The 288,358-nt window shown below is 43.2% G+C and overlaps 1 protein-coding gene and 1 pseudogene across 1 annotated transcript; one reads left to right on the top strand and one right to left on the bottom strand.

The window, feature by feature from the left end:
• Nucleotides 1-108,538: 108,538 nt before the first annotated feature.
• On the bottom strand, nt 108,539-272,117 carry LOC148509118 (NXPE family member 1-like). Its single transcript, XM_088443569.1, has 6 exons — nt 271,588-272,117; nt 194,085-194,196; nt 193,270-193,991; nt 191,390-191,451; nt 111,414-111,632; nt 108,539-109,142 (listed from the first exon to the last, which is right to left on the bottom strand). The coding sequence occupies exons 1-6, from the start codon at nt 272,115-272,117 to the stop codon at nt 108,607-108,609; spliced, it is 2,181 nt and encodes a 726-aa protein (XP_088299695.1). The 3' UTR covers nt 108,539-108,606.
• Nucleotides 131,199-131,317, top strand: LOC148509119 (5S ribosomal RNA; annotated as a pseudogene).
• Nucleotides 272,118-288,358: the final 16,241 nt, after the last annotated feature.

Here is a 288,358-nt window from a genome sequence, read left to right as displayed (position 1 = left end):
GGCATGACTGATCATGGAGGGGGTGTGTCCTTGCAGAGCACCCCCAATTCATCACACTTTGGGTCGTGCCCAGCACTTACGGAGGTGCTGGGCTTCCCCCAAGCTCTCCCCTCACGATGAATAATTGCTGTGCGTGGTAATGCGCCTTACATAGTAATGTCCTTTACAACACATTATGCCACACTCAATAATGCCCTTTATAACAAATTATGCCACATGCAGTGATGCCCTTTATAACACATTTGTCACGGCCAGGGTATTTCTGCATGGCGCTAGGCGAGTGTTACCTGTGAGGTCATTGTGGCGTGGGCTGTCTGGTGGCGGAGCTGGTGTCTGGCGGGGGGCTTTGGCTGCGCGCGTTGATGTGCGGGCCTGTTGTCAATCTGCGCTGGTAAGGCCTGGCAGCATCTCCATTCCGTTTGGCATGGGCATCGCCATCTTGCCTTCTGGCCATGTGATGCGGCTGGCCAATCCTGGTGAGTCACATGTTCCCTCCGGCCAGTAACAGCACGGCATGGGGTATTTAGGAAGGGTCAGTGCCTTCCTTCTTTGCCAGTGCAACGTGTATCTCAGCCTAGCTGAGAGGGAGTTCTCTGTGCTTATCCTGTTCCTGTGAATTCGCTGTCTGCCAGTCTGCCTGTCAGCTCCTAGCTCCCACTGGACTACCCCGCTTCCTCCATTACCCTTGCCCATACCTGAGTGCCTGAGCCTGCTGACATCCTGCTCATTGCTTCAGTTCACTACCTGCATACCTTGCTGACATCCTGCTTATTGCTTCAGTTCACTACCTGCATACCTGGCTTGATTATTTTTCAGTGTCACTACCTGCACACCTGGACAGCTCTAATTGCTTTTCTTGGACATTAACCCATTACTCCCACCACAGAACTCTTGTGCACATTTATATGTTCCTGGACTTTTGTTTACTGCCACATTATATTTCTACTCAAGCACTTATTAAAAATCCTAGTTTTATTTTCAAATCCGCTTCTGTGATTGCTCCTGCTACCACCCCGGGTCCTCAAACAACCCAAAACATAACAGTTTGCACTGGCCCCATGGAGCCGGCCACAGATCAGGAGTCAGGAGTGGATTTGTTCCGGTGCATTTCTGGTCATTTAGAGAATCTGGAAAACATGCAGCATCAGATGGCTCTATTTCTGCAAGAGATGTCCAAGCGACAGGATAGTTTGCAAACTTCCTTTTCTACCCCTGGAGTACCAGCATCTACATCCGCTTCAGCGTCTGGGAATACAGGAGGCAGATCATCTCCCCGCTTACATCTCCCTTTACCAAGTAAATTTAACGGCAACCCTAAACTCTGCCGAGGATTCCTAAATCAGTGTGACATACATTTTACCCTGCAGCCTGACAACTTTCTAACTGCAAGAACTAAAGTGGCTTATATAGTCTCTTTGTTATCTGGCCAGGCCTTGGAATGGGCTTCCCCACTCTGGGAGCGCTCAGATCCGCTGCTGGATAATTACGCAGGCTTTGTGTCTTCCTTCAGGAGGATTTTCAATGAACCTGGGCGTACTGTATCAGCATCATCAAACATCATGACACTGAGACAAGGGGTCCGTCCTGTCAGTCAATATGCCATGCAATTTCAAATTTTAGCATCAGAGCTCAAATGGAATGCGGAAGCGCTCACCTCGGCCTTCTGGCATGGGTTGTCAGACCGACTAAAGGATGATCTAGTCACTCGAGAGCTTCCTACTAATCTGAATGACATGATTTCGTTGTGTATCAAAGTTGACCTATGCTTTAGGGAACATTAGGCTGAAAAATACAGAACTGACCGGCAAAAGTCATTTACCCCCTCCATTTCTACCCGTCCCATTCCTTCTCCTACTGAAGAGGAGCCTATGCAGGTGAATCATACACACCTCTCCAAAGAAGAACGTCAGAGAAGAATGCAAAAGAACCTCTGTCTGTACTGCGGAGAGTCCGGTCACCTGCTGATCTCCTGCCCCCGTAAACCGGGAAATGCCAAATCCTAACTGACCCTGGAGACATCAAGTTAGGAGTTATGAGCCCGTCTCCAAAAATAAAAGATTTCACGATTACCCTAGCTTTGGATCTTAAACCCAAACCTGTCTTTGCTACTGCTCTACTTGACTCGGGAGCAGCCGGAAATTTCATAACGTCTAGTTTCATAGATACATTTCAGATTCCTTGTTTGTCTCTCAACCATGCCATCTCTCTGACCTCTATAGACGGATGCCCTCTAACTAACCGGATAGTCACCAAAGAGACTCAACCAGTATTGGTCCGAATTGGGGCACTTCATTCGGAGTCCTTAAAATTCCTGGTGATATCAGAGGCCTCTCAAGAAATTGTTCTTGGTCTACCCTGGTTATGTCAACATAATCCAAGGATTGATTGGAGTTCTATGCAGATTCTGTCATGGGGTATGGACTGTCAGAAATCCTGTCTTCCAAAAATTCGACCTGTGAGAAAGACAGTTCCATTAGTTTCTTCTGCCATTCCCAAGGAATATCAGATGTTTGCTGACGTGTTCTCTGAGCAACAAGCAAATATCTTACCCCCTCATAGGGAATGGGACTGTCCAATTGAATTGATACCTGATAAGATACCACCTCGTGGTCGTACCTATCCGCTGTCCTTGCCTGAGACTCAAGCCATGACCGAGTACATCCGGGACAACCTAGCAAAGGGGTTCATTCTCCCCTCTACTTCACCTGCCGGAGCTGGGTTTTTCTTCGTTGGCAAGAAGGACGGTGGTCTAAGACCATGTATCGATTATCGAGGCCTTAATGACATTACTGTGAATAATCGATACCCCCTTCCCCTGATTACTGAGTTGTTTGATAGGGTCAAGGGCTCTTTCATTTTTTCTAAATTAGATATGAGAGGTACTTACAACCTCATTCGTATCCGAGCTGGCGATGAATGGAAGACCGCTTTTAATACCAGAGATGGACATTTCGAATATTTAGTAATTCCTTTTGGATTGTGTAATGCCCCTGCTGTCTTTCAAAGTTTCGTTAATGAGATTTTCCGGGATCTGTTATATGTTTCGGTTGTTGTATATCTGGATGACATACTGATTTTTTCACCCTCTGTGGCAAAACATCAAGAACATGTTAAAGAAGTTCTGACCCGTTTGAGAGAAAACCACCTTTACTGCAAACTGGAGAAGTGTGTCTTTGGAGTGCCCAGTGTACCTTTCCTCGGCTATGTAATATCTGGCTCCAGTTTAGAAATGGACCCCAAGAAGGTACAAGCAATTCTGGATTGGACCTGACCTCAGACACTGAAGGCCATCCAGAGATTGTTGGGCTTCGCCAATTATTATAGATGCTTCATTAAGGGATTTTCTACACTGCTGGCTCCCATTACAGCCTTGACCTGAAAAGGTGCTAATCCTGCCCAATGGTAACCTGAGGCAGAGTCTGCCTTTCATCTTCTAAAACAGGCCTTTATCTGAGCACCAGTTCTTTGACAACCAGATCTGGACAGGCCTTTTTTGTTGGAAGTAGACGCATTATCTGAAGCTGTGGGAGCAGTCTTGTCTCAACGTTATGAGGACAACCGAGTCCATCCGTGTGGGTTCTTTTCTAAAAAATTCTCACCTGCCGAAAGGAACTACGCCATAGGTGAGCAAGAACTACTAGCTGTAAAGTTGGCGTTGAAAGAATGGAGATATTTGCTAGAAGGCGCCAAGTTTCCATTTACTGTATTTACGGACCATAGAAATCTCCTATTTCTCAAAAACCTCCAATGTGTGAGTCCTCGTTTGGCCCGCTGGGCAATATTCTTTGCCAGGTTTCAGTTCACCCTGACCTTCCGGTCTGGAGCACTTAATCTGAAGGCTGATGCCCTATCGAGATATAATGGAGTTTATCTCTTCCTGCTCCTCCTGTGCCCAGCATAAATCATCACGACAAGCTCCAGCTGGGGAATTGCTTCCATTACCTACTCCATCACGTCCATGGACGCATCTCTCCATGGATTTCGTCACAGACCTGCCAGTCTCTCAAGGTTTCAACACTATCTGGGTTGTAATAGATCGATTTTCTAAGATGGTCCACTATATACCGTTGAAGAATTTACCTTCTGCCCGAGACCTATCACAGTTCTTTGTCCAACACATATTTCGTCTACATGGCCTTCCTGCTGAAATTGTCTCTGACCGTGGTGTGCAGTTTACTGCAAAATTCTGGAGGGCTTTGTGTTCTGTTCTTCAAGTGAAGTTAAACTTTTCCACGGCCTACCATCCACAAAGCAACGGCTCCACTGAGAGAGTTAATCAAGATCTAGAGACTTTCTTAAGAATTTTTATGTCATCTTCCCAGGACAATTGGGCTGCCTTGCTGCCGTGGGCTGAGTTTGCACATAATGCTTCCTACCACTCGTCAACTAACCGAATGCCATTTCAGGTTGTATATGGCCTTCATCCTCGTGTTCCCGAATTCCGAAGTCTGCCTGTTTTCGATGTTCCGGCCATGGAGGACACGGTGTGGAATCCAGTGGCCTATCGTCTACAGTTACCCCATACCTAAAAATCCCTAATTCCTACCATATTTCCTTATTGAAGCCCCTGGTCCTGAATAAGTTCCATAGTGCTCTACCTGCTTCTCCTTGAGTCCAGACGGAGAGAGGAGTTGAGTTTGAGGTCACCCAGATCTTGGACTCTCATCTACGCAGAGGTCATCTACAGTATTTGCTGGACTGGAGAGGATACGGTCCAGAGGAACGTTGCTGGACCGATGCTCGTGATGTCCATGCTCCCACGCTCATCAGGAGATTCCATTCTGCCCATCCGGAGAAGCCTGGTGAGTGTCCTGAGGCCACCCCAAAAGGGGGGGTACTGTCAGGGTATTTCAGCATGGTGCTAGGTGAGTGTTACCTGTGAGGTCATTGTGGCGCGGGCTGTCTGGTGGCGGAGCTGGTGTCTGGCGGGGGGCTTTGGCTGCGCGCATTGTTGTGCGGGCCTGTTGTCAATCTGCACTGGTAAGACCTGGCGGCGTCTCCATTCCGTTTGGCATGGGCGCCGCCATCTTGCCTTCTGGCCATGTGATGCGGCTGGCCAGTCCTGGTGAGTCACATGTTCCCTCCGGCCAGAAACAGCACGGCATGGGGTGTTTAGGAAGGGTCAGTGCCTTCCTTCTTTGCCAGTGCAACGTGTATCTCAGCCTAGCTGAGAGGGAGTTCTCTGTGCTTATCCTGTTCCTGTGAATTCGCTGTCTGCCAGTCTGCCTGTCAGCTCCTAGCTCCCACTGGACTACCCCGCTTCCTCCATTACCCTTGCCCATACCTGAGTGCCTGAGCCTTCTGACATCCTGCTCATTGCTTCAGTTCACTACCTGCATACCTTGCTGACATCCTGCTCATTGCTTCAGTTCACTACCTGCATACCTGGCTTGATTATTTTTCAGTTTCACTACCTGCACACCTGGACAGCTCTAATTGCTCTTCTTGGACATTAACCCATTACTCCCACCACAGAACTCTTGTGCACATTTATATGTTCCTGGACTTTTGTTTACTGCCACATTATATTTCTACTCAAGCACTTATTAAAAATCCTAGTTTTATTTTCAAATCCGCTTCTGTGATTGCTCCTGCTACCACCCCGGGTCCTCAAACAACCCAGAACATAACAACATTATGCCACACACATGTAATGCCATTTATAACACATTATGCCACACTCAGCAATGCCCTTTGTAACACATTATGCCACATGCAGTAATGCCCTTTAGAATACATTGCAGGAGGTGTTCTTCAGTAGTATCTCACATGATAAAGCTTCAAGCAAGTAGTCCAGGTAGACAGTATTTGAAAATAAAGACCTCTGTGGAGAGTGAACATCAACCTGTGCTGGTGGAATATGTTGAAATTGTTCACCATTTTTTCAAGGCTCAAAAAGTGGGAGCACAAGAAAATGCAAAAGATATATGCCTTAATGAAGTGGCAGATAGCCATCAAAGCCATGAATTAAAGTCTGCGGATCAATGGGGTAATCACTCAGGTATCTTACATGAACATGAGATTCTGGAATCTGAGGGTGGCAGTGCCAGTACATGGTCTGTTGATATAAAGCCAAGATCCAAAAGTTGTGATGCTGATGACTCTCAGGATACTGTTGGCCCCTTGAAAGAAGAGGATCTATCAGTGAAGTATGCCAGTAGCCAATACACGGCTTTAAGGCTGAAGGTTAAAGATGTGACAAACAGAAGTTATCTGAAAGGTGTGCCCTTTAGAGGTTTAAGCAACAGGAACCTTTGTTCTATGAAAATTAAACAAAGAAAAAGCTGTTCTTGGGCTGAATCATTAGATTCTGAGGAAAATAATGTTTGATTTTGAAGTAGGTGGCAAGAGTAAAGATGAAGTCTGTCACTTTGGAAAAAGTTACTTCAAGTTCTTAATGTCTGATGTGGTACCCAAGGATGAGCCTAAAGTACTGAATAAAGAAAACAAGTGCCACCATTGGTACCATAAAGTGAGGAAAAAAGTAAGGAGAAAAATGTGTTCCTTTACTTCACTGTGATCTCACTCACCAGTGATTAAGTTCTACCTCCGATCTACTGCTGAACCTATGCTGCTGACTCCTCACATCTAACCCGACACCGATCCAGGCTGACCTCCACTAAAGATCCCCATCCCCACCAGGTACCACCAGCGCAGAAAGCTCTCAGCCCACCCGCCTGCTGGTCCGCACCGCTCACACCTCCAGTAACCGGCTCCACCCCGGACCAGCCCCTCTCCCTCCCTGCTCCCAGGCGTGCTCAGCAACTCACTCCTGGCCAGGGATGTCTCCACCATCGATCCCCATTTCCACAAGGGACCGTCAGTGATAAGAGCATCCCGCACATCCGGCCGCAAGTCCGCCCAGCCAACATCGCCAGTGACCAGCTCCATCCCGGTCACACTTTCCACATCCCCCCTCCTCCCTGGCTTTTTTTTGAATCAGTATCCCAGGCAGCCCACCCCCCAGGGGTGGTCCCAGCACACACACTGCAACCCAGCCTCCCAGCAGCTCACCCATCCACACCTCTGGCTCCGCACCACCAGCGGCACGACCAAGAGCCAATTTCAGCTGCATACTCCGGTCGCTGACCTCCGCAGACCAATCAGAACAGCCGTGCACTTGCAGCACACCAGCAACACGCTGATCCAGCTCACCAACAAACCTGCAGCTTCCAACCTATCTGCAACGGCCGCAACGTCAACCTACATCACCATAACAAAAAACCTACCGGTAGGTAAGTACTGCCAAGACTCACACCAACACGCGGGATGTCGCACAGGTGTTCCAACCCACTCTGCAAATCCCCCCACCCCCCGAGACTTCCTAGACTGTCGACCATAGGTCCAGCAGGGGTGACGTGCAAGGTCACTGAACCGCACGGGAAGGAGCCCCCTAAAAGGGTCCACCTACCTCCTCAGTCTCATCACCACTCATCACTGAACCCCACCCACCTGCCCGGGATCTTAACAGAGCAGCATTGTGACTACTCAATAAAAGATTTTGCCCAAAATTACTGTATCTCGCTGGCCTCATTTTGATCCTATTCCATTCCCCTTTTCATATTACTCCAAACTACACTCCATACCCAATCACACCCTCCTCACTCCCAAAACATCACCACCACCAGAAGAAACATTCTAATTAACAACACTAACAAACACACACAAGTCATCACCATCACCATTACTAGCAGGAAGAGCGCACCTTACCCCCCCTACCCCCATACGTTTTCAGTGCGGGAAAGGTACTCCCACACAAAGGTGCAGCACCCCGAAACCACAACACACCACCCCCTGGTCAACGAGAGCGCAGTTCTACCGCCCATCTTCCTATGCTGCTGACTACTGGATCCTGCAAGCAACTGCCTTTGAGTCTGCTCCATCTACTCTGCAGTATTGCACTGTGTCCAACATCGAGTATTCACCTTACCAGCCTGTGTTTTTCAAGCACCGGAACCCGTCCGGTTTTAGCCTGTGGTTCCACTCCTGGCTAGCTGCTGCTCTCACCAGTTCCAGTCTGGCTTAAGTCTCCAGTTGCACTCTGACTACTCTGCTGTTACCTCTGTTCCCATTCTTGTTAAAGTCTCTGGTCCCACTCCTGCTACTCTGCTGTTATCTCGAGTCCCATTCTGGTTCCATCCCATTTCCACTCTGCAACCTCCAATTCTTATCAGTTGTATCTACCTTCCAAATCTGTGTTATTCTGTGATTCCAGTCTGCTTGTATTCTGAAGTCTTCTGGACATTTCAAAGACTTTCCTGGTGCTACAAGTGCCAAGTCTTCAGCCACAGTGACATAATCTATTAGCAATTTGCCTTCAGCAGATGAAATCATTGCCATTTTCATGACCAAAGATGGCTATCCTCCAGGAAACTATGAAGGGATCTGGGACTAAATACCTGTAAAATATGAACTCACTGCATCAACTCATTGACCCAATGTTATACCCTTTACTACAGATGTGCCCAGCTAGTTTGTTGCTCATAGCACGCCATTCAGGCCTCCTGTGTCACGCCTTAGAACGTTACATGATGGCTGTACTGTGGCGTACCGTGGTATTCTACAACGAAAGGTAAGCCATGGCATGTAATACACTGCTTAACCTCTAGGTGGCGAGAGCTCCATTGATAAAATTTGTACTGCGGAGGGATGTTGAGAGAAATGCTTTCAGTTCAGTAGAGTTCTTTAAAATAACTGAACTTCAGTTGCTCTGTCATTATGTAATGCTTACTGTGCATCTTTTGGTCAATGTTAGCCAATATACGGCTGCTTTATTGGGACTCGGTACAGTAATATGCATCTACTGTAGGATCACTTTTGGGGACAGGTACTTTGCAGAACAGTAATAGAGATGTGTCCGCATACATCTATTTTCCATGCGCTACAAGTTGCTCCACATATAGTACAGGAGTGCTGTGTGACTTGGTAGCACCGAGCATCATTTCTGCATCTTTTATGCATCTTTTTACCCCAAAATGCGTCTTATTAGCACAAGCAGCTTCTGCTGATTAAATAGATATGCAGCATGCCCATTTTCTGTGAGCCAGTATGGGTGTATCTGCAAGCAAATCACTACATTAAAGTGTTATAGTCTCTATTAATGTAACATAACATTTCACATGCAGATACACCCAAACTGGCTCACAGAATATATGCATGCATATCATTTTAATCAGCAGAAGCTGCCTGTGCTATCAATTTGAAGTAATGAAGATTTAAAAGAAGAAGAAAAAAAAACTCCCCATCCATGATTGGAACTCCAGACCTCAAGGTGCAAGGCACAGACCTTACCCACTAGCCTACACACTCTAGCCATATTGAGAGCTGCACCTGTTGTGTATGTGATGTGAAGTGTGCAAATTAAAGCAGGCAATGTGTACAATGTCAGTAGTGGGCTCAGCATGAAGCACCATTGAATAGAAGCGAATGATGGTGGTGGTGGTGGTGAGACATACAATGAGCTCAGTGGAGATGAATAGTAATTGTGTGATGGTGGAGGTAGGTGGTGAAGGAACTTGGGTGGCCATACACAGAGAGGAAGGGAGAAGGGAAGTGCAAAGTAGTGTATTTTAAAAGTATTTAACCTAACATGATCTCTCTTTATGAAAAACTTGCCCCCTGTTATGTGTACAATACAATGTCTACTGTATAGCAGAAATGCCAATTGGTGGGATGTCGAGAGAAATGTTTTGAGTCTAAGGTCACAGGAGTGCTGTGTGACTTGGTAGCACTGAGCGTCTTTTATGCATCTTTTTACCCAAAAATGTGTCTTATTAGTATAATCAGCTTCTGCTGATTAAAATGATATGCAGCATGCCTATGTTCTGTGAGCTAGTACGGGTGTATCTGCAAGCAAATCACTACGTTAAAGTGTTATAGTCGCTATTAGTGTAACGTAATGTTTCGCGTGCAGCTACACCCGAACTGGCTCACAGAATATAGGCATGCTGCATATCATCAGCAAAAGCTGCTTGTGCTATCAATTCGATTCACTGTATGATTCAGATGCATTTGAAGGTAAAAAGTCACATAAAAGATGCTTGCGCTACCAAGTCATCATGTCTTAGTGAAAGCTGTGCATGCATGCGACCCCTGTCTGAGCCCATGAGACAAAAAAAAATATATATATATATAATTATTTTTGAACAATACAGGACTCACACACATAATGTACTGTTATTATTTAATACTTTATTACACATTCTTCTACAGCCTTGATTCCATGACCAAAAATCTATACTATAGTGTACCCAATCACAGCTTCTGTCAGTCAATCATCGGGTGGTGATACAGAAAATGTATTGGAACTCTGATGCATGTGCTGTGCAGTTTAGGAAAAGTGATACCTGGTGGACAAAAAGTTGTATTACACGATATGACTTTTTTCCAGTGCTACTCTACATTCCGTTAAGAAACATTTTGTGTGGCACGACTCAAGGCTTCTGTGTGTCTGTGTGGCGCGAGATGCATGGCATGCTTCATGGCTGTATGGAGCAACAAACTAGCTGGGCACATCTGTATTTCCTTATGGAGAGCATGGATGGGATAAGGATAGGCACACAAGACATACTGTACCAATGGAAAGTTCAGAAAAGTGACTCGATTGCAGTATGTGGTTTATTAAATTGTCATCTTGCCTTCTTCCTAGGTTCACCCAGAAACATGAACATGCATTACCAAGATAGCATGACTTTAGTCAGAGCCTTTGGCAAACCATCGCTATTCATTACATTCACATGTAATCTGAAATGGAAAGAGATAACTGTGAATTTTGGATACACAACTCAGTCCAATTTCAGACCTGAACTTATTGTTAGAGTATTCAAAGCAAAACTTTATGATCTCATCTCTGATTTGACCAAGAAATAGGTCTTTGGAAAGGTGACATATTACCTATACACTATTGAATTCCGGAAATGAGGACTGCCTCATTGCCACATGCTTCTCACCCTGGCAGAAGAAGATGCGGAATGTGAGATTGAACACATTGATAAAGTCATCTCAGCAGATCTTCCACCATCTGACAGGACTGTTCTGTTTGAAGTTGTGAGTGCTCATACCAATGTGGCCATGTATGAAAAATGGCAAATGTACAAAGAATATCCCGAAACCTTACGCAGCTGGGACAAAGGAAAACTGCAACTGTTATCCAATCTACGAATGAAGAAATGATGGCAGAACCATTCTAACTAAAGTTAATGGTCAATTTCTTGAAATCATAAATAAGTGGATGGTGCCGTATAACCCATACTTGAGTGAGAAATCCAGGCTCATATTAACGTATAAGTATGTTCAACAGTTAAAGCAGTAAAGTACCTATACAAATATATCTACAAAGGCTACAATAGTACAAATGTGAAGACAGTGAACGTTGCCCCAGATGGGCACGCTGATTATGATGAGATTACACAATTTGTCAACATGTGCTAAGTGAGTGCAAATGAGGCATGTTAGAGGTTACTTGAGTTCCCAATGCAATCATAATCACATACTGTCCAGAAGTTAGCTATTCATCTGCTAGGACATCACAATGTCTACATCATAGAGGACACAGATGTTGCTGACTTGGTCTGACAAGAACATGCCAAGACAACTTTGACAGCATTTTTCAAACTCAATCACAATGACCCCAAAGCCACAATGACCCCAAATTTTTTAAGTTTTGGCTTGTACGCCAACCATGGAAATTATTGATATTTTTTATTGATTGTTGATGGTTATGGGTCGTCGCTACTATTTACAGTTGGATCGTATTTCGCAATATTTGCATTTTTTTACTTTTTTGTATTCTTTCACATTGTATTTATCACTTGCTATAATGATTAGATTAAAAAACTGAATTTTGAATCTGAATTTTGTTCTAAAATCATCTAGAGAAAACTTATACTAAATAAATCAAAACATAAGGGAATATTGCCACCTTAAAACAATAACCTAAAGTCAATAGGCTCCCAAGAAGCCTTAGAATTCTAAAGAATGCCACCTTTGCTATTAATAACACCCATTTCACAAATGTTCCCAAAATCTCATCAGATTTATATTCTTTGAAAAGAAAAAGATTTTAGAGGTAGCATAAAAAGAAAAATAACTAGCTGAAAGGCATCTAAAAACTAGGGAGAAATTAAAAAGTCACCATTCAAATGAAAGAACATACATTCTATAGAGATAGAACTGATTATGGAATAAACAAATAAAAAAGACTGGAGCAAAAAGAGTACTAGTTACAAACTGCTCGGTACAAAAAAAAAAGAAGATAAACCAGTGTAAAATTTTCAGTGGCAGATAGTTAAAAAAGGTTTAAAAATTAGAAACATGAACATATTCCGTCCAGAGAGTGAGGGGCACAAAAAAAAGGAGCTCATTTATTATACCTGTTACCATTTCAATTTAAAATTTTTCTAATTACCCACTTAGTAAAAATGAAGTCTCAGTTAAGACTTTATTTTGCTACTAAAACCATACCCAATCAATTTGATATGTTTGTAGACCTAAACAAACTTATCGGTAATATCACATTAAGCGCCATATTCAATTAGCGTTGAAAAGCCATTTTCGGCGATAAAGTATCGCAAGTGACATCATTTTGCCATGCGAAAAGTTTCCTCCATATTCAATTCCGCAGACTTTTCGCTGGTGCAGAAACTCAATGCAATGGAACCGGTGAAAAAGTTTTGCCTATGAATAGGTGTCGAATAAAAGTGCAGAATTGGAGTTTTGGGGTGCAAACTTTGGAAAAAACCCCTGCACCCTTGGGACAGTCCCCCAAAGGTAATCTGCATTAAAAAAAGTTTAAAAAATACGTTAGATCACCGCAAAAAAGTTCTTTCATTTTGGCAGTGAAAAAGTCCAAAGTTTGGGGACAAATTTAAAAACTAGCGAAATAGACTCTGGGGGGGTCCCCAAGTATTGCCCCAGGTGTTTTTAAGTTTTCAGGTGGTTGCGGCAGGTGAATTTTTTACATTTTTTAAAACTTCACTTTAGCAACTTTAAAATATGCTAGCACCCATTTTCGTGTACCCCAAATTTGCTGGTACTACTTATTTTCTGCAAAAAAAACTGCTATATGCTATTCTTCACCACTTGTGCAAAGACGCTAATTAGCAGCTATTGAGAGCATTTAAGTACCCCAAATACCTTCAGCAGGGCTATTTGGGGGTATCTATAGGGATCTCCAATGTCAGTGCATTTTTTGGGGGTTGTCAGGCTGATTGCCCCAAATCTGACAGCACCTTTCGCCTGGGTCCCGTTTTCGACGATTTGTAATTGAATACGGGGACGAGCGCAGTACTGTTTCTCATGGAAACCCAGCAATGTCAGCGTAAGGTCCAGAATGTGAAAAGAACGGGACTTTTCGCATCTAATTGAATATGCCCCTAAAGTGGTATTTTGCCAAAAAGAGACAATACTATCCCTAGTCATTTTTCCAACTACACGCAGGGCCTGATTCAGAAAGGATCGCAGTTCTGCTTGTACGCACGCAATGCAGTTGCTAATGTCAGCTGTGATATGTAAATGTTTGCATTCACAATGCATTCCCAGCCTAACATGAGGACGCTCACTTCCAATTACTCACATCCATACACTTGGGCAACACAGCGAAACAATCGGTAACATCGGACCCATACACACAGTTAAGGCAGGTCAGACCTCACTCAGGAATTGCTAACGTAAACGTACGCTATGAGGCTGCGTATGGCATTGCAGTGACTAATTTATGCATGCCCCAGAAACGCCGTCCCAGCGCACTGGCACGCCTGTGTTCACCTGACCACTCCCCCGTCACCACCCACACATCCGGTCAATCACTCTGCAATGGGTCTGCGTAAACACTGTGCTATCATTCCCGATCGCAGTGGCTTGTTCGCACACACGCACTGCAATGCATACGCATGCACAAATCTCGAAAATCGGCCAACTTCATGTGGATTAGCTCTTGCGATTCTTGCTGAATCAGGCTCACAGTCTACTAATGTACCAAATAAGTCTGGTCTCAAACCTATATGTACCTTCTATCCTTTAGAATCTGAATGCAACAATTTTGTAGATGTATTTTACTCGCTATTCAAAAAAGATATATGAGAAATTGTCTATAAACAACCTAAGAAACATATCTCAAATCCTGAATATAACATTTTGTTATATCTTAAAAATAATAACAAGATTGTAATTAAACAGGCTGATATGGGATGTGTAGTAATCATTATGATTGGTAGTGATTGTATTAAAGAGACTAATAGGCTCCTAGGTAACTCCACCTCCTATATTTGAGGATACTACAGATACTTTTGTTGCTAAACCTAAATCATTATTATAAGAAATAAATAAATCTGCTACAAGCGCCTGGATTGCACATTTAACAATAAAAAAAGTACTGAGTTTCTTTTACCTTAAAGTCTGTATTATTTTGTTTTTTTTATCTTCTTTTATATATTTCATATTTTTTATATATTTTGTTAGTACAATATTATAATTTTGATGTTTTCCCAAGTTTCATGAACACAATAGAAAATAATAAATGAACATCCGTTTGAAGCTCACCAATATCAAATGCAGCCCTAGATTAAAACAATGCAGTGCCCACTAGGAGCCTGCAAGTACACTGTATTACAGCCAGAGCCGGCACTAGCCAAATTAGTGCCCCAGGCAAGATTTTGGGTGGTGCCCCCCCATAGGTACCTGAAAGTGTGTGGCCTCACAGAAGGGACGTGGTCTCACTGTGCTGTGTCCCCTTTCCCATTGTGTTGCGTTCCCAGCAACCTTCACCAAGCACAGATCACAGGACAGCACACATCACCCAGCACAGCACCCTTCTACCAGCACAGATCACAGCAGAGTACCCCTCACCCAGCATCCGTGTCCCAGCACAGCACCCATCACCCCTCTCCCAGCACAGCACCCATCACCCCTCTCCCAGCACAGCACCCACGCTAACCACTAGCCATCATTCAGGTGCCTCATCCCTGCAAACCGCCACTGCCCGCTCACTGTTAGCTGCTGCCTGGCCCGATTGGAGCTGTCAGCTGTGCTTCGATCATGGACCCTGCACAGTGACAGTAACAGCTGCCAGAGTCTCTGCCCAGCCAGCAGCAGATGCCCTGGCAATACATGCCCCAATCCTCTGCCTGCCCTAGACGGGCTTGAATGCCCATAGGCATTCCAAATGACCTAGGCATTTGCTTAGTTTGTCTATGACTAGGTCTGGCTCTGATTACAGCACAGCTATAGGGGCATAGTGGTAACCGGAGTACATACCACCCAGATGCCCAGTTCACTACAATGCCCAGCAATACCCTAACACTTAAGGCTGCATCAGTACTATTGTTTGTATATCTGTTATATCCCTATGTCATTTGCTACTAATTGTTCTACCTAGTTCAATAGACCTAAGACCTTGTTAAGCTATGGTGTGTGGACAAACCACCATCACCACCACCAAATAACTGTGCAACACATTTAACACCTTAAGCACTTTAGCCAAGTGTATTGTCTAGAGAGAGAGATGAGATCACACAACACAAATTCCATTCAGTGTTATCCCTCTGCACAATTCCACTACTGCTACTCTGCTAATAATTACAGAAATATTAGTATTTGAAACCATTTTACATATCATTTAAACTTAAGTAATAATGCTTAAGCAATATGTATTTTGAGATATAACATTAAATCACTTATAATAACAGTTAAAAAACATTTATAAAGTTACCGTCTCAAATAAGAAGTTAAATACCTATCAAACTGGAGTAATAACAATAATTATTTCTGTATCCTGTCTACTTTGAATTTTTTTTATTATTTATGAACAGAGGCATACCTTTCTAAACTCTACCATTGTAATAAAAAATACTTCTGAGGAGTATACACTTACATAAGGATATCAAAAGCAAAAAGTGTGATATTTCTTTGGAAGTAAAAACACAAACGTAAATGATCATCATAAGTTATAGCTATAATAGCACACAGCAGCAGCAACAGACAATATCATCATTTATATTACATTAACACCATTCATTGACAGGTTTATGTGTAAAATGCATTATTGGCACTTACCTCTATAATACATGCACTTGTTAGTAACCTCATACAGTGTGTGTGTCTCCTCTTCTTGTACGACTTAGCAAACACTGTCTTTAAGGCTCAATTACGACTACTGTGTATACTGGAGGAGTAAGCACTGTGTATCATTCACTTTTGTGTGTCACGAGGCTGAATGACAGACCTTTACAAACCAGTTTGTGCATTTCTACTGTATGAAATAGAGTAAGAAATATGAATTAGAGGGAAAAGTAGCCAAATTATAGCAAACATAGGCCCTGATTCAGAGCCGGACGCTCTGACAGAGCGCTCGCTCTGATCAGGGCCGGTCTTTTTTTTTTTATAACAGCCTCCTGGCTGCTCACATAGCTGTAGGTGACCACCCACAGCTATAGCGAGTGGCCAAGAAGATGGTGGCGATGGTCAGGACCATCGCGACCATCGGGCTTGCGACAAAACCCTTGTGGTAGGGTCTCGTGGCCGCAAGCCCCAGAGAGATCTCTGTTAGAGCCGAAATCTCTCCCACTGACATCACTTGTGATGTCAGTGGGGCCATCCCCAAACAGAGGCGTTTACATGGGAACGCCTCCGTTTGGGCAGCCACTCCCCCGACCCGCCCACCAAAGGGGGCATGCTGTCACTCAACATCGACAGCACGCCCCCTTTGGAGCGAGACTGGGAGCGACGGTTTGCCCGTCGCTATCCGGGTCTCGCATGTGCATGACGGAGCCGGCTCCGTCGTGCGCATGTGCACTGGGCCACCATCGACCCGCTTGCGAGTGCATAGCGCTCGCGAGTGGGTCTCAATCAGGCCCATAAACAGTAGAAATATATTATAGATACAAAACAAAACACAGTTGTTTGGTCTCTTCCTTTAACTTAGTCATGTAGTTTGTTGTCAGAAATGTAATTGTAAAAATAGAATGCTGCATACATCACATATGAAGTCATAAACAAGCAATACATTTTATGGTTCAGTGAAGAACAAAGTTCCCTATAATCAGTTATGCTAGTAAATTGATTTATGAATTGTTTCTGTACCTTTCACTAGTGCTGTCATTACAAAATTTATGGCCCAGTACAAATAAAACAGGTGTGTTCCTTTTCCCGGAACAACTGTTTGTGTGTGCTAAGGCACTCAAGAATAATCACCAATCATAATAGCTAGGGGTGTGCACTAGCCACTTTTCGTGTTTTGGTTTCAGCGCCAGGGTCTGCCACATAACTGTGGCTGAAATGATTGGTTCATTTGGGCTCCCACAAAACAAGCTGGCAGTTAATCTGTCCCTGCAAAAACTGGCTCTACGGAGGCAAGATGTCGTCCTCATCCTCCTCATCCACTGATTCCTCACCCTTTTCAGTGTTGTGTACATCCTCATCCTCACAGAGTATTAACTCGTCCCCGCTGGAATCCACCACCACAGGTCCATCTGTACGTTCTGGAGGCTGGTCTCCCTGGAAGAGTTGATAATTCATTTTTATGAACATCATCTTCTCCACATTTTGTGGAAGCAACCTCCTACGCCTTTTGCTGACAAGGTTCCCGGCTGCACTAAACACTCTTTCGGAGTACACACTGGAGGGGGGGCAACTCAGGTAAAATATAGCCAGTTCGTACAGGGGCCTCCAAAGTGCCTCTTTTTCCTGCCAGTACAGGTACGAACTGTCTGACATGCCTACTTGGATGCTGTCACCGATGTAATCCTCCACCATTCTGTCAATGGTGACAGTATCATATGCAGTGACAGTAGACATGTCAGAAATTGTAGCCAGGTGCTTCAGTCCGGACCAGATGTCTAAACTTGGTCCTGCCTGCCCTGCATCACCGCCAGCGGGTTGCTTAGGATAAATAAGTTTTTTCCTGGTAGCCCCAGTTACGGGAGAAAATGAAGAAGGAGCTGATGATGTGTCACATTCCGCTTCAGCTGAGAGTGTTTTCACCAGCAGGTCTTTGCACCTCTGCAGGCTTGTGTCGGCCAGAAAGAGAGACACCACATATGCTTTAAACCTAGGATTGAGCACGGTGGCCAAAATGTAGTGGTCTGATTTCAACAGATTGACCACCCTGGAATCCTGGCAAAGCGAATTAAGGGCTTCATCCACAAGTCCCACATGCCAAGCGGAATCGCTCCATCTTAGCTCCTCCTTCACTTTCTCCAGCTGCTTCTGCAAAAGTCTGATGAGGGGAATGACCTTACTCAAGCTGGCAGTGTCTGAACTGACTTCACATGTGGCAAGTTCGAAGGGCTGGAGAACCTTGCAAAACACGGAAATCATTCTCCACTATGCTTGAGTCAGGTGCATACCCCCTCCTTTGCCTATGTCATAGGTGGATGTATAGGCTTGATTGGCCTTTCGCTGCTCCTCCATCCTCTGAAGCATATAGAGGGTTGAGTTCCACCGCGTCACAACCTCTTGCTTCAAGTGATGGTGGGACAGTGTTTGCTGGTGCTCCAGTCTTCTGCACGCAGTCGCTGAATGGCAAAAGTGGGCAGAAATTTTTCGGGCCACCTAAAGCGTCTCCTGCACGCCTCTGTCGCTTTTGAGAAAATTGTACACCACCAAGTTTATTGTGTGAGCAAAACATGGGACGTGCTGGAATTTGCCCAGATGTAATGCCCGCACAATATTGGTGGCGTTGTCAGATATCACAAATCCCCAGGAGAGTCTAAGTGGGGTAAGCCACTGGGCGATGATTTCCCTCAGTTTCTCTAAGAGGTTGTCGACGGTGTGCCTCTTACTGAAACCGGTGATACACAGCGTAGCCTGCCTTGGAACGAGCTGGCGTTTCTGAGATGCTGTTACTGGTGACGCTGCTGCTGTTGCTGCGTAAGGTGATGCATCTACCCAGTGGGCTGTCACAGTCATATAGTCCTTAGTCTGCCCTGTTCCACTTGTCCACATGTCCGTGGTTAAGTGGACATTGGGTACAACTGCATTTTTCAGGACACTGAGGACACTTTTACTGACGTTTCTATACAGTCTCGGTATCGCCTGCCTAGTGAAGTGGAATCTAGACGGGATTTGGAACCGGGGAAACACTACCTCCATCAATTGTCTAAATCCCACTGCACTAATGGCGGATACCGGATGTATCTAACATCAACATAGCAGTCAAGGACTCAGTAATATGTTTTGCTTCAGGATGACTGCTGTCGTACTTCATCCTCCTCACTAAGGACTGTTGGAGGGTCAATTGTTTAGTAAAAGTAGTGGTGTTCCTACTTCCTCTCTGGGATGATGAACGACTCCCAGCAGCAGCAACAGCAGCAGTGGCAGCAGGAGGCGTAGCAATGCAGGATCCTCCGGAGGAATCCCGGATAGGAGAGTCAGTCATGCCAGTAACATGGCCTGCAGGACTACTTCCGATCCTGACTAAGGAGGAAATTGATGAGGAGGGAGTTAACGGTGTGGTTTGCAGGCGCTTGGATACAACAGGACAACGGGATTTAGGTGTCCCTGGACTGCTTACGGTCTTAGCCAAAGTTTCTGAACTTGACAGTAACTTTTTATGAATGTGCTGCAGGTGCCGTATAAGGGAGGATGTTCCTAGGTGGTTAACGTCCCTACCCCTACTTATTTCACCTTTACATATGGTACATATGGCAAGACAGTTGTTGTCCGGATTTGGGTAGAAATATTGCCAGACCAAAGAGGTGGAATGTTTAGTCTTCTGCCCAGGTATGACCGTGATGGGATTTTTCATCCCACGGACAACAACTGTCTCCCCCGGAGCCTGATTTAAACAAACCACATCACCATCAGAATTCTCCTCGCCAACTTCCTCCTCAGCGCCAGCTACACCAGTATCCTCATCCTGTTGTACTTCAACAGTGACATCTTCAATTTGCATATTAGCAAGTGGACTGTGGGTGCTCCTTTCAGCACTTGCAGGGGGTGTGCAAATGGTGGAAAGAGCCAACTCTTCCCATCCAGTGCTGGGAAGGTCAGGCATAGCAACCGCCACCACACTTGGACTCTCCTTGGGGATTTGTGATATCTTCTTAGAATGCACAGTTCTTCGCTGTGCTTTTGCCAGCTTAACTCGTTTGATTTTTTTAGCGGGAGGAGTGCTTCCATCGTCATGTGACGCTGAACCACTAGTCATGAACATAGGGAAAGACCTTAGCCGTTCCTTGCCACTCCGTGTCGTAAATGGCATATTGGCAAGTTTACGTTTCTCTTCAGATGATTTAAATGGTTTTTACAAGGTCATTTTCCTGAACTTTATCATTTGGGATTGTATGTGCCCTCTACTATGACATTGGGCATCGGCCTTGGCAGACGACGTTGATGGCATGTTATTGTCTATGTCATGACTAGTGACAGCAGCTTCAGCACTAGGAGGAAGTTTTTCTTGATCTTTGCTTATTTATTTTTATCGGAGAAAGTTTGGTCCTCCATTTATGTTATATTGATATATACGTGCGGCTAAGGCACACACAAACACAGAAAATAATTTTTAATTTTTGTTGGAGACTAGTGCAATTTGTGGGTTACACCACCCTTTAAGAAATGAGCCAGCCGGCCCTTTACTTATGGGACACAGGCGCAAGCTTGGCGCTGCTCCTTTGTTGATGCACGTGCAGCTACAGCCCACACAATTCACAAAGACAGAAAAAAAAAGAATTTTTTATTCTTTGTGGAGCGCACTTTGGGGGTTACACCACCCTTTAACAGACAGACACATGCTTGGCGCTGCTCCTTTGTTGAAGCACGTGCAGCCACAGTGCACATAATTCACAAACACAGAAAATGTTTTTTTATTTTGTTTGGAGTGCCCTTTGGGGGTTACAGCACCCTTTAATGGACAAGCCAGCCAGCCCTTTACTTATGGGTCACAGGCGCACGCTGGGCGCTGCTCCTTTGTTGATGCACGTGCAACCACGGTGCACACAATTCACAAACACAGAAAATATTTTTTTATTTTGTTTGGAGTGCCCTTTGGGGGTTACAGCACCCTTTAATGGTCAAGCCAGCTGGCCCTTTACCAATGACACAGGCACTACGCTTGGCACTACTTTGTTGATGCACGTGTGGCTACTGCGCACGCAATTCACAAACACAAAAAAATATATTTTTTTATTTTGTTTGGAGTGCCCATTGGGGGTTACAGCACCCTTTAATGGTCAAGCCAGCCGGCCCTTTACCTATGACACAGGCGCATGCTTGGCACTACTTTGTTGATGCACGTGCGGCTACTGCACACACAATTCACAAACACCAAAAAATTTATTTTTTTATTTTGTTTGGAGTGCCCTTTGGGGGTTACAGCACCCTTTAGCGGTCAAGCCAGCCGGCCCTTTACCTATGGGACACAGGCGCACGCTTGGCGCTGCTCCTTTGTTGATGCACGTGCAGCAACAGTGCACACAATTCACAAACACAGAAAATATAATTTTTTTTGTTTGGAGTATACATTGGGGGTTACAGCACCCTTTAATGGTCAAGCCAGCTGGCCCTTTACCTATGACACAGGTGCACGCTTGGCACTACTTTGTTGATGCACGTGCGGCTACTGCGCACACAATTCACAAACACAAAAAAATATATTTTTTTATTTTGTTTGGAGTGCCCTTTGGGGGTTACAGCACCCTTTAGCAGTCAAGCCAGCCGGCCCTTTACTTATGGGACACAGGCGCACGCTTGACGCTGCTCCTTTGTTGATGCACGTGCAGCCATAGTGCACACAATTCACAAACACAGAAAATATATATTTTTTTTGTTTGGAGTGTACTTTGGGGGTTACAGCACCCTTTAACGGACAAGACTGCTGGCCTTTTACTTATGGGACACAGGCGCATGCTTGGAGCTGCTCCTTTGTTGGTGCACGTGCAGCCACAGTGCACACAATTCACAAACACAGAAAATATTTTTTTATTTTGTTTGGAGTGCACTTGGGGGTTACAGCACCCTTTAACGGTCAAGCCAGCCGGCCCTTTACTTATGACACAGGCGCATGCTTGGCGCTACTTTGTTGATGAACATGCGGCTACTGCGCACACAATTCACAAACACAGAAAAAATATATATTTTTGTTTTGCACTTGGTGGGAGCACCCCTGATGGACAGAGCACCCCCTGGACAACACTACAGCACCCCTTTAGGACTGGGACACTACACAGGACTTTGGAGTGGACACAGCCCCTATGGACAACTGACTGCACAACACAGTCCAGCCAGCCCCTATGGACTTTGGAGGAGTGGACACAGCCCCTATGGACAACAGCAGCACAGCACAACACAGCCAGCCCCTATGGACTTTGGAGGTGTGGACACAGCCCCTATGGACAACAGCAGCACAGCACAACACAGCCAGCCCCTATGGACTTTGGAGGAGTGGACACAGCCCCTATGGACAACAGCAGCACAGCACAACACAGCCAGCCACTATGGACTTTGGAGGAGTGGACACAGCCCCTATGGACAACAGCAGCACAGCACAGCACAACACTACACTGCACTACACTACACAGCCAGCCCTAACTCCCACCCTCCCTCTTCACTGTCCACAGCCGAGTGAGAAAATGGCACCGACGCGGGTACCTTATATAGAATCCAAAACCCGTGAGACCCGGAAGGCGGGATGATGACGTTTTGCCTCGATTTCAGATCCGAGTCGGGCGGGAAAAGTCGAGCCTGATTCGGGATCGGCCTCAGATCGGGGGGCTCGGGGGGGTTCGGATTTCAGAAATCCGAACCCGCTCACCCCTAATAATAACCAACCTCAGCTTCAAATTGTGTTTTAATCAAGAATACGCAGTATTCAACCATGGTGTGTGATTTTAATAACAATCTTTGTGTATCCTATGTGAAGGACAAAATTGGCTAATGACAGAGGACAATAAACTAGGTAGTAAAATAAAATGGCATTGTATTGGAATATCCAGAAATCTGCATGTGGCAGTACTAAGTGCTCTAATTTTCAACAATCACAAGCAATGTTTAATTGAATAAAGGAATATGTATCAAACAAAAATATTAAACTAGTTAAGAGAAATCTCTATGCATATGCGCATACATAGGTGATAATATGCAGCAATTTGAATTAAAGGGAAGGTTCACACAACTCCCCACAAAAGAGACAAATAGTGGAAAATGTTAATACAAATGAAGCGCAACACCTATTGACATGTAAACATATAAGAAAAAAATGGGAAAAAATCAATCACCCTTAAGAGTCCAGAAATATGATGTAAACTTTGGTAATTCGATTTCCTAAGGATGCATGGATTGGATCATGACAATTCTTCTTATTCAGAAGGACCATAGGTTGGTATTCTCAATGTATCATGGATGAACATGAAAATAAAAGAAAAAACCAATAGTGCAGGCACCTTTAGAGCAATAAAAAGGTGTTTAATAGATAAAAAATGCACTCACAAACATAATAAAATATAAAGCATATAACATGGACAGCATGTGTGGGGGATGATCATATACTCATCGGGACAGATGAAAAAGCAGGATGTGAATCAGAGCTCCGGATACTCCTCAGTCCTTGGCCAATACGATGGATAGGTGACCCCCCAACCACATCCAGTAGTCAATGCAGCCACACCGCTTAACGCGTTTCAAACCAAAGATGGTTCTTCCTCAGAAGCGTTTGTGGCAAGAATCCTAAATCGCAATAAATACCCTCCTTCATTAAAGTAACAAGCAACATCCGTGTATCATTAAACAGGCACTTCCGGGTTTGCGTTCCACCTGCCGGCGCACATGACCAAATCCACGTGACCGGATGTGGACCATGCGTTCCAAAGCAGGCAATGAATCCCAGTATTTCCTTCCGGGTTTGCTCTCCCCTCCCCGTTGCATGTAACCAAATGCACGTGACCGGATGTAACGAAGCGTTCCAAAGTAGACAATGAATCCAAATGCTTCCTTGATCTCAAAAATACTTTTATCATGCGTTCCAACTGTATGAATCCGGAAGTATATGCGTGTCACCTCGTATTCAGAGCAGCAAATTTACTGAATAGAGCAGCAATTATATCATTCATCATAAAAAATATATAACATTCTTTTAATCCTTCCATTTGTAATAAATAGCAGTTAGTTGGGACTTCCAATCATGTGAAAACAAAAAACAAAAAAATATAGGAATTAGATAATCTTAAAAGAGTATATGTATACATTATATAAAATATTATTTTAAAAAACATTTCATCTCGAAGTCAGAATTTAAACCTTTAGGGGCAAGCGTTCCTAATTTAAAAATCCATCGCATCTCCTTCTTTGAGAGCCTAGTTTCAAGATTTTTATTTTTCCAGGATGGTTTAGCTTGTTCAATACCCCAAAATTTCCTAATAAAACATTCTTTTTGATTATGAATTGTTTTAAAATGAAAAGAAAAAGAATGGGTTTCCAACCCCTTGCGAATATTGTATATATGTTCTGCAAGACGTGTTTTAAGGTTTCTACTAGTCTTACCAATATACAAAAAACCACACGTACATTCCATAGCATATATAATATTTTTAGATTGGCACGTTAAAAAGTCTTTAATCTTGTAATTGGTACCATTAACATCAAAACTAGTAATTTTACTTGTCGGACTTTTAACTGTCCGACACATCAAACACATACCGCAACGGTGGAAATCTTGTGTTCTTAAACTTGTTTTATTTCCATCATCTAAAGAACTTTTAACAAGTTTATTTTTCAAAGATGGGGCTTTACGATAAATAAAAATGGGAACATCAGGAACCACTTCACCTATAATTGGATCCTTTTTAACGAGATACCAGTTTTTCTTAAAAACTCCTTCAATTTCTTTATAAAGAGGATTAAATTGACTAATAAAAGCCCATTTCAATTTCTCATCTTTCCTATTATTTTTATTATTTTTTTCAATTAAAAGATCCTCTCTCTTTATCTGGTCAATTTTAATCTTGGCTGTATCCAAAACAATATCAGAATATCCTTTACTTAAAAATCTATTCTTCATTTCTAAAATTTGATTTTCACAGACAATCGGATCGCTACAGTTCCTTTTTATCCTTGTATACTGGCTAAAAGGAATACTTTCTAGCCAGTTGGAGTGATGTTGACTATTGCGATCAATATAGCCATTGGAATCTGTAGCTTTTCTGAATGTCTTAGTTTTAAAAAACCCATGTTCAATATAAATACACAAATCTAAAAAAGATATTTCTTTTGTACTCATATTAAAAGAAAATTTAATATTAAAATCATTCTGATTTAGACCATCTAAAAAGAGTTGAAGCTCCTGGGGGTTACCCTCCCAAACTATTAGCACATCGTCAATGAAACGATACCAGGATACCAGACTCACCCCCAAACCTCCTTCACAAAAGATGATCAAATCCTCCCAATATGCCATATATAAATTAGGATAACTGGGGGCGAATCTGGTACCCATAGCCGTGCCAACTTGTTGAATATAATAGAAGCCATTAAAATAAAAATAATTATTTTCTAAAATAAACCTAATTCCTTTTAAAATGAAATCTTTAGTCAATTCATCATAATTGCTTCTACTAAGAACATAGGAAACAGCCTGTAATCCCTTTTCGATGTTTATGATAGTGTAAAGAGTGCTAACATCTGCACTACATAATACACTGGATTCTGTACATGGTATATCTTGTAATTTTCTTAAAACATCCCCTGTATCTTTAAGGAATGCTTTTGTTTGAAGGACAAGGGGTTGAAGAAAATAATTAATGAAAGCAGATAAATTCGAAGTTAGACTATTACAGCCTGATATTATCGGACGGCCTGGAGGGTGGAGGGGGTCCTTATGAATCTTCGGTAGAATGTAGATAGTGGGGATAGAAGGTTCATCTATATTAAGAAAATCATATTCTTTCTTATTTATTAGCCCACTCACAAGAGCTTGCGTAGTTAATTCTAATAATGCTTTGGTTATTCTCTGTGTTGGATCAGATTTAAGTTTTTTATATGTATCTCCTTCATTTAATTATTTTAGAATCTCATTAATATAATCCGACTTATTCATAAGGACCACCCCTCCACCCTTATCTGCAGGCTTAATTATTAATTCTTTATCGCCCTGAAGAGTTTTGATTGCTTCATACTCTTTTTTGGTTAAATTGCACTTCTTTTTTCTCTTAGTCTTATTATTTTTTAATAGTTTATTTAATTCCTCAGTAATAATTTCATTAAAACAATTGAGGAATTTTCCCCTCTCATGTATAGGGTTAAAACTAGAATTCCGCTTGAATTTGTCCCTCTCTGAAATCACAGAATCCTCAATACTAATACCATCTCTTTCTTTATTTAGAAAAAACTTTTTCAAGGTGAGTTTTCTTATATATTTTTGCGCATCAAGATAAAGATCAAAAGCATCAACATCACCAGTTGGAGCAAATTTAAGACCCTTTTGTAGGACTTTTTCTTCAATAGCAGTGAGAACCCTACTACTTAGATTAAAAAATTTTCCTACATCATCCTCCAATTTATCTGGATTACTGATTGGATCATTTACTTTTTCTTTTTGTATCTTTTTCTTCTTTTTATTTATACCACCCCTCTTCCCTCTTTTTGTTTTTTTGGGATTATTTGTTATTTTTTCTTTGTGTTCCTTTGGTCCCAATGTAAAAAAGACCTTGAGGGTGTTGATGGTACTTCATCATTTAACACCTGATACCTATTTGAAGTTCTCAAAGTACAAAGATCCTTAGAATCTTGTACAGGTGCATAATTAGTGGTATACGAAAAACGCCTATTCTCCCTCCAATTAGTATCCAGATTTTTCCTTTGTCTAGGTACATTTATCTCTTCAGGAAAATAATCAGGCTTCCTCATATTTTTATTTCTTCCCTCAAATTTCTGTTTTTCTTGATATTTTTCCTTCCGATAAATTTCCTGATAATTCCTTTTATGACATACAATCCTATTGTCTTTTCTCCATTTATTACCAGGATTACCTATATTTCTCCTATTTAAACCTATTTTGACAATCGGTGAACCCTTACCGGATTCATCCATATATTTACAATCAATATTCTCAGTCAATAAACAATCTCTCTGATATTTCTTCATTTTTTTGTCACGTAACTCTTTAGTATTCCTTTTAATCTTACCCAATAAATAATTTTCTGCTTTCTTAAAATCCTCTAGTTCCCTAAATGGATGAGCCATAGTTTGTAGCACATTTATTTCATTATTGAGACTAGTTAAAACTTCTCTCCTTTCTCTCAAAATTAACTCAATTAAGGATGATGAGCAATGGTTAAGTATAGTTTCCCATTCTTTTTTAAAATTATCACTAGAAACTGAAAATGAAGGTGGTTTTATAATTTTTAAACCTTTAGGTATCATTTTTACAGCTTGATATTGTTCTAGAGTAACTATTTCCCAAAAAATTCTGTTTTCTTTTAACATGACAGTTTCTAATTTCCTAAAAACTGAATCTAAATCTTCATCCCAAAAATCAATATCATTGTTAGGTTGAGAGAAAGTGTGCTTAATTAAATCTTTTCTTTCTTCTCTATACGAAAACATGTTGCAGCAACACACAGATTGTGAACAATATTAAACTAGTTAAGAGAAATCTCTATGCATATGCGCATAAATAGGTGATAATATGCAGCAATTTGAATTAAAGGGAAGGTTCACACAACTCCCCACAAAAGAGACAAATAGTTGAAAATGTTAATACAAATGAAGCGCAACACCTATTGACATGTAAACATATAAGACAAAAATGGGAAAAAATCAATCACCCTTAAGAGTCCAGAAATATGATGTAAACTTTGGTAATTCGATTTCCTAAGGATGCATGGATTGGATCATGACAATTCTTCTTATTCAGAAGGACCATAGGTTGGTATTCTCAATGTATCATGGATGAACATGAAAATAAAAGAAAAAACCAATAGTGCAGACACCTTTAGAGCAATAAAAAAGTGTTTAATAGATAAAAAATGCACTCACAAACATAATAAAATATAAAGCATATAACATGGACAGCATGTGTGGGGGATGATCATATACTCATCGGGATAGATGAAAAAGCAGGATGTGAATCAGAGCTCCGGATACTCCTCAGTCCTGGGCCAAGTGCTTTTTTGGGGTGTCCTTTGTATAATATTTTGTGTTTTTTTATGCAGTTAGCATCAAGGGGAATGTAAAAAGGGTTTAGGGTGGTCCCCGCAAATTTGTACCCCAAATCCCAATTCTGCACTTAATTCCGCCTGCTATTCATAGGCGAAACTTGTTTGCCGGGTCCATTGCATTGATTTTCTGCATCGGCGAAAAGTATTTTGAATTGAATAAGGGGATAAGTTTCTGCCTGGCGAAATGACGTCATCGGCAATACTTTTTTGCCGATATGGACTTTTCGCTCCAAATTGAATACGTCCCTATATGTTAAACAGCTGGCTATCTGGTGTATGGTATATACCACCACAAGCACAGGACAGATTGGGTGATGCAAGACTACATGGGGGGAGGGGTGTGTGCTGGGTATGAGTGCAAGATATGGACAGTTATGTATGGTGATGGAGCGGGAAAGGGAAATGGGGAAATGGGATAAATGTCCAATTGGATTCCTGTAGTAAAATCAAGTCAATGACCTGTATGCTATCGCTGATATTGTGTTACTGAAAGTCAGATATTGCTGTTTGTCCTGTGTAAAGGAGGTTTTGGTCGCATTGTTCACAAAGTCGGGTAATGGATAGCCGGCAAGGACCAGTGATGCCCGTGCACGCTGGGTCCTTGCCGCCTCCGACTGTCTACTGAACATGCCCGTCAACCTGACGATGCTCATCAGGTTCGGCATGTTCAGGGATAGGAGGTTGGGCTCTTTCACTGAATGACATTCAGTGAATGGCGTTCAGTGCGGACACTGCACCTCGGCGACCTGAAGGTCTGAACGCTAGATGTTCAGACTTTCAGGTGGCATAGTGGATACCCCCCTTAAGTCTTCCAGTGGTGGGGTATAATGACCGGCCGTGTATCTGACAGTAAAAGGAGCTCCTCATGTACGTCCGAGTGCCGGTAATCCTGTGCTTGTATTCGGGAGTGTGGCTGCGATGGTAGTAAAGTTGGGCTGTGTGCACCTCTCAGTACTTACCCCCTCCTCACCTGGCGGGATGTTGTAACTCATGTACTGTACTCCACAGCAGCTTCCAGATTGCACCATGTGCAGCTTTACCTGGCTGCTTGTAAATTAGACCTTCTCCATGTAGATAGATCGTGGAATGTCACCCGGGTTCCTGGAATTAATAACGTAGTGGCTGCTAGTCCTGCAGTGGTTTATCATTGAAATCCCAATGCATTTTGGCTTGGTACAACATTTTTGAATTTTGTTTTACTACCTAGTTTATGGCCCTTTTTCCATAGCTTCTCAATCCTTCTTCTCATCCCATCCCCAATTCAAGTCTTGGTGGATGCAGCACGAAGCCCTGGAAGCATTGGAAACACAAGTTATGCAGCTTACTCTATACTATTGATGTGCACCACTTGCCCCTCAGACATCTCCAAATATCCTCATCCCCTTTTCCCTATACAAAGTTGATCTCCAAATGTCCGCCAGAGATCTTCACATCCTATCAGGTCTCCTACATGCCCCTCAGACATCCCCACATGACATACATAGAAGTACACACTGACATTAAAAAATATTTTGCAAAGTAAAAATAATATTTAAAAATGTTTAAAAATTATAGAAAAGCATTTTGCTAAATAAAACTTAATAATTTAAAGATTTAAACTTGGGCAATGCCGGATACTTCAGCTATATACAGTACTGTGCAAAAGTTTTAGGCAGGTGTGGATAAAATTCTGCAAAGTAAGAATGCTTTCAAAAATAGAAGTGTTAATAGTTTATTTTTATCAATTAATAAATGCAAAGTGAAAGAACAGAAGAGAACTCTAAATCAAATCAATATTTGGTGTGACCACCCTTTACCTTCAAAACAGCATGAATTCTTCAATTCTTCTAGGTACACTTGCACACAGTTTTTGAAGGAACTCTGCAGGGAAGTTGTTCCAAACATCTTGGAGAACTAACTACAGATCTTCTGTGGGTGTAGGCTTATTCAAATCATTCTGTCTCTTCATGTAATCCCAGACAGACTCGATGTTGATATCAGGGCTCTGTGGGAGTCATATCATCACTTCCAGGACTATTTATTCTTCTTTACACTGAAGATAGGTCTTAGTGACATTGGCTGCATGTTTGGGGTCGTTGTTCTGCTGAAGAATAAATTTGGAGCCAATCAGATGCCTCCCTGATGATATTTTATGATGGTTAAGTACCTGACTGTATTTCTTAGCATTGAGGACACCACTAATCCTGACCAAATCCCCATCTCCATTTGCTGAAATGCAGCCCCAAACTTGCAAGGAACCTCCACCATACTTAACTGTGACCTGAAGGCACCCATTATTGTACTGCGATTTAGCCCTTCACGAACAAACTCCCTTTTGTTACAGCCAAATATTTTAAATTTTGATTTATCAGTCCAGCGCACTCGCTGCCATTTTTCTGCACCCCAGTTCCTATGTTTTTGTGCATAGCTGAGTTGCTTGGTATTGTTTCCATGTCGAGGGTATGGCTTTTGGCCACAATTATGGTCATTTCTGGCCAGACTTCTCCAAACAGCAGAGGGGTGTACCTGGTTTCTGCCAGTCCTGAGCTGAAGGAGTAATGAATATTATAAAGCCAATCAGGTAGTCTTGGTGAAAAAAATAGATAGAATGGAAAAAGAAATAAGTAACACCAAAAGGAGAACATTTTTAAGAGACAAGTCTGATCACAAAGATAATAAAGCGAAAAATGGAACAGGAATGTTCCAAAAAATAGAAGTTATGAAAAAACTTTGGTTGTTCATCAAAAATAGAGTTATAAAGAATGGACAACAGTTCCTTTTAAACCATGTCAGAAATCTTTTAGAGAATATGACTCACCAGTGTCACGGCTTGGTGTGCACCTGGACCCGAAGTGGAGTCAGATGGTGACTGAGGGTTCGCTTTTTGGTACTGGAAGGCAGCCGGTCTTAGGGGGGTATGACTTATGAATGAAGGATGTCAGTCAGGATGTACATGTAGGGCGAGGCACGGCTGAAGAGATGCTGGCAGTACTTGGTGGACCAGGGTCGGCAGGGCGAACAGCAGGTAGCGGGGTCAGGAGGCAAGTTAATAACCAGGAGCTGGACTTTAACAAGGCTACGAGGTGAAACCACTGACACGCTGGAACTGCGACACGTAAGGAGCAAGGGAGCACAGAGAACTAGCTCACAGCATAAGCTGTGATAGACGTTGCACTGGCAACTAAAGGACCTCTTGACAGCCCTTTAATACCTAAGGTAGTGCAGGATTGGCTTCCCCAAGGTGTCACAGGAGGGGCCAAGCAAATCAGGGACCGATACGTCTCTTATTTTAATGGTGAAGGTGCCGTTCCCTGGCAGACAGACCGTGCCTAAAACATGTGGATAAGATAAATTAGGTGGTTATGTCAGCATGTGTCTTGCATAACCTTTTGCTGCGTAAAACCCAAGGACAACCCAGTTTGACAACAGGAGTTTCCGCTGAACCGGCACTTCCAAACTGGTCCTCTGTCAATCCTCCCTTGCTTCCCCAAGGTGTCACAGGAGGGGCCAAGCAAATCAGGGACCGATACGTCTCTTATTTTAATGGTGAAGGTGCCTTTCCCTAGCAGACAGACCGTGCCTAAAATATTTTAAAAAATTACCTGGCAGACAATTTGTATTTACATGGAAAAATAAATTGAACCCTTCTCTGTTATATGTTTTCCTGTGTTGTCTTTTTTAAGTTGTCTCTTTACTTATTTTGTTCTTGTACATGAGTAACACCAAAGCTTCAGAGACCCAAACTTCTGGCCTCTAGGTCCAAAGCATTACCACCCTAAATCACTTAGGGTAAGCCAGGGATTTTGGGGGAGTGCGGAACCCCTAAAAGAAGTTTACCCCCTCACCAGCACCCCCGCCTTACGCTGAAGCCTGACGCTCATCTCCCTATCCCTTTCAGTGTTGTGTATGGGTGTAATGTGTTGGGCAAATGATCTTATTTTTTGGAATCTTACAGTTGAACTACAAGTGCCAGCATGCCTGTCATTATGCTCTTGTGGAATTACAAGCGCTAGCAGCTATGTGGCACCTGTGATTTCACTGTAAAATACATTTTTAAATAAGTGTGGATTTCCCCCTACTGCAAATATACGCAATTATTAAAATATCTTGGGCCCTTTTTCACCAAGCCGACACCCCAGGGACAATTTGGGTATTTTGTAAAATATGTCCAAAAACATTGTATTTTATCATCTAGAAATGGTCGGAATCAGGGTGGAAAATTTGATTATTAAAACCATACTCCTGGCTGCTCGTTAACTTGTGGGTGACCACCCACAGCTTTAGCAAACGTCCAGGATGATGGAACATCGACCCACTTGTAGGCGTTCTGCGCATGCAAGGGGGTCTAAATCGGGCCCACTGTCTAGTCAATGATTTAAATCAATAGTTATACATTGCAAATACTAAATACATTAATTGTTTTGCTTAATAATATTTAATTAAAATAAGTTTTTAAATAAAGACAGACAAATTTAGAATTTTAAATGAAATATAATTTTTAATTTTTAAAATACAAAAAAATAAATCGCCCAGGAATACTGGACAGGATATTTTGGCTAGTGCCAAGCAAATGAGTGCCTTGAAAATACAGAATACTCAGATCGGGGCTACAAGGCTTCATCAGCTGCTGCAGAAGTATTGCATGGGCAAAAAAACAAATTCTACCCAAACTGGGTAAAGCAGAAGATCAAAAAATATTCCGAACAATGTCAGCGGAAGTCAACACAAAATAAGGAATACCAAACATTCCAAAGGAAGGGCAACAATAAGGTGAAGAGAGTCCAACATTATGGTATTATGAGCAACTGTCCAACATCCAGACGAAAGAGAAGGAGAAATTGAGCTAAAAAAGAATGAACAAACATGCCATAAAAAAAACGTGTCTACAAAAATTAGGTATCCAAAAAATCTTCATGGGCAAGAGTGGACAATGCACTCCCAACAGCAGAGTGAAGGGCAATTGAGGACGGTCCAGGAAGGTTTGACGGTGATGGAGGGGATCCCGATGCAGAACGGGGAGAGATTTGTGGAGGAGGAATTGGGGGAATCGGCGCATGGAGGTGACTGGTACTTATTTCCATGGGAAGACTTTGCTGGGGTATGTATGGGCTTATCGTTGTGGTTTCATACACCTCATTGGTCATACCACGATAAATAAGCCCATATATAAGCCACCGGCAAAGAAATTGGGTTCGGGGCTTCATTTTCCTCAACTCATTGCCCATGTTGATACCGAATATTGTTAAGTCATCCGAATTTGTCTGAAGAACCTCGTCAGCATGTGTTAAAAATCTTTCAGCCCGATCAAGTCTGAAACTTGAGGCTTGTGCCCCCTTGGCTGCCAACCTCCGCCTCTTCGCGCTGGCTGGGGCTGCGGTGTTGTTGGTGGTGCCTCCACAATGCTTGCCTCATGTTCCGTTAGCTCACTGGTTGGAAGCTCAGGATCCACTTCCTCCGTAGGACAAAGCTAGGAAAGAAAATATGAATTAATATCAATTTATTATTAAAAATACAAAAAACAAAAAAAATAAATAAATTATAAAAAAAATAAATAGGACCTACATCACTATGTAGCATCTGAAAACTATATTTAACAGGTTCTAGAATTAAAAAAAAAAACTGTATAGTCCATGAACTTACAGAATCCTGAGTCTCCGCTACTTCAATAGGAGGATTCACCTCCACGGCCGGCTCCAGTGAGCTAACTGACTGTGTCTCCGCCTCTTTCGTCAGGACGAAGGACAGGATTTCGTAATACCATAATGTTGGTTTCTTCACCTCATCTGCCCCTGCTCCGGAATGTTTGGCACTCTCATATTTTGTGTGCTCACACATAAACGTTGTTCGGAAATTATTGATCTTCTGCTTTACCCAGTCAATGGTTACATTTTTGTTCAGGGCCATGCAATACTCCTGCAGTTTGACATAGCCCTTGTGTTTCAAGCCCCGATCTGAGTATTCTTTCAATTGCATATTCCACAGACACTCATTGGCTTGGTAGATTTCAAAAAATCCTGTCCAGTATTCCCTGTTACCAGGCATGTCTGAAATACAAAGATTCAAAGAGACATTAAAAAAAACAGGTATATCAATTCTCTTAACATTAAAATAAAAAACCCTTTAATATAAAAAAAAAACTGTCCCATCAAAAATACTATATCCTATGTCGCTGAGATCCATTTATGCGCTAGCACGTGCTGTGCCTCTCCCCATGATACCTGTGAGGGCTTCTGTCACATAACTAACATTGCAGGTTTTGCAGCAGCATGGCAGGTCCTATATGACATGCCAGGTTTTCCAAATAACATTGCAGATGAAAAAATAACAACATGCCAGGTTTTGCAGCAGCATGGCAGGTCCTATATGACATGCCAGGTTTTCCAAATAACATCGCAGATGAAAAAATAACAACATGGCAGGTTTTGCAGCAGCATGGCAGGTCCTATATGACACGCCAGGTTTTCCAAATAACATCGCAGATGAAAAAATAACAACATGCCAGGTTTTGCAGCAGTCGCGACGCTGATGGCCCACTGAATACATTGTCCACAACTGGTGTCTCCTCCATTTCTCCCCCCCCTCCGCCCTGCCCCCGCTGCTGATGGGCTGCTGCACATATAAAAAGCAAAGTCCCCGCTGGTGTGTCCAACATTCCCCCCCTCCCCCCTCCGCCCTACCCCCGTTGTAGATGGGCTGCTGCTCATATAAAAAGCAATGTCCCCGCTGTTGTGTCCAACATTCCCACCCCCCCTCCCCCCTCCGCCCTACCCCCGCTGCTGATGGGCTGCTGCTCATATAAAAAGCAATGTCCCCGCTGGTGTGTCCAACATTTCCCCCCCCTCCCCCCCGCACTGCCCCCGCTGCTGATGCCCCGCTGATGAGAATACAAAATGTCCCCGCTGGTGTAGGACATTTTCCACCCCCTCCCCCCCTGCCCTGCTGCTGCTGCTGATGGCCGCTGGTATCTATATTATAACCCCCATGCTGCTGGCCCCCACTGCTTTAAATGCTGCTCCAAAAAAAAAAAAACACTTACCTTATTTAGAGTGTCTTGGGCGTCTTCAGCTGCACCACTGGCTTGCACTGCTGGTTCTGCGTCGCGCTGATCACAAAATGGAACCTCGGGGAGTGGCTGGGGAGTGGTCACCAGTGAAAAAATCATTCAAATCGTTCAAAACAAGCAACAGTGAACGATTTGAACGATATCTGAAGAAAAAGAACGATATCTGAGAAATCTGACTGTAAACATGTCAGATCTCAGATATCGTTCTCTGACAAACTTGAACGCGCATCATTCATCGTCCATCGCGCATGCATGTATACATGAACGATTTTTTCATCAGATTTGAATGATTTTTAAAATCATTATCGTTCAAATCTGATGAAAAATCTGACTGTGTGTATGCACCATAAAGCTATACAACATGTGGTTTCAGAAGAAAGAAGGAGGGACTTACAGAACAAATGTTCTGGATATTTTAGCTAAATACTATGTTCCCCAATGGACTAAATGAAAATTATGAGATCGCTCCTTTTTTGTGAAGTCCTATATGAAGTTTTTCTTATTTATTCACATTTGCACGTTATATCGTATTGTATATTGTTTTATGTATTATTGGATATATTTTAATAAGTGTCTATTTTTATCTTTTTATATTTGGTTCTATGAGGTTTTTTATATACCATATCTAGGATGGCACCATAGGATTCATTGCCCTTAAACTGAAAGAGAGAATCATAAGGACATCACTACTCATAAGAGGACAATGTGTTTGAATCCTATATTTCCCATATGAGAAACAAAGTGATGGTATTGAGTAAAGTTTACTATTGGATAATTGGAATACACATATGCAATATGGACAAGAGAAATCTTTTTGCCCACTCTTCACCATGGGCAATGGGACACGGACCGGAAGTCTTGTGACCATACGCAGACCGGCAGCCAAGTGGCAGTTTTTTTGCCCATACTGAAGGAAGGGCATCATGACGTGGATGGGAAGTCATTTGAACATTGAAATACCGGAAGTCATGTACCGATGTCTTTGTGGACTGGAAGTGTACTCTGGAACTAGAGAGAGCTGGACTGAGTGTTTTATATGCTAACATGTCAAAAGGGTATAGTAGGTGTAAGTTTATATGCATGTGTCTTTGTGTGGGGGGCCAGTCCTCGGGAAGATAAGTACTTCCGGGTATGGTGTCCATATTGGTTGGGGCATAATTTTCTATCTATATTAATAAACAGAAGTGATGTCTTCTCAGAGCTAGTGGGAATGTCCACTGATTAATAGATTATTTGGTATGGTATATAAGGGACCTCAGTAAAGAGTTAGACATTCTCCTTATGAAGTCCAAATAAAATTTAACGGATGAAAAGCGTTGAGGTTGCAGTTCCTGTTGCATCTGACTTCTCCTTTGGCCATTCTGGGGTCTACATCTTTAAAGATAAGCTTTCATTGCACTTCTTGAATGTGCATATTTTTAATGTACACCTTGAATTTGCTGTTTTTTTGTGTATAATAAATGTTTTAAATGTATTACACTATATGTTATTATTATATATTTTTTGGAGCTATGAATATTTGAAGAATCCTTTAAAGATTATCTTCTGCACTGTGGACATGGATTACTTTGCATAAAAGACACCTTCAAGGCACATTCATTTAATTTATATGGTATGTGTGCATTTGGAATTTACTTTTTCAGTTTCATTAAATGATTATACTAGGAGGTGCTGTTTATCTTAATTTTTTCCATATATAATGCTCTAAAAAGAAGACATGGCACTCCAAGGGCACGATCCATGATGTACAGTAACAAAAATGCAAGTGTATTCAAATCAATGTTTCAGGGCATCAGCCCTTTTGCCAGGACACATTAAAATACAGTTAAAAATATCAGTGTACACTTACCAGCTCTAAATACCCCACACCATGCCCCATCCACCGCCACAGTCCACTGGCACTCTCCAGACCGGATGTCCACAGGTGACGCACTGCCGGGTTCCTAGAGACCCATGTTGCCTAGCAACCATAGGGCTTGCATTCCACCACAGAGGAGGCCCCCAGGGTCACATCCCAGACTGTCAGCACAAGAGGAGTCAATTGGGAAATGAGCAATACAAGTAACACAAACAAAACCTGCAGACATACAAAAACCTGCAGCATATCGAAAGACAGAACCACCTAACTTCACATAAATACAGTACATCCCCAATACAAAATAACAATAAAATGTGGTACAGCATAATCCAGGGCAAAACACAGTAAATAATAAACAATAGGCAGAGTGATAATTAAAAGATATAAATCAATTAGACAAACTCATTAATAATACACTACTCACTGAATAGTCACATATTATCTAATACAGTGGATCTCAAATTCGGTCCTCAGGACCCCACACAGGTCACGTTTTGCAGGTCACCCAGCACTTGTGTTTATTATTCACTGACACATTTTAAAAGATCCACAGGTGGAGCTAATTATTTCCCTTGCAATTTTGTGAGGAGACCTGGAAAACATGCACTGTTTGGGGTCCTGACGACCGAGTTTGAGAACCTGTGACAAATATGGTGAAAGAATGCATTAAGGAGAATCTAGCCACAATATACTATTTATTAAGACTATGGGTAGTATTAGACTATTCTAGTTGATGTTATCATTAAGCCTTTTGGGAATGGTGGAATCAAGTCTAAAGATCCACCTAGTTTCTGTAAGAAGTAGGGCTTTACCTCTATACAGGGGCGGATTGGGAACTAAAAGTGGCCCTGGAAATATTTTCTGGAAGTGGCCTCACATGGGCGGCACCAAATCAACTGTAGGCAGAACCAAAACACCAAAGTAGGCGGGATTATTACATCACTATACCTGGTGGTATCAGTGATAGGCAAGGCTAAAGCTGGCCATACACCAGACCAACTTTTCTCTGGAATACGTTAAGTACCCCGGCACAGGGGATGCCGGCTTAGAATACCAGCACCGGAATCCCGACACCTGTCAGAATCCCGGCACCAGCATCCCGACTAATGGCATCCTGAAGGTAAGTAGCAGGTACTAGGAGAAGGGTTAAGGTTAGGCACTAAGGGGGTTGGGTTAGGTTTATGGTGTTTGAGGGGGAGGCTAGGTTTAGGCATCGGGGAGGGAGGGCTAGGGGAAGGGGGAGGGTCAGGATACCTACCGAAAGGTGTTGTCATCCTAACCTTGTTGGGATGCCGACGTTGGGATTTTGACTGCCGGGATCCTGACCGCCGGGATCCTGTACCCAACCCCTCTGTTCCAACAATTCAACTGTCCAACTAAAATAGTGCAGCCAACTTCTCTCTAACTTTTGAAGTCACAGAAGTAGGTGGAAAATGTCTGCAGGTTTTGAATAAATATTTGGTTAGACACACTGACACCTCAACAGGTGCTACACATAGTGACAGGGCATACACTTTATTTACAGTACACATATACTAGGGCTGGTGATGACACTCTTTCCCCCTCAGTGGGATGGGAATGACAGAAAGGAGCAGTTATGCTACATAAGTGACAGGAACATTTATTGAAACAAAGTGACAGAGTGTGTACAGTATGTGAGCTAGAGAGAAAGAGACAGAGGGCCTGATTCAGAGCCGGACGCTCTGAACGAGCGCCCGCTCTGAATCAGGGCGTTTTTTTTTCGTTTTTTTTAGGAGAGTCCTCCTGGACGCTCGCATAGCTGTAGGTTACCACCCACAGCTATAGCGAGCGTCAATGATGATGGTCGCGATGGTCAAGACCATCGCGACCATCAGACTAGCGACGAGACCCTACGGTAGGGTCTCGCTGCCGCAAGCCCTGCAGTGATTTTGGCTCTATCAGAGCCAAAATCACTCCCACTGATATCACTAGTGATGTCAGTGGGGCCGGTCCCAGACAGTAGGCGTTCCCATGGGAACGCCTTCGTCTGGCAGCCTCGCCCCTGGCACGCCCACCAAAGGGGGTGTGCTGTCACTCACCATCGACAGCATGCCCCCTTTGCTGTGAGACCCCGAGCGACGGCTTCCACGTCGCTCGCCGGGTCTCGCGCATGCGCATTTGGGTAACATCGACCCGCTTACGAGCATCCTGCGCTCGCGAGCGGGTCTGAATGAGATCCAGAGATAGGAAAAGAGATAAGGGGAAAATACCTAAGAAGAGTAAGAGAGACAGGAGAGTTAGAGAGAGATAGGGGGTGGTATATAGAGAGGGGAGTACAGATTCCCCTTGTTAATATGTCACACTCTCTCACTAATTAATGTTCTGTCAGTATTACCCCTCACTGTAGTCACTGCAATTACTACCCCTTGGAGGATGTTCACCCCAGCACTGGGGCAGCATTACAGTAATTATTCTGGAGGACCCACTCAGCTTTTAGTGAAGAGTCCCTTGCGGCCATGCACTGCGATCACTGCCAGTTTTTTCCCCTGTTTATCAGCATGACGTGTGCAGGGGATGCGGGGCCCCAGCAGCAGTTTGGGCCACATAGTAACGGCATCCCCTGCATCATGGGCTCTCATCAGACATGATGGGCCCAGTACAGATTAATCAGTGTCCTGTCCATGGGGCCCTGGTACCCAGAGTGAGTGCCATGCACTCCCCATAGTACTGACAAGCGTCAGATGCTCCTCAGGCCTCACCACATACTCCCAAATCTACCTACATGCCACATTCCCTATCCATATCTATTTTTTTGCATACATGTGTGATTATATATATATATATATATATATATATATACACACACACACATACACATACACACGCACACAAACACTAGTGACTAAATGAACCCGGCATCTGCTGGTCACATCAGCCAGTCTGCTTCTCCTGTCCTCTCCCATTATACTTTCCCCCCTAGTTCCTGGTCCTCTTCATTCCCGTTGATGCGGCAAACACCTAATGTGCATCGCACGTGCAGTTGGAGCAGGGACACTGGCCGTGTATGTTAGGTGCCACAATTCATTTATATCTGGGTTCAATTTTATAATAATAAGTATAAATATAGTATAGAAGTTTATCTTCACATATAAAATATATATACATACACAAAATATAAATACATAAACTAGAAACATAAAATTATTAACATAAAATTGTGCTTACCTGCCCAACCTTTAGATGAATGATGTGGTGCTGTACACGGCCTTGCTTAGGTGCTCTGCGCCGCTTCTGATGGCAGTCACCAGCCATGGAGGAGGGGGATGGAATATGCATACATGATGAGGTAGCAGAGGTACTGGATGGGGAAACAAGCAGAGGGACAAAGGTATAGATGGCAAAGGCCCAGCAGGGGGAAGTATCACAGGTACATATTGGGGTGGACAGATGGAGTATGAGGCAAAGGTATAGATGCAAAAAGGAATAAGACATAGAAGAGGGGAGGTGCAGAGGCACACATGGAGGGGCAGAGGCACACATGGAGGGGGGGGAGGGGCAGAGGCACACATGGAGGGACAGATGCACACATGGAGGGGGAGGGGCAGAGGCACACATGGAGGGGCAGAGGCACACATGGAGGGGCAGAGGCACACATGGAGGGGGGGGAGGGGCAGAGGCACACATGGAGGGACAGAGGCACACATGGAGGGGGGAGGGGCAGAGGCACACATGGAGGGGCAGAGGCACACATGGAGGGGGGGTTTAGAAGCACACATGGGGCGTGCAGGAGCAGAGGTACAACTGATTGCCTGTGTATCCCAGCCAGGGTAAGCAGGGGAAGGAGGTGCTGTAGGGGACGGCAACGTGTAGTGGAGTCAGGAGAGGAAAGGAAAGTGAAAGTCAGAGCCTGAAGTTCCTTGCAAGAGTGGGGGAGGGGAGCACACCCCACCAATGCCCCCATATAAAACCTGGCTAGATCTGATGAAAACTGACAGAGAGCCCGTTGGTGCTGATGATTCCAGCCCAAACTGCTTCTGACTCACAGGCAGAACATGTGTCTATGAGTGAGAAGCAGGCTGCAGCCACGGCCATGAGCATCAACGGGTCCCTCTGTTAGATCTGTGCAGTGCCCTTGCGCTTCCTGTACCTACCTTTATGCTCCTCAGCTCCATCTGCTACGCTGGCGCTGCCCGCCTCTCCAGTCTGCTCTGCTTGGCCTGGAGTCTCAGCCCAGTCAGCTGACTGCCATAGCCCTGCCCGCCTCGCCTGTCATCCTGGCCTCTCAGCCCCGCAGGTTCTGTCACTTTCAGAATGGAAATGTGTTCAAAAAATAAAAGAAAAACCTGCTGGCCGTGAAGCGGCCCCACAAGTGCATCGGCCCACCGGGAATCTATCCGCCCCTGCCTCTATACCCACCCCTAGGTAACTCAGACACATGGTCAATTATCATAAACTTTAGTGTAGAAAAGGCATGAACCTTCTAAAATGCAGTGCAACTAGCTGATCAATTTCTCTAACTGATAAAGATAGATTATGAATGATCTGTGCAACACCATTCTGTCACAGACCTTCCTAGTGATTTGACCTACATAATAAAAGCCACAAGGGTACATGATTATGTATACTACAAAATAAGTAATGCATGTTAGCACATGATGGATGTCAATTACCTTTTTGGAGTGAGGATGTTTAAAAGATCTACCGAGTATCAAAAATTTGCACGTAGTGCAATTATGGCAACTATAACATCCTGGTGGTTTTACATATACATTGTAGCATGCCACTACCAGTGATATCCGTGACCATCAAGCGGTCTCTCAAATTACGACCCCTCCTAAATGCTGCTATAGGTCTAGTATTTTTAAATATTTGTAGATCCAGATCCGATGATACAATAGGCCACAACGCTTTGGTGGCAAGGTTAATCACTGGACTGGCAACTGTAAAGCTGCTAGACCAGGGGATAGTTTTATTTTCTTCCTTTTTTCTGAGTTGCAGCAATTGAGCCCTAGACATCTGCAAAACTCTTTGCTTGTGTTCTAGCAATGACTTCTTATCATAGCCCCTTGCCAAAAATGTATCAATAAGCTCATCAAGATGGGCAGGTATATTGGAACTATCACTCATGAGCCTTGCCACTCACATCATCTGCAAAAGTGGCAGACCCTTTTTCAAGGCTGCAGGATGGTGACTGGATGCTAGCTAAAAAGTATTTATATCAACATCCTTCAAATATAATTATTAAAACATTGCACTTAAATACAAGTATATTGGTGGTTTTCTTCTTAACAGCACAAATGAACTCCCAATTTTGGTAATGCAACAGTTTATATACAGACATTTTATGTATGTGCAAAAAAGAAAAGTCATCCAAATTAAAGCATTTGTTGAGTAATACAATATTATAAAGATCAATGCATTTGGCATTAAAAATAGTGGCAATCTTGAAATGGTCAATAGCCCAAATGGTCATAATACTGCTTACCAGGATCAAAGGGATCATACTATATTGCAGAAGTGATCCAATGAAATCCAGGACACTGAGGGCCTGAGTCAGACAAAGAAGCACATGCAGCAGCATCTAATAGCGGCCACCCGTCTGTGACTTTATATAAATGCCGCTACAACCTTCTCTTGTGGACATCCATGTAGCCGAATGTGCAAGGGCTGAGACACACACTTTCAGCGTCTGTACAGGCAGTAACACCAATTGGTACATCCTTAGATCCCACGATCGGCTGCACCATCATAACCTGCACCATTGAACCTTAGATGCAAACATCGGTCACACCATCGAAAACTTTATGTAACGCATGGGCTATAGGAGTTTTTAGGAATTTTGGAGCTGATTCAGACCTGCTCGCTAAGAAGTGATTGCTCATAGCTGGCCGATATTTGCAATCTGCGCATGCGTATGTATCGCAATGCGTGTGCGTGAACCAATGTGAAAGATCGGGAAGCGCTCGCTCGCCCAGCATAGACAGCCCAGTTGAATGAGTGACAGGAGTGGCCGTATGTGGGTGGTAACAGGGGCATGCCACTAGAAACAGGGGAGGGGAGGTACGAACGCAGGCATGACTGAGTGTTTCAACGCCATTACAGAGGTGTACATAATTAATAGGCAGCACCATAGTACATGTCACTTGGTTGTACTGTTTCACACTGAAGTGATCGCAGTGCTTGCGGCAAGGTAAAGTCAACCTCAAGTGCTGTGAGCACATCCGATGGTACTCGATGTACCAGTGGCTTCATGCACTTCAAGAGATGACGTGCGCAAGTGGGCGTCTTATGAATGGCTGGTGGGCATCTGTATACACAAAGTGATTGCATGCCAAGACATAGTGGGTGTGCTAATGACTTGCCATACGATAGCCTACCTTGCTGGGCGTGCATTAGATTTGCATACGCTGGGAGCGAGTGGGTCTGAATGAGCTCCCTTGTCCAGTTGCAAGAAATGCTCAACTACATTGTATGGGGTTTGTGTTTAGCTTTGAATAAGGCCCTGGGGATCACTGAGGTTGGGGTATCTGTGTGCCTAAGGCTGTGATGGAAAATGAATGGCAAAATATTCCAGTTCAATCACCTCTATGCTACACAATGATCCACCAGCAGCCGGATCATGGAATGTACAGACCTCTGTATCCCGCCTCTAATGCAAACCTCCGTTGCTCTAGCTCCAGGCTGCTAATGTAAAGGTAAATGTTGTACCTAACACTTTTCAGCTGATAATCTCTCCAAATCTCCATGGTGTCACAGTATATTAAAATCTCTAAAATGTTTATATACTCTCAGTGACTTCATCAGAAAGAAATCACAAGATAAAGGAATATTCCCAGGAAACTTCTTATAAGGCTGGATACACACTTGTCACTATATCGCTCATTCTATTGATGAGCAATATATTGTGACTGCATTACCGAGTGTGTACACCCGATATATCTGTGAATGATGTCGTTCACATACTGTACATATTAGGTCGACCCTGCAGCATAGCCAATATATATCACATCTGGCTGTGTGAACAGGCAAACCGTCGACCGCCCATACACTTACTGTGGGGAACCTCCAACACTGACATCTCAACTGGAAAGGCAAATTGAAATGCTCTCCCAGATGTGATGCCAACCTAGAAATATTGAGCAGCTGACTGGTAAGTGTTACAAAAAGAAACATCCAAAAGAAATCACTGTATTGGGTGTACCATATAAATATGTAAAAGTTAAATATTAATTGAAAAAATTAATGTGTATGAATATTGATAAAATTGCTCCTCATTAGAAAAAAAAGTCAGAGGCTCAAATATAATAAAACTGTATATGTTTTACTGGTACACAAAAGATTTTAAAAAAAGGTAATAAACAATACAAACAATGCAGTAGCGGCTCCAGAGATGGGGCTGCAGCACAGTCCAAAATTCAAATAGGGGAGCCACACCAACTGCAGCCCCTCTCCTGGAGCCACCACTGGTCATATACAAAAAACTCCTGCTAATTTTTGAATGATTGAGCTGGCTAGATGCACAAGTAACAATGTTCACAAAGTGCATAAAAAGTATATAATTGTGATAAATTTCTTTATCTACAATGGTGCAGAAACTTTCAATAGAGCTGTAGAAGACACACACATGGGATCTTGCACATATGAATTCAATTATCTGATAATAAAAGTGCTCATTCCACACTCCTTGAGACTGCTAATTAGTGCTATTGTTTGTGTATAGTTTCTGCTAACCACTCTGTCATCCTAGTATGTACCCAGCATAAGAGATGGTGTCATAATTAGTCAAGACTCACCTGTGAATCAGGTGTACATGCCATCACGGTAAAATGACTTCAGGTTCACAAGTAATAAGATTCAATACAAATGTACATTAGTTTGTATATACTTAGGGCCAGGGGTTTTTTAAGAGAGGAGGGGGCCGTGTGCATTCCCCGTGCAGGACCCCCTCCTCTCTCCCCGGTGGCCGGCAGCTGACTGACGTGGCTGGCCGACCACTGCAGAAGCAGTAAACTCTGGGCACTATAGTGTGCCCAGAGTCTACTGTGAATGCACAGAATGCTGGAAAAATGGCCACGGCGGCCAATTTCTGGTGTTCTGTGCATTGCTGACACCCGACGTGGGACCACGGACAGGTGAGTTTTAAATAATATGGGTGCTGGGTGTGCGGTGCGAGGGTACCCCTGGACCCAGGGGCCCTTGTGCCCCGCACACCCTGCACCCATTATAAATATGCCCCTGCTTAGGGCATGATTCAGCTGCGGACGCAAATGCAATTGTAACTGCAATTGCTAAAACATGCTAATGCTTGCCAAAGCAATTGTGACATAAAGACATCCACTGCTGCCTTCTCATATCCATCCAATGTCACTCATCTGCATAAACAGCGTACATCGAGCCCTCATGCTGCATTTATAACAAGTCTGGCCAGTTGCAAACACTGCAAGTCTCCTCACAAGCAGAGCTCTCATGCTGAGTATGCAATCACAATGGCTAATTTATGCACGCCCATGAAACAGCATTCAAACGGATAGACACGCCCGCATTTTTCCGTCCACCCCCCATCACCACCCTGAAATGCTAACAGCCTATCACTCACTTTGCGATGGATTCCTCTGTTCCTCCGTAATCGCAATGCAATCACTGCGCACGTGCAGTGCGGCTTAAACACATGCTCGATGGCAAAAAATTGCTCGATATACTGTACGTCCGTAATCGCAATTGCGTCTGCTGCTGAATCAGGTGCTTAGACAAGAATAAAAGGAAAAATGTTCTCCCAGCACTCTGCAAAAGACCAGCAATAAGACTTGAATACTACATGATAGTAGAAATCCAGAGATCTTTGTGGCATATATTTACAAAAATATAGTTAAACCGTCCAGGCCACGTCAGGGCGTCTCTGTACCGGTGGTCCATAACTCTACACGATAATAGCACCCATTTTGGGTCATATAATTGCATACTGTTATGCCACATGATAATACCACATACATTAATATATCTAAGTTGAGAGCCAACTTACCAGGACGTACACAAAAATCCTCCAAATGGCACTACAGGAAGCACACCCTCCTAATGCTGGTCCCATCCATGCTACTTAGAACAGTAATAAGAAATGGTGGCTGCTCAGATCAACTGAGTGGTCTTTTACAGGTGCATGAAAAGGGAGGGGTTGAATCTAGACAAGAAAAAAAGGAAAACGTTCCCCCAGCATATTGCAAAGGACCAGCAATAAGATTTGAATACCGCATGATAATAAAAATCCTGAGACCTTAGTTGATATATTTCCAAGGACATGGTTAAGCCATATGTGCCGTGGTCCCTAATGCTACATGATAATAGCACCCACTTTGGATCATGTAATTGCATACTGTTATGTTATTTTATTTTCCATTGCCTTAACTTTGCACATAGAGCAGTAATTTGGTCAGCAGCTTGCAAAAATGGACAAATCGAATGGCAGAATGGTCAGTTACTACTTATTCAAGAGTACTCTGTTGAGATCTCACAAGCTCATAAGGAGATGTCCCCAATTTGTTCAAAATTAATCCAAGAGCAAAGAAAATGTGCTTTGTTATATCCGGCAAGACTTTTTTCATAGAAATGAATTTAAAGATTTCACTACAGCTGAGGACGCAGCTGCTTTTCTGGTGATGGAAGCAATGGAGACCACAACATCACCCAATTATTAGTTTTGTATTGTTATTGGTCATTAATAGCCCAAATTATGTTTTTTCACGAGGATTTACAATTCTATTGTATATGATACCAAGGGACAGATATACTGATATATTTTTTGCCCACTTAGATAAGTTTTCTATTGCTCATATGTCGTTAATGCATGCTAAATTACATAATTTTCCTACAAATTAGTCTCTTCTATAGGAGTCAGGCTTACCTTCCGCACTTTCCCTTACCTACATATCTTTAGTGTAAACTTAATATGCTTGTTCTTGTTTTAATATGGACAATTTATCCCCCCACAAATGTCCCAGGAGTGATTTTTTTCCTGACTTAACTTACTACTTTCCTTCTTAGATATGTTTGTTGTTTTAACTGTTTATTTGTTTTCCCACCCCACCTTTTTGTATTTCTTCAGTATTATGCCATCTATATGCATCGTGTAATGTGGGTCTTTATTATTGCTTATTTTGATTATAGAACCATGATGAAGTTTTCATATGCTATGCATCTGACTTCAGCGGTATTTCCCAATCCTTTTTGTTATTATACATGACATAAAAGTTTGCTTGTGGACTGTTCAAGGTATTAATACTACAGCAAAAAGATGTAAAAATTATTTCCTATGTAAATTTACATAAATCTGATATTTCCTTTCTACAGGAGACCCATTTGACAGATCTTAAAAATCAAAACTTTCAATGTTGGGGCAATATGCCATTTTAATAAGGACGCATATTCCCATAAATGTTGTCCAGCAAAAGTCAAATGCAATTGGGCACTATGTTTCACTTATAGTTTAAATATTTCGAGTATCCTATACCCCCTGTACCATATATGCACCAGCTGTATATGATAGAACATTTTTCACCTCTCTTGCCGACTTATTATACCTTTACTTAGATACCCCCTTGATATTGGGAGGCAATTTTAATCTTATTGTCTCACAATTTATAGACCGGCAATCTAATGCTTTCAATTTCTGCAGACCACGCAGAATTGGCATACAGTACCTTTTAAAACATCTGCACTTTGTAGAAATTTAGCATCTTCACCATCCAGTTGACAAAGAATATACATTCTTTTCTGTGCCACACTCCATATTTTCTAGGATAGATTATTTCCTACATTCTTCCTTTTTAGCTTCTCGAATATACGCTTCTGACATTGAAACTTTGAGCATAACAGACCAAGCCCTAATTTAGTTCAAATTTCGCTCTACATTTCCCTCTGTGGTGGTTGTAAATTGTGGTACTTCCCCTCCTTTTTAGCCTCTTCTAACAAATTTAAGGATATGTTACAGTCCACCTGGAATTAATACATATTCTCAAACTCTCAACATGACTGATTGTTATTAATTGGATTTCACAGATATTGGGAACGCTCATACATGCGGTAACCTAAAATTGTTTTGCGAGGTACACATAATTTTTTGCAGGCTAAACCTTGCACCCAATTGGATATGCCCCTAAGTATTAAATCTGATCATTGATAACCTTAACCGGCCATTACTAATCTAATATGTGCCAATGGGTAGCACACTGTACTATATTAAGCATAATCATCTCTAGTAATGAGGGATTACAACAAACAATGCTTATTGATAAGGCTGCAGAAATATCAATGTAATACATTCTTTACATTAATTGAAATGTTTATTATTACTATAAGGACATTAACCTCTTGTTAACCCTTTATTAACCTTTAATCCGTCTATTGTGTATACATATCAAATAAATCAATTTAAATACATAGAACAGATCTAAATACATTTCAACCATTTTTCGGTAGATTATCTAAGCTACTGGGGGGAAAGATATTGGGGATAATTCAGAGGTAAAGCATTGTTTTACCTTTGCACATGCATCTAGACACACTGCGTATATGTCCCAATGTTTACCGCCAGTGTGTATGTGTGTATACATGTGATAAGGAATATAGGGCCTGATTCAAAAACAGAAAATAAGAAACAAACTAGCACCTATTCAGGGCACTACCGTACAACTTCTTGAACCTCTAGCCCAACATTCTCTATAGCTGCATTCATCTCTTTTTGGCTGTACTTAAGGATTAAAATGATTTCTCCCGCATTAGAAGCAAGAAGTTAGAATCTTTATCCTACTTGTGATATCTTGTACCTTTGCCTCATGGGACAAAATATTACTATTTGTATTTGTCAACTCCATATCACCAAGTTTAGGTACAGCTTTATCACTGGAAACTGTAACCCTCTTGCTTAGATATAACATTGAGCTGAAGGTCACTGCAAGGCATTTCAATTCCTGTAATATATTCTTTGGGGATTTTTTTGCAGCTTTGAGTCATTAATAGTAAATCAATCAATCAACTCAACATGGTCAGAATCAAATTCCAGAGTGTAGTCTTTCCCTTTTCTGCTTTTCCCATTTCCAAGTGGCACTTTTCCCTACTTTTCCAGCTGGGTAATTTTCCCCATTGCACTTTACAACTTGTTCTGAGCCTGCAGAAGATTGCTCTCCATGTCTTCAAATTTTTCAAATCTCAACTTTTGATCAGGTTTTTCAGATTGAAGGTTGAGACTACTTCTATTTGGAATTTGCACCCCACCCATCTGACCTTAAGTGTTTTTAATCACCACCCCAAGTTCCTGCATTTCTGTCTACATATTAGAATGGGCACACTTACAGCTAAGTCCTGGATACATTTAATGTAATGTGTTAGTATTAGGGATGTTAGGGACCCATCTTATGGGGTTTACCTTGTCGAGGTGGATGGCCAAACATTTTTGGCCAAACATGTACTAAGAACCTCACTTATACTCCATTTTAATTGTAGAGTTTATCAGGATTATTTTGTCTATCATTGTTCTTAATATCTTGAGTGTGCATCTGCATTCTATGTCCCCTTCTCTGCTTTTCCCATTTCCAAGTAGCACTTTTCCTTACTTTTCCAGCTGGGTAATTTTCCCCATTATACTTTACAACTTGTTCTGAGCCTACAGAAGATTGCTCTCCATATCTTCAAGTTTATCAAATCCCAACTTTTAATCAGGATTTTCAGATTCTGCTAAATATTGAGTATTTTATACTCAATATTTTGTTCTCTGGCACACATCTTCAACTGGAGACTGTGCAACTTTCTCTGTGCACTTGATATACATTTTTTTTTCAAGGTGAGTGTGGGGGATGGCACTGACAGAATGGGGTGTTACTGACATGTGTGAGTGTGGGGGGGTGGCACTGACAGACAGAAGGGGGATGTTACTGACATGTGTGAGTGTAGGGGGGTGCAACTGACAGACAGAAGGGGGGATGTTACTGACGTGTGATTGTAGGGGGTGGCACTGACAGACAGAAGGGGGATGTTACTGACATTTGTGAGTGTGGGGGGTGGCACTGACAGAAGGGGGTGTTACTGACATGTGTGAGTGTGGGGGTGGCACTGACAGAAGGGGGGTGTTACTGACATGTGTGAGTGTGGGGGTGGCACTGACAGAAGGGGGTGTTACTGACATGTGAGTGTGGGGGGGTGGCACTGACAGACAGAAGGGGTGATGTTACTGACATGTGTGAGTGTGGGAGGTGGCACTGACAGAATGGGGTGTTACTGACGTGTGAGTGTGGCGGGTGGCACTGACAGTCAGAAGGGGGGATGTTACTGATATGTGTGAGTGTGGGGGGTGGCACTGACAGAAGGGGGGATGTTACTGACGTGTGTGTGTGTTGGGGTGGCACTGACAGAAGGGGGTTACTGACATGTGTGAGTGTGGGGGGTGGCACTGACAGAAGGGGGGATGTTACTGACATGTGTGTGTGTGTTGGGGTGGCACTGACAGTAGGGGGGGTGTTACTGACATGTGTGAGTGTGGGGGGTGGCACTGACATAAGGGGATTACTGGCATGTGTGAGTGTGGGGGGTGGCACTTACAGAAGGGGGTGTTACTGACGTGTGTGTGTGGGGGGTGGCACTGACAGAAGGGAGTGTTACTGACATGTGTGAGTGTGGGGGGTGGCACTTACAGAAGGGGGGGTCACTGGCATGTGTGAGTGTGGGGGGTGGCACTAACAGAATGGGGTGTTACTGACATGTGTGAGTGTGGGGGGGTGGCACTGACAGACAGAAGGGGGATGTTACTGACATGTATGAGTGTATGGGTTGCACTGACAGACACAAGGGGGGATGTTACTGACATATGTGAGTGTGGGGGGTGGCACTGACAGAAGGGGGGTTACTGACATGTGAGTGTGGGGAGGTGGCACTGACAGACAGAAGGGGTGATGTTACTGACATGTATGAGTGTGGGGGGTGGCACTGACAGAAGGGGGGGTCACTGGCATGTGTGAGTGTGTGGGGTGGCACTGACAGAAGGGTGGTGTTTACTGAAGTGTGTGAGTGTCGGGGGTGACACTGACAGAATGGGGTGTTACTGACATGTGTGAGTGTGGGGAGGTGGAACTGATAGACAGAAGGGGGATGTTACTGACATGTGTGAGTGTAGGGGGGTGGTACTGACAGACAGAAGGGGGGATGTTACTGACATTTGTGTGTGTGGGGGGTGGCACTTACAGAAGGGGGGGGTCACTGGCATGTGTGAGTGTGTGGGGTGGCACTGACAGAAGGGAGGTGTTTACTGACGTGTGAGTGTGGGGGGTGGTACTGACAGAATGGGGTGTTACTGACATGTGTGAGTGTGGGGGGGTGGCACTGACAGACAGAAGTGGGATTTTACTGACATGTGTGAGTGTAGGGGAGTGGCACTGACAGACAGAAGGGGGGATGTTACTGACATTTGTGAGTGTGGGGGGTTGCACTGACAGAAGGTGGTGTTACTGACGTGTGAGTGTGGGTGGATGGCACTGACGAAGGGGGGTGTTACTGACATGTGTGAATGTGGGGGGTGGCACTGACAGAAGGGGGTTTTACTGACGTGTGAGTGTGGGGGGGTGGCACTGACAGACAGAAGGGGTGATGTTACTGACATGTGTGGGTGGTGTCACTGACAGAAGGGGGGTCACTGGCATGTGTGAGTGTGGGGGGTGGCACTAACGGAATGGGGTGTTACTGACATGTGTGAGTGTGGGGGGGTGGCACTGACAGACAGAAGGGGGATGTTACTGACATGTGTGAGTGTATGGGTTGCACTGACAGACACAAGGGGGGATGTTACTGACATATGTGAGTGTGGGGGGTGGCACTGACAGAAGGGGGGTTACTGACATGTGAGTGTGGGGAGGTGGCACTGACAGACAGAAGGGGTGATGTTACTGACATGTATGAGTGTGGGGGGTGGCACTGACAGAAGGGGGTGTCACTGGCATGTGTGAGTGTGTGGGGTGGCACTGACAGAAGGGTGGTGTTTACTGAAGTGTGTGAGTGTCGGGGGTGACACTGACAGAAAGGGGTGTTACTGACATGTGTGAGTGTGGGGGGGGTGGAACTGATAGACAGAAGGGGGATGTTACTGACATGTGTGAGTGTAGGGGGGTGGTACTGACAGACAGAAGGGGGGATGTTACTGACATTTGTGAGTGTGGGGGGTGGCACTGACAGAAGGGGGGGTCACTGGCATGTGTGAGTGTGTGGGGTGGCACTGACAGAAGGGAGGTGTTTACTGACGTGTGAGTGTGGGGGGTGGTACTGACAGAATGGGGTGTTACTGACATGTGTGAGTGTGGGGGGGTGGCACTGACAGACAGAAGTGGGATTTTACTGACATGTGTGAGTGTAGGGGAGTGGCACTGACAGACAGAAGGGGGGATGTTACTGACATTTGTGAGTGTGGGGGGGTGGCATTGACAGACAGAAGGGGGGTGTAACTGACATGCAAGTGTGGGGGGTGGCACTGACAGACAGAAGGGGGTGTTATTGACATGTGAGTGTGGGGGGTGGCACTGACAGACAGAAGGGGGTGTTACTGACATGTGAGAGTGTGGGGGGGTGGCACTGACAGACAGAAAGGGGGTGTTACTGATGTGTGAGTGTGGAGGGTGGCACTGACAGACAGAAGGGAATGTGGGAGTATTGCTAAGAAATAGAGGAGGGAGATGTATGGCGGTGTCACTGAGACAGGGAGGAATGTGAGGGGATCGCTGAGAGATAGGTAAATGAGGGGAGCACTGAGGGAGTGAAATGTCGGGGAATATGTCTGCCTGGTACAATAAAGTTTTTTTTTATTGAGGCAATGCAGGCATGACGTCATTACATCATGCGCGCCGCACCACTGACAGAGGAACCTGACACAGCGCGAAGAGGAACAGCTAGAAGACACAGGAGAGAAGGTACATATCTGTAGGCTATAGGGGACAGAAGGGGTGTTGGCAATGGAGACACTGCAGGGCCAGAGTTGCAGAAACACAGGGGGGGCTGTCTATTTTGTCAGTCCTGGGCCCCATGATTTCTGATGGCAGCCCTGATTGCGGCTTCAACTTTAGGTACAGTACAGCATTTAGTAAAGACAAATAGAGATTTAGCATACAGTTTGCGGCCTAAGCTTGAAGAATAAAATCAAGGAAGCATTTAGAACTTGCAAAGTCTTCAGGTGAATGTACATTTATAATGGCAGCCAGACAAAAGTAAGTTAAATCAAATGAGCATTTAAAACAGTGAATGCCACGGTGGCCAGTGTCTCACCAAAAACTACATCAATACAGTTAACAATTAGCATGAGCGCAAATATAACACTTACACAGCATATATCAGCATATAAATATAATATAAAACTACAATCAAATTAGGATTTACTTCTGCTCCATTAACTCCACCTACCAGAGGCTAAGATACCTCAAGGCTACTCAGATTTAACCATTAAGGACCCCACTATGCATCAAGGGACAACAGTGACAATAGCAATCCACTAGGAACAAGCAAAAATGCCCTACTCCTAAGGGAAGGAAGGAGTTACTACAGGGGTAATAACACTGAGGGGTAAGTGGTTTAACTAAGCGAGCTCACCAAAAGCTGCAGCACTTCTGCTATCTATGAATGCCTATGAATCCCTGCGCTGGCACTGCAGACCCAGGATGCAGAGCACCGCACCGGGCAACACTGGGTGGATCCAAATACTATACTTTTGCTCTCCTCTCTGGGATGGTCGTTGACAGAGACAGGGGTCTTCAGAGTCTCTTCTCCAGTCAGAGTGATCTTCTCTGGGGTCCTTTTGCAACAGGGACTGTCTTATGCACTGCCCATGCATTCTAGCAGCAGAGCATGGGTCCTAATATAGTTTCCCCTGGCTCCTTGTGGGTGATAGCCATCCGGTTACTGTCTGGCAGGCAGGTGCTCCTCAAAGTCTTTCAGCGCTCCTCAATGGCAGCAGGTTCAATCAGTAGACACTCCTCCCAGCGGGCATTGGCAGCAGTCTTCTCGATTGGGGTCCTCACTGGCAAGAGCAGCCTCCTCTATTGCCAACAGTGATAGCCCTCCTCCTGGCAAGTCTCTGCGGTCTGGCAGCAATGGGGAAAGCCCATCAGCAGGTGTACTCTCTGTCCAGGTCCCTTCCTGCTGGGTCCTCATAGCAGCAGGCACTTCCAGCAGGGGAATTAACAGTGGAGTCCTCGCGCCTGCTGTCACAACCTGGATCCTCCACACTGCAGCAACTTCTCTAACTGTTCTGCAGCTGCTGACACTGGACCACCTCCACAGTCTGTAAAACCGGAGAGTATCCCCTCCCGATTCCATGGTCCGCACCCCTGCTCCAGTGGCTACATTTCTGGGCCAACAACAGGTAAGCCTGTGTGTCAGTCCATAACACCCACAGTCCTGGCAGGGGAGGGGGGTCTTGTGCTGGATTCAACGCAGCCAGGATTCTATTATATTGTGGAAGCTTTGAGTGCCCTCAGCCACTTCCTCCCTAAGATGCTGGTACACTTGGACACATATCCTAGCTACATGGTGTTGCCTGCTGCATAGTTGCTTCCCATCTGAGCAAACTCTCTACAACTCTCTAATGCTGCCTTCTTTTAAAACTGAGGTTGGCTGGCCCTGCTCAGCTTCCCATTTCCTAACTGGCTAAGGAGCCCCAGCTACAGCCCAGCCCCTGGGCCCTCTACCCTGCAACCTGCTCCACCAAAGGGTCCCCAGAGATTTTCCCAGACTTTGTTGTTGCTGGCCAGGACTAGGGGGAAACCTGCCCTGTCAGCGCAGGCTCAGTGACAACCTACTGACAGGGTCATTAAAAGTTCACTTAACCCCTATCATAGACCTTAATGAAACATATAATGAATAAAAAATATCTATTTGGGGGCTGCAGTATATGTAAGTGAACCCTTAACTACTAAGGGGAAGCTCCATAACTATGGGGGTACCATGATACCCCTTACAATATCTGCTCCACAAAATAGAAAAGACTTTCATGCAAAACTTTAATCATATGGTTAAATTCTTCCATGCTGTTATAGTCCTTTCCTGGTAGACATAGCAACATACACTGACCACACACACATGGCTAGTTTTACTCTGCTTTGGTATTTTAGAGATCTTTTCTTTGGAACATCACTTTGTAATACAGCATCTTGAAAAGAGTTATAGTCCATCACGTTACATACAGAGAAGTTAAAAAAAAATTAAATCATCTCCTTGCAACATATTTGTTTTCTTTCTAAATGGTAGTCTTAAGTCCTGGATTTGCAATTATCCATCTTGAGCCTTGCAGGCAACCGACACCTTCTGGGAGCTTGTTTCTTTTTATTCCCCATATTTATCTACACACAGTATATACAGGAAAAGCTTTTATTATTTTACTGTATAACACTTTAGTTTAAAAAATATACTCGACAAAGTAAAACACTTTACTTGACACTGCAGATGTGGCACTACTATTGCCAGCTTGTATTAAAGTAACTGTCCTTCTAATTGTTTTTGCAAAGGTATCTTGCCCTACACCACACCCAACTCTGTTGAGCATAAAATACTTCTTTTCTTCAGCAGAAATACATTTGGATTTTCCACTATAACTGCCCTTTTCTGACTACACACTGTTGCGTCACTTGTTCACACACACGCTTATTTTTTTTGCAACAACACCTGAGCAACTTTACAGACATCTTCTAGTTTTCCTGCTTTTCAAAGAAAAAGTGTTCACATACATAATACTTGTGATTTAACACACTTGCTTTTTAGCAAATTTTGCATCACCTTTTTGCGTCTTCACTTATGCAGATCAGTTTCTGTTTAAACAACACTACACAACAAGGTTTTTGTCACTCACGACTTCCTGGACTGCAGGTAAATGAATCTCCAATAAACTGTTGCTGTGAAGAAACCATCCATATTTTCATTTAAGCTGCTGCAATCCACATATTTCTGCAGAGATCTCAGTTGGAAGCCAATTCTACACCACAATGTGATGTTCTGGGGTATTTTGCTCAGTAGAGTAGTACAGTATTCATGTGTTCAAAAAAAGGGTCACCATACAGCTTTTCAGGGTTCAAACTAGGGGTGTGCCCTGGCCACTTTTCGTGTTTTGTGTTTTGGTTTTGGATCTGGATCTTTCTTTGTGTTTTGGATCTGGATTGGTTTTGCCAAAACCACCCTTTCATGTTTTGGGTTCTGGGTTTTGTGTTTTAGATCTGTATTTTTTTTTTTTTTAAAAAAGCATAGAAACAGCTAAAATCACAGAATTTGTGGGTTTTTCTGCTCCTATGCTATTATTAACCTCAATAACATTAATTTCCACTCATTTCCAGTCTATTCTGAACACCTCACACCTCACAATATTGTTTTTAGTCCAAAAGGTTGCACCGAGGTAGCTGGATGACTATGCTAATCGACACGAGTGGGAGACACAAACACGTGGCCCATCTAGGAGTGACACTGCAGTGGCAGACAGGATGGCAGTTTGAAAAACTAGGCCCCAAAGAGTACATAATGCAATGAAAAAAAAGAGGTGCAAGATTGAATTGTCCTTGGGCCCTCAGACCCACCCTTATGTTGTATAAACAGGACATGCACACTTTAATAAACCAATCATTTTAGCGCCAGGGTCTGCCACACGACAGTGGCTGAAATGATTAGTTCGTTTGGGCCCCACAAAACAAGCTGACAATTAATCTCTCCCTGCACAAACTGGCTCTACGGAGGCAAGATGTTGTCATCATCCTCCTCATCCACCGATTCCTCACCCTCTTCAGTGTTGTGTACATCCTCATCCTCACAGAGTATTAATTTGTCCCCACTGGAATCCACCACCACAGGTCCCTCTGTACGTTCTGGAGGCTGGTCTCCCTGAAAGAATTGATAATTCATTTTGATGAACATCATCTTCTCCACATTTTGAGGAAGCAACCTCCTACGCCTTTCGCTGACAAGGTTCCTGGCTGCACTAAACACTCTTTCAGAGTACATACTGGAGGGGGGGCAACTTAGGTAAAATAAAGCCAGTTGTACAGGGGCCTCCAAATTGCCCCTTTTTCCTGCCAGTACAGGTACGGACTGTCTGACATTCCTACTTGGATGCTGTCAGCGATGTAATCCCCCACCATTCTGTCAATGGTGACAGTATCATATGCAGTGACAGTAGACATGTCAGAAATTGTTGCCAGGTCCTTCAGTCTGGACCAGATGTCCAAACTTGGTCCTGCCTGCCCTGCATCACCACCAGCAGGTTGCTTAGGATACCTCAGTTGTTTCCTGGCATCCCCAGTTGCAGGACAAAATGAAGAAGGAGCTGTTGACGTGTCACGTTCCACTTCAGCTGACAGTGTTTTCACCAGCAGGTCTTTGCACCTCTGCAGGCTTGTGTCGGACGGAAAGAGAGACACCACATAGGCTTTAAACATAGGATCAAGCACGGTGGCCAAAATGTCGTGTCCTGATTTCAACAGATTGACCACCCTCGAATCCTGGCAAAGTGAATTAAGGACTTCATCCACAAGTCCCACATGCCGAGCGGTATCGCTCCATCTTAGCTCCTCCTTCACTTTCCCCAGCTGCTTCTGCAAAAGCCTGATGAGGGGAATGACCTGACTCAAGCTGGCAGTGTCTGAACTGACTTCACGTGTGGCAAGTTCGAAGGGCTGGAGAACCTTGCACAACATGGAAATCATTCTCTACTGCGCTTGAGTCAGGTGCATACCCCCTCCTTTGCCTATGTCATAGGTGGATGTATAGGCTTGAATGGCCTTTTGCTGCTCCTCCATCCTCTGAAGCATATAGAGGGTTGAGTTCCACCGAGTCACAACCTCTTGCTTCAGGTGATGGCGGGGCAAGTTCAAGAGTGTTTGCTGGTGCTCCAGTCTTCGGCACGCAGTCGCTGAATGGTGAAAGTGGCCTGAAATTTTTTGGGCCACCCAAAGCTTCTCCTGCATGCCCCTGTCGTTTTTCAGAAAATTCTGCAAAACATGGGACGTGCTGGAATTTGCCCAGATGTAATGCCCACACAATATTGGTGGTGTTGTCAGATATCACAAATCCCCAGTAGAGTCTAGGTGGGGTAAGCCACTGGGCGATGATTTCCCTCAGTTTCTCTAAGAGGTTGTTGACGGTGTGCCTCTTACTGAAACCGGTGATACACAGCGTAGCCTGCCTTGGAACGAGATGGCATTTCTGAGCTGCTGCTACTGGTGACGCTGCTGTTGTTGCTGCGTGTGGCAATACATCTACCTGTCACAGTCATATAGTCCTTAGTCTGCCCTGTTCCACTTGTCCACATGTGCATGGTTAAGTGGACATTGGGTACAACCACATTTTTTAGGACACTGAGGACACTTTTTCTGACGTCTCTGTACATTCTCGGTATCGCCTGCCTAGTGAAGTGGAATCTAGATGGGATTTGGTACCAGGGAAACACTACCTCGAACAATCATCTAAATCCCACTGCACTAATGGCGGATACCGGATGTACATCTAACACCAATATAGCAGTCAAGGTCTCAGTTATCCGTTTTGCTTCTGGATGACTGCTGTCATACTTCATCTTCCTCACTAAGGACTGTTGGAGGGTCAATTGTTTAGTAAAAGTAGTGGCATTCCTACTTCCTCTCTGGGATGATGCAACAGCAGCAGCGGCAGCAGAAAATGTAACAATGCAAGATCCTCCTGAAGAATCCCGGATAGGAGAGTCAGTCATGCCAGTGACATGGCCTGCTGGACTACTTCTGATCCTTACTAAGGAGGAAATTGACGAGGAGGGAGTTGACGGTGTGGTTTGCAGGTGCTTGGATACAACAGGACAAATGGATTTAGGTGTCCCTGGACTGCTTACGGTCTTAGCCAAAGTTTCTGAACTTGACAGTAACTTTTTATGAATGCGCTGCAGGTGACGTATAAGGGAGGATGTTCCTAGGTGGTTAAGTGAATAACACTTATTATATTACAATGGTACCCGTGAAGAGGTGGGATGCATTAGGCAGGAAGTGAACAGTCGTTTTTTGAAGTTTATGTGCTATGAGGATTTACTATGGAATAAATATCCTGCAAACCTCACATGTCTCCCATCACCCTCCAAATCAATAAATGTGCCTTATAGAATTCACACTTGATCACAACTTATTGTTTTACATCTGAACATCTCTTTACAATAACTACTTTTACCAATTTCTACATTTACCTGAGACTGCTGGTGCACACGTTAACCAAACTCTTTAAATAGCCCTTCATGAAGTGGCTTCAGCTACCCGTCAGACTTCACGTAAACTGATATAACAGCCATGGCTTTCCACAGACACCTACAAAAACTGCCTCTTAAAGTAGAATGTCAGTGGCGTAAATCTTAATTCAAATGACTTCCACACATACTGTAAAATAGGAATCCAGCCATCTGTCATCCTATCCCTCTGTCCCATGCTCACTGTCTACCCCATCCGTGTCACCCCTGTCTGTTTGCCCATCCCCTCTAGAATGTAAGCTCTCACGAGCAGGGCCCTCTTTCCTCTTGTGCTTATCCTTTCTTTACTTATATTATCTGCTCTATACTCAAAAGCACCTAACCCGTAACTTTTGCCATCCTGCTTCTGTTGCAGCAGTGTTTATATACCATGTACTTATCTTGTAGTGTCTTAAACTGTATGACACTGTTTTCTTGTTCTGCTCAACTGTTTATGTACTATGTTTATGTACTATGTTTGTGCACTATGTTTATGTACTATGGCCCTCATTCAGACCCACTCGCAAGCGGGCGCACGTACGTTAGGCGTACGTACAAAAATATTTAAATTCAATGGCTCGCTCGTATTTTCGTTCGCATCTAAAATTCCTCCCTAAACTCTGACGACCCCTCCTCTAACTAACGAGCGTACGAAATAGCGAGCGTACATCCCCGAAATGGCTTGAAAGGAACGCATGCACAAGTATAAACAGGAAGTGGCCTTGTCAGATGTCGATTACCCGCTCCTTTATTCTGCCTACCTCCATCAATCGTATCATGCCAATCAATGTATCAATTAGCTTAATTGTTTGTTTTTTTTCAACACAATGCAAGAAACTTTACTCTTGTCCGTGTTTGTGTTTACCCGCAGAATACGTACGGATGAAACATTCGCTTTTATTGTTCAAAAAACATGTGAACCACAATTAAACAATTGTTCTATTGCTGTGTATCCCCGCATATTTCTCTGGGTTCATTTCTTTATTTAAATTTGCTTACGCATGTCACTGCATCAAGCCTATCATAACTCTCCAGAGATTTCTGGCCCTGTCGAACACATGACTCATACACTAACCAATAAAATTGCTCCTGTTAATTTCCAAAATACATTAGCCAATCAGAAAATTTTTACACACTTTATCAAAAATGTTTTTTAAGAAAAACACCATTGCCATCATGAGAGCCTCCGCATTCACCAGGCGCGAGCTGCTGGTGCTTACGGAGGTCATGGATCGCCAGATCACCAGCCAACCTCAACCCATGACCAACCGGCAGAAGCGCTCCGCGTATGCGGAGGCACGGTCCCGCCTGCGGTCCTTCGGCTCACGCCGCAACATCGGGCAGCTGGAGCGCAGGTGGTCCGACCTGCAACGGCGAACGCCCCGCTTGCTGGCATGCTTTCGCATGCAGATCCTGGAAAGTAAGTGTTATGTATTGTGGTTTTAATGTTTGTGTTTGTGGGGCAAACTGCGTGTGCATGTTTTCCTCTCTGTCCTATTTCTTATTTGTACTCATATCTGCGTGTGCATGTTTTCCTGTCTGTCCTATTTCTTATTTGTACTCATATCTGCATGTGCATGTTTTCCTGTCTGTCCTATTTCTTATTTGTACTCATATCTGCGTGTGCATGTTTTCCTGTCTGTCCTATTTCTTATTTGTACTCATATCTGCGTGTGCATGTTTTCCTGTCTGTCCTATTTCTTATTTGTACTCATATCTGCGTGTGCATGTTTTCCTGTCTGTCCTATTTCTTATTTGTACTCATATCTGCGTGTGCATGTTTTCCCTCTCTTTCTGATTTATTCATTCTACTCCTATTTGGCTTATTTTTGGGGTTTTTTTTTTTTTTAGTTTTGGTCCCCGGATTTGTCCATAAACTAACCGCAATTTCGTTGACATATTTTAGGGGGACAGCCAAGACTCCGCCGTCACCGTCCGTCCAGACGGCGTTCCCGGACACTATCCCCAACCCCCAGCCAACACTCCACCCCAAATCTTTCCCCTATTCCCCACTCCTCCCCATCCTTCCCAGACCCTCTCCCGGAAATGTCGGGCCTCCTTCCCCTCCGTCCCACTTCCCCCTCTCCTCCACCCACCCCTCTTCCAATTACCCCCTCCCCGGAGTCCATCATAACTCCTCCACATTCTTTGGGGAATGACGGATCCTCCGAGGAGGATCATGGAGGCATTTCCGGAGCTCCCGTTTTGGCTCCCGGTATGTTTTTATTTTGGTTTTTTTTAAAGCACAAACTGTTTGTATGTAATCATGTGTCGTGCCTTTCTTCGTGTTTTTGTGGCTTGACTTTTGGTGATTTTGCAGTTTGCCTTTACCTCTTCCTGGTGATTTCAACATACACATATCACACCTGTGGGAATTTGTACATAGGCCTTGTATTTTTGGCAGCCCCCCCCTTTTTTTTTTTTTTTTTTTTAGGTTTAGGAGTGATTTTGTTGTTTTTTTTTTTTTTTTATGTGGATTCCCTATTGTTGTATTAACCCACACACTTTTCTCACCCACAGAGGAACAGAGGCGTCGGCAAGAGGTGGCGGATTGTGTTGGCCAGATGTGCCAACATGTAATTGGCATTCTGGTGGGCCTCGACCGGCTGTCTGGCCTCCTTCGCCAGTAGTTTTTTTATTTTTGTTAACGTTTCCAAATAAATTTTTTCAGACAAATATACGTTCTGGCTCATTTTTTACATCCAAAACCAAGATAGTTTAGCATGACATAAGTAGACTGTTCCTGCAAGGATTTCCCTTTTTTAAAAGTTAGATTGTGTTTTGTCTTTGTATGTCAAACAGACACAAGAAACACATAACAGTAACAATGTCATTTCCCTTTTTGGGTGTAGTGTCAATTACATATTTCTACATTTTACAGGTTCCTAGTTGGTGCGCAAGCTGCTTAGGCCAATCTTACAAATCCCAAGGTTGGGCCAGGCTTCCTTTTGGTGTGGGTTGGGAAGCTGAAAACATATTTCAGTTTAGCTCAACTGGCGTCAGTACTGGATTACCCCTTAGTCAAATGTAACTTGTGTTAACCTGGTTACACTTGCTGTTAACGTCCCAAAAAAGGAAGACCATTTCACTCTCCAAACATTTATTCACAACATAACAGAGAAAACAAAGTGGTCACTCCCAAAAAAAGAACACAGTGATAAATTCAAATACAACACATACCAAGAAATAATTAAATAAAAACTAAAAATCAAGAACTGGTTGACGAAGGACCATGGCAACATGATTCCACAAACATGGCGTTGCAATATGGGTTCCAGAATATATGCCCAAAAGGACCAGATCCAGGTTTGGTAAGGGTAGCAGGAAGTAGTGAGCGTTGGAGTGCCAAAGATTATGTGAACAAACAGAAGATGGTGAGAAAAAAAACACAAAATTAGATGTTCGCAAACAAACACAAACACATTAGGTATAAACACTGTCGTTTTGTTACAACTTACCTAAAAAATCTGGCCACCACATCATCGCGTATGGCCCCCCAGATACTGACCTCCGACCAACCTCGGGGGGGCCATCCTCAGGTAAGGCATCCTCTGGCTGCATTGGGACACCACTCCTTATGGCAATGTTGTGAAATATCCCACACAGGACCACAATTTTAGACACCATATCCGGCACATACATGAGCTCGCCACCAGAGCGGTGGAGGCATCTGAATCGGCCTTTTAAAAGGCCGATACAGCGCTCCACCACTTGCCTGGTGGCTGTAAGTGCGGAATTATACGCACTTTGTGGCCCTGGTGTGGGAGCCAAATAAGGAGTGAGCAGCCAGGACATGCAAAAAAATAGACAACATCAGGAACACTGTGTATCAAGCTTAACATTGTTATGTACTAAAGGTCTCCACTTACCCAGAAGCCACGCATCACCAGCTTGTAGGTTGGTTAATTTCTGCCATATCCCTGATTGCCGGATGACGAAGGAGTCATGAGCACTTCCTGGTAATTTAGCATTCAGGGACAGGATCTGGAGGGAGGCATCACATACCACCATTACATTCAGGGAGTGATAGTGTTTCCTGTTTCTAAATATTGCCTCCAGCCGTGCTGGAGGCTGAAGTGGTATGTGAGTACCATCCACAACCCCTATAATGTGTGGGAAGCCAGCTATTTGGTAAAAATTGGCCTTGGCCACACTAAGGGCACCCATATCCAAAGGCATTTTAATAAAATGATGGAGGTGCTTGAAAAGTGCCTCCATCACTGCCCTCAGGATCCGGGAAAAGGAGGATTGGGAGATGCCCGCCACTATTCCCACCGTTATTTGAAACGATCCTGAGGCACAGAAATGTAACACCGCCATAAATTGCGTCAGTGGTGGTATTGCTATTGGACTGTCAATTTGCCGCTCCAGATCACTTTCTATTAATGAGAGAGTGTCTATGATGATTTTGGGAGGTAGACGGTAGCGTCTTAAAACCTCATCATCGGGCATTCCAAAAAGGGTGACACGTGTTCGAAATATCTGGGGCCTTGCATGCCTACGATGCCTACGCCTGGAACGAGTTTGAGGTTGGTCGTCTTCCGGGAGCAGGGCCAGAACAATTCGCCCCAGATCTACCTGAAATTCAAAGTTTACAATGTAAAGCTTTTGAGCCACCCCAAAAGTAACATAAAACAACTTAGCTTTATGATACCATCCATAGCTGCTTACATGCCGGGGTATTGTCATGATACGTATAAACTGTAAAAAAGCCAAAAATGAGACATCAAAAATTTAGAGGGTGATTTTATGTTTGTCAAATTGGTGCAAGCCAACACATAAAATAGGCGAAACACACATTTGGCCATCGATGAAAACGACATTGCACACCGTACGTCAAATAGGGGTCAAATGGACCCCAAAAATGGAAAAGGGAAAAGCAAATCTGGTTTACATGATGAATAAGCCTCGAAAAATGCGTTAATTAGTTCGCAAATGCAAGTCACTACACCAACAGTGAAAAATGCGTTAATTAGTTCGCAAATGCAAGTCACTACACCAACAGTGAAAAATGCGTTAATTAGTTCGCAAATGCAAGTTACTACACCAACAGTGAAAAATGCGTTAATTAGTTCGCAAATGCAAGTCACTACACCAACAGTCAAAAATGCGTTAATTAGTTCGCAAATGCAAGTCACTACACCAACAGTGAAAAATGCGTTAATTAGTTCGCAAATGCAAGTCACTACACCAACAGTCAAAAATGCGTTAATTAGTTCGCAAATGCAAGTCACTACACCAACAGTCAAAAATGCGTTAATTAGTTCGCAAATGCAAGTCACTACACCAACAGTGAAAAATGCGTTAATTAGTTCGCAAATGCAAGTCACTACACCAACAGTCAAAAATGCGTTAATTAGTTCGCAAATGCAAGTCACTACACCAACAGTGAAAAATGCGTTAATTAGTTCGCAAATGTAAGTCACTACACCAACAGTCAAAAATGCGTTAATTAGTTCGCAAATGCAAGTCACTACACCAACAGTGAAAAATGCGTTAATTAGTTCGCAAATGCAAGTCACTACACCAACAGTCAAAAATGCGTTAATTAGTTCGCAAATGCAAGTCACTACACCAACAGTCAAAAATGCGTTAATTAGTTCGCAAATGCAAGAAAAATAATGGACTTACCAAACTCGAATATATAAGATTTCCAACAAAAAGGTCTTTGGGTCCGAAAGCCAAAACAAACTAAAATAGATGAAATTAGTGTAAAAAAAAATATATAAAACCAAAAACCAGAAGTAGACACCAATTGGCCACAAATTAGACTGCACAAAACTTACCAAATCAGGAAACGATGGAAAAAAATAAACCAAAAAAATGCGAACGGAAAACCAAAACAACAGTAGCAAAACAAAAAAAAAACAAACTCCGCCAAATCCTCCAACCGCAAACAACCAAATCCAACCAACTTAACCGCCAACAATCCAACAACGCAACCTCGACTCCACACACACCAAGCCATAAATAGTGTTTATTTTCCCGCACAAATTAAGGATGAATCATAGGGACGCACAATCAATGATGCGGCCGCAAACTAAGGACGCATGTATAAATACGTCACGAAATCACATTTAATTTCTGGTTGATTTCATTCTGGAAGCAGAGACATGGCTTCAGACCAGGGAAGCAATGGCCAAAAATCCGGCGGTAAGGCCTTCATGCATTTTGTCTCAATGATTCTTTTAAAAATAATATTGTGCAAGTTGTGAAGTGGCTAAATCTGCATATTTACCCAAATAGGTGAGGAGGATGACATGGAAGAGACTGCTGGCCCCAGTCAACCCGCCAAAGCTGCCAAAAAAAAAAGGCAGCCACATTTCACAAGCAAGGAGATGGAGGTTTTGATCCAGAAGTGCGTTGACATCCTGCCCCAGGCAGCCAGGAATATGAGCCAAAGCCAGAAGTGGAGAATGTGGGAGGAGGTCGCCGTTGCTGTCAATAGGGTGGGTGATTATGTCCGTCTAGCCCGGGATGTCAAACGGTGGTAAGTAAACACTTTCCCATCCTATAAACAAACCCCATTGTAAAAAAAAGGATAATGGTTCCAATTTCATTCCACAGATGGGCAGACTTCAAATATCGTCTCAAGCAAAAACTTGCCGACAGGGCTAGGCATGCAAGGGGGACAGGTGGGGGTCCCACCCCTGTGTCATTGGAGTTGACAGACTTAGAAGAGCTGGCACAGGGGTGTGTGCAGGCTGTGGAGGTGTTTGGCGTGTCCAACATGGATACGGACATGCCAGACTTTGCGGCTCCTCATGTTGGCCAAGGTAAGTCTTGTGATGTCACCAACTCTGAAATGCTATTGTGCCAATATGTAGATTCTAATGTGAGTCTTTGCGCATTTTTCCTAACAGAGACAGAGGCGGATGAGTCTGCTCCAGAGGGGAGCCTTGGCCGCAGAATTTCTGCTGGCTCTGCAGGGGAGGAACCAGTACATCCGGCTGAGGACCCTGCAGAAGCCAGTCCAGGGCGTGCCCCCTCGCAGGCAGTGGGCCTCCTCACAGAACTCAATTTTAAATCGGATTTCCATACGGAGATTCTGCAGAGGATGGACGCCAGTCTGATACGGGTGGCTGAGGCCCTGGAGCAAAATGCTGCGGCCAACGTGACCATTGCTCAGGCCCTGGCGGAAAATACCAGGGCCAACATCCGCATCGCCGATGCCCTGGAGCAGCTCGTTCGCCAGCACATGGTGGAGCCGACCTCCCTTCCTGCCGGAACATCCGGATCCTCCACCTCTGGCACAACATCAGCCAATCCTCCAAATGTGCCTAGCCCTGTGCCTAGTCCAGAGGCCACAACATCTGCCTCTGGACAGGCAAGCCCGATGGCATCCCGGACCCGGTCTGGCGCCCACCCTCACCCAGCCAAACGGGCGAGAAAACGGTGACAGCAATGGCGACTTTTCCCACACTCCTTCTGTGCTTGGCTCATATTCCTTTCTGGTCAAAACTTCCCTCTCCTTTCTTGTGAAATTTTTTAAAATTTGGTATTTACGTTTATGTTACCAGTTATGGCTTTTTTTTTTTTTTTAACAAATATCTTTGCCACAAAAAAAAGGCCAAAAAATATTAGGCCAATTTGTTTGTGTTTAAACAATAAATTTAAAACAAAAAACTGATATTGTATTGTGACATTATTGTACAAATGGGTTACATTTAATCCTGGCCCTAAAGGCAAAAACTGACCCTCTTAAAAAAAAAAAAAGGCCTCTTTAAGGAACGTTTAAAAAATCACATAGCGATGCAAATTCCACAGTAAACCAAAAAAAAGGGGAGCTAATTAAAACATGATGACATTATTGTTACAATAGGCCATAACCAACAAATTGTGGCCAAAATAAAACACCCAAAATGTACGCTAATTGATTGTGTAATCATGACATTAGCAGCTCTGATTTCCACCTGCGTACGCTTTTGTGCTATCCCAATAAACTGCTTTCCAAACACATACCAAGCCGGTTTTCAATCCAACACTAATTACTTTACTGACCAGCCGCGATTAATCGCAGCACCATCGTTGAGTCCCGGGACGGAGGAGAAGGCCATCGCCAATGTGGTCGAGTAAACCTGACCCTAAGCTGTGCGAGCATTTTGAAGGGAAAGCGGATGTTCCAGTGACGTATGAGACGGTCCGAACACATTTGACGTTCGCATCTGCTAATGTATGTACGCCCCAAAAACGCCTCGCCACGCCTGCGTTTTTTCATCTCCACCCCCGTCAACACCCAAAAACGCCCTGTTCTGTCAATCACATTTGACATGTCACTTCCTGTACGCTATTTTAGGAACGAGAGAAAAAAAAAACGCAATCTGCCGTACGCACATGCGCAGTGTAACACCGACGCATGCGCGGTTAGTCAACATCGGAACGCAACGAGCGTACTGTTGTTAACGTGCGGCTCTGAATGAGGGCCTATGTAAGGCGCTGCGGAACCCTTGTGGCGCCATATAAAAAAAGGATAATTATAATAATAATAATAATAATAATAATAATAATAATAATAATGAGTGACTTTGACAAGGGCCGCATTTTGACGGCTAGATGAGTGGATCAGAGCATCTCAAAATTGGCAAGTCTTGTGGAATGTTCCCATTATGCAATGGTTAGTACCTACCAAAAGTGGTCCAAGGAAGGACAGTCAGTGAAGCAGTGATAGTGTCATGGATGACTAAGGCTCATTGATCTACGTTGGGAGCAAAGGCTAGCCTGGCTGGTCCGATCCCACAGAAAAGCTGCTGTAGCACAAATTGCTGAAGAATTTAAAGATGGCTATGATAGAATCATAAAGAGCAGAAAGTTGTTGTCCTTTAATGATGGCGCACTGTATTGCATATAAAACATAACTTTTATTCTTTACCAAAATAAAATGAATGTTAAATAGTATTATTGATCCAGGGAAATATTAAAAGACAGTCTCTAGACAAGGACAAACATGAATAGTGTAGACATAAAACATAGAATGGAATGAAGTGTTTAAAAACTTAATGTCCTGCTGTGTGCTAATTATAAACTATGTACCATTATATCAAATAATATGATTTTAAATTGATGCACAGATATTGAAAATCTCCAATTATTTTATTTGTTAGGGATATTCTTTATATATATATATATATATATATATATATATATATAGATGCCCTTATATAGTGGGCTCAATTACAGAAGTATGTAAAGCCTTCTGTCACTATGTTGATAGAATATAATCCCTTGCTATTTTACCATAAATTGGAGATATGAATGTATGAGAATTACTGAGGTAAGGTGTTATGTGGACAATCCCGGGAATTGACACACAACACTTGCAACATTTTATTTATATAGTATCAATCACTCATTGTTAGCAACATGCGTTGCATATCTCAGTTATCGGGCTCTTTGTGTGCGTCTCCACATGCAATTCAACTGACTCTTAGGAGTGGCGCTCATTATAATAGTATATTCCTTATCTCATATATGTTTCAGGTAAAAAGTAATATGTTTAAAGTAAAAAGAGGTGTGCTTATTAATGTATCATATGGATCCTTTCTATATTTGTATTGCACAGGCAGAAACACCCTGATATGCGGTGCTGCCTGTGCTGAGGATTGTAAGCACAAATGTTACATACAGACATGTTGCTCCTGAATAGTGGTCTGTCTAGATCATATCATGACCCACCATGAGCCGTGCATACACTTGCTTTACATCGACAGAGCACACAGCAGGACCAAATGTGTTACAGACATGTAATTGATCTGTAATAGCATCGAGCATGGTGGCGAAAAAGCAGTGCTAACTTGGCTACAGCCCATAAGCGGAATGTATTACTAAGATGGGGGTGGAGATTCCACCCCCAAGTGTGAGCTATCTCGAGTAGTACCTTCTCCCCTTAATCTAGCAAAGTGCTGATCCCTCCATAAGATGTAGACCTGGTCCTCCCCTAAGGCAGCGACCGACTCACCTCCTCAAAGGGGGGATGCTAGCCAAGTTCAGCTGCACTAAATTGAGCCGCCGAGGAGCACTGCTTTCTGCCAAATACGGGGTCCACTGACGGCCACCAGCTAACTAGGACCACTAACTGCTTCCAATACCAGACAAAAGAGCTGATACAAACCAGATCAAACCTTCCCCATCCAAATGCACTCCATTTGATCTAAAGAAGTCAACCTCTTCATAGCGGAGACGGGGGTGTTTGATAACACGCCCCGAGACTCTTCACGGAACAAGACACCGCAGCATTCAGTTTTCTCCTCACTCTCTCTAAAGCTGCACCTCCTTGCTCTCCTGACCAACGCTGAGCAATTATTTACAAGTCTCTCTTTATAGCAATGATGAACTCTACACCCTTACACGTACCCAAATCATTGCCTCCCAGATGGATGACCAAGCAGTCTGGGGCACCGCATTCTTTCTCTGAATCCCAGAGAAGAGTCAAAAGGCCATTCCATCTGACACCCTGTACCCCAATCCAGTGGACATTACAGGGGGTCTCTCGAGCAAGTGGGTGCCTGCCAGCCCAATACACATATGAATGACCCACAATCCACACCCTATCAAGTACCCTACCACGACCTGTAAGGAAAAAGTTTTTAAATTAACATTATTGCTCATACACCATAGCATTTTAACCACCAACCAGGGAGGGAAAAATGAGTTGTTTGAGTGACCCAGATGGAGGTGAACAACACCAAAACCTCATAGAGGGCAAAAGGTGAAAAGAGCTCCAATCCCCCCTAGTGGCGGGTAGCTTAAGGCACTGGGTTTCCCAAAAAACAAACTCGCATGAAGCGCTATCTAATTAGGCAGCTTGTCACCTCTAGCATAACCTTTATAAGCGGAAGACTTCCACCGACTCAATCATTTGATTGCCTCGCTGGAAGAACCCGCTGCTGCTGCCCAAGTGGCCGCGCCAATTCTGAATGAGTGTGTGCCATAATGCCCACCGGCAAATCAAGGGCTATCAAACAACGCTTAAAAATCGCTGTGAACTGAAAACGCGAGAGCGGAGAAAGGCCCTCATGCACTAGCCATTGCAACCCCCTACGCGGACGTCGCTGGTTGTAAAGCTTAGCTATGGCCACGGGGCATATGCTCGGGTCTGGATGCTCAGTAATTGACAACCAATGTCCCCTACCTAATTGGTCGGTCTTTGATCTCTGAATTTTCAGCAAAATCGAGTCCGATTTCATAATCACATTCTCCAACAAAGTTTCTGTTCGCACTGACTTCTTACTAGCAGTTGTCAGTTCTCCTACATGCAGCGCCCCGAAAAATGCCAAAACAAAACGCAAACTAACAACATTGCCTCATAAACTCCAAGGGCCACACCTGCCGCTGCCAGGACGATATTCCTTAACAAACTGGTACCTACTGGCCTACGAGAATCGTCTGAATGCGCCTGCTCTTACGCCCAACCCTTCAGAGCTTTGGAAAGAATAAACGACTTAGTTGAGTCTACCAAGACACGCAATCGTGAAAAATATGAAGTGCCTGCCAAAGCACCAGACATTGCTGCCTTTGACCGTCCTTGTTCATGCCAAAACCAAACGAACTGCAACATGTTACCTTCAACACTCTTACCCTGATCTATTTTGTTAATGAAAGCCAGTAAAGAGTTCCACGCTTCCGTATAGGACCTTAGGGTACCCGGCACCAACGCTTTCAGAGCGAGTCTGCTGATGCCGACCTGATGCTCTGCCAGACATGAACATGGCAAGGTAAACCATGATCGCTAGCTGTGGGCGCCAATGTTCTAAACCGTGACCATTGGAAACGAGATAAAACATCCGCTAACTCGTTTTAAACTTCCGGAACGTGTTAATGGCCTGAACCACCCCCAGGTTGACGCACCAGAAAATTATGCTACGATTACTAAGCTGCGCTATCTAGATCTCTATGGCAACTACAATTGGGAACAATTCGAGGAGGAGCATATTGCTTGTAAAACTGTCAGCTCGCCAATCCTGTGGCCAAGCTTCCGTGCACCACTGACCCTCAAAAAAGTGTGTCATATAAATAAACGATAATAATAATAATAATAATAATAAATATATATATATATATATATATATATGCCCTCATATAGAGGGCTCAATTACAGAAGTATGTAAAGTCTTCTGTCACTATGTTGATAGACTATAATCCCTTGATATTTTACCATAAATTGGAGATATGAATGTATGAGAATTACTGAGATAAGGTGTTATGTGGACAAAAGCACGCGAAAGCAAGCATAAGTATGAGAGGAGATAAGCACCCTGTTTTTTATTGTAGCAGTACTGGTGTTCTGCAGCACCTTTCAAAGTACATAAACAAATAATTTGTCAACAGACTTACAGTAAAAAATAGGACAAGGACATGGATAATATACATTGATACATAAGTGACCATAACACCTAGATAAGCAACAGAGCGTAAGCAACCAAGTGTTAGGTGCTATGGTGGGGGGTAAGAAGTAGGTGAAAGTAAAGTAAGGAGAAGCACAAGAGGGTAGAGGCCCTGCTCGTAAGAGCTTACATTCTAAAGGGGAGGGACAGACAAACAGGTGTGACACAGATGGGGTAAATGGAGGAAGGAGCATGTTGCAGCAAGTTATATATAATATATATATATATATATATATATTTGTACTGTCAGTCCAGCACTCCCATATAGTATAAATGCAGTCTTGCCCAGGTGCCTCTATTGAATAATAATGCAGAAATAGACGGAATTGAAACACATGATCATCGATCACGTACCTAAAACCTTGAGGGGAGGGTATCGAGCTAGTAGGTTACTACAGGCGGAGGCCAAGTGGGTGTTTACTTTGGACACTATCAGTCCAAATGGTCTTAATGAAAGAATGACGTGGAATGTGTTTTAGCCATCCTGGTGACTTTTTGTTCTGTAGAAGTTAGGGATAGGAAAGTACTTACTTATAAATTTTATAGATATAACCCATGCAGTCTGGTTATGCCAAACTGTAAAGAGTTTATGCCCATTTAATAAGGTAGTGATGTACTGTATATTCCCTTGTGTATTTTGTATGCAATTAGGGGGTTGATATTTTGTAACGATTATTTATATTTACTGTTACCATATTCGTTCACAACTATATGTGCATGCTTTGTCCTGACCCGCTATTCACCCTGTTAGTATGGGGACTCTTTTCTCTATGGTGTTCTCCTTGTTTCAAGTTTTCTTTTTTATTCATACGCACCACAGGCTGAACGGCTTCCTGGTTACCCGGACAACCCGGGCGTCATCAACGGGATGACGTCATCTTTCCAGGACCGGCAAGCTGCGCACTCACCTGCTTTCCGGACACGATCGGGGTTCTTCTCTGGTATTTAAGGTCAGTTCTTTTTTCACATTCTTGTTACTTACCTTGACAAAGGGGCGTTGTGGCTCCAAAACGTCGGCCTGATTATCCCACTTATGGATTAAAAGCATCAGCATTTTTGAAGACCCGGAGCGCCATTTTTTTCGTCTATTTCTGCATTATTATTCAATAGAGGCACCTGGGCAAGACTGCATTTATACTATATGGGAGTGCCGGACTGACAGTACAAATGTTTGTTTGGGACCAAGTTCTCTCTTGAGTCAGGGCACCCATTATTTGCTTAAACAGAGGTTCCCTTGCAGGAACAAAGTGTAAGTGCACACACCACTGGGCCACTACATTGTCCCGGTTTTTATTACTTGTCTACACGAGAGCACTTTCTTCATTTTTTCAACATAGCGACAGTCAGTTGCGGAGTTGGTAACTATGGATACCAGCAGAGATAGTGAGGAACAACAGGGCTGCTGTGGTTTCAACATCACTATCGGGGACACTTACAGTTTCACCAATGATGACGCGGAGAGACTGCGATTTAAGGAACGGCTGTCCACCAGCGATATACAACAAGGTCCAACAGACTTATATCATCAACTATTGAAGTTGAAATGCAGGGAAATTGATTTCCTGTTGCATGGCATTTCGCTTTCAGACTATCATAAAGAAAGAATGATCCCAAGGGGATTCAGAGTAAGAAATGTCCCCACCATCGGCCGTTTCAACCCAGACTTTTGCAAAAAATGGGTAGGAATACTCAATAAGTGCAGCATGGATCTAATGCTGCTGGTGGTGGAGGAGGCAAGCCGCGAATTGAAGATATCTAGAGACAGCATTGCTGCATTTGAAAGCGAGCATCTGGCCCATTTGCAACAAGACAGATCTCTGGATTGGATCCAAAAGTTACAGTCACAATGCGACTTATATCGCCATGATTTAATTAAATTTAAAAGAAATAAACATGCCATAGTTAAGGAAGATTACGACAATAACAGGGTATATAAGTGGCTGATGGGAGGTGAGCCAGGTTCCCATAAGCCCTACAATTATAGATCTAAACACAGCTGGAGGAAACGTCGGGAGGCATCATTAAGAGAACCAGTCTCGTCAAATAGTGACAGCGAGTTTGCTGTACGAGATTCAGAGGGCACTCAAGAATCTACTTCTGCCCCTTTAGGGGTGACAGCGCCCATTCCAAAGGGTACCAAAGGCAGAGTTCGACCACCCGCAGGGGGGGCCAGAACGCGCGGCTCCAAAGATCTGGAACAAAACAAGAAAACCTAATTTACAATTTGTCTTCGAAAGAATTGAGTCCAGCAGAGCTCAATGTGCTTAATAAAGGGCTATCTTTCATCCCCACAAATCACTATGATGAATTAACTTGGAAGATTGATCTGTATAAATTTGCCCGCAAGTTACGCTTGCAGGAACATTTCCAAGATAAACCACCGAATCTTCCTTTTAATATACATCAAACTTTTATCAGTTCTAGATCCACATCCAAGTTCGATCCTCTATCATCAAATCCATCCATCAAGGCTTTCATAAGGTTACTGGATGATTCCGTTATTAGATATAACGCAGCAACAACAGTCAAACATCACAATTTGTCCAGGGATGAGTGGACAGCATTGCAGAGTCTGGGGTCTTACAGGGACATAGTTATACGTCCCGCCGACAAGGGCGGCGGGATTGTTATAATGAATTTGAGTGACTACAGATTGGAGATCTGCAGTCAGTTAGCTGATTGTCAAACCTATCAACGTTTGACTTCGGACCCAACTGATAATTATAAAAAGGAATTGGACAATATCCTCTTGGAAGCTAACCTGAGGGGAATCATTTCCAAAGAATTGGTTTCAGCTTTACAACAAGACCATCTTGTTGTTCCCATATTATTCATAGCCCCGAAAATCCATACAGATCTCCAGAGACCACCAGGCCGCCCCATAATATCAGCCAGGAATTCTCTTTTTCAACCTGTCTCACAGTTCCTGGACAGCATTCTTCAGCCACTGATCATCAAACAGCCCACCTTCATTAAGGACACCACCAGTTTTTTAAATCTGCTGGGTAAAGTTGGCACAGTACCTTTGGGAACATTGATCTGTGTGATGGATGTCAGTAGTTTGTACACCAGTATCTCACACACAGGGGGACTGGCAGCCATGAAGGACTTCCTAGTCAAAGAAAATATGAATTCGATTGATTTAGAGTTGTTTCTTCAATTGCTGGAATTGACCTTGAGAAGGAATTATTTCATTTTTGATGGGGAGTTCTTCCTTCAACTCAATGGTTGCGCCATGGGCAGTAATGTGGCTCCCTCCTATGCGAATATTTATATGTTCCATGAGGAGAAGAATATGTTTTTTGACTATCCTGAAGTCACTAAGCATATCCTGGTTTTTGCCCGATATATTGATGATTTATTCATGCTTTGGACTGGTGGAAGGGAAAGTTTCATTCGATTAATGGAATGCATAAACAATAGAAATTCCCCCATTAAATTAACCTACCAGATGGATGAGTTTAATTTGAATTATTTGTAGGGGTGAGCGGGTTCGGATTTCTGAAATCCGAACCCCCCCGAGCCCCCCCGATCCGAGTCCGATCCGAGTCAGGCTCGACTTTTCCCGCCTGACTCGGATCTGACATCGAGGCAAAACGTCATCATCCCGCCTTCCGAGTCTCGCAGGTTTTGGATCCTATATAAGGTACCCGCGTCGGCGCCATTTTCTCACTCGGCTGTGGACAGTGAAGAGGGAGGGTGGGAGTTAGTGCTGTGTAGTGTAGTGTAGTGTAGTGCTGCTGTTGTCCACTACTTCAAAGTCCATAGGGGCTGGCTGTGTTGTGCTGTGCTGCTGTTGTTAATAGGGGCTGTGTCCACTACTTCAAAGTCCATAGGGGCTGGCTGGACTGTGTTGTGCAGTCAGTTCCAAAGTCCTGTGCAGTGTCCCAGTCCTAAAGGGGTGCTGTAGTGTTGTCCAGGGGGTGCTCTGTCCATCAGGGGTGCTCCCCCCAAGTGCTAAAAAAATAATATATTTTCTGTGTTTGTGAATTGTGTGCGCAGTAGCCGCACGTGCATCAACAAAGTAGTGCCAAGCGTGCGCCTGTGTCATAAGTAAAGGGCCGGCTGGCTTGACCGTTAAGGGTGCTGTAACCCCCGAAAGTACACTCCAGTCCAAACCAAAAAAAAAATTATTTTCTGTGTTTGTGAATTGTGTGCGCAGTAGCCGCACGTGCATCAACAAAGTAGTGCCAAGCGTGCGCCTGTGTCATAAGTAAAGGGCTGGCTGGCTTGACCGTTAAGGGTGCTGTAACCCCCGAAAGTACACTCCAGTCCAAACCAAAAAAAAAATTATTTTCTGTGTTTGTGAATTGTGTGCGCAGTAGCCGCACGTGCATCAACAAAGTAGTGCCAAGCGTGCGCCTGTGTCATAAGTAAAGGGCCGGCTGGCTTGACCGTTAAAGGGTGCTGTAACCCCCGAAAGTACACTCCAGTCCAAACCAAAAAAAAATTATTTTCTGTGTTTGTTAATTGTGTGCGCAGTAGCCGCACGTGCATCAACAAAGTAGTGCCAAGCGTGCGCCTGTGTCATAAGTAAAGGGCCGGCTGGCTTGACCGTTAAGGGTGCTGTAACCCCCGAAAGTACACTCCAGTCCAAACCTAAAAAAAAATTATTTTCTGTGTTTGTGAATTGTGTGCGCAGTAGCCGCACGTGCATCAACAAAGTAGTGCCAAGAGTGCCCCTGTGTCATAAGTAAAGGGCCGGCTGGCTTGACCGTTAAAGGGTGCTGTAACCCCCGAAAGTACACTCCAGTCCAAACCAAAAAAAAATTATTTTCTGTGTTTGTGAATTGTGTGCGCAGTAGCCGCACGTGCATCAACAAAGTAGTGCCAAGCGTGCGCCTGTGTCATAAGTAAAGGGCCGGCTGGCTTGACCGTTAAAGGGTGCTGTAACCCCTGAAAGTACACTCCAGTCCAAACCAAAAAAAAATTATTTTCTGTGTTTGTGAATTGTGTGCGCAGTAGCCGCACGTGCATCAACAAAGTAGTGTCAAGCGTTCGCCTGTGTCATAAGTAAAGGGCCGGCTGGCTTGACCGTTAAGGGTGCTGTAACCCCCGAAAGTACACTCCAGTCCAAACCAAAAAAAAAATTATTTTCTGTGTTTGTGAATTGTGTGCGCAGTAGCCGCATGTGCATCAACAAAGTAGTGCCAAGCGTGCGCCTGTGTCATAAGTAAAGGGCCGGCTGGCTTGACCGTTAAGGGTGCTGTAACCCCCGAAAGTACACTCCAGTCCAAACCTAAAAAAAAATTATTTTCTGTGTTTGTGAATTGTGTGCGCAGTAGCCGCACGTGCATCAACAAAGTAGTGCCAAGCGTGCGCCTGTGTCATAAGTAAAGGGCCGGCTGGCTTGACCGTTAAGGGTGCTGTAACCCCCGAAAGTACACTCCAGTCCAAACCTAAAAAAAAATTATTTTCTGTGTTTGTGAATTGTGTGCGCAGTAGCCGCACGTGCATCAACAAAGTAGTGCCAAGCGTGCGCCTGTGTCATAAGTAAAGGGCCGGCTGGCTTGACCGTTAAGGGTGCTGTAACCCCCGAAAGTACACTCCAGTCCAAACCTAAAAAAAAATTATTTTCTGTGTTTGTGAATTGTGTGCGCAGTAGCCGCACGTGCATCAACAAAGTAGTGCCAAGAGTGCGCCTGTGTCATAAGTAAAGGGCCGGCTGGCTTGACCGTTAAAGGGTGCTGTAACCCCCGAAAGTACACTCCAGTCCAAACCAAAAAAAAATTATTTTCTGTGTTTGTGAATTGTGTGCGCAGTAGCCGCACGTGCATCAACAAAGTAGTGCCAAGCGTGCGCCTGTGTCATAAGTAAAGGGCCGGCTGGCTTGACCGTTAAAGGGTGCTGTAACCCCTGAAAGTACACTCCAGTCCAAACCAAAATAAAATTATTTTCTGTGTTTGTGAATTGTGTGCGCAGTAGCCGCACGTGCATCAACAAAGTAGTGCCAAGCGTGCGCCTGTGTCATAAGTAAAGGGCCGGCTGGCTTGACCGTTAAGGGTGCTGTAACTCCCGAAAGTACACTCCAGTCCAAACCAAAAAAAAAATTATTTTCTGTGTTTGTGAATTGTGTGCGCAGTAGCCGCACGTGCATCAACAAAGTAGTGCCAAGCGTGCGCCTGTGTCATAAGTAAAGGGCCGGCTGGCTTGACCGTTAAGGGTGCTGTAACCCCCGAAAGTACACTCCAGTCCAAACCAAAAAAAAATTATTTTCTGTGTTTGTGAATTGTGTGCGCAGTAGCCGCACGTGCATCAACAAAGTAGTGCCAAGCGTGCGCCTGTGTCATAAGTAAAGGGCCGGCTGGCTTGACCGTTAAGGGTGCTGTAACCCCCGAAAGTACACTCCAGTCCAAACCTAAAAAAAAATTATTTTCTGTGTTTGTGAATTGTGTGCGCAGTAGCCGCACGTGCATCAACAAAGTAGTGCCAAGCGTGCGCCTGTGTCATAAGTAAAGGGCCGGCTGGCTTGACCGTTAAAGGGTGCTGTAACCCCCGAAAGTACACTCCAGTCCAAACCAAAAAAAAATTATTTTCTGTGTTTGTGAATTGTGTGCGCAGTAGCCGCACGTGCATCAACAAAGTAGTGCCAAGCGTGCGCCTGTGTCATAAGTAAAGGGCCGGCTGGCTTGACCGTTAAAGGGTGCTGTAACCCCCAAAGTACACTCCAGTCCAAACCAAAAAAAAATTATTTTCTGTGTTTGTGAATTGTGTGCGCAGTAGCCGCACGTGCATCAACAAAGTAGTGCCAAGAGTGCGCCTGTGTCATAAGTAAAGGGCCGGCTGGCTTGACCGTTAAAGGGTGCTGTAACCCACAAAGTACACTCCAGTCCGAACCAAAAAAAAAATTATTTTCTGTGTTTAGCCGCACGTATATATCAAATCGATATAACATAAATGGAGGACCAAACTTTCTCCGATAAAAATAAAATAGAGAAAGATCAAGAACCACTTCCTCCTAGTGCTGAAGCTGCTGCCACTAGTCATGACATAGACGATAACATGCCATCAACGTCGTCTGCCAAGGCCGATGCCCAATGTCATAGTAGAGGGCACATACAATCCCAAATGGCAAAGTTCAGGAAAATGACCTTGAAAAAGACATTTAAATCAGCTGAAGAGAAACGTAAACTTGCCAATATGCCATTTACGACACGGAGTGGCAAGGAACGGCTAAGGTCGATCCCTAGTATGTTCATGACTAGTGGTTCAGCTTCACATGACGATGGAAGCACTCCTCCCACTAAAAAAATCAAAAGAGTTAAGCTGGCAAAAGCACAGCGAAGAACTGTGCTTTCTAAGAAGATATCACAAATCCCCAAAGAGAGTCCAAGTGTGGTGGTGGTTGCGATGCCTGACCTTCCCAGCACTGGACGGGAAGAGGTGGCTCTTTCCACCATTTGCACGCCCCCTGCAAGTGCTGAAAGGAGCACCCACAGTCCACTTGCTGATATGCAAATTGAAGATGTCACTGTTGAAGTACAACAGGATGAGGATACTGGTGTAGCTGGCGCTGAGGAGGAAGTTGGCGAGGAGGATTCTGATGGTGATGTGGTTTGTTTAAATCAGGCTCCGGGGGAGACAGTTGTTGTCCGTGGGATGAAAAAGCCCATCACGGTCATGCCTGGGCAGAAGACCAAACATTCCACCTCTTTGGTCTGGCAATATTTCTATCCAAATCCGGACAACAACTGTCTTGCCATATGTACCATATGTAAAGGTGAAATAAGTAGGGGTAGGGACGTCAACCACCTAGGAACATCCTCCCTTATACGGCACCTGCAGCGCGTTCATAAAAAGTTACTGTCAAGTTCAGAAACTTTGGCTCAGACCGTAAGCAGTCCAGGGACACCTAAATCCCGTTGTCCTGTTGTATCCAAGCGCCTGCAAACCACACCGTCAACTCCCTCCTCGTCAATTTCCTCCTTAGTCAGGATCGGAAGTAGTCCTGCAGGCCATATCACTGGCATGACTGACTCTCCTATCCGGGATTCCTCCGGAGGATCCTGCATTGCTACGCCTACTGCTGCCGCTGCTGCTGTTGCTGCTGCTGCTGGGAGTCGTTCATCATCCCAGAGAGGAAGTAGGAACACCACTACTTTTACTAAACAATTGACCCTCCAACAGTCCTTAGCGAGGAGGATGAAGTACGACAGCAGTCATCCTGAAGCAAAACGTATAACTGAGGCCTTGACTGCTATGTTGGTGTTAGACGTGCGTCCGGTATCCGCCATTAGTGCAGTGGGATTTAGACAATTGATGGAGGTAGTGTGTCCCCGGTTCCAAATCCCGTCTAGATTCCACTTCACTAGGCAGGCGATACCGAGACTGTACAGAAACGTCAGAAAAAGTGTCCTCAGTGTCCTGAAAAATGCCGTTGTACACAATGTCCACTTAACCACGGACATGTGGACAAGTGGAACAGGGCAGACTAAGGACTATATGACTGTGACAGCCCACTGGGTAGATGTATCACCTTACGCAGCAACAGCAGCAGCGTCACCAGTAGCAGCATCTCAGAAACGCCAGCTCGTTACAAGGCAGGCTACGCTGTGTATCACCGGTTTCAGTAAGAGGCACACCGCCGACAACCTCTTAGAGAAACTGAGGGAAATCATCGCCCAGTGGCTTACCCCACTTAGACTCTCCTGGGGATTTGTGATATCTGACAACGCCACCAATATTGTGCGGGCATTACATCTGGGCAAATTCCAGCACGTCCCATGTTTTGCTCACACAATAAACTTGGTGGTGCAGAATTTTCTGAAAAGCGACAGGGGCGTGCAGGAGACGCTTTGGGTGGCCCGAAAAATTTCTGGCCACTTTCGCCATTCAGCGACTGCGTGCCGAAGACTGGAGCGCCAGCAAACACTCTTGAACCTGCCCCGCCATCACCTGAAGCAAGAGGTTGTGACGCGGTGGAACTCAACCCTCTATATGCTTCAGAGGATGGAGGAGCAGCAAAAGGCCATACAAGCCTATACATCCACCTATGACATAGGCAAAGGAGGGGGTATGCACCTGACTCAAGCGCAGTGGAGAATGATTTCCGTGTTGTGCAAGGTTCTTCAGCCCTTCGAACTTGCCACACGTGAAGTCAGTTCAGACACTGCCAGCTTGAGTCAGGTCATTCCCCTCATCAGGCTTTTGCAGAAGCAGCTGGAGAAAGTGAAGGAGGAGCTAAGACGGAGCGATTCCGCTCGGCATGTGGGACTTGTGGATGAAGCCCTTCATTCGCTTTGCCAGGATTCCAGGGTGGTCAATCTGTTGAAATCAGACCACTACATTTTGGCCACCGTGCTCGATCCTAGGTTTAAAGCCTATGTGGTGTCTCTCTTTCCGGCCGACACAAGCCTGCAGAGGTGCAAAGACCTGCTGGTGAACACACTGTCAGCTGAAGCGGAACGTGACACGTCAACGGCTCCTTCTTCATTTTCTCCCGCAACTGGGGCTGCCAGGAAAAAACTTAGGTATCCTAAGCAACCCGCTGGCGGTGATGCAGGGCAGGCAGGACCAAGTTTGGACATCTGGTCCGGACTGAAGGACCTGGCAACAATTTCTGACATGTCTACTGTCACTGCATATGATACTGTCACCATTGACAGAATGGTGGAGGATTACATCGGTGACAGCATCCAAGTAGGCATGTCAGACAGTCCATACCTGTACTGGCAGGAAAAAGAGGCAATTTGGAGGCCCCTATACAAACTGGCTCTATTTTACCTGAGTTGCCCCCCCTCCAGTGTGTACTCCGAAAGAGTGTTTAGTGCAGCCGGGAACCTTGTCAGCGAAAGGCGTAGGAGGTTGCTTCCACAGAATGTGGAGAAGATGATGTTCATCAAAATGAATTATCAGCTCTTCCAGGGAGACCAGCCTCCAGAAGGTACAGAGGGACCTGTGGTGGTGGATTCAAGTGGGGACGAGTTAATACTTTGTGAGGATGAGGATGTACACACTGAAGAGGGTGAGGAATCGGTGGATGAGGAGGATGAGGATGACATCTTGCCTCCGTAGAGCCAGTTTGTGCAGGGACACATTAATTGCCAGCTTGTTTTGTGGGGGCCCAAACGAACCAATCATTTCAGCCACAGTTGTGTGGCAGACCCTGGCGCTGAAATGATTGATTTGTTAAAGTGTGCATGTCCTGTTTATACAACATAAGGGTGGGTGGGAGGGCCCAAGGACAATTCCATCTTGCACCTCTTTTTTTCTTTGCATTATGTACAGTTTGGGGCCTAGTTTTTCTAACTGCCATCCTGCCTGCCACTGCAGTGTCACTCCTAGATGGGTCACGTGTTTGTGCCGCCCACTCGTGTCGCTTAGCATAGTCATCCAGCTACCTCGGTGCAACCTTTTGGACATAAAAACACTATTGTGAGGTGTGAGGTGTTCAGAATAGACTGGAAATGAGTGGAAATTAAGGTTATTGAGGTTAATAATAGCATAGGAGCAGAAAAACCTACAAATTCTGTGATTTTAGCTGTTTTTATGCTTTTTTTCAAAAAAATACAGATCCAAAACACAAAACCCAGAACCCAAAACACGGAAGGGTGGTTTTGGCAAAACCAATCCAGATCCAAAACACGAAGAAAGATCCAGATCCAAAACCAAAACACAAAACACGAAAAGTGGCCGGTGCACACCCCTAATTATTTGGATGTCCATGTAAATATCTGCAATGGAGAAATTAATACCAAAGTATTCTCTAAGCCTACGGATAAAAATACCCTGCTGAGAGCCAACAGTCATCATCCACAGGCTCTCATCAGAGGGTTGGCCAAGTCCCAAATGATTAGGGTGGCGCGTATTACCAGCAATCGGGAGTCTTTGGATGCTGAGTTGGCCACTGTGGTCAATAAATTTTTTACCAGAGGTTACAAATTGAACACCCTCCTCAAACAGAAGGAGGAGGTTTTAGCTATTCCTAGAACTCAACTGCTGTTACCTAGTACAAAGGCCACTAAAGAAGTCATTCCATGGGTAAGCAGGTATAACACTTCTAGTCCTGTTTTGCCTAGGGCCACCCGAGCCTAGTGGCCCATTGTTTCCACTGATGGAGATTTACGTTGCTTCAAGAATAAACATCCCATGCCCTGTTTTAAGCGGGGTAGAAGCATTAAGGATATCATTGTACATACGGATATAACCAATTTTGCAACAGCACCTGTGTCTAGAAATTTCTTGTCTAAAGTACCAGGCTGTTATAAATGCCTTCGGTGCACTACCTGCAGTAACATGATTACTGGATCTATATTTAGACACCCACACACAGGTCTTGAGTTCAATATCAAACACGTTTTATCTTGCACCTCAAGCTTTATCGTATACATCATCGTCTGTCCCTGTGGGCTCTACTACGTAGGGAAAACCATCAGGTCCCTTCTATAGAGAATGGCCCTGCACCGCTCAGCGATTAAAGCGGCTGTGGCCGGTAAATCCTCGGATCAACCAGTAGCAAGACATTTTGCGGAGAAACAACATAAGCTGTCGGAATTTAAACACATGATCATTGATCACGTACCTAAAACCTTGAAGGGAAGGGGATCGAGCTAGTAGGTTACTACAGGCGGAGGCCAAGTGGATGTTTACTTTGGACACTATCAGTCCAAAAGGTCTTAATTAAAGAATGATGTGGAATGTATTTTAGCCATCCTGGTGACTTTTTGTTCTGTAGAAGTTAGGGATAGGAAAGTACTTATAAATTTTATAGATATAACCCATGCAGTCTGGTTATGCCAAACTGTAAAGAGTTTATGCCCATTTAATAAGGTAGTGATGTACTGTATATTCCCTTGTGTATTTTGTATGCAATTAGGGGGTTGATATTTTGTAATGATTATTTATATTTACTGTTACCGTATTCGTTCACAATTATATGTGCATGCTTTGTCCTGACCCGCTATTCACCCTGTTAGTATGGGGACTCTTTTCTCTATGGTGTTCTCCTTGTTTCAAGTTTTCTTTTTTATTCATACGCACCACAGGCTGAACGGCTTCCTGGTTACCCGGACAACCCGGGCGTCATCAACGGGATGACGTCATCTTTCCAGGACCGGCAAGCTGCGCACTCACCTGCTTTCCGGACACGATCGGGGTTCTTCTCTGGTATTTAAGGTCAGTTCTTTTTTCACATTCTTGTTATTTACCTTGACAAAGGGGCGTTGTGGCCCCGAAACGTCGGCCTGATTATCCCACTTATGGATTAAAAGCATCAGCATTTTTGAAGACCCGGAGTGCCATTTTTTTCGTCTATTTCTATATATATATATATATATATATATATAGTCCAAATAGGTCCACACTCTCGTCTTCAATAATAAATTGCTGGGGTGACAGACCCATATGGGATCACAATAATCCTCTTCATGCAAAAGTAGAAAAAAAGGTCCATGCACAGGACCGAAACGTCGGATTTTGATATGCTGTAAAATTTTTACTTAGATGTAATAAAGAAATGTTTTTAAGAAGACTGGTGAGTGCTACCCCCCCCCCCTTTTTTTCAACTTTTATATATATATATATTTTTATTAAGAATATCCCTAACAATTAAAATAATTGGAGATTTTCAATATCTGTGTATCAATTTAAAATCGTACTATTTGGTATATTGGTACATAATTTATAATTAGCACACAGCGGGACATTAAGTTTTTAAACACTTCATTCCATTCTATGTATTATGTCTACACTATACATGTTTGTCCTTGTCTAGAGACTGTCTTTTAATATTTCGCTGGATCAATAATACTATATAACCTTCATTTTATTTTGGTAAAGAATGAAAGTTATGTTTTATATGCAAATACAATGCGCCATCAATAAAGGACAACAACTTTCTGCTCTATTTTGCTTCTTGTACATTGATTAGTTGTCAGTAGGCAGCACCCCCAAATTAAATATAGAATTAATTACATTTGTATATACAGTAGCATCCCAATATATTATACGGGGTACTTAGAAGCATTCTATAAAGCAACACTAAACTGGTGCAGCATTCCATTTTTTTCTTTTTGTAATACTAACTTAGCTGGATATTCAGCTTTTCTAGGATTGCTAGCACAGTTAGGATTGAATCAAAAATTTTTTTTTTTGAGTAACATTCAATTATTAGGAATGAACTTTTAAATCTGATTGTAGCTTACCCGATTGTCTACCATTGATATAATGAGAGGTATTAAATTAGATACGAAGAGTCGGAACATTTTCGCCTGTCTAACTTTTTACCTCATTTGCCTGTTTCAGAGGCAAAATCATTCCATGCGCGCCCCCGCTTTTCACCTAATTCAATTGCAAAACAGACGGAAACGGAATTAGGCGAATGTGGAACAGGTGAAAAGTACTGAAAGAATTGGGGAAAGCAGTCTGTACCCCAGAAAAAGATGCACTGACATAGTGAATCAATGTAGATTTGTACTAATAGGCCTAATAAACTATTTTGGGTACTTAAGTTGTGTAAATTGCTTGCTATTAGAGTCTTTGTAAAAGTGGTGAAGAATAGCATTAAGCAGTATTTTTTGGTGAAAATAAGTAGACCTGTCAAATTTGGGGTACTTGAAATGGGTGCTAGCATGTTTTTATATCTCTAAAGTGAACTTTTAAAAAACGTGAAAAATCCACCTGCTGCATGCACCTGCAATCCCAAAAACAACTGACCCATCCTTGCAGCCCCCCAAGAAATCTATTTCGCTAGTTTTTATGCTTGTCGCCCCACTTTTTAAATTGTTACCCCAAAAGTAACATGTCTTTTTTGGGGTGTTCTGTTTTTTGTTTTTTTCTGCAGATTTGTCTTTTGGGGGGCTGTCCCAAGGGTTCTGAGTCGTTTCCCCACATTTGCATCCCAAAATAAAGATTTTGCACTTCTTTTCACCTGCTATTGATTGGAGAATCATTTTTGGAGAATTCAATGCATCGAGTTTCCACTTAGATGAAATTGTCCTGTAATTGAATTTGGCGAAATTTTTTTAGGCAAAATGTTCTCAAAAAAACAGGCGAAAATGGCTTTTTCGCCTCTAATTGAATATGGCCCAATGTCTTCATTTAGCCTCAGTAGAGATTTGGAAGATAGGTGAGAGAAATTGCAAAATAATAGGGAAACCAATTTTGGAACAAAACCAGATGGACTTAAACCAAAAAACAGGGACTGGTCAGAGAATCTCTTTATGTTAAAACAATTATTGAAGAGACAAAGTAATATTTGGTGGAACCGAACAACTTTTGAGAACTACCTGAAAAATGATATGATTCCAAGGGGCCTGCGTCCCAAACTGTTTCCATTATTTGAACTCGCCAATGAGGATTTATGAAAAGAATGGGAAAATGTTCTAACACAAGGCCTGATTCAGAGCCGGACGCTCTGACCAGAGCGCTCGCTCTGAATCAGTGCCCTCCTACATGAAAATGGAGCGGCCTTATGGACGCTCGCATAGCTGTGGGTTACCACCCACAGCTTATGCGAGCGTCCATGATGATGGTCGCGATGGTCAAGACCATTGCGACCATCGGGCTTGCGATGGAGACCCTGCGGTAGGGTCTCGCTGCTGCAAGCCCTGGAGTGATTTTGGCTCTATCAGAGCCAAAATCACTCCCACTGACATAACAATCTTATTTCTAGAGCCTTTGGGGATGGAATTATTAACAAGAATTTCTCAAAGTGGAAACACCAAAAATTCCGACACTGTACTTACTTCCTAAAATACATAAGGATGAGAAAGTAACACGAGGTAGACTCATCATGTCCGATGTCAATAGTCTAATGGAAAAAGCAAGTAAATATGTTGATCAATATTTACATAAACATGTGATATCATTAACTTCCTACACTAGAGACACGATGGATGTATTTATTAAGCTGCAGAGTCTAGTAGTAAGCCCAGGAACATGACAGGTAATATGTGACGTGGAGAGTTTGTACACTAGCATCAAACATGAAGAGGGCATAAAAGCAGCCAAATATTTCCTTGATATGAAGGATCATAGTGAATTCAATTAATTTTTGATTACACTACTAGACTTTATATTGAAGAAACACTGTGCTCCCCTGCAGTAGTGCACATCTTCCTGCAACAATTAAAGTAATCCCTAAGGGTGAACTACTGCGTACCAAATGCAACTGTACCCAACAAGAGACCTATGCACATCGAAGTAAACAGGTCTGTGAAAGGTTAAAACAGAGAGGCTATAGTGGATGAGTGATCAAACAAGCCATTAAAGAAATGAAGGGATATTCTAGGGAGTCCCTACTTGTACCAAAAATGAAACATCAGAAAGAAGAACCAGTTAGATATGTAGGCACTTATAACAACCAATGGGGAGAAATAAATCAAATTCTTCAAAAACATTGGCATGTGTTACTGACTGATAGGGATTTAGCAAAGTGCCTACCTAATATACAATTAAAAGATCCATATATAAGAAAAGAGGCTCTCATAAGTGTGGCCATTGTAAAGCGTGTCAATATGTCACACATAGAGAGTGGTTTCATTTCAAGTACAACAAGAAATGGGTCATAGAAGATTATATTGACTGCACTTCCACTGCAGTCATTTACCAACTTGAATGTCCCTGTGGGAAGAACTATATATGGAAAACCATAAGACAATTCAAAGTCAGAGTACTAGAGCATGTTGGTACAATTAGGATCATATCTGGCGAAATTTAAACCATTAACTTCTGTAGCCAGACACTTCCTTAAGTACCATGGGGGTAACCCAAAAGGATTAAAAGCCTATGGAATTAAACACATTCATTTAGGAATTAGAGGAGGTAATATCGACCAAGAGCTTCTCAAATGGGAGGCCAAAATGATTTTTCTAATGGACTGCGTTTTCCCAGAAGGTCTAAAAAGAGGGAACAGTTACTGTATATGGCTTTCCAATGAGAAAGTAATCTTGTCCTGTCTTTTTGTCTGTATATAATTGTTTTGAGACATTAAGATTTGAATAACTAAATATCATAATGTCAGTAAATAATAACCATCACTCCTGGTGGATTAGGAACAAGCAAGATACCTATTTAATGTTTTAACAACATACTCCATTCCACATACTTATACATACATAGGGAATTTTAATTTGAATATAAATTAATGGGATCCTATATGAATAAATTAAGGATTGACAACTAAACATGATATCATAGATTTTAAATCTACCATTCATGACATCTATTACATATATGTGGTTATAATGAAAGGTTACATATGACATTCCTATAAGAATAAATTAAGGATTGACAATTAAAGATGATATCAGATATCTTAAATCCACCATTCATAACATCTATTACATCTATGTGTCTACATACTATTACTTCAATTGAAAATATTAGAAGAAGTTCTTAGAGACATCTTTAGATGTTGTTATTATTTTGTTAGAATCATATTTATATTATTTGTATATTAGTTACTTTCCTTGTTTATCAACAACCTTCTTTCACAGGATTGCACTTTTGTCACATTCAATAACTCATACATTTATAACATACACTTTTTTCTTTTTTATTGTTATAATAAAATATTTCATTATTATATCTCAGTCACCCATAATTCACATCTTTCACAGATATTTTTTCACCATGTTTTTTCTTACATGACTAATTATTCACATACTGTTATTCTTGGTTCACTTATTCTCATTCATTTTAATTTTTATTCACAACTTTACACCTCATATATATTGTTTTGGTAAACAAATGTCTGACATTCCTTTTACATATCGCTAAATGTATAAATCATCCACCAGATGGGAATTACGATCATTAAAATTGTTACTCACATTGACATATTTTAACAGGAATTGATTTCATTAGATAGATTTATAAGATTTCAAATGTATGCCTCTTATATTCATTCTTTATCGAATATAAGCTATAACCAGAGTTTTATTTATACTAGAAAATCGGAACTATAAATGATACTATTTTGATCAGTGTTATGCCAGTTATATCCTGGAGACATAGATTACGGAGAATGAATTAATCATGAATTAAACCACGTGATCTGCAAGCATAACAGTGATTGGTCACATGTGTGAATAAAAGGATTCCACAGAAGGCAATCGGGTTAGCCTTGAGAAAGCTAACACAGCGAAACACGCATCGGCGTTCAGTCCCGCTGTGTGCCTTGTTACAATGATGCCATGTTAATGTTATGTTAATTATATGAATGTATCAATACCGCTCATGAATGGTTAATTCATTATTTAGACTAGTTACCATTCATGGGGCTGCGTGTGTGCCAATACCAACTGTACATATAATTCTCAGCATATGCTGTACTGCATGGAGGTCATATATGCCTGTGCAGTATAAACACATTTGGTCCTGCTGTGTGCTCTGTCAATGTAAAGCAATGACAATTACTATATGAGGGTGTACATACGGCTCCTGGTGGGTCATGATATTATTTAGACAGACCACTATTCAGGAGCAACATGTCTGTATGTAACATTTGTGCTTACAATCCTCAGCACAGGCTGCACCGCATACCAGGGTGTTTGTGCCTGTGCAATACAAATATAGAAATGATCCATAAGATACATTAATAAGCACACCTCTTTATACTTTAAACATATTACTTTTAGCTGACACATATATGAGATAAGGAATATACTATTATAACGAGCGCCACTCCTAAGAGTCAGTTGAATTGCATGCGGAGACGCACACAAAGAGCCCGATAACTGAAATATGCAACACATGTTGCTAACAATGAGTGATTGATACTATATAGATAAAATGTTGCAAGTGTTGTGTGTCAATTCCAACACAAAAAGGGAAAAAGAAAATGAAATGTCCAATAGTGGTGCACTAGATTATATTAAAACATAACTTTTATTGGTATATACCAGTAAAATCTGGATTATAATAAAGACAACAGCGGAAATTATTAAAATAAAAATAGGTAGTGTCAAAAAAGATAGGAAATATGTGATTTAAAATAACTTTGTTCTGAGTAGAACATAAATAGCAGCGCCCCTCCACTAGTTCATACAATGGTGTTTAGATATTATGAGTGAGAGAACTATATCTCAAATATAATTAGTATCATTTATAATATTGTCCCCACAAATATGTATAATATTTCTCAAACATCCCTGCTTAGTTAAGCGATAAAAATGGTAGTTAAACAGATGTTAAATTTCTATATTCAAAAAATAATATCCTGGTAGTTAACACAACTTGTATACTGTACCTCACATCAATTTGATAAACAGCTAGTGGCAGAACTAATCTAGCATAAAGATTATTGTGAGGATATCTTATATCTTGTAGTCACTACCAATTAGATCTGTTTTAATATACAACCAGCCAATGATTATTGTAAGGGTATCCTGTATCCTGTGGTCACTACCAATTAAATCTGTTTTTATATTATAAATGATACTAATTATATTTGAGATATAGTTCTCTCACTCATAATATCTATACACCATTGTATGAACTAGTGGAGGGGCGCTGCTATTTATGTTCTTATCAAAAGAAAGTTATTTTAAATCACATATTTCATATCTTTTTTGACACTACCTATTTTTATTTTAGTATTTTTCGCTGTTGTCTTTATTATAATCCAGATTTTACTGGTATATACCAATAAAATATATGTTTTAATATAATCTAGTGCACCACTATTGGACATTTCATTTTCTTTTTCCCTTCTTTTGTTGACATTCAAATGTACATGTCCGTGGTAGCACCCCCTTGTTTGTATGATTATTTAAAGGGGTTATCACTGTCCATAATCTTAGGTGACATGTGTGTCTTGTGCGACTGTTAAACCAATTTCTTGTGTGTCAATTCCCAGCATAGTCGACATAACACTTTATCTCAGTAATTCTCATACATTCATATCTCCAATTTAAGGTCAAATATCAAGGGATTATATTCTTCAACATAGTGACAGAAGACTTTACATACTTCTGTAATTGAGCCCACTATATTATAAACGCATCTATATATATATATATATATATATATATATAGTTTATAGCTAGCACACAGCGGGACATTACGTTTTTAAACACTTCATTCCATTCTATGTATTATGTCTACTCTGTACATGTTTGTCCTTGTCTAGAGACTGTCTTTTAATATTTTGCTGGATCAATACTACTATATAACCTTAATTTTATTTTGGTAAGAATTAAGGTTATGTTTTATATGCAATACAGTGTGCCATCAATAAAGGACAACAACTTTTTGCTCTTTTTGTTTCTTGTACATTGATTAGTGGTCTGTAGGCGGCACCCCCGAATTAAATATTGAATTAATTACATTTGTATATAGCATCCCAATATATTATACAGGGTACTTAGAAGCATTCTATTAAGCAACACTAAACTGGTGCAGCATTCCATTTTTTAATTTTTGTTATGATAGAATCATGCCAGAACATATAGTGCATCGCATCTCGTTACATATGGGTGGGGCTAGACTGGTCATCTGGCAGTTCTGGCAAATGCCAGAAGGGCCAATGGTCAGTTGGGCCGGTCTGGCCACTGAGAGGCCTGGCCAAGCAGATACGCCTACTGGCGATCTTCTTGGTGGGCAGGATTTCTGTAAGACGTGGCTGCATTGTGACATCATGACATCACGTTGCACAGTCTCGTATTTGGAGAGACATCAGATGGAACTCATCAGCAGCAGCATGCAGGCAGTGTTACAGCTCCCTTAGTGTGAGCAGCATCAGACTGCAGAGACCCCCCAACAGCTGAAGGAAGAACAGCAGCAGTCAGGAGCAACCTGACAGTAAGCAGAATTCCCGCACCTACTAAATTGAGCAAGCAGTAAGAGAGGAACATGGCTAATGCCCTGGAGAGAGCCTGCATGCAAGTGCTGTGCAAGACATTCTTCCAACTAAAGACCAGCCTGCCCTGGGTGCTCCCTGACACCAAGCTTTCCAAGCAAATATAGGCAATGCATAGTCAAAAGGTAAAGACAATTGTAAATTCTAAAAACAGTGAGATCATAGGCAATTTATTAGATATAAATAAGTTATAAATGTAACTTATATCATCTGTCTACAAAAAAGAATAGGCAGTGAAGGTATTCACTAGGGACTAATTCTGGTTAGCAGAATGTGGTGCAGACAGTAAATAAGTATACCCAAACTAAGTTGTCTGGGAATAGTTTACCAGTAATTAGTTACCGTAGTTAATGTTTATTTCTGATATCCTAGCTAATAAACTGCTTCGATCTTGTATTTTATTAGCTGAGGTTTAGTTTGTATCCACTTCTGTATTTCCACAGCCCAGAGATCCTGTTCCCATATGTTTTGTAGTAAAGTGATAACGTGAAAAGTAGTTTCCAGATTGTAGGCAATAAGGGGTCTATTTAGCTATAATCGCGATATTGGCTCAATTATTTTCGGCTGATACTGTTGCGATTATGTGCATTTCTACCTAACTTCTCCCCACTATGCAGCAAAAAAACATGTCAGGGACAGCAGTTTTGTTAACATTCTGTCCCTGCGAAGTCTCCAATTGACCCCTGCTTCTTGTATAGCACATGCGCAGACCTGATGGCCCAACTCTTCAACAGCATCGTATTATCACATGCGGTGCTGAGGAGAACACACGAGCCAGTATACCACTCTCCTGTCCTAGCGCTGATCAAAAAGTGGCTGCCTGTATAACTTGGCTCTGGCTGCAAGCCAATCAGCGGCGACCGGCTGCATATTGTATTTGACACTGGCTGTGAGTCAATCAGGGGCAGCCGGGTGGCCACCCAAAAACTAGCTGCTGATCCATGAGCTGTCTTTGGCTAGCGGCCGGTGCTAAATTCAATATGCCGCTAAGGAGTGAGGGGAAGGGAGCAGCACCGGTCAGTGGAGTGTGGCATGCGGGGAGGGGAGGTGTGCTGTGAATGGAGGAAGTGGGGGAATGGAAATATCAGTGGGGCTTAGGATATGGGTCTGTCTAATTAAATCCCCCCTGATATTTCCATACCCCCACATCAAAATATCCACTTCGATCACTGAACACTAAAAAACAAGTTCACGTCCACAGTACTTACAGGTTTGTATTAACTGTCTCAGAGCAAGCTATCCTGCAGGCCTGCTCTCCCAGGTGTGAGACAATCAGCCACAAACAAACCCAGCTTATATTAGCCATTTCCAGGTGCAAGCCCTTAGGAGCCTGCTGTCAGGCTGAAAGACCCAATACCTGAAGCGGCCTGTGGATGGAGCCCTCCCTCTCCTCACATCCACACCCCCCAGGACCCATTCTGGCTTTTCTCTAAAGCTGACATTCCTAGTCTGTTTTTCCAAAACAGACTTCTCCTGGGGGTTTCAAAACACACAAGACAGGAACCTAGGACATACATAGAAGCCTTTCTACACTTCTCCGATGCTTCTATGACTATATATATATATATATATATATATATATATATATATACAAATAATGGTAATGGCGCTAAGTCCAAAATCAGTCAGATTAGTGTTTCAGTAATTCTTGACATATGCAGTCCCAAGTTTCCACGGGTGGCTGTTTTATCTCCCAAAAACTGCTGTTCCGACAGTATGCAATCCTATAAAGATAAAAAGTGGAGAGTAGAGAGCGCTTCCTAGAGCAATATTTTCCGAATAATTTATATCCACCACCAGGTGCAATCACCTCTATATAGATGGAGGTGTACCTTAGTAAGTGGAAGCACCACTTTTATGCCAGCACAATAGAATTTAATAGTCCACAGTTTCAGGATCTTATGTACACCCCGGTCTCACAAATCCATCATGGTAAGAGGTAGAAGAAAAAGAAGAGAACCATAGTGTAATCCTATACACAAAGATTTTAATCCAAAAACAAAACACACAATAAATTGCCTGTACATTAAATAAAAAATAAAAGGCTTATCTGTCCATCAGCAGTATCACAGTGTTGTCATCAAAGGATATCACCTGTCAGAATGCCTGTACCTCAATGCGTTTCGTCCATTAGCATTAACAAGGACTTCATCAGGAGGATCCTCCTGATGAAGTCCTTGTTAATGCTAATGGACGAAACGCGTTGAGGACAGATAAGCCTTTCATTTTTTATTTAATGTATGGGCAATTTATTGTGTGTCTTGTTTTTGGATTAAAAACTTTGTGTATAGGATTACACTATGGTTCTCTTCTTTTTCTTCTACCTCTTACCATGATGGATTTGTGAGACCAGGGTGTACATAGGATCCTGAAACTGTGGACTATTAAATTCTATTGTGCTGCCATAAAAGTGGTGTTTCCACTTACTAAGGTACACCTCCATCTATATAGAGGTGATTGCACCTGGTGGTGGTTATAAATTATTCGGAAAATATTGCACTAGGAGGCGCTCTCTTTTCCACTTTTTATCTTATATATGCATGCCTTGTTCATATAGTACAAATGCTAAAAATAATTGGAATAGTTTGGAATAATTTATGTTATGCATATACCTAGTACAACCATATTCAGCCATGAATAGAGCCTTTAGGGTCTATTCATGTAGCAGTGAAAAACCCTTTATCAGTGGTAACAGAGCTTTTCACTGCTTAGTCCTATTAATGAGATACCAGATTTACATAACAGAACAAAGCAAATGTCTGACTATGGCCATGTGGTAAATTACGTATTTTGTAGTACAGGTGACTGGGTAATTGATCGTGTACTTTTTACCCGAGTGTGGGTGTTTAAAAGAATCACCAACCAACTTCGATAAGCAGCCCAAACATTGATAACAACCTGGTTTCTGTTTCAAAAGGTTACTGGATTTTGCCAATTTCATTATTAATGGGGCTATATCATATTTGACAAATTGGTCTCTCAGATTAGGTCCCGTTTATAACTTGGAATGATTTTAGAATTTAATAATGTATCAACCTCTAGGGGTAGGTATTTGCAAATGCACCTCTCTCAGTGTTAAAGATTACTGCCTGTTGCAGACACTACATTCCTGAGACCCTGGGGATCAGTTTTCAGGTAAAGGAGGGAGTGGAGAGATATGGTGCATACACACGGTATGATCTGTACCACCAATGACTTGAAAGATATATTTCAAAGATATCTTTCAGTGAAGTCATCCTGCCACATCTCTGAACAGGCAAATTTGACGATACTGTCCAAGTTGGCCTGCATGCATGGACGATGAAAGATAACTTTATCGTCCATGCGGGAAAGCGCATCGTTGGTCATTGTCAGGTTGGTGACTGCATAAAAGTGAACAATATGAACGATATCGTTATCATTCAAATCGTTCATGAAAGTCATACTGTGTGTACGCACCATTAGACACACAGGGGTGGGAAAATTGGGTGTGTAGCTGGCAGAGCAGAGAAAGGAGGGGGGAGAAAACAAAGGAGTGAAGAAAGTTGGAAGGCAGCAGACAGAGCTGGGAATCAGAAATGCAGCTCTGAGGCTCCCCCGGCAGAGGGGAGAATGGTGGAGCTATGGTGGCTGCCGCGATGCCCATCTAACAGCCATCTAATTCCCAAGGAGACAGAGGTCTAGAGTGAGACCACTGAGATAAAGTCTGAGAGAGACCACAGATAAAGAGCTGGAAATTTGCATTGTGAGCCACCCAGTGACGATTTCCGCACCCATGAAAGGGGTAAGAGATGCCAATATATGTGTTGGAGAGATGAGGAAGAGGAATTTCCCAGGAATCTTTACTGTTAAGGGACAAGAGGAGTCCCTTATGGATACGAGCCCCCAGTAGTCATTAAAGGGGGGGTCACTGTGGTAGCAGTGTGGCTATAGGAGACATTCCTGTAGGATAGGGATAGGCTGCAGCTTAGCGTGTGATAGCTGCAAAGGAAAAGTGTGTAAATTGCTGTCCCATGTGAAAGAGAAGGGGATAAGAGAAAGACTGACTGGGTATGAGATACTCTGTATATTGTCTAAGAAGAGACAAAGAAGAGGCAGAGCGCAAAATAAGTAATGTGAGATTTGTGCAAAGGTGGCCCTACATGTATGAAGTGGAGAACTACAGGCACCAGCCAGCTTCGGGCCACGTGGACCTGCATGTGTGAGGTGGGAGAACTACAAGCACCAGCCAGTGTAAGGCTAGGTGGACCTGTGTGTGGAAAATACAAATCATTAATTGTAACTAGAGATGTGAGGTTTGGTTCTCCATGAATCCGAATCCACCCGAATTTCGTGAAACCGGATAAATCAGAGTCACGGTTCTAATCTCCTGAGGAGCTCCGGGTAAATCCGGGTCACGGCTCAGATCTTTTTGCAGTTCGGAATTTGGATTTTAAATCCGAATTTTGGGTTTTGTATTGCATAAATTACATGATTTTAGCTGTTTTTAAAACTTTTTTTCTTTTTCTTTTTTTAAATCCAGACACAAAACCAAAACACTTGAGGGTGGTTTTGCAAAACCAAATCCAGATCCAAAACCTTGAAGGAGATCCAGATCCAAAACCAAAGCATGGGGGTCGGTGCACATCTAATTATAACTGTGCTTAAAGACTGTGCTGGTGAAGAAGAGTAAGAAGTAATTTAACCATATCCATTAGATTGTAATTTACCATCTGACATGCCAAGTATATGAGCTGGAGGTAGAGGAGAAGCTGCTGGAACCATATTTGTGTTCTTTAAAGTCATGTGCAGGAGGTGAGCAATAAACGGTTTATTTTATAAGAGAAGGTCTGGCAAAAAAAAGTTATTCAACAAGAACTGTTGCTGTATATATCTATACCTGTATCTATACTGTATGTGTGACTGCTCTCAGGTATTGCCCACACCAGGGCCGGACTGGCCATCTGGCACTTCTGGCAAATGCCAGAAGGGCCGATGGTCAAGTGGGCCGGTCTGGCAGGGCATGGAAAGGTATAATTCCCCCGTCCGCATGGATGCTGTTGAAAATGTCTGTCCCAAAAGGGCCGCCACCTGAGAGAAGACATTTATTGCACATAAACTGTAATGTCGCTAGAGGTCCCACTGGTCCTCTAGTGTCCACTGGCCATGTCCTGCCAGCAGACACTAGAGGACCAGCGAGACCTCTAGTAACAGGTACATTCTGACACGCCCCCCTGCTGCTTGCTTTTTGAGTTTGTGTGAAGAACTGGAAGTGCAGAAGAGGAGCAGCAGCACAGGAGGAGACCCAATGCAACAGCTGCATGTCCTGGACCCTGAAGAGGAGAGGGGACACTACCAAACACTATAAGGTAAGTGGGTGCACTTTATTTTCCTTTTAAATCTGTTGCTATTTAATGTACTGACAGACAGCTTTATATGTATAATCACTGTATCCCCCCTTAGTATCCCAGGCCTCACTCTCCATGTCACCCCCAATAAGTGTCCCAGCCCCCACCCTCCCTGTAACCCTAGTGTCCCAGCCCCCACCCTCCCTTTAACCCCCCATCAGTGTCCCAGCTCTCACTGTAACCCCTCCTCAGTGACCCAGCCCCAACCCTCCCTGTCACCCCCACTCAGTGTCCCAGCCCACCCCCTCCCTGTCACCCCCAGTGCCCCAGCCTCCACCCTCCCTGTCACCCAAATCAGTGTCCCAGCCTCCACCCTCCCTGTCACCCCCAATCAGTGTCCCAGCCTCCATTCTCTCTGTCACCCCTCTCAGTGTCCCAGCCCCCACCCTCCCTGTCACCCCCAGTGTCCCAGCCTCCACCCTTCCTGTCACCCAAATCAGTGCCCTAGCCTCCTCCCTACCTGTCACCCCAATCAGTGTCCCAGCCTCCACCCTCCCTGTCACCCCCAATCAGTGTCCAAGCCTCCACCCTCCCTGTCACCCCCAATCAGTGTCCCAGCCTCCACCCTCCCTGTCACCCCCAATCAGTGTCCCAGCCCCCACCCTCCCTGTCACTCCCTATTAGTGTCCCAGCCTCCATCCTCCCTGTAACCACCAGTGTCTCAGTCCCACCCTCCCTGTAATCCCCTCAGTGTCCCAGTCCCCACCCTGTCACCCCCAATCAGAGTCCCTTCCCTCACCCTCCGTGTAAGCCCCCCAATGTCCCAGCCCTTACTCTCCCTGTAACCCCCCTCAGTGTCCTCATCCTCACCCTCCCTGTAACCCCCCCCTCACCCTCTCCGTAACTCCCCCTCCGGCATGTCTGACCAATCAATATTTTCTGATCAGTCACGTGCAAACATTGTACAATTATCTGGCTGATCAGTTGATAAAGGGTGGATCGGCCAGATAATTGTATAGTAAATGCCCAGCGTATGTAACGCAATCACCCTCAGTTTTCTCCATCACACAAAATGAATAAGAAAGAAGGGCAGAATGGAAACAAAGACCTGGGGCCAAATGTTATAGGGTGAGAGTTTAGAAAATGTGAGAGTTTAGCAGTAAACTCCCTCACTTTTTTACCTCGGCCAATGTAATAGATACAGAAGAGGCAAACTTGCAGATTTTTCAGACTCAAAAACCTCATCCAGATGTTTTCCCATTTTGAACATAAAACTCGACCAATGTGAGGATTTACTGCTAAACTCTCACCTTTTCTAAACTCTCGCCCTATTACGTTTGGCCCATAGACATAGAAGGGCAGGACAGTGACAGGGGGAAAGAGCAAAACAAAGGATGGAAGAGGCAAAGAAGCGGAATCAGAGAAAGAGGGTGAAGAATATCAGAGAGAGAAATAGTGATGGGAGGAGAGATATTGGGATGAGAGAACGGGAAGTGAGAGATGGAATAAGAGGAAAGAGGAGGAGAAACAGATGGATCCATATTAAATTCATAGAAATTCCTCTTTAGAATACATTTAGGGCCTGATTCTGAAACTGACGCAGATTTAATGCTGCTAAAAATCTCTTCCCTGTTGTACAAGCATGCGCCTAAATTTACAAGCACAGAGATGTCCACTCGCAGCATATGTATATATAAGATGCTACATTACCTATGGCAGGTGCAGTTTCTCCATCTGAGTAAGGCCTCCTATGTAAGCTGCTGTGTCTCTGTACGTAGCCGCTTCCAGTGACACTCCTATAAGACGCAACATCTGCATGTGTTATTTGCCACACCCCCTGTTATTTACCAGTCTCTGCACAGGAATGCTTAATATATGCTCAATATAATTCCAGCACCCTGTGTACAATCCTGTACTGCGTCTCTGTGGGCAGACAATCAGGACACATGCGCGGTGATGAAAAAACATTGGCTGTTTGCATTCTTATCGGCATAGCGTGCAACTCAGAATCAGGTCCTCAGTATGGAAACATATTTTCCTATATATTTAGTATGGATCCAGGTTTTCTGGGTGTGCACGTGTGGGAAATTAGTGTGGATCCAGATTTTTCAATGCTTCCTATGGATCAGGTTTTTCAATATACTTTGCATGGATCTGGCTTGTACCCTATTCTGGTGATATCGTATATTAAGTGTAAATTTTATAAATATTTTTAATTGATATAAATTTGTGATGTGTATTGTTTAGAGTTTTTTTTATTTCTGTGCTCTTGTAATGGGTACTTATGAGTGGCAAGGATGTGATATATTTGGCATAGAGGGCTTTTAGGACTAAATGCATACATAAAAGAGAACTATCTTAATGTTTTATATTTACTATTATACATTGCTATTAGTGACTTATCTAAGACGTTGTTTGGATTATCGGAGTTTGACCACATATGTAGTTTAAAATCATTATTGGGATGCTTGACATATTGTAATGTTGCTAGGGTAATAGTTTGCTAGTCCCACTAACATTTTTGTTGGGCCCCACCTACAGATGATTTTGTCCTGTCTACATGGGGCACTTTCAGGAAATATTTCCAGGGCCACTTTAATTTCCCAAACCCACTCTGCCTGGGATATTATTAGGGACCCCATTTATTAATTATCTCAATTGCAATGCGAGCTGGGCATGACATTACTGCCCATGATCGCATTGCAAGATGCAAACCTATCGCTGGAAGGCGTCATTCGGCACCTGCAGGGACACGGGCTCCAAAAGGAGCCCATCCCTTTGATGTGCTGGTCAGCTCTGGGGCATAGTATGGCTTAAGGGGCATTACTGTGTGGTGTAACGTGAATGAGGGGCACTACTGTGTGGCATAATTTGAATTGGGCGTACTATTGTGTGGTCACGCCCCTTTACAGTGAGCCCCTACCTGTTTTTTTTGGTACTCACCTGTGTAGTTGCAGCTCTGCTTTAGTGCACACAGATGTGTCCTTCTCTGTGTTCTGCATTCCCTGCCCTAAAAAACCTACAGTGATCCCTATCTAATCCTCTACAACTGCTAAGCTAGTACTTGGTCAATTGGGAAAATGCCTTACCTTTACTTTAGGTGTGATCTACACCAATGTAGTGCCAGCTTTTCCTAACCGAACCAACCAAATACCAAATGTCTGACTATAGCACATGTTTAAATCCCCTGCAGGATGTGCTCTGTTGTGTGTGTTTTGTTACAGAGAATAATGTACACTTTTAATGTACACTTTAATGTACACTTTTATGTTGTTCTAATATTAATTATATGTGTAAGAGCATAGACTAGGCAGTGGGAGGAGTCAGGAATAGTAAAGGGAGGAGTTTGTGCCAGGAACCAGATGCTGACACCCAGGTGGGCCTGTGTGTTTTAAAATGCCACGGCCTATTTTTAGTCCCAGTCCGGCCCTGGCCCACACCCTCGAAAGCTAGCCTGAGCCAATAGGAGGTGTATCACTCCAAAATGCACCTTGTACCACACTGCACACTGAAGGGGGTTACAATAATAATGGTAATTCAGCATTTGTATTAATTAGGGGCCTGTATTGTTTAGTCTTCTTTACCCCTAACCTCATCCTAGTGGTGAAGTGTTAACCCAAAGTATAGTGAGTGATGATAATTGTGTATTTTCTCTAGTTACAAGAGTGTTTTCATGTGGGTTTTGTGAAACCTTTTGTTTAACGGTATCAAATAATTTTTTAGTTGTATCCCCTGGCTACAAATTTGTTAATCTTCTAGTCTAAATCTTACTCAGTTTGTATCTTACCAGTAAGAACTGTGAGCATGGTAAGCCCTTATGTAGGGATAGATTAATGGAAACTATAATTTTTTAAGGATAGTGTTTCTATCTGTCGGTTTTATGGATATAGATGTATTTAAATTTTGTTCAGTTAAACTAATATTGACATCTAAACAATGAACAATAGATGTACTTATTTCATACAACAGTTGTGCTGCATGTCCTGAGCTATTGTGAGCATCCAATATAGTTTGTAATTATTGATCCATACACAATTAGACGCAAGGGAATTATACAGACCCCAAGTACAGTATACATACGCATGTGCTCTGGACCAGATCCCGGTATTCAGAAAGAAAACCTCCATCAATCAGCATTCAGCAAGAAGACTAAAGACCCAGTGTAAACATGTTTATACCCCCCCAGAATAGACAGGACAATAGAGAAGTTTGTTGCTGATATCATTGGTTCCCAGGGGAGAAGCATCTGTTGCAGAGCATTTAACAGGCTGGTTCAAATAGACTCACCCAGCCTCTAACAGCTAGTGGACTCTACCCACCCCCATGCTGCATCCTAACAGTTGTTCATAAAATATACATTTTGTTGCTTGTAGTCTCTGCGGTCCATAAGTTGACAATGTATGATGCGATCTCCACATCGATAGTACCGGAATTCTGTTGAAAGAGTACGCATCAGTACGAAACCAAACACGGCTTACTTAGCATGTATAAAACCTTAGTTATCAAATATCTTTATTTCACAGCATTTAAACTAACTGAACAAACTTAAATCTTATACCTTAAAGCTTATTAAGCCTTTTATGTGGATATGTAATGTGTGAGTATGCGGGGTTTGATATAAAGACGCTAGTTAACTTGGGGCAGATGCATGCATTTTAATGTGTGTATGAGAAATAGTGCACTTAACACTTACTAAGTGAACACCTAGCAGTGTGGATTGCTGAGCATGATAGTTCCACATGCCCCCTGTCTCAGCAGCCCCCACCTTTCCCGTGTTCAAAGGAAAAGCTCTTTTGTTCTCCCAGACTCTTGTGTGAATGCAAATAGCCCAGCTACAAGAGACAGACTTAAGATAACACTCTAGTCTTTGAAGTCATATCATTGCAGGAAGCTTGCTAATGTAAGGTGTGTATTCGAGCCAGGCCACCTGTAGTGAGAACAGACACTATCCAGGAAGCTTATCTACACAAGCTAGTTGTCACGTGGCCATTTGCTCTATTCATCTAATGCAATCCAATTTTGACATACTGTAAAGCCATTTCTGAAATATATCCTTTATAATACGTAAAGTCATGAAATAGGCTTTTGGTGAGTCGCCGTAACTTATGGCGATGGTCACAGATGCGTTCGCATGATGCTAATAGTATTATCGCCACATGTACTAAAGTGTGAGTTTATCTAAAATGGCGCTTAGGTGGCCATTTTGCAAAATGGCGTCGCTGCGATTCAATTTTAAACTGATCTTGTCTCAATAATCCAGTTTTGACATTGGTCTAATTACCATAAGCCATGCCCCCTATGTGACGTTATTTGGGGATCTGTCTGCATGGCACTCCTCCCGTGTAACGTCCGGCTGGAGGAAAGCCAAAAGACCAGCACTCCATCACTAGCTGGGCTTACCCCTGCCCTCTCCCAACACTGAATGGAAGCTGCGCGCATGCTCGCTGCATCCATTCAGCTACTCCGGGATCCAATACCGGCGCACAGCTGCTGTGGTGGAGGTACCCAAACCTCCTGATTTGACCACTGTCTGGACACTTTTGCCCACGAGTGGAACAGTGGGACAGTGCTGTCCCACTGAAATTGGTATGTTGGGAGGGGGTGTGTCCTCTATGGAGTGGAGTGGTGCCCCTGTTTGACCATACTGGTCGAACACCCCAAGAGCCAGGCCCTGGGCATCAGGGCAAACAATTAAGTTGTGGAGGTGTGAGAAACATGTGAGTTTGGATGTTCTCACATCCTATTACATAGGGTGAGTTCTGAAAATGTGCAAGTATGGTATAGCTCTATACTTGGACATTTACCAAACTCACACCCTATTAAATTATCTTCAAATCACATTTTCTGCCATTATACACAAGTGACAATTAGAGATGAGCGGGTTCGGATCTCAGAGATCCGAACCCACCTGAATTTCAGGGATCCAGGACGATCTCACTGCCTGCCCCGGATCCCTCACCCGAGGCAAAACCTTGCGACCCCGCTGTCGGGTCACGAGGTTTTGTATTGAGCAGGCTTAACGCTGATTGGCTGAAAAAGACATCTTTCACGGCTCTCAGCCAATCAGCGTTAAGCCCATTGAAAATGCACACAGAAGAAAAAGAAGATGGCGCCCGCCATACCCCGCCAGCTGACACTTCCGGCACCCCTCGCTGCCGACACAGCCAGCAAACCTGCACTAAAGACACTGCTGGCACCCCCGCACTGCCAACATCACCGGTACCCTTCACTGAGGACACTGTCAGCACCGCAGCACTGCCATTCCTTGTACTGAGGACACCACCAGCAACCCCGCTCTGCCAACACTGCTGTCACAGTAAGCGCACTATTGGTGTATCCAACCTACACTGTATAACACCATGTATCCGTGTTGGAAAATGCACACAGTATAAAAAGAAGATGGCACCCACCATCCCCCGCCATCTGACACTGCCGGCACACTTTGCGCTGGTGAGGGGGACACAGTGAGGGCCCTCAGCCCGGTGCATAAACAGTGGGGGGCGCGATCAGCTTGATCGCTCCCCCCACAGGCATAGGAGACTGCTGTGGCTGCTTCTTAGCAGCCGTGAGTAGTCTCCAGGGCAGCCCAGCACACAGCAGCATGCGCTGGGCTGCTGTGTGATGTAAGAAGGGGGGAGCGGTGCCAGACCCTGGCCCCTGCTGGGTCCCCCCAGCAAACCCAGGCCTGGGTAATTTGTACCCGATCCCCCCTTTCAGTGCTCCTGCCTTCTCCATCTACATACTACAACTCACCGTCCAACTCCTAATGACATCCTAATGGTGTTTTCAGGGCAGGCTTGAGGAGGAACCGTGCCCTCTGAGGAGAGGGGACTCCGACACCCCTCACCCAAAAAGGGGGGCATGGCCTAATTATCATAGGGCACTCCCCCTAAGTGATGCTAATTGGGGGTGTGTCCGTATGGCATGCCTCCCATTTAACATTATGCCGGGGGCGAGCTCAGCACTCCTTCAGTAGCTCGGCTACCCCCAGCCCTTTACCAGCACTCCATTCCTCTTCTCTGGGGCCAGTACCACCACACAGCTGTACCGGTGGGGGTGCCCAACCTCCCAACCACGTCAAGGACACTTTGGCCTTTGGGTGAAACAGCGAGGCAGTGCCCAAAAAACGGGACTGCCTCGTCAAAAATTGGGATGGTTGTGAGGGGTGTGCCCTCTATGGGTGGTCAAACATGCCTTGAGCCGGCCCTGGGTGTTTTCAAATAATAACTACAGCCCACACCCTCTCCCTACACTCTACTGTTTGAAATGGAAACTTTTAATGAGGGAGGGACTCTTATATGCAATATAAAACACGTGAGATCCTGTATTTCTGGAAAAATAATGTTTTGCCTCGTTCTGAAGTCAGATCTTCGCAGGAATACCTGAGCCGGGGTCAGGGCCGGATTAAGCCTTCGGGGGGCCCGGGGCACTTAAAAAAGTGGGCTACTTCCCCTCTTGTTAGCAACACCCCTCTGGCTGTGCCAGATGAGCGCCTCCTATGCGAGTCCCTCCCCCTGCACCTCCATGAGGCAGCCGCTAAAAGAAAATTAGGCTTTCCAGTTCTCACAGTATTTGGTTCAAATAGCTTTGGGTGCTGGGGTGCAAATAGGCGGTTAATCTATTTGGGCAGTGAGGGTGGGAATGATCTGACGGATGCTGATAATGTTACGTAATAGTTTTATAGTAAATATGTCAAAATAGGCCAAGATCAGTATAGGGTTGCAAGATAGACAAAATTGAGAAACCACAGATAGATTAATTATGAAGATGAAAATAAATGAGGTACAGAGATGGTAATAGCATGAGAGGTATTAAGGGGGGTATCCACTTAGCGATTTAAGCAAGCGATTGCACAATAATGGCATTGTTATCGTGCAATCACTTGCAAATTGTGCATGCATCGTTCAGGTTTAGGTCGGAAACGACCAGCGATGCGCGTGCCCGCTGGTCGTTTCCGACATCTATCATCGCTCGTACATGCTGGTCAACCTGACGACCCCGTCAGGTTCAGCATGTGCAGGGATGATGGATGTGTCTGGACTGAACGTTCAGTGTAGGCACATCACTAGACATGGAAACGAGAGCACGACTGCAATGTCGTAATCGTGCTGTCGTTTCCATGTCTACTAGTGGATACGCAGCTTTAGTTAGCTGCTCCCAGCAGGGGTGTTGGGTCAGTGGGTGCAGACAATGTTCAGGTCTCTGTGGCTGCAGCCTTTGGTACACAGTATATAAACTGTATAAAGGAGACTGATTCCTCCTGCTCTGATTGATTTATTAGGAGAGCTGCTCTTGCTGGGGCCAAAGGTGCGACATATCTGCCTGTTACTGAGGAATCTGTTATATCAGCTCATTAGGACCAAGAAGAATCCTCCCTCCAGTCTCTCAACCTCTCCTCCTGGTGTGCAGTGGCTGTAAATTTCTGTTATCAAAACAGTAACAGCCCTTATCTCCCACATTCACGGACTCTCTCTCTCCCCCACTATGCCCATTTGTTTCTCCCTTTGCTCTGCACTGTCCTGAGCTGTGTGTGCTGTCAGGCTACAGTGGGAAAGTTGCCACTTTTACTACTTTACCTTATAGCTCTCATATGCCATCAGATCGGCATCTGCAGCTGTGTTCACGCTGCGTGCATGGATGGATCACTGTGCCTGTGCGGAGCTGAGGGTGAGGGGAAGGCAGGAGAGCATTGTAGTCTCTGTTGTCTCCTCCCCTTCCCCTGTCATGTGGAGCACTCGATGGTGACAGTACTGTACAGGAAGCGCTGCTGATTGGTCAGAGAGGCGTCTGCTCCCAGCAGCAGCGTGTCCCTCTCAGCTGACTTTCCTGGCCTGGCTGTAACCCTTCCGCTTCATCATCACTGAAATGACAGACAGACTCCTAGACAAATAGGTAGAAGTCCGCAGCCATTTGAAATAAAACAAAAACACAGCTTCGGCAGGGGGCCCCCTGAGAGAGGGGGCCCGGGGGTACTCGCCCCCTATGCCCCCCCCTTAATCCGGCTCTGGCCGGGGTAGGTTTCTACCTGTAACCCCAAGTTTGGGCATGTTCGGATTTACTTAAAATCAAATTGCTCATTTCTCATTGTAAACGGAAGCTGCATGATCAGTTTTGTTTTGTTCATGTTAAATGCACTTTCTCTTTCTGTTCTTGAACAAAACAGAGATGTAGCAGTATGCAGTGTAGGACTGGGGCTTGAACCCACCAGGAAATGCAATAATATATTGGTCCACTAAGGGTGTGGTCAGTCACTGCAAAGGGTGTGGTCAACCACCAGAGTGGAGTGGTCAGTTATTATAGGAGCATCAAAGTATAGTATATAAAAGGGGCACCTGGAGTGCTTTTCTAGTGAAGTGGAATTCCTCCCTATTTAGTACACCCAGAGTAGTGGTCCCCCTAGTACATTGCCTTGTGCCCCTAGTAGTAAGCCCCTTATATAGTGCCCTCTGCAGTAGTGCCCCCCATGCAGTGCCCCCACTAGTGGTCCCCCTTATGCAGGCCCCCAGTAGTGAACCCCCTTACCCAGTGCCCTCACCAAGTGTCCCCTGTAGTGGTCCTCCCTACTTAGTGCCCCCAGTAGTGGTTCCCTAGTAGTAAGCCCCTTATATATTGTCCCCAGTTGTAGTTTCCCTTCTGCCCCTAGTAGTAAGCCCCTTATATAGTGCCCCCAGTAGTAGTTTCCCTCCCCAGTAGTAGTCCCCAGTAGAAGTTCCCCCTCCCGATGCAGTGCCCCCAGTAGTAGCCCCCCCAGTTGTAGTCCCCAGTAGTTCCCCACCTCCAGTAGAAGTCCCCCCAGAAATGGTGCCCCCAGTAATGGTGTCCCCAGTAGTTGCCCACTCCACTGATGCAGTGCCCCCCCCCCATAGTGCAGACACACAAATTACAAAAAAAAAATACACTTACCTGAATCCACACTCCAGCTCTGGCCACTGCTCCCACCGCCGCACTTCACTCCTCCCGGGCTGGTGCGCTCTGCATTAAGGGAGACACGTCATGACGTCTCTCCCATTGCCCACTGCAGGAGCCAGAAGGTGGAGCTCATGAGTGAGCTTCAGCCCGGCTCTTGCAGTGGGCGCTACAGCACAGTCAATGAGATTCTGTCTGACTCTCATTGGCTGCTGGTTAAAACACACATCGCCGCCACGCTGGCAGTGATGTGTGTGTTAAACTGCATAACCTGAGCCCGCCTCCCACCCTCCTCCTGGTGCTATTGGATAAGCGCTCAGGGGGAGGGAAGAGGCTCGGCCATGCAGCACAGGACCGGCGCTGGGCGCAGGGAAGTCTAGCGCCGGTCCTGTGTAAATGTGTAGCACTGACCGCACACACTGCAGTCAGTGCTACACTGCCTAAATTGGACAGGCCGGACCGTGGCCGGCGGCGCCCCCCCGCGCCGCCTGTCCTATGATGCCCAGAGCACATGCCCCGCTGGCACTGCCCTAGTTATGCCACTTCCCAGTTGCCCCCTTATGCAGTGCCTGTGCCCCTTATGCAGTACCCCCAGTTGCCCCCTTATGCAGTGCCTGTGCCCCTTATGCAGTACCACAATTTACCCCCTTATGCAGCACCTGTGCCCCTTATGCAGTACCCCTAGTTGCCCCCTTATGCAGTGCCAGTGCCCCCTGTTGTCCCCCTTGCCAGTGCCAGTCCCCAGGGAGTGCAAGATTGGTGGTCAGTGGTTTTGCACTTACCTTATTACCAAATGATGAACCGCATGCTCCTCCGTGTGTTGCTGCTTCAGCTCCGTCACAGAGATAGACTACAAAATGGTGGTTTTGGAGTGTCTGGGGAGTGGTTTATCGTTTGGTCATTGATCGTTGGTTGTTTAACGCGTAACAACTCAACGACATGCAAACGATATACCAACGATCCGACAATGATTTTGGGAAATTGACCAGCATGTAGGGGCAACAAAAGACACGATGAAATGACCAGCGGGAGCTCACATCATTGGTCATTAACGACCAAACGGTGGACGATTGCTGAATGATTAATCGTAATTGTTCAGCAATCGCCCAGTTTTGTCTGCTAGTGGATACGCGCCTTAACATTTGGATTGTTTATTACTGTCACTTATTTTTACAATGAGATTTACAGTAATTGTGTGATTTGTAGATCACAGACAAATAGGTTGTACTCTGTATAAACAAAAGATTGATTATATTAATTGTTGACTGATTTATGACACATCTATGAAGATGGGGTGTGATTACTTTTTACTACTCAGCTGGTTGATGTTATGCATGTATGAGGTTATTAAACCTTTATACTAATATTGTGAGACTAATTGGAATTTCAATAGTCTGATATACTGTATATTTACAGACAAGAGACAAATTTTAAAATATAATCACAGCAGATTTTCGCATATTCTATTTCTAGACATTTCTTTAAATTTACTGTTATTTATTATGCTCAGCTTTTAATCAAATACAAAAATAAAAAACACTGTATAGAGAAGAGACATACACAGATCTTTGAACATTTCTTGAATATTTAAATAAGGCTACATTTTATCTTAGCATCAAATTCATGCACTTCACCCATTCACCTCTCTTTTCCATCACTTCTCCTAAATGATAACTATAAGCTGATCAGACATATTGTAAGTATGTATCTACAATGCTTACTAACGAAATACTGTAGGTGCTGAACCAAATCCCTAACAGCAATTAGGTCTTCACCCTACCACCAAGTCCAGCCAAAAAAGGCAGTATTTTTTGCTGAAAATTTGACTATATAATTACTTTATAGTTTTAGCATTAAAAATAATATAAAAATATAAATTAATGTGCATATATTACATCTGGATATTATTTTGTATAGTATTAATCTAAAATTGTAAACAAAATTGTAATAACATTTAAATTATCCACAATTGTTTAGCAAATATAAGACAGAAACATGTTGATTTGATTCCGAATAACTGTCTCTGGTGGGTGAACATTATAAGAATCGATGGCTGTTGTCATGTCCCATGCATCAATTACCCCAACATTAAGTCCTTTGAAGATGTCCTGTGCTAAAAGATATTGAATATATCCATGAAAATCACTGAATCGCTCAACATCTGTATTAATTTCTCTGGTGTTTTCTGACTTTATGATGACCTTTGTGTCTGGGCTTCTCAAGAACAGATTTTCTATAGCTTTGCGTACATTCAGTAGTCTTCTCATAAACAGAGCAATAGGGAAGGGTCTGAAATGTTGTCCTAGAGCAATGACAATAACTGTGTTAGAGCCACCACTGAGCTGGTTGATTTGACTTGTGACATAGGAATCGTCTTTCATAGTGAAGTAGCTGTTAGTAACAAATGGGTGTCCATGCTTCTTCCACTGTATATAAATGTTATTTGTTAAATCTATAGCTATGTAAGTTTTGTGCCAGCCGCTTCCATGAGTGTCAAAAAACTTCAGAGCTGCAAAGAAAAAAAAATGTATATAAACATAGAAGATTGTTTAGTTTTTCTTTTTGTTGTCATTTGATTTTGTTGTAAATATATTAAATATTACTAGATATATTGCAATCCTATAGTGGTAGTGGATGAACATAGTCATATGTTCTTCTGTATATTCAAATAATTTATAAACATGACAAGCATGCCATAATTTTCTCAGACATTAAGCTTATCTTCTGTCTATTAGTTAATCTGGGTTTGCCAAACCATTCTACTGTAGAGTAGACTAAAGTTCAATAGATGGTTTTCATTCAAGTTTGCCAACTCTCCCAGAACGGGTTGGGTATGATATCACGGCTGTGGAGATGCCGCTAGTCAGAATACTGACAGCGGCATCCCGACAGGCAGAATCCCGACATGCATTGGAGTGAATGGTATTTTCCCTACCTTAACCCCTACCCTAATCCTAAACCGCCCTTCTCAATGCCTAACCCTAACCCTCCCCCCCCTAGTGCCTAAACCTAACCTCCCTCTCCCCACACCATAAACCTAACAGCCCCTCCCCGGTGGCTAAACCTAACCTCCCCCCTAGTGCCTAAACCTAAACTCCCCGTCTCCGCACCCTAATCCTAACTTTCTCTCCCCATTGCCTACCCCTAACCCTTCCCCTAGTGCCTAACCCTAACCCCGCTAGGTAGCACTACCTTCCCCATGCACCCAGATACTTGCCTTCGGGATGCCGACGGTCGGGAAACTGGTGTCAGGATCCCGACCTGTCAGGATTTCAGTGCCGGTATTAGAACCATTGGCATTCCGCATGCCTGGATGCCCACTATATCCCCCCAGAACATATGGAAAACTCTTTAAGGAATCTCATAGACTTCCAGGATAGTCACATAGTAGATACCCTTCCATATCATATCCACTTCCTAGTCTAATGGTCTGGACAGGTGGTATGATAACATAATTTTCAATAAATCACATCATCATATCTTCAACCTCTGTATGTGATGCAGCAATTCGCGGAATTGCAATGCAGGAAGCCCTTGATGCAATTTGCACCCACTACAGTGGTCACTTCCATCCATTTACTGCTTGGGGAGAGCAGTAATGAATGGGGGAACGAGGGGAACCCTGAAGCACATCCATAGTACTTAGCAACCCACTGAATGATGGGTCAAAAATACTAGTTTTTAAATACTGGCAAGTATGTTTTAATCTTTTAATGGAATTTACCTGAAAGAAAAGTCCATAAAATATTTTTAAAACTCTTAATCCTGAGATGGGTTCAATTTAGTATCCAAAATGTTTCTGTTTTCTGCTGCAAATAGGCTAAGAGCTTCTTCTATTTGTGAGCTGGACATTGCAGCTAACATGTCATTGTCATCAAATGTGTTGGCAGGGCTGGCTCCAGGGGTCGGAGTGCCCTGTGCCGGATGTGATTATATCGCCCAATAGTTTATGACATGGCGTAATTACCATAGACCACACCCCCTAAATGATGTTCTTTGGAGGTGTGCCCGCATGGCATGCCTCCAAATAACACCAGGCTGGGGGCAAGCCCAGCACTCAATCACTAGCTGGGCTTCCCCCAGCCCTCTCCCATCACTTAATGGATGCCACACGCATATGCGCAGCATCCATTCAGGTACTCTGGTGTCTGGCACAGCCGCAAAGCTGTGGTGGTGAGGGTGGCCAACCTCACGAATTGACCACCCGCAGGACACTTAGGCCCACATGTGGACCAGCGGGACAATATTGTCCCACTGAAGTCGGGATAATGGGGAGGGGTGCGCCCTCTATGGGGGGGTGCCCCTGTTCGACCTCATTGATCGAACACAAAGAAGCCAGCCCTGTGTATTTGAAAAGGTAATCTACCCCTGCTATCTACAATTCCCTATTGTAGAGCATGGCAGGTAACTTCTGTTGCCTGCTACATCAACAAACAGTTTATCTCTATTGCTGAGAAAAAAGAATAATTAATAATAAATATAATAATTAAAATATTTTTTTAATAATATTTTTCTTCCAATATTACTCAATGATACTGTACATTTTCTATGATATGCCTGGACAGAAATGTTTGCAGTGCCATGTATGAATCATTGTACGAACTGGCTTTTTGCAAATGGCAAACTGCAGATGGCGCTACAGTACTTAGCTTCTTCCAAGTGTGAATAAAATACCTTTGCTGTGTTATAATCACCAAAACGTTGATATAAATCTATGAAAAGGAATATTAGTTTGTAATATAATTTGTTCAGCAGAAATATGGACAATAAACGTACGTACACTTCAGGACTTTTGGGAAGTATTCTATCCACTGACGAAGTGTTGAATCCCCCATCAGATATATCATTTTTCCAGCTAGACATGTTTGAATGTGATAAGAGAGTTCATCCGTAGATAAGTTGCAAAACAGAGAATACCAATGATTTTGTAGAAAATAGCCACTAGGAAAAGGCACAGGCATCCCAGTCTGGCATTTTGGTCTTGCTTTCATAGAAGTACCTGTGATTTGTCAGGAGAAGTAAGTTAAAAAATAAATGAATATAATATATAAACTATTTGTAAACAGTATATTAATGTAATGAAATGCAAATACACAAGAGATAATATTATGATGACTGTTATTAATAAATGTGAATGGTGAATTTTTAGTATAGAGTGTAATTAATTAGAAACATCTCTACATCTGTTGTTTATAGCGATTAAAAGAAATTAATTCGAGCAGTAATCCAAATGTAAATGCCTGCAATGCAAATAGATATAATTACCATCATATAATGTAGCTGTTAATCTCTTGAGTTAAGTAATAACATCTGGAGGGGTCAATACACAAGCAGCTGATCAAATGCGGCTAGAAAGTGTTGCTAATAATAATCATAATCATTGCATATCATTACACTAAAGCTGGCCACACATCTAAAGATTATCTGTCCAACCAGCCAACTAGTTGATTGGTTGGAATGAAAATCTGGTAAGGAATACAATCAGCAATTTGCTTCCAAACACTGAAGAATGGACCAAAACTGTTGTTTGAACAAATAGCTTAGCTCAAACATTTAACAAACTTGTCTGACGACCATTTTCATCTGTTTTCTGGCATTTAGGAGCAAATTGCTGATCATCAGTTACTCCCATACGGTACCAGATTTTCATTCCAAACAATCAACAAGTTGGCTGGTTGGATGTAAGTTGGTCTAGTGTGTGGCCAGCTTAACCCTCCAGTACAAGAGATATCCCTACTAGAATGTATACTTGTGGATGGGACCACTTTAATTGTGTCAATTACATGAACACTTGCTTGCCCTCCCTGTTCTTTCTTAAAGGAATAGAAAAAAAAATATTTTCATCCCTACATTGTTTGTCCAGGTGTAATTTGGTACCTTTAGCATAATTTGCTTCTAAGGTTATTATTATAGACTAATCAGCAATTATTTTATAATAAATAATTAAATTAAATAATATATAAATGTGGACATGATTACTCCTAAAGATATGTGTACACTATGCTTTTTTTTCTATGAGAAATGGTATCGGTACTATGTAAAAAAGTACCATACTTGGCTAAACTTAAGTGTGTCCCTAGCTTTATAAGTAGCTGTAATGGACTAGTCTTGTGATACAAATTCCATGTAGGACTGTTAAAATATACCAGTGTTTTGGGACAATAAAGGTGTCTGTAAAGCTCACAAAGGGATGCTGAGTAACATATAATTTAAACACATATGAGTTATTGAATCATAGACAAATATAATTGCTGATTCCTCCAATTGCATTATATGGAGAATACATCAAAACAGTTATTTCCTTAATATTTTTGTAGGTCCCACCAAAATGTAATCACCATGAATATACAAATAAAGAAGGACTCAAAATGACCAGAAATTTTGAATGAAATAGCTATGCGGAGATGATTATTTTGATTTTTACTTATATCCATTTCTCTATAGCCCATTGTCTGAATTGAAATACTCCTTGTTGACAGCTCTCTACGTACTGTAAATCTGTGTAAAGTAGGATCTAATTGGAATTGTTATTGTTTGAAAGATACATTTGTATGCCATATATTTGATGTGTGAGTGTTTATGCTTGTGCTTGGAGAGATCTGTCATTGTTGAATTTTAACTTTCCAGATAAGAGGGAATAATGTCTACTTCTGAAAGTTTACCTGTTTTTTCCATGTTGTTTTGTTTTTTGTTTTTTTGCAGGACCTATAAATTTGCTTTGCAAAATTAATTATGGCACAAGAAAATTTGTTGGTAAGAGGAACTGCACCCATAATAATATTTACCTCTCCGGAGTCCCATGTCGGTGCGGGCATCCGCCGCTGCGGTGGCCATTTTCCTGTTATTTGCGCATGCGCAGTACAGGGAAAATGGCCGCCATGGCCATTTTCCTGGTTACCTGTACATACACTATAGACTCTGGGCACTAGAGTGTGCCCAGAGTCTATAACTCTGGCGCTGGCCGCGCACAGCTCAGTGCGCTGCCGGCCGCAGGGCAGAAAGGAGGGGGCCCGTGTCGGAGACTGCACACGGGCCCCCTCCTCTCTAGAAATGCCCCTGCAGTTAACATCAGTACAAATATATAATATGTATTCAATTTCAAGAGAAATTGAAATTTGCGGCTATCCAATTTTGATTGAAGTTGAGAAAGCAGAAAAGAACAAATAAACTAAGGACAGAAAGAAGTGGCATGGGGTGGGCGAGGAGAGGGAAATCGAAGGGAAAGTGATGGTGGTACTGTAGGGGTTAGTGTGTCAAAGTGTGATGTCTATGGATACCATACCTTGATAAAACATCTAGAGGAATTATGGAGTACAACATACTAGTGATATATTCCATTTTATGTAACACAGTACAGTTAATAATAACCTGCAGAGAAGAAGGAAAGAGGAGGGGGTCACCAGTCCACAGCAATTTGACAAGTGGATGCTGAAACAGCATGGTGAATTAATTTGTTTTGGTGTTTGGATGTGGATGTGATGGTCAATGGGAGGAGGAGGAACCTGGGTGAGAAATTAATCCATGATTCAGGAGAAGCAAAGACTCACCTAATATCTGACCAAAATGTAGAGATATTTGGACAGTGCCACCATATATGACTGAAAGAGTCATCTGTTGGACAATCTCTCCAACATCTAGAAGAGGCATTAAGAGTTTACGTAAGCAAAATGGTTGGAGCCATATACCATTTGTAAAGGAGTTTATAGGTTTTTTGTTTTATTTTGATGTGGATGGAACTAGAGGCAATGTTTTACACAATGACCACCCATTCCTCAGTGTTCTCAGCCAAGTCCCTTTCCCAAGATTGTTCATGGGGGTCCTTGTGAATAGGACTACTAGACTTAAGTTCAGTATACAATGTTGAAACAAGTCTCTTAGCAGAGAATTTTCAAAGGCAGAGTGATGGAGAGGTGTCTGCTTTGCAAGCAAAATCTGACAGAATTGTGAAAGTTTCATATATGCAGAGTTGTAATGAGCATTTATTAGTGGCATTAAATTTGTCCTTAATAATGGAGGAAAATTGGAGTGTCTGCTGATGTTGATAAGGTATTTTATTCATAGAGCAGACGAGTGAGTCTATTCATCTTAACTGCTGTGACCGGACGTAACCAAGAGCTAAACTAATGAACCAGTTTTCCAGATCTGAATATAACAGTAAAAAGGAAATGGGGACAATTAGCCTGGAACAATTGATATTGACAGATTATGTATACATTAAGGTATATCATTTTTATAAGATGCAAATGAAAGAGAAAAACTTGTGTAAAATCAAATTAAGCCACTACCTAGAGGTAAAAATAAAGAACCTCAGCTTTACCAGGTGCAAACTTACTTGCTTTATTTGTTTTACTCCCACCTCAGAATGAGGCATACAACGTCATCGTTATATATATATATATATACACATATATATATATATATATATACACACATACACAGTGCATCCAGAAAGTATTCACAATGCTTCACTTTTTCCACATTTTGTTATATTACATCCTTGATCCAAAATGGAATAAATTAATTTTTGTCCTCAAAATTCTACACACAATACCCCATAATGACAACGTGTAAAAAGTTTTTTGGCGATTTTGCAAAAATAATTAAAGAAACAAACTAAGAAATCACACATACATAAGTATTCACAACCTTTGCTGAATACTTTGTTGATGCACCTTTAGTAGCAATTACAGCCTCATGTCTTTTTGAATATGATGCCACACCAATCTTTGGGCAGTTTTGCCCTTTCCTCTTTGCAGTACCTCTCAAGCTCCATCAGGTTGGATGGGAAGCGTCGGTGCACAGCCATTTTCAGATCTCTCCAGAGATGTTCAGTTGGATTCAAGTCTGGGCTCTGGCTGGGCCACTCAAGGACATTCACAGAGTTGTCCTGAAGCAACTCCTTTGATATCTTGGCTGTGTGCTTAGGGTCATTGTCCTGCTGAAAGATGAACCTCCCCCCCCAGTCTGAGGTCAAGAGCACTCTGGAGCAGGTTTTCATCCAGGATGTCTCTGTACATTGCTGCATTCATCTTCACCTCTATCCTGACTAGTCTCCCAGTTCCTACCGCAGAAAAACATCCCACAGCATGATGCTGCCATCACCATGCTTCACTGTAGGGATGGTATTGGCCTGGTGATGAGTGGTGCCTGGTTTGCTCAAAACATAATGCCTGGCATTCATGCCATAGAGTTCAATCTTTGTCTCATCAGACCAGAGAGTCCTTCAGGTGCATTTTGGCAAACTCCAGGTGGGCTGCCATGTGCTTTTTACTAAGGAGTGGCTTCCGTCTGGCCACTCTAATATACAAGCCTGATTGGTGGATTGCTGCAGAGATGGTTGTCCTTCTGGAAGGTTCTCCTCTCTCCACAGAGGAATGCTGAGTGACCATCGGGTTCTTGGTCACCTCCCTAACTAGGGCCCTTCTCCCCCGATCGCTCAGTTTAGACAGCTAGCCAACTCTAGGAAGAGTCCTGGTGGATCCGAACTTCTTCCAATTATGGATGATGGAGGCCACTATGCTCATTGGGACCTTCAAAGCAGCAGATATTTTTCTGTACCCTTCCCCAGATTTGTGCCTCGAGACAATCCTGTCTCAGAGGTCTACAGACAATTCCTTGGACTTCATGCTTGGTTTGTGCTCTGACATGCACTGTCAAGTGTGGGACCTATAAATAGAGAGGTGTATGCCTTTCAAAATCATGTCCAGTCAACTGAATTTACCACAGGTGAAATCCAATTAAGATGTAGGAACATCTCAAGGATGATCAGTGGAAAGAAGATGCACCTGAGCTCAATTTTGAGCTTCATGGGAAAGGCGGTGAATACATATGTACATGTGAATTTTGGTGGTGTTTTTTTTTTTATAAAAATTGCAAAAATCTCTCAAAAAAACTTTTTACATGTTGTCATTATGGGGTATTGTATATGGAATTTTGAGGAAAAACTTAATTTATTCAATTTTGGAATAAGGCTGTAACATAACAAAATGTGGAAAAAGTGAAGCATTGTTAATACTTTCCGGATGCACTAAATATATATATATTGTGATAGGATCACTGGTAAAGTGGTCTGTGGTAGGTACATTTGTCCCAGATTCCTGTCTTTTGTGTTTTAAACCCCCCAGGAGAAAGTCTGCAGTGTAGCAGGCTTGAGTTTCGGCTTTTTGAAAAGCCGGTTTGGGACCTGGGGGTTGTGGGAGAGAGGAGAGGGAGGGCTCCACCCACGGCCACTCCAGGTTTTGGTTCTCGCAGCCTGGTAACAGGATTGTTAGTTTTCCACCTGAGAGTGGCCAATATAAGCCTAGTTTGTTTAGGGCTGATGGTCTCACCTGGGAGAGCAGGCAGGGAGTTTGCTCAGAGACACTTGGAAACCTAACCGTGAGTGTTGTGCTGTGCTTTTGTTGCTGGCGAGGGCATTAGGCCCTGCCAGGTTCTGGTAGTGAGGGAACTACCTGTGAAGTTAGTGTCCAGACAGGGCTAGGATTTATATTTATGTTTTCTTTATGTTTCTGACATTGTACAAGAAAGACTGGCGCCGACCAGCTTGTACTTGCATCCAGACTGGTGTGCTGCTTCCCTGCTGCTGTGTGTGTGTAAGGAAGGAGTCCTCTACCCAGGAGAGGGATCCCCTAACCTAACTGTGTCACAGTATGGTGGAGAATGCGGGCACCCACACACACTGAAGTTGCAGCAAGAGGAAAACTTTCCGTTTAAAAATTAAAGGGACAGACACCCAATTTGTGAGTGTGGAAATAACGCTGTGTACTTGGAGTCCCATAGAGGAGGCGTCAGCCAATGCTCAGAGAGGCAAGGTTCAGCTTCCAACCTACACCCCAGGACAAAATGGAGGACATTATTAAGGCCTTGCTCCAATCTAAAGCAGCTCAGCAGGAATCTACCAGGGCTCAGCAGGAAGCTACCAGGGCTCAGTAGGAATCTGCCAGGCAACAACAGGTCGCCATTGAGGAAACCCGCCAGGCCTTAGCGGAAAACAGCCAGGCCATAAGAGAAGTGGTACAGCACCTGGTCGCCCGGCCCAGAGATGTTAATACTGGTCCTCCCACCACCACTCACTCCGTACGAGCCAGTCACTTCCTCCAAAAGATGACTTCAGGCTATGATGTGGAGGCCTATCTCGCCACATTTGAAAGAACGGCCGAAAGGGAGAGTTGGCCAAGGAGCAGTGGGCAAGTCTGGTGGCACCTTTTTTGTCTGGGGAGCCACAAAAAGCATATTTCGACTTATGCCTGGCTGATGCCAAGGACTATAAAAAACTAAAACAGGAGATCCTAACTCGCTTGGGAGTCACCACCTTTGTTCGTGCCCAACGGGTCCACCGCTGGGAGTTCCATAAGGACAAGCCTCCACGTTCACAGATGCATGACCTCGTCCATCTGTCCTCAAAATGGCTACAGCCCGAGATGCTGATGGGACCACAGATCGTGGAAAGGGTCGTGATGGACCGGTACCTGTGATCATTACATGTGACTCTGCACAAGTGGGTGAGCCATGCAGACCCTAAGTCCGCGGACCAGTTGGTCGAGCTGGTGGAGAGGTACGTGGCGGCTGAGGAGCTGATGAGTATGCCCCACCGAGCCCCGATGGTGCACCGGCGAACTCCCAGAGACACTGGTAAGACTGTTCCAGGGAGAAGGGTGCTGGGCGGTGGAATGTACCTAAGACTGAGGGTGTAGTACCTGGAGACAGGCCTGCCAGGCTGGGAAGGTTCTTGCCCCGTAAACGACTAGACATTAATATGACTCAGTGTTTCCGATATGGTGACTTTGGCCATATTGCAGCTAATTGTGCACTTACAACTGAACCTATGCAATGTGATACTGCTCATGTCTACCGCAGGGGGTCTTTCTTTGCACAGATAGCCTGTACGGCTGACCGGCAGGCTGAGACTGATAAGCACATGTGTGTACTCACTGTAGATGGCAACCGAGTAGAGGCACTGTTAGACTCTGGTAGCTTGGTGACACTTATAAAAGCTGAGCTGGTGAACCCCTTGAGGCATACAGGGAAAACTGTTGGTGTGACCTGCATACATGGGGATACTCGATATTATGTTACGGCCGAGGTGAACATCGAGACACCATGTGGCTCTGCTATAGTTTCTGTGGGTTTGGTGCATGGTCTGGTGTACGATGCAATATTGGGGAGAGACTTTGCTCACTTCTGGAAGTTGTGGGAAAGCCGTTTTGTTCCAGAGGTGAACAACCCCGATCCATTTGAGAAGGTTGTCGATGTAGTGGAGGAGGGAGTTTCTTCTGAGTCAGAGTTATTCCCTTTTTCTACTATGGTTGGCGAACTAGAGAATGCGGAATGTGATGGTGGCCTGCCAACTGATGTGCCTCCCATTGAGGTGGGAAGTGTTGTTGGGCCAGGTGATCGTCTGCCTGATTTAGAGGTCAGAAGAGAGGTCTTTGCCATCGAGCAGTTGAATGACCCTACTTTGGTAAAAGCCAGAGAGAATGTAAAAGTAGTTGATGGGTAACCCGTAGACCCTGATAGTCCTTTGTCCTATCCCCACATGGCAATGTGTCAGGATTTGTTATATCAGGTGACTAAGAAGGGGGAAGATGTTGTGGAACAACTAATAGTTCCCAAAGCCTACAGAAGAACAGTGTTGGATCTGGCCCATGGTCATATAACGGCAGGCCATCTAGGGGTAGAGAAAACCACTGAGCGAATAATTCAGAGGTATTTCTGGCCCAGGATTCATAAAGAGGTATCTGACTTTTGCGCATCCTGCCCTGAGTGTCAGTATCATGCTCCCAGGCCACATTTTAAGGGTTCACTAGTTCCATTGCCTATCATAGAGGTGCTGTTTGAAAGAATAGTGGTGGATTTGGTTGGACCCTTAATGAATTCTGCCAGGGGACACCAGTATATTCTGGTCATAATGGATTACGCTACCAGGTCTTCGGAAGCGATCCCGTTGCGCAATATGTCAACCAAGACCATTGCCAGAGAGCTAGTTCATGTCTTTAGCAGGCTGGGTATACCTAAGGAGATACTAACTGACCAGGGTACACCATTTATGTCCAAAGTCATGAAAGAGTTATGCCGCCTGTTCAAAATCGAACAGTTAAGAACATCGGTTTATCACCCCCAAACCGATGGGCTGGTCGAGAGGTTTAACAAGACATTAAAACACATGCTTAGGAAAGTGGTCGACAAGGATGGTAGGGATTGGGACTACTTATTGCTGTATTTATTGTTGGCCATAAGAGAAGTTCCCCAGTCCTCCACCGGGTTTTCACCCTTCGACTTGTTGTATGGGAGACACCCAAGGGGGTTACTAGACATTGCCAAAGAGACATGGGAGGGGCAGTCTAGTCCTTACAAAATGGTGATTGAGTATGTTTCTCAAATGCAGGAGAGAATTGCTGTGGTAGTGCCGATAGTGAGAGAGCACCTGGAACAGGCTCAACAGGCACAGCAGAGGGTATACAACCGCAATGCTCGGTTACACAGCTTTGCTCCTGGGGACAGAGTGTTAGTATTGGTTCCCACTGTGGAAAATAAACTTTTGGCTAAATGGCAAGGGCCCTTTGAAATCTTAGAAAGAGTGGGGCAAGTCAATTACAAAGTTTACCAGCCGGGGAAAAGAAACCGGAACAGATATACCATATAAATCTGTTAAAGCCCTGGAAAGATAGAAAGGTACTGTCGGCCATCCAAGACCCTCCAGTAAGTCCAGGGCCCTTAGTTTCCGAAGTGACAGTGGCAAAAACCCTGTCGGCAATTCAATAACAAGAGATCAAGGAGTTTCTGATTAGAAATAGGGTGCTGTTCTCTGACGTACCTGGGAAAACCTCGGTCATTAAACATGACATCATCACTGACCCAGGGGTTAAAGTTAATCTAAAGCCCTATAGGTTACCAGAAGCACAAAGAGAATCGGTGTCGAAAGAAATTAAAAATATGCTAGAGTTAGGGGTTATTGAAGAATCACATAGTGAATGGTCAAGCCCCATTGTGTTGATTCCAAAGCCCGACGGGAGTGTGCGTTTCTGCAATGACTTCCGAAAGTTGAACAGTGTTTCAAAATTCGATGCCTACCCGATGCCAAGAGTGGATGAACTGATTGAGAGACTAGGGACGGCAAGGTATTTAACCACTCTTGACCTAACCAAAGGGTATTGGCAAGTACCGTTAACCGAGAGCGCCAAACAAAAGACAGCTTTTTCAACGCCAGAGGGCTTGTTTCAGTACAAGATGTTGCCCTTCGGGCTACATGGGGCACCTGCTACCTTCCAAAGAATGATGGACAGGATTCTAAGGCCCCATAGACGGTATGCGGCTGCTTATCTGGATGACGTGGTCATTCATAGTCCTGATTGGCAGTCTCACTTACCCAGGGTACAAGCAGTGTTGGACTCCATCTATAAGGCAGGTTTGACAGCCAACCCAAAAAAGTGTTGTCTAGGCATGGAGGAAGTAAAATATCTGGGATACACCATTGGCAGAGGCCTGATAAAGCCTCAGCTCAATAAAGTTGATGCCATACAAAACTGGCCACGGCCTCTGAATAAGAAGCAGGTGAGAGCATTCTTGGGAATTACGGGGTACTACAGGAGGTTTATACCCAACTTTGCCACCATGGCAGTCCCACTGACTGACCTGACCAAAGGCAAACAAAAAGTCATGGTAGAATGGAGTCCTGAGGCAGAGAAAGCTTTTCAGGAGTTGAAAGTAGCATTGTGTTCCCAACCAGTCCTGATGACTCCTAATTTTGAAAGGGAATTCATAGTACAAACCGATGCATCAGAAGTAGGTATAGGAGCGGTCCTGTCCCAGAACAAGGAGGGTGAGGAACACCCTATTTTCTATCTTAGCAGAAAGTTGAATGTACATGAGAGAAACTATGCCACAGTGGAGAAGGAGGCGTTGGCCATAAAGTGGGCGTTAGAGGCTCACAGGTACTACTTGGTCGGAAGAAAGTTCAAATTGATCACTGACCATGCCCCTCTGAAGTGGATGTCTGAAAATAAGGACAGTAATGCGAGAATTACAAGATGGTTCTTGGCGTTACAAACTTTTAAATTTTCAGTGGAACACAGGCCAGGAAGCCAGCTGGCCAATGCTGACGCGTTGTCACGTGTTCACTGTTTGGGGGCTTCAGTTGTTCCGCCCCACAGGTCGAAACAAAGGGGGGGGATATGTGATAGGATCACTGGTAAAGTGGTTTGTGGCAGGTACATTTGTTCCAGATTCCTGTCTTTTGTGTTTTAAACCCCCTGGAGAAAGTCTGCAGTGTAGCAGGCTTGAGTTTCGGCTTTTTGAAAAGCCGGTTTGGGACCTGGGGATTGTGGGTGAGAGGAGAGGGAGGGTTCTCGCAGCCTGGTAACAGGATTGTTAGTTTTCCACCTGAGAGTGGCCAATATAAGCCTAGTTTGTTTAGGGCTGATGGTCTCACCTGGGAGAGCAGGCAGGGAGTTTGCTCAGAGACACTTGGAACCTAACCTTGAGTGTTGTGCTGTGCTTTTGTTGCTGGCGAGGGCATTAGGCCCTGCCAGGTTCTGGTAGTGAGGGAACTACCTGTGAAGTTAGTGCCCCGACAGGGCTAGGATTTATATTTATGTTTTCTTTATGTTTCTGACATTGTACAATAAAGACTGGCACCGACCAGCTTGTACTTACATCCAGACTGGTGTGCTGCTTCCCTGCTGCTGTGTGTGTGTGTAAGGAAGGAGTCCTCTACCCAGGAGAGGGATCCCCTAACCTAACTGTGTCACAATAGATATATATATATATATATATATACACATACATACATACACACACACACACACAGACTCTCACACACACACTCTCACACACACACACACACACACACACACTGGTAGAGGTCGGCATCACTCCAGGTCTTGTAAAGCAAGAAAATAATACTGCTGGCAAATAGCAGTTTTAGTCCAACGTTTCGGTTTTATTAATCTTTTTCAAGGACATATAAATCAAAATAAAAACCAGCTATTGTGATTTATATGACAAGATGAAAATATAGTCAAAACCTTAGCGTAAGAAAGAAGCAGCTGATATTCTAACCAGTGTTATCCAAAACTGGACTAAATAAAACAATATAACACAAAATGAAATCGTGCTCCACTGGAGGGATGTAAATAAAGGATATATATAGGTTACCCTCCTACTTCCAAATGGAAACCAAAATGTCCAAGTCTTTATAGATTCTCCGAGGTTGTACTCTCCACCATGCATGGTGATTTAATTTTATGTTATATTATTGTGATTTATATGTCCTTGAAAAAAGTTAATAAAACCAAAATGTTGGACTAACACTGCTATTTGCCAGCAGTATTATTTGCTTGCTTTACAAGACCTGGAGTTACGCTGATCTCTACCACCAGATACAACTCGTTACGGAAGGCACCCAGGCACTTCCACCATTTGCTATACTAGAGTGCCAGTTCATCTCTACTGTAATATATATATATGTATATATATATATATATATATATATATAATAAATTGTCACATGTGAAAGGGATGGGTATGATATATGATATCCTGGCTGTCGGGATGCCGACAGTGGCACCCCGACAGCCAGAATCCCGACACCCAATGTGAGTGCTTTTCTATTCCCTACACTAACCCATCCTCCCCGATGCCTAACCCTAACCGCCCCCCCCTAATGACTAAACCTAACCTCCCCCTCCACGGACCCTAAACCTAGCACCCCCTCCCCAGTGCCTAAACCTAACCTCCCCCACCCCACACCTTAATCCTAACCCTCTCTCTCGGTGACTATCCATAACCCTCCCCCTAGTTCCTAACCTCACTAGCTAACGCTGCCCTAAAACTAAAACCTTGATACTTACCTTCGGGATAACGACGGTCAGGATACTGGTGCCGGGATCCTGACCTGTCATGATTTTGGCTCCAGTATTAAGACCGCCGGCATCCCACAAGCTGGGATGCCGACTATATCCCATGTGAAATACCCCTAATAATAGGTGAGTAAATCAGGGCATGACACTTCAGGAATTAATTTTCAAAAGTTTCAGGGTGAAACATCCCCGTCCTCAAATTGCTGTTTTACTGAGGATGGGGGATGTTTCACCTCGAAACGTTGAAAATAAATCTTTCAATAATCTTCAAAATTCCTGAAGTGCAGTACCATGATTTCCTCCCTTAATATTAGGGGTATTTCACTGTACACTTTATGACAAAGGCACATAGGTAGATGAACTTGGATTAAAATGAATGCATTTGCTGTGTACAGTATATATATATATATATATATATACACATACACATAAATATATATACACTGTATACTCACACAACATATATATATATATATGTATATCTATATATATATATATATAGATATATACATATAATATATAGCAAGGCATGCTCTTGATGAAGGTGGTATACCACCGAAATGGCCGTCGGGCCAGGGGCCATCTTTAATGGTTGCATTGCTGCTACAAGGCGTTTTTGGAAAAGTATCATGCTGCTAAAAAATTTTCATGTGACCATTGTCATTGAATCTAAGAAGATCATGGCTCTGTATTCAATCATGTTTTTCTACTAAATACTTGCTTTTGTCATAAAAGGTGGTGTGCTGGTCTCTGTGCTTTTTTGAGCATAGTTTTGCAATATTACAGGATTATGTGATTGCAGCACCCGGTATTTATTCATTGGTAGTGTGTGCGATTTTCTCCATGTTCTATATATATATATATATATATATATATATATATATATATATATATTGTAACACAACCGGATTACGGGTCCCTCTCCTGGGGTAGATGGACTCCCGCTTCACACACACAGCAGCCGGGAAATTAGTACACTAGTCTGGGGTCTCGTACTAGCTGGTCAGTACCAGTCTTTATTGTGCAACATAAAAGGAAAACAAAACATAAAAGTAAACAGTAGCCCATCTGGGCGCTAACTAGATAAGAGGTTCCCTGTCTAAAGAAATAGTGGAGCCTACTGCCTCCACCATAAACACAAGCGTATGCACAAGACTTACAGGTAGTTTCACCAAGTGTCTCTGAGCCAGCCAGTATGCTTGCTCTCCCAGGTATGAGACACTAGCTTACAATCACACACAGCCTATATCAGCCAGTTCCAGGTGCAGACCCTACTAACAGGCCAAAAAGGCCAAAACCTGGAGTGGCCTGTGGATGGAGTCCTCCCTCTCCTCACATCCACACCCCCAGGTCCCAAACCGGTTTCAAAAAGCCAACACTCAAATCTGCTTCACTGCAGACTTTTCTCCTAGGGGTTTTTAGAACACATAGGTCAAAAACCTAGGACAAATGTATCTATCACGGACCACTTTATCAGTGTTCCTATCACATATCCCCCCTTTGTTTCGACCTGTGGGGCGGAATAACTGGAGCCCCCAAGCAATGAACGCATAACAATGTGTCTGCATTAGCCAGCTGGCTTCCTGGCCTGTGTTCTACCAAAAATGTAAAGGTTTGTAGAGCCAAGAACCATCTCGTTATTCTTGCGTTACTGTCCTTGTTTTCTGACATCCATTTCAGAGGGGCATGGTCAGTAATCAGTTTGAACTTTCTTCCCACCAAATAGTACCTGAGAGTCTCTAATGCCCATTTTATGGCCAAAGCTTTCTTCTCCACTGTGGCATAGTTTCTCTCATGTATATTCAATTTCCTGCTTAGGTAAAAAATAGGGTGTTCCTCACCCTCTTTGCTTTGGGACAGGACCTCTCCGATGCCTACACTGGACGCATCGGTTTGTACCACAAACTCTTTGTCAAAATCAGGGGTCACCAGAACAGGTTGGGTACATAAGGCCATTTTTAATTCTTGGAAAGCTTTCTCCACTTCCAGACCTTATTCCACCATGATTTTTTGTTTGCCCTTGGTAAGGTCAGTAAGTGGGACTGCAATGGTGGCAAAACTGGGTATGAACCTCCTATAGTATCCAGTGATCTCTAAGAAGGCTCTCACCTGCTTCTTATTGTGGGGTCATGGCCAGTTCTGTATTTCCTCAATCTTATTGAGCTGTGGTTTTATCAAACCTCTGCCAATGGTGTATCCCAGATATTTTACTTCCTCCATCCCTAGACAACACTTTTTCGGGTTGGCTGTCAAACCTGCCTTAAAGATGGAGTCTAACACTGCTTGTACTCTTGGTAAGTCAGACTGCCAATCAGGACTATGTATGACCACACCATCCAGACAAGCCACAGCATATCGTCTTTAGGGTCTTAGAATCCTATCCATCATTCTTTGAAAGGTAGCAGGCGCCCCATGTAGCCCAAAAGGTAACATCTTGTAATGAAACAACCCTTCTGGTGCAGAAAAAGCTGGGGTTTTTTTGGCATTTTCGGTTAATGGCACTTGCCAATACCCTTTGGTTAGGTCCAGAGTGGTTAAATGTCTTGCTGTCCCCAGCCTTTCAATTAGTTCATCCACCCTTGGCATCAGGTAGGCATTGAATTTTGAAACACTGTTCAGCTTTCGGAAGTCATTACAAAAACGCACACTCCCATCGGGCTTTGGAATCAGCACAATGGGACTTGAACACTCACTATGTGATTCTTCGATTACCCACAATTCTAACAATTTTTTAATTTCCTTTGACACAGACTCTCTTTGGGCTTCGGGCAACCTATAGGGCTTTAGGTTAACTTTAACCCCCAGGTCAGTGACTATGTCATGTTTGATGACCATGGTTTTTCCTGGTAAGTCAGAAAACAGTACACTATTTCTGATCAAAAATTCCTTGACCTCCTGCTGTTGACTGGTTGACAGGGTTTTTGCCACTGTCACTTCGGGTACCATGGGTCCTGGGTTTACTGGAGGGGCTTGGACGGCTGACAGTGCTGCTCTATCCTTCCAGGGTTTTATTAGGTTCACATGATATATCTGTTCTGGTTTTCTTTTCCCCGGCTGGTAAACTTTATAGCTGACCTATCCCACTTTTTCTAAGATCTCAAAGGGCCCTTGCCACCTAACCTACAGTTTACTTTCTACTGTGGGAACCAACACCAACACTCTGTCCCCAGGAGCATAGTTTCTTAACTGTGCATTGCAGTTATATACCCTCTGCTGTGCTAGTTGGGCCTGTTCCAAGTGCTCCTTAACTTTCGGCACTACAGCCGCAATTCTCTCTTGCATCTGGGAAACATGTTCAATCACTGTTTTATAAAGGACTGGACTGCTGTTCCCACATCTCCTGGGCAACATCTAGTAACCCACTTGGATGCCTCCCATATAACAAGTCGAAAGGTGAATACCCGGTAGAGGATTGGGGAACCTTTCTTATGGCCAACAGCAGATAAGGCAACAAATAAGCCCAATCTTTACCATCTTTGTCGACTATTTTCCTTAACATATGTTTTAAGGTTTTGTTAAACTTCTTGATCAAACCATTGGTTTGGGGGTGATAAACCGAGGTCCTTTACTGGTTAATCTTAAACAGGCGGCAACACTCCTTCATAACTTTTGACATGAACAGGGTACCCTGGTCAGTTAGTATCTCTTTAGGTATTCCCAACCTGCTAAAAACATGAACCAGCTCTCTAGCAATGGACTTGGTTTATGTATTGTGTAGTGGTATCGCTTCTGGGTATCTGGTAGCGTAGTCCAGAATTACCAGAATATATTGATGTCCCTGGGCAGACTTCAACAAGGGTCCAACCAAGTCCATAGCTATTCTTTCAAATGGTACCTCTATAACTGGTAGTGGGGCTAGAGGACTTTTGAAATGTGGTCTAGGAGCATGATACTGGCATTCAGGGCAGGAGACGCAAAAGTCAGATACCTCTTTATGGATACCAGGCCAAGAAAACCTCTGCACGATTCAGTGGTTTTCTCTACCCCTAGGTGGCCTGCCATTATATGACCATGGGCCAGATCTAACACCATTCTCTTGTAAGCTTTGGGGACTATTAATTTTTCCACAATCATCTCCCCTTTCTTAGTCATCTGATACAACAGATCCTGACATATTACCATGTGAGGATATGTCAAGGGACTATCGGGATCTACGGGTTTACCATTGACCACCTTGACATTCTCCCTGGCTTTCACCAGAGTAGGGTCATTTAACTGTTCTACGGCAAAGACCTCTCTTCTGACCTCTAAATCAGACAGATTATCAACGGGCTCTACAACACTTGGCGAGCCACCATCACGCTCCACATTCTCTAGTTCGCCAATCATACTAGAAAATGGGAACATCTCTGACTGTCACTACATCAGTCACCCTTTCAGACGAAGCATGGTGATTTACTACTGTGCAAAACCGGCTTTCCCATAACTTCCAGAAGTGAGCAAAGTCTCTTCCCAATATCACATCATACATTAAGCCCGGTACCAAACCCACAGAGACTACCGCGGAACCACATGGCGTCTCGATGTTCACTTTGGCAGTAATATAATACAGAGTATCCCCATGTATGCATGTCACACCAACAGTTTATACCTTATGCTTCAAAGGGTTCACCAGCTCAGTTCTCAAAAGTGTAACCAGGCTACCAGAGTCTAACAGAGCCTCTATTCGGTTGCCCTCCACAGAGAGTACACACGTGGGCTAACTCTCCCTTTCGACTGTTCTCTCAAATGTGGTGAGATATGCCTCCACATCATCGCCCGAAGTCATCTTTTGTAGGAAGTGACTGGCTCGTAAGGAATGAATGGTGGTGGGAGGACCAGTAGTAGCATCTCCAGGCTGGGCAAACAGGTGCTGTACCACCTCCTTAATAGCCTGGTGGGTTTCCTCGAGGGTGACTTGTTGCTGCCTCTGGGCTGCCTCCAAGGCCATCAGTTGTACCTTGATAGCTTCCTGCTGAGCCCAGATAGCTTCCTGCTGTACATTATTAGTCTCCTGCTGAGCTGCCGTAGCCTGAAGCAGGGTTTTTACAACGTCCTCCATTTTACCTCCAGGTGCCGGTGAAGCTGAACCTTGCCTCTCTGAGCATTGGCATGCGCCACCTTCAGGGATTCAATAATCATGTGTCTGCCCCTTTAAATTTTAAAGAACAAATTTTCCTTGCTGCACTTTTCAGTGTCTGCATGCCCACATTCTCCACCAATTGTAACACAACTGGATTAGGGGTCCCTCTCCTGGGGTAGATGGACTCCCTCTTCACACACACAGCAGCCGGAAAATTAGTACACCAGTCTGGGGTCTCATACTAGCTGGTCAGTACCAGTCTTTATTGTGCAACATAAAAGGAAAACAAAACATAAAAGTAAACACTAGCCCGTCTGGGCGCTAACTAGAAAAGAGGTTCCCTCTCTAAAGAAATAGTGGGGCCTACTGCCTCCACCATCAACACAAGCGTATGCATAAGACTTACAGGTAGTTTCACCATGTGTCTCTGAGCTAGCCAGTCTGCTTGCTCTCCCAGGTATGAGATACTAGCTTACAATTACACACAGCCTATATCAGCCAGTTCCAGGTGCAGACCCTAATGAGCCTGCTAACATGCCAAAAATGCCAAAACCTGGAGTGGCCTGTGGATGGAGCCCTCCCTCTCCTCACATTCACACCCCCAGGTCCCAAACCAGCTTTTCAAAAAGCTGACACTTAAATCTGCTTCACTGCAGACTTTTCTCTGGAGGTTTTTTAGAACACATAGGTCAAAAACCTAGGACAAATGTATCTACCACTGACCACTTTACCAGTGTTCCTATCACAATATATATATATGTGGAAATAATGAATGATACAGCGACAGGTGTCACTCAGAAAGTGCACAGTGCAATAAACATATAAAAAATGTAATAAAAAATTCATAAGGACATGCTAACATGAAAACATATAATAAAAATGCACAAAATTATAAGATAAATGGGCAAGGATTACATAATGGCTTGAAAAAGCATATTGACAAATCTCAGCACCACAGTGCTGGAATAAAGTGCAAATGCATTATGGTATATATTGCACAAGCCCAATAATATATGCTAAAAAACAGATGAACTGAGAATATGGTTTTAAAAACAGCAATGAGTTCAAAGATGCTTATCTTAATGGATTAAAGGCAAGAGTGCAGCTTCACCAATGCGTTTCATCCAATGGGACTTTTTCAAGGGATATTAGCTAGCAGGCATGAGTCCATACTTATACCAAGCTTAAACAGAACCAATTAGTCATCCTCATTACAATTCGTGACCTCATATCCGGTCTATCGGAGTGATTTAACAAAGGAGACTTTCAAAACGCTCCTCTAAATAAAATTATTTATAACGTGAATGGAATTCCAGTAATGTCCATATCTTTTTAATATAATGTAAAACTTAGCGTAATACTAAGCGGTACTTCCACCCAAAGATTCCAAATCTCCACCCTCAATGGCAACATCCGCCCTCTTCTGGGTCTGGATGGAGGCAGATGGTTATAGGATCGGCGTCTACATAACTTCCACCCTCACTTCTGGCTCCACGTGGCATCCGTCCTTCAGTATCCAGTGATGGTATCGCGGGTGTCCATGTGACTTCTGCCCTGATTCCAACGTTCATCATCTCGCGAGCATCCGCCCATAGACGACATCATCGACATCCCACTCAGGTTTAGCGCTTCTTGCTCCTATCATATTCCGGGAATAGGCACTGCCATTAGTCTGCGGAAGCAGAAAAACTCAGTAATATTTGGAAACTTAAGAGCGCCATTTTGAGACAGGGTAATTCTGCCCAAAGTTTTAACATTAATAGACACACCACTTGAATAGGCATAAAATAACAAGATTGTGAGGAACAGATTCAAGTTTATACTGAGAGATTTTTAAGCAAAGGTTATCCTAACAAACTATTATCACAGGCAGCAGAGAAAATTAAAGACTTGCCAAGGGATGACTTGTTAGAATACAATAATAAAGACCGGGGAAAGAAAAACTGTGTGCCTTTTGTAACCACCTATAATGGACACGAGATTAAAATCAGGAGTTCTTTACAGAAACACTGGCATATTTTGCTTATGGACCCAGTCCTAAAAGAGATCCTCCCCTCTAGGCCTGAGATATTTTATAAGAAAAATAAAAACCTAAAAGACATTTTAGCACCAAGTATGATTAAGAGTGGGACATCCAACATCAACGAAATCCTCCCCAAGTATTTAGGTTGCTATAAGTGTGGACATTGCAATGTCTGTAAATATATCCATCCACGAAGGAAAATATTTCACAACTTTGATGGTTCAAAGGAATTCAAAATTAAGAACTATATGAACTGCAATACCACTTCGACCATTTACCTTTTGGAGTGTAAATGTGGTTTAAAATACGTGGGGAAAACTAAGAGACCGTTAAAGTTGAGAATTCAAGAACGTGTCCGCAATATCAAAAATAAGGTCGAGGGACATGCGGTGTCTAAACATATTTCTGTCTACCATGATTCCAACCCAGAGGACCTAACCTTTAAAGCAATAGAGCATGTTAAATTAGGAGAGAGAGGGCGGTGATCTAGGGAACAAATTATCAAGAAGAGAAATGTTCTGGATTTTCGAGCTAAATACCATGGCTCCACAAAGATTTAATGAGAGTTACGAGATCGCCCCATTCTTGTAAGAGACAAGGCGGTAGTTGTGTATGTCAAAAGGAACCTACAACCAGACCATTGTGTATATGCCCAATCTTGTCTGATCTTGGAAGCTAAGCATGTATGGGCCTGGCCAGTACTGGGATGGGAGACCTCCTGGGAATACCAGGTGTTGTAGTGTTCATACATACTTACAACAGGGTGCGAGATAGCCACTGGGTCTCTGAATGGCTTTAACTCTCTACCCTTGTTCCATGGCTACTCATGAACTTTATCAACCAACCCCCTCCTCTGCTTCTAAATAATTAATCAACTCATTTATTTATTCAGAAATAATTCATCCTTTAAGATGATTTTTATGAAGACTCTTGCTTGCCTACTACTATATATATTAGCCAGTGCTTTCTTATGTTTTTATATATTTTTACCTATTTATTAATTTATTACTATATATTTTTCTTAACCAGTTGTGCCTCGTCGATATTTTCATCATATTTTATATCATATCTTTTATTAATACTTCACCTTTTCACTTGCCATTTGGAACTCGAAGTTGTGTTTTTAAAAACTATGCTGCTATATCTCGGCTCATTGTCATATACCATTACCATTATTTTATGCCTATTCAAGTGATGTGTCTATTAATGTTAACACTTTGGGCAGAATTACCCTGTCTCAAAATGGCGCTCTTAAGTTTCCAAATATTACTGAGTTTTTCTGCTTCCGCAGACTAATGGCAGTGCCTATTCCCGGAATATGATAGGAGCAAGAAGCGCTAAATATGAGTAGGATGTCGATGACGTCATCTATGGGCGGATGCTCGCGAGATGATGAATGTTGGAATCAGGGCGGAAGACACGTGGACACCTGTGATGCCATCACCGGATACTGAAGGACGGATGCCACGTGGAGCCTGAAGTGAGGGCGGAAGTTATGTAGACGCCGATCCTATAACCATCTGCCTCCGTCCAGACCCAGAAGAGGGCGGATGTTGCCATTGAGGGTGGAGATTTGGAATCTTTGGGCGGAAGTACCGCTTAGTATTACGCTAAGTTTTACATTATATTAAAAAGATATGGACATTACTGGAATTCCATTCACGTTATAAATAATTAATTTTATTTATAGGAGCGTTTTGAAAGTCTCCTTTGTTAAATCACTCCGATAGACCGGATATGAGGTCACGAATTGTAATGAGGATGACTAATTGGTTCTGTTTAAGCTTGGTATAAGTATGGACTCATGCCTGCTAGCTAATATCCCTTGAAAAAGTCCCATTGGATGAAACACGTTGGGGAAGCTGCACTCTTGCCTTTAATCCATTAAGATAAGCATCTTTGAACTCATTGCTGTTTTTAAAACCATATTCTCAGTTCATCTGTTTTTTAGTATATATTATTGGGCTTGTGCAATATATACCATTATGCATTTGCACTTTATTCCAACACTGTGGTGTTGAGATTTGTCGATATGCTTTTTCAAGCCATTATGTAATCCTTGCCCATTTATCTTGTAATTTTGTGTTATTATATGTATTCATGTTAGTATGTCCTTATGAATTTTTTATTACATTTTTTATATGTTTATTGCACTGTGCACTTTCTGAGTGACGCCTGTCGCTGTATCATTCGTTATTTCCACATTTATTGTTTGGGATTTGCCCCAATCCTCCCCACTCGTATTCAGCTGACACCTTTAGGTAGTGCGTCCTTTTATATATATATATATATATATATATATATATTCGTTTCACCATATTTGTTCACTACAGTCTGAATTATTCAGTTTTATATTTATTTACTGTTGTTGGTTGGCGCCATAGTCATCACATATATATATATATATATATATATATATGTATACACTGTATGTAACACACCCTAGGGAATGATATTTGTAAATACACCCCTCTCAGTGTTAAAGCTTGCTTCCAGTTGTAGATATTGCATTCCTGAGGAGGGGCTGGAGAGATAGATACGCAGGGGTGGGAAGACTGGGTGTGTAGCTAGCAGATAAGAGAAAGGAGGGGGGAGGAAGAACAAAGGAATTGAGAAGAAGAATTTGGGAGAGAGCAGACATCTTTGGGAAGAGTCAGAGCTGGAAGCAGAAATGCAGCCCTCGTGCCCCCCTGGCAGGGGGACATTGGCGGGGCCTTAGTGGCTGCCACGATGCTCATCTAACGCCAAAGGAGAGGTCTGGAGTGAGACCACTGAGATAGTCTGTGAGAGACCACAGAGAAAGAGCTGGAAGCCTGCAGCGTGAGCAGCCCAGTGAAGTATTCAGCACCCATGAGAGGGGTAAGATATGTCAGTATATGTGATTGAGAGATGGGGAAGATGAATTTCCCGGATGCTTTATTGTTAAGGGACAAGAAGAGTACCTTATGCATAAAAGCCCCCCAGCAGCCATTAAAGGGGGGTCACTGTGGTAGCAGTGTGGCTATAGGAGCCATTCCTGTAGGATAGGGATGGGCAGCAACTGAGAGTGTGATAGCTGAAATAGAAAAGTCTGTATATTGCTGTCCCATGTGAAAGAGAAGGGGAGCAGAGAGAGGCAGACTGGGTATGAGACACTCTGTATATTGTCTAAGAAGAGACAAAGAAGAAGCAGAGTGCAAAAGAAGTTAGGTGAGAGGATTACAGGCACCAGCCAGTATAGGGCCAGGTGTACTTGCATGTATGAAGTGGAGAACTACAGGCACCAGCCAGCAAAGGGCCAGGTGGACCTGCACGAATGAAGTGGAGAACTACAGGCACTGGCCAGCATAGGGCTAGGTGGACCTGAACGTATGAGCTGGAGAACTACAGGCAGCAGCCAGCAAAGGGCCAGGTGGACCTGTGTGTGCAAAATGCAAAGCATTCACTGTGACTGTGCTTTAAGACTGTGCTGGTGAAGAAGAGTGTGATGTAATGTAACCAAATCCATAAGATTGTCACATACCATCTGACATGGCAAGTCATGTGCAGGAGGAGAGAAAAAAGTGGTATATTTTTATAAGAGAAGGTCTGGCACTCAAGTTATTCAAAAGAACTTTTGTTGCATGTGTATATCTATACATGTATCTATATGTGTGACTGCATGGGCAGGGACCCCCTTCTCAGGTATTGCCCACACCCTGGAGATCTAGCCTGAGGCAATAGGAGGTGTATCAATCCAAATGCATCTATGTACCACACCGCACACTGAAGGGGGGTTATGTATATATGTGTATATATATAATATATATATATATATATATATTTATAATATATATATATATATATATATATATATATAATGTGACACAGTTAGGTTAGGGGGTCCCTCTCCTGGGTAGAGGACTCCTTCCTTACACACACACACAGCAGCAGGGAAGCAGCACACCAGTCTGGATGCAAGTACAAGCTGGTCGGCACCAGTCTTTATTGTACAAAGTCAGAAACATAAAGAAAGCATAAATATAAATCCTAGCCCTGTCGGGGCACTAACTTCACAGTAAGTTCCCTCACTACCAGAACCTGGCAGGGCCTAATGCCCTTGCCAGCAACAAAAGCACAGCACAACACTCACAGTTAGGTATCCAAGTGTCTCTGAGCAAACTCCCTATCTGCTCTCCCAGGTGAGACAATCAGCCCTAAACACACTAGGCCTATATTGGCCACTCTCAGGTGAAAAACTAACAAGCCTGTTACCAGGCTGCGAGAATCAAAACCTGGAGTGGCCGTGGGTGGTGCCCTCCCTCTCCTCTCACCCACAACCCCCAGGTCCCAAACCAGCTTTTCAAAAAGCCGAAACTCAAGCCTGCTATAGACTTTCTCCAGGGGGTTTAAAACACAAAAGACAGGAATCTGGGACAAATGTACCTGCCACAAACCACTTTACCAGTGATCTTATCACATATCCCCCCCCCTTTGTTTCGACCTGTGGGGCGGAACAACTGAAGCCCCCAAACAATGAACACGTGACAACGCGTCAGCATTGGCCAGCTGGCTTCCTGGCCTGTGTTCCACTGAAAATTTAAAAGTTTGTAACGCCAAGAACCATCTTGTAATTCTCGCATTACTGTCCTTATTTTCAGACATCCACTTCAGAGGGGCATGGTCAGTGATCAATTTGAACTTTCTTCCGACCAAGTAGTACCTGAGAGCCTCTAACGCCCACTTTATGGCCAACGCCTCCTTCTCCACTGTGGCATAGTTTCTCTCATGTACATTCAACTTTCTGCTAAGATAGAAAATAGGGTGTTCCTCACCCTCCTTGTTCTGGGACAGGACCACACCTATACCTACTTCTGATGCATCGGTTTGTACTATGAATTCCTTTTCAAAATTAGGAGTCATCAGGACTGGTTGGGAACACAATGCTACTTTCAACTCCTGAAAAGCTTTCTCTGCCTCCGGACTCCATTCTACCATGACTTTTTGTTTGCCTTTGGTCAGGTCAGTCAGTGGGACTGCCATGGTGGAAAAGTTGGGTATAAACCTCCTGTAGTACCCCATAATTCCCAAGAAGGCTCTCACCTGCTTCTTATTCAGAGGCCGTGGCCAGTTTTGTATGTCATCAACTTTTTTGAGCTGAGGCTTTATCAGGCCTCTGCCAATGGTGTATCCCAGATATTTTACTTCCTCCATGACTAGAGAACACTTTTTTGGGTTGGCTGTCAAACCTGCCTTATAGATGGAGTCCAACACTGCTTGTACCCTGGGTAAGTGAGACTGCCAATCAGGACTATGAACGACCACGTCATCCAGATAAGCAGCCGCATACCGTCTATGGGGCCTTAGAATCCTGTCCATCATTCTTTGGAAGGTAGCAGGTGCCCCATTTAGCCCGAAGGGCAACATCTTCTACTGAAACAAGCCCTCTGGTGCTGAAAAAGCTGTCTTTTGTTTGGCGCTCTCGGTTAACGGTACTTGCCAATACCCTTTGGTTAGGTCAAGAGTGGTTAAATACCTTGCCGTCCCTAGTCTCTTAATCAGTTCATCCACTCTTGGCATTGGGTAGGCATCGAATTTTGAAACACTGTTCAACTTTCGGAAGTCATTGCAGAAACGCACACTCCCATCGGGCTTTGGAATCAACACAATGGGACTTGACCATTCACTATGTGATTCTCCAATAACTCCTAACTCTAGCATATTTTTAATTTCTTTCGACACCGATTCTCTTTGTGCTTCTGGTAACCTATAGGGCTTTAGATTAACTTTAACCCCTGGGTCAGTGATGATGTCATGTTTAATGACTGAGGTTTTCCCAGGTACGTCAGAGAACAGCACCCTATTTCTAATCAGAAACTCCTTGACCTCTTGTTGTTGAATTGCCGACAGGGTTTTTGCCACTGTCACTTCGGAAACTAAGGGCCCTGGACTTACTGGAGGGTCTCGGACGGCCGACAGTACCGTTCTATCTTTCCAGGGCTTTAACAGATTTATATGGTATATCTGTTCTGGCTTTCTTTTCCCCGGCTGGCAAACTTTGTAATTGACCTGCCCCACTCTTTCTAAGATTTCAAAGGGCCCTTGCCATTTAGCCAAAAGTTTATTTTCCACAGTGGGAACCAATACTAACACTCTGTCCCCAGGAGCAAAGCTGCGTAACCGAGCATTGCGGTTGTATACCCTCTGCTGTGCCTGTTGAGCCTGTTCCAGGTGCTCTCTCACTATCGGCACTACCACAGCAATTCTCTCCTGCATTTGAGAAACATACTCAATCACCGTTTTGTAAGGACTAGACTGCCCCTCCCATGTCTCTTTGGCAATGTCTAGTAATCCCCTTGGGTGTCTCCCATACAACAAGTCGAAGGGTGAAAACCCAGTGGAGGACTGGGGAACTTCTCTTATGGCCAACAATAAATACGGCAATAAGTAGTCCCAATCCCTACCATCCTTGTCGACCACTTTCCTAAGCATGTGTTTTAACGTCTTGTTAAACCTCTCGACCAGCCCTTCGGTTTGGGGGTGATAAACCGTAGTTCTTAACTGTTCGATTTTGAACAGGCGGCATAACTCTTTCATGACTTTGGACATAAACGGTATAACCTGGTCAGTTAGTATCTCCTTAGGTATACCCAGCCTGCTAAAGACATGAACTAGCTCTCTGGCAATGGTCTTGGTTGACATATTGCGCAACGGGATCGCTTCCGGGTACCTGGTAGCGTAATCCATTATGACCAGAATATACTGGTGTCCCCTGGCAGACTTCATTAAGGGTCCAACCAAATCCATCGCTATTCTTTCAAACAGCACCTCTATGATAGGCAATGGAACTAGTGGACCCTTAAAATGTGACCTGGGAGCATGATACTGACACTCAGGGCAGGATGCGCAAAACTCAGATACCTCTTTATGAAGCCCGGGCCAGAAAAACCTCTGAATTATTCGCTCAGTGGTTTTCTCTACCCCTAGATGGCCTGCCGTTATATGACCATGGGCCAGATCCAACACTGTTCTTCGGTAGGCTTTGGGAACTATTAGTTGTTCCACAACATCTTCCCCCTTCTTAGTCACCTGATATAACAAATCCTGCCACATTGCCATGTGGGGATAGGACAAACAACTTTCAGGGTCTACGGCTTTACCATCAACTACTTTTACATTCTCCCTGGCTTTTACCAAAGTAGGGTCATTCAACTGCTCGATGGCAAAGACCTCTCTTCTGACCTCTAAATCAGGCAGATGATCACCTGGCCCAACAACACTTCCCACCTCAATGGGAGGCACATCAGTTGGCGGGCCACCGTCACGCTCCGCATTCTCTAGTTCGCCAATCATAGTAGAAAAAGGGAATAACTCTGACTCAGAAGAAACTCCCTCCTCCACTACATCGACAACCTTCTCAAATGGATCGGGGTTGTTCACCTCTGGAACAAAACAGCTTTCCCACAACTTCCAGAAGTGAGCAAAGTCTCTCCCCAATATTGCATCATACATCAAACCATGTACCAAACCTACAGAAACTATAGCAGAACCACATGGTGTCTTGATGTTCACCTCGGCAGTAACATATTATCGAGTATCCCCATGTATGCAGGTCACACCAACAGTTTTCCCCTCACGCCGCAAGGGGTTCACCAGCTCAGCTTTTATAAGTGTCACCAAGCTACCAGAGTCTAACAGTGCCTCCACTCGGTTGCCATCTACAGTGAGTACACACATGTGCTTATCAGTCACAGCCTGCCGGTCAGCCGTATAGGCTATCTGTGCAAAGAAAGACCCCCTGCGGTAGATATGAGCAGTATCACATTGCATAGGTTCAGTTGTAAGTGCACAATTAGCGGCAATATAGCCGAAGCCACCACATCGGAAACACTGAGTCATATTAATGTCTAGTTATTTACGGGGCAAGAACCTTCCTGGCCTGGCAGGCCTGTCTCCAGGTTCTACACCCTCAGTCTTAGGTACATTCCACCTCCCAGCACCCTTCTCCCCTTGAACAGTCTTACCAGTGTCTGTGGGAGTTCGCCGGTGCGCTATCGGGGCTCGGTGGGGCATACTCATCAGCTCCTCAGCCGCCACATACCTCTCCACCAGCTTGACAAACTGGTCCGCGGACTTAGGGTCTGCATGGCTCACCCACTTGCGCAGAGTCGCAAGTAATGATCGCAGGTACCGGTCCATCACGACCCTCTCCACGATCTGTGGTCCCATCAGCATCTCGGGCTGCAGCCATTTTGAGGACAGATGGAGGAGGTCATGCATCTGTGAATGTGGAGGCTTGTCCATATGGAACTCCCAGCGGTGGACCCGTTGGGCACGAACAAAGGTGGTGACTCCCAAGCGAGTTAGGATCTCCTGTTTTAGTTTTTTATAGTCCTTGGCATCAGCCAGGCATAAGTCAAAATAAACCTTTTGTGGCTCCCCAGACAAAAAAGGTGCCACCAGACTGGCCCACTGCTCCTTGGGCCAACTCTCCCTTTCGGACGTTCTTTCAAATGCGGTGAGATAGGCCTCCACATCATCGCCCGAAGTCATCTTCTGGAGGAAGTGACTGGCTCGTACGGAGTGAGTGGTGGGTGGGAGGACCAGTACCAACATCTCTTGACTGGGCGATCAGGTGCTGTACCATTTTTATGGCCTGGCTGTTTTCCGCTAAGGCCCGGCGGGTTTCCTCGATGGCAACCTGTTGTTGCCCATGGGCTGTCTCCAAGGCCGACATTTGCACCCTGGTGGATTCCTGCAGAGCCTTGGTAGATTCCTGCTGAGCTGCTGTAGCTTGGAGCAGGGCTTTAATAATGTCCTCCATTTTGTCCTGGGGTGTAGGTTGGAAGCTGAACCTTGCCTCTCTGAGCATGGGCTGACGCCTCCTCTATGGGACTCCAAGGACACAGCGTTATTTCCACACTCACAAATAGGGTGTCTGTCCCTTTAATTTTTAAACGGAAAGTTTTCCTCTTGCTGCAACTTCAGTGTGTGTGGGTGCCTGCATTCTCCACCATACTGTGATACAGTTAGGTTAGGGGGTCCCTCTCCTGGGTAGAGGACTCCTTCCTTACACACACACACAGCAGCAGGGAAGCAGCACACCAGTCTGGATGCAAGTACAAGCTGGTCGGCGCCAGTCTTTATTGTACAATGTCAGAAACATAAAGAAAGCATAAATATAAATCCTAGCCCTGTCGGGGCACTAACTTCACAGGTAGTTCCCTCACTTCCAGAACCTGGCAGGGCCTAATGCCCTCGCCAGCAACAAAAGCACAGCACAACACTCACAGTTAGGTATCCAAGTGTCTCTGAGCAAACTCCCTATCTGCTCTCCCAGGTGAGACAATCAGCTCTAAACACACTAGGCTTATATTGGCCACTCTCAGGTGAAAAACTAACAAGCCTGTTACCAGGCTGCGAGAACCAAAACCTGGAGAGGCCGTGGGTGGAGCCCTCCCTCTCCTCTCACCCACAACCCCCAGGTCCCAAACCGGCTTTTCAAAAAGCCGAAACTCAAGCCTGCTACACTGCAGACTTTCTCCTGGGGGTTCAAAACACAAAAGACAGGAATCTGGGACAAATGTACCTGCCACAAACCACTTTACCAGCAATCCTATCACAATATATATATATATATAGGCAGTGACGCTGCTAGTCCCGTCACTGCCTTGAGCTCCACTGGAACTGCCCTCCCTACACCCCTGTAAGCACACAGAATCTTCCAAACAGCAACACAGTTCTTTTAGTGGACCCTCAGGTCCAGGATCCCTAACACTAGTCTCCCCCCCGGGCCTATAACCTGGGCGACTAAATCACCATCAAGATCATTTTGAACTTGCACTGACACAACTTTAAAGACAGATACCAGGTTCTGCAAATTAGCCTAGCTTAGGGCTTACAAGTGATCCCAGGAAAACCTGGACTGCATCTCATTATAATGCTGTTTATTGCTCCATCTCTACACAAATCTGCTGCTCCACATTAACTTCATGTGAAAGCATGCTGTCCTTGTCACAATATATATATATATATATATATATATATATGGCACCATCCTTCGCCAATGCTTTTATGTAGGAGGTAGAAAGGTGCCTATTCTACAAACATGCAAACATTACTAAATCTATCTCTCTTTATTTCCACTATATCGATGATCTGTTGGTATTCTGGCAGGGAGATATACAGGAGTTGATTAAATTAGTCGATGATCAAAATGCATCAGAAAGTCCAGTTAAATTTACCTTAACATACGACCCAAGACGAGTTTGTTTTCTTGATATTTCCATTAGTGTTGTGGACAATGAAGTAGTGACTTCACTGTATTCAAAACCTACAGACCGCATCACTTTACTACACTTTTCCAGCTTTCATCCAGCACCAACCATTAGGGGTTTACCTTACTCGCAATTTTTGCGGGTGTGTAGAAGCAATACCAACATGGAAGAAACCCACAAACAATTAGAACTAATGGTTGACAAATTTACAGAAAGGGGTTATCCGATAAGTTATCCGATAAGTTATGATAGTTAAAAAGACAGCTTTAACACATACAAGGGAGCAATTATTAACCAACAAAATTACTTGCAAGCTTAAAAAGAAGAAAATCCCCTGGGTTAATGAATTTACCACCAGTAGCAAGGTCACGAAGAAGAAAGCCCGAGAATACTGGCATATTATTAAATCTGATACTTATTTGAGTTGTTTTAGAGAAACAGAGATTATGCCTAGTTACAGCAGAGGCAGAAACATCAAGGATCGTGTTGTTCATACAGACATTACAGGTTTTGACAAAGGGACACCATCTGCTAACACCTTTCTAAGGGCCTGATTCAGAGCCGCTCATAAGCGGCCACTCGTTCGCTCCGAGCGATGTTAGCACAACTGCGCATGCGTACGGCCCGTAATACGCATGCGCGAACCAGTCAGTGCGGTCAAAATTCATGTGCTCACAAAATAGCGAATGCCTGCTAATTTGAGTGACAGAATGAGGCTTGTGGGTGGTAACAGGGGAAGGTGCTTGAAAACAGGGAGTGTTGATCCGAACGCAGGCGTGCCAAACGGTCAAAACGGGCGTTTTAAGGGTGTGCATAATTAACAAAGCAGCGTCATCGACCACGTCACTTGGTTGTTTCTTAGCCTGAACTGTTCGAATGATTGCGGTAAGAAAATCCAACCACAAGCACTGTGAGCAGTTCAGACGCCTTTCGATGTACTCAATTAATCAAATAAATAGCGAAGATGACGTAGGATGCGAACGGCCAGGGGGCGTTTTTTACAAAAAAAAGAGCGAACGGTCAATTTAAATAGCCAGCCCCTTTTTCTGGACGAGCGAGCGCAAATAGCGTCCGGCTCTGAATCAGGCCCTAAGTCAGAAGAAGGGGTGTTTTAAATGCTTAGGCTGCACGACATGCTTTTACATGAGTACTGGGGATTATATAACACATTCCCATTCTGGGAAAAAGTTCCCTCTGAAGTGGTCCCTCACCTGCACATCCACCATTGTTGTGTATGTCATCCTTTGTCCATGCGGTTTATACTACATTGGCAAGACTGAATGTCAGTTTAAGACCCGCATGGTGCAACATAGATCTGCGATTATGTCCACCTTACAGATAGGAGCGGGCGAACAGCCAGTGGCCCGACACTTCTTACAGTGTAGGCATACACTGGCAACTTTGAAAGATAAGATCATTGATCATGTTCCAATTTCAGCAAGGGGAGGTGACAGAGCTAAGACTCTTTTACAACTTGAGGCTAGATGGATTCACCGTCTGGACACTCTATCTCCCCAAGGGCTAAATTAATCTATGGGCTTGAGTAGTTTTTTGTAGGCTGGATGTTATTATATCCTTAATAGGAGTATATTCTCTACATGCACATTAATATGTGTTTGGTTTCATAGTTATATATATTGATTTTCCAATTTATCAAGATTGTTTGTCCATATTGTACTAGTAAATTTTATGATGTTAGCTATTGTTGCTATTGCAGGTGCAGGATTGCTGCTTTCCTTGTTTAAGCCTACCTGTTTTTTCACATAGGTGTTTAAAAATGTATTGTACTTTCCTTGTTTTAACACTAGAGGGTGTTAATGCACCACATTGTCTTTTCATACACTATTTTGTTAGTTAAGATTAGTTTATACAAATCCATGGATATTTCTTATAGTGATTTTAGTTACAAGTATTTATTGATGTCTTTCTGATGTTTTTACATTTATTAACAAGTCACTTTTAGATATTTTCGTTAATAATGTTTTTATCACTCCATTGGATATATACTCTTATACAGTATATTATGCTTACACTGTCACTAGACATATTGTTTTGCATTACTGTATCTCACACAAAACTTATTTCATTGTTTTGTATGCAGTTAATTTTTTGTTCTGTCTGACTATTGTGCATCCTGCTCTGAATGTCAGTATCATGCTCCGAGACCACATTTTAAAAGTCCACTAGTCCCATTACCCATTATTGAGGTGCCATTTGAAATAATAGCTATGGATCTGGTTGGACCCTTAATGAAGTCTGCCCGGGGCCATCAATATATTCTGGTGATAATGGATTACACCACCAGGTACCCGGAAGCGATACCATTGCGCAAAACGTCTACAGAGACCATTGCTAGAGAGTTAGTCCATGTCTTTAGCAGGTTGGGAATATCTAAGGAAATACTGACTAACCAAGGCATCCCATTTAAGTCAAAAGTCATGAGAGTTATGCCGCCTGTTTAAAATTGTACAGTTAAGAACTTCAGTCTATCACCCCCAAACCGATGGGTTAGTGGAGAGGTTTAACAAGACATTAAAACATATGCTAAGAAAAGTAGTCGACAAAGATGGTAGAGATTGGGATTACTTGTTGCCTTATTTATTGTTGGCCATAACAGAGGTTCCCCAATCCTCCACCGGGTTTTCACCTTTCGATTTGTTATATGGGAGACACCAAAGGGGGTTACTAGACATTGCTAAAGAGACATGGGAGGGGCAGTCCAGTCTGTATAAAACAGTTATTGAGCATGTTTCCCAAATGCAAGAAAGAATTGCTGCTGTGGTGCCGATAGTGAGAGAGAACTTGGAACAGGCCCAACAGGCACAGCAGAGGGTATACAACCGCAATGCTCGGTTACACGTCTTTGCTCCTGGGGACAGAGTGTTGGTTCCCACAGTAGAAAGTAAATTCTTGGCTAAGTGACAAGGACCCTTTGAAATTTTAGAAAGAGTGGGGGAGGTTAATTATAAAGTTTACCAGCTGGGGAAAAGAAAGCCAGAACAGATATACCATGTAAATATTATAAAACCCTGGAAGGATAGAGCAGCTCTGTCAGCCATCTGAGCCCCTCCAGTAAACACTGGGCCCTTCGTTCCCGAAGTGACAGTAGCAAAAACCCTGTCAGCAGTTAAACAGCGGGAAGTTAAGGAATATCTTATCAGATATAGGGTGTTGTTTTCTGACATACCAGGAAAAACCACGGTCATTAAACATGACATAATCACTGACCCAGGGGTTTAGGTTAACCTAAAGCCCTTTAGGTTACCAGAAGCCCAAAGGGAGTTAGTGTCTAAAGAAATTGAAAAATGTTAGAATTGGGTGTAATTGAACAGTCGCATAGTGAGTGGTCAAGCCCCATTGTGCCTAGGGTGGATGAACTAATTGAGAGGCTAGCAACAGCCAGATATTTAACCACTCTTGACTTAACCAAAGGGTATTGGCAAGTGCCATTAACTGAGAATGCCAAAGAAAAGACAGCTTTTTCTGCACCAAAAGCGTTGTTTCAATACAAGATGTTGCCCTTTGGGTTACATGGGGCACCTGCTACCTTTCAAAGAATGATGGATAGGATTCTAAGGCCCCATAGACAGAATGCTGCTGCTTATCTAGATGATGTTGTTATTCATAGTCCTGATTGGCAGTCTCACTTGCCCAGAGTACAAAAGTGTTGGACTCCATCTATACGGCAGGTCTGACAGCCAACCCCAAAAAATGTTGTTTAGGGATAGAAGAGGTGAAATATCTTGGATACACCATTGGCAGAGGTTTGATAAAACCACAGCTTAATAAAATTGAGGCAATGCAAAACTGGCCAAGACCCCTGAATAAGAAGCAGATGAGAGTCTTCTTAGGGATTACTGGGTATTATAGGAGGTTTATACCCAGTTTTGCCAGCATTGTAGTCCCACTAACTGACCTTACTGAAGGCAAACAGAAAGTCATGGTGGAGTGGAGTCCTGAAGCAGAGAAGGCTTTTCAGGTGTAAAAAACAGCATTGTGTACCCAACCAGTTCTGGTGACTCCTGATTTTGACAGGGACTTTGTGGTGCAAACTGATGCATCAGAAGTAGGTATAGGGGCCGTCCTGTCCCAGAGCAAGGACGGTGAGGAACACCATGTTTTTACCTAAGCAGGAAATTAAGTGTACATGAGAGAAACTATGCTACAGTTGAGATGGAAGTGTTGGCCAAAAAATGTGCATTAGAAACTCTCAGGTACTATTTGGCGTTAAGGAAAATCAGGCTGATCACTCACCATGCCCCTTGAAGTGGATGTCAGAGAACAAAGAGATCTATCGGAGAATAACGAGGTGGTTCTTGGCATTGAAAAACTTTAAGTTTTCGGTAGAATACATGCCAGGAAGCTAGCTGGCCAATGCAGAAACTTTGTCACGCGTTCACTGTTTGGTGGCTGCAGTTGTTCCGCCCCACAGGTCGAAACAAAGGTGGGGGATATGTGATAGAATAACTGAAGAAGTGCTGAATGGCTTCTATGTGTGTCCCAGATTCCTATCCTATGTGTTTTAAGATCCCCAGGAGAAGTCTGTTTGTAAAAACAGACTAGAAATGTCAGCTTTGAAGAAAAGCCGGAATGGGTCCTTGGGGTGAGGATGTGAGGAGAGCGAGGGCTCCATCCACAGGATACTCCCGGGTCTTGGGCCTTTCAGCCTGGTAACAGGCTCATTAGGGCTTGCAGCTGAAAATGGCTAATATAAGCAGGGTTTGTTTGTGGCTGAGTGTCTCACACCTGGGAAACTAGGCATGCAGGCTAGCATGTCCAGAGGCACTGTATGATTACCCTGTAAGTACTGTGCATGTGCCGTTATTGATGGTGAGGGCAGTAGGCCCTACCGTTCTGGTAGTGAGGGTACCCACTCTTTAGTTAGTGTCCAGACGGGTTGCACCGGGTGACAACATCCATGCGGATGACACCAAAATAGCAGAGCTGCTCTGCTATTTTGGTGTCACCCCGTCGGATGGTGTCACCGAGAAGCCAGAACGTGGAGAGAAGCAAGGGAGAGACTGTGCGCTTCCCCTTCAACTGCTGGAGCGCTGGGTAGGCACAGTGTGCCAAAAATGGGGGGGTGGTGGCACATAAGGGGGTGAGGCTTCACGGAGCAATGGCACGCCCCTTCCATTAAGCCACACCCCTTTTCACATTCATGGAACTTGACCCCAATCAGCCGATCTACCACACCGGGTGTCACCCAGGTAAGTGACGCCTCTGACCTCATTCACTACCATATCCTCATATCCATATAAGAAGAGGTCCTAGTTAAAGCCACCCAAGTTCATCTACGCTCCTCCAATCTATCCTTCAGCCCCCACACCTTTTCCTGTCCAAACCAATCCTCAGGCGTGACAAAGTGGCCCCAATACATAATATGCCACACCGTAGTGCCCCCCAATTCATAGTATCAGCACTGTGATGTCATAATCCCAAAAGCATATTAGCAAAGTGATCAGTGAAATGAAAAATATAAAATAAATAAAAAGGAACCAATGTGTGAATAAAATACATATTTACAGATTAGACAACATAACAAATGTTGCAAGAAAAACATACAAAATATATCAATTCAGAAACATGTTGTACTCACTAAAATGTATTATGCAAGCATTTACAAGGTCAAAACCCTATGCTCCATGTTATAACTACTGCAGAAGTTGAAATAAAAAACAGGAGAACCATTTTATGATAAGATCTATAGTTACTTTGCAGTTATGGGACTCTGATATATAGTAAGTAGGTCATGTTACTTCTCTCCAGCATGCCAATGTCAGTGAGGCATTTGGACAATCATATAGGTGGAGGGACATATACTACCATTTATATATATGGCACCAGCAAGTTACCTGACCTCAAGCAATAAAATAACAGTTAATGCATCTCTACACAGGGTACAGGGCAGCACAGGGGTAAATGCTGCACAGGCATAAGGAACAGCATACAGGGTGAGTGTACAAGCACTAATGGAGAGGGTAGAAGTGCAGCACAGGGGTGAGGTGGCATGCACACAGGGAGAGGGGGCATGAACACAGAATAAGGGTAAAGGGGCAGCACAAAGGTAAGGAGGCAGACACAGGGTGAAGGTAAGGGAGCAGCAAAAGGGGTGAGCTGGAGGTGCACAGGGTGAGGTGACAGACACATGGTGTGAGGGTAAGGAGGCATCACAGGGATGAGGAGACAGGCATACACGGTGGGTGTAAGAGGGCAGCACAGTGGTAAAGTGGCAGGCACACAGGATGAGGTAAAAGGCAAACAGGGTGGGGGTAAGGGGGCAGCACAGGGATGAGGTGGCAGACACACAGGGTGAGAGTAAGAGAGCAGCACAGGGATGAGGTGGCAGACACTACTCCTATTGGCCCTCCAGGCAAGGCTACCCAGTCCCAAACTCCCCACCCACCCCTGGATGGTCCAAAGCAGAGGTGGATGCAGAGCAGTGGGAGGGAGCGACTTCATTTAGTAATGTCACAACTCTCGGGTGGATAGTGGATGCAACCCATATTTAGAGATTGGTGTGACCTATTTCTGAGGTGTGGAGTCTAATGTGCCAGCTGTATTCACCAGGGACCCTCACAAGAAAGTATGGACTTGGCTGCGTCTGACACACAGGCCACAGCCCTCAGAATAGGTTCCCCTATACAGGCGCTTGTGTACTCTTGAAGGAGTGGAGAAGATATAGGAGTAGTCAACACGCTGGAGGCTAGTCAGTGTCAGAATCAGATATCAAACACAGTACTAAGGGAGCAGACAAAATCGGGGTCAAGAACAAATGCCAAGGTCAGGAGTCAGAAGCCAAGTAACACAGGAATGCTGGAGTAAGATAATAGAGCCTATACCCTTGCACCTGTGTGCTGCCAGAGACTCCCTCATATAGGGAGATGAAATCCCGTGCCAAACGTGCCCCCTTAAATCTAACACAGGTCGGCGCACGCTCTCCTAGGAAAGCTGCAGCTGCCTGTCACAGCCACCAGAGGGAGCCAGATGCGTCGGCAGTAGGTGCCAAGGACTCCCTGCCTGCTGTCTGTCAGTCCAGTGTTGCTGGACCCAGTAAGTACCCCCGGGTGTCCGGCGCACTGTGACATTACCCCCGACTCTAGGAGTGGGGATCGAACACCCAACAAATAGTTTGTCAGGAAACTTCTGATGAAATTCCCAAAGTAGTTGAGGTGCATGAATGTATGAGGCCTTCACCCAACAACATTCCTCAGGACCATACCCCTTCCAATCTACCAGGAACTGAACAGAACCCCTAGAAAGTCTGGACTCCAAGATCTGTTTCACCTCATACTCCTTCGAGATGTCAAGAAACGATTAAGCACCATGGGTTTCAGAAGAGATACATGAAACACATTGGGTATCCTAAGTGTACCAGGTAATTTCAAATGGTATGCCACTGGATTGATCACCTGAAGAATCTGAAAACGGACCGATGTATCTAAGAGCAAACTTCATGGTTGGAGCTCTTAATCTCAGATGCTTGGTTGACAGCCAGACTTTATCACCAGGATGGAACACTGGACCCTGCCTCCTCTTTCTGTCTGCAAAATGTTTATACCTTGAAGAAGCTTTGCACAAATTCCTCTTTACCTCCTTACAAATATTACAAAACCAATTCACTGTACCATGCACAGCTGGAAGTGGTACTGACTGAAGATCTGGTAACTCAGGTAACAGTACGGTCTGTACTGAGTAAAAAATGGAGAATGCCCCGATGCTTCATGGTACAGATTATTGTGGGCAAACTCGGCCTTAGGCAACAGAGAAACCTAGTCATTTTGATTGACAGAAATATACATCTGAATAAACTTCTCTAAATCTTGGTTTACTCACTCCATCTGGCAATTACTCTGGGGATGGTAGGCCGAAGAGAATCTCAAATTGATGCCAAAGCACCTACAGAATCTAGAGGTAAATTGAACCTTTTGGTCGAAAACAATGTCTTTAGGAAACCCATGCAACCTAAATATTTCACCAATAAACACTTCCGCCAACTTTGGTGCTGAAGGTAGCCCTAACAAAGAGGGCAGCCATGGAGAATCTATCTACCACCACTAGGATAGTATTGGATCTTTGGCATGAAGGTAGATCCATCACGAAGTCCATGGAAATGTGAGTCCAAGGACAATTAGGCACTGGTAGTGGCAACAGAGGACCTGATGGAGAGTGTGGAGGAACCTTGTGCTGAGCACAAATATGACAGGCTGCCACGAAATCCTTAACATCTTTATGGACTGTCGGCCACCAATACCCCCTGAGGATTAATTCCAGAGTTCTATTGACTCCTGCATGCCCACTAAAACATGAAGAATGTATCCACTGAAGCAACTTGGACTGGAACTCAGGTGCTACGAATGTTTTTACCAGTGGAGTCTTGACCTTGTTGGTAACAGCCACAAAGCAAGCAGGGTTTAGAATGGGCTTGTCCTCCTTTAATTCCTCCATCTCAGCAGAACTGAATGCTCGAAAGTGCGACCATCTAGACTGACGGTAATTTAAACAATGGGCCATGTTGAGATACGTCAAGTTCTTATGATCGGTATATACTGTGAGTGGAAAATTAGCTCCCTTCAACAAGTATCACCATTCCTGAAGAAACAACAATTCCTTATCTCCGACAGCATTGTTCCTCTCTGGCAAGATAACTTTGAGGAAAAGAACTGATAGGAATACCACTTGTTTACTTTATTCCTATGAGACAGCACTGCCTCCACACCAACCATGGAAGCGTCCACCTCCAAAAAAAAGGTAGATCGCAATTTGGTTGCCTCAGAATGGGTGCTGAAAGGAAGCACTGCTTCAAATGGGCATAAGCTTCCTCTGCCTCAGGTGGCCATACAGTTTGACCCTTTTTGGTAAGACCAGTGATGGGAGCTGCGATGGACGAATTATTCCTGATGAACTGGCAGTAGAAATCGCTAAATCCCAGGAAGCTTTCTATAGCCTTCAACCTGACTGAACAATGGCAGCAAGTTTACAATGGCAGCAAGCTTCTCTGGATCCATTCTAAGACAGGAACCCGAAATGATGTACCACAAAAATGTTAGTTCATTTTGCTCGAAGGAGCATTTCTCAAACTTGCAGAGAAGCTGTTTATATAACAATGGTTGAATACTGCACTCTGGTTGGAGTGGGGGAGGGGGGTTTGCAGGAGGGAGGGTGTGGGGGATGATGGTGGCTGAGGGGAGCAGGGAAGTAGTCTGTGCGCAGCTTCCATAAGAGGTGTCTGGTCTCTAAATTGGTATCTGAAGGTTTGGAAGGGTAGCACTGCACAGGTGAAGGTGGGGGATGGTGGTGAATGGGGGAAAGGTGGGGGAGGGGGATGAGGGTGTATGGGGGGGAGGGGGGGCAAGCGGATGGGGAAGCCCGTGAGGTGGGGTGGCAATGTGTGGTAATCTATACTGGTGTGGGGTGGTGTGTGATGCTGGTGTGAATAAATATAGGACAGTGAATACTGGGTGAACAGGTGTTTATTGCAGTTTACAAATAAGAGACACAGTGCTCGAAGTACTTGTTCAAGTCCCTCCTGGGCTCAGAACCGTATGAAGCTCATTACAGTCCAAGGGGAAAAGTCCATACCCTGTTGGTGAGGGGGGGTTGAATAGTTCTAAGGTGGGGGTAGCCTGGCTGGCTCCGTGAATGCACAGTCTGGGGTGTTCCAGTGCTAGAGCGGCATCCCGCTTAGACTTTATCACTTACCGGTAAGTGTAGTGGGTGGGGCAGCTGGACCCCTGCCCCACCCACCACACTTACTGGTGTGCACTGTGTCTCTTATTTGTACACTGCAATATACACCTGTTCACTCTGTATTCACTGTCCAGTATTTTTTCACGCCAGCATCACACACCACCCCACACCAGTATAGATTACCACACAAAGCCACCCCACCTCACGGGCTTCCCTCATTTCCCCATCCACTCACCCCCCCTTTCCCCCCCGTACACCCTCATCCCCCCTCCCCCACCTTTTCTCCAGTCACCACCATCCCCCACCATACCTGTGCAGTGCTACCCTTCCACACCTTCAGAGAAGCTGTTTAGCCCGAAGTCGTGACAGCACCTCACACATGTTGGTGATGGTAATACCCAAAAATATCAGGACATCGTCCAGATATACCACTCCATACTTGTGTATCAATTCTAAGAAGAAATTATTTACTTTTGGAAAACAGCTGAGGCATTGCTTAGTCCAAAAGGCATAAAAGAAGTGCTGTGGGAATTAACAATACATATGTAATACGGTGGAAAACTATACCAGCTGAGGTGAGACAAACAAACAACACTCAACATACAATGTCACAATAGATGTATATAGTGCTTTCTGTGAAGAGTTAATAGTCCTGGATATCAGTTGTACCCGTGACTGTGCGGCGGTATGGCAAGGGTGTAAGTGCTGACCCTACCTTTCCCTATGCTCCTCCGTGCGGGGTTAGCCTGGTCCGGACTCCTGCTGTTCAGTCAGCTGCTGGTCTGCTCCGCTCACCGTTAATAAGATATACGATGCGCCGGGACAGCCTCCTGCTGTGGTAGTCCTGCGACCGTCTACAAACCGCTTCCTCGTGGAGTTCAATTACAGCGCTCACTGCCTGGTGACGTCAATCGGGTTGTGGACACCAACGCGTTTCATCCTTTCGGACTTTGTCAAGGTGCTTCAGGATTGCACTTGTTCTCCTTTTACCCTGTTGCTAGCTTGCTGATTGGCTTGTGTTTCATGTCAATCAAATAAGCCTTCTAGCTGAATATCGGAGGAGGCGGCTGGATAATTGCCCAGTATGCAAATCCTTGGGTGTGTGTGTATTGTAAAATATCTTTTTATTAATAGCAAAATTAAAAAATAATGAGACTAATGTTAAAAATTGAATGAAGTTAAAAATAAAAATGATAAAAATAATAAAAATAAAATTAATGGTAGTTCTAACATGAAATAATGAAATAAAATATAATAATCTCCTTCACAGATTGCTAGCAAACATGTATATGTTACTTTGTCAGTAGAATGTTTCCTGCTTTTACACCTCATGCTGGATTGAGTAAAATGTTACTAAAATATTTAAACACTGTCTTGAATGAATGTAATTCTGGCTGATAAAGTAAAAAAATGGGAACAAGAAATATGAACAAAAATAAATGAAAATGGATGAATCAATTGCACATATGTATATATCTTGCTGTAGTCAGGATTTTTGGTCATAGTCTTAAAAAAGCTCCTAAATCGAAGTCTATATTTAATCCTTTAGGATGTAATGTTCCAATTTGGTAGATCCATTCTGTTTCGGACCTTGAGATTTTTTCCAAATATTGACCTCCTCGCCAGTCTTTCGAAATTTTCTTAATTGCCATGAACTTCATCCCTTTAGGATTTCTCTGGTGGTGTGTTAAAAAGTGATTAGAGACACTGTGTGTTGTTACTCCTTTCTGTATATTATATATATGTTCCCCTAATCTTGTTTTAAGCTTCCTGATTGTGCAGCCCACATACTGGAGTCCGCAAGGACATTCTAGCATGTAAACTACACCTTCCGTGTGGCAGCTCAAACTTTGTTTGATAGTGAATTTCTTCTTGTTGGTGTTAGAGTAAAATTCTGCAGTTGGTTTCGTAGATTTGCTTCCTGTGTCTTTGCATGCTTTAACGGTGAGCGGAGCAGACCAGCAGCTGACTGAACAGCAGGAGTCCGGACCAGGCTAACCCCGCACGGAGGAGCATAGGGAAAGGTAGGGTCAGCACTTACACCCTTGCCATACCGCCGCACAGTCACGGGTACAACTGATATCCAGGACTATTAACTCTTCACAGAAAGCGCTATATACATCTATTGTGACATTGTATGTTGAGTGTTGTTTGTTTGTCTCACCTCAGCTGGTATAGTTTTCCACCGTATTATATATGTATTGTTAGTTCCCACAGCGCTTCTTTTACTTGATTTAATTGCTAATTGGCCAGGTGTCTGACCATTTATAAGAATGCTGCTATTTAACCACAACATATCCAGGAGCGCATGATCATCTTTTTTACTTGTTCAAGTGTTTTGCACTAATCATTGCTGCACCTGGTAAAATTACAACACATAGAAGCATGTCTGAAATTACACATAAACACAGAAACTTTAAAAAGGAAGATTTTTTTAGCATTAACTTAGCAGGCAAAAGATTTACCGAATGAAGAAATAGGTTTCTGCGCTAAGTTTTTAGAATTTGAAAAATTATGCATAACAGAGACCAAACAGTGGTGGGAAATTACCACATTAGAAAGATATATTGAATGTGACCTAATTCCCAGGGGTCTGCAACTACAAAAGAATCCCACTTTCATTCCAAAAAACAGGAATTTTCACAAAGAATGGAACAAAATCCTAGATGAAACATCTCTAAACCTTATGAAACTTATTATTAAGGATAGAAGAGAGTCATAGGAGATATACAGGAAAGATTAAAGAAATATGAACAAGAATTTACTCCTGTCAAAAACATGGAAGACTATAAGAAACTTATTCAGTTCACCAACAACAAAATAGAGGAAATTGAAGGTGAAATTAAAGAACGGAAAAGGAGGAAATTTTGGAGGGACTTGGAAGATAAAAAACTTTATGATCCAAGTATTTGTAAGACTAGACAGAATCTAGAACCTTCCAAAGAAGAAAAACCAAAACAACAGATGACCAAGCCACACAGAAAACATTTTTTGAAAACACCTGTTGAGAGATCCAAGAATAGAACATACCCACCGTATAATAAAGTTAATTTTAGCTACCCCAATCGTAATCAGTCCACCAGCTATCAAAGGACTTATCAACAACAATCAGCACAGAAATCCTTTGAAGTTGGAAGGAAAGAGGCATTAAAAGAAAATGAACAAGAAGCATCTCTACTCAGAAAAAGAATTGCACAATTGGATGGGGAAAATTTAATTCCGGTTAATTCCAGTTTAAAGAAAAGATCTCGATACAATTCTATGGATGATTTTTTAGAACTTCTGGACGAGATAGACAGCCCAAATACGAATCCGCAAGGAAAGAAGCTCAGAAAAAACAGAATAGAAGAGGAAGTAGAGGAAGAGGTGTGACACAAAGATCTTTCAATACTACGACCAATGAAACCACCTCTACAACAGGTACACATCAGGGTGGAATATTCAATTTAAGTTCCATGTCACTTTCCAACGATCAACAAAACCTTTTACAAAAAGGGTTGAAATTTGCACCTCAATCCTTACCAAACAAGTTTGAGATGTATATTGATCTTCACAAGTTCATGAGGAAGATTTGCCTAAAGAAATATTTCCAGAGAAATCCGATAATCCAAACACACAAAGCAGAAGGTAATAGTGAACAGAACATCAAGCACACAGACTTAAAGCCTTCAAGCTACTTTTTTCCAAGTTTTATGAAGGGGTCAGCGATAGAAACCTTCCAGAAATTAGTTGAAAAGGACATTGAAAATATCCCAGAAAAACCGCACATTAAAATGAATCTTAACAAAGGAGAAACCAAAGCACTACAAGAACTTAAAAAGAATAAGGAAATCATTATAAAAGCAGCAGACAAGGGTGGAGGATTGGTGATTTTAGATAAGAAGAACTATTTGGCAGAAACAGAAAGACTGTTAGCAGAGGATACAACATACACAGAACTAGTGAAAGACCCCCTGGACGTTTACCAGAGAGAATTAGAAGAGCACCTGAAAGAAGGTCTAGAATTGGGCATTTTAAATAAAAAAGAATATGATTATTTGAATATCAACGCACCAAGAACACCAGTGTTTTACCACCTCCCTAAAATACATAAGGATCCACTCAACCCACCAGGGAGGCCCATAGTATCCGGCATCCTATCATTAACTTCGAATCTTTCAGGCTATGTGGATATTTTTCTACAAGCACTAGTTGCACAACAAAGAAGTTACATCAAGGACACCACGGCAATACTTCAACATCTGAACAGCATCACATGGAAAGAATCCTATACCATGGTCACCTGTGAAGTTAAATCATTGTACACATGTATTCGTCATTCAGATGGTTGCGCGCACACATATCATTACTTAAATTGCATGTCAAATCTTCCGAATCAGCAAATTAATTTCCTAATGAGTAGTATGGAATTCATATTGGACCATAACTACTTTTGGTACCAGGACAAATTCTTTAAACAAGTAACTGGAACCGCAATGGGCAATCGATTTGTACCAAGCTATGCAAATTTGTTTGTTGCTAAGTGGGAGGATGATTGTATATGGAACAACAATCCCTTTGCTAAACATCTAATAATTTGGAAAAGATTCATAGATGACATTATCTTCATCTGGGAGGGAGAAGACCAATTACTCATGGAGTTCTTGACCCACATCAACAATATTTCACTTAACTTAGTATTCACTCATAATCACAGTAAAGATGTCATCCAGTTTTTGGATCTTGAAATTTACGTTAGCAATAACACACTCCAAACACGAACATTCTTCAAGAAAGTCGATTGTAATAACTATCTCCTGTCCTCCAGCAATCACCATCCTAAATGGATTGGCAACATTCCACTAGGACAATTTCAAAGAATAAAAAGGAACTGTACGGACAATGAAATTTTTAAAGAACAAAGTAATTTCCTCAAAAAAAGATTTTTGGAGAGAAACTACTCAGAGAAAAATATCAATTATGTTTTTAAAAAAGTAGAAAAACTCAAAAGGGAAGACTTGCTATCATACAAAAGAAAAGAAAGGGAACCAAGTCCATCAAATACCTTGTTCATCACGCAGTATAACAGCTACACCAAAGGACTAGAAACAAGTTTGAAAAAACACTGGCATATTTTAGAACTGGATCCAGAACTAAAAAATATAATAACAACTAAGCCCAAAATTATATATAAGAAAGCACAAACACTGAAAAATCTACTTACAGGAAGCTGTATACCTCCTAATAGACATGATGCTATACAAAATCTAAAAGGGTTCAGCCACTGTCTAAATTGCAAAGCATGCAAAGACACAGGAAGCAAATCTACGAAACCAACTGCAGAATTTTACTCTAACACCAACAAGAAGAAATTCACTATCAAACAAAGTTTGAGCTGCCACATGGAAGGTGTAGTTTACATGCTAGAATGTCCTTGCGGACTCCAGTATGTGGGCCGCACAATCAGGAAGCTTAAAACAAGATTAGGGGAACATATATATAATATACAGAAAGGAGTAACAACACACAGTGTCTATTATCACTTTTTAACACACCACCAGAGAAATCCTAAAGGGATGAAGTTCATGGCAATTAAGAAAATTTCGAAAGACTGGCGAGGAGGTCAATATTTGGAAAAAATCTCAAGGTCCGAAACAGAATGGATCTATCAAATTGGAACATTACATCCTAAAGGATTAAATATAGACTTCGATTTAGGAGCTTTTTTAAGACTATGACCAAAAATCCTGACTACAGCAAGATATATACATATGTGCAATTGATTCATCCATTTTCATTTATTTTTGTTCATATTTCTTGTTCCCATTTTTTTACTTTATCAGCCAGAATTACATTCATTCAAGACAGTGTTTAAATATTTTAGTAACATTTTACTCAATCCAGCATGAGGTGTAAAAGCAGGAAACATTCTACTGACAAAGTAACATATACGTGTTTGCTAGCAATCTGTGAAGGAGATTATTATATTTTATTTCATTATTTCATGTTAGAACTACCATTAATTTTATTTTTATTATTTTTATCATTTTTATTTTTAACTTCATTCAATTTTTAACATTAGTCTCATTATTTTTTAATTTTGCTATTAATAAAAAGATATTTTACAATACACACACACCCAAGGATTTGCATACTGGGCAATTATCCAGCCGCCTCCTCCGATATCCAGCTAGAAGGCTTATTTGATTGACATGAAACACAAGCCAATCAGCAAGCTAGCAACAGGGTAAAAGGAGAACAAGTGCAATACTGAAGCACTTTGACAAAGTCCGAAAGGATGAAACGCGTTGGTGTCCACAACCCGATTGACGTCACCAGGCAGTGAGCGCGGTAATTGAACTCCACGAGGAAGCGGTGTGTAGACGGTCGCAGGACTACCACAGCAGGAGGCTGTCCCGGCGCATCGTATATCTTATTAACGGTGAGCGGAGCAGACCAGCAGCTGACTGAACAGCAGGAGTCCGGACCAGGCTAACCCCGCACGGAGGAGCATAGGGAAAGGTAGGGTCAGCACTTACACCCTTGCCATACTGCCGCACAGTCACAGGTACAACTGATATCCAGGACTATTAACTCTTCACAGAAAGCGCTATATACATCTGTTGTGACATTGTATGTTGAGTGTTGTTTGTTTGTCTCACCTCAGCTGGTATAGTTTTCCACCGTATTACATATGTATTGTTAGTTCCCACAGCACTTCTTTTACTTGATTTAATTGCTAATTGGCCAGGTGTCTGACCATTTATAAGAAAGCTGCTATTTAACCACAACATATCCAGGAGCGCATGATCATCTTTTTTACTAGTCCAAAAGGCATGACTAAATACTCGTAGTGGCCATCACGTGTATTAAAGGCTGTCTTCCACTCATCCCCAGACCAAATTCTGATTAGATTGTAGGCCCCACAAAGATCCAGCTTGGTGAAAATGTTTACCCCTTTTATTTGGTCAAAGAGACCAGAAATCAGAAGTAGGGGAGACCGGTTCTTACTGGCAATCGCATTCAGGCCCCGGTAATCGATCCATGGTCTCAAACCTCTGTTCTTCTTCTTAACAAAGAAAAGACCAGCTCCAGAGGGTGATTTAGACTCCCTGATAAACCCACGCTACAGAATTTTCTTAACGTATTCAGTTACTGCCTGGGACTCAGGAAGCGAAAGAGAAAAAGTTCTTCCATGGGGCGGCACCTTCCCAAGTAGTAGATCAATAGCACAATCCCACTCCCGATGAGCAGGCAGCATCTCTGCGGCCTTCTTACTGTACATATCTCTAAAGGACTGATATGGAACTGGAAGCTGGTCTTCCGGAGTGATGACTGAACTTTGAATGGGAAGTTTTAGCAGATAATAAACAGGACCCACGGCATTGAGAACCCCACGACAGGATTTGAGGTTCCTTCCAGTCTAGAACAGGGGCATGCTTGTGGAGCCAAGGAAGACTCAAAATGACCGGACTCTCGGCTGATGGGAGAATGTAGAATGTTATCAACTCTCGATGAAGAGCACCTATTTGCATGGTGTTCTCTGTTGTCCATGAATGAATTTTAACCATTGGAAGTTTATTTCTATCCACACCAATGACACAAGGAGAATTTTGCAGCAGCACACTTGAAATTCCGAACTCTTAAACCTTTTTGGCTGTGATGAAATTGCCATCAACTCCCTAGTCTAAAAAGGCTGAGGTATTCAGAAAATGTTTCCCCGACCAAAGTTAAATTGATGGAGAACTGGGAAGCAGCATTGTCTTTTGGGGTGTGTTGAAACGCACCTAATCTGACCACCCCTCAATCAATTAGGCCTTCTCGTTTCACTTTGGGCAGCCAGAAGGAAAATTATATGGTACACCACAGTACAAACAAAGTTTATTTTTGAACCTGCTTTCCCTTTCTGCTGCAGGAAGGCGAGACTTTTCAACCTGCATTGGTTCCTCTGGAGGTTCAACTGGTGCCATGAAATGTGAACTGAGGGGGTCATTCAGACCCGCTCGTGAGCGCAGGACGCTTGCAAGCGGGTCGATGTTGCCCCACTGCGTATGCGCACGGCAGAGGGAGCTCTGTCGTGCGCATGCACGAGACCCGGATGGCGACGGGCTCTCCGTCGCTCCGGGTCTCGCACCAAAGGGGGCGTGCTGTCGATGTTGATTGACAGCACGCCCCCTTTGGTGGGTGTGCCGGGGTGTGGCTGCCAGACGGAGGCGTTCCCATGGTAACGCCTACCGTCTGAAGCCGGCCCCACTGACATCACTAGTGATAGAGCCAAAATCACTCCAGGGATTGCGGCAGCGAGACCCTACCGCAGGGTTTCCGTCGCAAGCCCGATTGTCGCGATGATCAAGACCATCGCGACCATCATCATGGACGCTCGCATAAGCTGTGTGTGGTAACCCACAGCTATGCGAGCGTCCATAAGGCCGCTTCATTTTCAGGGAGGAGGGCCCCGATTCAGAGCGAGCACTCTGGTCAGAGCGTTCCGCTCTGAATCAGGCCCTGAGCTTAAAGGTAAAGCAGTAAGACTGTTCATTTTCATGTGCTCTCTCTCTGTGGCGAAGATCTATCCAGATACACAAGGAGATCAAGTCATCCAAGGAAGTTGGCAATTTCCTGGATGCAAGGACATCTATCATTTCCTGTGGGGAACGGGGGGGGGGGGGTTAGGTTTAGGCATAAATGTGGCGACCAAGGATTCATTGTTCCATCCTAACTCTGAAGCAAGGATTTGGAGCTGCACAGCAGATTGGTTTAGCTGTTTAGCTGCAAAATAGCTGAGCCTGGTCTTGTTCTTGTTTCTCAATTCTGGCGAGAAGGTTCTCAAGCAGGTCACTTGGTGACAAATTACCAGCAGCATCCATGTTTTTTGGGCCAGAGTATTCTGTCTCAACTCTTGGGTGGATAGTGGATGCAACCTGTATTTAGGGATTGGCGTAACCTATTTCTGAGGTGTGGAGTCTAACGTGCCAGTGGTATTCACCAGGGCCCCTTGCAAGAAGGAATGGACTTCGCTGCATCCGACACACAGGTCATGATCGTCTCTCCCATAGAGCCCGTGGGAAGAGCCAGAAGCTGGAGCTCAGGAAAGAACTCCAGTCTCCGGCTACCACGGCGCTGTAGGGAATGAGCCGGGCACCCGCTGGTAATAACATCTCAGCAGGCGTCCGGATTGAAGCCTCCCTGTGGCGCCGAGCTGGAGGACACTGGTGGCGGGTGCAGTGGCGCACCCAGTGCATGTGTGCCTCCAGTCCCTCCCTAGTTGCGGCCCTGGTACATACTGACTGATAAATACATATGCTGTGCCATACCTAATGAAATTATTCTCTATCACTGTGATTGTTGTAAAAGAATTATTATGAATTATCACTTCCACATAACCATTGATAACTAATGTTTCACCCGCTACCGAAGGAATTTTAGCTTGTTTTCTATGTCTGTTTAAGTGTTTGTCTAATAATATTTTAAGTTAAATGATAATAAAAGTTAAATATTAATAATTCTTAAAGAGTGCCCCTGAAAAAACAAGAGTCCTTTATTTTCTGTGAAAATATATATAGATGGGATCATCGCCTTTAACGGAATTTCGTAGTCCAGGTAGTCAGCCTGATAGGGAGATCCAGTGCCTGTTTGGCTTGCAGCCCTTACCTCCTTCACCATATTTAGCTTGACACGTCTTTTAGTATCAGAGAAGTGGTTTTTGCAGCTCTCCAATGAGCACCGAATGGAGCCCTCTCCATTGCCAGTACTGACAACTGCACTTCAGATGGCATTTTTGCTCCATGTGGATGTGCTGGCAGCCTTCCCCTAAAAAGGGGGTTAAGGTTAGGGGGAGTTAGGTTAGTAAATATTTTAAATACTTACCTGTCGGGATCTTCACTGCCGGTCTTCCTGCATTGGGATTTGGACATGCGTCCGGCGGTATTTCATACCGATCCCCTGCTTTCATCTGAGCTAAATTATGGCTGATGAGCAGCCACCTATTCCACCTCACTATCTCCCTGCCTTTCCTGTGCCCTTGACATAGCCCTGACATCAGAAACAAGACAAACACAAACCTCTACTACCACTACAAAAATATGAATGATGGTTCAAATTACCCACATTTTACATTTAACATGGCAAATCAAGATATGTTAAATGTGAGGCCAAATTAAACACATCTACATATAGTGTACAGTACAGCATCACTTAAGATCATCAATTTTTTTACCAACTCTATACTTAGGCTTGTATTCCAATGGCGGCATTAGGGTCAGTGACACCCAGTATGGTAAATAGCCCCCACATGCATCTGAAAAAAGGAGTGTGGCCTCATGGTAAGGGGGTGTGGCCTCATGGGCAGTTCCTGTTTACATCACTCTGGTGGCATGCCTAGCATTCCCAGAGATGCTGGACAGCCCCCAAAGACTGTGCCTGCACTGTCAGCTCCTCCCCAGTGACAGGAGATGGATGCCACATAATAATGTTACAGTGCAGCACCTGGCTCTCTGCCCCTGTGGAGCAGCCAGCATTTTGCAGTCTGCACCCCCCCCCCCTTGTGATGCTTCTGTTGAATTCAGAGCTGGCCACAAACATGATGGTTTTTGTACATATCTGACATATGGAGATCTGGTTAATTTTTTTTAAAAAGACAACATTACAGCACAACATTTGCATATTACAATGGAGATATCTTGACTCATCTCTTCTTTTGGCCCTAATGTGGTCAACTCCCCATTAAATATGTGCCCAGCAGGGGGTGGGGCCTTAGCAGGGGATGTGTGTCTGGCATTGGATGGGGCCTGGGCAGGGAATGGAGACTGAGCATGGGAGGTTGACCTGGCAGTCAATGGGGCCTGGGCAGTGGAGGCAGACTGGGCATTGGATGGGGCCTGAGCAGGGGAGGCAGACTGGTCAGTGGAATGGGACTAGGCAGGGGAGACCTAACTGGCAGTGGATGGGGCCAGGGCAGGGGAGGGGGACTGGGCAGGAGTGGGGGCACTGCATGCAGCTATCATCGGTGCTGTGCTCATCTGTTTCCTGTGAAAACAGCATCATAAACATACATGTTATTTTTGAGTAATCACACATGTAAGTTTCTTGAAAATTAAACATTTGCAAAGTAATCATATTTTAAAAAAATGTGGACAAGAGAAAATACTATTATTTTATAGGAAGTACATACATCTGTGCTTTTACATACAGTAGGTGAAATTCATAGAACACTAAAACTATACCAATCAATTGTGTACAAAATATGTCCCATGTGTAAACAAAATGGCCCCTGTATATGGAAATAAACTTTCTCCTATCATTACTACATGCTCCATCTACCCCTATAAAGCTAAAAACATGCAAAACTTCTATCCATTTTATCTGTGAAAATTATACTTACTTGACTAATCATCATCCGCAGTCTACCCAATAGCTCCAGTTGTCTCCACCGAAGATTAGTCTATCTGCTCTCCAGCTGGACAGTGGAGTGGCAGGACTTTAGTTCCTGGTGTAGGCACCTTCGTAACTCTTGGTATGCCACCTCCTTAATGTGGTTGTTGATAAAGGACACCACATGCCCCAAACAGTGATCCATCACATCTTTTAGTATGCGGAGCTTCCATCTAGTGAACCATGCGGCTCTCATTATGGCAGTGGCACATTTTCACTAGTGCATACTACTGTATATAAAGAGTTTGCTGTTCTATGATTTGTTGTCTACATTAAATTGTCAGAAAAGAGCAGTACTGTATGTTTATCATATATTACACTCCTGTAGGGTTTACTGTGTTGGCTCTACTAAGCAGCCTAATGGCCCACTTCTGTTAGGTACTCCTCATAATTGTTCACCTGCAGGACCATAGGCTACACTTACCTATGTGCATCTGAAGAGTGTTTGTCTCTCCAACATTGCCAAAATTAACATGCAAAGGATGATTGTGCAATCAAGAATTTTATACCAGTCAGCTCCGTGCATGGCTCAATGTGCCTTATGCATGTATTAGCATTTATAAGCCGCAGGTGCCAAATATTGAATCATGTATTTCTTTTGCATGAGCTATTGCTATTGCTAATAATATGGAAGGTGGTGGAATTGGAAATGATTTGGCATTTCATTTGGAAGAGTTCCGTTACAACCTGAAGCCACAGAAGGATATAGTGGACCCACGAGCAGATGGTGGTGCTGTTGATGATGCTCCTCTTACTTCTCCTCCTCCACAAGCATCCAGGGGCCCACACCGCACACCCTGCACCCATAGGTAATTATACTTACCTCTCTGCCGATTCCCGAAGTGCTGCTCTGCAGCGCCAGACCGGCACTGTAGAGCAGCACACACTCACTGGGAAAATGGTGACGGCCATTTTCCCAGTGATCTGCGCATGCACAGAAAAGATGAAAGTAGGAAAGTAGGCGTGGGCACCATTTTCCTGGAGACTCGCACATGTGCTGTAGATTCTGGCATGAAGCCAGGATCTACAGCGCTCAGTGCCGCTGAGCCGCCGTCAGAGAGGAGGGGGCCCAAATGGAGGCTGCACACGGGCCACCTCCTCTCTTAAAATGCCCCTATGTGAGGGCATGCCTAGTGTGTGGGTGTGGTCTGCACAGAATGTGTGGCTATCTCCATGGAGGGCATATGTGACATCTACCTTCAACGACTTTATAGCGGAGCTATAACACTAAAAAAAATTATGAGTGAGAACTGTATGGCTTGCCTTTCCTTTAGATTAATAAGATAAGAAAAAAAAATCCAAAATTGTTCACTGATTTTGGCATATTTCTATAAGTGTCCATCCCACATCCCTAACCACTGCTGTAAATTAATAAATTAACTGTCTTTTTGCTGCTGTTGTTTTAAAAAAAATAATGGCAATGCTGGACCATGGCAGCAATGGCTAACTTTTACTGCGCCTGTAGCAAGGTAACATCCTGGTAGATTTGTGGTTCTTAACTTGTTACAGACGCAGTCAAAATATTGTTGATGTGGTGGTCATAAAAATATCTCCTCCCGGAAGTGGTTGTAGAATACAAACTTTCTATCATGCAGTACCAGTTATGTAATCTATTTTATTAGTAGAGAGAGAGCGAAATTATGTTTACAGTAATTAAAATTTATATACAGTCAGGTCCATAAATATTAAGACATTGACAGAATTTTCAGATTTTGGCCTCTATTCACCACCACAATGGCTTTGAAATGAAACAAACAAGATGTGCTTTAACTGGAGACTTTCAGAATTAATTTGAGGGTAATTACATCCAAATCAGGTGAACGGTGTAGGAATTACAATGGTTTCTATATGTGCCTCCCACTTTTTAAGGGGCCAAAAGTAATGGGACAAACTAAACAATCCTAAATCTAACATTCACTTTTTAATACTTTGTTGCAATTCCTTTGCAGGCAATTACAGCCTGAAGTCTGGAACGCATAGACATCACCAGACGCTGGGTTTCATCCCGGTGATGCTCTGCCAGGCCTCTACTGCAAATGTCTTCAGTTCCTGCTTGTTCTTGGGGCATTTTCCCCCGATTTGGATGTAATTACCATCAAATTAAATGTGAAAGTCTGCAGTTAAAGCACATTTTGTTTGTTTCATTTCAAAACCATTATGGTGGTGAATAGAGGTCAAAATCTGAAAATTCTGTCAATGTTCCAATATTTATGGACCTGACTGTATAGTAATACAGAGTGCAATACAGTGCCATATAATACAGAGGGCGTGCCGTATAATAGAGAGAACATCACAGTGAGTGCCATATAACACAGAGAGCATCGCAGTGAGTGCTGTGTAATACAGAAAGCATCTCAGTGAGTGCTGTATAATACAGAGAGCATCGCAGTGAGTGCCGTATAATACAGAGAGCATCGCAGTGAGTGCCGTATAATAGAGAGCATCGCAGTGAGTGCCATATAACACAGAGAGCATTGCAGTGAGTGCCGTATAACACAGAGAGCATCGGAGTGAGTGCTGTATAACACAGAGAGGAATCGGTATGATATCCCTGCTGCCGCATGGCCGGGAGTTCGAATCCCGGCAGCGGCAGCCCGACAAAACAGCAGAGCCCGGCAGCGGAAGCCCGACAGCGCTGGAAATCCTGATCGTGGTAAGGTAAGTATCAACTAATCTAACCTAACCCTAACCTCCTTAGTGATGCCTAACCCTAGCCTCCCCCCAAGTGCCTAACCCTAATCCCCCCTCTAAGTGCCTAATCCTAACCCCCCCTTCCCCGTTGCCTGAACCTAATTCCCCCTGGGGGGTGCCTAACCCTCACCATCCCTCCCCCTAGCCTAACCGGGGGGTGCCTGACCCTAAGGCCCCCACGGGAGGCCTAAACCTAACCCTCCCCCCTGCGGCTGTCCGCTCGCGGCTCCTGGCATCCCTTTGATCTGGATGCCGGGAGCCGGTTTCCCGGCGTCGGGGAAATGACAGGCGTCTAGAAATAGTCACCGGTCATTTATCCCACGCCAGGATAAAGCAGTCGGGAAGCCGGCTGTCGGGATTCCGGCAGCCGGCTTCCCGATTGGGAGCATCGCAGTGAGTGCCGTATAAGACAGAGAGCATCGCAGTGAGTGCCGTATAAGACAGAGAGCACCACAGTAAGTGCCGTACAATACAGAGAGCATCGCAGTGAGTGCCGTACAATACAGAGAGCATCGCAGTGAGTGCCGTATAATACAAAGAGCATCGCAGAGATTGCCATATAATACAGAGAGCATTGCAGTGAGTGCCGTATAAGACAGAGAGCATCGCAGTGAGTGCCGTATAATAGAGAGAGCATCGCAGTGAGTGCTGTATAATACAGAGAGCATCACAGTGAGTGCCGTATAATACAGAGAGCATCGCAGTGAGTGCCGTATAATACAAAGAGCATCGCAGAGAGTGCCATATAATACAGAGAGCATTGCAGTGAGTGCCGTATAATACAGAGAGCATCGCAGTGAGTGCCGTATAATAGAGAGAGCATCGCAGTGAGTGCTGTATAATACAGAGAGCATCACAGTGAGTGCCGTATAATACAGAGAGCATCGCAGTGAGTGCCGTATAATACAAAGAGCATCGCAGTGAGTGCCGTATAATAAAGAGAGCATCGCAGTGAGTGTCATATAATAGAGAGCATCGCAGTGAGTGCCATATAATAGAGAGAGCATCGCAGTGAGTGCCATATAAAAGAGAGAGTATCGCAGTGAGTGCCGTATAATAGAGAGAGCATCGAAGTGTGTGCCATATAATAGAGAGAGCATCGCAGTGTGTGCCATATAATACAAAGAGCATCGCAGTGAGTGCCGTATAACACAGAGAGCATTGCAGTGAGTGCCATATAATAGAGAGAGCATCGCAGTGAGTGCCATAAAAAAGAGAGAGTATCGCAGTGAGTGCCGTATAATAGAGAGAGCATCGAAGTGTGTGCCATATAATAGAGAGAGCATCACAGTGTGTGCCATATAATACAGAGAGCATTAAGTGACTGCCATGTAAAGAGTAGTGAGTGCCATATAATACAGACCATCATATAGACCATCAGTGCCCACCATACAGTATTATACACTAAGCATCCAAGTGGCCACCATACACTACAAAGAACACTGCAAATAGTGACTTATAATACAGAGAACTCCAAAGACCACCACAAAATACAGGGGACATCACACCCACCGAATATGGTCCCTGAAATGGGATATATTAGATAGCAAGCTGCTGGCAGATGCATGGGCCTGATCATGGTCAGATGGTATTGGACAGCTGCAAGGAAGTGGCTGTGTAATAATGTATAGCAAATATTTATATACCGCAGTAGGCATCTATAGGAAGCAGATGCTTCCTGACAGCATGAGCAATCCAAGTGCAGTGTCTGTAGATGCTGCCTCGGATCCCCATCACCACTATCGGTCTCGATGGTGGCAGCACTGGCCAGACTAAGTAAGCTCCAGCTTATTCAGGCTGGCAGCCTGTGAGGCCAAAAAATATGCATCCACAGGCACAGACCCTGGCCTCGGTGCTCCCGGAAAACAGGGGTGACCCATCTCCATTTCCGGCAATTGTGCCCAGGCATGCCCACGCTCCATCCACCCAAACACCGCAGCATGTCAATCATGCTGCGGCTTGGAGGATCTGAGAGCGATATTGCAGAATCTGTTCTGCATACGCGCAGTTTTCCAGTAATTGGAAAACTGCGTGGTATCCCTCATCTGCGTCTGACCATCAATCAGGCCCTATATCTATAATACAACCAGGCCCTAGCTATGGTAGTGCGGCCGGTGCCATCGCACAGGGTACCACAGGTCAGGGGGCGCTGTTTGGGCCTGTCAAATTTCTGTTTATTATCATTCTTGCTTGTAGCTTCCTCTTATTTCATCCCCAGCATCTCCTGTCCTCCCCTATCTCTTCCCGTGGCCCTTCCCCATGAGACCATTCCCCTTTTTTGGGTGCATTATGTCCCCTTCAAAAATGAGGGGGCACCAATGCTCTTTCTGGCACAGGGCACCAAAAAGTTTAGCTACGGTTCTGAATACAGCACAGCCCTGCGCCCTCCTACCTCCCCCATCATTCACTCCCAACTCAACCCATACTGTGTGCACCGCAGCCAGCGTGCCATCACGGGCACACTGAGACTGCGGCTGTAGCAGGAGGCCAACATAGCTGCAGTCCTCTCTCTCTCTCTCGATATTGAACTGGCACTCCTGACTATATAACCAAGCTGCTTGGGTGCCCTCAGTGGTGCATTGAAAAAGTAGGAAGAACTGCGGCCCTCAAAGTCTGGTGCACAAGACAATCTAGATTAGCATAGAAACCAACGTTTCAGAGCCTCCAGGCTCTTTTTTCAAGGTTCACAAAGTATGCATATAATATATACACACACTATATACATACATAGATATACACACACATATACATACATACAAATATATATACACACACATATACACATACACACATAGATAAACACATACATACACACACACACTATATACATACATATATATACACACATACAGTGGCGGTTCTAGGGGTGGGCTAACAGGGCAGTCACCCGGGGCGCCCGCCCCTAGAGGGTGCCACTGAGTCCCCAGAAGGTAAAAAAAAAATCCCATAATTAAAAAAAAAAACAGCGCCGGTCCCCGAGGCACCCGACTCCCTCCCTGCAAAGGCAGCCGAAGCTCACTCCAGAGCTCCGGCTCCAGCAGAGAGCACTATGGGAGGGATGTCATGACGTCTCTCACATAGATCCGTGGTGGAGCCGTGGTCGGACCGGACGACAGTGGACAGAGTAGCGGGGCCTATGGTAAGTATTGTGTTTGTATTTTTTATTTTTCAGAAGGGAGGCATAGGGCATTACTACTAGGGGCATGTCTATAAGGGGGCATTACTACCGGGGGCATGTCTATAAGGGGGCATTACTACTGGGTCATGTCTGTAAGGGGCATTACTACTGGGGCATGTCTATAGGGGGACATTACTACTGGGAGCATGTCTATAAGAGGCATTACTACTGGGAGCATGTCTATACAGGGGCATTACTACTGGGGGCATGTCTATAAGGGGGCATGTCTATAAGGGTGCATTACTACTGGGGACATGTCTATAAGGGGCATTACTACTGGGGGCATGTCTATAGGGGGCATTACTACTGGGAGCATGTCTATAAGGGGGCATTTCTACTGGGGGCATGTCTAAGGGGGCATTACTACTGGGGCATGTCTATAAGGGGACACTACTACTGGGGACATGTCTATAAGGGGGCATTCCTACTGGGGGCACTACTATAGGGGGGCACTAATGGGGGCATTCCAACTTTGAGCACTACTATAAGGGGCATTCCTACTGTGGGCACTACTATAGGGGGCATTATTACTGGGGCACTACTAATGTCGGCACTACTATAAGGGGCACTACTACTGTGGGCATTGTATTAGGGGCACTACTACTCATTACTGTGGGCCTTGTGTATAAGGGGCACTAATTTGGGCATTGTGTAAAAGGGGCACCACTGTGTGTCATAACATGAATAAGGGACTAATGTGTGGCGTAATTTGAATAGGGGATACCGTATTATAATGGGAATTACTGCATGTGGCTTAATGTGCTATACAGGGCATTACTGCATGTGGCATAATGTGTTATAAAGGCCATTACTGCGTTTGGCATAATGTGTTATACAGGGCATTACTGCCTGTGGCATAATGTGTTATAAAGGTCATTACTGCGTGTGGCATAATGTGTTATACAGGGCATTACTGCATGTGGCATAATGTGTTATAATGGCCATTACTACATGTGGCATAATTTGTTTATAAAGGGCATTACTGCATGTGGCATAATGTATTTATAAAGGGCATTACTGTGTAAGGCGCATTACTGCACATGGCAATTATTCGCCACGAGGGGAGAGCTTGGGGGAAGCCCAGCATCTTCATAAGTGCTGGGCACGCCCCACAGTTTGATGAATTGGGGGTGTTCCGCAAGGACATGCCCCCTTTCCAGAAGCGGTTGTTGGTTGTTGTTTTTTGGGGGGGGGGGCGCAACTGTGAATTTTCGCCCTGAGCTCCACAATGTCTAGAACCGGCCCTGCACACATACATACATACACAAACATATACATATATACACACATAGATAAACACATACATAGGTGGCAGGCATTACACTGACCTCGTTATGCATGCTGTTTTTCAGCTGGTGACAGATGCTTTCCCTCCTGTGCAAGGCAGCTCAGCCTCTGCACTCCACCTCAGCCTCATAATTTCCAGGGCCAGCTGGGTCAGCCCAGTTGCAGAGGAAGTAGGGGGAGATTTAGATGACCCGGGGAGTCGGAACCCAAGCTTCTGATCACCTGGGGGACACAGCTATGGTGGGCGACCTGGGGGCGGAGTTTCAGATGCATGGGGGTGGAGCTTCGGGAGCATGGGGGCGGAGGTTTGCAATGCACAGAGAGGATATTTGGAAAGCCAGGGGCGGAGCTTCAGTCTGTCCGAGGGCGCGGCTTTGGATGGCAGAGGGGGGGGAGGGTGTGAATGGCCCGGGATTCGTATCCTAGTTCACTATCTACAATACAGACAGTCATGTTGTCAGGATTCAGTGCAGTGCAGACAGTGATTACAGGGATTTTTATTTTCCTTGTCAGTACTGTCTGCAGTGGATCCTGTGGGCCTATTTCCATGGTGGGCTTGGAGCTGCAGCTCCACCCGCCCCATTATTAATCCGGCCCTGTATAGGTCTATTATACATGGTCCTGTTCAGAAACAACACTGTGTTTGGACATATCAACTAAAGTTTATGTTGCATTTGGGAATAGAGTTCCTGTTCATTCAGGAGTAATAGTCTGTATATCAAGCAACTTTAAGCTTTATATAATACCATCCACTCAGTGTTTGATACATTAGCAGTGAGACAGGGACTATCATTACATGCTAGTACATACCTTGATTTTCATGTATTTCAGCAAGCCTACAAATGTTTATACCTTCTTAATACTTAAAATCCTTTACATAGTAAATCACTTTCACAAGATGATGACAATTTGTGTGGATTTGAGGGTTAAAGCATCATGTTTATACAAAGCTGATGGTAGGCACTGTATATACTGCTATATACTGTAGATGTAACTTTATCCAGGTCATTCCTGAAGAGAATAAGATTTAACAGTTAAGCTGCATTTCCCTTGAAAAATGAACGAAAATCGTTTACTAAAATCGTTCATTTACTAAATGTAATGAACGATTTATTTGAACTACAAACGATTTTTGCATATTCCCTTACTGAAAATCGTTGAGTTGCTCAGTCTGACTGAACTACAAACTACAAACGTGAACGCGCATGGACGGTAATCGTTCATCGTTTTAACTCAGAAAGTGAACGATTTTTACAACAAATGAACGATAAACTATATAGTTAAAGATAATCGTTAAAAAAATCGTTGTGTGTGTATGCACCTTAATAGTTACTCTTTCAATCTATTTACTGCTGCCAATCTCAACAAGTAATTCTCTCATCAGGTGTCCAATGCATTAGTAAGACACCTGACAGCAGAAATTAAAAATTGAGTAACGTCCCTGTCAGACTGTTGTTTTCCAAGGGTAACTGCTCTCTTATGATCACTCACTCCTCACAGATAGCTGCGGCATAGGTGGGGAGCAGCAGATTGAGGATTAGCAGTTCTTTACCTTGACTTTCCTAAATCTTATATGCGGTATATCTTCAGACGTGTATACAATAATTTTGGCAGACCTAATGACACAATTAAGGGTACAAACTTGAGCTATTATGTTGTGAAAATCTATTAGTAATTAATAAGTATATCTTTTCATTATATTTCGCCATGAACATAGAGTATTAATTAGGGGTGTGCACCGGCCACTTTTCGTGTTTTGGTTTTGGATCTGGATCTTTCTTCGTGTTTTGGATCTGGATTGGTTTTGCCAAAACTACCCTTCCGTGTTTTGGGTTCTGGGTTTTGTGTTTTGGATCTGTATTTTTTTGAAAAAAAGCATAAAAACAGCTAAAATTACAGAATGTGTTGGTTTTTCTGCTCCTATGCTATTATTAACCTCAATAACCTTAATTTCCACTCATTTCCAGTCTATTCTGAACACCTCACAATAGTGTTTTTATGTCCAAAAGGTTGCACTGAGGTAGCTGGATGACTATGCTAAGCGACACGAGTGGGCAGCACAAACACGTGGCCCATCTAGGAGTGACACTGCAGTGGCAGGCAGGATGGCAGTTTGAAAAACTAGGCCCCAAACAGTACATAATGCACAGAAAAAAAAGAGGTGCAAGATGGAATTGTCCTTGGGCCCTCCCAGCCACCCTTATGTTGTATAAACAGGACATGCACACTTTAACAAACCAATCATTTCAGAACCAGGGTCTGCCACACGACTGTGGCTGAAATGATTGGTTCGTTTGGGCCCCCACAAAACAAGCTGGCAATCAATCTGTCCCTGCACAAACTGGCTCTACAGAGGCAAGATGTCGTCCTCATCCTCCTCATTCACTGATTCCTCACCCTCTTCAGTGTTGTATACATCCTCATCCTCACAGAGTATTAATTCGTCCCCGCTGGAATCCTCCACCACAGGTCCCTCTGTACATTCTGGAGGCTGGACTTCCTGGAAGAGTTGATAATTCATTCTTATGAACATCATCTTCTCCACATTTTGTGGAAGCAACCTCCTACGCCTTTCGCTGACCAGGTTCCCGGCTGCACTAAACACTCTTTCGGAGTACACACTGGAGGGGGGCAACTCAGGTAAAATAGAGCCAGTTTGTACAGGGGCATCCAAATTGCCTATTTTTCCTGCCAGTACAGGTACAGACTGTCTGACATGCCTACGTGGATGCTGTCACCGATGTAATCCTTTAACAGACAGACGCATGCTTGTCGCTGCTGCTTTGAGGATGCAGGTGCGGCTACAGCCCACACAATTCACAAAGACAGAAAAAAAAAGAATTTTTTATTTTTTGTGGAGCGCTCTTTGAGGGTTACACCACCCTTTAACAGACAGACGCACGCTTGTCGCTGCTGCTTTGAGGATGCAGGTGCGGCTACAGCCCACACAATTCACAAAGACAGAAAAAAAAAGATTTTTTTATTTTTTGTGGAGCGCACTATGAGGGTTACACCACCCTTTAACACACAGATGCACGCTTGGCGCTGCTGCTTTGAGGATGCAGGTGCAGCTACAGCGCATACATTTCACACACAAACAGAAAAAAAGAAGATTATTTTATTTTGGTTGGAGCGCACTTTGGGGGTTACACCACCCTTTAAAAGACAGACGCACGCTTGTCGCTGCTGCTTTGAGGATGCAGGTGCGGCTACTGCGCATACATTTCACACACAAACACAGAAAAAAAGATTATTTTATTTTGGTTGGAGCGCACTTTGGGGGTTACACCACACATAAACAGACAGACGCACGCTTGTCGCTGCTGCTTTGAGGATGCAGGTGTGGCTACTGCCCACACATTTCACAAAGACAGAAAAAAAAGAAGAATTTTTTATTTTTTGTGGAGCGCACTTTGGGGGTTACACACCCTTTAACAGACAGATTGCTGCTTTGAGGATGCAGATGCGGCTACAGTGCATACAATTCACACAGAAAAAAAGAAGATCATTTTATTTTGGTTGGAGTGCACTTTGGGGGTTACACCACCCTTTAAAAGACACACGCACGCTTGTCGCTGCTGCTTTGAGGATGCAGGTGCGGCTACAGCCCACACAATTCACAAAGACAGAAAAAAAACCAAGAATTTTTTAATTTTTGTGGAGCGCACTTTGAGGGTTACACCACCCTTTAACAGACAGATGCATGCTTGTCGCTGCTGCTTTGAAGAAGCAGGTGCGGCTACTGTGCATACATTTCACACACACAAACACAGAAAAAAAGATTATTTTATTTTGGTTGGAGCGCACTTTGGGGGTTACACCACCCATTAACAGACAGACGCACGCTTGTCACTGCTGCTTTGAGGATGCAGGTGCGGCTACTGCCCACACATTTCACAAAGACAGAAAAAAAAGGAGAATATTTATTCTTTGTGGAGTGCAATTTGAGGGTTATACCACCCTTTAACAGACAGACGCAGGCTTGGCACTGCTTCTTTGAGGATGCACGTACAGTGCAGTCAATTCACAAACACAGAAGAAAATGTTTTATTTTTGTTGGAGTGCACTTTTGGGGGTTACACCACCATTTAACAGATAGACGCATGCTTGGCGCTGGTGCTTTGAGGATGCAGGTGTGGCTATAGCCCACACAATTCACAAAGACAGAAAGAAAAAAAAAATTGTATTCTTTGTGGAGCGCACTTTGAGGGTTACACGACCCTTTAAAAGACAAACGCACGCTTGTTGCTGCTGCTTTGAGGATGCACGTACAGTGCAGACAATTCACAAACACAGAAGAAAATGTTTTATTTTGGTTGGAGTGCACTTTGGGGGTTACACCACTCTTTAACAGACAGACGCATGCTTGGTGCTGCTGCTTTGAGCATGCATGTACAGTGCAGACAATTCACAAACACAGAAGAAAATGTTTTATTTTTGTTGGACTGCACTTTGGGGGTTACACCACCCTTTAACAGTCAGACGCATGGTTGTCGCTGCTGCTTTGAGGATGCAGGTGCAGCTACAGCCCACACAATTCACAAAGACAGAAAAAAAGAAGATTATTTTATTTTTGTTGGAGCGCACTTTGAGGATTACACATTAACAGACAGACGCACGCTTGTCCCTACTGCTTTGAGGATGCAGGTGCAGCTACTGCCCACACATTTCACAAAGACAGAAACAAAAAGAAGAATTTTTTAATTTTTCTGGAGCGCACTTTGGGGGTTACAAAACCCTTTAACAGAAAGATGCACGCTTGGCGCTGCTGCTTTGAGGATGCAGGTGCGGCTACAGCCCACATAATTCACAAAGAAAGAAAAAAAAAGAAGAATTTTTTATTCTTTGTGGAGCGCACTTTGAGGGTTACACCACCCTTTAACAGACAGACACACGCTTGGCGCTGCTACTTTGAGGATGCACATACAGTGCAGACAATTCACAAACACAGAAGAAAATGTTTTATTTTTGTTGGAGTGCACTTTGGGGGTTACACCACCCTTTAACAGACAGATGCACGCTTGGCGCTGCTGCTTGGAGGATGCAGGTGCGGCTATAGCCCACACAATTCACAAAGACAGAAAAAAAATTAGAATTTTTTTATTCTTTGTGGAGCGCACTTTGAGGGTTACACCACCCTTTAACAGACAAATGCACGCTTGTCGCTGCTGCTTTGAGGATGCACATATAGTGCAGACAATTCACAACACAGAAGAAAATGTTTTATTTTTGTTGGCGTGCACTTTGGGGGTTACACCACCCTTTAACAGACAGATGCACACTTGGCGCTGCTGCTTTGAGGATGCACTTACAGTGCAGACAATTCATAAAAACAGAAGAAAATGTTTTATTTTTGTTGGAGCGCACTTTGGGAGTTACACCACCCTTTAACAGACAGACGCACGCTTGGCGCTGCTGCTTTGAGGATGCAGGAGCGGCTACAGCGCATACATTTCACACACAAACACAAAAAGAAAGATTATTTTATTTTGGTTGGAGCCCACTTTGGGGGTTACACCACCCTTTAACAGACAGACGCACGCTTGGCGCTGCTGCTTTGAGGATGCAGGTGCAGCTACAGCCCACACATTTCACAAAGACAGAAAAAAGAAGAAGAATTTTTTATTCTTTGTGGAGCGCACTTTGGGAGTTACACCACCCTTTAACAGACAGACACACGCTTGGCGCTGCTGCTTTGAGGATGCAGGTGCGGCTACAGCGCATACATTTCACACACAAACACAGAAAAAAAAAGATTATTTTATTTTGGTTGGAGCCCACTTTGGGGGTTACACCACCCTTTAACAGACAGATGCACGCTTGGCGCTGCTGCTTTGAGGATGCACGTACAGTGCAGACAATTCACAAACACAGAAGAAAATGTTTTATTTTTGTTGGACTGCACTTTGGGGGTTACACCACCCTTTAACATACAGACGCACGCTTGTCGCTGCTGCTTTGAGGATGCAGGTGCAGCTACAGCCCACACAATTCACAAAGACAGAAAAGGAGAATTTTTTATTTTTTGTGGAGCTCACTTTGGGGGTTACAGCACCCTTTAACAGTCAAGCCAGCCGGCCCTTTACTTATGGGACACAGGCGCACGCTTGGCGCTGCTCCTTTGTTGATGCATGTGCAGCCACAGTGCACACAATTCACAAACACGGAAAATATTTTTTTTATTTTGTTTGGAGTGCACTTTTGGGGTTACAGCACCCTTTAATGGACAGGCCAGCCTGTCCTTTACTTATGGGACACAGGCGCACGCTTGGCGCTGCTCCTTTGTTGATACACGTGCAGCCACAGTGCACACAATTCACAAACACAGAAATATTTTTTTATTTTGTTTGGAGTGCACTTTGGGGGTTACAGCACCCTTTAACGGTCAAGCCAGCCGGCTTTTTACTTATGGGATACAGGCGCACGCTTGGCGCTGCTCCTTTGTTGATGCACGTGCAGCCACAGTGCACACAATTCACAAACACTGAAAATATTTTTTTATTTTGTTTGGAGTGCCCTTTGGGGGTAACAGCACCCTTTATTGGACAAGCCAGCCGGCCCTTTACTTATGGGACACAGGCGCACACTTGGCGCTGCTCCTTTGTTGATGCACGTGCAGCCACAGTGCACACAATTCACAAACACAGAAAATATTTTTTTATTTTGTTTGGAGTGCACTTTGGGGGTTACAGCACCCTTTAACGGTCAAGCCAGCTGGCCCTTTACTTATGACATAGGCGCACGCTTGGCGTTACTTTGTTGACGCACGTGCGGCTGCTGTGCACACAATTCACAAACAGAAAAAATATATAATTTTGCACTTGGGGGGAGCATCCCTGATGGACTGAGCACCCCCTGGACAACACTACAGCACCCCTTTAGGACTGGGACACTGCACAGAACTTTGGAGTGGACACAGCCCCTATGGACAACTGACTGCACAACACTGTCCAGCCAGCCCCTATGGACTTTGGAGGAGTGGACGCAGCCCCAATGGACAACAGCAGCACAGCCCAACACAGCCAGCCCCTATGGACTTTGGAGGAGTGGACACAGCCCCTATGGACAACAGCAGCACAGCACAACGCTACACTACACTACACTACACAGCCCAGCCAGCCCTAACTCCCACCCTCCCTCTTCACTGTCCACAGCCTAGTGAGAAAATGGCGCTTACGCGGGTACCTTATATAGAATCCAAAACCCACGAGACCCAGAAGGCGGGATGATGACGTTTTGCCTCGATTTCAGATCCGAGTCAGGCGGGAGAAGTTGACCCTGACTCGGATCGGCCTCGGATCGGGGGTGCTCGGGGGGGTTCGGATTTCAGAAATCCGAACCCGCTCACCCCTAGTATTAATATATTTTTATACCTGTAATATAGCTATCAGTGTATATTTTTCCCATATGGTTCACAATTGTAAGGTGAATGATCCATATTAATATACATGTGTATATATCTACTATAACAGTAATTTTTCTTGATACAAGTATAAAAACATTTTTTGTGATTATATGTTTGTTTGTCCTGTTTTGTTTGATACCAGGTAGCATATATTTTATAAAACAGAATAAAAGTTAAATTTTATATTTTATCTACTATTCCATTTATTAACCAAGAGTGCTCACCAAGTTTTTGCTTTTCTTTTCTTTATTCAGACTATTGGTTATGTTCTTAAATTTGTAAATTACCTTTTCTTTTTTTTTAACCTTTCCTGGAAGTACATATTTTCTTTTAATTACTTGGTACATAAAACCTACAGCTCCATGATTGGCCTAATTATAATGAAGAAACAAAGCCAAAACCATTATGTTGATTTATTGTGTGGATGGCTAAAGTGTGACACATACAGTACTGTACAGTATATCAATTTCAGATGGGCAGACTTATTCAGCAGGCCAAGGATTAAGTTAAGGAAGCTGATGGAGCTAGTAAGGAGGACTGGTACAAGCTTCATCCCTCAGCCCTTAAGGTTGAACCCACAGGACAAGTCCATGCTGAGGTCAATCAAACCACAGTACTTGACAGGTGTGTTACAGAAGGAATTGGCTATACCTACCATGCAAAGCCAGCATGCTGTGTCTGGTAATTATTTTTTCCCTTTTTCAGCAGAAATATTTTGTGTGTGTTAAAAGTAATAATTGCTTCCTACTCTTTCAGGGGAAGTTTGGATGGCGCAGAGGCACACCTACCAACATTGATACCACCCCCCTACACCAGTGTGATCTATCTGCAGCATTTGTCTCTAGGGAGCTCTATTGCACAGTGGGGGTGATTCAGCAAGGATCGCAATTGCAAAGCTGCATCCAGGCAGATTTGCAATTCCGTCCTTGCTATTATGCAAATGCAGCAGGAATTGTTGCACTGCTGATTCAGCCCCAGTGTACTATATAACACACACAGAGGAAGAGGGATGAGGGAGAATTATGCACAATTCAGTTGCTGTTCCTACCATTAACTTTTTCAGTGCTCTTTAAGCTGATTGATGCATGCAGACCAAAGTATTGGAGTTTGAATTAAGCTGCTATGGACTATTAACTAGTATAACTATATGTAATATATTTTTGCTTACTAACCTCACTAACTTCACCTGGATGAATGACTATACAGCTGCTAAATACTTCCATTTACTAATTATATTGGACTGACATTTAGAATCACTTATCAGCAGATTCAGCACTGGTTTGATTTTGAGACAGGAGATTCATTATTCTATGCGCCGCAGCGGTTAGCTCAGTGCACTTGTACTTTAGTGTGTTTTATTCCAGTGGAGGCCAATGTGTGTGTATTTTTTTTATGTGGGAGCCAATGTGTATGTTTTTTTTGTTGTGCCTTGGCAAATTTTAAATATTGTGCCCCGAGTTGAAAAAGGTTGAAAATCACTGTGATATAAGTTGTTTTTTTTGTTTAACCTTTTCACACGCACATATCGCGCATGCTCAAATAAGTCGCTTTGTATGTATACATATTATTTTTTCATTGTCCTGTTATAATTAGCATGTACATACATTGTTTTAATTGAGAATATCTGAATTTGAAATTCTCTTTTGTTAAAAAAGGCTTTTTCAATAAAAGCTCATTCTTTGCATAAGGGTAACTTTTGATATGAGTATGACACCTTGAAAAATGCATTATATAAAAGTTGACTGGGATCCTTTAGATTTCAGACTAACACATTCATTTAAACAGATTCATTTATAGAGTCTCAATGAGTGATTCTTCCCTCTATATTTACATACTTCACCATGTTGCTCTCCCTTCATTTATAATGACACGGTATACATATATACATACATAAATTCATACATGCATACATACACAGCAAGTGTATGTGATATAATACTGATAATACAGAAATGAACTAAGATGACAAGTAGCTACTACAAAGTAACTGTTGCATGTAGTTCCCATTTTTACCTTTATATATTGTATTATTATTAGCATCATACCTAACATGAGACCCTGTGACATTGCACAGTCTGCACAGTGGTCCTGATTCATTACGGATAGCAACTGTGATCGCGGCTGCAATTACACATGCAATCTGGCTGCGATAATGTGCTAATCCATTGTGATCGCTATGAAGTCGCAGCACTACGCCCACATTACCTTACACACATCCGTATAGTTTAGCAAGACTGCAAAACATCAGTACAATCGAGTACCATCACAGCTTCATGCACACTTGCACAAGGTCAAACTTTACTCAGAAATTGCTAATTACAGCGCATGTTGTGAGTACTCAAGCAGCGTATGGCATCGCAGTGGATAATTTATACATGCCCCTGTAACGGCGTTTGAACGCACTGGCACGCCTGCATTTCCCCGACCACCCCCATGACCATCCACAAATGGCACTTCCTGTCAATCACTCTGCAATGTATCTGCGGTCGCAGTCCTGTTCGCAGTGGCTGGTTTGCACACACACAATGCGATGCATGCGCAGAACACAACAATCGCCTGGTCAGGGGGCGCTGTTTGGGCCTGTCAGGTTTCTGTTTATTATCATTCTTGCTTGTAGCTTCCTCTTATTTCATCCCCAGCAACTCCTGACCTCTCCTATCTCTTCCCTGGTCCTTCCCCATGAAGCCATGACCCTTTTTGGGTGCATTGTGTCCCTTTGAAAAATGAGGGGGGCGCCAATGCTCTTTCTGACACAGGGCATCAAAAAGTCTAGTTACAGCTCTGCTCCAAGGTATGCTCAATCCTCCCAGAACTCTAGTAATTTCATTGTAACCACAATCAGAAAGGTAAGTCATATCCATTCTGACTTTTGGGGCTATGCTATATTAGTTGTGACATAAATAGTTAAATGAAAATAAAACAGTAATAGACCCTAAGGGCAGATGTAGAGTATACTGAATTTTTTTTAAATGCATGTATACTATGAAATGTATTAATTTTATATACTGTAGTTCAGTTATCTCATTATCTATGCATTCAGAGGCAAGCTGTGACCAACAAAGGGACTCCATGCTGCAGGTCTAGTTGTTTTTTTTATGTTTTTCCCTCTCCATTAGCAGATAAAGTTATAGGCACTAATGCGGGATGCACTTTGAGTTGGAGCATCTATAGGTGACTCATTTTTTTTTAAATTTAAGATTCTATTTTATTTTTAACAAGAAAAGTCACATGCTAATCATTGTCATCATCAAAACAATTATTTACATAATGGCTCAGGTCAGTGGCGGGCTAGGCCGGGTACCATCTGCCCCCTGGGCCGGTACAATTCTAGTGTTTCAGGGATGGCAGGTGGGCAGAGGATGCGATGCTCTGGCTCCTGTGCTGCTGCCCAGAGAGAGATCCGATTCAAGTAACAGGGGCTAAAATAAAATGGCTGCCCCATATCAGGCTACAAAAAGAAGGCCGCTGTCGACTAATGAGGAGCCAGGTTTTCCTACCCACAATTCCAAGAGGCTGGAGAATGAGAAAGGGGTGTGGCCTATCAGGCGAGTGGGAAGAGCCTAAAGAGGAGCTGAAAGATAAAATATTTTTTTTATCACACCTATGGAGGAGAGACGGCAGAGATGAGAAGTGCCTGCTTCATGTCTTCTACACCCATACCAGGCATACTTGCCTACTCTTGAAAAAGCATTTCAGGGAGATTGTGAAAACAACACCTATGAGCGGGCGTTACAGTGGGCATGTACTGCTACATCTGAGAGGCGTGTAATAAAACTGACTTACTTCCAAATGCAAATGAGCCCCAAAGCAGTTAGTAAGATCTATTTGTTGATGAAAACACACTGATACTTTTCAGAAAATGCATGTAGCCATAGGGATCATTGTGCCTGATAACCAATGCAGGGAAATTATACTAATGATCCCTTTTTAATGTATATATCTCTTTTTTTTAATATATAACAGCTTCATAATGGGACTGTAAGGATAAAATCAGGGAGATTGCTAGACTCTTCAGGGAGACAGGAAGATTGCTACTATTTCAGGGAGTCTCCCTGACAATGAGGGAGAGTTGGCAAGTATGATACCAGGTAAGTGAAGGGTGTCACAGTGGCATAAACTTTGTGGTGTTTTATTTAATATATGTATGTGCTGACTAAGTGTGACTGTATGTGTGTGTGCTGACTAAGTATGACTGTATGTGTGTGTGTGCTGACTAAAGGGGGGCATCCACTACACGATTTTAGCAGGCGATTGAACGATAACGACATCGTTATCGTTCAATCGTTTATAAATCGTGCAGTGTTTGGTCGTTAACGATCAACGATGCGTGCTCCTGCTGGTCGTTTGATCGTCTCGTCAGTCGACCGAACATGCAGGTCAATTTCACTTGATCTATTAAAGATCGTTTGCAAATCGTTCAGACTGAAAGATAACATTTCAAGGGAAAAAATCAAGGAAAAATCGTTTAGAGACTGGACAGGGAGAAGATCATCTAGTGGATGTGCCCCTTAAGTGTGATTGTGTGTGTGCTAAGTATGACTGTATGTGTGTGTGCTGACTAAGTATGACTGTATGTGTGTGTGTGCTGACTGTGTGTGTGTGCTGACTAAGTGTGACTGTATGTGTGTGCTGATTATGTGTGACTGTGTGTGTGTGCTAAGTGTGACTGTGTGTGCGCTCTGACTAAGTATGACTATGTGTGTGTGCTGACTAAGTGTGACTGTATGTGTGTGCTGACTAAGTGACTGTATGTGTGTGTGTGTGCTAAGTGTGACTGTGTGTGTGTGCTGACTAAGTATGACTGTATGTGTGTGTGTGCTGACTGTGACTGTGTGTGAGTGCTAACTAAGTGTGACTGTGTGTGTGTGTGTGTGCAGACTAAGTGTGACTGTGTGTGTGCTAAGTGTGACTGTATGTGTGTGTGTGCTGACTAAGTGACTGTGTGAGTGTGCTAAGTGTGACTGTGTGTGTGTCCTGACTAAGTGTGACTGTGTGTGCGCTCTGACTAAGTGTGACTGTGTGTGTGTGCTGACTAAGTATGACTGTATGTGTGTGTGATGACTAAGTGTGACTGTGTTTGTGTGTGTGTGCTGACTAAGTGTGACTTTGTGTGTGTGCTGACTAAGTATGCCCATATGTGTGTGTGCTGACTAAGTGTAACTATGTGTGTGCTTACTAAGTGTGACAGTGTGTGATGACTAAGGGGGTCATTCAGACCCACTCACGAGCGGCAGTACGCTCACAAGTGGTTCGCTGTTCCCCACTGCGCATGCACACGATGGAGGGAGCTCCATCGTGCGCTTGCGCGAGACCCGGCGAGCGACGGGCTTTCCATCGCTCGGGGTCTCGCACCAAAGGGGGCGTGCTGTCGATGTTGATTGACAGCACGCCCCCTTTGGTGGGCGTACCGGGGGCGTGCCTGCCAGACGGAGGCGTTCCCATGGGAACGCCTACCGTCTGAAGCCGGCCCCACTGACATCACTAGTGATGTCAGTGGGAGTGATTTTGGCTCTGATAGAGCCAAAATCACTCCAGGCCTTGCGGCTGGGAAACCCGACCGCAGGGTTTCCCTCGCAAGTCCGATGGTCGCGATGGTCAAGACCATCGCGACCATCTTTTTGCACGCTCGTATATGCTGTGGGTGGTGACGCTCCAGGAGGACGCTCCATTTTAATGGAGGAGGTGGTGACGCCCCAGGAGGACGCTCCATTTTAATGGAGGAGGGCCCTGATTCAGAGCGAGCGCTCTGGTCAGAGCGTCCGGCTCTGAATCAGGGCCTAAGTGTGAGTGTGTGTGATTGTGTATGTATATACAGTGAATATATATATATATAATATATATATATATATATATATATATACACAGAAATTCACAAACTGAGGAACTCACGAGACTGAATAATAGGGTAAAATGGTCCTTTAATCCTACGTTTCGGGATCAAATCCCGTCGTCAGGGACATACAGCAACAATTAATACAAACACATTACACATATATATATACCCACATTGCTACTCAGATCATCAATCAAATGTATCCCACCTGTTCAGGAGCGAGCCAGAGAGGTCCCGGTCAGCATGGCCAGACAGCACATCGCCGTCCGATGACGTCACTAACCCGCGTCCACCCCACGTGGGTGCTGTCCGGCGTTGCCAAGCAACTAAACAGACAACAACCCATACGGGACAAACCAGTACAGTATACAAATAATATCATCTTGCGCATATACATAAAACACAGGTACAATACAAGGTAAACTTTCAATTAAAAGAACATAAACAGACAACTCATCACAGTGATAACCATCTGGATATCCAGAAAAACAGGAGCTATATAAATATTGCACCAAAGTACACCCATAACCACAAAATAGAATTGACTTATAACCAACCAAATTACTTACATAATCATTATCATATAAAGGTACTCAAAAGGTACTAATGTGACATACACTAAAGGCTGTCAATAAATCCACAAGGTAACCTCATATCCAAAGTTAGCACAGAGAAATAAACCTTAAAATATTCTAGCAGATTTTAATCAAACATCTAAGGGACTCTCAATCCAAAACAGAGTCTGTCTGATGTTATAAAAAACACTTCAATCCCAGGCTCTCATTGAGGCCCCTGGGCGCCATAGTGCCCAACATGTAAATCCATTTTGACTCTCTCTGCAATAATCTTTCCTCTATCACCGCCACTTTTAGAAATAGGCTCGTGGTCTATTATAATAGCCCTCAAGCATGCCACCCCATGTTTAGCCTGCAAAAAGTGCCTGGCTACGGGCTGGTCACTATGTCCTGAATCCAATGCCTGTTGGATAGCACTCCTATGCAGAGCCATCCTTTCCTTAAATTTCCTTTCTGTCTTGCCCACGTAGTTTAACCCACATGGGCAAGACAGAAGGTACACCACATATGTCGAAGTGCAAGTCAATGCAAAACGGATGCTATATTTTTTCCCTGTATGGGGATGGGAATACGTATCCCCTACAGATAAGGATCTACAGGTCACACACCCCAAGCATCGAAAACATCCAGATTTTTTATTCAAAAAGTGGCTTGGGGCTATTTTATCCATATCGGTTATGTCAATTCTCACAACCCTATCTTTTATGTTCCGACCTCTAGTCTGACAAAGCATGAGTCTAGACCCAAATAGCGCCGGTAGTTCCTTATCAGAACCAATGATAGATCACCAATGCTTAGCCCTACTATTAATCCTCTGGCTACTAGTTGTGTACCTGTTGACCCAGGGGACTATCAGTCTATGATCTTTAGTCAATGCTGTTTTAGGAGTGAGGGTATCATCCCTTGGGATGTCCAACACCTTCCTTTTTATTTTCTCTAAATCATTTCTTTTGTACCCCCGAGCCACAAATTTCTCCAACATCTCTTGCATCACTACCTCTACATGTGTGGGGTCAGAGACAATCCTCTGCACTCTTTAAAATTGGGAGTATGGTAGCCCCCTCCATAACGCAACTGGATGAAAGCTATCGTACTTCAAAAGGGTATTCCTATCCGTACTTTTAGAAAAAAGAGTGGTAACCAAATCATTATTATGGAGGGATATATCCACATCCAAATATTGGATATTAACACTACTGATGTTATAAGTGAGTTTTATCACACTGGAGGATTGGTTATGTTGATCTAAAAGGGCTCGTAAATCCACTTCAGTGCCCCACCACAAAATAAGCAAATTGTCTATATATCTATAGTACAGAATAATATCCTTCAATAGCCGACCCTCACAAAACAGGAAACTTTGTTCTACACTATGCATAAAGGCATTGGCATACGATGGGGCCACATTCGACCCCATCACACAGCCAGCCCCTTGTACATAGTATTTCCCGTTAAAATAAAAATAATTTATTTCCAACATATGTGGTTGATAAGCATGCACTTGAGACTTGCCACAGAATGTCCTTGTTCAAGAAAGTGGATTGCCACTGGTTTGTCTGATTTTTTCTGCTCAAGCGCCATTCTAATCGTAGAGCGATGGTTCGCCATTCGTTCGAGGAAGCATCAATTTTAGAACCCCCAACAGACTTGCTGTCTGCGTGCTGTTTAGTAGCCTTATGTAGACATCTCTGTATAGTTGTACTAGAGTATCTGCTGGCCAAAAATTGTTCGGACATCTCATCAATTTGTACACTAGCCATAGTATCAGAAGAATTATTCCTAAGTATCCGTAGAAATTGAGAAATGGGCAAATTCTCTTTTAGATGACTTGGATGTTGACTACTCGAGTGAAGAAGGGTATTCCGATCAGTGTCCTTTCTATATAGGGTAGTCCCAAGGTAATGTCCTTGCACGCAGACGGCAAGTCTGTTGGGGGTTCTAAAATTGACCCTACCAGAATTATTTTTTCCAGTAAGTTTGATGCCACATCGAAATATTCGAGAAAAATAGTCAACAAGCATTGGCCGATCATTGCTACCGACCCTGATTTGGGTGTACTTGGTACTACATTAAAACCTGCAACAACTACAGCTTCTTGGTTTCCCTCTATGAGAATGGGATGCTTTAAATGTGCAGATTGCACTACCTGTAGATCACTACTAACTGGCAGTACCTTCTCTCATCCACATAGTGGAAAAAGAATTAAGATCAAACATCGATTACACTGCATGATGAACTTTGTAGTTAATATGCTAATTTGTCTGTGTGGTCTCCACTACGTGGGGATGACAAAGAGATGCTTCCGCGAACGAATGGCGAACCATCGCTCTACGATTAGAATGGCGCTTGAGCAGAAAAAATCAGACATACCAGTGGCAATCCACTTTCTTGAACAAGGACATTCTGTGGCAAGTCTCAAGTGCATGCTTATCAACCACATACCAGCCCTTGCTAGGGGTGGAGATCGGGAACTAGCTTTGCGGAAATGTGAAGCTAGATGGATTTTTTACCTTGATACATTGGCCCCTAGAGGACTTAATGAGTCCAACTCTTATAATATTTTTTTGAAATAATATATTATTTTCATTTTTATTTTTTTTATTTTTTGACCTTGCACATGAGGATACCAATATTTGTATGTTTTTTTCTATAGTTTTTCTATATAATAATTTTTTTATTTTTATTATATTTATTTTTAGTATTGTGGTTGTATTATTGTTTTTCAATATGCACTTGGTGTCTAGTATTAGCCATACTATTTACCCATAATGATTAACCATATCTCAAGTTCATGAGTAACATATTAGAAAAGTAAACTCCCCCGTTTATGTGCAATATGCTTGTAATCCAGTAGATGGCGCCTATATAGGCCTTGCTACATATTGACTATGGCCCTCATTCAGAGCCGCTCGTTAGCGGCAGTACGCTCGTTCCGAGCGATGTTTGCACATCTGCGCATGCGTACGGTTTTTAGTACGCATGCGCGAACCAGTCAGTGCGGCCGAAAATCGTTTGTACGCTATATAGCGAGTGCCTGCTATTTTGAGTGACAGAATGAGGCGTATGTGGGTGGTAACAGGGGATGGTGCTTGAAAATGGGGAGTGGAGATCCGAACGCAGGCGTGCTTAAAGGTCAAAACGGGCGTTTTATGGGTGTGTATATTTAAAACAGCAGCGTCATTGACCACGTCACTGGGTTATTTTATAGCCAGAACTGCTCGCAAATTTGTGGTAGCAAACACCAACCACAAGAATAGCGAGCAGTTCATACGCTGGTCGATGTACTCGATTAATCTAATAAATAGCGGACATGACGTAGGATGCGAGCGGCCAGGGGGCGTTTTTAACAAATAAACGAGCGTATGTTTTGCTCGCTCGTTCAGACTTAGAGGTGTGAACAGACTACAATGTGCGTACGGATCATTTGAATAGCCACCCCTTGTTTTTAAACGAACGACCGCAAATAGCGAACGGCTCTGAATGAGGGCCTATGTGTTCTAATGGTGGCACGTAGTTTGAATTGTTTTTTGATCAGTAATGTTGGTCAGACATGTGACTTCTGGTTCTGGCATGCGTTCCACGGTGGTGGAGTGCATGTAACTTCCGGTGGTCGCGCTCCCTTAGCTTTAAGATGATTGTGTGCTTCCTAATGGGGACTGGACACGTGACTTCCGGTTTTGGCGTGCGTTCCACGGCTGTGGAATGCATGTCACTTCCGGTTATCGTGGTTTTTTAATAATACTATACTTTTAGCGCTGGTGTACATAGCGCTGACCTTACTGTACGATCTGCATACAGGTAGTAACGCTCTACCTAAAGGGAGTGGCTCTATTTGAAAAATATAATGGTATTATTGAGCTTGCACTATTTTTGCTATCCAGCAGGCTTTGCGGCTGGGGGTGGCACCTTGTGTTAATTGTTTGGGGTATTTAGTCTGGCTAGCATGGTGATGGTGTATATCCTGCACTTGGCTACTCATCAGGAATTGTTGTTGCATGGTTGCTGAAGTCTTGATAAAGATCCTAGATTGGGATCGAAACGTCGACTGGACTGAACCTTTGTATCTTGCTGATATGGGTATTTCAAAACCTGTTTTTGCATATATAAATAAGTCTTTTTTCATATATCTGGTGAGTGCTGATTATTTTCTCTGTGTATATATATGTATATATATATATAAACACACCAAATTTTATATACACTGCGCTCAGCAGAAAGCTGTATATATAGATACCTAAGTGACAATATTAATTGCTGGACATATTAAATATAAATATATGAATTGTGTGTGTGTGAAATCAATTCACATGTCAATGTACTCAAATTATGACCACATGTATAATAGATGGAATACACCTTAATTTATTTATTAAAAAAATAATATATATATATATATATATATATACATATATATATATATATATATATATATTGACCTGGTATAGATCAAAACTAAAATATATATTAAATGGATTGAAAATAGAAAAATTAAAAATGAAAAATCTGTCAGAATTTCTAGACACTCTCTTACAACCATATGTCACTAAACAAACTGCTTATCTAAGAGACACAACACACATTCTCAATATTCTACACGATATTCAGTGGAATGACCAATTATGTCTAGTAACCACAGACATTACATCTTTATATTCAGTAATCAATCATGAACAAGGGATCAATAGTATCAAATATCATTTAGAAAAAGACAGCTCGATTACAGATGTACAACGCCAATTCATTCTTGACAGTATCAATTTATTCTCAAACATAACTATGTATGGTTTGACAATCAATTTTACATTCAAACTACAGGCACCGCAATGGGTACGAGATTTGCCCCAAAGCTATGCCAACCTATTCAAGGGTTGGTGGGAGGACCACCATATATGGTGTGACCACAGGCTTGGGGCAAATCTCGTACTCTGGAAAAGATACATTTACGATGTGTTTCTGATTTGGCGGGGAGAAGAAAGTACCCTAATGGATTTCATTACCACCATAAATAACAATTCTAATTATTTAAAATTCACTGCCACCTACAGCAAAAAACAGGTTGAATTTCTGGATTTAATAATATTTATAGAAGATAATACAATACATACAAATATATTTAAAAAGACAGTAGATGTGAACAGCTATATCCTGTCTACCAGCTGGCATCATCCAAGCTGGTTACAAACAATTCCAAAAGGACAGTTCCTTAGATTAAGGAGAAATTGCTCAAAGATAGAAGACCTTAAAGCACAAGTACGAGATCTTGGTACTGAATTTATAGAGAAAAAATCTGACAAGACTGTAGTAGAACAAGCACAAAAAGAGGCAGAGGATAGAAACAGAGATGATCTTTTGAGGTATAAAGAAAAAGATAAAGATAACGACAGACAAGAACTTTTATTTATCACACAATATTCCAAACAAGCTATAGAATTGAAACACATTTTAAGGAGAAGATGGCCTATCCTCTTAGGTGATGAATCTTTAGCAGGTTGTATACCATCGAGACCTGTAGTAGTCTACAGAAAAGCACCAGATTTAAGACAGAAGATAGTTCATAATCACATTCCGCCCAGAGTATTGAAACAAACCACAATTTGTGCCAATGCACCTAGAAAAGGTTTTTTCTATTGTGGCACCTGTTTAGGCTGTACTAATGCAAACACAAGGAGCACTAAACTCACCACAATATTCAAATCCAATACTACTGGAAAAATATCCGAAATAAAGAATAGAATGACCTACAATAGCGTTAGAGTGTGACTGTCAGAAACAATACATAGGCAGAACCATAAGATAATTAAAAACACGTGTGAGTGAACACATTAGGAATATCAAGAGAGGAGTAGAAGAGCATAACCTCTCGCACCATTTTAAGGTTCACCACAACAGTGACCAAAAATCTCTTAGATTCTTGGGGATAGCAGAAGTAACACCAAACTGTAGGTGGGTGGTTTTCAATCATAAAATAAATGTAGCAGAACTTAAATGGATGTATGAACTAAAAACCTTTGCTCCACGGGGACATAATGTGGATAACAAAGTAAAGGCCATTATTTGCAAGAAATAAACAAGCATTTTGACACATACAATTAATAGAGTGGTGCAATTGGTTTATTAACCCAAAGTAATACATTAGGATTTCACTATGATAATATGGTTTTTAGTTCACACATTATTAAGGAGGACTATTATTTTCAACTAATTTTTCAACTCAATTTTACTCTAAATTAAGTTTAGTTTTTAATACCTTATTCTGCACCTCATGGTATTTATATGTAATTGACCAGATATATGTGTTTACACATCATTTTTTCATGTCAGTCATTTATTAATTTATTGATTGAATTCAATCCGTTTGTATGTGCAAGGTACTCTTAAACATCAAGCATGAGTTAATCTACAAAACGGATTGATTGACAGATTCTGTTCCTGTATGACAACATAGGAACAACCAATCAGATTGAACCAATTTGCTGAATAGCTATCAATACAGGGATTCTCCCTTTATATATGTATGCAAGATCAGAAAAATGTCACATTATTCCTTGAAGAAGGCTTTACAGAAGCTGAAACACGTTGGAGGACACTCTATACCTGCACTCTATACCTGCACATTTGTACCTGAAGGAATTGCTACTAAACATTCTCTACGAGACTCTCTTTTTATCGCAGCCGTGACTGCATGATCACACCCGGAAGTCCAAGTAAGAAGCAGTTTCCAGGAGGACACATGCCAGCAAGGAGAAGGAATGGTGAGCTGACAGATCCAAGGAGGTAAGTGCTTCTCATATCAGAGGGGAGTGCGGCGTCTGGTGATAACCACAACTGCACATCACCACCACAGGCTTTGACCTTCACTGCGGGGCAGGAGAGGACGATCGTCTGGTCACTCGGGCGCACGCCCGCTTTCCGCCATCAGTGACGGTTCATCAGCCTGTGAGAGCCTAGCCTCCTGTCAGCTTCCGCACCGCACTCCTATTCCGGCAAGACAGATCATCACCATCACTACTAATCTACAGTACTTTCAGATCGTATATGACTAGCAGGACGCCGTCGTAAATATTTGTTCAAGGCTGTTACCTTTAGTAGCATATTCCAGTGACTTTAATTAATCCATTTTTATTTTCTACTCAATTATTTTTCTTTTTTCATTTTTCTATTTTCAATCCATTTAATATATATTTTCGTTTTGATCTATGCCAGGTCAATATATATATATATGTATATTTTTTTTATAAATAAATTAAGGTGTATTCCATCTATTATACATGTGGTCATAATTTGAGTACATTGACATGTGAATTGGTTTCACACACACACAATTCATATATATATATTTTTCATATGTACAGCAATTAATATTGTCACTTAGGTATCTATATATACAGCTTTCTGCTGAGCGCAGTGTATATAAACTTTGGTGTGTTCATGTTGGTAGAGTCAGCTATCATACACAGTAGCTCGCACATTGTTATAACCATCTATATTCAGTGCGCAGATACTTCCTACTACTCCTTGATATAAATATATATATATATATATATTTTTTTTTTTTACAGAAGGTGAAAAACAAGCGCCTTATAGTGTAATAAAATCAATGTCATTGAAGTAAATAAAGGTAATTATTATGTGTACCATATAGGTTCAAAAATGAGACATGTAGTAGTTTACTGTGGTACACAGCCCCAACATTATTTTCATGCCCATTTTTAAAATTGCATTCGCCGATAGAAAAGTTTACCCCCCAGGCTGAAAGTTGCCAGCCAGCCCCTGGCTCAGGTTGCTGCAAGTTTTACACCTTTTAAGATGAGCATCTGTAGATACTCAACATTCGCAAGGGGCATGCCACATTTATGTGTGCACCCTCTTGTTGTAAAGAAGTTGCCCTAGCTAGCCCCGCATACACCACTACACCTTTTTATAGGGTGCCACAAGTAGGACCTGTAATGCTGCCCATCCACTAGGCGATTAAACCTTGCGATGGAGCGATAACGACGGTCATTATCGCTCCATCACTTGGTAATCGGCTGCAAATCGGGCAGTAAAAGGTTAAAAATGACCAGCGATGCGTGCGCCCGCTGGTAGTTTTTAACATCAATCATCGCCCGAACATGGCGGTCAACCTGACGACCGCCGTCAGGTTGCTATGTTCGGGGATGATTGATCTGCATACACTGAACGTCTGAACGTTCAGTGTATGCAGCTCACCCCACAGGAGACGACGGCGTCATAATTGTGCCATCATCCCCCACATCGCCTAGTGGATGGGCAGCTTAAGACGTCTCTGAGAAGCCACTAAGGCACTACCTTCAGCACTGAAAATCTCACTGTTTCTGACACTGTTATTTTCTTTTAAATATTTATTGATCTAACAATTATTAGTAATTTTTTTTTGCTGTGGTGGGGCTTTTTGTTGTGCCCTATATTATGGTTTTAGTTATTAGGGTTATACTATGTTGTATTTCTGTATATGCTTTATACATATTAGGAGTAATCAAAAGAATAAACTTACCTGTGCATTTCAAAACATCAATATTTTCAGTCAGTTTAATCATTTGTTTGCCAATGTTGGATCTTTAAGGTTATGTAGAAAAAATATATAAGACAATTAGAAATGACACAAATATGTGCAATAAGTACACAATCTGCTAACAATGTTGTGTATATGTAGTACTCACCCTTGTCCAGAGCCTGGGATCGATTTGTCATGTTTTCCATGTAAACCTTTTAAACCTTTTATCATTGCAAGAAAGTTGATTTGAAGCAGTTCTTCCCAGGCTCTGTACATGCAGGCATGCTATACATGTACATTTCTCTCTGGATAATGTTTTTAATGTTCATTCTATTGTTTGCCTTAGATTTGAATCATAATGCTCCTTAACATATTTTCCACCTAAAGCTGATCTGGAACGGTTCCTAACCACATTTCTGCTTCTTTCTGAGCTTTTCAATTGCTTATTCTGTAGCTCAAATCTTTATTAAAAGAATATTGTTTGCTTAGAAAATCTTACATTTAGTTTTATTAACAATTTTCACTTACCCACTAGTACTGCAGTGGTGTATTGTGCCTCCCTGACACCTTTGCTATTTTCTCAGTTTAGTAGACGGCCTGATTCAGCAGTGTACGGGAATCTGAGCGTGTGCAGGACCCATTCTGTGCATGTGATTGCATGTAGTCGAGGTCCCCATATGCCTCTGCCTGACTGACAGACAGAGGCATTTTTACCGGGTGGTGCGAGACTGCCTGCATTCCAAGAAACGGGGGCGTGACGCCCCTGTTTTCCCGGAGTGGCAAGGCCAGGATCTGGATCCATGGATGTAGAATCCTGCCCTCGAAACCAAGCTAGCCTGCAAAAGCTGAGGCTTACTCAGCAGGCCAGCGCCATCCAACATCATGACCAATGGTTGTAATGGTGATCACAGGCTGCGACCTCGGTCGCAGCACTGGGATCGCAGATACAGTAGAAGGTGTCAGACACCTTCTGCTGCATTTGCATTTTAGTAAAGATGAAATTGCAAAGCTGCTAGTGTGCAGCTTTGCAATTCTGCCCCCTGCCGGATCACCAACAGAGGGCCTGATTCAGCTTGGATCGCAGTTGCTAATACGCACGCAATCGGCTGCATGTTGTGTACTGCGCAGCCACTGGGATTGGGATTGTGATCGCAGTGACTACACATACCCATTGCAGAGTGATTGACAGGAAGTGCCATTTGTGGCTGGTGACAGGAGGGTTGTCGGGGAGAAGCAGGCGTGCCAGTGAGTTTGAACGGCGTTGTAAGGACGTGCATAAATTACCCACTGCGATGCCCTATGTGCCTGAGGCCTCATAGCATGCGCTGAAGTTAGCAATTTCTAAATAAAGTCTGACCTTGTGCAAGTGTGCATGAGGTTGCGATGGTACTCGCTTGTACCAATGTTTTCGCAGTCTTGCTAAACATTACAGATGTGTGTAAGGTAAAGGGGGCGTCCTTATGTAGTGCTCTGATTGCATAGTGATCACAGTGGATTAGCATATTATTGCAGTTAAACTGCGTACTTAATTGCAGCTGCTATCACAATAGCAATCCAAACTGGATTAGGCCGAGTCCTTTCTACTGATCTGCTTCTGCATTCAAATATGACTGATAGAAAGCCCCTACTAAAATGCATAAAATGGCAGCTGTCAGAAGTAGCTTAATTAGAGATGGAAAACATCTTTATCACTTTTACTTTCCAGATACTAGTGTTATTTTCAGAATAGTTTCACTGTACTACACAGTAGGAAAGCATCGCTCCAAATAGCAAAGTGGATCCTTTCATAATTTCTAAAAATATACTTAGGACTAGAAAGTATAGGGCATCTGAAATGCAAACTATTTAATTTTATATAGTAACTTTAAGGATATATTTACCTAAGAAAAAGATTCTTCTCCATATTGGTGAGATTTGTGTAATGTGTGTTCATACTCCTTAATGCAATAAAAGCCTCACAAGCTACACCGGGAAGTTTCATGCAGTAGAATAATTCTCCATATTTCTTGTCCTCATATTCACATCTTTCTGTTTGTGAATCCAGATGAAATCCACATTGTGTATAAAGTTCTTGACTTTTATTGAGAAATTTTCCTGTGTAACTAATATATTTGTATCCAGAATTCCTTCCTTTCCATAAAGCAGACACTCCTTCACTTGGATGCATTAAAAGGATGGATATTTGCACAAGTCCTTCCCATAACAGAGTGAAATAGACATTATAGGTCCCATTGTTAAAATCCTCAACTTTTCCGGAAGCTCCAGCATCAAGTTTTGAAGAAAAAATCCGGGCTCTTATAAAGTCTCCTCCGTAGGTCTTTTTTCTACCCAAATAATTGAACATTTCAACTCGAACAGTTAAAACATCTCCAATACAGTACTTTTCTTTATACTCTATAATGGTTGCTGTGCTGTCTTTAGCACTGGTTGTTTCATTTAAATACATAAATTCAACATTTGGTATTTTTTGATTTATGAAATTCAGTAGCTGGTTTATTTGCCGGTCTGTGCTTTCAGGTTCAGTTTCCATGGTCATGATTTCTACCTGACCCATGGCAGGGAGCAGATAATGTTTCACTTGAGAAGATACAAAATTTGAAAGCTGATGGGAAATGAACAATAATTCTATTGTTAGACAATATTAAGACTTGTCCAGAAATACAGAGTATGATTTATTTAGTCAATAAGAACATACCTGGAACATTTGTAGACGGAAAATGAAGCCAGACGCCAAACTGAAAATTATTGTAAGACTCAAAAGTTTTCTAAACCCTCTGTTTTTAGATTCAAACATTCTTCTAATTGTCCTGAAACAGAAATTAATTGACATGTAAGACATTGAGGAAAAATTAAAATTGTCTTATCAAATATTATTGTAGCCTCCAAGCTAATGAACTGATTCAACATGATTTAACTGAATTTCAGGGATGTCTGAAGTATAGAGGAATGAAAAGTCAGGACTCCATTACTGAGGATCAGTTATAGGTCTTCTAGACTCAAAGCAATACAATATACTTATTAGCATGCTTCAGCTGTAATGAATAAATAAAAGGGTGTCACAGACTGTTGCACAGATGTGTCCACATACACCTGTCCTCAGATCATACCATATAGCCCTCTTTAGTGTGCCATGGACTTTGCTACGGTCATGCCAAAACACTAATAAAACAAAATTGAAGAAAAAATAGTACAATGAAGGAAATAGTAGTAAAGATGAAAAAAAAGTAGCAAATTTGAGGAAAAAGTACATAATCCAGGTTAAACAGACAAAATAAAGGTCTGATATGAGTGACCCTTATCAGACCTTTATTTTGACATAGATATTGGCTTTCATTTGAAGCTGAAACTCTTATTTTTTAGTCACCAAGGAATTGGTATAAAGTTGCAGAACAAGCATAACTATGCCATGCATAGTTATGCTTGTTCTGCAACTTTATACCAATTCCTTGGTGACTAAAAAATAATAATAATCCTAAGGAATACATTTATTAACTGCTGGTGTTGATGGCTGCTGACTGGTGACTGTGGGGTACACTCAGCCTCTGTGCACACCATGTTAGGGAGACCCCTGCTCTTCTCTCATATCCATTCTGCTGGTTTAGCTGTCTACAAAATGACTTTTTATAATCCGTCGAGTTTCAGCTTCAAATGAAAGCCAATATCTATGTCAGTCATCAGCTCTAAAATCTCTTGGTTTAACTGACGGCAAATATAAGTTAAAAAACTATGGCAAACCCACCCAAACAGAAGCACTGCACTGATCACTATGATCTGTGCAGGTTCTGTTAGGTTAAAAAAGTTAACAAAGTGTTAAAGTTTAAAAAAAAATTCATGGAGTCCACCTTCCACCCAAATCAGTAACCAGCCCTGGACCTTTCAGTTTGGGCTGTTATTAGCAAATGGCATGGGGTTCTCTCTATTCTCAAATAACCAGCACTGGGCTGAACCAGCCAGGGGGATAATGTCATAGAAGGGGGGGACACAGGGTGGGGTCCCCCTGCTATCATATTAACCAGCCCCAAACAGGTCAGCCCAAGGCTAAAATTCTTTGGAAAGTGAGGACATCAAAAATAAAATAAGATCAGAAACTTATTCCCCGCATTCCTGGTGGCGATGGATGCATTGTTAAGAGTAATAGAACAGTTAATTAATTGTTAGTTACAGGTGGACTACAAGTCATAGGCAGCCTGCCTTGGCATGCTGGTGCTTGTGGAACTACAAGTGCGAACATGCTTAGACAGTAATGGACTGCTTGAACCTGTAATCAGCCTGTAAAACAAATATTAAAATAAACATAGTACATACACATCAACTGTGTTAATCCATTATCAGATTTGTAGGGGTCAGGGTGGATGGTAAATAAGGTAAAGTCAAACAACCGGATATCAGCATGGGTTGCAGTCAAGGATAATTGGAACATGCAAAAATAGCCAAAATTGGAAGGGTCAGACAATTCAGGGAGCAAATGCCTATGCAAGCAATCACTCTTACAGCATACTTATTTTCTCTCCCAGATGGTAGGTGACCCTTCTGTATTGCAGCCACTTGATATTGAAATATTGCGGGACTTTAAGCATGATGTCACGTATGAGCAGGTCCAGTGGCGTCACAGGGGGGGTGCGGGCCACACCTGGGCCACACCCGGGTGTCACCCGCCGAGGGGTGGACCAAGGTGCAGACTGACACTCCCACAGTGACAGGAGCCGGGTGCTGCACTGTAGTATTAAGTGCAGCACCCGGCTCCTGACACTGATGGAGCCAGCACTGCAACACAATGCAGTCAGCACCCCCTCCCAGTAATATAAAAAAACGGGATGAGAGGGATCGGGGAGCGAGGCCACGCCCCATCCCACAAGGCCACGCCCATTCACACAAGGCCACACCCCCTTTTCGGGGTGTGCGCAGTTGCGCCTCACTCACAACGTCCCTCCCTGCACTTGGTGACACCGCGCGGGAGGGACGCCACTGAGCAGGTCCGAGATGAGGGGACAATGCCAATTTGATGTTATTCTATAAGAATCGTGTTATTTTGGCCATGCCTCCTCCTCATAAACCTATAATTTGTGGCATTATGCTGTGAGGGGCAAGGCCTATTGACTTGTAGCATTCCGATTGGCCCCCAACAGCTGCATCTCCCCTTCAGACACTTTCCCAGAAGGGAAAAAATGTTGGCAAGTATGTCTTGTCTGTTCCATGTGACTTGTGCAACCAAATAAACTCAACAGTGGTCAATCCCAGCAGTGAATCAATCCAGTCCACACACCACTGACCAGTAGTGCTTAGCACCTGAGTATCAGGCAAACCAGTAATGTGAAGGCAACTAGTTAAAGAGTAGAAATGGGCTTATATGCAGTCACACATCTCAATTTTCGACTGTTTCAAACCCAGCCTTAGAAATAGATGAACTAAGCCTTGGAGAAATATAAAGTGGAGAGAGATAAAGTATCCTCCAATCAGTTCCTAACTTTAATTTTTCAAACATAGCCTGTAAACTGAAAGTTAGGATTGGTTGCTACTTTATCTCTCTACTCCTTAGTCCATAATTCTGACAGCATCACTACCTGTGGAAAGAAGCAAAGAAGCTTATGCTGAGAGAGACACAGGGTTACATTTAAAATTTTGCCATGAGTACTTTTCCAAGAGATCTGACCAGCCTTCTTTTTAGGAGTATTGTTAAAACAAAAAACTTAATAAACAGCATTAGGCTTTTAAGCTTAGACTGGTAGTAGAAAAATTGCAGAGGCGATCTTGTGGCATGGGATTCCCCCACTACAGTACTAATTAGAACTAGGCCTGTCAGCGGGATGCAGTCAGGAAGCCGACGGTCGAAATGCTGAACGCCAGCTTCCCGACTGTCAAATCCCGCCAGGGTACTAATGACAGGCGTTGAAATCCTGATGCCTGTTATTATACCTACGTCGGGAGCCCAACGTCCGGCATACGGAACGAAGGTAAGCCGGACAGCAGGAGCGTACTGCCGTGGGGGGGTGAGGGTTTGGTTAGGGGCTCCGGGGGGAATTAGGGTTAGGCACCCCTGGGATGGTTAGGGTTAGGCTAGGGGAAGGGGCAGTTAGGGTTAGGCACTCCCGGGGGGAAATTAGGGTTAGACACCCCCCGGTAGACTTAGGTTTAGGCTGTGTGGATGGGGGGGGAGGTTAGGGTTAGGCCATAGGGCTGGTGGTCATTCATACTGATTCCCTGTCAGCATGGGGTTGCCATGTTGAAATAATAGAAGGCCAAGAGGTGAAAATATATACTTGTTATAGATATGCTACACAGCATTTTGGAACTTGTGTTTCTCCAAGTGCCAGCATGAATATGAAGCCATTTATATTGTGAATGGCATGATAAATAAATATTATTTATTTATTAACCCCCACACCCATCACACTAGAATATTTGGGGAATAGACAAAGTGATAACAGCAAGGGCTGGTTCTCCCTGTGGAGGCCTTAGGGATTCCAGCCTTGTGCAGACTGTTCTATAGCTTCTTGTCACTATGGCAAGGTATACCAGTCTTGTTCTTCCATGCTGTAGTGCCACCAGCCATGGCTGCTAAAGTCTAGTCCAATCAGATTCCAGCTATTATCTTATATATGGTTCTAGATAACTGTTAAGCAGAATCTGATTGGTTGCTGTGGGCAACATCTCATACTGGTAAAAACCTGCACTTTAGTAAATATACCCCATTAAGTCTACAGTCACTATGTTGTCCATAACTGTGTAGACACAAGAATTCTGGTTCCAGTATCCTAACTAGGGACCCCCTTGTTTTGGTTTTGGTTTTGGATCTGTATCTCCTCCTTGTTTTAGATTTGGATTTTGTTTTGCCAAAACCGACCCTTGCGTATTTTGGGTTTGGATCTGTATTTTATCTAAAAAAATCATTAAAACAGCTAAAATCACACAGTTTAGGCCAAAATGTTGCATCGAGCTAGCTGGCTGACTAAGCTAAGCGACAGCAGTGGGTGGCACTAACATGTGGCACTTTAGCTTCCAACATGGCACAGAGTGGCACTGCAGTGGAAGACAGAATGGCAGTTTACTAAAGTATACGACCACATATGAAGTTAAATGTTTTCATTAATCAAGAACTAGGTCAGAGGCCCGAGGGAATTGGAATATGTTAATGAACTGAAGACAAGGATGCAAGGATTGATTAGTTTTTAATTTATTTATTTTAATGTTTTAGTTCTTAAGAAAATGTATGAGGGAAGATCAATGTAAGATCAAGTTCTTCTGTTCCTGAAAGACATCTTTGATCTGGAGGAGGTTTTTTTTATAAATCTAAGAGAAATGCGGTGGCCTTACTTGTGGAGGTGCTGCTATTTAGTACACACTGTAAACAGATGTTTACTTTGTGATCAGGCAGGTTGTTAGGGATAATGGGACCAAGACTTGCTTTTACATTAGAAGAAAGCAGCCTGTAGCTCTACGGCTGAACTACAACTCCCAGCATATTTGCTGGGCTTACTGAAAGTTGTTTGTCAACAATGGGTGGTGTGCCTCAGGTTACCGCAGCCTGCTTTACACACTGTATGTAACATCTAAATATGTATGTAATGTGACTAATACACACAACTAATTTTTGTATTAAACGTACTGTATTTGCACTTTGTTGCACACTTCCTGGTAGGAAGATTCTCTGTGCTGCTGCTCATATTTCTGGTCTCTATCATGACACCCATCATCTACATTATCCAGTTATTCTGCTTAGAGTCACCTACATACAAAGGAGGCAGGCGTTTATGGAGCTGAACCATTATTTATAAAAGCCTATTTATTCACCAGGAAACTGGGGCAACCAGTTAGTGTTAGGAGCAATGAAAAAAACTGGGTAAATTTGAAAATCCTACCATGTTTTGCCCACCCAATGACTTGGAGGTTCAGAATTTATTTTAAAATGAAAGGGACATACAGGGGATGCTGTCTTTGGCCATAAAAAATTCAGGACATTTTTGGCATTCAGCAACCACATGTAGAAGATTTCAGTGTCTGTGGCAGCTCAACTTCCAACATGGCACATCAGGAAACAAATGTTTGTTATTAATCAAGACTGAGGCCTGAGGTAGTTGGAGTATGTATGTAGTTGAAGGCAGGAAAAGGAAGGATAGATTTATAGTAAATATAGATTAAGTTTTGGATTCCGAAACAAATTTATGAGGGAGGAGGGGAGGCATTTACAAAGAACATTTCCTCATTCATATCAGTCCTTGCCCCAGTTGAGCTCTATGGTGGTTCCGTATTTTTTTTTGAAATGAAAAGGGAATGCGGGAAATGCGGTCTGTGGCCATAAAAATTTCTGGACATTTTTCGGCATTCAGCAACCGCATGTCAAAGACTTCAGCGGATGTGGCAGTTCAATTACCAACATGGCACATCTAGGAAAGAGAATGGCACTGCAGTGGCAGACAGGATGGCAATTTAATAAAAATATAACAATAATGTGTGTCATCTACACAGAAAGACAGTCTGCAATGCCCCACACAGTGCATATTGCAAAGAAAAGAGGTGCAAGATAAAATTGTCCTTGAGACCTCCCACCAACGGGAGTAATGCCGGTGTCATACGTGCCCATTTCGAATTCTTGGATGGGTGGATGAACTATTAATGTGGTAGTACACAAAATGTAGGGTCTGAACAGGAAGGGAGCAGAGGGATTTTAAAGTCTGGAACTAAACATCTCTCAACATTGTGCTTCTGGAATTTTGTATGGGAGGGGGGGAGAACATCTCCAGATACCATGACAAAATACCCTCTCCATTTGGTGTTTGAGATGCATCTGACCAAACATGGCTCTTATGATCAAGGAAAACCAAGCCCACCAGGTTGATATCTACAAATCAAGGTTGAAAAATGGCAAAGGAGTATTTTGAAAGTATGCCTATTTGTGATTTTAGTTGAAATAAATACAGTACAGTATGAAACAACAAAAAACAGCATGCATCAGAGCAAACGGCACAAAAGCATGACAGTTTAAAAAATGTAGGACAACTATGAAACATTTGCCACACAGCAGTGGCAGACAGCATGGCAGTTTCATAAATTAGAAAATAAAAAAAGTCAGACAGCAATGCCCCAAACAGCACATAATGAAAAGAAAAGAGGTGCACAATGGAATTGTCCTTGGGCCCTTCCACCAACCCTTATGTTGTGTATATATATTAAACAGGACATGCACAGTTTAACAAACCAATCACTTCAGCGACAGGGACTGCCAATTGTGATTGAAGCAATTGGTTTGTTTGGGGCCCCAAAACAAGCTATCAATGGGCAGCTGACATTGCTGGCAATGATCTCTTAATTCGTCCCCACTGGCATTCATCATTGCAGGCTCTGTAATCTTTGGACGTAATTGGTAGTAAAGGTCTTCCTCATGGAATTTGTAGTTAATTTTGATGATCATCATATTTTCCACATTTTGAGGAAGTAGTTTCCTATGGTGATCGCTGACAAGGTTCCCGGTTGTGCTGATAACTCTTTCTTAGTACACACTGGAGGGTCAGCAGCTCAAGTAAAGCAAAGCCAGTTTGTGCAAGGGCCTCCAAATTGCCTTTTTTTCCTGCCATAGTCAAACAGACTGTCTGACATACTTATTTGGATGCAATCATTAAAATAGTTTTCAACAGTTCTTTGAGTAGTGACCATATCAGATGGAGTCATGGTAGAGGTCTCATTAATTGTAAGCAATTCTTTTAGACCCAACCAGATGTCAAAACTTGGTTGTGTTGACTCATCTGCATCACCAGTGGGTTTTCGGAAAAGCTGAGTATTTTCCTGGCAGCCACACTTGCTGGAGAAACTAAAGGAGGAGCTATCGCTGCATCACGTGCCGCTTGAGTTGACAATTTGCTTACCAACAGCTCTTTGCATCTCTTCAGATCTATGTCCATTGGGAAGAAAGACACAATGTATGACTTAAACCTAAGATCCAGCATAGTCGTCAAAATGTATTGATCCGATTGTAAGATCCTGACAACCCTTGGATCCTGGTGAAGCGAATAAAGGACCAGATCTGACCTACTTAGCAGAATCTCTTTGTTTCAGCTCCTCCCTAAGTTTCTGAAGCTGCTTTTCCAACAGTCTAATTAGGGGAATTACTTGACAAGCTGACAGTGTCTAAACTCACTTCACAGGTGACTACTTAGAAGGGTTTTTAGCACTTTGCACAGCACGGAAAGTATTTTCCATTGAGCTTGAGTAAGGTACATTCCCCCTCCTCTTTCTATGTCATAGTTCGGTGTGTTGCTTTGCAGGGCTTTTTGCTGTTCTTCCATCCGCTGAAGCATATAAAAGGTGGAGTTCCACCTTGTAACTACCTCTTGCCTCAGTTGGTAACAGGGCAAATTCAACATTTCTTGCAGGTGCTGAAATCTTCATCATGCAATTGCTGAATGGCAAAAAAGTCCAGAAATTTTACGTGCCACAGAATGCATCTCCTACACGACTCCTGTCAGTTTTAAAAAAAATGTTGCACCTCCAAGTTTATTGTGTGAGCAAAACATGGGATGTGTTGGAATTCACCCAATTAAAATGCACTCACAATATTGGTGGTGTTGTCCAAAATCACAAACCCCGAGGAGAGTCCAAGTGGGGTAAGCGATTTTGCAATGACTTCCCTGAATTTTTCTAAAAGGTTGACTGTGGTATGCCTCTTAGTGAAACTGATGATACACATGTTGCTTTTGATGCTGTCGGTGCAGCTGAAGGCAATACACCCACCCAGTGGGCTGTTACAGTAATCTGGTGTTTGCCCTGTTCCACTTCTCCACATATCTGTGGTTAAGTGGTCAGTGGGTACAACAGCTTTTTGGTGGACAATAATGATGTTTTTTTTAATGTCCTTGTACAGACTGGGAATTCCTTTTCTAGTGAAGTGGAATCTAGTTGGGATTTGGTAGCGAGGACACAGGACCTCAAATCAAATTCCATTTTTGTCAATTGTCGAAGCTGGATATTTGGCTAAGACAGAATCAGTTTGAAATTAGATTGGAATGATGCCATCTTGCGAATGGCGACAAGACTCCATCTTAAAAATGAGATCTGCATGATGCTATTTTGCGAATGGCCACCCAGCGCCATTTTAGCGAAACTCACACTTAAGTACATACAGCGATGATATTATTAGCATCATGTGATTGCATATGTCACCATACCCCATGCACACATTAAATACGCACACAAGCGACTGCATAATAACCCGCGTACGAACGCTGTTTATTAGCTTCATGCGTATGCATCTTCCCCAAGTTAAAAGTCCTCACTACATAAATACAGACAGTCACTAAAACATACAAAAGGATATCAACCCTGCAAAACATGTACCATGGTGAACTTTAACTAGTGTCCTTTCCCAAACCCCTAATACTCACACACTGCACACTTACATAAAAGGTTCCATAGCTCCAAAGTGTAATATCTAAGGTTTATTCATTTATTACTAATGTTGTGAAATAAAGATTATTTAATATCTAAGGTTTAGTACATGATAAGCAAACCGTGTTTGGTGTTGTTCTTATCTACTCTGTCTCAACAGCTTTCCGGTGTCATTGGTGAGAAGATCGCAACATGCGTCCGCAACTTATGGACTGTAGAGAGTTAAAACACTAAAATGTACTATGTAATATTAGCAGCTTAGATTTGCATGCAGCAGGAAAAAGGAGACAAAAGGCTGTTGGAGGCTGACCTGTGTCCATTTGAATCGACCTGTTAAATGTCCTGTAACAGAAGCACCGTGACGGAGAACCAATGGAATCATGCCAAACTTGCCTATTGTATTGCCTATCCCTGTAAGGGAGTCTTCTTGCTGATGCTGTTGACGGAGGTTTCTTGTTGATGCTGGTATCTGGTCCCAGAGCACGTGCGTATGTAATAACTATACCTTGGGTCTGTATGATTTCTTTGCACTAAATTGTTTTTAGATCACAGCGTGTAACCTACTGTTTTTATATTGAATAATAACCTTTTGTGCGTTGGAAACACATTCAAAGTCTGAAGGCATTTATTTACAGTATGACTCATTACATTAATAGCGGGAATTTTAGAAGGTATAGGCAGGATTTAGAAGGTATAGGAAGGATCGTATAGAGGTTTAGAAGGTATAGGCAGGATCGTATAGAGATTTAAATCCAGTGTCGTTAGTTGGGGGCTTGCAGTGCTAATCACGCAATTGGTCTGTAACACTCGGTATCGAACTCTCAGCAAAAGGGTGGAGGCGCCTGACGGGAGAACGCATTATGTGTTCAGAATCTGTTACCACCATTGTTGCTGAGAGTGCGCTACCTGTTACTGTGACTTTAGGAGCGCTGATTGAGAATCCAGGGACGGGGGAGGAAAAAGTTTGTTTTCCTTCGTCGATAGGTTTTTTCCGTTTTTGTTTTATGTGTTAAAAAGGGGAGTCGCAATATTACGTACGCAGCTGAGGCGCATTATTGCGTACGCAGCTGAGGTGCATTATTGCATATGCAGCTAAGTTGCAATATAGCGTAAGAGTTATAATATGGTTGTGTAGCAGTCGCATTAGTGTGTATGCGACTAGTCGCACAATAGCGTATGTGTATTTCCAGTCTTGCTGCCACATGTTTTAAACAAAGCCGTTGAGATTACATTATCAATTGTTGCCAATAACTGGGTTAACGTGTATTTTTATGCGCAGGAAAAAAGTGTGTAACAGTGAGTATTTGTTTAGGGTGTAACACGGGTCCTAAATGTTAAGGGTATCATAGGACCCTTAAGTGCTAGGCGTAAGGAGCGGCCTAGTAACTTGATAGCAGCTTACCGTTTACTTCACACAAGGCAGGTGTATGGGTTGTTATTTTTGTTAGGGTTCGGCTCCCAGTGTGATTACAGTATTCACTAACCGGTTAGGCTTATTTGAGCACTGTAATTGAACCGCATAGTTTTAGCTAAACTGTGATTGTGAACTGGTGAGAGGGTGGACAAAATCAACTGGAAAACAAAGGGTATATATTGTCCCCTAGCGGTTGAAAGGTAGTCAAAAAGGGATTTCTGCGTGTGAGCAGCTTTTCTTCCATAGGTGAGTGGAGGCGTCTAGAGGTCTTCCATAGGGTTTGTGCAAACGCCCTTTTACCAAGACGTCCACAGGTAAGTGAAAGTATCTTGACTGTCTTTCACCAGTTTAAATCTTTATTGAAAAACGTAGGAGTTGTCCCAATATGGGAGCCACACAAACAGTAGAGATGTTAGACAATGATGTGCTGCTAATGGAAGCGCCTCTTGGATCGGCATGCCCTATTATGCATACTAAGTACTGTGCTTATGCAATTAGGTACTGTGATATATGGTTTAAGATGACGATAAAGAGTGTTAGACCATTTCCCAGAATTGGTAGCTTTGATAAGGATGTATTGAACAATGTCTGAGTTCACATCAGTCTGGTGCGTTCTCGAGTGAAAAAGGTAAAATATAACGAATGTTTAAAATTATGGCAGCATGAAGGGGATGCGTGGATTAAAGGTATGCAAGCGACGCAAACTACTGTTGCGAACGCATTACCAGAAAGTACACCTGCAGCACTAAATTGCAATGTGTGCGAGCCGCGAAATGGCACGCATGTGCAGCAAGGTAGCATTGTGGAACGTATTGCCAGTGGTTTACAAGCACCACCACCACCTTATGCGGATGGGGGTGCAGGTACAGTTGTTGAAAAAAAACAGAAAAATTTAACAAGTAATTTGTACCCTCTCTTAAGTAACCATAAGGAAAATGTTTATGATGTGGATAATGAGCCTGTTGTGATATCTGCCATTTCCCATGCTGTACACATGTTAGATGCTCCACCACGGCAAGCACAAGTGGTGCCGCCATCTTCATCAGTGATAGTACAGGAAGTGTTAACAACCACTGCACCCATAGAGAAAGTTGTTAACCCTATACGTAGCAGTAATAGACTATACCCCCAGCCAGGTAATAAGGTCAAAAGTAGCAGTGCGGCCGGTCTGCATCCTATCCGGACAATAACTGTTCCAAATGGGAATGCGGATGCGAATGGAGTAGTGCCCACAAGGGAAGTAGTAATGCATTGTCCTTGGACAAGAGCGGAGCTAAATTCCATAATGAATGACTTCCCCAATCCCAAAAAGGAATTAGCCAAATGTCAAAAATTTTTGAAAAATTTGGGTAGTTCTCATGAGCCAACCAATAAAGATTGGCGAGTGGTGTTAAGGGCCTGTCTACCACACACAACAAGACAAAATTTATCACGGATTGTGTATTGGATGGAGATGTTCCCTTAACAGACGAAGTTAATCAAGGTAACATTTCCCACATTGTAACTCAATTAGGGGTATATTTTCCAGTAGTAGTTAACTGGAGCAAAATTTCCACCATTAAACAAAAAGAGAGTGAATCTGCAGAAGATTATTGTAACCGGGCTCTGCAGGCTATCACCCAGTACACTGGGTTAGAAGATATTAAAGATAGCACTCACCACAGGGGAATGATTGTCACTGTACTCATGGATGGTCTTAAAGAGAACCTAAAGACCCGGGTTCAGACCTCACAGCCTGGCTGGAGAGGAGTCACTGTAGACACCCTCATAGAATCCCCAATTGAACACGACAAGAACATCTCTAAAAAGAGAGAGACACAGAGTGAGAAACTAATGGCTGTCAGTATTCAAGCTCTAGAAGGAATGACGGTTACATCACAGCCAGCAGACACACCTGCATCCACACCTGCACCTGAACAGTTACACGTCCTCACTAATCCTACACCACTGCAAACATAGCCCTACCCCACTTATCACACACAAACACAATTCACGTACTATCCACAAACCCCATATCTCCCACAATATCCTCTCCCTCAATATCCTTACCCATACACACCACCTTTCCCTCCTGCTCAGCCCACACAACAGTCCTTTCATCCACCCCACCCACGAAAGTGTTTTAATTGTAACCAGCCAGGACATGTAAGTAAGAACTGTACGGCAAAGTGGGTAGGACCCCCTAACCAGGGAGTACCTGGATATCCCCATAAGGGATATACACAGAGGCCAGCAAATGTTCAACAGTCACCATCTCCAATTGTGGCCGTTAATGCTTTATTGGAGAGTGGGAGTCAACGCTAGGGGTCAGGTCATACCTGTAGTCTACAGATAGTCAGGTTAACGGGAAGTACAAGGGAAGAACCGATAATGATGGTTGATGTAGCTGATACTAAATATCTTTTTCCTGTAGACACAGGTGCGACCAGGTCAGTGATAAAATCTCCCATTAATTTACAGGTAACCAATGAGACAGTACCAGCAATGGGCGTAATGGGTAAAGTGCAACAATATCCTTTAACAAAATCCACAGAGGTCACTATCAGGCCATTGCATACCAGGCATTCATTTCTCCTGGCAGCGGCAGCCCCTACTAACCTACTGGGAAGGGATTTTTTATGTAAAATGGCATGTGTCATATATTGTACCCCTGATGGTGTATTTTTAGATATCCCAGAGAGATTTGCGCACGAGGTGAGGGATATGTTGGACACTCCCCAAAGGATAATGTATCACTCTACCGGTTTAAGTGAAAATCCATCTCAGGTAGATCAAATGTTATCCCAAATTCCAGATTCACTTTGGACCAAGGATGGACAGGACACTGGATTAATGGCAAACGTAAGTCCCGTAATGGTAAATCTGAAAAGCGGTAGGCAAGCTCCAAACCTTCCCCAGTACCCATTAAAACAGGAGGTAGAATTAAGGGTTTATCCTATAATTGAACAATTGTTACAGCTGGGAATTTTAGTTCGTACAGCTAGTATAGCCAACAGTCCCATCTTTCCTGTAAAGAAGAGTGGTGGGAGGGGTTATAGGTTGGTACAAGACCTTTGAGGTGTTAATAAGGTGGTAAATAGCCAATTTCCCATAGTGCCAAATCCAGCTGTCATTGTCATGCAAATCCCACCAAATGCAACCCATTTCACTGTCATTGACCTCTGTTCTGCTTTCTTCTCTGTGCCTCTACATCCTGACTGTCAGTACCTATTCGCTTTCACAAACAGGGGTGTATAATACACATGGACACGATTGCCCCAAGGTTTCATAGACAGCCCCAGTATCTTTTCCCAGGCCTTACACGACTGTTTACAATGTTTTCAACCTGCCAATGGGTCTGTTCTAATACAATATGTAGACGATTTATTGCTATGTTCTGATTCATTTATGTCATGTTTAAATGATACTAAACTTTTGTTGCTTCATCTCTCGCAAACAGGACACAAGGTTGCTAAGGACAAACTACAGCCGTTAAATACTTGGGACATTGCCTAACCCAGGGGTTACGACATCTAACTACTGATCGAATCCAGGCCATACAGAACATGACACTGCCGCAGAACCAACAGCAAATTCGTGCCTTCTTGGGAATGTGTGGATGCTGCAGAATGTGGATCTCAGGTTTTTCTATTTTGGCCTTGCCATTCCAGGACTTAGTCTCTTCCTCAAAGCCCGACCGTGTCATACACACAGAGGAATCAGAGCAGGCTTTCCTTATTCTTAAGGATAGTCTGACAAAAGCACCTGCATTGGGAATACCTGATTATGAAAAACCTTTTGATTTGTATTGTACGGAAGCCGATGGTTGCGCAGCAGGTGTCCTCACACAAAAACATGGTGATGCCAGTAGGCCCGTAGCATACTACAGTGCACAATTGGACACTGTGGCAAGATCACTCCCAATGTGTTTAAGAAGTGAAGCAGCAACTGCGCTATTGGTCAATAAGAGTGAGGATGTGGTACTAGGTCATGATATGATTGTCTATACTCCCCATGCTGTATTTGCTCTACTAAACTCTGCCCAAACCAGACATGTCTCCTCAGCTAGGTTCACAAAATAGGAACTAGCCTTAATAGCACCTGCAAACATCACCATCAAAAGGTGCAGTACGTTAAACCTAACTACGTATTTACCGTATGTGCAACATGATGCACAAAGGGTGGAGAGAGGTGAGCTGCTGGCTACAGGTGAGTTTTGCAGGTATATTGATGCACATGATTGTATGGAATATTTGAATCAAACTTTTACTGCAAGACCTGACATACGGGATACACCTTTAGAAAATGTAGATGTGACATTTTACACGGATGGGAGTTGTCATAGACAGACTGACACTGGAGAGTTATGTACAGTTTATGCTGTTGTAAATGACGAAGACATCATAGAAGCCAAACCTTTAGGACCACCACACTCTGCCAAAGTGGCAGAACTGGTGACACTAAAGAGAGCGTGTGAATTAGCGGAAGGTTAATTTGCTAATCTCTATACTGACTAGATACGCCTTCGGAGTAGTACTTGATTTCGGTGCCTTATGGCATCTGAGAAAATTTATAACAGCAGCAGGCACACCAATTGCACATTCTAAACATATAAAAGGACTATTAACAGCAGTCCAATTGCCAAAGGCAGTGGCAGTAATTAAGTGTAAAGCCATACATGTGAGGATGATCCGGTGTCACTGGGCAACAACAGAGCAGATGAAGCTGCAAAATGGGCAGCAGGGTTAAAAATGAATGTACCAACAGAACAAATTATGTCTTTTCAAACAATTGATATGCTGAAATTAATTGAGATGCAAAATTTGTGTTCTTTCCAGGAAAAGTTAGTCTGGAAGTCCAAGGGATGTGGACAAGAGTCCTCTGGACTTTGGAGGGACGAACAAGGTAAGCCAGTAGCTCCCAAGGCATATTACCCCAGCCTGGCTGAGGCAGCGCACGGTCTGACTCACTTGGGAAAGCAAGGTATGTGCAAATTGTTGAGAGCATACTGGTGCGCACCGGGTTTCTCTTCTCAAGCGGAAAAGAGAACAATACCCTGTCTGACCTGCTTGAGGAAAAACATTGGAAAAACGATCCCTACCGAACAATCCCACATTCCACCGACTGATGGACCTTTCCAGGTAATACAAATAGATTTCATCTAATTACCACCCTGCAGGAATCTCAAGTATGTATTAGTGTGCACTGACGTGTTTTCCAATTGGGTTGAGGCATACCCAGCGGCCACTAATACTGCTGCGTTTACTGCCAAGAAAATTGTACAGGAGTTTGTATGCAGATACAGTATCCCTAAAATTATCGAGAGGGACAGGGGTTCTCATTTCACAGGTGATGTTTTTCAAAATATGTGTAAACTGATGGGTATTAATAGTCGACTTCACACTCCCTACCGACCGCAAGCCAGTGCCATGGTAGAGAGGATGAACAGGGCTATTAAAAATAAACTAAGTAAAATCATGGCAGAGACTGGACTAGGATGGCCGGAAGCATTACTGTTAGTCCTACATAGCATAAGGACCACTCCTAGACCCCCTCTAAATCTGTCCCCCTTTGAAATACTGTTTGGTAGACAACCTCATTTGATTATAAGTCCGCAGGAAGATTTGAAAGGTAACAACGAGGTAACTGTAAAGTATCTTATATCAATGAGTAAACAGTTAAAACAGCAACAGCAGAAACTGAAATTGTTGTCACATGATATGCCTGAAACTAACTGTCATGATGTTGAACCTGGAGAATATGTTATGATCAGAAATTTCTTGCATTCAGGTTGTTTGACTGATCGTTGGGAAGGTCCGTATCAGGTGTTGCTGACGAGTACCACATCTTTGAAGGTGGCCGAGTGAGATACCTGGGTCCATTCCACTCACTGCAAAAAGGTCAACCAATCGGTAGAGAAACAAGGCGGAGACAAGGCTGATAACGTGGACCTGTCGATCGTGAGCTTCTTCCGGGAGGATTAAAAGGTTGTAGTGAGATACCTGAGCTAAAGAAATTTGCAGGTCTGCTGTGTTCATTTCTATATTCTCTTCCAGAGTTTCCATCATCCTGGTTTGTTCGGGGATATCTGGTTTCTGTGATGGGGGACCGATAGAGGAGATGGGAGCTGATGGCAGTGCTGATGGAATGGAGTCAAGAGGAGGAGTGCTATGCCAATCAGGGGAGTTTCTGACCAATCTTAGTACTGTAATTGTTAAGAAATCTGCTGTTTTGGATACTCGGGGACAGTGTGTAGGTTTATAGTCAGAAGATTATTGTATGTGTGAGTTCTGTGGGTCCGTAATTGATGAGAGATGCATCCAACATTGTCAACCCAAGTATAATCAGTATTGGGGTGGTTATCCTTTAGAGGATTATCACACCATGGTGGGCAAAATGTTGTACCAAACTTACTGTTGGGTGTGCCCTCATGTGCACCAAGGACAGTATAATGTAGGATTAGTGCCATTCCCAATAAATGTCTCTGAAATTATAGAATCACAAAGAGGACGTGCACTAGATGGAAAATATCTTAAGTCCAAAACACCCCATTTTAAACTCCACCAGTGCCAAGTAGATAAATCACTTTTATGTTTAAACATCACCAACTCCAATGAACCAGGAAGTTGGGAGGTGACTGGGAATAATCAGACGATGACCTTCTCACAAAGAGCTGACCATGAGCCAATGAATTATGAATTGTTACATACAAATAGGTCAGGTGGAAGACACTTCCGATATAAATATACACTGAGTAACACCAAAGAAATGATTGGTAGAGTACCAGAAGGGTATTGTGCCATAATATTACAATGAGAAACTTGTATGAGTCAAATGGGAGAACCTGAAGTAGGATCACTAGCTAGGGAAGTGTGTGGGTTATTTATGTTTACCATCCCTTATGTTAACCCTGATGATGTATATTTTATATGTGGAAGGAAAGCGTATAAGTGGCTCTCCCCGAGTTCCAAAGGTTTGTGTTACCTGGGAAGAGTAGAGTAGTCCCAGAGGTTATGACCCTCACACATGTTGAAATGCTTGGTATACATAAAAACACACCATCACCATATCTTCACACACAGTATGAACACAGAGACAAAAGAAATATGATACCTGGTGATGTGCATAAAGACACTCAGTTAATCAGTGAGAAAACTGGCTTTCAAGTTTTAGTAGCACTGGATCCCACCAGGATCACTCGGGGTACACAAAATTTTAGATATATCCAAGACCTTGCTAAATTGATAGATAATATCACCAAGATGTATGATGACACCTTCAGGTATACAGGTAGGGAATTGCAAGCGTACAAGAAAGAACTGGTGCAACACAGACTCGTGCTAAATTACTTAACAGCTGTCACCGGAGGGTATTGCATAACTTTGGCCACTCAATTTGGAGTGAAGTGTTGCACTTATGTCACAAATGATACCTGCGACCCCAAGGAGGTGATAGACCGGAAGATGGATGAAATTCTGCAGCTAAAATGGGAATTTCGAAAGAACCATAATGCTTCAGTGGCTGAAGTAGAGGAGAAGGTAGAGGAATGGGTTTCATGGTTGAACCCAGGGAAATGGTTCTCAAGTCTAGGGGAATGGGTCCAGGAAATGATCGCAAGCATAGGTAAACTCCTGATCCTTATACTGGTTGTCATCATAGTAATTGGCATGTGTGTCAGGTGTGTTCCTACTATGTTGAAGTGTGGAAAATATAAAAATAAGGTAAACCAGAAGAACAAAATTATGATGGTGGTTAGTAGTGACAATGTGAATACTGAGGTAAATGTAGAACTGCATTATAATCCTGAACCAGGAAATACCATCGTATAATGTATTCATATTTAGAAATGCATAAAATGTATTATTAAAATGTTATTTTAAAACATCTCAAAAAAGTTTAAGTCCCTATCCCCCCTCAAGACTTCCTTTATAGGTTAGATGCATCCCCACATCTTTCCGATGATCTCCCAAGATCCGCGGTGTGCGTATAATGGTAGTTTTATGTCCCCTCCTAGAGACCCATTATTGTTGGATTAAGAACCACCTTGTGCCATCCCATAATAACATTAAATAATGTGTCATAATCTAAGCCTAAAAAAATTTAATTTAAGATCAGTGTATGATAGCATGCTGGTTGCTATCAAAGGGTGGACTATCAAAGCTTGATAATTGGCTAAGACAGAATCAGTTTAAAATTAGATTGGAATGACGCCATCTTGCGAATGGCGACAAGTCTCCATCTTAAAAATTAGATCTGCACGATGCCATTTTGCGAATGGCCGCCCAGCACCATTTTAGCAAAACTCACACTCATACGGCGATGATATTATTAGCATCATGCAATCGCATATCTTACCATACCCCATGCACACATTAAATATGCACTTTAGAGACTGCATAATAACCCGCGTACGAATGCTGTTTATTAGCTTCATGCGTGCGCATCTTCCCCAAGTTAAAAGTCCTCACTACATAAATACAGACAGTCACTAAAACATACAAAAGGATATCAACCCTGCAAAACATGTACCATGGTGAACTTTAACTAGTGTCCTTTCCCAAACCCCTAATACTCACACACTGCACACTTACATAAAAGGTTCCATAGTTCCAAAGTGTAATATCTAAGGTTTATTCATTTATTACTAATGTTGTGAAATAAAGATTAATTAATATCTAAAGTTTAGTCCATGATAAGCAAACCGTGTTTGGTGTTGTACTGATCTACTCTGTCTCAACAGCTTTCCGGTGTCATTGGTGAGAAGATCGCAACATGCGTCCGCAACTTATGGACTGTAGATAGTTAAAACACTGAAATGTAGTATGTAATATTAGCAGCTTAGATTTGCATGCAGCGGGAAAAAGGAGACAAAAGGCTGTTGGAGGCTAACCTGTGTCCATTTGAATCGACCTGCTAAATGTACTGTAACAGAAGCACCGTGACGGAGAACCAATGGAATCATGACAAACTTGCCTATTGTATTGCCTATCCCTGTAAGGGTATATATGTTCTCTCAGACCCCAAATGGGAGTCTTCTTGCTGATGCTGTTGACGGAGGTTTTTTGTTGATGCCGGTATCTGGTCCCAGAGCGCGTGCGTATGTAATAACTGTACCTTGGGTCTGTATGATTTCTTTGCGCTAAATTGTTTTTAGATCACAGCATGTAACCTACTGTTTTTATATTGAATAATAACCTTTTGTGCGTTGGAAACACATTCAAAGTCTGAAGGCATTTATTTACTGTATGACTCATTACGCTATTAGTGATAATTTTAGAAGATATAGGCAGGATTTAGGAGGTATAGGAATGATCGTATAGAGGTTTAGAAGGTATAGGCAGGATCGTATAGAGGTTTAAATCCAGTATCGTTACAATTTTAAGAAGGGATTTTGTGTACAGTTTGTAAAATCCCTTCCAAAATTGAACCTCAAATCTACATTAAAATGGAATGTAAAATCAAACTCAACTTCCTAATTTCTTCCAATTGGGCCAAATGTATCACATGCACACTAAATAATATGAGAAAAAATTGGAATCACTTGTGCACACTCTATAAAGCGATTTATAATTTCTTTATAAAAATAATATGCTCATCTTAAATATATATATATATGTTTACATGTATATACATTATATATATATATATATATATATGTATACACATATATATATATTTATGTGGATATATATATATATATATATATACTGTATACATGTGTATATACATATAATTTATTTAAAAAAACATTTTTGGTTTGCATGGCTATGTCGGCTGAACCCCACCATGGGGGGCCTGTGTGCACCTTTGCTATGGGGCTCCAAAAGAACTAGTTATGCCCCTGATACTGCAGGTACTGTAGGTGCACAGCTTACCATAGCATTGAGCAGTCATTATTCCTACATCCAAGCTGCCCTACATGCTTTTAGGAACTTTTAAATGGCATCACAATGAATGTCTCTCATCATTCTATTCATTTGGGGATTTGAAGTTTGATTTTTAGTTCGCTGTGCATTCGATTTGCAAATCGAATGTTAGTAAATGAAGGGATCCTATATTTGGCTATGGGAAAACATTGATGTTTTACCTATATTCGATTTTGAGTGAAATTCCATTTGCTGTTCGATTTGACATATCAAAATTGAATGGCAAATAGAACAGAATCCTAAAGCCTCCCCCACATGCTGGTACTTGGAGAACCACAAGTACCAGCAAGCAGGGCATTAAGGGCCCACTGGTACCTGTAGTTCACCTGTAAAGAAATGTGTAAAAAACTCAAAACACACACACAGTGAAAGTACAGTTTTATTACATGCATACACGCATACTCACCTACATTACCAGGAGTGGTCCTCTTGTCCAAAGTAGGCATCCAAAGTCTTCTTAAAACCAAAAAAACGATATTACCCGATCCACGCAACACATAACACCGAGGATGATTGTTATGTCCCGAATGAAATGCACAGACGTGGCTCTAGCTTTTGTAGAGTTTTATCTGAGCATTCATTGGCTGAGAGAGGTGAGCCCCCACCTATCTCAGCCAATGAAAGGCTCTTCCATTGAAGTCAATGGTGGGAACCGCAGAATGAACTTAAATAACCTGTGGCTCTCCATTAACTTCAATGGAGAAGCCGTTTCATTGGCTGAGAGAGGCGGGGGCTCACCTCTTTCAGCCAATGAACGCTCAGATATGGCTCTATAAAGGAAGAAGCCACATCTGAGCATTTCATTTGGGAGATATCAACCATTCTGGTTGGTTTCTGTTGCGTGGATTGCGATTTTTGTTTTTTTGTTTTAAGAAGACCTTGGATGACTACTTAACAAGGGGACCACTCCTTTTAATGTAGGTGAGTATATGTGTGTGTGTGTGTAAGTATGTAATAAAACTGTACTTTCATGGTGTGTGTTGTGTGTTTTTTACACATTTCTTTACAATTGAACTACAGTTACTAGTGGGCCCATAATGCCCCGCATGCTGGCAGTTGTTGTTCTCCAAGTACCAGCATGCGGGGTAGGCTTGCTGGGACCTGTAGTTCCACTGTAAAGACAATGTTGTCAAATCAATTTTTTACACACTACATACACTATCAACCCACCACCCGCCACCCACCACGCTAGGGTGGCGGGGATAGCCCCAGGCTATCAGCCTAGGCCAGGGGTGCCCTAGAGATGGGGATTCCTGGCCTGGGCTGAATAGCGGTCAGGACTGATGCTGTAGCTGGGGGGCCCAGTGAGAGGGCTCCCCTGGCTGTGGCATCAACCACCCACAGCTATAGCGAGCTTCCATGATGATGGTCACGATGGTCAAGACCATCACGACCATCGGGCTTGTGATGGAGACCCTGCGGTAGGGTCTCACTGCCGCAAGCCCTGGAGTGATTTTGGCTCTACCAGAGCCAAAATCACTCCCACTGACATCACTAGTGATGTCAGTGGGGCCGGCTCCAGACGGTAGGCGTTCCCATGGGAACGCCTCCGTCTGGCCGCCATGCCCCCGGCAAGCCCACCAAAGGGGGCATGCTGTCAATCAACATCGACAGCACGCCCCCTTTGGTGCGAGACCCGGAGCGACAGCTCGGCTGTCGCAGTCCGGGTTTCGCACATGCGCATGACAGAGCTCCCTCCGTCGTGCGCATGCGCAGTGGGGCAACATCTTCCCATTTGCGAGCGTCCTTTGCTCGCAAACGGGTCTGAATGACCCCCATATTTCACTGATATGTGCAGCCTGCTTTTTCTGGAGAGAAATTCATCCGTTTAACTTGGGACTTCAAAACGGACAGGATCGACCAAATACACCATCAATCAAAATGATCCTGTCAAAACTGGGAGCTTGGAAAATTCACGATTTTTTAAGTGAAAAAAACGTCCGTTTTTGATCAATCCCATCCGAGTTGAAAAACGGGACAAATCGAATTTTAGTAAATTTACCCCAGAGTGCAGAAAAGGGGTAAAAATATTTAAAACCATTAAAGGCTGTAGAACAACTGTATTCAGAAACAGAAATTTCACAAATCCCAGAGGAGAGTCTAAGGGGCATATTCAATTGGGCGCAAGGTTTAGCGAGGTAAAAAAACATGTGCCCCTTGCGCCCAATTTTGGAATACCGTGGGTATGTGCACTCCCAATTTACTGCGGTATCCGATTTTTAAAAAGTGGTTTGCGGGGTTTTCAGCTCTGAAAACCCCACGCCGCATAAAAATTTTTTTAAAACTGCCACTTACCAACTTACCTGCCCGGGCATCTCTGGTTGTCTCCACAGCACCCGGTGGCCTCCCCTCTGTCTTCTCACTGGAGAGGGGGCTTCTGGGAGTTCCGGGGCTACTGGGAGGCTCCAGAGGCAAGTGGGAGGGGCAAGGGCTGCTGGGAGATGTAGTTCTCCCAGCGCCCATTCCAGGGGGGCCACACAGACACTGGGAGTGCCACACAAACCGGGGGTCTCACACACACATACACACTTATAAACAGTAATAAACACTCACACACACTGACATACAGTACTCACCCTGCTGCAGAAGACCCGGCTTTCGACGTTGGAAGAAGACACTGCTTCAGAAGTTGATTAATTAAGGACTAATTAAGCTAATTGGTAACTTCCAATTGCTCAATTAGTCCTCAGGGGGGGTTCTGCCGGGGTGCCAGAGCAACTCCCAGTTATTTTTCCTAAAATTACCGTTTTTAGGACAAATCACACTTGCTCAGGAGGTGCATGAAAAAACACCTCCATGCGCGTAAAAAAAGAAAAAATCTGCAGCTATTTGAATAGCAAAAAACCCGCACCTGCTGGAAAATCCTCGCAGGTGTGGGTTTTTTGCTATTCTTGCACCCAATTGAATATGCCCCTAAGTGTGTCCACAAGTGCTATGTGTGAGTCTAAAATTTCTGATACTGTTGTATTTACAAAGAAGTCGCCTTCCATCACTTCTTCTCCTTCTGCAAATGTGGGGATGAGCAGTACAAGTATAGCTGATGACATAGAAATTGAGGATGCCACCGAGGAAATGCAAGGATGAGGGGGATATTTGTGTAAGCTGACGCCAGCACTAATGAGGATGTTGATGATAAGGATGTTGTTTATGTAAGTCAGGCACCACTGGAAGCAGCTCTTGGCCATGATAAGAGGAAGGACATTGTCATGTCTGGGCATAGGACCAACAAATGCACATATTATGTGTGGAATTATTTTTACCCAAATCCTGACAATTGTCAAACCAACTCTAGCATTTGTAAAACCACAACCAGTAGAAGTAGGGATATTAACTATCTAGGAACCTCCTCCCTGTTACATCATTTGCAGTGAACTCATGGAAATTTTTTGATAACATCAGAAACTGGTGCTAAAAAAATAACAACAAGCAGTCCAGCATCAGCTAGCTCCCATCTTTCAAGTTCAACTAGATCCCAGCACCTGCAATCTCTACTTCTAACACCTTTATCCTTAATATCCATAATAGTGATCGGAGCTAGCCTGCATCCAATTTGTTAAGGCTAATTGACTCCTCTGCTATCCAGGATTCCTCAGAAGAATCCTTCAGCACTAGGCCTGCTGCTGCTGCTGCTGCTGGGGATGAATCTTTATCCCAGAAGTGGACCAAGAAGACTACTATTTAAAAAAAAACAACTGACTGTGAAATAATCCTTTGCAAGGGGAAGCAAGTATGATAGCTCTCACCCTACTGCACAGTGCATCATTGATGCCATCATGGCTATGCTAGTAATAGATCTGCGTCCAATATCCCCCATTAATGCAGTGGGTTTCACACAGTTAATTGAGGTCCATCTTGGTTCCATTTTACCCAAAAAGCCATTTCTTGGCTGTACCAGGATGTTAATAAAAGCTAATTGGCCTTCAAAATGCCAATGTACCCACTCTCCACCTAACCACAGATATGTGAGCAAGCAGTAGTGGGCAAACTAAAGATTTCATGACTATGACAGCCCACTGGGTGGATGATTCGTCTTTAGCAGAAGCAGTATGTAACAAATAATGCCAGCTTATTCAGCGGCAGGCTACTCTGTGTATCTCCGGCTTCACTATGAGGCATACCACTGACAACCTCTTAGAAAAACTAAGGTATGTCATAGTAAATGGCATACTCCATTTGGACTCTCCTCAGAATTTGTGACTTCTGACAACGCCACCAATATTGTGAAGCTGGCAATACACTAGACCAATTTACATCCAATCATGAACTTAGGCCCTGATTTAGAGCCGGACGCTCTGACAGAGCGCTCGCTCTGAATCAGGGCCGTCCCTCTGACTTTAAGAGCGGCCTCCTGGCCGCTCACATAGCTGTGGGTAACCTAATTAGGCTTAGAGAAATTCCGATAATTAGGCTTAGAGAAATTGAAGGAGGAGATTAAAAAAAGCATTTCCGCTAAGTATGTCAGATTTCAAGATCAAGTCCTTTGTTCACTTTGCCAGGATCCAAGGATTGCAATATCTTGAAATCGGATCACTAAATTTTGGCGACTGTGCTTGATCCTAGGTTTAAGTTGTACATCATGTCTTTCTTTGCAACTGACCTAGATCTTATGAAATACAAAGAGCTCCTGGTGAGCAAGTTGGCAAATCAAATGGTACACGACACAATGAAATCTCTTCCTACAGTTTCTTCGGCAGCTGCCAGGAAAAACTCAGCTTTCCCAAAAGTCCCAGTGGTGATGAAGAGGAGTCAACACAACATTGTGACATCTGGTTTGTGTCTAAAATAATTGCTGAAATTTGGTAACACTGCTACCGCACTTCCATATGAAAGGGTCACCATCCATAGAATGGTGGAAGATTATTTTCATGACACTGTACACATAGCCATGTCACAGAGTCCCTTTCACTACTGGAAAGACAAAAAGGCAATTTGTAGACACTTGTATAGACTGGCAGTGATTACCTAAGCTGCCCACCCTCCAGTGAAAGAGTGGAAAAGATGATGTTCATCAAAATTATTTGGAAATTTCATGTGGAAGACCTTTACCGCCAATTACGTAAAAAAAAATACTGAAGTACCTTTAATCATGGATTCCAGCAGGGATGAATTACAATTGTGTGATGATGATGTACACACTGATGAGGGTGAGGAATCAGATGTGGAGAATGACCTCTTTCAGTTCCAACTGTAGAGAGGATTAACAATACTGTTAGCTGCCTTATGCCCATTGGTAGCTTGTTTTGTGTGGGCCCAAACAAACCAATAACTTCAGCCACAAGTCGCAGTCCCTGCTGTTGAATTGATTGGTCTGTTAAACTGTGCATGTCCTGTTTAATATATACAACAGAAGGGTGGGTGGAAGGACCCAAGGACAATTCCTTCTTGCACCTCTTTTCTTTGCATTATGCTCTGTTTGGAGCATTGCTGACTGGCTTTTTTATAGTTTATTAAACGGACATCCTGTCTGCCACTGCTGTATGGCAATACTTCATAAATGTCCTATTTTTTTTTAAACTGCCATGTGTTTGTGCCAATGCTCTGTCTCTTACTTTTTTTTTGTTTCATACTGTATTTATTTCAACTAAATTAACAAATAGATACTGTATACTTGCAAAATACTCATCCTTTTTTCTTAAACTCTCACTCCAATGTGTAACAACAGATTGGCTTGGCTTTCCATGATAATAACAGCCATGTTTGGGCAGAAGCAACTCAAGTACCAAATGGAGAGGATGTTCTCCCCCCACCCCTCCCAGCCTTCAAATACATAAACCCAGAAGCACGATGATGAGAGATGTTTAGTTCCAGACTTTAATAAACCTTTTGCTACTTCCTGTTCAGAGCTTCCATTTGGTGTGCTTCCACATTAATACCCATTCAAGAATCGAAATTGGCAGGTGCGACACCGGCATTACTCCCATCGGTGGCTGGGCCCAAGGACAATTCCATCTTAACCTATTTTCCTTGCATTATGCTCTGTTTGGGGCATTGCTTCTTTTTGTGTAGATGACAAACTTGTGCCATGTTGGAAGTTGAACTTCCACAGCTGCTGAAATCTTCTACATGCAGTTGATGAATGCATAAAATATCCAGAAATGTTTTTGCCCACAGACAGCATCTCCTGCTTGCACCTTTGATTTTTTTTTAATTCAGAACCACCGAAAAGCTCCTCTAAGGCAAGAACTGTTGTGAATGAATAAAATATTTGTTTGTAATAGCCTCCCCTCCTCCCTCATAAATGTGCTTCGGAATAAAAAACTTAAATTAAATTTATGATAAATTAACCCTTTCATTCCCTGCTTTCAACTACATACATGCTCCATCTCCCTCAGGTCTCTTTATTAATAAAAACATTTGTTTCCTGATGTGCCATGTTGGAAGTTGAACTGCCACAGCCGCTGAAATCTTTGACTTGCAGTTTCTGAATACCAAAAATTTCCAGAAATGTTTTCCACATCACCACATGGCCACAGACAGCATCTCCTGCATGCCCCTTTAATTTAAAAAAATATTCTGAACCATCAAGTTGATTTTGTGGGCAAATCATGGGACAAGTTGTTCACCCTCCCTCATAAATTTGCTTTGGAATCAAAAATTTTATTACATTTACTACGAAATAACCCTTCCTGTCCCTACCTTCAACAACATACATCCAACTCCCTCAGGCCTCTTGATTAATGAAAACATTTATTTCCTGATGTGCCATGTTGGAATTTGAACTGCTACGTGTTTGTGCCGCCCACTGCCGCTTAGCTTAGTCAGCCAGCTAGCTCGGTACGACCTTTTGGCCTAAACTGTATGAAAATAATATTGTGATCTGTGAGTTGTTAAAAATTGTCTGGAAATGAGTGGAAATTAATGTTGTTGAGGTTAACAATAATCTAATCCAAAACCACAACTAAAACCAAAATTGGATGATGAATTAGAAGCAAAAATGGTCCGGCACACGTCTCTATACAATACCCGATGGATGTAATTCGTAGCAGCAGAGGAATATCCTATAATGCTTTAGGTTCGATGGTGGCTGTCACAGTGAATATCCTCTGCTGAAAGTCAAAACCCCCATAAACAGGAGTGCCCGGTTTGAGTGATAATATGCAGGGGTATGTTTACTAAAGGTCGATTTTAATCGATTTAAAATCGATCAAAATCGATGTTTTGTTTCTGGGGCTAAATCACTCATTTACTAATACTTAATAAAATAAATCAAAAGTTGTCTGTTAGTAAATGTGTGATTTAGCCCAAGAAACACAACATCGATTATGATTGAATTTAAATCAATTAAAATTGACCTTTAGTAAATATACCCCCCAGGCTCTAATATGCTGAGATATGAAAAAGTCCTGGACTGACTGATAGAGCAGGTATGCCTGCAGTGAGATGTGCAGCTCAAATGTCAAGGTTAAATGCTTGGTAGTTTGGTCCTCAGCCAATGGAGATGCAGCTTCATCCATTGCTAACCTGCATTCTGGGGATCAGTTATTTAGGCATCTTTAGGCATTTGTATTGCTGTGAACGGTGCTTGTAACAGCCGGCACCCACACGCACTCCACTAGCCATCACGGTTTCCATAGAAGCAAGTTCGGGGGTTAATTTACAGCCTAATTGGCTGCTACTTCATTGTCTGAGGACCAGACTACCAAGCACTTACCCTTGCCATTTCAGCAGTACATCACAATGCCGACACTCGCACCTGCTCCATTAAGCAGTCCAGGACTTTTACATATCTTAGCATATCTTAGCCTGGATATCATCGCTCAAGCAAAACATTCCAGATATCCTGCTCATGGGGGTTCTGACTTTCAGCAGAGGATATTCCCCATGACAGCCACCAGCAGACCCACGTGGGGCATTATAGGATATCCATCTGCTGTTACGCATTACATCCATTGGGTATTGTATATACTATTAACTCCTATACAATTTTACACATGTTTGTGAAGATTCTTTATTTATTTTAGCTGATGTACAACAGGCATATGGTGTATTGGATTGTGTTTTAGACCTATCATATAATATACTTATTGTATTCATACAATAAATTTGTTTATCATAAAATTTTAAAAACTGAGTTGTATACTATTCTAGGTTAGAAAAGGTGTTGAACGCGACCTGGCCCTTCACTAGCCAGCCTTAGCTAGTCAGTATCATCTGACACTGGTCAACTAATAATCCTGGCTAGCCCTTTGGTACATATTCTAGTCTCTAGCTCTCAGATATTGCCAGTACAATATTTATAAAGGTAACCAGCGTTTAATAAAACCAATTATTATATAATGGATATAAACCATTATATAAAATTTATAATATATTGTTTTATTCTTTTTATTTTGTGAGAAGCGGATGTGAAATGAATTAACAAATGATTAACACACAGGTGTTTTCTATTAGCTTGAGTAAGGAGGTATATAAGGAGCTTTTTGGAGAGAGCAGAGTTATGCTTCTGATGAAGCTGGAGCTCTAATATCCATTGAAATGCATTAAGCTATTTCTACCAATGCTGCATTGACTTTGGGGCATCTCCTGTATTTGGTGGATCCGGAGGACTTTTTTGGTTATTATACCTACATCATTGGAATAAATCCTGGCACGATTGGACTCACAATACAGCTACAAGTGGACCCACATTTCTAATTGCCGTTGCAGTGATCTGCTAATTGGACTGCTTCTACCTAACCAATCCACTTGGTAACTATTCGCTGTGTATGTAGTGAAGTCCTACCAGGATATTTTCTATTTACCAACTATGTCCCATCAAGGGTCCCCCTAGCAGATGAACAAACTGAAATATTTTTTATTCAAGTAATTCCCTCATAGGAGCATTTATTTTATATATATGTATATGCAATAAAAAGGTTTTGTTAAATTTACATCTGCTTCTATATATTTTATATATTATACATTTGAATTTATTGTTTATGTCCATTATATAATAATTGGTTTTATTAAGCGCTGGTTACCTTTATATATATATATATATATATTCATTTAGAGGCTGACTACCTCTAACCAGCTGCTAATTCATTGCACACTTAGTACTCTTTCTTTATATTGCCAGTACAATGTCTAGCTCAGTCCCAACTGAATGAAGCCAACTGTGCTCAGTTCTGATTATTATTGCTACACTTACTCCTTATGCCATTCTACATCTGTGCATACTGTACTTCATCTTTACTTGCATGAGTAATTTCAGCGTGCTCCTGTTTGCTGATACACCTGTGCAAAGCATACCTCTGACTGCTCAGGTTAAACTATCCTTTACTGCTTTCCTGGTTCCATTCCTGATTATCCAAAGCTACCATCCATTCCGGGGTTCAGACTGTGGGCCTGATTCAGAGCTGGACGCTATTTGCGCTCGCTCGTTCAGAAAATAGGGGTGGCTATTCAAATGAACCGTTTGCTCTTTGCGGTCTGTTCACGCCTCTAGGTCTGAACGAGTGAACAAAACTTGCGGTCGTTTTTTGGAAAAATACGCCCCCTGGCCGCTCGCATCCTACGTCATGTCCGCTATTTATTAGATTAATCGAGTACATCGACCAGGGTATGAACTGCCCGCTATTCTTGTGGTTGGTTTTTGCTACCACAATCTTGCGAGCAGTTCTGACTATAAAATAACCCAGTGACGTGGTCAATGACACTGCTGTTTTAATTATGCACACCCATAAAACGCCCGTTTTGACCTTTAAGCACGCCTGCGTTCGGATCTCCACTCCCCGTTTTCAAGCACCTTCCCCTGTTACCACCCACATACGCCTTTTTCTGTCACTCAAATTTTCAGGCATTCACTATTTTGCGAGCACATGAATTTCAACCGCACTGACTGGTTCGTGCATGCGTATAACGATCCGTATGCATGCGCAGTTGGGCAAACATCGCTCGGAGCGAACGAGCGGCCGCTTACGAGTGGTTCTGAATCAGGCCCTATATCCGGTCCTACCATCATCTGAGTGCTCCCAGATCTTGGACTACAGCGATAACCCAGTTCGAGCCTGGTCAATACATCAGCCAAGTTCTGCTACTCTAGCATCCTGGACTACAGTTGCCAAGTAAGAAGAGTGCTAATTTATTTCCTCAAGTAATAATCCAGTATCAGAATGGTTAATATACTGCTACACTCAACTTTACATAGAATATTTGGCCATTCACATCAGTCCCTGCCACAGTGGAGCTTAAAATCTATATTTCCTACCACATGTACACATACATATGGTACACACTAGGGATATTTTTTGTCAGGAGCCCATTAACCTACATTAACAGTATATTTTTTGGATTGTGGGAGGCAGGGGCAGATTGGGAATTTAAAGTGGCTCTGGATTTTTTTCTAGAAGTGTGGAGTGTAAAAGGGGGCATAAAATGCCATGGCCACCAGATAATTCACCAATTTTTGTCACCCTGGGGGCATATCCAGTGCTCCATTAGCTGCTGGGCATGCCCCTAGTCCCTATCTCCCATGAATAGACACCACTTACATGTGCATGGCATCTATTCACCGCTTGCTCTGCTAAGCAGAGCAACAGGTGAGAGGGGACCTCCCCAATTTAAATACATTTTGATCAAACAATTTAAATGAATAAAATATATTTGATAATTTGGGTACCATATGTATCAGTAAAATAATTTCTTTTGAGTTTGTAGTTTACTGAAGATTACTGTGCCCCAGCCTTTTATTCTAATCCTAGTAGTGGTCCTACCTGTGTGTCTCCAGCACAATCCCACTGTGTCTCTCCAGGGTTGTCTCCAGAACCATACTAGTATGTCTCCACCGCACAAACCCTGTGTGTCTCTCCAATGCCATCTCCTCTGTGCCTCTCCCATTGCAAACTGAGCCCCTCAGCGCACACTGAAGCCCTTACTGCCAACCTATCAGCACTCACTGACCCCCACTTCCCCCTCCCAGCACACACTTACCCTCCTCTCAGCACCATGCTGATGCCCCTGCTCCACTATAGTGAGGGCCATAGAGGGCATACCAGCCCATGCTCCCTAATACTGTGGGCCATAGAGGGCATTCCACACCAAGCCCCTGCTCCTTTATACAAAAGGCATACAACTTTGTACCACTACACCTTTATATGTCCCATCCAGGGGTGACACCAGGCACATGCTCACCCTGAACCCCATTAACAAGAACCCCACCAAGCACACAACTCTAAAGGGCCCCATACCTTATTGAAACAGGTCCCACTTGATCATCTCCCTCTGGGGGGTGTGCCACTTCCTTCTGAAGTGAAACTTCATCATATTGGCTAAGGTCCTCACACTGTCACTGCCATTTTCCTTCACATCACAGAGCCCCCGTGCTTCTTTGCTCCATCTCACATTGCCCGCAACAGCGCCGCTCACACAGCCAGAGCAAAAAAGAAAAGAAAAAAAGAAAGATTGTTTTCAGCACACCTGGCCCCCAAAATGGTCCGGTCAATCTGCCCCTGGTGGGAGGAAACAAAGGTAACTGGAAGAAACCCACATAAGAACCAGGAGAATGTACAAACTACACACAGTAAGGACAATTACTTCTGAGATGTGCCAGCTATCAACTGTTATATAAAGATGAAGTATAGTTTTGTATACCTTTACTTTTTAATATGATTCGTCATGTAGGAAATATCAAAGATTTGGATGAGTCCCTATTCTGGTACTGCCCATTAATTAAGGGTTTCTCCCATGGTACTCTGTGTTAAGATAGGTTCCTTCCACTGTTAATCCCAGTTAATTTTGGTTACCAGCCCTGTTAATTGGAAGACCCTCTCCTTATATTTTTCATTAATGTTCATTAGGGATAGCCTAATTGGGACCAGTGGTGGCTCCAGAGGTGGGGCTGCAGCGCAGTCCAAAATTCTACTAGAGGGGCCACACCAACTGCAAGTGAGTCCTGGCCGGCGATGTTTGGCAGTTGGTTTGGCTCCCCTATTTGAATTTTAGACTGCGCTGCAGCCCCACCTCTGGAGCCTCCACTGATTGGGACTCCAGTTATCTGTAGATCCATCCCTGGTATTATCCATTAATTAAAGGTCTATCCCCTGGTATTCCATATTAATTGAGGGTTTCTCTATGGTACTCCCCTGTGATTGATATTCCTTCCCCTTGCATTTCCTACTGATTTATGGTACCTTCATTGCACTCCTGGTAACATCTATTAATTAAGGGTCCATCCCCTGGTATCCAAAATTAATTGAGGGTTCACAATTAAACAAGAGTCACACCTCTTGTACTATCCATTTAATTGAAGCCATAGTTCCAGTGATCCACTTGAACTGGGTGCTGCTGTATAGTAAAGGAATGGACAAACTATATCTCATGGTAGCTCTTGGAAATAGGTAGAAGGTCCTTACTGGGTGCAGTTCTGAATAAAGGTAGTTATAGAAAAGTAAAAAAAGCTATTTGTAAGTCTCTCTCTTAGTTTGTGGTTGAAAGTATACAGTAGCTGTGCAAAATTTTCCTAGAAGTTCTTCTTGTTATGCATTTGCTCATAACATTTTGCAGATTTTGCTGACAGAGGGCCTGATACAGTAAGGAATTCAGTTGCTGATATGCACACGATCAGCCAATTGTTGCGTTCTGCTCATACGTATGCATCGAACTGCGTGTGCGCAAACTAGTTTTTGCGATCGGGACTGCGATCACAGTGACTACGCAAACCCATCGCAGAGTGATTGATAGGAAGTGCCATTTGTGGGTGGTGACAGGGGGGTGGTTTGGGAAACGCAGACGTGCCAGTGCATTTGCATGCCATTGCAGGGGCGTGCATAAATTATCCACTGCAGTGGATAGAGAGGTCTCATAGCGTCCGTAGTTTTAGCAATTTCTGAGTAAGGTCAGAGCTTGTACAAGTGTCCATGAGGCTGCGATGGTACTCGATTCACCCATGGTTTTGCAGTCTTGCTAAGCATGACGGATGTGTGGTAAGTAAAGTGGGCATCCTTGTGTCTTGCTGCAAGGGAATAGCGATCGCAATGGATTAGCATACTATCGAAGTTGAACTGCGTGCGTAATCGAATCGCTATTGCATATGCAGTTGCGTAAAGTAGTGAATCAGAACCAGAGTTTGGCTTTCCATTTTTCAACAGAATGAATTCAGTGTTCAGCTTTATTCTTTCTGTGAAATAGAAATGTACCAATAAACAGGCTGATGCTGAATACTATGCCAGCTTATCTTGTGTGATTTGCCTATGCTCATACTCAAAAAGTGATTGCACTCATATGCACCTACTGTATACAGAACACACACACTTTGCATGTATAAAATCTTGGGACTGGAGAGACAGGACTGGGTGGGAATGGGTGTTTTCAGGCAGGCAAAGTTCAGGAAGGGTGTGTACTGTGTACACACAAATGCAGCTTATGCAGACCAGCTATTGTTCACATATTCTTCTGTTAGTACACTATTTTTATGTGCATTTGCTTTGAGTCATTTGCAAACCTTTTGCTAATAACTACATCACCCTCACAGTATAGAATTGCTATTTTTGAAAAGGCAAAGCAGAAATAATAGATTGTGTTGCTGGAGCTTCATGAACCTTTGCAAATGGCCAGTGCCACCATTAAATACAAACAGCCACTACAATGTTTACTAGACAGCTCATAATTTTAAATTTTTTCTTTTTTTAATTGAACAATAACACACATAGCAATGGTTTGTGAAGCTGGGTACACAGTGGGCGATATATCAAGAGTGGGTCGATGTACCACTAATCAGGCTTGCCTACCCTCCAGATTTGGCCAGGATCCTCCTGAATGTCGGGTGAAGGTCCCCGGGAAAGGCAGGCAAGCCTCCCGCCATCCCTCCGCCTCTCCCCCCCAGAGTAAATAGAGAACACCCCGCAGCAAGGGGGCCCAGTGACGCGATAAGCCCTGAATCGCGTCATCATGGCCCCGCCCCCTGCTTTACATCACCATTTATTCCGGCATTGTGAAGAGGGAGCGGGGCCGTGATAATGCGATCTCACAATCACTCCACCACCAAAATGTCACCAACACCCGGCCACGCCCCCCGCTGTAAGCAGACAATCCTGGGAGGGAGCTGAACGTCGGCAAGTATGCCCCTAATATGTCTGTGAAAACATCATTCACTGACATATCAGATCTGTCAACATTGTTTTTTTATTTGAACTGTTCTAGTTGTATTGCTTTGCACAGGGGCACTGTCGCAGGAGTGGCAAATGTGACCATCAGCACTATACAGATTGGTGGCAGCAGCGCCTTCACCCACCATCACACCAATGTCACTGTGTGCCATAGATGTCGACATTCTGGCTGCCCCTTCCAGGAGGAGACAGCCATATCGGCAAAATTGTGGGTGGGGTTGGTGTTTGTGGGCAGAGCAGGGGTGTGGCAATGCAAGCACGTCATTTTGGCCCCGCCCCGCTACACAATGCAGAGATTTCCGGCATTGTACAGTATGGGGCGGGGCTAAAATTACGCGATTTGTCGTGAAACGCATCACCGGCTCCCCGCTGCGGGGGATTCTTATACAATAGCAGGCGGGACAGGAGGGGTTGGCAGTTGCCAGGAGGCTTGCCTGCCTTTCCGGGAGGCCGGGAGCACCACCCAGTTTTTTGGGGGAAGTATGCTGTGTATGCAAAGACTGCTACTACATGTATTCTATCCAATTCAAGTGAACATGGGCCCAAAGCACCCCTCCCCCACTCTTTATCAGGTGTGCATCTGGTGCCACACCTATGTCTTGAATTTATTTCAATAAATCTTGATTTTGTTATTGCTCAGCTTTAAGTTGATGGATCAAGATGAAACAAATTGCCATTTTATTGTAGTTTTTACTACAAAATGATGCAGTTTTGGATTTATTTAAAATTTATAAAATCAGGTAAAATCTTGTATTTTGGACCTGTTTACATGCAATCCAAAACCTGAGATCTGTTTTTTTAAATCTGAGTTCTGAACTTACAGCAGACTTAAGTGCGGACTTGGTTCTACTCAGAACCCCAAAAGTGATCCGAGCCGTGTCTTGATTAGAATTTTAAAAGCATGATGGAAGCGCTTATAATTAGGGGTGTGCACCGGCCACTTTTTGTGTTTTGGTTTTGGATCTGGATCTTTCTTCGTGTTTTGGATCTGGATTGGTTTTGCCAAAACCACCCTTCCGTGTTTTGGGTTCTGGGTTTTGTGTTTTGGATCTGTATTTTTTTTTAAAAAAGCATAAAAACAGCTAAAATCACAGAATTTGTGGGTTTTTCTGCTCCTATGCTATTATTAACCTCAATAACATTAATTTCCACTAATTTCCAGTCTATTCTGAACACCTCACAATATTGTTTTTAGTCCAAAAGGTTGCACCAAGGTAGCTGGATGACTATGCTAAGCGACACGAGTGGGCGGCACAAACACGTGGCCCATCTAGGAGTGACACTGCAGTGGCAGACAGGATGGCAGTTTGAAAAACTAGGCCCCAAACAGTACATAATGCAAAGAAAAAAAAGAGGTGCAAGTTGGAATTGTCAATGGGCCCTCCCAAACAGGACATGAACACTTTAACAAACCAATCATTTCAGCACCAGGGTCTGCCACACGACTGTGGCTGAAATGATTGGTTCGTTTGGGCCCCACAAAACAAACTGGCAAATAATCTGTCCCTGCACAAACTGGCTCTACGGAGGCAAGATGTCATCCTCATCCACCGATTCTTCCCCCTCTTCAGTGTTGTGTACATCCTCATCCTCACAGAGTATTAATTTGTCCCCACTGGAATCCACCACCACAGGTCCCTCTGTAAGTTCTGGAGGCTGGTCTCCCTGGAAGAGTTGATCATTCATTTTTATGAACATCATCTTCTCCACATTTTGTGGAAGCAACCTCCTACGCCTTTTGCTGACAAGGTTCCCAGTTGCACTAAACACTCTTTCGGAGTACACACTGGAGGGGTGGCAACTCAGGTAAAATAGAGCCAGTTTGTACAGGGGCCTCCAAATTGCCTCTTTTTCCTGCCAGTACAGGTACGGACTGTCTGACATCCCTACTTGGATGCTGTCACCAATGTAATCCTCCACCATTCTGTCAGTGGTGATAGTATCATATGCAGTGACAGTAGACATGTCAGAAATTGTTGGCACGTCCTTCAGTCCGGACCGGATGTCCAAACCGGCCCTTGACTTATGACTCGGGCGCACGCTTGGCGCTGCTGCTTTGTTGATGCACGTGTTGCTACAGTGCACACAAGTCACAAACAGAAAAAAAAATGTTTTTTATTTTTTGGAGCACTTATTGGACACAGGCGCATGCTTGGCGCTGCTCCTTTGTTGATGCACGTGCAGCTACTGCGCATACATTTCGCACACAAACACAGAAAAAAAAGAATTGTTTATTTTTTGTGGAGCGCACTTTGGGGGTTACACCACCCTTTAACAGACGAGCCAGCTGGCCCTTGATTTATGACAGGCACACGCTGATGCACGTGCGGCTACTGCGCACTCAATTCACAAAGACAGAAAATATTTTATTAAATTTTTTTGGCGTGCACTATGGGTTACACCACCCTTTAACAGACGAGCCAGCTGGCCCTTGATTTATGACAGGCGCATTCTGATGCATGTGCGGCTACTGCGCACTCAATTCACAAAGACAGAAAATATTTGATTATATTTTTTTGGCATCCACTATGGGTTTTTTTTGCACTTGGGGGGAGCACCCCTGATGGACAGGTCACCCCCTGAACAACACTACAGCACCCCTTTAGGACTACAGCCTTTATGAGACCCTGCACAACACAGCCCAGCCAGCCCCTATAGACTTTGGAGTGGACACAGCCCCTATGGACAACTGACTGCACAACAGAGCCCAGGCAGCCCCTATGGGAAACAAACTGCACAACACAGCCCAGCCAGCCCCTATGGACTTTGGAGCAGTGGACACAGCCCCTATGGACAACAGCAGCACAGCACAACACAGCCAGCCCCTATTTACTTTGGAGGAGTGGACACAGCCCCTATGGACAACAGCAGCACAGCACAGCACAACACAGCACAACACAGCACAACACTACACTACATTATACAGCCCAGCCAGCCCTAACTCCCACCCTCCCTCTTCACTGTCCACAGCCAAGTGAGAAAATAGCGCAGACGCGGGTACCTTTTCTAGAATCCAAAACCCGCGAGATCTGACAGCGGGATGATGACATTTTGCCTCGATTTCAGATCCGAGTCAGGCGGGAAAACTCGAGCCTGACTCGGATCGGACTCGGGGGGGGGGGGGTTCGGATTTCAGAAATCCGAACCCACTCACCCCTACTTATAATGTTGCCAGGGGTTGGGTATGGAATGCTGTTGCTCAGGATCCCAGCACTCAGAATCCTGGCGCCGGCATCTGACTGGGTTAAAATGCCAACACCTCCCAGTAAGTACCCCTACCCTATCCCTACCCCTAAGCCTAACCCTCCCTCCTAGCAGCCCAAACCTAACCCCCCCTTAGTGCCTAACGTTAACACCTAACCCCCCCAAACCTAATACATACCGTTGGGATGTCAGTGGTCAGGATCCCGGCGCCAGAGTTCTGAGTGCCGGCATGTCAACTACATTCCTGTTGCCAGATCTAAGTATTCTACAACAAGGGAGACTGAACATAAACAAACACAAGCATATTTTTATCTAATTACCATGTATTGAGCTCCTTTTTAAAGTGATACTGTTTGACATATATTTTAACAAATATATATTTCATTACATTCACCCATTTTTTTCAAAGTATTTAACCTCTTATACAAAGGCGTCACTAGGGTTGGTGTCACCCTGTGCGGTAACTCATGGTGTCACCCTCTCCCGTCCACCCCATGGTCCTCCTCCCATATCATATCACACTATACAGAGGACCTGATTCACTACCGTTCGCAGCTGTGATTACGCACGCAGGTTTGCTGCAAATATATGATAATGACTGCGATCGCAAAGCCAGCATAGATGCCCACTATCATTTGCACACATCTATAATACCTTGCAGTCCTGCGTATACATAGAGTACATCCAGTAACATAGGTCCCTCATGCACAATTACAAGAGGTCTGACCCTACTCAGAAATTGCTAACCTCATCGCACGCAGCGAGTACACAAGCTGCATATGCTGTTGCAGTGGCTAATTTATGCATACCCATGCAATGGCGTTCAAATGGATTGTCACGCCTTAGTTATTCGGAACACTCCCCCGCAGGGATGGGGGGTTAGCGCTATCCTGCGTCAGTGCATGCATGGAGGCACTCTCATTTGAAATGTGGATTGTAGTAAATAGGGGCCTTAAAGAGCTTCCCTGCTCTAGGACAAATAGAAAAAAAAGGGTTTTGTAGCAAGACCTGGTGCAGATACTGTCACCTTTGTTAATGTACAACATACTTGTGGATCAAATGTTATCTTTATTAGGCAATAAAATAATAATTGTAATTTATTCAAATATAAATGTGTGTCAAGGCCAGCTTCAGGGCTGTTCGAGCACTGCGGACGCTCGTGGGCACCACAACATAGGGGGACCATTAACCGCCGTTGACCGCCAGCTGTAGGACCCGGCTCCAGCCAGGCTTAAGCTCTGCCACCCAAGTGATGTAGATGGTCATCACCAAGAGGGCAGGATAGGGGGAGAGAGGCAGTGACACGGGCTAGCCACACCTTCGCTAAAGGGAGGGGGGTGCGCTGCGAATGCTCTGTGTATGATGCCGGGACCTGTGTCTATAAATACTCAGTTTCCCGGCGTTCCAAAAGGAGGAGACACTATGGTAATTATACTGGGACTGTGTGACCCAACTCCTTCTGATATATATATATATATAATATATATTATATATATATATATATATATATATATATATAAATAATGGTGCACACAGGGGTTATAGAAAAAGGGGGACTGCCCTATTTAAAGCAACTATTGTGCGTATGCTGATAAAGAAAATAAGAGTCAGATAAAAATAAAAGACAGACTGTAGCATAATACTTACTTCTACAAGAACCGTTCACAGGGAATGCACAGCCACAGACTCCTCCGCACTTCACTGCGAGCTGGCTTACATAGTGGTCAGACAGACTCAGACTCCGGAGGAGGACAACAAGGAGGCGTGCAGCTCCACTCCCTCAGCTGTGCTCCTTCCATAATGCTGGGCAGTGTCCGACGGGCGGGATTACGTCACGCTGCGCGCACTACATTCTGGGAACTTGCTGTAAACCAGGTGCCGCGGGGGGGGGGGTGATTTGTGGTCCGCACCCCCGCACCCCTCTAGTGACGCCACTGCTCTTATAATAATTTTTAGTGAGTGCTGGTATTTACACATTTCTATTAGTGGGCTGACATTTCTGAGGCAGCACTTGGGGCCTGATTCAGCTTCAGATGGAATTGCAAAGCTGCTCGCAAGCAGCCTTAATCCGATCAGCTGAAAACCCCAACACAGCAGCCGACGTAGCCACCCTGATCTTGAATGAATGGGTACCAAAATCGCCCAGAGACAACCCAATCGCCGCCACGCACTGCTTTAAAACCCAAATTGGAAACAGGTCACTGGAGAACCATCGACATGCCACAACCATGCCCCTTTCACGGAAGGACAATGATCTTAATACTGCTTTGCCCAAACCACTGGACAAACTTCCGCTTCAGTGCATGCATGGAAACCCAGGGACCCTTTCCGAAACACAGATGTACAGTAACAAACAAATAATATTATCCTGAAAATATGCTACATATACTGTACATCATATTCATAATTCTTATGTAATCTTTAGATGTGTGTCCTCCTGTAGCTCAACAGCTAAACAATATCTTAATGTGAGGAGTGTTGTTTGACATAATCACATACAGGAGAAGTTGATCACACAAATTGTAAAGCAATTAGTTTGTAAAGCATACAAATTGCATCTCTCATATATCCATTAAATAACCGGCATTAAAAGATTTTGAAATGTGACAGTTGAGAAAAAGGGAATAGTTGTCCAATAGTTCCAGCCCAAAGATTTCTGATGTCCAATCGTTTGCTTCTAGGGCATTGGACCATGAGAGAATCTCCAGATAAAGTGTTAGGACAGAAATAAATGAGAAATGCGTACCACATTTAATACCTTATACATTCTGGCAAAGTGTATTGTCTACTACTTAGGAGAAGAGATCACACAACACCAGTTCCATTCAGTGTTATCCCGCTGCACAATTCTGCTAAAGCTACTCTGCTAATAATTACATACAGATCGGGAATTCAAGGAATTTTACAAATTATGTTTAATTAGAAGTAATGATGCTTAAGCAATACAAGTTTTGAGATATAACATTCATTATATTACTCATAATAACAATTAAAAAAAAACCACTTGTTTCAAAGAAGAAATTAGATGCCTATCATACTGGAGTATCAAAAATAATTATTTATTTTTCTGGCCTACTTCTAAACTCTACCATTGTAATGAAAAATACACTTCTGTGGAGTACACACTTACATAAGGATATCATAAGCAAAAAGTTTGCAATTTCTGATGAACTAATAACACAAAAGTAAATGAATATTATATTTTCCAAAGACATTGGCTATAAGTGCACTAATCAGTAACAAAAGACAATACCATTATTTTACATAAACACCATTTATTGACAGGTTTATGTGTAAAATGCATTATTAGCACTTACCTCTATAATACATGCACTTGTTAGTAACCTCATACAGTGTGTGTGCCTCCTCTTCTTGTACGACTTAGCAAACACTGTCTTTAAGGCTCAATTACGACTACTGTATACTGGAGTAAGCACTGTGTATCATTCACTTTTCTGTGTCACGAGGCTGAATGACAGACCTTTACAAACCAGTTTGTGCATTTCTAACTAATGAAATAGAGGGAAGACTAGCAAAATGATAGCAAACAGTGGAAATATATTTTAGATACAAAACCCAGTTTTCTCCCTTCCATTTGACTTAGGGGCATATTTATTAACATTTTTACTAAAATAATGTGAAAACATATGTTTTCACACCCTTTTCACATTAATTTAGTATCACATACATTTAGTAAGGGGCAATTGGAGTAGTTTTTGTGAAAAAGTACTCCATTCCCTTCAATTCACAAATATCTAGTAAACAGATCGCTATTCCCATACTTGTAATGGGAAATGTGATCTGCCCAGATTTACTAAAAATATATTGTAAAAAAATACTGTGGGAAGCCCTGTAATAATAATGCCACCTTCAGATGGCGTTATTGGGGTTTTCCCCCTTGTTCTCTGACTCCTGCTCTGCTCTGACAGGCAGAGCAGAGCCAGGAGCGGACCCCTGTGGTCAGCTGAGTACTGTAAAAAAAATAGTTTAAAAAACACCCACTTACCTGCATCCAAGAACCGCTGATCGGTGCTCCGGTGAGGTCCTCTTGGGCTAGCTGGTCTCCATGCTCCTGCACTGTGACTGTCTGTGGTCAGCTGACTGGGGTTACAGTGCAAGAGCTGGGAGACCAGCTGACCGTAGCCCCAGAGAGAGGACCTCACCGGAGCACCGATCACCAAGGTATGCGTAAGCTGAAGGAGATGGGCTGCGGGGGGTTTGTTGGGGGGATGGTTGCAATATCTGGCTGCACATTCTTCCTGTATTTTATTACAAGCTCTGTCCCTGCATGCAGATGTTAGTACATCCATGTGATATTTCCAATAATATCACACTACAACTGCATTTTAAATGCGGATTGTAGTAAATAGGGGCCTTAGTTATGTTGTTTGTTGCCAGAAATTTTTGTGTAAAAATGCTCATAGGTTACTGTACATGTTGCATACGAAGAAATAAAAGATACTTTTAGTTAAAGGACAAAGAGCCTGATTCACCAGAGGACACTGAATCACAGCTGCGATTTCGGACAGAACGCAGCTGCGAAAACATGCTAATGCCTGCCAAAGCACAGCCGGCATAAAGACATCCATTGCTGCCTTCTCATGTCCATATAATGTCGCACTCCTGCATAAACATTGGTACCATCGATGAACATAAAGCATCCACACAGCATGTACAGCAAGTCTGACCAGCGGCAAACACTGTAGCTCTCCTCGCACACAGAAAACTCTCATGCTGCATATGCAATCGCAATGGCTAATTTAGGCACACCCTCTTAACGGTGCTTAAACAGTCAGACACGCCTGCGTTTACCTAACCAACTCCCCCTCTTACCTCCCCCAAACACAGACCACGTGACTATCTCTTTGCGAATGGATCCTCTGTGCAAACGTAACTGCAGAGCAATTGCAACATGTGCAATAGCAAATTATCCCCCGATCTGCGTAAATATTGGCATCGCGTCTGCTGTTGAATCAGACCCAAAGTTCCCTATACTCAAGGAAGGTGGTAATTTGATTCAGGAGTTGCTGTCCGTACATTTTACCAGTGCTGTCATTAGAAATCATGTGGCCCAGTAAAAATAAAACAGCGTCTCGGGTCCCCTTCCAACCCCATCGCACCTCTCACCCCCACCTCAAATCTTGGTGGATGCCACATGTCCCCCAGATCTCTTCACATCCTATCAGATCTGCCACTTGCCCCTCATATTTCCCCACATGACATACATAAAAGTACACACTCACATAAAAAAATAAAAGGTTAAAAATAGAAGAAAATACTTTTAAAAATCAAAATATTTTAAAACTTTTAAAAAAAGCATTTTTAAAAATAATTTTTATGTAATGTGATCATACTTGTTGAATAGACTTCCCCATGCAAAGGCAGCCTTACTGTTGGCAGGGTTTACAACCAGTAACAGCAGTTTTATTACAGGTTGAAACTCTTTGAATAAAAGTTAAATATTATCCCACTGCTGCAGTCAGAGGCTATGATTCAGAGGCGCTCTCTATTTGTGAGCGCTCGCTCTGAATCAGGGCGGTCCAGTTTTTTTTTTACACCGGCCTCCTGGCCGCTCGCTAAGCTGTGGGTGACCACCCACAGCTTAAGCGGGCGGCCTGGCAATGGTCACGACCATCGTGACCATCGGGCTTGCGACGAGGCCCTTGTGGTAGGGTCTCGTCCACCGCAAGCCCCAGTGAACTTCCTGCTCTAATAGACTACAAAATGGGACGAGCTGTCAATCAACATCGACAGCTGCCCAGTTTTGCTGCAAGCCCCGAGCGAGTGAAGTTCTTACTCGCTCCGGGGCTCGCGCACGCGCAGTGCGCATGCCGTGCTTGTGCACTGCCTGGCCGTCGACCTGCTTGCGAGCGCTATGCACTAATGAGTGGGTCTGACTCAGGCCCAGAATCCCATACACAATAATTACACTGGGGAACAAAAAAATATTTTTTTTCTTGCCAAGGATTTAAGATTGGTTTGAGAGAACTCGCGGGTCCGATTTTCGCATTAGATCTTCGCTATAGCTGAATTGGCTCCAGTTTTCAAATTAATGAAAAATTATAAAATTCAATTATTTTCTCCATTTGAAGTACCTTACTAGTCTAGGCCTGCTTTACTTAGCTGAATCAACTTCGTTTTGCTTTTTTTACAACTACCCCCTTTCAGCAATAAGAAATTTGTTTTATTTGTGATAAAGTAGCTGGTAGTCATGTTTGAGACACAATACATTCAAATCTCCTCACTAACTGCTGGGACATCCTCAGACCACAGCCACGCTTCCTCCCTGCATACAGAGAGGAGCAACGGAGAGGACTGAGTGACGTAGTTAGGACACCTCCTGTTCCTTTGTTCGGCCCTCTCTCTGTCCCACCACAACTGATTTCCTGCCGATTGGGCTTGTTTTATGCAGTACGTCCTCGGCGTTTGTTGGGAGTTAGCACTGAATGTGTGAAACAAAATGTTTTTGCCATAAAATTAGGTCTTCACGGAGAAGGTGTACTAACAACCCTGATGTTTTTTATTATATTTTTGGCAAATATAGTGTTGCAAAAGAGATAAAAAATATAACTGTACTCGTAAAACAAGTGTATCAGGCTTTTTTTGGACGTCACATAAGCCAGCAAGACAAGATTTGGGTGCCTCACAAAGTTTGTAAAACCTGAGTGGAATCACTCCACAATTGGACAAAAGGTGATCGAAAAGGACTTAATTTGGCATACCTATGATGTGGTGTGAGCCAAAAGATCACTTAAATAACTGCTATTTTTGTGCTATAAATGTTAAGGGTATGAATCGATTTAAGAAATGCAAACTGGAATACCCAACAATTAATTCTGCAAAACAACCGATACCACATAGCGAAGATTTACCTGTACCATCATTCAATTCTTTGTGCAAAGTTGTATGTGATGATGTGTAAATGTTAATTTCCTCCAGTGCAAGTGACAACACAGATGAAAGTGAGTTTGAAGAAAGTTCCTCTACTTCAAACAAATTTTCTCAAAAGGAACTTAACGATTTAATTTGGGACTTGAATTTATCGAAAAAAGGAGCTGAGCTTTTAGCATCCAGACTTAAAGAAAAGCACTATCTAGAGCCGGATATTACTATAACGTCATATCAAAATAGAGAGCAAGCCATACTGCCGTTCTTTAGCCAAGATAACAATCTTGTGTATTGCAACAATATTAGGGATCTTCTCCAGATGATGGGCTTACCAGAATATCAAGCAAAAGACTCTTTTTGGATAGTTCTAAAAGGAGCTTAAAATGCGTATAACTGCACAATGGGAATACATTTGAGTCGATTCCTATTGGTCATTCAACAAAACTTAAAGAACAGTATGAAAATATCAAGCTAGTCTTAGAAAAAATTGCTTATTCTCAGCATCAGTGGTCTGTTTGTGTCAATTTAAAAATGGTAAACTTTCTTCTTGGGAAGCAAAGTGGATATACTAAGTATCCTTGTCACATATGCTTATGGGATAGTCTTGCAAAACAAAAGCAGTGGCAGCAAACCATATGGACTCCAAGAGAAGTTATAATTGTAGGAAAAGCCAACATCAGTCATGAGCCCTTAATTGACAGGAATAAAATCATATACTGCTGCCTCTCCATATCAAACTAGGTTTAATGAAACAATTTGTAAAATCATTGGACAAGTCAGGCGATTGTTTCACGTATATTTGTCAAACATATCCATCTCTTATTATTGAAAAATGAAAGGCAGGAATTTCTGATGGCCCACAGATACGGAAACTGGTGATGGATCCAAATTTTACCACATCTATGACTGAAACTGAATCTGAAGCATGGCTGAGTTATGTGTCTGTCATTCAAAAATTTTTAGGCAATCACAAGGCAGACAACTATCATGAATTAGTCCACAACATGCTAAAATGTTTCGAGAAAGTAGGTGCTAAATGTTTCGAGAAAGTATATTTTTTGTAAAGCCATTTAGATCACTTCCCGTCCAATCTAGGAGATTTAAACGAAGAAAAGGGTGAACGGTTCCACCAGGATATTCAGGAAAAAGAAGAAAGATATCAGGGAAGGTGGGATCATCACATGATGGCCATTTACTGTTGGAGTCTGCAGAGGGACTGCCCGCAACAAGAATACAAAAGAAAATCCTAAAAAAATGGTTCTCATAGTTTCCTAACACTTATGTATGTAATTATCCTGAATCTTTTTATTTTACGAATCAAATTTAATCAGAATGATTTTATGAATCAAATTTAATCAGAATAAAAAAAACTATTTTTTTAACTATTTTTAATATTGTTTAATTTAATTGTTCATAAATATTAAAGACATATGCATATCTCAAAAACTAGAGCCAATTGAAAAATAAGCATGGCATTTTCATGATCAGGAGCACAAAATTAATTGAAAGCGACTCTTAAATCCCTGGGAACAGATTGACTGTTATCTTACTATATAAAAATAAATTTCCTGACTCACTGACTCACCAACACCCAGCCCAAACCCCTGTACCTAGAAACATGAAATTCGGGGGGTATATTCCTTCCATGACCTAATCATTCACTAAGCAGGGAGTTTTCGAAATACAACACCTGAGGGGGTAAAAAATGTTCTGACTGACTGACTCATCAACGCCCAGTTAAAACCTCTGGACCTAGAAATTTGGAGAATATATTCCTTCCATGATCTAAACACCCACTAAGCAGGGATTTTTTTAAATTTTACTCCTAAGTAGAGAGTTGCGCTGACCCATGTGTTTTGGTTTTGGATCTGTATCTCATTGATGTTTTGGATTTGGTATTGCAAAACCGCCCATTGCATGTTTTGGTTTCGGTTTTGGATCCGTATTTTTTTTAAAAAAATTTATAAAAACTGCTAAAATCACATAATTTGGGCTTTTTTTGTTCCTACAGTATTATTAACTTCAATAACATTAATTTCCACTCATTTCCAGTAAATTTTGACCACCTCACAGCTCACAATATTGTTTTAATCTGGTTTAGGCTCATATTTTTTGCACCAAACTACCTGGCTGACTAAAGGCCCCCATAAATCAGCAATCTGAAAACCACAATTGAACAATTTGAAGATTTATTGCCCGATCCGAGGATTTCCCAATCTAGCAATCTGCGCCCATACATTACAGATCTTTTTCAGTGACTTGAAGCAAACACAGATCTGCCAATCTTGAAAGGCCCATCATTTTACTGGTAATGGTCTGCAAATCTGCTGATCATGTCCATACACTAGCAATCTACATCCCCAATCGATCTGTGAAATCCATATTGATACTTTTTAATCTCTATACCTAGATGGCGCTAAATAGCGCTGCAAGTCCCATAAGAAATAATTGCTTTCCAATCTAATTGTGGTTCCAAAGCACAAAAATTATATTATTCAATGAAAAGTATAACATGCTGTGATCTAGACAATTAGCGCAGAAAGCAAGTAAATACAAAGGTACAAGCCGATACATACGCATGCGCACTGGTCCAGTATGCAGTATTTCAATCCTGAATCTGCGGTCACCATCACCCAAGGTTATGGAGAAATGACTGACAAGCCTATATTTGGTACAGGTTTCAGAGACAACAAAGGTACAGAATAACAGATGCTCATTGGTTCTTGCTTCAGGTCACTCCGTTCATTGGTTAGTTCATATGGTGTCATCAGAGGTATGGATCAGCTTTCCAACAGCTTCTTTGTGTAGGTTTCCCTCCGAAGAACTGGTTTAAACTATCCAAAAGACACTACATACAGAGGTATACATTCTAATCCCTAATTCCCTATAATCCATAACTTGCGGATGCATGATGCGATCTCCTTGCCGATAGAACTGGAGATCTGCAATTAAACAGGGATTTAGAATGGTACCAAACATGACATGTCTACTAGTTTCTGTACCTTAAATATCATATACATACATTTCACAACATAATTATTAGCTAACAAAACCTCTAATATTAAGCTTAATGTGAGTGAATCTTTTTATAAGTGCATGCATGTGTGAGTGTGAGATAGTTGTGTAAATTCGCTAGTATGCATTGTGCATATTTTTATTTATGCATGTCTTGTGTATAATGCAAATGTGCGTAGTGTGTGTGAATACACATACGAGCATCTATGTATGAGCATATAAGTCTATGTATGTGCATTATATGAATCAGTGTATGTGTGATATATATATATTTAATATTTGGTTTGCCTAAATCAAATTCCACGGTGTAAGGGTGTTCTTCTTAGAGGTGACCAGCAGACCTTTGCTGGGTCTTGAAGTCTGCTAGCTTATCAAAGGGTTTTCTCTACTTGTTTGAAGTGCAAATATCAGTTCCTCTATGCATGTTTCTGACAATAGCTTTTAACTCTGCATTCAGAACACTTCCTCTGAGCATATCAGTCTCTGTGTTACACTTCAATTGCCACAGACATATTGTATCTGTATGCAGAGCTTCTCAATATATATATATATATATATATATATATATGCAAACAAACACAGATTTATGCATGGAACCTGTTTCTCACACACTTGACTAAACCTTGAATGTTTTATATAATATATATATATATATATATATATACAGAAGCAGATGGCCAGCACTCCTGTCCTTAATGGAAATTACTTGCGTCCGGTGCCCTCCAAATACCACCCAGGCAGGGTGGAATAGAAATATGGCGGGGTTTAGGTGGCACTCAAAGATGACAGGCAATAAAGACAAAGACTGCAATTGGAAGGGATCAACGTTTCAATGCTCAGTGCATTTTTATCAGGATTCTGATGAATTGCGGTCTTTGTCTTTATTGCCAGTCGTCTTTGAGTGCCGCCTAAACCCTGCTATATATATATATATATATATATATATATATATATATGCATCTGTGCACATCGGATTGTGCCGATGCAAAGCATGCGTCCGATTTACTCTTTGCCTGGCAACAGATGACTAGATCGTCAGATAATAATTGCAAATGATCGCATCCAATTATTTGACTTCGACAGTCCACCCTTTGATAGCAAACAAGAAGCTATCACCCTCTATTCTTAACCTATTCAGTAATGCATAATAATGTATTACTCAATGTTCTAACCAGTGTGACATAAGTCGGTCATTGAACCATTAATAATGCATTTCAAGAGGGTAGAACAACCCTTATACGCACTCAGTGGATCTATACGGGACCATGGGTAGGATGTGGGATCTCATCGAACCTATAAAGGAAGTCTGGGGAAATGAGACTACATTATCTAGGATGTTTAAAGGAGCATTTCCAATAATTATTATACATGACATTGCCTGTTCACATATTATTATCTGTAGGCACATTCAATGTCAGGGTTGTAATGCAATGCTTCACTATATTAGCGTACATGTTATGTATGTTGATCATGCAGATGGTAAAAGAGAGAAAATTCAATTTGGAGAGAATCATAACAATATAATTTTCATAGTTCTAAAATCAAAAGCTTATTGCTTTTCTTATTATGTTATCCTCATCAATGAGGTAAGGGTGCACTTCCAGAGTGTTGTTATCTGTTCTGGATGATCTGGATCCCGATTCTTCCAATCTGTGTCTCGACCCGATCGTCTTCAGATTCGTGTTGTCATCTGCCAGGAATATCATTTTTCTGCAGCTGGGCCTTGTCAGCATCTAACATAGGAAATTTGAGATATCAGTACTCTTGAATGTCTCCATCTTTCCTACCAATCTGATGTCTTGTCTTCCACCCAATACATCTGCAGTCTTCAGATATCCATTCAGATAACCTGCTGTTGGCTTGATTTGCCTACATGGACTAAAAAAACAGATTCTTCAAGCGTTAGTGGTCCCCCCCCACTGTAATAATTTTGAATTTTGTCGGCTCCATATTGGAGTTTCCAAAAAACCACAACTTATTGACATTGACGAGTGTTACAGACTCAACTTTACATCTTTTACTCCACTAGGTGGCAGTCAAGGTCCAACAATGCCTTTTCCTTTCTCACTTTTGATGAAAATCTCCAAATGATTATCCCTAATCTGAGAGATTCTAAATTTCCAACCTTCAAAATACACTTTGACCTGTATTCTGATGTTCCGGGGAACTATAAAGAAATGTTAGTATACATAATACATGCATGTCAATATGCAACAAATGTTTATCTATTCTAAACACACAAACTGTTAATAGATATACCCAGTTCATTTAGCAATAACAGAAAATTATATTGTGAAAACCTGTTTAAATATAAGACCAATTTTGAAACAGCCTGAAATGTATTTTCTTATTGAAAACCCCTAGTAATTGCAGGCCTTACCACCTCTGCTGGGAAATGGATGTATATTTCTTCTTCTACTACTCCTCCTCCTAGGACCTTGAGTGTCACTACTGGTCACAAGAGGTAAAACATCAAAATTACCACAGGTGTTTTTGGGAGAAAAAAACTTAAATTCTGCTGCATATCCATATCTTTATGATCTATGGCAACCCCCCTGTTCTGGTGAATGAAACCTCCACTGTTTGGTTATCCATAATACCTACATCACAATTTAACTAGGTTTTACAGGGATATATATATATATATATATATATATATATAATTATATATATATATATGTATATATATATATATATATATATATATATATATATGTTTACTATATATATGACACTGCTCAAAAAAATACAGGGAACACTTAAACAACACAATGTAACTCCAGAGCATGGAGGCACTACCAAGAGACAGGCCAGTACATCAGGAGACGTGGAGGAGGCCATAGTTGGGCAACAACCCAGCAGCAGGACCGCTACCTCCACCTTTGTGCAAGGAGGAACAGGAGGAGCACTGCCAGAGCCCTGCAAAATGACCTCCAGCAGGCCACAAATGTGCATGTGTCTGCTCAAACAGTCAGAAACAGACTCCATGAGGGTGGTATGAGGGCCTGGTGGGGGTTGTGCTTACAGCCCAATACCATGCAGGACGTTTGGCATTTGCTCTTCACAGATGAAAGCAGGTTCACACTGAGCACATGTGACAGACATGACAGAGTCTGGAGACGTCAAGGAGAACGTTCTGCTGCCTGCAACATCCTCCAGCATGACCAGTTTAGCAGTGGGTCAATAATGGTGTGGGGTGGCATTTCTTTGGGGGGCCGCACTGCTCTCCATGTGCTTGCTAGAGGTAGCCTGACTGCCATTAGGTACCGAGATGAGATCCTCAGACCCCTTGTGAGACCATATGCTGGTGCAGTTGGCCCTGGGTTCCTCCTAATGCAAGACAATGCTAGACCTCATGTGGCTCGAGTGTGTGAGCAGTTCCTGCAAGACAAAGGCATTGATGCTATGGACTGGCCTGCCCTTTCCCCAGACCTGAATCCAATTGAGCACATCTGGGATGCCACCAATGCCACGTTGCACCACAGACTGTCCAGGAGTTGGTAGATGCTTTAGTCCAGGTCTGGCAGAAGATCCCTCAGGAGTCCATTCGCCACCTCATCAGGAGCATGCCCAGGCATTGTAGGGAGGTCATACAGGCACGTGGAGGCCACACACACTACTGAGCCTCAGTTTGACTTGTTTTAAGGACATTACATCAAACTTGGAGCAGCCTGTAGTGTGTTTTTCCACTTTAATTTTGAGTGTGGCTCCAAAACCAGACCTCCATGGGTTAATAAATTTGATTTCCAATGATAAGTTTTGTGTGATTTTGTTGTCAGCACATTCAACTATGTAAAGAACAAAGTATTTAATAAGAATATTTCATTCTTTCAGATCTAGGATGTGTTATTTTAGTCTTCCCTTTATTTTTTTGAGCAGTATATATATATATATATATATATATATACACACACACACAAAGATATCACGTTTGTGCCTGCTACTGACAATCACCTGGGATTTCTAAAAACCATTCCTTGTGACCTGTTAGCACTTATAACAGCTTCGATGTCATTTAACACATACATTACTTCATGAGATATAGGACCTCATTCAGAGTCGGTCGAAGCGGCCGCACGGTCGTACTGCCAATGACCGCAAAATCCGATCATGCGGCAGGTCGATCGTAAACAAAGTGACATCCATTCGTTAGCACTGCACCTCCTCTAGCTACCGACTGATCTGATCGAACGAATGAGACAGTCGTAGTCAGGAGCTGTCAGTCGCTGTATGCTAATTATGTTCTGATGTTTGCGGCCGTATGTGTTGTATTGATGGTCACATGTCATGTTTTCATGGACTATCAATCAGCTTGTTATGAGCTTGTTGTCAATTATCTAATTAATAGTGTTTAACTCTTGCTGTTCTTTAAAACAAGTTTTTTATCATGTGTCAATAAATTTTATTGTTCATTTCGTTGTTGTTTTCTCCGTTCTCTTTTTTTTCACACAATTTTAAAAACAAAGTAAGATTTATTATCTGTGAATGTACTGTTGATAAGTGTGTTATATTTAAAAATACATGTGCATTTTGCGTTAGGATCATTTGCATTCTTATGTTTGCAATTGCACACTGCGTGTTGTAGCCAATCAAATGTGATCTTATTTTTCGGGACACATGATTAATGGATTGGACAATAGTGGTTTTTTTGAGGAAACTGTAAAATATTTTAGCCAATCATCTTTTTTGTACCCCATGTATATTTCATGTTTTCTGCAAAATCGGCCATTGCCATCATGAGAGCCGCAGCCTTTACCAGGAGAGAGTTGCTTGTCCTGTTAAATATCCTGGACAGGCAGATTATGTCCGCAGAGCCGCCCATTTCAAACCGCATCAAGCGGGTGGCCTATGCGGAGGTGAGGCGAACGCTGCGATCATTAGGATACAGGCGCAATATTGCCCAGTTAGAGAGGCGCTGATCTGATCTGCGCCGCCGGTTGCCTGCTCTGCTGATGAGTTTGCAGGCGCAACTACGCAGACGTAAGTATGCATTTGTTTAAAAGTAATAATAAGTGGACTGTTAAAAATGGATGTTCCTTTGCCAATTATTTTAGTCAATGTTATAAAAGCCTCCTGTATGTTGTCCCTATTGTCCTGTGTAAAGTGTACTTGTATTGTGTAGCCAAAATGCAAAACTAATCTTTTTTTTTTTCATGTTTACATTTTAGAAGAACAGCGGAGACAGAGAAGGGCACCAGAAGGCAATGAAATGCACGTGCCAACTTGCAGCCCTCACCTTCACCATCTCCTCAACCCAGCCATACCTCCCCACCATCATACTCCCCCAGTAACCCTCCCTCCCTCTTCCAATCCTCCCCAAGTATTCCTCCCTCCCCTGCCCACTCATCCCAAATTTCCCAAATATCCCCTCCCTTGGATCTTTCCTGCTTCATTTCCCCTTCCACCATTCCCCCAACTCCAGAGTATTCCCCTTCTCCTGAAGCATCTCCGGCGACATCTGTGGTTGTGGCCGACCACTCTGAGGGTATGTGTTTTGTTGTTTTTTGTTTTTTGGGGTGTTTTTGTTATCCATGTATTTGTACACAATTTTTACCATTGTTTTTTTGGTGTAATTTCAGTATGGGTGTCAAAAAAATTGCGCAGTAATGCTGTTTTTCACAATTGTGACCTTAGGTTTTGTGCCTGGGCCTTTTTTTATTGTGGGCAACACAAATATAGGTTTTTTAGCCTTTAAAAAATGTTTGGTATTTTTAGGAAAAAATGATTACATTAGGATTAGTATTTTACAATGTAAAAAAACATGTCACACAACTTGGCAAGGTGCTAGGAACCAGACTACCCTTGTTGATGTTGTGTACACTGTGTTTAAAATGTACTAAGATGTAACTTCCTTAGGAAAAGTGAAGTTTGCCATAGCAAACAAACACATTGTATTTTAGGATTATCAAGAACATACTAGAAGTGAATACGTGCATTGTGTTTTCAGGATATGGCCATCATGACTTAAGAATACACCTCCCATTATTTTTAACATCATCATATTGATTTTTGGCTTATGCCACATAGTTAGGGTTTCAAATTATTTTTACCACATAAATGTATAAACCTATTAATAATGTTGTGTGTCTGATCCTTTCAAACACACCATAACATCATTGTGTTTAAACACTTTTTGGTACATTGAATAATGTGTAATGTTCAAATGTTTTTAAATTTAATGAAGTATTTAATCCTATCAAAAAAAATTGTGTCCACAGATCTAACCCACATCTTGAGGGAAATAAGGGTGGAGCTAAGAGACACCAGTGGCTATTTAATGCAGGCCTACTGCTGCCTCCAAAGAATTGTGGGTCATTTGGAGGATTTCTAGTTTTTTTTGTTTTCCTATTTTTACATTTCTCAAAAATAAAAAATAAAAAATAAAGTTTTTGTGGTTCAAACATTTGTCCTCTTTTTTTGCCACACATTAAAGGGTGTAATTCTGCATTTTAAAAACTTTGTAAACAAAGGTTGGTGCCTTTCCATAGTGTAAGAACTGCAAAAATCTATTAGTTAACCTTAAGAACATTTGCAGTAATGTTGTATATTTTTTTTAAGGTGTTGGCATACATTATCCACCTCAAAATGGCTTTCATTTTCAAATAACAAAAAAAAACCATTACTATTTATTTTGAAATATATATTAAATAACAAACATGTTGCCAACAGGCTTTTACTTGTAAAAAGAATTTCAGAACAGATTCACACATAACAAATGTCCTCAGGGTTTGGCCAAAGAAAACATCTGGCTTAGTCAGACATAAACAACTATAGTAAAAAACAAACAGATTTTGGAATGGAAAACATACAAATTAATAACACAAAAGGCAAATTAACTAAACATGTTGGGGTATATCTGGGCTAAATGGGTTAGTTTTCCAAAAACATACAGGGTATTGCCAATGGGTTCCATTATTTTTGCAGGTTTTGGAAAGTGTTGTGATTTGGTTGGTAGGAAAAGAAAACAAAAGAAAAAGGTACACATTAAAATACATTTGCAAAAAGTGTTTTGTTTTTTTAAAAAAAGGAAAATATTCCTACCTAAAAAAACGTGAAACAACATAATCGCGTCTGGCCCCCCCGACAGCATCACAACACCTTCCTCCGGGGGGCCATCCTCTGGCAAGTAGTCCTCTGGCTGCATGGGTACTCAACTCCTTATTGCAATGTTGTGTAAAATCCCACACAGGACCACAATGCGAGAAACCATATCCGGCAAGTACATGAGTGCACCACCAGAGTGATGGAGACACCAGAACTGGCACTTTAAAAGGCCGATACAGCGCTCCACCACCTGCCTTGTGGCAGTAAACGCGGCATTATAGTGAGTTTGGGGCCCTGGTGTGGGAGTCAAATAAGGAGTCAGCAGTCAGGGGAGTGCAAGGATATCCACTGTCACCTGATGGAAATGGGACACCAAAAGAAACATACATTTACCATGAAAACCTGTTTACACTATTACTAGAGATACATACTGGATTTTTACTTACCAAGAATCCACGCATCACCAGCTTGCAGTGTGCTTAATTTTGGCCAAAACCCTGAATGCTGGGTCACATATGCATCATGGCTGCAGCCTGGGAATTTGGAATTCAGGGAGAGGATCTGGAGGGAGGCATCACATAGCACCATTACATTTAGGGAATGGAAATGTTTTCGGTTCTTATAGATTTATTCCCTGCATGCAGGGGGCTGAAGTGCTATGTGAGTGCCATCCACTACCCCTATGATGTGTGGAAAGCCTGCAATTTCAAAAAACTTCTGCTTTACCACATCAAGGGCTTCCGTCTCCAAAGGCAAACTAATAAAATGTGCTAGATGATTGAAAAATGCATCTAGCACACGCCTCAGGATCCGTGAAAACGAGGGCTGGGAGAGGCCACCCACCAGCCCCACAGTGGTTGGAAGGACCCTGAGGTGCAGAAATGTAATACTGCCAACAACTGTGTAAGTGGTGAGATTGCTGTAGGAATGTTAATCTGACATTCTAGATTATTCTTTATTATTGAAAGAGTGTCTAGGATAATATTTGGAGGCAGGCAATAAGTGGTTACAACCACATCATCAGGCATTCCAAAAAGGGTGACACGTGTTCTATATATCTTGGCCCTTGCATGCCTCCTATGCCTACGCCCAGGAGGAGGCTGAGGAAGGTTGGTGGGGTGCAACATGGCCACTATTAGCTGTCCAACATCGCTCTGTAAAGTTAAATTTATATTTAAAATTGGTTCTACAGAGTGTTTTTGGATTATTTGTTCAAAAATACTTAGCTTTATAATAATGGTGCATATTCTTACAGGGTCAGGCAGTGCCATCTTCATAAATCCCTACATGTGTATTTGTTGTACGTTTTGTTTTTTATGGAAGAAAAAAATTAATTAGATTTTTTAGTCCAAACCAATATTACTACTATTATTGTTAAAACAAAGCTTAACTTTTAAAATCGCCAATATGAATTGTTGTTAAGTGTACAAATTTACATTTACCAAATAGATCAAAAAACATTATTAAAAGTATTATATTTAAAATTTTTTAACAAAATAAAAAATAATAATTGTAGGTTTGAATAAATAGACACTTACCTGATTCAAGTACAAAATGGACTTATAAACACCTTTAATAAATTTGAAAATAAATAAAAAAATTAGTACCAAAAAATTTAAGTTTTTTAGGATTGTTGATCCAAAAAAAAAAAATGCAGTAGGCTGGCACACTTACTTAAGTCTTCCAATAACGTTGTTTTTTGAAGGATACAAAAGCCCAGCCACCAAACATAACAAGTAACCGGCTCAAGCACAACAATTAACGGGGTTTGTTAAATGTCAGCACCAATCAAATTTGACAAACAGAAACCACCACCAAAAACACTAAAAAAAACACAACCCAAAATAAAGGAACACAAAAACCACCACCAAAAAAAAAAAACACAAAAAACAAACACCAAAAAAAAAGAAACACAAAAAACAAACACCAAAAATAAAGAAACACAAAAAAAAAATAAAGGAAATAAAAAAAAAGAACTAATCAAATAAAAAAAAAAGTAAACAAAAAAAACCCACAACCAAAATAAAAATAAAAATAAAAAACAACACACAAACAACTCACACAAGCACCTCTCAAACAACTCACACAAGCATCTCTCAAACAACACACACAAGCACCTCTCAAACAACACACACAAGCACCTCTCAAACAACTCACACAAGCACTTCTCAAACAACACACACAAGCACCTCTCAAACAACTCACACAAGCACCTCTCAAACAACACACACAAGCACCTCACAAGCACCTCTCAAACAACACACACAAGCACCTCTCAAACAACACACACAAGCACCTCTCAAACAACTTCAAACAATGTAACTACTATCAAACACCTCCTGCACCACAAAACACTCCAACTACAACCCACAAGTAAGGTTAACATTTGGCTTTGCCTTAAATAAAGAAACCAAACCCCAATTATTGAAATATGCAGGAAAGGTGTGCATTTGTAGTTAGGGAAATAAGGATGCACGGGTAACCAATCGAGGGATGCGCTCACATCTAGCACAACCCACACAGTGATTACAGATTGCAGGAAAGGTGTGCATTTGTAGTTAGGGAAATAAGGATGCACGGGTAACCAATCCAGGGATGCACTCACATCTAGCACAACCCATGTAGTGATTATGGAATGCAGGAAAGGTGTGCATTTGTAGTTAGGGAAATAAGGATGCACGGGTAACCAATCCAGGGATGCGCTCACATCTAGCACAACCCACGCAGTGATTACGGAATGCAGGAAAGGTGTGCATTTGTAGTTAGGGAAATAAGGATGCACGGGTAACCAATCCAGGGATGCGTTCACATCTATAAAAAAGTCTGCACAAGCAGTATTCTTCATGCTCTCTCACAGGTTAGCAGAATGTCAAGCAAGGAGCATGGTGAGCAGAGGCCAACTGAGCCAGGCAAGTGCAAATCACATTTTTTCAACAACACAAGAACTGTTCATATTTCCCTTAAAAATTTTTTATAATTTTATCTAATTTAAAAAATGTTGTTGGTGCTGGGAATCAAAGTCCACCAGTAGAGGAGGAGGAGGCGGACCCAAGCAGGCAAAGGCCAAGAAACCCTCCGTTTTCACGGATCGAGCTTGAGACATTGGTGACCATGACAATGGAGAACCTTGTCAAAGCCCCAAGAAATATGGGGCTGGAGCCAAAAACAGGATTTGGGAGGAGATATCCAGGGCTGTTAATGCTGTGGGGACAACCTACAGAACACAGAAAGTCGTTAAAAAAACGGTAAGAAAATGATATTGTGAGTGTACTGAAGTCCAAAGCTTGATCTTATTTAAATAAACTAACCCTTAAAATTTCAAAAATCACATTGACAGCTGGACGGATTTCAAGTACCAACTGAAGAGGAAGCTACGGAGTAGGGTGGACCATGCTGCGGGGACAGGTGGTGGTCCCATCCTTGAGTAGCTGGCCTTGACAAGGTTGGAGACGTTGGCTCAGGGATGTGTGACAGAAGAGGAGATAGTCGGCGTGTCCACTATGGACACTGATATGTCCGACTTCAATGCTCCACATGTGCAAGAAGGTAATTTTTTTTGGTAGCCAAAAAGTATAAAGCTCAAATGTCTATGCGATTTTTTTTTTATGAAAACAAATAAAACATTTTTTTTTTATATTCCAGACTCAGAGGAGGTAGTGCCTGCTCCTGAGGTCAGGTCTGGGTCTAGCACAGATGGAGACTCTGCAGGGGAGGATCCAAGTACTCCATCTGGGGACCCTGTGGAGTCTACTCCAGGGCAACCATCAGACCAAGCAGTGCCTCTCCTCACCAGGTTGGTCTCCCAAACTCAGGAGAACACATGTGTTCTTCTGAGGATGGAGACCACTCTGGTGAGGGTGGCGGTGGCCCTGGAGACCATTGCTGGGGCCCTAGATCATTTGGCCAATACCCAGGAGCAGGCCAACCCACCTGCCATGATGGAGCGAGACTCCCTTCCTCCCAGGACCACCACCTCTGGCAGCCCAACAGCCACCCCCGCAAGTATGGAGAGCCCTATGCCTAGGCCAGAGGAAATCCCACCTACCTCTGGCCAGGCCAGTAGGCGTGTTACACGCCAGTCGGCTGTCCGTAGCTTACCTCTTCCTATGAGCCAGCCCAAACGATGCAACTAACCCTGGATATCTCCTCCCTCACCTGTTGTCCAGTCCCCATATTTCTTGTCACCAATGTCTCAAGCTCTTTTATTTTTTTTAACAAAATGTTGTTTTTGTTTTTTTTTAAATTATTTTCATTATATACAAATGTTGCAGAAACAATTATTATTTACATTGTGATGAAAGGCAAATTTAAAAAAAATAAAAAAATTTCATACCATAAATGTCTATCTTTAACTATATCAATGTATACACGGTTTAAAAAGTGTGGTATCTGAAAAGGCTGCTACGCAAAACACAATGCTAGATGTTTTAAAAACTGTTTTAGAAAAAAGGTTTAAAAAGCACAAATAAACATTTGTGTTACGAATTCCCTAATGCACACGCAAGTGAAATGAGTTACAAGGTAATTAGCAGTGTTAATAGTTACAATGCAACAATCTTAGCTGCTTGGTTTGTGTGGTTCCAAATCGAAACATCGCAGGTAATATCAGATTAACGATTGTACTGTTGTGGCTTACGGACGCTTCTTGCCTTCCTTAGCCTGGACGATCAGCCTGTTCGTAGAGTGACGTTTTCATGCATCCGCAATTCTTGGTCGTACGAAGCAGGTAATTTATGCACTCCCCTAAAACGCCTGGAAACGTTGAAGAACGCCTCCGTTTACAGACCACCACCCCCGTATACTCCCACAAATGGTCTTTCCTGTCAATCAACTTTAGCAATCCACTTCCGTGTCAGAAGCCCTACGACCGACAGTATTTTTTTTGTTAGCCGTGCACAGGCGCAGAAAGAAAAATATCGTATGCATACGACCGCGCGGCCGCTTTCGACTGACTCTGAATGAGATCCATACACCTTATGTTTAGTTGTTAATCTTTCCAATATCCTACAAACCAAACCTTGCACATCCATCTTCCAATTCCTATGAATTTGGTCAGAGGTTGCAATACTTACTTATTACCACTAGGGGATTTTAGAATCCTTTTCTCCGATACACATTATTATACTTTACCTGTACACAGTCTTGGGAACAATTGCATATACTGTAAACATTGTTATAAGTTTAAAAGTTAAATACATTATCACCTGTAATCAGAAAACATAAAGACATCTCCTTGTCCACTGCAGTAATGACAAACCTAGATTTCCTTATCTCTGCTTTTCGTATGATATCTCTACTTCTAAGACATATCTCATGTCCAATGTTCTGGGTAGTACACATATCACATTGTTTCCCAATATTTACAATATTACATATAGTGCTATCTTAAAATCATATTTCTTGCAGTCATCTATACTTAAAACATGACCTGTTTACCTACAGGGAAATAATTATTTATACCCCTTTCAGACATCTCGAAAATCCCGGGAATTTGGCCTGCCTCAGCCAAATTCCCGGGTAGCCAAGTCTGTCTGAAAGGTACCTACCCGGGAACGTGCAATTGACCAGGGATTTTCCCGGGACTTAAGACCCGGGAAATTACCCTGCTTCTGTCTGAATGGTGCTACCCAGGAATTTACTTCCAGGCTTCACCAAACAGCTCCTGATTGGCCGGATGTGGCTGCCTGTTGATTAGATCATTAGCAGCAGCCGGACAGTGGAGGGCAGACACCATAAAAAGCTAGACATAGCTAAACATAGCACTAAAAAGGCAGTGCAGTGCTACACAGCAGATTTGGGTGCCGCAACAGTTGCAGAGAGACCCGCAACACTACTTGGTGCTGACAGAGGAGAGAGTGCAGTACCAGGTGTTTGGAGAGTGGTGCCAGGTGTGTAATTACTGTTTTTTATTACCTTATTAAAAGAGCTTGTTTCTTATTATATATGGCATATATTTTAAAATACTGAAAACATTATTAAAAGACCATACAAGAGATTTATTTTTTATTCATTTGCTTATTTATTATTTTTTATTTAAATTTTCTTGGTTTACTTTAGCACGGTAATCTTTCTTTTTTCTGTGAACCGGTGGTTGCTGATCATGGCAAATTGGAAGGACGAGGATGTCCGTGAGCTCTTACATGTGAGGGGAGAGGAGGAAATAAAAGCTGAAATCACAGGCACTGTTAAGGATACCATGATCTATTGCAACATTGCCAAAATCCTGGCCAGCCGGGGTATTGTGAAGACACAGCAGCAAGTCCTTAATAAGCTAAAGAGCCTAAAGAAACAATACACAAAGGTCCATGACCACAATCGTAATCGCAGTGGTGTGGGAAGGATGGTGTGGCCCTTATACGATTTATGCACTTCGGCTTTTGGGCATACAGCACTATGCAACCCCATTGCTCTATCTTCTTCAAGTGAAGCTGGCACACTGTCTGCAACAATAACATGCACGCCTTCAACAACTCCTGAGAGCAGCCAGCAGAGCCCGGTATTATCGCAGGTCCTATTTGATGACCCAGATGAGGACTCATCTAATACCATCATCATTGAACCAAGCACTGGCACAGATGTGATCTCTCCAATGCAGTGGCGTAACTTCATCCCAGGTGCCCGGAGGCAAGATAAATGTTGGTGCCCCCCCCAAACTAAAATGTACCACCCCCCTGCACCTATGCCAGCCCCAGCTGCCGCCGCCCCCCTTATGCAGTTCCTTTTATATAATGCCCCCAGTAGTGGTCCGCCTATGTAGTGCTCCTCAGTAATGGTCCCCCTATGCAGTAGTGAGCCCCCGGTAGTTGCCCCCAGTAGTGAGGCCCCTAGTAGTTGCCCCCAGTAGTTAGGCCCCTGTAGTTGCCCCCAGTAGTGAGGCCCCTGTAGTTGCCCCCAGTAGTAAGGCCCCTGTAGTTGCCCCCAGTAGTGAGGCCCCTGTAATTGCCCCAGTAGTGAGTACCCTGTAGTTACCCCCAGTAGTGAGGCCCCTGTAGTTGCCCCCAGTAGTGAGCACCCTGTAGTTACCCCCAGTAGTGAGCACCCTGTAGTTACCCCCAGTAGTGAGGCCCCTGTAGTTGCCCCCAGTAGTGAGGCCCCTGTAGTTGCCCCAGTAGTGAGCACCCTGTAGTTGCCAACAGTAGTGAGCCCCTGTAGTTGCCCCCAGTAGTGAGTCCCCTGTAGTTACCCCCAGTAGTGAGGCCTCTGTAGTTACCCCCCAGTAGTGAGGCCCCTGTAGTTGCCCCCAGTAGTGAGCCCCTGTAGTTGCCCCCAGTAGTAGGCCCCTGTAGTTGCCCCAGTAGTGAGCCCCTGTAATTGCCCCCAGTAGTAGGCCCCTGTAGTTGCCCCCAGTAGTGATGGCCCCCACCGCGCGCGCGCACACACAAAAAAAACAAACACTTACCTTTATCCCCGCTCCAGTGCTGCTGCCATCCATCCCTGGTGTCTGCTCCTCGGCACTATGGGAGTGACATCATTATGTCACTCCCATAGTGCACTGCGGGACCCGGAAGACGGAGCTCACTCCTGAGCTCCGTCCCCGGCGTCCGCTCCTCGGCACTAAGGGAGTGACGTTATGACGTCACTCCCATAGTACACTGCGGGACCCAGAAGACGGAGGGAGCTCTGTCCTCCGGCTACCGCCAGGAGGATAGGAGCCGGGCGCCCGCTGGTAACACACTCAGCGGGTGCCCGGCAAATGGAGGGAGCAGGGGTGTGACCGCACCCCTTGCACCCTCCGTAGTTACACCAATGGAGGTGGAGCGCCGATCAGCGGCGCTCCTTCTCCATGCAGCTCCCGGGGACAATGGAGCCAGGTGCCCCCTTCAGGGCTGACGCCCAGCGGCAAATGACTCCATTGTCTCCGGGAGTTCCGCCACTGCTCCAATGCAAAGGCAATATTCTGAGTCTGAGCCCCAGACCCAGGGAGACAAGCCTACCTTACGTGGTAACAGTAAGTTTAATTCAAATAACTTATGTTCTGCTGCATTAATCTATGTAATTGTAGTTCAATTTCTAGTATATAGTAGAAACCGTATTGTTTCTGCATTTATCTTGTACTGGAGGATGGGCACCGCATGCAAACAGACGTGCTGCTTTTTGTATTGGGGCCATTGTTTTGTGTTTTAAATATTTTTTACTTACTTATCTGTTGCTCAATGTTTTCTCTCTTTTACTTTCAGTTTTCACAGTGCCAACATGTAAAAAGAAGAAGAGCAAAATTGATGTTGCTACCAAAGCCATGACAAATATTCTTTGTGAACAACTAGGCGACCTAGATTCGGAATGGCATACACAAGAGGATGCCAGACTGCAGCAGTTCATGGCCAATGAGAGAGAAATGCAGAGTAATTTGCTCAAGGAAATGATGGCTATGCAGGAAAGGCTAAGTCGCGATAACCGCAAATTTTTTACTCAAATATTGAGCACAATCCACTATAAAACAACACATGTTCCACCACCCACCCATTTTGGGCAACAAGCTAATTATCCAGACTCATTTGGGGAACCATCCCAGTATGTTCAACAACCTCAGTTTCCCACCTCATTTGAGCATACATCACAGTACGACCAGCACGCTAATTTCCCCACAGCATTTGGCCATACTACATCCCATATAATGAAATGTAATAACATTTTTTGATTCCAAAGCAAATTTATGAGTGAGGAGGGGATGCATTTACAAAAATCATTAACATCAGTTAATGCCTGCTGCTGTTGCTGCTACTGGGAGTGGATGTTCATCCCAGAAGGGCACCAGGAAGACTACTAGTAGTACTTTATAAAACAATTGACTGTTAAACAATTCCTTGCAAGGGGGAGCAAGTATGACAGTAGTCACCGAGTTGCACAGCGGATCACTGACACCATAATATAAATTATCCAAACTCATTTGGGGAACAATCCCAGTATAGAAAGAAAGCCAGATGCTGCGCACAACCCTTATACTAAATAGACGTATGCTAATGAGATGTCAAAAAACATGGAAATACGTAAAGGAATCGTGTTTAATGTTGCTAATCACAAGGTCCTAAATATTAAAATGGTCTAATCAGTCATTGATTACATAAATCAACGGTAATTCAGATCATGTATAAAATGAAAAAAGGAAAAAATAGCAAAAAATAGCAAAAATAGATGTCCTGTTGAGGATATCCTGCACATAAATGAATGAAAAACAATAGTAGTGTTCAATAAACATAAAAAGTTATATATGCCGTGTAACCAACTATATCTTCACACTGGCAGTCTGTATACCAAAAAGAAGGTAAAACGATGGGGGAGTGGAGACTTGTGAGATCTAGCGGCGTCCCGTTAGTCTCAAAACACAGTACCTTTGAATCAGTCTTTGTGCGCGTTGCCCGGGGGGATTCTTCTTATGGTCCGGGGACATCCAGCTGGAGCCGACAGTGGGGATCTCTCTGTGCTGCGGTGCACTGTGCCGCACACTCACGGACACTGTCCCTGCAACCGCGAGCGCGCTCAAAGTGCGCCAGCAAGCAGGGGGGACGCGGCTGCGGTCTTGGCTCGGACGAGCCAGGGGCTGTGGACGTTAACCCACAACAGAGGGGCTCCGCTTCCTGTCCTGTCCACTTCCTGTCTCTTCTTCTACTCCTGTTTGTAGTGGGCTTGTGACGGTCTCCTTTACGTATTTCCATGTTTTTTTACATCTCATTAGCATACGTCTATTTAGTATAAGGGTTGTGCGCAGCATCTGGCTTTCTTTCTATATTGCTATCCCTTGGATGAGGTCAGACATCCCCCAGGGCAGCAGCACACTTTTTTTCCATTGAAGTCCACATTATCTACGTAAGGTGCGGTAGACCACCATGCCGCATAAAACAATCCCAGTATGTTCAACAACCTCAGTTTCCCACCTCATTTGAGCATACATCACAGTATGACAAGCACACTAATTTCCCCACAGCATTTGGCCAAACTACATCCCATATATCCAAGCATCCACAAACACCTCAGTCACCCTCAACATTTACAGATAGTACATTAGATAATGTACTCGAAGGTCAATTTAAAGATACTTTGCCAGCTAATACTCTGTCACAGGAACGTACTCCTGACAAAAACCCAGAGTTTACAGTTTACAGAAATATTTAACTGTGGTAATCAAATATATCTAGTGATGTTAACTAGACATATCCCATATGATGATGTTGAAAATGTTATGGTTACTGCTTTTGTAATTTTTTTTTAAGGATATTGAGTTGGCATAAAACAAGGATCTACCAGAAAATTCTGGTCCTATTTGTTTTATTTTAAAGGCTTGTTTAATGCCTCACAGCTATATGCGCACTTAACATTGTTCTCATTGTCTACGCTTCGACAATATCAATCCATACATACATATGGAGTACTTTGGGTTCAGAAGTAAATGTGCACTTTTATTTATTTTTATACTTTTGTTTGGTTTTGAGTTGTGTTGTATTTTGTGCAACATGCAGGTTTCTGTCAATGGCCCTCATTCAGAGCCGTATGCTCTGAGCAGAGCGCACGCTCTGAATGAGGGCCGCCCTCCATAAAAATGGAGCGTCCTCCTGGACGCTCGTATAGCTGTGGGTCACCACCCACAGCCTATACGAGCGTGCAGTTTGATGGCCGCGATGGTCGTGACCATCGCGATCATCGAAACTGCGAGCCGGAGCCTGCGGTTGAGGTTTTCAACCGCAAGGCCCGGAGTGATTTTGGCTCTATCAGAGCCAAAATCACTCCCACTGACATCACTAGTGGGCCGGCTTCTGACGGTAGGCGTTCCCTTGGGAACGCCCCCGTCAGGGAGGCACACCCCCGGCACGCCCACCAAAGGGGGCGTGCTGTCAATCAACATCGACAGCACGCCCCCTTTGATCAGACACAATGAGCGAAGGACTTTCCTTCGCTCGTCGTGTCTGGCGCATGCGCACGACGGAGCTCTCTCCGTCGTGCGCATGCTCAGTGCAGACCATCGACCCACTTGCGAGCGGACAGCTGCTCGCGAGTGGTTCTGAATCAGGCCCTATGTCTTTTAACTCTGCATTCAGAACACTTCCTCTGAGCATATCAGTCTCTGTGTTACACTTAAATTGCCACAGACATATTGTATCTGTATGCAGAGCTTCTCAATATATATATATATATATATATATGCAAACACACACAGACATATGCATGGAACCTGTTTCTCACACACTTGACTAAACCTTGAATGTTATATATAGACAACTGGCAGTAAAGACAAAGACCGCAATTGGAAGAGATCGACGTTTCAATGCTCAGCGCATTTTCATCAGGATCCTGATGAATTGCGGTCTTTGGGCCTGATTCAGAGCTGAACGCTCTGACCAGAGCGCTCACTCTGAATCAGTGCCCTCCTACTTGAAAATGGAGCGGCCTCCTGGCCGCTCACATAGCTGTGGGTGACCACCCACAGCATATGCGAGCGGCCAAAAAGATGGTCGCGATGGTCTTTGACCATCGCGACTATCGGGCTTGCGACGAGACCCTGCGGTAGGGTCTCGCTGCCGCAAGCCCAGTCTGAATGACCCCCTTTGTCTTTATTGCCAGTTGTCTTTGAGTGACGCCTAAACCCCGCTATATATATATTAGGGGTGTGCACCGGACACTTTTCGTGTTTTGTGTTTTGGTTTTGGATCTGGATCTTTCTTCGTGTTTTGGATCTGGATTGGTTTTGCCAAAACCACCCTTCCGTGTTTTGGGTTCTGGGTTTTGTGTTTTGGATCTGGATTTTTTCTTAAAAAATAAAAAAAAAACGCTAAAATCACATAAATGGGCCTTTTTTTGTTCCTACGCTATTAATAACCCCAATAACATTAATTTCCACTCATTTCCACTCTATTCTGAACACCTCACACCTCACAATATTGTTTTTAGGCCAAAAGGTTGTACCGAGGAAGCTGGATGACTATGCTAAGCGACACAAGGGGGCGGCACAAACACGTGGCCCATCTAGGAGTGGCACTGCAGTGGCAGACAGGAAGCCAATCAGCGTTATGGTGCCCATTTGCATGTAGCACGAACCCGGGAGATCTGTGCTACATGCATCTGTGTGATTGGCACAGAGCAATGACAGGTCCGTGAGACCCGTCTGTGCTGCTGTGGTAAAAAAAAAAAAAAAAAACTGTGTAAAAAAAGAAAAAAATGGCGTGCACCCCCCCAAAAAAGAGCAACCAGCCCCGGGCATTAGTAACCCAGTGCTGGGTGTGCTTAAATACAGGGGACAAACGACGTAGGGGTCCCCTGTACTTAAGCACAACCAGCACCGGGCTAGTCAGAACCAGCGCTGGTTGCCAAAATACGGGGGACAAACGACGTAGGGGTCCCCTGTATTCTGCGCAACCAGCTCTGGGCTCTGATCCGGTCCTGGTTCTGGAAATATAGGGGACAAAAAATGAGTAGGGTTCCCCTGTATGTTCCAGAACCAGCACTGGACTTTTTCTAGCGGGGGGCTGATGTCACAGCCAGGGGAGCCCTTTCACCGGGCCCCCCAGCCGCAGCATCAACCCTGACCGCTAGTCAGCCCAGGCCGGGGATCCCTGGAGAGCTGGGGACCCCCCCAATAAAGGGGTCACCCTCTCCAGGGCACCCCAGGCCCAGGCTGATAGCCCGGGGCTATCCCCGCCACCCCTGGTGGCGGTGGGTGGCGGGTTGATTGTGTGGTGTGGTGTAAATAAAGAATATCAAACATTGTCTTTACAAGTAGAACTGCAAGTCCCAGCTAGCCTGCCCCGCATGCTGGTACTTGGAGAACCACAAGTACCAGCATGCAGGGCATTAAGGGCCCACTAGTACCTGTAGTTCACCTGTAAAAAAAATGTTTAAAAAAACACAGGACACACACACCGTGACAGTATAAGTTTATTAAACATACATACACACACACACATGTACACATACTCACCTATGTAACCTGTAGCATCGGTCCACTTGTCCGGTAAAGTATCCCTAGGGGACCTGTGAAAAAAAACATACTCACCATCTCCTATGCGAGGTTCTGTCCTCTTCGTTCCAAAGTAGGCATCCCCGGACTTGGCAAAAAAAAAAAAACGAAAACGCGATCCACGAACTTAGTACCGTTCTATAGAACGGTACTTCCCGAATGAGAGCTTAGCGGTGGGGTATCACCATGGAAACCCCGCTGCTAAGCGTTCATTGGCTGAGAGAGGTCATCTCCCGTCTCTCAGCCAATGAACGGCTCCCTCCATTGTAGTCAATGGTGGGAACCGCAGGGTAAACTTTAATAACCTTGCGGCTCCCAGCATTGACTACAATGGAGGGAGCCGTTCATTGGCTGAGAGAGACGGGAGATGGCCTCTCTCAGCCAATGAACGCTTAGCAGCGGGGTTTCCATGGTGATACCCCGCCGCTAAGCTCTCATTCGGGAAGTACCGTTCTATAGAACGGTACTAAGTTCGTGGATCGCGTTTTCGTTTTTTTTTTTTTGCCAAGTCCGGGGATGCCTACTTTGGAACGAAGAGGACAGAACCTCGCATAGGAGATGGTGAGTATGTTTTTTTTCACAGGTCCCCTATGGATACTTTACCGGACAAGTGGACCGATGCTACAGGTTACATAGGTGAGTATGTGTACATGTGTGTGTGTGTGTGTGTATGTATGTTTAATAAACTTATACTGTCACGGTGTGTGTGTCCTGTGTTTTTTTTAAACATTTTTTTACAGGTGAACTACAGGTACTAGTGGGCCCTTAATGCCCTGCATGCTGGTACTTGTGGTTCTCCAAGTACCAGCATGCGGGGCAGGCTTGCTGGGACTTGCAGTTCTACTTGTAAAGACAATGTTTGATATTCTTTATTTACACCACACCACACAATCAACCCGCCACCCACCGCCACCAGGGGTGGCGGGGATAGCCCCGGGCTATCAGCATGGGCCTGGGGAGCCCTGGAGAGGGTGACCCCTTTATTGGGGGGGTCCCCAGCTCTCCAGGGATCCCCGGCCTGGGCTGACTAGCTGTCAGGGCTGATGCTGCGGCTGGGGGGCCCGGTGAAAGGGCTCCCCTGGCTGTGGCATCAGCCCCCCGCTAGAAAAAGTCCAGTGCTGGTTCTGGAACATACAGGGGAACCCTACTCATTTTTTTCCCCTGTATTTCCAGAACCAGGACCGGATCAGAGCCCAGAGCTGATTGCGCAGAATACGGGGGACCCCTACGTCGTTTGTCCCCCGTATTTTGGCAACCAGCTCTGGTTCTGACTAGCCCGGTGCTGGTTGTGTTTAAGTACAGGGGACCCCTATGTCGTTTGTCCCCTGTATTTAAGCACACCCAGCACTGGGTCACTAATGCCCGGGGCTGGTTGCTCTTTTTTTTGGGGGGGGGCACGCCATTTCTTTCTCTTTTTACACATTTTTTTTTTTTTTTTTTTACCACAGCAGCACAGACGGGTCTCACGGACCCGTTAGTGCTCTGTGTCAATGACACAGATGCAAGTAGCACGGATCTCCTGGTCCGTGCGTGCATCTGTGTCATTGAAATACACAGCAGCACAGACGGGTCTCACTGACCCATCTGTGCTCTGTGTCACTGTCAATCACACAGATGCATGTAGCACGGATCTCACGAGTCCGTGCTACATGCAAATGAGCACCATAATGCTGATTGGCTGAGAGCCGTGACAGACGGCTCTGTCAGCCAATCAGCACTTTGCCCATTAAAGGCAAAGGCATTTTTTTTAAAATGGCCGCTCGAGGCAAAACCTCGAGATCCGACAGCAGATCTCGAGGTTTTGCCTCGGGAGAGGGATCCGGGGCAGACAGGGAGATCCGAGCTTGGGCTCGGATCGCCCCGGATCCCCGAAGTTCGGGTGGGTTCGGTTCTCAGGGAACCGAACCTGCTCATCCCTAATATATATATATATATATATATATATATGCATCTGTGCGCATCGGATTACGCCGATGCAAAGCATGTGTCCAATTTACTCTTTACCACGAAACAGATGACTAGATCGTCAGATAATAATTGCAAACGGTCACATCCAATTATTTGACTTCGACATCCAACATGTTGAACAATCTGATTTAACAATTCCAATCACTTTTTGGTTGCAATCTGCAATCTGTGAAGCCCATACATTGCAAATTTTTATACACAATCGATTGCAAATTGCAGAATTACCACAATTGATTGCTGAAGTATGAGGGCTTTCAGCTAAGCAGCAGCAGAGGGCATCACAATCACATGGCAGTTCAACTTCCAACATGGCACATAAGGAAACATATGTTTTCATTAATCAAGAGGCCTGAGGAAGATGGAGTATATATGTAATTGAAGATGGGGAATGAAAGATTTGATTAGTAATAAATGTAATTTAATTTTTTGATTCCAAAGAAAATTTATGAGTGAGGAGGGGATGCATTTACAAAAATCTTTAACATCAGTCCTTGCCCCAGAATAATCCTTGAGCACTATGCCTGCTGCTGTTGCTGCTAGTGGGAGTGGATTTTCATCCCAGAAGGGCACCAGGAAGACTACTAATAGTACTTTATAAAACAATTGACTGTTAAACAATCCCTTGCAAGGGGGAGCAAGTATGACAGTAGTCACCGAGTTGCACAGCGGATCACTGACACCATAATATCTATGCTGATATTAGATGTGCGTCCAATATCTGCCAATAATGCAGTGGGTTTTAGACAGTTAATTGAGGTCCTGTGTACCCACTACCAAATCCCATCTAGACTCCACTTCACTAGAAAAGAAATTCCCAAACAGGTAACCGCCCACTTTATGGACAACAAAGCACCCCTGTGGAGTGCGGACAGACCACCTGTAGAGTCACAAATTTGTGGATGATAAACTGCATTCTGGCTGGCAGTGTCACCAAGCATTAATAGCATAGCTACTAGCTACAGTAACACACACAAAAAAATCAGAACTTTTTGATATGATAATTTTATTTAACTTTAACTTGTATTTTTTTAATGCTGTGGAAGAGCACCCCTGGATTGGCAGAGCACCCCTGGACAACACAGCATCTCTTTATGTACTGCAACCATAGCCCCTTGATGGACAATACAACACAGCAGCACCCCTTTATCTACTGCAGCCCCTTTTATGTACTGCAGTCACAGCCCCTTTATCGGCAACACAGCAGCACCCCTTTTTGTACTGCTGCCCCCCTTTATGTACTGCATCCCCAGCCCTACAACACTGCACCCTTGAACAATAGTAGAAACACAGACCCCCAGCCCAACTACTCTGCACCCTTGAACAACAGCAGCACAGTCCCCCAGCCTGAAAACACTGCACCCTTGAATAACAGCAGCACAGACCCCCAGCCCAACAACACTGCACCCTTGAACAGCAGCAGCACAGTCCCCCATGCTGACAGCACTGCACCCTTGAATAACAGAAGCACGGACAGAACACGTCTTCTGCACTCTTTACAGCTGGATTGAAAATGGCGCCGATCAATGGGACCTTTATAGAATCCAAAACCTGCAAGAATCCAGCGGGTTGATGATGTTTTGCCTCATTGTTGGATCTGAGTCAGGTGGGAAAAGCCGAGCTGAACTCGAATCTGAGCTTGGATTGCGAAGTTAGGGTGGGACCGGTTCTCTGAGAGCCGGACCCGCTCATCTCTACTCCTAAGGGGCTGAATAGTGGAAAATGTTTCCCCTTGATTGAGGAGCAACATGACCCAAGTGCTGCAGGACTATAAGCTCATTATCTGGGATGAGAGTACCATGGCACACTAGAGGGGTATTCAGGCACTGAGCAGAACCCTCAATGACATCAATTGCATTGATGGGGGGATGGGTGATGTCAATGTGCTGCTAGCCGGAAACTCTTCCAGTAGCAGAGGGGAACTTGAGCCTTCAAATTTAAGAAGTGTGTCAGACATCATATCTGTGACCCACTCATCTTGAAACTCTCTCTCAAGAAGAACATTAGGATTTACTTAAGTGGCGATGTCTCCGCTGGGCAATTCTCCAAACTCCAACTCAAAATAGGGGATGGAGAGTAACTTGAGTCAGAGGGAAAGGTGATCATCCCTGTAGGCTTAGGCAAAGTAGTGAAGACCCTAGCAGACCTCACAGTCATGCAGTGGCAACACTATGGAGGGGGGCCAAAGGTGTCACCTTTTGAGGGGGTGACACCAAAATGCCAGCTCCTCATCAGTGACAGGAGCCAGGTGCTGCAGTGTAACATTATCCTGCAGCACTCGGTTCCTTTCACAGAAGAGAAGCTGACAGTTCAGGAACTAGTCCGGGGGAAGCCCAACATCAAGCAGCAGCCTGGTGATCCTAGCACCTGAGGAGAGAACTACCAATGTGGTATATAAATAAAACCTTAAATAGAGAAGAAAAGTTTACATATTTCTTATAAACCACCTACAATTGATTAATATTAATAAAAAGTAAAACAAATGCTATTTATTTAAATGGATACTACCACTTTCCTTTACCCAAGAGGTATAAAATGAACTAGCATTTAAGTTAAAATTGGATGAAGGAAATGGAAATAGTAAATATCTAACTGGGCACATTAGCTAGTAGATAGATACTGTACATATATATATATATATATATATATATATATATACTGTATATATATATATATATATATATATATATAGTCACAACTCTCAGGTAGATAATGGATCCAACCCATATTTTGTGGATTGGTGAGACCTATTTCTGAGGTGCAGAGTCTAATGTGCTGGCGGTGTTCACCAGGGACCCTCGCAAGAAGGTATGGACTTAGCGCCTGATTCAGAGCCGCTCGCTAGCGGCAGTACGCTCGTTCCGAACGATGTTCGCACATCTGCGCATGCGTACAGTTTTTAGTACGCATGCGCGAACCAGTCAGTGCGGCCGAAAATCATTTGTACGCAATATAGCGAGTGCCTGCTATTTTGAGTGACAGAATGAGGCGTATGTGGGTGGTAACAGGGGAAGGTGCTTGAAAACGGGGAGTGGAGATCTGATCGCAGGCGTGCTTAAAGGTCAAAACGGGCGTTTTATGGGTGTGCATAATTAATATAGCAGCGTCAATGACCACGTCACTTGGTTTTTTTTAACTCAGAACTGCTCGCAAAATAGCGGTTGAAAAAACCAACCACAAGAATAGCGAGCAGTTCATATCCTGTTCGATGTACTCGATTAATCTAATAAATAGCGGACATGACGTATGGTGCGAGCGGCCAGGGGGCGTTTTTAAGAAATAAAAGAGCATATGTTTTGCTCGCTCGTTCAGACTTAGAGGTGTGAACAGACTGCAATGTGCGAACGGATCATTTGCATAGCCACCCCTTGTTTTTAAACGAATGAACGCAAATAGCGAACGGCTCTGAATGAGGGCCTTAGTTGCTTCTGACACACAGTTTGCAGCCCTCAGAATAGGTTCCCTATACAGATGCTGGTGAAACTCTGGATGGAGCAGAGAAGACTTTCAGTGTAGTCAACAGGCTGGGTCAGAACCAAGTGGATAAGACGTATACAGGTAAAGGAGGATAGTGAAGGTCAGAACCAGATTACCAAACTCAGTACCAGGGATAAGACAAAAACAGGTCAGGAACAAAGCTAATGTCAGGAATGGACAGCAAATATACACAGGAACACTGGAGTAAGGTAATGGAGCCTATACTCTGGCATCTGTCTGTTGCCTGAGACTCCCTCTTATAGGGAGGAGTTCAATTCTCGTGCCAAACATGAAGTCAAGTTTTGGCACATCTGTCCCATTAAATTTTCCTGCAGGTTGGTGTGCACACTCCTAGGGGAGCTGTGGCCGCCTGAACTGCAGCCGCACAGGAGCAGGCACCTCAGCAGCGGGTGCCAGGGCCTCCCCGTCTGCTGCTTGCTGCCGGGTGGGATTCCAGTGCTGCTGGACCCGGTAAGTAATAGCCGGTGTCCAGCACACTATGACATTACCCACCCTCTCTAGGGGTGGGTACCAAACACCCCACAAATGGTTTATTATGAAACTTCTGGTGGATCTTCTGAAGGAGCTGAGGCACATGAATATCTGAGGCTTTGACCCAGCAGCACTCCTCGAGACCCTCTAGAAACCTTGGGGTCCAAATTCTGTTTCACTATTCATACTCCTAGTCTCACTGAATCGCAGGAGGAGGGCTGCAAGGTGTTGAGAAACAATTAAGTTCCAGGGGTTTGGGAAGGGAAACATGAAACACATTAGGTATTCTGAGAGTGCCTGAATGCTTCAAACAATATGCCACTGGATTGATCACTTGTAGAATCTGAAAGGGACCAATGAATCTGGGAGCGCATTTCATGGTAGGAACTTTCAATCGCAAATGCTTGGTTGACAGCCTGACTTTATCACCGAGACTCAGTACCAGACCCCTCCTTCTCCTTCTGTCCACAAACAGTTTATACCATGAAGAGGCTTTACATAAATTACTCTTTACCGCCTTCTAAATCTTAAAGAACTGATTCACTGTACCACAGACTGCTGGAAGTGACATTGAACGAAGATCTGGTAACTTCGGATGCAAACCATACTGAGTAAAAAATGGAGAGTGCCCCAATGCCTCATGATACAGATTATTGTGTGCAAATTCAGCCCATGACAGAGAGAGAGACCCAGTCATCCAGATTGGCTGAAACATACATCCAAATTAACTTCTCCAAATACTGGTATATTTGCTCTGCCTGGCCGTTACTCTGGGGATGGTAATCCGACGAGAAGCTCAGATTGATGCCAAAGCACCTGCATAATGCTCTCCAAAATCTAGAGGTAAACTGCACCCCTCGGTCGTGAACAATGGCCCTCATTCAGAGCCACTCGCTATTTGCGGTCGTTCGTTCTAAAACAAGGGGTGGCTATTCAAATGAACCATTCGCTGTTTGCGGTCTGGTCACGCCTCTATGTCTGAACGAGCGAACAAGTGTCCTTAGGAAACCCATGCAACCTAAAAATTTCTCTTATGAAAACTTCCACCAACTTTGGTGCTGAAGGTGAACCCTTTAATGGAACAAAGTGGGCAGCCTTGGAGAACTTATCTATCACCACCAGGATAGTGTTGAATCCTTGGCATGAAGGTAGATCTGTCACAAAGTCCATAGAAAAGTTAGTCCAAGGACAATCAGGCACTGGTAGTGGCAACAGGGGACCTAATGGAGAGTGTGGCAGAACCTTGTGCTGAGCACAATTATGACAAGCTGCCACGAAGTCCTTAACATCTTGACGGACCGACGGCCACCAGTACCTCCTGAGGACCAGCTCCAAGGTTTTTTGACTCCTAAAAGCACACAAGGGAGTGCTATAAGAATAATCACATATTCATTTAATAAAGCACATAAAGAAAGGTTGTGCACCGACCCCCGTGTTTTGGTTTTGGATCTGTATCTCCTTCAAGGTTTTGGATCTGGATTTCATTTTACAAAACCACCCTTGCGTGTTTTGGTTTTGGATCTGTATTATTTTTTCAAAAATTCAGGGGGCACTATATAAGGGGCACTGGATATGGGGGGATCACTACTGGGGGCCTGCATAAGGACTACTTGGGGCACTGTATAAGGGGCACTGCTGGGGGCACTGCATATGGGGAGACCACTACATGGGGCACTGCATAAGGGAGACCCCTACTGGGGGCATGTATAAGGGGCACTACTGGGGGCCTGCATAAGGGGGACCACTACTGGGGGCACTGCATAGGGTGGACCACTACATGGGGCAGTGCATAAGGGGGATCACTCCTGGGGGCCTGCATAAGGGAGACCACTGCTGGGGGCAGTGTATAAGGGGAACTAATGGGGGGCTGCATAAGGGGAACCACTACTGGGGGTACTTTATAAGGGGCACTATTGAGGGCCTGCATAAGAGGGATCACTACTGAGGACATTGCATACTGGGGGTACTGTATAAGGGGCACTACTGGGGGCTACTGCATTAAGGTGCATATGGAATGGAGTGGAATATTCAGAGTGATGAGATAGGGGTGTGTGTTATGTTTACACGCCACATTTTTAAGTGTCCACAACCCTTGTGACCACGCCCATTTTTTTGTTGCACGCATATAGGGGGGACTCCATTTTGAAATTTGCCCATGGCTCCATATAACCTAGTTACGACACTGACGTGGACGATAAACTGCGGTCTGGCCAGCAGTGTCACCATACAATAATAGCACAGCTAAGTTACTAATGCACACACACACACAAAAGCACTTTTATATTTTTCACAGTGGGGATTAGCACCCTTGAATGAGGCAGCAGCCCCTTGATGAACAACACAGACAGCACCCCTTCTTTATGGACAACAAAGCACCCCTGCCAAGTGTGGACAGACCACCTGCAGAGTCACAAATACATGGACAAAAAACTGCTGTCTGGCCGGCAGTGTCACCAAACAATAATAGTGCTGCTAAGTTGTTAATGCACAAAAAAACACTTGTTTTTTTTACACTGGGTAAGAGCACCCCTGATTGACAGAGCACCCCCCTGGACAACACAGCACCCCTTTATGGACTGTAGCCCTAATAACACAGCAGCAGTCACCTTGATTGACAGGACAAGTGACACAGCAGCTGCAGCACCCACTGAAGCCCCCCTTTATATACTGCAGCCCCAGCCTTTTATGGACAACACAGCAGCAACCTTCAGCCCCAGACCCCGACAGGACAAGTTGGTCAACACACTGACACAGACAGCGACAGCAACACATCTGTTCAGTTCACCATTCACCCGGAGTGAAAATGGTGCCGATCACCCGTGAGAATCCGACAGCAGGAGGATGTTTTGCCTCATTTTGAGATATGAGTCACGTGGGAAAACACAATCCTAGCACGGTTCTCGCCTCGGATCTGGAAGTTTGGGTGGGTCTGGTTCTCTGAGAACCTCACCCGCTCATCTCTAATAAAAAGGCAGACATTATTATTAATTTCCACGGTATGAGGATAGTACCTCAGTGCAGGGGCGGACTGGCCATAATATTTAGCGGGAAGATTTCCGGTGGGCCACCACCTGTGGGGCCACTAGGGCTGCTATAAGTCCTGGAAGTAGGGCTGACTGTGCGCAATGTGCTTGTACCGCGGGATGTAGCGCGGTCGCGGCTGTCAGTGAAGCCGGAAGAACAAGCATGATTACACTGACTCAGGAGGACTGGCCCTCTTCACTACAGGGGGAGGGGGGTCTTCTGCCCTGTTATATCCAGCCCGCGGCCACTGTGTGCCTGGGTGTGAAGGCCATATCCGGGTGTGAGGCTCTCCTGTCCTTTAGTGGTCACGGATACATCAGCCAGACTGTCTCTGGCTGGAACACATGGTCTCATTCAGACCCGCTCGCGAGCGCTGTACGCTCGTAAGCGGGACGATGTTACCCAAATGCGCATGCGCACGATGGAGGCGCCTCCGTCGTGCACATGCACGAGACCCAAATAACGATAGGGTAGCCGTCATTATGGGTCTCGCACTAAAGGGGGCGTGCTGTCGATAGTGAGTGACAGCACGCCCCCTGTGGTGGGCGTGCCGGGGGTGTGGCTGCCCAGACGGAGGCATTCCCATGGAAACGCCAACCGTCTGGGTCCGGCCCCACTGACATCACTAGTGATGTCAGTGGGAGTGTTTTTGGCTCTGATAGAGCCAAAAGCACTCCGGGCTTGCGGCAGACGAGACCCTACCACAAGGGTCTCGTTACAAGCCTGATGGCTAAAAGTACTTTATCCCTGACAGCATAATTTCTCTCTAGCACAGAGAAATTCAGAGAGAAGAACCCACAGGAGTACCACTTGTTTTCTTTATCCCTCTGTAACAGCACTGCCCCAACACCAATCGTTGAGGCGTCCACCTCCAAGAAAAAAGGTTGGTAACAATTTGGTTGCCTCAGAATGGGTGCTGAAAGGAAATACTGCTTTAAAAGGATGAAAGCTTCTTCTGCCTCAGGAAGCCACACACGAGTATCTTGACCCTTTCTGGTAAGAGCAGTGATGGGAACTGCGATGGACAAGTAGTTCTTGATGAACCAATGGTAAAAGTTGCAAAAACCCATTAAGCGTTGTATTGCCTTCAACCCAACTGGACAGGGCCGGTTGACAATTGCAGTAAGCTTTTCTGGGTCCATGAGAGGCAAGAGCCCGAAATGATGTACCCCAGAAATGTTAGTTCCTTTTGCTCAAAGGAGCATTTCTCAAGCTTGCAGAAAAGCTGATTAGCCCGGAGTCATAACAGTACCTCACATACATGTCGGCGATGACTCACAATGTCCCCAGAGAATATCAGAATGTCATCCAGTTATAACACTATGTACTTATACAACAGGTCCCAAAATATATGATTCATGTACTTCTGGAAAACAGCTGGTTCATTGCTCAATCCAAAAAGCATGACTAAGTACTCGTAGTGGCCATCACGTGTATTAAAGGCCATCTTCCACTTGTCTCCAAATTGGATTCTGATTTGATTGTAGGCCCCACGAAGATCCAGCTTGGTGAAAATCTTTGCCCCTTTTATGCAGTCAAAGAGCTCAGAAATCAGAGTTAGGGGAAACAGGTTATGGTAGTCAATACATGGTCTCAACCCCCTGACCTTCTTCTTGAATAGACCAGCTCCGGTGGATGATTTAGATTCTCTGATAAATCCGCATTTCAGAGTCTCCTCAATGTATTCAGAACACCTGGGACTCGGGAAGCAAGAGAGGAAAGATTCTTCCATGAGTTGGCACTTTCCCAGGTAATAAGCAATCCCACTTCCTATGAGCAGGAAGCATTTCAGCGCCCTTTTTACTGAATACATCTCTGAAGGACTGGTACGGAGAGATGACTCCAAATAACACGGTGTAAAGGTTTGATAGATGACAAACAAGACCCGTGGCATTGAGAACCCCACACAGTATTTGAGGTTCTTTCCAGTCTAACACAGGAGCATGCTTGCGGAGCCAAGGAAGACTCAAGATGAATGGACTTTCGGCTGACAGGAGTATATAGAATGCTATCAATTCCTGATGGAGAGTGCCCACTTGCATGGTAATCTCAGTTGTCCAGGAGTGGATGGTAGCTCTGGGAAGTTTATTCTCATCCACTTCAATGATGCAAAGGGGTGTTTGTAACGGCACACTCAAAATTCCTAATTCTTAGCAACTTCATTTCTGCTAAGAAGGTCCATCAGCACCCTAGTGCAAAAAGGCCTTAACGACTTCAGAGGAAATTCCAAGGACCAGAGTTACATTGATGGAAGACTGAGAAGCAGTATTGTCTTTTGGAGTTAGTTGAAACGCACCTAATCTGACCACCACTCGATCAATTAAGCCTTCTCGTTTCCCGGTCATCTTGAACAGCGAGGGAGAAAATCACCTGTACCAAGAGAGTTTATTCTTGCAAATACTCCCAAGGTGAGAACCAGATTACCAAACTCAGTACTAGGGAACAGACAAAAATGGGTCAGGAACAAAGCCATGGTCAGGAACAGATAGCAAATATACACAGGAAAGCTGGAGTAAGGTAATGGAGCCTATGCTCTGGCACCTATCTGTTGCCAGAGACTCCCTCTTATAGGGAGGAGTTCAATTCACGCCAAATGAGAAGTTATGTTTGACGCATCTGTCCCTCTAAATTTTCCTGCAGGTTGGCGTACACACTCCTAGGAGCATATAACTAATCATCTTGGTGAAACCATGCTACACTGCAGGTGGGTCAGATGTAAAATGTGCAGAGAAATGTAGATTTAGGAGGGGTGTGTCCAAACTTACATCTAAATTGCAGTGTAAAAATAAAGCTGTACAGTATTTGTTGGCTACATGCAAAAGCAGCCTGTATTTACCCTACATGCAAAATAAAATGTATGTATTTGCACCCCTTGCATTACAACATGGTTTGTACTGGTTCACAGTGTCGAAGCTGGATAATTGGCTGAGACAGAATCAGTTTAAAATGAGATCTACACTACGCCATTTTGCGAATGGCCGCCCAGCACCATTTTAGAGAAACTCACACTTAAGTACATACGGTGATGCTATTATTAGCATCAAGCGATCGCATATTTCACCATACCCCATACACACATTAAATACGCACAGTTGCACTGTTATCACCATACGCACATTAGCTACTGCATAATACCCCGCGTACGAACGCTGTTTATTAGCTTCATGCGTACGCATTTTCCCCAAGTTAAAAGACCTCACCACATCCATGGTGAACTTTAACTAGCATCCTTTCCCAAACCCCTAATATTCACACACTGCACACTTACATAAAAGGTTCCATAGCTCCAAAGTGTAATATCTAAGGTTTATTAATTTATTTCTAATGTTGTGAAATAAAGATTATTTGATATCTTAGGTTTAGTACATGATAAGCAGACCGTGTCTGGTGTTGTACTGATCTACTCTGTCTCAACAGCTTCCCGGTGTCATTGGTGAGAAGATCGCAACATGCGTCCGCAACTTATGGACTGTAGAGAGTTAAAACACTAAAATGTACTATGTAATGTTAGCAGCTTAGATTTGCCTGCAGCGGGAAAAAGGTGACAAAAGGCTGTTGGAGGCTGACCTGTGTTCAATTGAATCGACCTGTTAAATGTCCTGTAACAGAAGCCCCGTGATGGAGAACCAATGGAATCATGCCAAACATGCTTATTGTATTGCCTATCCCTGTAAGGGTATATATGTGCTCTCTGACCCCAATCGGGAGTCTTCTTGCTGATGCTGTTGACGGAGGTTTCTTGTTGATGCCGGTATCTGGTCCCAGAGCCGTGTGTATGTAACAACTGTACCTTGGGTCTGTATGATGTATTTGCACTAAATTGTCTTTAGATCACAGCGTGTAACCTACTGTTTTATGTTGAATAATAACCTTTTGTGTGTTGGAAACACATTTCAAAGTCTGAAGGCATTTATTTACTGTATGACTCATTACGCTAATAGAGATACATTTAGAAGGTATAGGCAGGATTTAGAAGGTAAAGGCAGGATCGTATAGAGGTTTAAAAGGTATAGGCAGAGATTATATAGAGGTTTAAGTCCAGTATCGTTAACAGTTACGTGCTCTTTCTCACTCTATTTCCAAAGCTGAATCGGGCCCTGATTGCTGTGTATATGTGTCTGAAGCAAAAAGGATTGTGGGATTTAGGAGGAAGGGACTGGTGATAAAGAGATGGTAATCTTAGTTTAGTGTTAGGGAGCTATATGCTGTCTGGGAAATGTGATGATATAACATTTTCATCAGTAAAAGCCATCTGACAAGTGCAAATGCTATCATGTGCGTTTCTTTGTAAGGAGAAATAAAGTGGTGTTATTCATAAGATCCTTTTGCTAGCCACGATTCCAGTGGCAGAGACCAGATGCTGTCTTGTTAGGTCGTTGAGTGAGGTTAACTGGCCTCTAAAAATCGGTTCATTTGCATGTGGAAAAGTTGTGCTGGGTGCAAATGTATAAAGTGTATCCTGTGTTATTTTCAAAAATGCACCAAATGTATTTTTTTTCTATTTTCCCTTGGCCTTGTTAAGTTTGGGTGTGGTACCTGTGCTAAGAAAATGTGTACTGTACCTGTATTAGTCTGTATAAGCCCAATTAAAGAGACAGTCTTTTGATTATTGTTGGTTATTTTAGTGAAGAACTGTTTTGACTGTATTGGAAACATAATGTGCTACAAGTAAACCAGGGAAATATTTTCATGTGTGTATTGTGAACAAACAATTAATTTGCAAGACTGTTTAAACCCTTTTAAAGGGGAAGTTTTGTGTTTTTTGATGTGTTATGCTTCTTTAGAAGGTAATACGTAGTGGCTGCTGGCAGCTAGATGATATTAGCATCAATACACTGTGGGCCAATGTGGATATACCCAAAGCCCAGGTTTCAAATTATCAGCAGCTAAGGCCGTAATTCTGGCACAAATAGGAGTGACAGGGCTCTGGAAGGCACAATGATTTTGTAACTGGCGATTTAGGCTAAGGTCTGCAATCCGTGCTCAGCTGGCCAACTTGGAGAAGTTAACCAAGAGTTGGTTAGAGCCTGAATGAAACCCGCCAGACAGGTTCTTGGAAATCCTGGCAATAGACCATTGTGTGCAGAACCTAAACCGGGAACCTCAAAAATAGGTCCTACAGAGCGATCCTCAGTAGTTGAAGAACTGGCGACAGTTAGTGATCGTAATTATGCTCTGGAGAAAATGGGCTGGACAGCAGAGAAAGTAGTCAGGTGGATTGTATGGTGGGGAAACTAGACCCCACATTCCTTGTTCGTTTAACTATATCCTCATCCCTATATAGGCAACTGCTGTTCTGAACGCTTGTCATTATAGAACAACTGGCAGTTTTGGCCTTGATGGATTCAGGCAGTGAAGTCACTTGGTGTCCAACACTCTGTTTCCACAAGGACTGATGGGCCATATCATGAGAAAAGCATTAGGGGCATAAATATGAGTTGCAGTATTGAAGAGGGAGGTATGGTGAGTATAGGAGCAGAACAAGATAGAGGCCAGAGGAACAGAGATGGTAGATATGTATCATCCTTTATATGGTGTTTATTAACCTGAATACAGTATATATTAGTCATGTAATTCATATACCATGCAATCTTCAATATCTCAAATACCCCATAGTACTCTCACACTAGATTCTCTCTAAGGGGTCTATTTACTACAATTCGCATATTGAATGCAGATTGTAGTGTGATATTAACGACTGAATTCGCATTGCGAATTCAGGCAATATCACAGGGATTTACTACAAATCCCTTGCAGGGACAGAGCTTGCGATAAAGCTCTGTCCCTGCGAATCCCCTTCGGAGCCTTATCATGGTATTTTCACAAAAAATACAGTGATTAAGTGCCCGCACATGCGCCGACCGGTCGCTGCTGCTACCCCCCCGGCGCTTAGCCCTGCTCCCACAATCGTGGACCCACCACGACTCCCCCCTCCCCCCCGTGACCCCACTCTCCCTTAATTACACTTACCTGCATGCTCCAGGCCTCTGGTGATGTTCTCCATTCCTCCAGTCAGGTGATCTCCCATACTGCACTGGGACCTGATCACCTGCTGACCGGGCAGCAGTGCACTATGGGAGACCAGCTGACCAGAGGGGAGTCATCACCGGAGCCCCAATCACCGGTCCCTGGAGTCAGGTAAGTAAAAAAAATTTTTTACTATTTTTTTTTTTTTTACAGTAATCAGCTTGCGGTCTGTTTAGACCACACAACTGATTACTGGGACCGACTCCCGGCTCTGCTCTCCCCATTAGAGCAGGGCAGGAGTCCAGTAACCCTGGATAACGCCACCTCCAGGTGGAGTTATTATCACAGGGCTTTCCCCGATATTTTTTCACATTTTATTTTTAGTAACTCTGGTCGGATCACATTTCCCATTACAGTTATGGGAAATGCGATTTGCTTACTAAAAATAAGTGATACTTAGTGGTTGGAGTAGAATTTTACGAATTCTACTCCAATTGCCCTGTAATAACTATAGGTGGTACTAAAATAATGTGAAAAGGGTGTGAAAACACCCTTTTTCACTTTATTTTAGTAAAAATAATGTTAACAAATAGAGCCCTAAGGCCCTCATTCAGACCCGGATGCAAGTGGCCATTCGTACGTTCGGCGTACGTACAGAAATATGTTAATTCAAGCGCTCGCTCGTAATTTCGAACGCAGATAAACTTCCTTCCCAAACTCTACCGACCCCTCCTCTAACTAACGAGCATGTCAAATAGCGAGCGTACATCCCCAATGTGGCTTGCAGGGAACGCACGCACAAGTCCAACCCGGAAGTGGGCCTGTCAGATTCCGATTACCTGCTCGTTTATTCTGCCTACCTCCCTCAATCGTATCATGCCAATCAATATATCAATTATCTTAATTGCTCGTCAATTTTATTTTTTTTTTTGGTTTTTAAAATGCAATAAACTTTACTCTTGTCCGTGTTTGTGTTTACCCACAGAATACGTACGGCTTAAACATTCGCTTTTATTTGTCAAAATACATGTTTGAGGCAATTATCCATTTGTTTTCTTTGCTTTTACCCACGCATATTTTACTGGGTTCATTTCTTTATTTAAATTAGCTTATGCATGTCACTGCATCAAGCCTATCATAACTCTCAATAGATTTGTGGCCCTGTCGAACACATGACTCATACACTAACCAATAGAATTTGTCCTGTTAATTACCCAAATACATTAGCCAATCAAATTTTTTTTCGGGTCTTTATTAAAATTGTTTTATTTACAATACACCATTGCCATCATGAGAGCCTCGGCATTCACCAGGCGCGAGCTGATGGTCTTAACCGAGGTGATGGACAGGCGGATCACCAGCCAGCCTCCCCCCATCACCAATAGGGAAAAGCGTTCCGCATATGCGGAGGTACGTGGCCGCCTGCATTCCTTCGGCTCACGCCGCCAGATCGGCCAGCTGGAGCGCAGGTGGTCCAACCTGCAACGGCGGACGCCCCGCTTGCTGGCATACTTTCGCATGCAGATAGCGGAAAGTAAGTTTTTTTGACTGTGGTTTTCATGTTTATCTTTGTGGCCCTAACTGCATGGGCATGTTTTCATGTATGGCCTATTTATTCTTTGTACTCATATCTGCATGGGCATGTTTTCATGTATGGCCTATTTATTCTTTGTACTCATATCTGCATGGGCATGTTTTCATGTATGGCCTATTTATTCATTGTACTCATATCTGCATGGGCATGTTTTCATGTATGGCCTATTTATTCTTTGTACTCATATCTGCATGGGCATGTTTTCATGTATGGCCTATTTATTCTTTGTACTCATATCTGCATGGGCATGTTTTCATGTATGGCCTATTTATTCTTTGTACTCATATCTGCATGGGCATGTTTTCATGTATGGCCTATTTATTCTTTGTACTCATATCTGCATGGGAATGTTTTCATGTATGGCCTATTTATTCTTTGTACTCATATCTGCATGGGCATGTTTTCATGTATGGCCTATTTATTCTTTGTACTCATATCTGCATGGGCATGTTTACATTTTTTGGGGGTTAAAAATTAGCGTTTAACAATGTGATGTTCTAAAATATCCACAATTTGTTTTCCATCATTTAGGGGCAGAGCGAAGACTACGGCGTCATCGCCGTCAAAGACGGCGCTCTCGGCCCCTCTCCCCAACCCCCAGCCAAACATCCTCACCCCAAAATACCCTAAATTCCCCCTCCTCCCCAGCCTGCACAGACCCTGTGGCACATCCGTCTGTGCTACTTCCCCTCCATCCCAATTCCCCCTTCCCTCCAACCACCCCTCTAGTGACTACCCCCTCCCCTGAATCTGAAATCACCTCTCCCACCTCATTGGGGAATGTTGCCACCTCCGAGGAGGACGAGGGAGTTGGTTCTGGGCCAGGCGTCATTTTGAACGGTATGTTTCCCTTTTATCCTTTTTTGTGTTTTAAAATGTTTGGATCTAATCCTGTGTCTGTGCCTTTTACTTTTATGGTTTCTCACAAGTTTTGGTATATCTCTGTTTGTCTTTACCTTTTACTGCTGATTTCCCCATACTCATATCCCACATGGCAAAACTTTTTTTTTTTTTGGCAATTTTTTGGGTGTCCATTTTTGTGTCCTTTGGTTTTTTGGGTTAAATGTGCTTTTGGTCACAAGATTGTCATTTTTGGATAGCTTTGTTTGGCTTGTTTTTTCAGGGGTTTTCATTAATTATGTATTAAGCCCCACACTTTTCTAACCCACAGAGGACCAGAGGCATTTGGCGGACCTAGCCGGGTGCGTCCAATTGATGCGGGCCCACGTGATCGGCCTGCTGGTGGTCCTTGACCATATGGCTGGGATCCTGCGTCCATAATTTTTTATTTTCAGTTAAAAATATTTTTCATATTAAAAATTTTAAATTTAGAGTTCAGTCTCATTCCTTGTCTCCAAATCTTAGATTGTTTACACTGACATAAGTAGACTCTTCCAGTAAGTATTTGCAATTAATGTCACTAAGATTGTGTGTTGTAGATTTTTAGGAAACAGGCACATGAAACAGCTAAGAGTAACAATCTGCTTGGGCTTTTTTTGTGTGTTACATTTTTTATATTAGTACATTTTACATGTTCCAATTTGGGGTGCAACCTGCTTAGCCCGAGATTCCAAAGCCTAATGATTGTACATAATACCTTTTGGTGTTGGTTTTGACCCCGAAAGCATATTTAAATTTAGATCACATTGCGACATTACAGGATTAACCCTTAAGCAAATTTAACGTGGGTGAACCTGGTTACACTTGTTTGCAATGTTCAAGAAAATTTGCAAAATTACACTCTCAAAAAATTTATTCAAAACATAACTAAAAAACCAAAGTGTTGGCTCACAAACAATACACACAGTGATAACAAAAAATACAACCCATCAAACACCATATGAAAAAAGTAAAGAAAAATCAAGAACTGGTTGACGAATGAGCATGCCAACATGATTCCACAAATGTTGCGTTGCAATATTGGTTCCAGAATATATATCCAATATGTCCCCATGAAGGTTTGTTTTGGGTAGCAGGAAGTAGTCATCGTTTCAGTCCCAAAGATTATGAAATCAAACAGAAGATGTGAAAAAATAAACAAATTAATTAGATGGTCTCCAAAAATCCTTACCACATTGTGTCAAATCACTTCTTTTGTGCAAAAAATTACCTAAAATATCTGGCCACCACATCATCGCGTATGGCCCCCCGACATACTGACCTCCGACCAACCTCGGGGGGGCCATCCTCAGGCATGGCATCCTCTGGCTGCATTGGGTCACCACTTCTCATGGCGATGTTGTGAAAAATCCCACACAGGACCACAATTTTTGAAACCATATCCGGCAAATACATGAGCTCGCCACCAGAGCGGTGGTGGCATCTGAATCGGCTTTGTAAAAGGCCGATACAGCACTCCACCACTTGCCTGGTGGCTGTAAGTGTGGCATTAAAATTACTTTGTGGCCCTGGTGTGGGAGCCAAATAAGGAGTGAGCAGCCAGGGCATGCAAGGGTAGCCACTGTCTCCTGTGAAAAAGAAGTGACAACATCAGGATCACTGTGTATCAAGCTTAACATTGTTATGTACTAAAGGTCTCCACTTACCCAGAAGCCACGCATCACCAGCTTGTAGGTTGTTTAATTTGTGCCATATCCCTGATTGCCGGATGACGAATGAGTCATGTGCACTTCCGGGTAATTTTGCATTCAGGGACAGGATCTGGAGGGAGGCATCACATACCACCATTACATTCAGGGAGTGATAGTGTTTGCGGTTGCGAAATATGGCCTCCAGCCGTGCTGGAGGCTGAAGTGGTATGTGAGTACCATCCACAACCCCTATGATGTGTGGGAAACCAGCTATTTGGTAAAAATTTGCCTTGGCCACACTAAGGTCACCCATATCCAAAGGCATTTGAATAAAATGATGGAGGTGCTTGAAAAGGGCCTCCATCACTGCCCTCAGGATCCGGGAAAACGAGGATTGGGAAATTCCCACCACTATTCCCACCGTTGTTTGAAACGATCCTGAGGCACAGAAATGTAACACCGCCATAAATTGCGTAAGTGGTGGTATTGCTGTTGGACTGTCAATTTGCCGCTCAAGATCACTCTCTATTAATGAGAGAGTGTCTATGATGATTTTGGGAGGAAGACGGTAGCGTCTTAAAACCTCATCATCGGGCATTCCAAAAAGGGTGACACGTATTCAAAATATCTGGGGCCTTGCACGCCTATGATGCCTACGCCTGGGACGAGATTGAGGTTGGTCGGCTTCCGGGAGCATGGCCAGAACAATCCGACCAAGATCAACCTGAAATGGCAAGAATTGAATGTAAGTTTTTTTGGCCCAAAAAAAATTGAAAAATTACTTAGCTTGATGATACAATCCAATGATGCTTACATGCCGGGGTATTGTCATGATTTTCACAACCTATTAATAAAAACAAACAAGCAATGCAACAATCTAGGGTGGCCATTTAGGAATCTAAATTGGGTGCAAGACAAAACATAAAAGGGGATAAACACACATTTGGGCATAGAGCATAACGACAGTGTGCAGACTACCACAATTTGGGCCCAAAATTTAGAAAAAAAATGCTAACGGGAAATCACAACCAATTTCAAGTAAAAAAATAAGCAGATAATAATGCGCTAATTAGTTCGCAAATGCAAGTAAAAAAATAAGCAGATAATAATGCGCTAATTAGTTCACAAATACAAGTCAAAAAATAAGCAGATAATAATGCGCTAATTAGTTCGCAAATACAAGTAAAAAAATAAGCAGATAATAATGCGCTAATTAGTTCATACATTTAGGATTAACAAAACCAAAGGTTAAAAGTGTAAGGTCAAACAAAGTTGCGTTCAAAAAAACATGAACATTTAATAAACAAGTGAAAAAAAAAACTTACCAATAGAGGATATATAAGTCACCGGATAAAAAGGTCGTTGGGGCAGAGCCAAAAGAAACCTAACAAAGGAGAATTGGTAAAAATGTAACGACCCAAATATTACAAAAAGAAGGAGACACAAAGTGAACAAAAGTAAGACGGCCAAAAACTTACCAAAAAATGACACGACAAATAAAACAAACACACCAAAAAAAGCGAACGGAAATAAAAATGCCAAAAAGACATACCAAAAACAACTCCAAACAACGCCAAATACAAATCCCGCCAACAATCCACTCCAACCAACGTAACCTCCAACAACCAACACCCGCCACCTCGACTGGAGACGCCCCAAGCCATAAATAGTGTTTATTTTCCCGCAAAAATTAAGGAGGGATCATAGGAATGCACAATCAATGATGCGGATGAAAAATAAGGACGCATGTATAAATACGTCACGACCCAAAAAAAATGTTCTGGTGTATTTCTTGTTTGGAGATAAGAAATTGCTACAGACCAGGGAAACAATGGTCAAGAGTCTGCCGGTAAGTTTTTCATGCATTTCCAAACAAGGATTATTTTCAAACATAATATAGTGAAAGTTTGCAAGCATAAATTTCTCAACGTTTAAACAAATAGGTGAGGAGGATGACATGGAAGAGGCTGCTGGGCCCAGTATTCCAGCCAAAGCAGGGAAAAAGAAAAGGCAGCCACAATTCACAAGAAAGGAGATGGAGGTTTTGGTTCAGAAGTGTGTGGACATCCTGCCACAGGCAGACAGGAATATGGGTGCAAGCCAGAAGTGGAGAATGTGGGAGGTGGTAGCCAGTGCTGTCAATAGGGTGGGTGATTATGACCGTCTAGCCCGGGATGTCAAACGGCGGTAAGTAAAAACCTAAATTACAAAATAGTATACAGGGCCAAATAATGCAGGAATAATACCAACTTTTTCACCCACAGATGGAGCGACTTCAAATATTGCCTGAAGCAAAAACTGGCTGACAGGGCTAGGCACGCAAGGGGGACAGGTGGGGGTCCCACCCCTGTGTCATTGGAGTTGAATGATTTGGAAGAGCTGGCACAGGGGTGTGTGCAGGCTGTGGAGGTGTTTGGCGTGTCCAACATGGATACGGACATGCCAGATTTTGCGGCTCCTCATGTTGTCCCAGGTAAATATTGTGATGTAAACAACTCTGAAATGTTATTGTGCCAATATGTAGATTCTAATGTGACTCTTTTCTCATTTTTCTCACAGAGACACAGGCAGATGAGTCTGCTCCAGAGGGGAGCCTTGGCCGCAGAATTTCTGCTGGCTCTGCAGGGGAGGAACCAGTACATCTGGCTGAGGACCCTGCAGAAGCCAGTCCAGGGCAATCCGTCTCGCAGGCAGTGGCACTCCTCACAGAACTCAATTTTAAATCGGATTTCCATACGGAGATTCTGCAGAGGATGGACGCCAGTCTGCTACGGGTGGCTGAGGCCCTGGAGCAAAATGCTGCGGCCAACATGACCATTGGTCAGGCCCTGGTGGAAAATACCAGGGCCAACATCCGCATCGCCAATGCCCTGGAGCTGCTCGTTCGCCAGCACATGGTGGAGCCGACCTCCCTTCCTGCCAGAACATCAGGATCCTCCACCTCTGGCACAACATCAGCCAATCCTCCAAATGTGCCTAACCCTGTGCCTAGTCCAGAGGCCACAACATCTGCCTCTGTACAGGCCAGCCCGATGACATCCCAGACCCAGTCTGGCGCCCACCCTCCCCCAGCCAAACGGGGGAAAAAACGTTGACAGCACTGGCTACTTTTCCCACACTCCTTCTGTGCTTGCCCCATATTCCTTTCTGGCCAAAACTTCCCTCTCCTTTCTTGTGAATTGTTTTTAATTTTTTGTTTTAAGTTTCCATACCTTTTATGTTTGCCCAAATTACAATTTTTATTGGAATAACACTGCCAAAAAAGTTTGGGCCAAAAATGGGCCAGAAAATGTTTTTAGTTTCCAATAAATTTTGAAAAAATGTTCGACATTGTATTCTGACATTATTTTATAAATGGTTTACAGTTAATCCTGGCCCACAAGGCAAAAACGACCTCCCAAAAAATTATAAAAAAAAATAAAAAAGGGCTCTTTAAGGAACACTTTAAAAATTACATAAGGATGCAAATTCTCCAGACAAATGCAAAATGGAAAAACACACACAAACATGATGACATTATTGTTACAATAGCACAAAAACCAAATACAAACAAAAAAATACATACCTATAAATGTACGCTAATTGATTGTGTAATCCTGAAATTAGCAGCTATGATTTCCACCTGCGTACAGTTTTGTGCTAACCAAAAAAACTGTTTGCAAAACACATTACAAGCTGGTTTTCAATTCAAAACTGATTGTTTTTCTGACAAGCCGTGATTAATCGATGAAACATCGTGGAGGGCCGGGACGGAGGAGAAGGCCATCGCCAATGTAGTCGAGTAATCCAGACCCCAAGCTGTGCGAGCAGTTTGAACGGAAAGAAGATCATCCAGTGACGTATGACTTGGTACGAACACATTTGATGTTCGTATCAGATAATGTATGTACGCCCAAAAAACGCCTCGCCACGCCTGCGTTTTTCCATCTCCACCCCCGTCAACGCCCAAAAACGCCCTGTTCTGTCAATCACATTTGACATGTCACTTCCTGTACACAATTTGACGAACGAGACAAAAAAAGCTTGCAATATGCCGTACGCACATGCGCAGTGTTACACCGACGCATGCGCGGTTTCTCAACATCGGAACGCAACGAGCGTACTGCTGTTAACGAGCGGCTCTGAATGAGGGCCTAAGTGTTTTTTTCAGATAGATTGTATTCCGGAATTTATCAATAAATCCCGGATTTGCTGTAAATACATGGAGACATTTCTACCCCACACACACACACTCACGCACACACACATACAGTTGGAACATATTGAAATATTAGATAATGTGATAATATTGTTTTACATATATGTGAATATTATTAAATATGAAATTGTTTCTGAAATATATTTCCCTTTAATTTATTTCATACTTTTGTGTACTCATTCTTAAATAAATTATCCTAATGATTTACAAATATTTTCTGGGTAAAATCTTGTGAGTAGGTTATTAAATGGTTTATTATTGATTATTAATTATGATCTGCTATTAAATGATAAAAATAGAATATTTGCTTCAAGGATATGATATTATTAAGATAAAAAGGAAAAAAGGAACTACAACCCGTCACTATCCTTTTACAATGGCAATGACTGCTTTAATTATCATTATCAAAGGCCTAGAGAATATATAATTAATTGCAGCGAACCCAAATTTGGATAATGATATTTTTGTTGATAGATAATCATTTTCATATGTTTAAAGCAAATTAATTTAACTGGAAATTCATTAAGTGATTGTAAAAGTATTTTACCTGTTGAACTGAAAATTATTGCGAGTGTATTCCAATGTGGTAAAGACACAAATATACGTTTGTTAGAAAGTCATGCTTCACACAGGAGCGGGTTTAAGGTAAGTAATGTTTTTTTTATGTTAGTGTCACTACAGAGGCATTACTATATGGGCACTACAGGGGCATTACTATATGGGCACTTCAGGGGCATTACCATATGGGCATTACAAGGGCATTACCATATGGGCACTACTACAGGGGCAGTACTACAGGGGCATTATAATATGGGCACTACTACAGGGTCATCACAATGGAGGCATTACTATTTGGGCACTACTTCAGGGGCATTACTATGGGGAATTACTATATGGACACTACTACAGGGGTATTACTATATGGGCACTTATAAAGGGGCATTACAATGGGGGCATTACTATATGGGCATTACTATGGGGGCATTACCATATGGGCACTACTACATGGGCATTACTATATGGGCACTACTACAGGGGTATTACTATATGGGCACTACTACAGGGGCATTGCAATGGGGGCATTACCTCAGGGGGCATTACTATGGGGGCATTACCATATGGGCACTACTACAGGGGCATTACTATATTGGCACTACTACAGGGGCATTACTATGGGCGCATTACTGTATGGGCATTACCTCAGGGGGCATTACTATAGGTGTGCTGCTGAAGGGGGCATTACTATAGGGGCACTGCTGCAGGGGGCATTACTATGGGGGAATCACCAGGGGGGCACCAAATTACTGTCTTGCCTGGGTGACAAAAATCCTAGTTTCGGCCCTGCAGAAGTTGATAGATCTTTTTTCAATAGAGTCTAATCACTGAATTTGTTTGGATTAGAAAAACAGAAGTTAAAGAAAACAGGGGCAGTCGGCGCTCATAGAAGGGGTAAGGGCGTATGACCACTGGCAGCTCTTCTCGGGAAGTATCCCCACTTCCTTAAACGGTGAAAAACAAATTGATAAAGCGCTCCGTGGTACTGGAGTGAATAGGAATGTTAGTGATAATGTGGGAATCTACCTGGAAGTAGTGGAGTTATGGAATATATATATATCTATGAGTGTATGGGTAATGGATAATTGAACAGAAATAAAGATAAAAAAATAATAAATAAAATAGAAAGAAGAAAGGGTAATGTTTCTGGCTAATGACTGGTAAGTATCTATAACCTTGTTTTAGACCCGTATGTGTCTGTATATAATCACAAATGGGGGTGTAGAGATGTATATGACAACTAGTGGGCAAAAACTTTAGGCTGGATATTCAGGACTCAAGTCCCCTGGAACATATATGAGTCCAGATGATAAGGGAATAGTCAATATTATCCTTATAAAAGTCAGTAATAAGTATGAATCCAAGTGAAGTGACCGTTAGAGGGTCACTAGTCACCGGGAAAGAACAAATATCCCAGGTAGGCAAAAACTATCGGCGGAGTGTTAAACGTTCACAATAGCCAACAGCAAAATATCTCAGGTATGCAAAAACTGTTGGCAGAATGTTACATGGATTAGAAAAACGTTAGTAAAGAATAGATAATATTGCCTGTGAACTTGTAAAATACTATGAGTACCTTAGGTGAGGTTTAATTGTACGGTATACATTATCTTGAAGGTTCTCTATGTTTAGTTTTTATGTGAAAATGTGTCCGTCCAATGTTAAGATACAGAATAAAACATGATTGAATAGTTTGTATACACTCATAATATAGTACAATAATGTAAAGATAGACTTTTGTTAGTAACTGATAATATGAACCTGATTTAACTAGAAGGGCAAAACTAGATATAACATCCTTAAGAATATCTGAAATGTCACAGTTGCGCTTCATTTGACACGACGAAAATAGCGGTAATTAGCAATTATTTTTGGTATTGAAGGCATTCTATTGTTATGCACTTTTTTGACCAGGTTCAGGTAGATAAGGTCAAAAATAGATATAAGATCCTTAAGAATATTTGAAATGCCACTGGTGTGTATTATTCGATGTGAAGAAAATAGCAGTAATTAGCAATTTTTTTTTATTGAAGGCATTCTATTGTTATGCACATTTTTAACCAGTTCAGGAAGATACCATGGAATTATGGATACCTGATATTTTTTTCAACAACGGTGTATGATATCTGGGTGGAGGGTATCCGGTTGTTGGTCGGCCGAATATAGATCGACAATAAATGCATCAACCACCCTACATCGACCCCATTTACATCGACAAGGCAAGCAGCTCGCCAACTAATAGATCGACCACACCTGAAGGACGACACTCACGAGATCATCACTGACATGTGTCGGACACAATATATGATCGAAACACTGTGTACCAAAAATATGAAGATCGACAAAACCAATTATAGACGTAATAACTCATCGATACTAAATAGGTAGACAACATATAGATCGACATATGAAAGATAGACAATGCACAAGTCAGACGTTATAACACTGCGAAACAAAAGAGATAGACAGTTGATAGATCGACTCCTATTAGATCGAAACAAATTTAGATGTTCTGCGCAAAAATGTAAAATAGCAGCTCAATAAGGTTAAAATATAATCAATATGTGTAGATGAGCACTTTAAAACATAATAATCGCGCAAACATATAAGATAATTAATGTTTATAGTCTTTTTAAGACTAATTGGATGTGGTGGCTGCAGTTCCACAAGGTGACCGTAGATGGAAATAGTCCGTGGTATTGGTCTCCGCCTATGCTATCCCTACTTTACCACCGGTTGTATTACCTTCTCCAGACGATAGCTTCTAGCGCGTCCCGGCAGATGTAATTGCCGCGGCGCTGGGGGATGATGTCAGACGCCAGCCGCCTCATGGATCTAGTGGTCAGACGCTCAGTCCTTTAGCTCTCCACACTTCTTCCCTTCTCCAACCCGTTTTGGACCACTTCTGCTACAGAATTCCTGTAATTGCCTTGTTCTGCTAATTCCTTGCAGCTTGTCTGGTGCCCAGCAATTAGGGACAAGGCCTGCAAGGTGTACGTTGGGGCTTGCATTGCCAGGAGCACTTGCAGGGGTGGCTGGGACTTGCAGTGCAACATTTAAAAGTAGCAGCGGGGGGGATGCGCTATTAGCGGGCAGCTTCTAGAAGTAGATGGGTTGCTGTGGTTAAAATGTGCCTAAGTTTAGGCGACTAGGAATAGCGGGGAGCAGAGGGGGGGTGGTAATGAAGAAGTGCACTGCAGAACGTTGTGGTGTCCAGCAATTAGGGTCAAGGCCTGTAAGGTGTACATTGGGGCTAGCATTGCCAGGAGCGCTTGCAGGGATGGCTGTGA

The sequence above is a fragment of the Taudactylus pleione genome, unplaced genomic scaffold (assembly GCF_031769625.1).
Source record: "Taudactylus pleione unplaced genomic scaffold, aTauple2 ptg000331l, whole genome shotgun sequence".
Lineage (NCBI taxonomy): Eukaryota > Metazoa > Chordata > Amphibia > Anura > Myobatrachidae > Taudactylus > Taudactylus pleione.
Note: the sequence above shows the minus strand (reverse complement) of the source record. Positions and strands in the feature narration are given on the sequence as shown.

Excerpts from the sequence above, each read along its gene's own strand:
- LOC148509118 (XM_088443569.1), bottom strand. The coding sequence starts at position 272,117 with ATGCCACGGGTCTTGTTTGTCATCTATCAAACCTTTACACCGTGTTAT. Across the intron at positions 194,197-271,587 it reads GAACCAGCTGTTTTCCAGAA|GACAATTAGAAGAATGTTTG; the intron begins GTACATGAATCA and ends TTTCTGTTTCAG. Across the intron at positions 109,143-111,413 it reads CTTCCCAAAAGTCCTGAAGT|CTCTGAAGTTTTTTGACACT; the intron begins GTACGTACGTTT and ends TTTTCTTTGCAG.